This window comes from Callospermophilus lateralis, chromosome 2 (genome assembly GCF_048772815.1).
Source record: "Callospermophilus lateralis isolate mCalLat2 chromosome 2, mCalLat2.hap1, whole genome shotgun sequence".
NCBI classification, from domain to species: domain Eukaryota; kingdom Metazoa; phylum Chordata; class Mammalia; order Rodentia; family Sciuridae; genus Callospermophilus; species Callospermophilus lateralis.
In genome coordinates, this window is record NC_135306.1 from 201,710,104 (window position 1) to 201,948,323 (window position 238,220).

At 47.8% G+C, this 238,220-nt stretch overlaps 14 protein-coding genes and 3 non-coding genes across 29 annotated transcripts; 6 read left to right on the forward strand and 11 right to left on the reverse strand.

Moving 5' to 3' along the window:
- The first annotated feature begins 18,888 nt into the window (after window positions 1-18,888).
- Window positions 18,889-24,767, forward strand: Scgb1a1 (secretoglobin family 1A member 1). The gene is made up of 4 exons (XM_076842936.2): window positions 18,889-19,019; window positions 19,981-20,116; window positions 22,114-22,301; window positions 24,699-24,767. Exons 2-4 carry the CDS (start codon window positions 20,008-20,010, stop codon window positions 24,765-24,767), a joined length of 366 nt encoding a protein of 121 aa, XP_076699051.2. The 5' UTR covers window positions 18,889-19,019; window positions 19,981-20,007.
- A 4,874-nt stretch (window positions 24,768-29,641) lies between these two features.
- Window positions 29,642-119,064, reverse strand: Ahnak (AHNAK nucleoprotein). Of its 5 annotated transcripts, XM_076847333.2 has the most exons (8): window positions 118,904-119,064; window positions 108,549-108,648; window positions 108,186-108,342; window positions 107,435-107,622; window positions 71,585-71,672; window positions 40,655-40,802; window positions 40,228-40,304; window positions 29,915-29,944 (listed from the first exon to the last, which is right to left on the reverse strand). In XM_076847333.2, exons 3-7 carry the CDS (start codon window positions 108,340-108,342, stop codon window positions 40,277-40,279), a joined length of 609 nt encoding a protein of 202 aa, XP_076703448.1. In that variant the 5' UTR covers window positions 108,549-108,648; window positions 118,904-119,064; the 3' UTR covers window positions 29,915-29,944; window positions 40,228-40,276. The 5 variants fall into 5 exon arrangements, with proteins under 5 accessions (XP_076703447.2, XP_076703450.1, XP_076703448.1 ...); XM_076847332.2 differs by lacking the exon at window positions 40,228-40,304 and having other exon boundaries at window positions 29,642-29,944; XM_076847335.2 differs by lacking the exons at window positions 40,228-40,304; window positions 40,655-40,802 and having other exon boundaries at window positions 29,872-29,944.
- An 11,438-nt stretch (window positions 119,065-130,502) lies between these two features.
- On the reverse strand, window positions 130,503-140,951 carry Eef1g (eukaryotic translation elongation factor 1 gamma). The gene is made up of 10 exons (XM_076847337.1): window positions 140,842-140,951; window positions 139,609-139,767; window positions 138,728-138,791; window positions 138,430-138,572; window positions 137,774-137,917; window positions 135,300-135,429; window positions 134,727-134,931; window positions 131,202-131,374; window positions 130,980-131,104; window positions 130,503-130,744 (listed from the first exon to the last, which is right to left on the reverse strand). Exons 1-10 carry the CDS (start codon window positions 140,851-140,853, stop codon window positions 130,586-130,588), a joined length of 1,314 nt encoding a protein of 437 aa, XP_076703452.1. The 5' UTR covers window positions 140,854-140,951; the 3' UTR covers window positions 130,503-130,585.
- Window positions 140,952-142,323: 1,372 nt separating this feature from the next.
- Tut1 (terminal uridylyl transferase 1, U6 snRNA-specific) lies at window positions 142,324-154,743 on the reverse strand. Its single transcript, XM_076847336.2, has 9 exons — window positions 154,607-154,743; window positions 152,364-152,554; window positions 147,679-147,994; window positions 147,306-147,406; window positions 145,562-146,031; window positions 144,463-144,572; window positions 144,196-144,306; window positions 143,942-144,034; window positions 142,324-143,519 (listed from the first exon to the last, which is right to left on the reverse strand). The coding sequence occupies exons 1-9, from the start codon at window positions 154,686-154,688 to the stop codon at window positions 142,366-142,368; spliced, it is 2,628 nt and encodes an 875-aa protein (XP_076703451.1). The 5' UTR covers window positions 154,689-154,743; the 3' UTR covers window positions 142,324-142,365.
- Window positions 154,744-156,722: 1,979 nt separating this feature from the next.
- On the reverse strand, window positions 156,723-165,899 carry Mta2 (metastasis associated 1 family member 2). The gene is made up of 18 exons (XM_076847344.1): window positions 165,210-165,899; window positions 164,460-164,527; window positions 164,061-164,154; window positions 162,458-162,575; window positions 162,259-162,322; window positions 161,955-162,072; window positions 161,542-161,644; window positions 161,257-161,356; window positions 160,904-161,092; window positions 160,725-160,799; window positions 160,549-160,607; window positions 159,939-160,036; window positions 159,673-159,812; window positions 158,948-159,176; window positions 158,663-158,752; window positions 158,064-158,182; window positions 157,808-157,956; window positions 156,723-157,537 (listed from the first exon to the last, which is right to left on the reverse strand). The coding sequence occupies exons 1-18, from the start codon at window positions 165,235-165,237 to the stop codon at window positions 157,372-157,374; spliced, it is 2,007 nt and encodes a 668-aa protein (XP_076703459.1). The 5' UTR covers window positions 165,238-165,899; the 3' UTR covers window positions 156,723-157,371.
- A 102-nt stretch (window positions 165,900-166,001) lies between these two features.
- On the reverse strand, window positions 166,002-175,871 carry Eml3 (EMAP like 3). 6 transcript variants are annotated; one of them, XM_076847339.2, is made up of 22 exons: window positions 175,530-175,869; window positions 174,519-174,690; window positions 174,182-174,439; window positions 173,973-174,086; window positions 172,650-172,717; window positions 172,362-172,485; window positions 171,967-172,137; window positions 171,745-171,814; window positions 171,552-171,662; window positions 171,213-171,308; window positions 170,562-170,717; window positions 170,261-170,402; window positions 169,720-169,871; window positions 169,512-169,637; window positions 169,294-169,425; window positions 168,798-168,865; window positions 168,229-168,317; window positions 168,060-168,157; window positions 167,614-167,701; window positions 166,956-167,054; window positions 166,551-166,681; window positions 166,002-166,464 (listed from the first exon to the last, which is right to left on the reverse strand). In XM_076847339.2, exons 1-22 carry the CDS (start codon window positions 175,549-175,551, stop codon window positions 166,261-166,263), a joined length of 2,691 nt encoding a protein of 896 aa, XP_076703454.1. In that variant the 5' UTR covers window positions 175,552-175,869; the 3' UTR covers window positions 166,002-166,260. The 6 variants fall into 6 exon arrangements, 5 of the variants coding, with proteins under 5 accessions (XP_076703454.1, XP_076703456.1, XP_076703453.1 ...); XM_076847341.2 differs by having other exon boundaries at window positions 172,362-172,482; window positions 174,182-174,442; XM_076847338.2 differs by having other exon boundaries at window positions 174,182-174,442.
- A 318-nt stretch (window positions 175,872-176,189) lies between these two features.
- Window positions 176,190-178,137, forward strand: Rom1 (retinal outer segment membrane protein 1). Its single transcript, XM_076844693.1, has 3 exons — window positions 176,190-176,953; window positions 177,365-177,611; window positions 177,716-178,137. Exons 1-3 carry the CDS (start codon window positions 176,364-176,366, stop codon window positions 177,911-177,913), a joined length of 1,035 nt encoding a protein of 344 aa, XP_076700808.1. The 5' UTR covers window positions 176,190-176,363; the 3' UTR covers window positions 177,914-178,137.
- A 234-nt stretch (window positions 178,138-178,371) lies between these two features.
- Window positions 178,372-183,702, reverse strand: B3gat3 (beta-1,3-glucuronyltransferase 3). Its single transcript, XM_076847345.2, has 5 exons — window positions 183,530-183,702; window positions 181,625-181,799; window positions 179,743-180,103; window positions 179,264-179,554; window positions 178,372-178,868 (listed from the first exon to the last, which is right to left on the reverse strand). The coding sequence occupies exons 1-5, from the start codon at window positions 183,609-183,611 to the stop codon at window positions 178,770-178,772; spliced, it is 1,008 nt and encodes a 335-aa protein (XP_076703460.1). The 5' UTR covers window positions 183,612-183,702; the 3' UTR covers window positions 178,372-178,769.
- A 3,496-nt stretch (window positions 183,703-187,198) lies between these two features.
- Window positions 187,199-207,086, reverse strand: Ganab (glucosidase II alpha subunit). Of its 2 annotated transcripts, XM_076847347.1 has the most exons (25): window positions 207,021-207,086; window positions 202,546-202,650; window positions 202,286-202,394; window positions 201,931-202,058; window positions 197,698-197,877; window positions 197,168-197,233; window positions 196,298-196,367; window positions 196,038-196,125; window positions 195,855-195,951; window positions 194,957-195,137; window positions 194,131-194,284; window positions 193,678-193,913; window positions 193,459-193,585; window positions 193,275-193,354; window positions 192,909-193,052; window positions 192,681-192,777; window positions 191,344-191,445; window positions 190,919-191,162; window positions 189,652-189,716; window positions 189,391-189,467; window positions 189,202-189,276; window positions 188,924-189,037; window positions 188,696-188,808; window positions 188,445-188,545; window positions 187,199-188,312 (listed from the first exon to the last, which is right to left on the reverse strand). In XM_076847347.1, the coding sequence occupies exons 1-25, from the start codon at window positions 207,056-207,058 to the stop codon at window positions 188,203-188,205; spliced, it is 2,901 nt and encodes a 966-aa protein (XP_076703462.1). In that variant the 5' UTR covers window positions 207,059-207,086; the 3' UTR covers window positions 187,199-188,202. The 2 variants fall into 2 exon arrangements, with proteins under 2 accessions (XP_076703462.1, XP_076703463.1); XM_076847348.1 differs by lacking the exon at window positions 197,168-197,233.
- On the forward strand, window positions 191,850-191,953 carry LOC143393173 (U6 spliceosomal RNA). The gene has a single exon (XR_013090493.1). It is a non-coding gene; the product is annotated as a U6 spliceosomal RNA (small nuclear RNA).
- On the reverse strand, window positions 192,075-192,147 carry Trnaa-ugc (transfer RNA alanine (anticodon UGC)). The gene has a single exon. It is a non-coding gene; the product is annotated as a tRNA-Ala (tRNA).
- A 245-nt stretch (window positions 207,087-207,331) lies between the features above and the next one.
- Ints5 (integrator complex subunit 5) lies at window positions 207,332-213,167 on the reverse strand. Its single transcript, XM_076847346.2, has 2 exons — window positions 213,051-213,167; window positions 207,332-210,461 (listed from the first exon to the last, which is right to left on the reverse strand). The coding sequence occupies exons 1-2, from the start codon at window positions 213,128-213,130 to the stop codon at window positions 207,482-207,484; spliced, it is 3,060 nt and encodes a 1,019-aa protein (XP_076703461.2). The 5' UTR covers window positions 213,131-213,167; the 3' UTR covers window positions 207,332-207,481.
- A 5,382-nt stretch (window positions 213,168-218,549) lies between these two features.
- C2H11orf98 (chromosome 2 C11orf98 homolog) lies at window positions 218,550-222,047 on the reverse strand. Its single transcript, XM_076847354.1, has 4 exons — window positions 221,974-222,047; window positions 221,698-221,822; window positions 219,275-219,372; window positions 218,550-219,192 (listed from the first exon to the last, which is right to left on the reverse strand). The coding sequence occupies exons 1-4, from the start codon at window positions 222,010-222,012 to the stop codon at window positions 219,083-219,085; spliced, it is 372 nt and encodes a 123-aa protein (XP_076703469.1). The 5' UTR covers window positions 222,013-222,047; the 3' UTR covers window positions 218,550-219,082.
- A 114-nt stretch (window positions 222,048-222,161) lies between these two features.
- Window positions 222,162-223,624, forward strand: Cskmt (citrate synthase lysine methyltransferase). Of its 3 annotated transcripts, XM_076847352.1 has the most exons (4): window positions 222,162-222,176; window positions 222,442-222,527; window positions 222,619-222,780; window positions 222,955-223,624. In XM_076847352.1, the coding sequence occupies exons 3-4, from the start codon at window positions 222,726-222,728 to the stop codon at window positions 223,605-223,607; spliced, it is 708 nt and encodes a 235-aa protein (XP_076703467.1). In that variant the 5' UTR covers window positions 222,162-222,176; window positions 222,442-222,527; window positions 222,619-222,725; the 3' UTR covers window positions 223,608-223,624. The 3 variants fall into 3 exon arrangements, with proteins under 3 accessions (XP_076703467.1, XP_076703466.1, XP_076703468.1); XM_076847351.1 differs by lacking the exon at window positions 222,162-222,176 and having other exon boundaries at window positions 222,183-222,527; XM_076847353.1 differs by lacking the exon at window positions 222,162-222,176 and having other exon boundaries at window positions 222,183-222,527; window positions 222,654-222,780.
- Window positions 222,221-222,368, forward strand: LOC143393243 (small nucleolar RNA SNORA57). The gene has a single exon (XR_013090543.1). It is a non-coding gene; the product is annotated as a small nucleolar RNA SNORA57 (small nucleolar RNA).
- A 3,697-nt stretch (window positions 223,625-227,321) lies between the features above and the next one.
- Window positions 227,322-229,446, forward strand: Uqcc3 (ubiquinol-cytochrome c reductase complex assembly factor 3). The gene is made up of 2 exons (XM_076847356.1): window positions 227,322-227,534; window positions 227,625-229,446. The coding sequence occupies exons 1-2, from the start codon at window positions 227,415-227,417 to the stop codon at window positions 227,775-227,777; spliced, it is 273 nt and encodes a 90-aa protein (XP_076703471.1). The 5' UTR covers window positions 227,322-227,414; the 3' UTR covers window positions 227,778-229,446.
- A 1,460-nt stretch (window positions 229,447-230,906) lies between these two features.
- On the reverse strand, window positions 230,907-233,661 carry Ubxn1 (UBX domain protein 1). Its single transcript, XM_076847355.1, has 10 exons — window positions 233,574-233,661; window positions 233,389-233,488; window positions 233,205-233,258; window positions 233,012-233,118; window positions 232,861-232,930; window positions 232,302-232,493; window positions 232,157-232,208; window positions 231,890-232,006; window positions 231,205-231,397; window positions 230,907-231,047 (listed from the first exon to the last, which is right to left on the reverse strand). Exons 2-10 carry the CDS (start codon window positions 233,445-233,447, stop codon window positions 230,998-231,000), a joined length of 894 nt encoding a protein of 297 aa, XP_076703470.1. The 5' UTR covers window positions 233,448-233,488; window positions 233,574-233,661; the 3' UTR covers window positions 230,907-230,997.
- Window positions 233,662-238,220: the final 4,559 nt, after the last annotated feature.

Below are 238,220 nucleotides of genomic sequence, written 5' to 3' on the forward strand. Positions count from 1 at the left end.
CAATAAACGCTTTGTCTAAATGCATTCTTTCTTGACTTGTCCTTCTAGCATCGAGATGATAAACTCAGGGCAAAGGAAGGTAGAGCAGGTGTACTTCATGTCTCCTCAGTGTCCCTGTCATCAGAAATGGAGGGTGTGTGGGGCTGGAGATGTGGCTCAAGCGGTAGCGCGCTTGCCTGGCATGCGTGCGGCCCGGGTTTGATCCTCAGCACCACGTACAAAGATGTTGTGTCTGCCGAAAACTAAGAAATATTTAGAAAAAAAAGAAAAGAAAGAAATGGAGGGTGTGGGGAAGGAAGGCCAGGGTGCTCCTTTCCCCAGCCCCACACCTTCCCCACTGGAGGCCTCCCATCAGCCTTCACCTTGGCACAAAACCCCCACTGAACTGGGATTCTGCAGCTGTTTAGAGGAACAGGGAGTATCCCCGAGAGGGTGTCCAGCTGCGAGAAGTGGGGGTGTCCCCTCTCCTCTCCACAGAATTGGAGGCACGACCCAGAAAGGAATGAGCCAAACCGAAAGATACAGGCAATACCAGGTCAAGAATGGGGTTGGGAGGAAATCTGGGCCTGGAACGTGGGTGCGGTTGGGTGGGAGTGGGTGTGGTCTGGGTGCCATTAGTGGCTCCATCCAGAGCATAAATACCATTCCGTGGGAAAGCAGCCTCTTTACCTTACCCTGCCCCACACCAGATCCCAGAAGGAGCCGAGCCATAGTTGTAGATAGCACATCTTAGAAATGTGCAGCGGAGGCTCCGGGATTATCCTGCCCTTTTAAAAGATAAGAAAATAAGGCCCTGAGAGACTGGGTCCCCCACCCAGGGCGTTCTTTCCACTCTTGTTAACCCGAGGTTATCGGCCACCCTGAATCGCGGCTCCGACCTACACGTGACCATCCTCATCACGCCAGCCATGACAGCCAGCATCCTCCTAGTTCTGGGGAAGCCCAAGAGTGCTCCAGCTGGGATGCAGGGAAGAGCAGCACATCCTCAGCTTCCCCCAGGCCACCATTAAAATGAAGTTGGCTTTCAGTGCCATGAGCCAGACATGAACTGGGCTGATAGAGGAAATCATTTCTGATCATGTCAGAGTTAACTATTTTTTGTTGTGCATTTCTCCACTGCACAATCCACTTTCTGGACTCTCTGCCCAACTCTGATAGAGGGTTGGGTTCTGAGCTACGACTGGGAGCCAAGGAGAAAAGAGACTGGATCTTCCCGTCTTAGTGCCCACTACCTAATGCCTAAGTGTAGGCAGCCCCAGGATTGTTATCTCAGGGTAGCAACTTTTTACTAAACCTTTTTAAGTTAAAAATAATCTTTGAGCCCGGCACAGTGGTGCATGCCTGGAATCCCAGCAACTCAGGAGGCTGAAGCAGGAGGATCCCAAGTTCAAGGCCAGACTCAGCAATTTAGCAAGGCCCTAAGCAACAAGTGACCCTCTCTCAAAATAAAAATGGCTGGAGATGTGGCTCAGTGGTAAAGCACCTCTGGGTTCAATCCCAGTGCCAAAAAAAAAAAAAAAAAAAAAAAAACCTTGAATCTAGGCCCAGAAGCACAAACCTGTGGTCCCAGCTACTTGGGAGGCTGAAAGGCAAGAAGATTGCTTGAGTACAGGAATGCAGGGAGAGCCCGGGGAAACCCCATCTCAACAAATAATAATACTAATAATAACCTCTACTGCAACAAAATCAGTATATGTGAATTGTAGAAGTTGGAAAAACATTTAAAATAAAATCTTAACATAACAAAAATCTTAACAAAAAAACATAACAAAAATCTTAAAACACCTGTGAGAAAATAGATCCACCAAAAATAAAAAGGGGGATGGGACATTTCCTATCACCTGGTGAATAACACTGTTAGTAAATCATCATGTATTTTTCCAGATCTTTTTGCATATATTTATACATAATTGCTTTCTAGTATGGGACCACCACACATACTATGGGGTAACTTTTATGCAATAAACATTCTTCACTTTTTCATGACAATAAACTGTCATCTTATGGAATATTTGTTCACTATTCAAATTTCCCTAGTTTTCTCAAAAGTATTCTTTACAATCCGTGTATCCAAATGCCCGGCTTTTTAAGTGGTACTGACAGGTAACTAGACCCCAGCACTTCCGAGGGGGCACCTTCTGGGTTGGTCAGGTTGGCCCCCTGGTGGTTGAGGAGACAGTGGCCTGGACACGGCCCAGGGGGTCCTGAGTGCCGGAAAGACCATTTCCAACACAAGTCCAGCAGTGCTAAGCTACCAGACAGGCCCAGGCAGAAGGCTTGGAGAGGGAAATGTGGGTCATGCCCAAAGCACAGGGCCCCACCCCGAAGTTTGGCAAAGGGTGAGCAGAAGTGAGAAGAGCAGGTGGGAGCGAGTCCACTCCCTGCAGCCACCAGGAAAGACCTCCCCACCCTCTTCCTCCCCAGGTCACTTCCCCTCATACAGTGAGTCTGTTTGCTCTCCTTCCCAGCTCCCTTCACCTTCAACCTTTCCCAGGGCCTGTTCCCCCAACACAATAGCAAGGGCTACCCCAGTGCATCTTGGGCAAAGGACAGTTTGCAGAACTGTTCACAAATAAGTCCACGTGGACGCCACTCACACCAAATCCAGGAATATTCACCATTGGTTAAGGGGTCGTGGTTCCCTGGGCTTGGAGAACAGCCTGACACTGTCTACCCTGTGCAGGTCCCTGGGGACCTCCCAACTTTCCATTCAGACACCAAGTATTCAATCTCAAAAGTAAGAAAAATCAAGGCCGGTTTTTCCTTCCTTCATCCATCCCCGCCCCTCCCGGGGCTCACTGTGGGCCCCACATGCCTCTCCACTGACCTCACCCCGTCCAGCCCTTCTGTCCTGGGCTCCCCAGTCTTCCCAACCATCTCTGTCTTATCTCTGGAATAGATCACGCAGTTATCACTCCCTGGAGGCCTCATGACTAAAACCTTTGCCACTTCCCCAAGCGCCTTCCCACCCTGTCCCTGACTTAGTTGGAAATTCCAACACATTTGTGGACTACTCTCGAGCAGAAAGGGTCTGGACACAGGGTGGGGCGCCCACAAATAGGAGACGTCTCCCTGCACACGCTGTCTCAGCATTCCTGGCCCAAGTCCGGACTCTGACGTGCTGCAGACAACAGGGGTAAATGTCTAACTTCTAAGTTATCTGGAGCGCTGTCACCAAGACTGCAGAGTGGAAGGCCAATGTCCTGGCCAGCTCTACGGTGGCTTCTCTGGCAAGGGAATCCATTGTATTTGGGAGGAAAGGTACCAACCCTGCTTCCTGTCTCTAACCCCCACAGCTATTGCTCTACCACCCCTCCCTGGCCCCAGCCAGTCCCTGACCAGGTCCTACAGGGGACTCAGACAAGAAGGCACTGTGTCGGGCCAGGGTGGATGAAATGCTCCAGGCTCCTCTAAAACTCAGCAGGCAGCTCCCAGGGCAGGGTGCAAACGGCCCCTGGAGGGCTGCGTGTGAGACTTGGCACATGCAGGACCAGACTCCAGGCCATTGGCTGCTACCCTGGCCTGGGGGCGGGGGGGGGGGGGTGCGGGGAGTGGGGGTGGGGGGACTCTGAGGCCATCTCAGCATCAAGGCTTCCCACGGGGTCACTTGGTTGGCAGCTGGAACTATGCTCAAGCATGAAGACAGAAGAATGAGGAAACCCCACCTCCCTCCTTGGACTCTGCACCCCACAGCCAGCCCATCACCCACCCTCCTAGGAGTCCCATCTGGCCCACCCTCAAGGATGAGATCACTCAAGAGCCTCTGGGGTTCCTGCTGCTGACTGGATCAAATCTAACTGCAGCTGGGGGTCAAGGCCTCGCCCCACCCTCCCCGGGCCTTTGTGCACCCAGTTCCTGCTCCAGAAATCCCTTCCACCTCAAAGGTACTTAAAGGAGGAATGACAGTAATTCTCCCAGAAAGGTTATTGTGAAAATCAATCAATTGATACATTGAAAACTCTTCAACATGTGCCTGGTGTAGTGCTACAGTGCTCAGTTAGTGTTCAGCTAGTATTCTGTTATTTTCTTCCCAAATCACACCAACCAGAGTGAGCCCCTCCTTTCCTGAGCCCCTGTGGCTCTTCAAGGTCACCAACCAGAAGCTTCTCTGGGCTGGGACCTTGGAGCTCAGTGGTAGAGCTCTTGCTCTACCACTCTTGTGTGTGTGAGGCCCTGAATTCAATGCCCAGCAACACAATAAATAAATAAATAGAAATAAAATAGGCCTCTTTCCCGTGGGACCCAAAAGTCACTTTGACCACTGTGGCAGGTGGCCAGTTGCTCAGCCAGAGGGGCCCCAGCATTCCCTTCACTATGCCCACACAGAGGAGAACCCCAGCTTCATATTTTATGGTTTATAAAGCATTTCCCCATCAACTTCCATAGCGTGGATAGACAGGGTAGAAATCATGGCCCGTTTCCAGATGGGGTCCCCAATGCTCAGAGCCCTGGTGACACAACCAGGAAGTGGCTGAATTAGGCCTCAAAGCCAGCTCCGCTTGATCTCCAGCGCAGCGAGTTTTCCTCAGCGCTGGGCTGGGTCACAACCAGTTAAGTGCATCTTTCTCCTTCTGAAAAGAAGCTCAGATGCCAAAGGAATTAGAGACAGCCTCACAATGAAAACCAGATGCCCTGCCCCTTGTCTCTGGACTGGCTCCCAGGAAAGGGAGGACAACTGGCTGATTTGTGGCCCCTGCAGTGCCCTGCCCATGAGTCAGCTCCTGGCAGAAAGAGCTCCTCTCTGAGGAAGGCCTGGTGGGCTCCCTGGGCCCAGGAGAGCCTCACAGCAGAGCTGGGGCCAGACCCCAGGGCTGCTTCACTCTGGCGGTTGGAACAAGGAGTGTCCAAGGCCAGCCATGTTGCCATTAACCCTCTCTAACCTTAAACACCCTGCAAACTTGATGCTGCTCCTGGTTTTTCAGATGAGAAAGCTGGGGCTTGGGACATGCGACTCTCTAAGCTAACAAGAGGAATGCCAGATGTGAGCCCCAGTCTGTGGGGCCCCACTTCAGGCCAACCTGCAGTTGTGATCCCACCAGGAAGAACTGGTCCTCTGGGGCTCGGATCAAATCAGGGTGCTACTGCCCAAGGACAGGGGCCACATTCTGCCTTGCCTACAGCCACTTCCCTGGGGCCTACAGCTGTGCATCCCCCACCATCCGGTTCACAAGGTCCAAGACTCCCTCCTGGCCTTTAGGGAGAAATGCCAGTGCTAGTGGTTTAAGGTTCTTTTGGTATTCTCCAGCGGGTCAGGGCCTGGGGAAGGAAGAGAGGACAGGGCTCCATGAGGGTCAGAGGCAGGACTGAGCAGGGGTGGGGGGTGAGGATCCGAGGACAGACCAGGAAAACAGGCGTGCACAGTGAGGGGGACCCAGGTAACCAACCCGGCTGCACAATGGAGGCTCATTTCTCTAGCCCACGCTGCCGCCCTGTGATACAGAAGGCCTGCAGAGCTGAGGGAGGGCCAGGCGCAAGCCAAACCAGGGGAGGCTGGGCCCAGGGCCGTGTGGGGTGTGCAGCACGGGATCCAAGTTCCTGAGCCCCAGCAGAAAGGCTGTTCACATTCACTGAACAAACATAACAACAAGCCATGACCACAAAGCAGAAATAACAATGAAACCAAACTCCACCCCAGTCCCAGCCAGCTCTCCAGTCCGTGCTGACCCAGGAGAGCACGGCGGAGCTTCTAAAAGACTCTGAGCTGAACTGTACTACTGGCCAGGCTTTGCCCACCTGCGCCCCACACAGACACTGTCCACCAATCACTGGCTGCATTCCTCCCTCGACACACACTGCCCTGGATCCCACTTTATCCCTTTTACGGTATCCCAAAACCTGCCAAGTTAAACCCAAACTCCCCCTTGGCACTTGGAGTCCTCTGTGGACTGACCCTGCCTGAGTTCCTGAACGATGGCACCTCTGCCCACTCAGCGACAGCCACTCGGCGGGGGCCCTAGAAGCTCCTCTCTGCCCACAGAGCTGCCTCCTCCCATCTTCACCAGAGGGCACCTGCTGATCTCACGGAGCTCACTCAGGAACTCTTCCAACCCCTGAGTCTCTCCTTCATGGAAACTGCCACCTTTACAAATAGCATCTGTCTCCTGCAGTAGACCATGCTCCAGGGCTGCACCAGGCCTGGCACACAGCAGGCCTTAAACATGTGTGCTAGAAATAACAACAGTCAGCAGGGGCTTCTCCCAGCCCTGAGCTTGCTCCCCCCACAAGGTCTGTCCCAGCCTCCGCTGGACACAGCTCAGAGACACCTCTTCCAGGAAGCCTCCTGAACCCACTCAGAAGTCATATTTCCCTCCTCTGAACAATCCTTAGGGAACTTCCCAAGAATTATGGTCCATATGTCCATCTGTCTCCCCGGACGACTGTAAGATCCTTGAAGCGACCCCAAGCCCCTGGGCCCAACCATCAAACTCCAGCCTAAGCCCCCTGGGAAGATGACTTCCTCCTGTCACTTGTTGACTCTGACAGCCCCAGATATAGAGAGCTGTTCCTGCAGCTTACCTCTGAGGCTAAGAGGAAAAAGTGCTCACGTTTCTCCTTGTTCTAAACATTCAGATGCTGCTATCCCTGGGTATCCTTTGAGAATTAGTTCCAGGACTCCAGGCCCCATTCCAAAACCCACAGATGCTCAAGTCCCTTATATTATATGGCAGAGTGTTTGGATAGACCCTACTCACATCCTTCCCTATCCTTTGTCATTTCTAGATCACTTAGAGTGCCTTATGCAATGAAGATGCTATGTCAATAGTGGTTACACTGAATCACGTATAGGGTAATGACAAGAGGGAAAGTCCACACATGTTCAGTACACATGCAATTTTTCTTTTTGAATATTTTCACTCCTCTGTTGGTTGACTCCACAGATGCAGAACCTGAAGATGTCAAGGGCCGACCACACTTGGCATTGTGTAGACTGTCAAGGGGACAGACTTCCAGAGGTACCCAGACCTAAGCCATGGTGCTTCCCACACAGAGGTCCAGCCCTACTGAGGAAAGAGAGAGAAGACCTAACTACCTCCATTGGGACTGTATTGTAGAGGTGCTGTTTGGCAGCTTGGACCACAGAGGAGGGTGATACACCAGGAGAACATTAAGGTGACATTTACAGCAATCACTTTTTATTTACCAAATTTCTACCAATCACTTCCCAGTGCACAGTCTTCCTTTTCCTTCAAATTCCTCATATCCTAGCTGGGCGCCGAGGCGCACTCCTGGAATCCCAGCAGCTCTAGAGGCTGAGGCAGGAGAATTTCGAGCCCAAAGCCAGCCTCAGCAATGGCGAGGAGCTTAGCAACTCAGTGAGACCCTGTCTCTAAATACAACACAATAGGGCTGGGGATGTGGCTCAGTGGTTGAGTGCCCCTGAGTTCAGTCCCTGGTAACAGCACCCTTCCAAAAAAAAAAAAAAAAAAAAAAAAAAACACCCTACCTTGTTCTTTGGAGCATATTTTTGTTGGCAAATAAGGATAAATGCAAAAAGGGCAGCTCCTCCATCACCACTCCAGAAAGGGGATCAAAAAGGCTATTGCTTGGGTGGCAGGGGTGAGGAGAAGGACCAGAATTCAAGCCAGCTGCATCCAGCAATGACGCTGAGGAAGAACACAGAGCCTCAGATGAGGAAGACTGCTGGGACCTCAGCTCCCGCCTCGCCGAGGTGGACATCCAGGACCAGGACAGCAGGAAGGTGCAAGGGCAGGACCACAGACTCAGCCAGGGTGTGTAGACCCCGGTTTGGGGTCACCTCCCCAAGTTTAAACCCCATCTCCTCTACTCACTGACTACAAGGAAGGTCTTGGGCAACGTTCTGAGCAGGGGTTTCTCCATCTTTAAAACAGACGGGAAGAGCACCTGCCTAAGAGGACTGCTAGGGAGGTTAACTGACCTCACAGTTTCACAGGGCCTAGTTAGTATCCCTGTTGCTCCTGTGGCTGGTGATATATTCTCCCTGGAGGGATAAGAGGAGACATCCCAGAAGGCAGCCTTTGGTCTTGAAGGTAAAAAGGATTTCTGCAGATGGCAGAACAGGATGGAAGATAAGCAGAGGCAGGAACATGCCTGAGGCTGAGCGCAGTCATTGTTACAGCAAACACTGAGTGCTTCCTATGTACCAAGCACCCCTGAGTACTCTGCACATCCCCCACCCCCACTAACTGACAGAACACCTGGAGATGAGGATGGAGAAAAAGGCTCAGAGCCCTGTTCATTCATGCAATAAATATTTAATGAGCACCTAATGTTCAGCTAGGCCCTGGAGCATGGAAGGTGAGCCATGGGGCTTCCATTCTAGAGCACCTCTAGACGGATGATGCATAAACAAGACCATTTCACACAGTGACAAAGGTAGTGAAGGAAAGAGCCAGAGGCTGAATGTTGGGGATGCATGACCCACAGTGATGAGTCTACAGAAGGGACAAATGAGTTGGCATTGAGGACAAGAAGGTACAATCAGGAAATAATCGAGAGGAGAGTGTCCAGGCGGAGGGAAAGTGAGCATGAAGGCCAGGAAGTGGCAAATGCTCCCGCACTGGCTGCAGGGTTCTGGGGAGTGCGGGGACACAAGATGAGGCTGGAGACACAGATTGGAAGGGTCTTGAGTTTTATTCTAAGGGTCCTGAGAAACCAAGAAAGCTTTCCACAGGAAAGCCACACGGCCTGATACAGATTTTTTGAAGCTCATCTGGCTGCCCCGGGGAGAAGAGACCAGGGCGACACTGACCTTGGACATGAACTCCATCCTGAGCCAGAGAGCCAAGGAGGCAGCCTCCACACTTCCTGTCCCCAGGGGGGCCAGGCCACAGATCTGGCCTTGGCATCTCCAGAGTCACTGTGGCATAGGCTACTTAGAATTGTCCCTTGCCTGACCAAGGCGTCTCTGTTTCCAGCCTCTGGGACTGAGGAATGCATGTTCTCTAGTTATCATATTTCCTGGCATTCTGAATCCACCTGGGAAAGACCCACCAGTGACTTCAGAGGAAAATAAATTGCAGCAGCGCTGGTTGTTTTTCAGCATTTTTACAAGCCCCAGGGCTCCATTAAGTTCAGAGCATAAGTGCATTGAACAATGTTTGCTCATAAGACGTTGGGTGCACTTGGATCTGAGCAATAAACAGGGACAGAGCTATGCTCTGAGGTTTAACCCAGCAGGAAGATTCCTGGGCTGAGCACCCAGGACCCACATTCAGCTCCTGTCCCTGCCCCTAACCTCTGTGCAACCTTTGATACATCTCAAGTCCTCTCTAGGCCCAAAAGCTCTTCAGCACACACAGGGTGGAGCAGATATTCCCTACGCCCTTCCGGCTGTTCCAGATCAAAGACTCCAGTGGAGGGTTCTGGGAGTTCAGATCTGGGGCAAGCCAAAGGCAGCTGCAGAGAACCGCCTGGGCCATCCTCTGGTGGTGGGAAACTTCTGAACATTAACCCATATTATTTTCCTTTCTTCTCTTAGCTCTTCCCCTGATTCAGGCAGCCAAGGGGGCCCCAGGGAAGGGCTATGATAGAGGAAGGCAGAGGAAGGAGAAGCCTCTTCCTGGCTTTTACAGTTCAAAAGCCCAGGTTCTGGGAGGAATGGAAAGACCTCCAGGCGCCGCTTGTAAGTAAGCTCCAGGCTTTCAAGGCACCCCGCTGTCCCCCCAGACAAGAAAAGGATCCCCAGGGTGGCAGGAAGTAGAAGCCCAAGTGCCACTGAGGGTTGGTGTGGTCCCTCCTGAGAGCGACGGCCTTCGGGCTCCTCCAGGTACAAGAAGTGAGAGGATCTAGAAGCAGTAAGGCCATTAAGAGATGGTCTGCTTTTTATCATCGCCAGGCTCCAGCCATTCCAAGCCAGGACCAAATCTCCCCACCTGAAAATTTCTCCATGTTCTAAGTACTCTCTTCAGTTCCCATTGAGTGTTAATGGTATGATACAGATGCAAGCTCCAGATAAGTACAGGTTTATTTTTAGATAAATATTATCATTTTCATGAAAATTATTTCTAAGAATTCTCAGTGATACAGGTAGTCCCCAAAATGTTCATTTTTTATGCTCATTAGTGTTATATTTTTTTCCATATTTTTATTGATGCATTACAATTTTTTATGATAGTGGGACTCATTTTTACATATTCATACGCACATACCATATAACAATATAATTTTGTCAATATCATATATCACTTGCACATGCTAGGCGAGCACTTTATCACTGAGCCACAACCCCTGCCTCTTTTTGATTTTAGTGAGATCCCTACACACACACTATTCTTTTCCTTTTTCCTTTCTAGCTTCCACATATGAGAGATAATGTGTTCTTGACTTTCTGAGTCTGGCTTATTTTCCTTAACATAATGCTCTCAAGTTCCATCCATTTTCCTACAAATACATAATTTTATTCTTCTTTATGACTGAATAAAACCCAAGTGTGTGTATGTGTGTGTGTGTGTATATATATATTTTTAATCCATTCATCCACTGATAGACACCTAGACGGGTTCCATAACCCCACCATGGTGAATTGTGCTGCTATAAACATTGATATGGATATAGCACTGTAGCATAATGACTTTAATTCTTTAGAATAAATACAGAAGAGTGGTATAACTGGGTCATCTGGTGGTTCCTTGCTTTTTGAAGAACTTCCACACTGATTTCCATAGTGGTTGTACTAATTTACAATCCTGCCAACTGTGTAAAAGTGTTCCTTTTCCCCATATCCTCTCCAAAGTTTACTACTGTTTATAGTCTTGACGGCTGCCAGTCTGACTGGTGTGAGATGACATTTCAGTGTACTTTTGATTTGTATTTCTCTAATTGCTTAAGATGTTAAACATCCCTTCGTATACTTGTTGGCCTTTGTATTTCTTCTTTTGAAAAGAGTCTGTTTAGTTCATTTGCCCATTTATTAACTAGGCTATTTTTAAACAGTCCTTTTATTATTTATTTATTTGACTGAAATTAATTGTATATATTTAAGGGGTTCAATTGATGTTATGTGTACATGGGAGAAAGATTATAACATATTCATCATCTCACCTTTTTTTGCGGGAGGGTGGAGGAACATTATTTTGTTTTGGTATTTTTTTGTCCAACACGTTTATTTCATGAGGAGTTCATGGAGGTTTGGAATTCTTAGAGCTAGCTTCAGACTCAGTTCTTATATCCAACTCCTATTAGGTGCTCCGTGTTCCTGCATTTAATCAGATTCAGAACAAATGACAAACGAATCATGACTACAAAGATCGAGAAACAACTTAAAACGTCGCTTCATGGCTGGGGATGTAGCTCAGTGGTGGAGCACTTGCCTAGAACATGCTAAGGCTCTGGGTTCAGTTCCCAGAACCATGAAGAAAACAAAAAAGTTGCTTCAATCCTGAACAATGAGACCACTTGGAAATTTTATTTGGTAAATAATGAAAGAAGGTAAGGTATGATATTTTCATTTGGCAAACAAATATTGTAGTTCATACAGGAAATATCTTACTGAATTATAATATCCTCAGAATTGAAATGTATTCTTTTTTCAACAGTTGCTTGTTTTATTTTTTTTTTTAGTGATTTTTATTTATTTATTTATTTTGCATTACGTGTTGCTTGTTTTAGAACTAAAGAATTAATTTTTAAAAAAACCTATACAGTTTAATTTTGCCTTTTTCATATATTTTGGCTTTATGAGAATTTGTTTATTGATGACTAATTATTTATATGAAATGTAATATATCAGACTATAATCAAAAAATCAAAGTGCTATTAGATAAATATACAGACTATTAAATAACAGTTGTATTTTTCATGTATATCTGTGTGTGCTCTTATGTTTATTTGTTTACGTTAATTGGCATGATTTTATACACACTTTCTCCCCAGAACCAAGAATGGCCTGGGAGAAGCCAGACTCCCTTGCACCCAGGAGTGAGCTGAGGATCAGAGGATACTAGTGAGTTAAAGCCTGAAAATGGTACCAATATACTCAGGAGTTGCCTGATAAGCAGATGACCAATGACAAAGAACAGGTTGGTGATAAATTACATTAAGCACCAGGTATCTTCACCAACACAGTTAGAAAGTCAGGTTCAGGCCCAGGGAGAGTGACCCCCAAAATGACCAAGATTAAGTTCCCAACTCCTGAACAGAACGCAGACTTGAGATTGAAATTACATTTTATTTTAGTTATATTTGTTATAAATATTTTATATCATATATTATATGTAATATGTACATATTATATATGTTCATTTGCCCATTTATTAACTATGTAATATGTACATATTATATATAAAATACATACATGTAAAAATAAAATATAATGACATTAGTTATAAAAATAAAAAAGATGACAGTTGATAGATGATAAATAAAGGATAGCTCTATTTCATTTTGTAAGCGCCTGCATTTGAGAACGCTGAATCACCATATAAGCTAGTCAACCAAAAGTAGCAAGGTGCTCAGATCAGACAGCATCAGGTTGTTGGCTGGGGAAGCGGGGTTAGGGGCTCACCAGGCTCCTCTGGTTGAAGGGTCTCAGACTATGACAGTCAGAAGGAGCCCAAGGTGGTCTTTTCCGCCCTCCCTGTGCATGTAGGGCAACTGGAACCCTGCAGAGCCACTCAGCCCCTCAGCATCTGAGCTGGGTCCTGACCCACTTCTGCAACCCTGAAGCTCATCTCCCCGACGAAGGCAGAGAGCAGAGCTGTGGCACCTATCCTGTGGGTGCCATCCTCAATAGGAGCAGGGGGGTCTCCGCAGTAAGTGGCCAAATCTATGAGTGGGAACAAGCTCAGGGCTGGGAAGGTGGAGAGGGCAGACAGGCAGGAGGGCAGGGCATGAATGACTCACCCCAGAACAAAGGACCTGCAGAAGTCAGCAATAAAATGAGAAGCATCCTGGAAAAGTTCAACAAGAGAATCGTGTCATTCTGCTGTCAACCCCCAAATCTGCTGTCCAAATCCCCAGAGTAAGCCTGTAAAACAGAGGGGAACCAGTTTCCTCCCTGCAGAACAAGGACTACCCTCAGGTTCATCATCCACGCCCCTCCAGTAGAGCTTATCCTGAAACAAAGAACCTGCCGGTTGGTTCTGTTCTGCTGGGCCACCCTGGTCTTGGGAAGGCACATCCCCCATCTCCACCCCCGCTCCACCCTCCCACCCCCCAACTTTCAGCTGAGTCCTGCCTACTGGAAACACAGTGCCTGCCTGCCTGCCTGTCTGCCCGCCTGCCTGGGAGCCAAGAAAGTACCCAAATCTGTAGCAAGTTGAAGCCTGCCCCTGCCCTCCCTGAAACCTTGGGGCCCCAGTCACAGCCAAAGCCAAGTGGCTTTGTATCTGGGTACATTTGGCAGCTGGAGGGTGGTGTGTGACCACAGTAGGCTGCTCTGAAGCCCGCAAGGACACTGTGCTGGAGACATTAACATCTCTGCACACGTTCAATAGGCTACCACCACCTAGTTTGTGGGCTGAGTGACAGACTCAGACATTGACCAAGATCCTTGTGGAAGATTAAAACAGTTGACACTTGGTCTCTGGCATCCTTCCTTTCCTAGGCCTGACCATTACCACCAACACATCTTCTGCCCTTGGAATGGAAGGGCTTGCAGGCTCAGGAGAGCCAACACCAGGGAAGGGTAGTAGCTTGCCTAAATCCAGGCATCTCCCGGATAGAAAGAATCCCCAGGGCAGCAGGAGGCCGATGCCATGCAGTTTGTAATGGCAGAAAAACTAGAAATGATGCAAGTGTTCACCAAGAAAGTATGAGTAAATTAAGTTATATTACATTCATGCAAAGTGATATTCGGCATCATAAAAACAAAAATGCAATGTATTCATAAGTGCCAAGATTTCAAAAGCAATCCAAGACCTAATGAGTGGGGAAAGTGAGCTCTAAAGTCAGCCATGATTCCATTATTGCTGTCATTCTATATTTGATGCCGTCTCACCCATCCTCTCTGCCTTCCCCAGTCCTGCTCTTGTCCCCAGGAAGCCAACCTCTAAGGACCACAAATCCCAGGTTCCCTTGCAGCTGAATGCCAATTGGATTGGGCCAATGGAAAAGCCTCTGGTCAGAGATCAGAGGATGGGACGAGAGGCAGATCCCTCCCTGTCCTGGGGCTTTTGCTCTACTTTGGCTGCAGCTAAAGGCACTGGAAGAGCAGACTTGAGGCATCTGAGTTTGAATGTTCCCACCCTAGATCATATCAGATGCATTAAGATATGCACATTCCTCACAATAAGTACAGTGTTGACTATAAGCTTTTTGAAAGGGCTTATATGAAGTTATTAATTTTGATACTAGCAAGAGATTATGCCTTTGGTTCATACAATTTAAACTGTATTGAGTTTACATACAATGGCACAAAAGTTAGCCTGAGTTGCAATTAACTAGTTGAAATAATGTTACTTTGATAAAGATTCATTAATTTTGAGACATTCTTTTTATATTTTGGAGCCAGGAGATACATGATAATTTTTTTAAGGCCTTCTAAAAGCTCACAAGCCCTTGGCAATGGAGCTGGTGGAAAAAATATCTGGAATGTTCAGATGTTGCTGGGCCCCTCCTAGGAGGGCCTGTTCCAATGCAGGGGCAGTCCCAGGGGTCACCAAGATTGCACAGAATGGACCAAACCCACACGGGATAATTTTCTCTGCTTAAGAGCTATTTCCTGAGCAACCAAGGAGCCAGCTGGCCAGGGAGAAGAAGGGAGACTAGCCTCCATAGCTCGTTCTACGAGCTGACCCCATGAGCTGACCCAAGCCTAAGTCAGTAGTCTCACTAGTCCTCCTGCAGTGGCACAGCCAGATAGCATGGCCTGCCCAGGGCCTTCAACCTGTTTTCTGGGCCATGCTGAGACTTGCAGCAAGTCTGCTGCCAGCATGAGCTGCTACTCCAGTTTCCTACTCATTGGGATATGCCAAGTAGCGAGCCCAGGGGTGAACACCTGGTCTCAGTCAACACCTTCGAGCAGTATGTGCTGGGGACGCTGCTGGCTCCTCCCCTCCCACCAGACCTCTAAGTAGGGACTGGGGGAAGCCTCCCGGAGGATTATTGAATGTGCCTCAAAATCCTGGCACCCACATGTATTACCAACACATACCCCTTGTATGGGAAAGGGGCCGGGTCAGGCCTCCAGGTCCCTCAGCACCCTCTACCCTTAGACTCTGGGTGAAGTTCTTTCCCCTGACCTTTCCTAAAAGCCAGAACCAGGCCCAAGGTGCTTACACCATCTTAGCAGGCTCCCCAGAGGTCGACGGGCCCAGCCTTTGAAGCTCCAGCAATCCAGGGATCAGGGCTCTCCCAAATCCAGGCACAGGCAACATAGGGCTTGAGGGTGTGAAAAGATTGGCAGGAACTGTGCCAAGTCACTGCTGTCCCCTTGGTGGTAATAACTGAGTGACTTGCCTTCCCCCAGAAGGCTATCCTTGCAAAGTGACCAGGTAATGAATGGTCCATGAGCAGCCAGAAATGGGGGCTCCCGCCCCTTCCATGTGCTAAGTGGACTTAGGGCTCTGGCCTGGGTCTCAGCACAGTTCAGGCTTTGAGGATGAGAGCTGATGTTTGAGTTTAAGAGGCTCAACACTCTGAGGCTCGAACTCTACCCTTGATCAGCACTTTCTGCCTCACTGTCCCTCGTGGTGGTTCAGAGAAGCAGGAGCTTTGCAGGCTCCAGGGCAGGGGGCAGAAAGGCCCACCATGGCCAGGTAGGGCTCTCCCAAGGGATGGAGAAGCCTGTCTAGGATACTTGGTGGTGGAGTCAAGGTCCCACCCAGACTCCCACCCCCACCAGCTGGGCCTGGGAAGCCATCAACAGAAGCCAGCTGTTCCTGCACTGAGCCAGGGCCTTGTTGGGAGGGGAGGTAGTATGGAGGAGGGAGGAAAAAGGGTTAAAGGATAAATACAGAGAAACAAGGAGTCAGAGTCAGAGAGGAGCAGAAATGTCAGAAACAAGCACAAGACAAGCTAATTCCTATCATATGACCGTGAAGAATTCCCTGGAAGAAGCAAACTAGAATCTTTGATGTTGGCATTTTTAAGGTTCCTGTCTCCATGACACTTATCAAGCCATTCTCTGCACAGCCAATGGTCATCCATGCATCCAGGAGGGCCTTGTGTTTAACCACTGCTCTGGGGGAGGATACGGGAGATGTCCTCACTCTAGGACTCCAAGACAAGGATACAAAGTGTTCCTGGGCATTCTGAGCCTCTTTCCGAGGCTTTCCTACAGCGCAACCTTGGAAGTTCCCTTTCCTGCAGTAACCTTACTTGTTAACGCCTGTCTTGGGGTCAAGCCAGAGGCAAAGGAGTCAGCTAAGCCCAGAGGTATATCTGATGGACACAGCAGGGCAGTTCAGGAAACACTCAACCTAATGGCCCAGGCCAAGGCTTACCCAAGATCCTCTGCTGCCCCAACTCACACATGTGTAGACTCGACCAAGGAATCTGGAAGACATTCCAGGTGGAGATGTGAAAAGGTGGCACTTGCCCTCCTGTACTGAGAAACTCTCTGTACTAGGACTCCATGATTTCTTGGTCAGAGCCAGAAGCATAGATGATCTTATTATGCTCCTTATACAACAAGGAAATCCAGACAGAGAGAGGTGAAGTTCTTGGTTCAAGGCAATTCACTTCCAATGCGATGGCTCTGAAACTCAGTCCATTTAGTCTCATTCTTCCCACCTGTTTTCTCTCTTTTTTTATATTATTATTTTTAATTGTGGAAGGATTCACTTAATATGAATTTTACCATTTCAAACACATTTAAGTGCCGTGGCCTTCTTATAAAACCACCACCACCTGCAGATGTGCAAAACTCTTCTTCAGCAAGCAAACCCCGAAACTGCCCCACTTCACACTAACTCCCCATGGTCCTCTCCCGAGACCCTAATAGCCACCATTCTACTCTCTATCAATTCGACTTCCTAAGGTAACTCATATAAGTGGGAATCACATGTGCCTGTCTTTCTCTGAATGGCTTATTTCACAAAATATAATGTCCTCGAGGTGTGTCCAAGTAATAGCAGGTGTTAGCCCTGTTCTCTCTTCTAAAAAAAATTATTTTGGATTGATGATAAATTTATACAAAAAAAAAAAAGTTACCGAAGGAATCATAGTGAAAAGTCTCCTCTCAGGCCCCTCCAAATGCTTCTCCTTTCTAGAGACAACCATTACCGTCCACTGAAGAGATATTTTGCAGGCATACAAGTAAGTACATTCATGGTGTCTTTTGACTCAGTTTTACCCTGTTCTGTGCTTTGGTTTGCAGTCTGTCTAGAAGATCATTTCCTGATAGTTCAGATCTTCCCTGACTCTTCAGCTACCCAGTGCCTTGCTGTAGGGCCACACGGTAACTGACTTGACAAGTCCTGGCTGTGGCTAGTTTGGAACCTGTGCTCTCAACCCTGTCGAGGTGCCTTGAAGTCGGACAGTGCAGGTCGCCACGGCCTCCAAATAAAACATAATGCAAAGGACTTATTCATTGATCCATGCCAGGGATTCCTATTCAGCCAGCAAAGGAGTCTTACACATAAAGAATCCCAAGGTTAAAATAACATACAGTGAGCACTGTAAACAGGGGTGGGGGACAGACCCAGCCAGAGTTATCACTGAGCCTGTCGAAGACTTCATTGTTCCTGCTCCCAGCCCTATTACTCCCAGGACTTCTGTTTCAGGAAACAGCACCCTTTGAACCCCAACGCCCAAGCCAGGGTCTGTCTCAGCAGATGGGAAATCAGAGCATGTCACTCCTTGATAAAAATCTTCAAGAGCTCCCAGTACTCGGGGCCTAAAGCTCTTAGCTTGAGGCTTGTTATGTTCCAGCCACTGCCTCTCAGGCACACTGGACTCCTTCCTGTCCTAGGGCCCTGGTGCTGCTTGTCTCCTCTGCCTGCAACCCTCTATGGGCCTCAGCATGAAGCCACCTATCTAGAAAGTCCACCCTGAGTCCCCCATCTAAGTAGGTCTCAGCACCCTGCTTGGTTCTGCCCAAGCAAGTATCGCAACCTGTAATTATTTCATCTCTTTGATTGTTTACTAGTCTGTCATCACCACTCAAGTGAAGCTTCACAGGGATTTGGGTCTGGTTCGTGGTCACTGTATCCCTGTCCTGGATAGTTACCATCAGGACAGCAGATGCTGAGATAGAGCTTGGAAGGCAAGATTGGAACCAGGAAGCTGCACCTGAGATGGAAGCAGGATCCGGCAGAGGCAAAAGCTGAACAGCCTCTCAGCCAACCAGGCAGAGGGCTCTGGAGGTTTGCCCACCAGACTTGTTCACCTGGTGCAAAAATGCCAGGCTTGCTGGGCACAGTGGCACATACCTGTCCCAGCTACTCAGGAAGCTAAGGAGGGAGGTACGCTTGCACCCAGAAGTTCTACAGCAACCTAGGCAACAAAGACTCCATCTCAGAAAAAGACAAGAAGGGAGGGAAGGAAAGGAAATGCCCAGGCTTTTAGAGCCCCTTCTTGTTCTGCCACCAAATGTGATCAGCCTCCAGGGACAGTGTAACCTTGAGAAAGTCAGTTCTCTGGGTTACTGGCAGCTGGAGTTTGTCTTCTGACCACACTCCTGGAGGCCAAGTGGCAGAGAGTTCATCTTGTAGGGGCTCCTACAGTGCCCCTCCGTGTCTACCTCAATTCCCAACTCCTAGCACAGTGCCTGGGGCATAGAAGATGCTCGGAATTTTTGAATAAATGAATGGGTGGATGTTTAATTGAGCCTTGAAATACAAATCGGATTTGGAGAAATGGACAAGGCAGGAAACTCATATTCCAGGCATGGGGCTTAGTTTGTGCAAAGGTGAAAAGGCAGGAAGAAAACATGGAACATGCCCAAGTCCACAAATAGGAAGAGAGAGTTAAAGTGCCCTGCAGGGGAGTAGAGAAAGGAAGTTCAGATGGTTGGAAAAGGCTGGTGGGCAAAGGCCTTGTAAATCGCACTTGAATTTTATCCTGCTGGCAAGAGGAAGCTTTGAGAGGGTTTCAAGAAGCAGAACGGCATGACCCGGGGGCTTTAGGAAGATCATCCCAATGGCCCTTCAGAGATGGTTGAGCAGAGCACTGAGAGGCAGGGAGGCCGGGAGGAGCGCATTCCGTCCAGGAGGCCCGTGGTCATAGAACATGGGCCCTGGAGAAGGAAGGGAACAAGCAGAGAAAGTGGCTGTGGGAGGCAAGAAAGAGGCTAAGGTCAAAGCCTGGGAACTCCCAACACTTAAGGCCAGTCAGCAAAGAGTAAACAGCTAAACAGAACAAGAAGGAATGGCCAGGGAAGGAAAACAGGAAAGAACTTGCCGTGGGAGCGCAGGGGAGAGAATGGGTGGAGGAGGAGAAGGTCAGCAGGGTGAAGACCAGTAAGAGGTCAAGCGAGATAAGACTGAAGGTGCCCCTGCATCTGGCCACCAGAAGGGCAGGTGGCCCTTCTGGGTGGGAACAGACCTAGCCTGATGCACAACATCATCCAGCTTAAAATCTGGGGTTCGATTTCTGATGCGTGTGCTGGAGAAGTCCATGTGCTTTGATCCAAGGTCTCCCCCAACCCCGACCACAGGGATGCTCCAAATCATAGGAACCTGTGGCTTATGGTCCAGCCTCCCTCCTTGGAGGGGAGCAGTGGAAGAGCAGGTGGAGAATCAGAGTCCTCCGTTCAAGCCCTGTCCCTGCCACCTGTGAGGGTCCTTGGGCCTCTGTCTTTCCTGGGATGGTGCGTCCAGGTGGGCTCTACAATTGCTTCCATTGATCTGGACTGCCCCAGTGCTCCGGTTCAAAGAGAGAGCACAGGTGGCCAGGCTTCATGCCCTCTGACCCAGGTTCCCCTTGTTACCTCCACACAGTACTCTGGGCCTCCCCCCTCCAGGTGGCCCATTATGTGAGTTCAGTTTCAATGACAACAGAAACTGGTTGAGAAAAGAGAATGTTTACTTATTCCACAGAGCTGATGCCCAAGTAAATAATGCAGTCTCTTAAGTGGAGCCTGCACCCTGACCTCCTCCCTCTGGGCACTGCCTGCAGCATATAAGAAGGCACCAATGCCTCTGAATGCCACTAGACGACAGGATCCAGAGACAACCAGAATCACCAGGGCCTCCCACCATGAAGCTCATAGTCACCTTCACCCTTGTCCTACTGGCTCTCTGCTGCAGCTCTGGTGAGTATCCAGGGTCCCAAGAGTGGGCTCCCAAACTCTGCACCACCTCATTCTGCTCAAAAGAAGGGGTGATGAGCTGCCCGCATCCTCTCTCTAGTGCTGGGAGGGCTTGGGAATGCTGATTCTCAGAGCACCAAGCTGTAAGAAAACCTGCGAAGGACCCCATCTTCCATACCCATGACCTCAAAATTCCAGGGAATGGAAAAGCCTGAGGGGAGGTATGAAGGAGATCCCATGCAGAGGAGAGCATCCACCCAAGGACAAATGGGATAGGGACAATGAGCCCCTCTAGCCCCGCCTGGGACAGTCCCCAAGATGACAAAAGACCTTGGTACAACCTCCGGATTTGGGGTCTTGACCCAAATCTGGCCGTGAGTCTGGAAGGCAAACTGCAGAGACTCATGTCTTCAAAAGAAACCCAACCCAAGGCGAAGTCTCTTATTCGGGGCAGAAAGGAAGATTCCAGAAAGGGATCTTTCCTGGGAAACTGCTGGCCAAGAGTGGAGTTTTCTAAACATTTTGTCCTCTGCAGAAAGGATTAGGCGTCTCTAAGTAGTCACTGCTGTAACTAAGAAGAAAGGAATGGAAATGAGAGGGGGAAGGAGGGAAGAAGAGGGCGAGGGAGGGAGGAGATCAGCACCCTGTCTTTGGGGAATAGGATTACCTGTTTTGTTTGCTCTCCATCAACTTCTTCCACTCCTACTTGAAAATGTTGTTGTTATTTTTTTTAATAAACAAACTCCAATTAATTCAGTTGCAAAATTTCATAATACCCATGGATATACGTTTTATGACTCTGGTGGCTTAGACAACCCAAACCAAGAGGCAGTGGAAACAGCTATCTTGCAGAGAGGTTTATTTGTTTTTCAGGGGAAATGACATCATTTTGGACTGAATGTTTATTAATTAGAAGATCTGATTACAGTGCATAGAGGTGGGTGGCTCAGCAAGATATAACTGAAATATGTTAAGGGGTGGATTGGAAGTACATTTGTATATCCATATATGTGCATACAACAATGATAAAAATAATAACAATACTCAGCACTTATTTAGCACTTATAATGTATCATTCTGGTTTTAACCCTCTTACATACTATCTCTTTTCATTCATCCAACAACCCAAGGAAGCAAAGATATTGTCCCCATTTTACAGAGAAGAAAACTGAGCTACTGAAAGATAAAGTATGTCACCTGATAACATTGTGAACTGAAAGGAGGGGACTTGAGTCCTGGAGAGGGTTCCACTTGGAGTGGGGCTGAATTTGCACACAAGGCAGAGAATTCAAGAACAGGGATTTGAGGCTCAGTGGGAAGCTGGAAGCAAGCAGAAGGTAGGAAATAGTGATTGTCCCCCATGCTCCTAAAGGAAGGGACCTGAGAAGGCAGCACAATCTGGCAGCAGTCCAGCAGAAGGGAACACAGTGAGCTAAAAGAGCTGAGAGCGCCACAGGCCTAATACCACGTGTGCCTTTGTCTTCCCCACCAGGTTTGGGAACCCATGTTGGGCTAGTAAAGGGTTTTGCCACTTGCCCTCAGGGACACGTGGCTCAGACCATCATTAACCACAAGTGGGAGGCAAGTTTCTGGTGGAAACCAAAGTTTTCAATTTTTCTCCTCCCAGCCCAGATACTGCATTTAAAAAAAAAAAAAAAAAAAAAAAAAAAAAAAAAAAAAAACCAGACCATCAGCTTCTCCTATCCAGACTCTACCTAGAACTCCAGCAAGAAAAAAATAAAAGGCCATCTCATCCCAGGAAGACCCAGGACGGCTTGAGCAAGCCATGAAAAGCTGGCCATGTCCTAGAACGTACTCACACAGTGCCAAATCGTCAACTGCTTGGAGCATCACCAGATCCTACATTCTAGTGCATCAACAAAAGGCTGCTATCTCTTGCTGAGGGGCCTGGGTGTCTGCATCTGGGACAGGCCCAGCAGAGGGCTGGCCAGCTTGGAAAAAGGCCTGCAACCATGTGCTTTCTCTTTCCTATATTCCAGCTTCTGCAGAGACCTGCCCTGAATTTTTTCATATCATGGAAACCCTCTTCATGGGCACACTCTCCAGTTACGAGAGTTCAGTGGAACCTTTCAACCCTGATCCGGACATGAAAGAGGCGGGAATCCAGATGAAGAAGCTGCTGGACACCCTCCCCGTGGGGATCAAAGTGAATGTCCTGAAGCTCTCAGTAAGTGGCATCCTTCACTCACAGCAGGTACAAGTGGCCTCCCCAAGCCCTTCAGCTACAGTGTCACCCAATTCTTCGGCAGTGTCACCCAATTCTCATGCAGTGGGGTGAACCACAGCACCAATGGACAGCCCAGGCAAGCCGGCACAGGCATCTCCCTAGGCATTTCCCTCTTTTTGAAATTTATTTATTGGTTTGTTTATTTATTTATTTTGAGATGGGGTCTCACTCTGTTGCCTCGGTTGGCACTGTCTCAACTCCTGGGTCCTCACAAGGAACTAGGACCCCGGGCATGTGCCACCACACCCAGCTCCCCCTCCTCCTCCTAGAGCTTTCTGAACCCTTAGTATATGTCAAAGTCTCTGTGGGCCATCATCCCCATTGAACGCTGAGGTTCACTCACTACTGTATTGGGATTTTGTTCCATTCTTTGTTTCAGGACAAAATATTAAAAAGTCCACGATGTGCTGGGGTTTAGAAATGCAAAGCCCACCATATTTGGAAACCAGAAACGTCCAACTACCAAAGCCCCTGTCGCTGCACCCTGCCTGGTCTTGCTCTCTACAATAAACTACAAGCATCTCACTGGCATGCCTCTGACCTTCTTTTTATTACCTGCTAGAGCTAGAAGGCTTGACCCTGCTAGGTAAGGTCAGCCAGAGCAAAGAGAGGACAGCTGAGCTTGGCTCTTGGACTCCAGGAGGAAACTTAGAAGTCCACCCTCCCAAGTTTCTTTCCCCTAGGCTTCTGTTATTTGTCACCAAAAGAACTCAAATGCCCTCCCATAGATCTACCATCTACTCAAAACCTCGAAGTCCACTTGTCCAACAGACCTGGTGACCCTCCTCTCCAATCTGCTCCTAATCTCGCTGAGGCTGGACTGCTCCAACCAGGAGCCTGAGGGTCATCCTTCCCTCTCCATCAACTAAGGCTGTCTCTGAAAGGCCTCTGGAATCCCCTGCTCCCTCCATGTCCACAAGCCACAACCCTTACCTGCCACAACTCCAGGGAACTCCCAACTCTACTTAGTGGACGCATTTTTCACACAGTGAGCCCCACGAGGCCTTTTATCAAACGCAAACACTTTCCACTGCCCACCCCAACCCCATCCTTCAAAAGCCTCAAGCGCTCTCATCACACAATTCCATGTCCAGATAGAGGCCAGGTCTCCCACCCTCCTTTAAAGAGGCTCCCTCGCTCCTCTCACCATCCCCCATCTCCTTTGCCCTCGGTTTGTAAAGGCAACCAAGCGCCTTCGCATCTCAAGACATTCGTACAGGCCAGACAGCATGAACTACTCAAAAAAATATCATTGACTTTAAAAAAAAAAAAAAATCTCTCTAGAGCAAAATGTGCAAAGGAATAGAACTGGCCCCCCAAAAGCATCCAATTTCAATCTGAAAATCCCCAAACACCCCTGCCCCGCGGCAGTCAGCCCCCAGCCGGGCCACCCCATCCGCAGTGGTTACTGGTAGAATAAAAGTGGGGGACGCGGAGGGGCGGCGGGGATGGAAAGGGCGTTGGCGGAAAGCGCGGAAGGAAGGACGCAGCCGAGGAGCGCGCCAGCGCTTCAGTCCCGGCAGCTCCAAGAAGCCACGTGGTCGGGCGGGGGCCGCGCCTGCCCCGCGCGCGGTGGCCTCCAGGGGGCAGTGTCGGCCACGCCGGACGGGCTCCCGGGCTCGCGGCTCTCGCGGAGGTCAGATGGTGAAACACTGCTTCCTCCTAAGGATCTTGGGTCATCTCTCTGAGTTTTTAAAATTGATTTTGAGGCTTTTTGAGATCGGAATTAGAGGAAAAGCAGGCAGTCACACAAATGTCGTGGCCCGGTTGAACCCTGGCGGTGAGTGACGTGTCAGCTTCTCCGAAATAGCTCCGCTCCCAGACAGTTCCCGAGGCCAGTCTGCCAGAATCCAGCACCCGAGAGAGGGTCCCGAAGGCAGAGAGGACCACGGGGAGCTGGCGGGCTGACCTCCGACCTCCACTTGCCTGGTTTTTAAAGTCCCAGGCGAGAAACCGCAGCCTAAGAACCTCGATCAATCGCCGAACCCCTGCTTTCTCAAGGTCTGGATTACTGCTCAGGTCACTCAGATTCCAGAGTGCGGGCCCCAGCTCCTGCCCTACAGGTCGTGGAATCCCTAATTCCGGCATCTCCGGAGCCAAAAAAACAAAAACTGGTACTAATGAGAATACTCTGCCTACTCCCCAAAACACACGGTTGGGCACACAACACACAAACTGTAAAGACACCACACCCGTACCTTCATTGTCTGCCACAAAGGAGGGGCCTCTGGTTGTAAAAATTCCAGGGCAGGTCAGGGGGATTGGCCATTCCAAAAGAGATTCTTTGCCATAGGTGGGGCCCTGATGGGGGGCCTCCCCCACTCCCCTGGCTCCCAGGTCCTCAGATTCCTCTGCATCCAGATCATCCGGTCTACATACCTTTGCATCTCTGGACCATCCACCTAGGTGAGTATTTTTCAAATGGATAAGGATCCAGGGCCATAAAAGGTTCAGAATTTTAATTACCTGCTGACTGCTGGGAAAATATTTACCTTGGGCAAATACAATGCAGATAACTAAGGATAAAAGGAAGTTCAATTATATTGCAATGGGTCTCTGCCCTAAGGGGCTGGAGGTGATTCACAAGAATGTGAGCTGTCTTGACCCACAGAAATGTACCTTACTGCTTTTAAAGAGCAGAATGCAAAGATGAACCGATTGCAGCCCTAGAAAGAGCACGTAGCTGTGTGCAGCATGGTGACAGAGATAGGAAGGAAATTCGGAATGTTCCGTTGGATTCTTTTTTTGTTTGCAAGTGCTTCCTCACACTAATTAACCAAATATGACAGCACTGAGCCATGAGTTGGTTCAGGCCCTGACCTTTTTTTTTTTTTTTTTTTTTTTTTTTTTAAATGAACCTCAATGGATTTTACATTTGAAAAATGAAGAAAAGAAAGAGGAGGAGGAAAAAAAGTCCAAGATTGTATTATGCAAATATACATTTATCAAATAAGTCATTTTTCACTATGAATATGCCAAATTCTAAAACACAGGAAAGCCAATGTATGAATAAGCTTTCTGCATTTGGGATGTATTAAGCACAGTGTGAAGAAAGAACTTCAAATGTATATCAACAAAGGGGTCGGGGAGATCAAGAAATATATTTTTAGCACTCTACCAGTTTTAACATTCTTACCTCGGAGGAGCTGAGAGAAGAGAAAAACCACATTTGTTGATGGGTTTCAAGAAAACTGTGTCTCTGGGTGAAAATATCTGTTTACTCCCATGACCTGCAACCGAAGGAATTTTACTCTTGAAGATAACTAAAGACAAATGGTAATTATCAAGCCTTGCTATCACGTTTCAAAACCCAAGGGTTAGTCCTTCTGCCTGTCAATTATAGCCTGGATTAATTGATTAGTAGAAAAACTGCAGTTGTACACGTGAGACAATTGAGGTTAGCCTGGCAGAAAAATCTATAAGTGACTCACAAGACAGGAAGAGGAAGCAAAACCAACCTTCATCAACTTTATCAAGATGATGTGGATAAAATTATGTCCAGTTTGCAACTGATGCAAGACCATGTTGTTTTCAAATAACAAGGGATTTGTGGATAGTAATTCCCCATGGGGTGATGGGCACTCCAAATAGCTTCAGATAGATGATAAAGGGAACCTTGATGGATGATGATAGAGCCACACAGGGCATTCGGAAACGTGTCATTAGGGATGTTCCTCCCAAGCCCTTGCAGAATATATCAACAGGCACACAGGGATAATGTGAGGATGAGTCACCAGTAGTTAGTCACCCTGCATGTTTCCATGAACGAACTAAAATTATAAAACTAGTACATGCAAAAAAAAAAAAAAAATCTGAAAATAGAGTCAGCCTGGCAAGCATGGTTGGCAGCTTCAGGACTGATAAACCAGGTTGAGAATTCAGATTTGTTCCCCCATCAAATGAATGGATTCCCAATGTACCACACAAATCTAGTTGATACATAAAATATCTGAAGGTTTGTACCCATGGCTCAGCACTGTTCTGTGCAACCACAACACATGCAACTGCCAAGCTTCTTCCTTTGGGATTCCCCCTTAGGCTTCTGTCGCAGAAGCAGGTTCCCTGTCAGCCCCAGGACAGTAGTGAGGATTTTACTAAGTTGCTAAGGCTAGACTTGAACTTGCAATTCTCATGCCTCAGTCTCCTGAGTTGCTTGGGATTAAGGCATGCACCGCCACACCCAGCTCAATACAGCTTCTTAAAATCTCTGATGCTGACTTCCTCTTCTGTCTGCTCTTCCACTTTCAAGGTCCCGGGGAATTACCCTGGGTCCACTCCAGCAAGCCCGAATGATCTCCCCATTTCTTTCTTTCTTTTCTTCTTCTTTTTTTTTTTTTTTTTTTTTTTTTTTTGTGTGTGTGTGTGTGTGTGTGTTGTGTTGAGGATTGAACCCAGGCCTTATGCATGTGAGGCAAGCACTCCACCAACTGAGCTATATCCCCAGCCCCTTGATTTTCCCATTTCAAGGTAGCTGATCAGCAACCTTAGTTCCATCAAGAGCCTTGATTTCTCTTTGCCGTGTAACCTAACATAGTCACAAATTCTGGGGATAAGGATGTGGACATCTTTGAGGGGCCACTAATCTGCCTTCTAAAGGGTCCTGAAGATTTTGGTCTTGCCCCTTTGCAGAATTCTCTTCCCTCAATTGCCAGAAATCAAACAGTACTTTCACGCTGTTGTTTAAAATCCTTCCCTGCTACCAGTTTCTTGTGGAAGAAGTCCATACTCCTCACCCAGCTCATGGGGCTCCCAGGGACAGCCCTGCTTCCTGCTCCGCCTCAAATCCTGCCTTTTCCCCACCAGCCCGTGGGTTCAGGGATGCAGTGGTGGACAGGTTCAGAAATAAGGTTGCCTCCAAGTCAGTCCACAGTGAAGCCCACACGTGAGCATTTGAAACAGAAAACAAATTAACACTGTTCACACCTCCATGCCTTTGCACAAACAGCTCCTTTGATTGAAGTGCCTGCCCTTCCCAAAGTCCCCTGAAGAACCACATCCATCCTTCATGACCCAAGACCTACGCAAAACATACCTCTACCAAAAAAAAAAAAAAAAAAAAAAAGAATCCATTTAACAAGATATCCTGCATTTTTAAAAAATCATTCGCTAAATCTGGACACCTAAAGATTCTCTCAAGATTCAGTGCTTGGGGGGCTGGGGATGTGGCTCAAGCGGTAGCGCGCTCGCCTGGCATGCGTGCGGCCCGGGTTCAATCCTCAGCACCACATACAAACAAAGATGTTGTGTCCGCCGAAAACTAAAAAATAAATATTAAAAAATTAAAAAAAAAAAAGATTCAGTGCTTGGGCTCCTCCTCACTTTCCACACACCACTCCTCGTGCCCTGAGGGTCTGGGGCTCCCTCTGCTCCCTCTGCCCACTCCCTGGGCCCCCTGGCTGCACTCCAGCCTGCACTCTGTCTGCATTGATCTCACTGTGGCATATGTGCTTATATTTATTCCCCTCTCTAGAACATGAGCCCCAGAAAGTTATGAACCACATTTTTGTTACCTTGCTACTCATTGCAGAAAAATCAGAGATTCCAGGTAACAAATAAATAAATAAATAAATAAATCACTTGGATGTGAATCTGCAGCACCGGGACCTGCTTTTGAGCCTCTAGTGAGAATTTGAAACCAATGTAGAAAATAGGATTGTAAATTCAGTTACAAAACTCGAGACTCTGTTTTATTCCAAATTAACAAATTAACACTATTCACACCTCCATGCCTTCTAGGCAAGTTCTCTCTGCTTCTAGGCAAGTTCACATCAATAACCAAGTAGTCCCACAGAGAAAACCTTGGCCCCCAAAGAAGACCCCTGACACACATCCACTATTCTCTCTTTTTTTTTATAGTAACTATTGAAGGTTTTATTGATTATCTCTGAAAGATTTATTATGTTGTTTTTTTATTTTTTATTTTTTATTGGTTGTTCAAAACATTAGAAAGCTCTTGACATATCATATTTCATACATTAGATTCAAGTGGGTTATGAACTCCCATTTTTACCCCAAATACAGATTGCAGAATCACATCGGTTACACATCCACATTTTTACATAATACTATATTAGTAACTGTTGTATTCTGTTACCTTTCCTATCCTCTACTACCCCCCTCCCCTCCCCTCCCATCTTCTCTCTCTACCCCATCTACTGTAATTCATTTCTCTCACATCCACTATTCTCATCTGATTCATTTGAGGAATTCATGCATACCATGGGCAGGAAGTTGTAATAAAAAATTCCAAAAAGTTTGAAATCCATTGGTCCCTTTGTCACTATCTTTCTTGGTTTTGAATGATGATGGAATCAGCTTATAAAACCAGATTCTTCTTAAACCATAAATCCATCTGAAATGCATTCATTTCACGCTTAATCAGTTTCAAGGCCTGAATATTTTGCAATTATATAAGTGTTGATAAATGTTAAATATTAACCAGAGAACCCAAAAGTCATCATTTAATGTCTACTGCCAAAGAACAAGAATTTCAGACCGTCCTCCCCGTGGGTGACAAGGCACATGGAAAAATCATGGGTCTGAAGAAATGCATTGATCCTCATGTTAAGAATTACATTTCTACCATTTTTAGACTAATCAAGGAGAAAGAAAGAGGGGTAAGGGGAAGAGAAAGAGGGAGAAAGAAAAGAAAGAGGGAATGTGCTGAGGTTCTCTCTGACTCCTCAGTCGTGAGAGGCAACAATCACGCGCTGACTCTGAAAACCAAATAGAATAAAAAAGTGACGGCAAAGCTGCTTGCCTGCATCCAACCCTCCCGGTGACTCAACCACCCAGGAAAGGAGCAGAGCAAAAACCACCAGGGATGACACAGAATCAATGCTTGATAAACGTTTATTGGGTGGATAAGTGGATAATCACCTGCACCCGCTAGCTGCCCAAGCCCACCCTAGTTGCAAACATAAGCCCACACCCACACCCTTGCAAGTGAAGCACCAATAACCAGGCGCAGTGGTGCCCGCCTGTGAGCCCAGCTACTTCTGAGGGAGGCTGAGGCAGGAGGATCACAAGTTCAAGACCAAACTGAGCAAGTTGGTGAGACCCTGTCTCAAAATAAAAAACAAAAAGGGCTGGAGGTGTGGATCAGTGGTAAAGCACTCAGGGTTCAATCCCTGGTACTAAAAAGAAAGAAAGGGAGGGAGAGAGGGAGAAGAAAGAAGGGTGGAGAAAGGCGGGGGAGGGGGAAGAGAGAGAGAGAAAGAAAAAAATGGATGGAAGGAAGGAAGAGAGAGAGAAAGAAAGAAAGAGAGAGAGAGAGAGAAAGAAAGAAAGAAAGAAAAAGAAAGAAAGAAAGAAAGAAAGAAAGAAAGAAAGAAAGAAAGAAAGAAAGAAAAGCAAGGCAGGCACCAATAGAGTCTCTGCTCAGCCTCCAACCGAGGAGGCTGGGGCTATAATCGTGCGTGCTCTGAAAAGCCACCTCATGGAAGGTAGCCCTTTAGCTGCAGGTGTTTGTTTCCTCTGGCACCGCAATATGCAATTTCCCATTTTTAGAACAATGCTCCAAAGAATAGCCACAAAAACAACCTTCAGAGGGGGCGGTTTTCTTCCTGGCCATGGCTACAGCCCTGTAAAACAACAACAAAGAGATTTTTATTCAAAACATTATTTGCATGTCTCCACACAACCAGGACGCTTTGCACAGGCCGGAGGAAGGGACCCTCGCCCTTTGGTAGAGCATGGAAACAAACTCTTGCATTTGGAGAAGGATCTGGAAGCTCCTGCTCTTGGTTCTGTTGGGGTCTGCATGTGCCTCCCTCTGCCTGGTTTTCCCCGCAGCTTGGCGAGGGCAGAAAGGAAGCTTGTGGAAAGCCAGCGCCTGTCCTTTGGGTGCCCCTGTTCAAGTCCGAGGCCAGAAGAGGACAGTGTGTTCTCAAGAACATCCAAATAGCAAATGAAGGTGAGGAACCAGGAAGAGATCCACCCTCCTGAGCCTCAGCCATGAAGAAATCTTCTTTAGGAGCCGGAGATGTAGAGCAACTTACCTGGCACTTGCAAGGCCTGGGTTCCACCCCCAGCATCGCAGGAAAAAAAAAATTAAATAGATAAGGAACAAGTAATCCCTTCTGTTATCAACTCCAAACTGACTTCCTCTCTTCCCTTTCCTCTTTATGCTTCCTAAACCCTACAAAACTTCAGGAGCCCCTCATCTCTCATCACACCCTCCCCTTCCCCCTGAGCCCACCTGCTCCAGCTGAGTCAGGCCCAGGTCACCACCCCTGGGACCCACACTGGCCGAGTCCCTCACCTCCCATGAGCGCCTTTGGGGAGGCGTCATCTGGAGCCAGTCTTCCTTTCCAACTTTGTCTTCCACTAATTCCTACATGCATCTTAGGCACCCATCAAAATAGCCTGCTAACTATTCCCAATCCATCTCTGCTCTCTAGGATTCTCTCTCCTCCGGCCCTCCACTTGGAAGGGCCCTTCCGATTCTCTACCCATTTTGTGTGACCATCTAATTCAAAATGACCCACCCAAGCACTGAGATTCTGCCCCATTCTGTCAGCAAATGCACCCTTTGTGGAGAAATTATTCACACAGTTTTTATTCCAATTAAATTTCAAATTAATTAATATAATAAAAAATGTGTGTTGATTGTCAAGAGGGTGCTGTGGTTTGGATGTGGTGAGTGGGATGCCAAGAGGTCTTCTCCAGAGCAGAGCTGCTGGTGCCATGTCCTTGAGCCTCCAGAGCTAACAGTGAGCTAATTAAGCCTCAAGCATTTTGTTATAGTAACTCAAACACACTAACACATAGAGGGGAGGTGTTAAACCTCTGTAACAGCCTTGGAAGGAGCGGGCCACCAATGAAGCAAAACCTGTGATATCTCTACCCTTCTCTCTACTGAGCACTGGCTATAAACCTGTTGCTGAACTGAGCACTTCCTAAGTGTGGCCTCTTTTAATCCCCACAATGAGACTGCAAGGTAAATGCCACTGTCTCCTTTATACAGACCAGACACAAAGGCTTTGCGAAGTTAAATAACTGCTCAGGAGCCTCACAGTTTAAAAGGAGAAGAACTGGAACTCGAACGTGGCTCACAATATTGATGGCTCTAGCCCACCCCCTTTCTTTCTCAAGAGAATTTTTAACAGAATGGTTGGGATGAACAGCGTGGGTAGGAAGCTGTGGATCTTTTTCCACTGGAACAAATTCATGGAAAGGGTGCATTAAGAGGTTGGGTTCCCCAGTCCATTTTTTTTTTAAAGAATTAGGGGGATTTCAGGCTCCCGGAATACCAGGACCCATGATGAAGTTCTCTTTAAAGAATGGACTCTCCAACACCTGATGTTTAAGGAAGATGTAGGCAAAGCAGAAAACCAAGAATCACCCTCAAGTTCCCAAGCCAAGTGGCAACAGTACAGAATGTGGCATTCGAGTCCTGGCTCCCATACTCACCAGCGATGAGATTCACACAAATTATTTAACATAGCAAAGCCTCAATTTCTTTATCTGTAAAATGAGAAACCATCTGTTTGACAGATGCTTTGTATGGGATTAAGGGAAATAAAGCAAGTCGATATCTATCGGGTGTTCAGTAAATAATCGTTGTTATTGCTTCCCTTATACGTAATCATCTGCATTTCTTTTCACTTTTTCTTAAATAGACGTATCATATACATTCAGTAAATCACATAAAAGGACCCATCTTAATGGACAGCTTGACCATCATGTACATACATGCATTCATATAACCAACACCAGCTCTGTAAAAAGGGGACAGTGGAACTTACAGCATCCCAAAATGTTTCCTCATGCACCTGCCCAGTCCATATCCCAACCAGACATAACCAGGGTCTAACTCATCACAGGTTAGATTAGCCTCTTCTTGAACTTTGCATTTGTGGAATCAGAGAATGCATAATCTTTCCATCATTGTGAGTATTCTGATATAAGAACATGCCACCATTTTTTTTTCTGGCCTTACATTGATGGGAATTTGAGGTGTTGCAAGTGTGTAGAAACACCTTGAATATTCTTATATTTATCTTTTGTGCATAACGCGGGCGAGTTCTGTGGATTAAACACAAGCGTCCCTACTATTGCGCTACACCCCCAGCCCTTTTTAATTTTTTTTTTTTAACTTTGTTTTGAGACAGGGTCTCACTAATTCTACCAACTCTGGTCTCAAACTTCCATCCCTCCTACCTCAGCCTCCCAAGTAGCTAGTTGGATATATCTTTTTCTTGGCATGGGGAATATTTACCCGGGAGTAGAATTACTGGGTTGTAGAGTAGATTATCTGTAGCTTAAACAGAACCTGCCAAAGTGTTTTCCTAAGTGATTGTACCACTTCCCTACACTCACAGTGAGACACGGCCTCAGCCACGTCTGGTCCTGCAGTCCTCTCACTTCGGCCTCTCTAGCAGGTGGGTAGTAGTGTCCCACTGTGATCTTGATTGGCACTTTCCTGATGAATGGTCGTGCTGAGCACCTTTGCTTAGGTATTTGGCTACCTGCATATCCTCTTTAGTGAATGTCTTTTCAGGTCTTTTGCCCATTTTTAATCAGTTTTCTTTTTCTGATTGATTTGTAGTTCTCCATCTATTCTGGAAACAAATACTTTGGCAAATATACACATTTCAGGTATATGGATCATCTCTGAGTTCGAGTTGCCTTTTCATTTTTTATTAGTAGTAATAGTACTTTTAAAAGCATTTTCCAGGGGCTGGGGATGTGGCTCAAGCGGTAGCGCACTCGCCTGGCATGTGTGCGGCCCGGGTTCGAGCCTCAGCACCACATACAAACAAAGATGTTGTGTCCGCCGAAAACTAAAAAATAAATATTAAAATATTAAAAAAAATAAATAAAAAATAAAAGCATTTTCCAGTGCTGGGGTTGAACCCAGAACCTCATGCATATGAGCTGTATCCTGTGTCCCCTTTTCATTTTTCAAATGGCTCCTTTTGGTAGAGAGAGACTTTTAATTCTTTTTTTAAATATTTATTTTTTAGTTGTAGTTGGACACAATGCATTTATTTTTATGTGGTGCTGGAGGGTCGAACCCAGGGCCAGGCAAGCGCTCTCCTGCTAAGTCACAACCCCAGCCCCAGACTTTCAATTTTAATAAAATACAATTCATTGACTTTTCTACTATGGTCAGTGCTTTTTGTGTTCTGTTTTACAATTTTTTTTTCCCATCCTTAAAGCTGTGAAGACATTCTCTGTTTCTGTCTTTGAGTCTTGCTTTATGTGACATCTTCCTCTAGAGCTGGACATAACGGGCTTGTTGCTATTTCATTAAGGAGCAAAGGAAAACAAGTCATGACGGAGCTCCCATGTTAGAGCTCAGTTGGTGACGATCCAGAGACTTTGGACCGTCCAGCGTTACCCTGAGGCAGTCATGTGACGCCAACCTGCACCACTGCCGACCTGGCTGCATTGCTAAAATTCCATAAGTTCTGTTATGGTTTGGATCTGGAATCTGCCCCCAGAGCACCAGTGTTCAAAACTCGGCCCTCAATGCAGCAATGTTCGGAGGTGAGGCTTTGGGGAAGTGACTGGATCATGGGGACGGCAACCTCATCAGTGGGTTAATCCATTGACAGATTGATCATTTGAATGGGCTACTGAGAGGAGGCAGGGCTTGGCTGGAGGCAGCCGCCCAGTAGAGGTGTATTCTTGGGGACTTCATCTGCCTCACTCCCTCTCTGCTTCCCAACCGCATGAGCCTTCCACGGTCAAGCCCTTCCGCCATGAGGTTTCTGTCTTGGAGCCAACCAACCTCGGACAGCCTCTGACACCAGGAGCCAAAATAATACATCTTTCCTCCTCCAAGTTGTTTATGACAGGTATTTTGGTCACAGGGGTAAAAAAGTTGACTAATACAGGTCCCTAACAGGGGATGGCATCTTCTAAAGCAAACCATGAAGGACAAGGGAGAGTGGCAGCAATTCCCCTGTGTTAGTCAGATCTTTGATATTATAATGAAATAACCAAGATAACTGAGTCATAAAAAGAAGAAGGTTTCCTTTGGCCCATGGTTTCAGAGGTTCCTGTCCAAGATCCAGCAGAGCCTCTGCTTCGGGTTTCTGATGGGGGTGCCAGATGCTGACGGCAGGGAGCGCCTGGTACAGCAAACCGCTCTCTTTAGAGCCAGAAAGTGAGAAAGAAGGAGGGGCCAAGGTCCTGGTGTCTTGTTTGAGGGCCTTGTGACTTTTCACAAGCTTCTACCACCTCCCTGAGGACCAAATCTTTAACCCATGAACCCTTTGGGGGGCAGTCAGCATCCAAGTACAGCACCCCTCAACCCTGGTTTGCACTGAGGCCAGCCCCTGAAACGCCACTCACCCAGCTCTAACCATTTGACCTCACATCCTCCCCATTTTGTGACTCCTCGGTTCTCTCCTACATAAAGCTTCTGCCATGCATTTTGGTTTTTCCCTAAATTTCTCCTTTTATTTATTCAACCATTTATTACTCGTAGGGCATTTATGCGTTTGCTTTCTGCCTCTCCTCCCCTCAAACCATCTCAGTACTATTGACATTTGGGACTGGACCATTCTTTGCTGGGGGGCGGGGGGTTGTCCTGGGTGCTATAGGACACACATCTCTCCCTGCTTCTCTCTCCTGCTTTGCACTCCTCCTCTCACCGTCAGTCAAGAGGCCTGAAGGAAAAGTGAGGGGTGGCTGGGCTGGGAGGCAGAATCATTGCTTTCTCAAGCCTAACGTGTGTCCTTAGATATGATCGGAGGCAACCCCCTCATTTTACACACCAGGGAGCGATCCAGAGAGGGGGAGGGAGCGGATGTGTCAGAGCCGAAAATGTGGGAGAACAAGTGCCAGGCCAAACAGGAAGTCGGCCTTCCAGGGCCTGCAGCACAATTTCCAGTCCCACCGGGAACCTGGGATTGCTTCCCACAGCTCCTTTCTCCCTCCAACTCCTTCTGCCCTTCCAGAAACAGCCCAAGACTAGACGGATCCAACAAGCCCCCAGAACACGCACAGCAGTCTCCATCCCCGGGAGCCCGTTCCTGAGCCTCCACTGGACAAAGATGACCCCCCGATTACATCGTGGATATTTCATGGTGACTCATGCCATCATCGCATCTTAGTGCAAGCCTACAATCATGAGGGAAAGGATGACCGTGCCACCTGGCTGCACCTGTCCCCAGTGGAGACAGCAGAGACCCAGAGAGACCAGTGCCTGTCCTGGTCCTGTCTCCATGCAGGCAGGCGATAAGCTCCCCAGGGTGTGAGAGCCTCAACCAAAACCTCCTCCTACAGTTTGTACCCCAGAGATTCACGTGCTGGAAGCCTTGTCCCCCAACGTAATGGTATTGAGAAGTGGCGGGACCTTTCAAAGGCGGGGCCTGGGGGGAGACGATTAGGTCATAGGGGCACCACCTTTATGAGCAATTTAATGTCTTTTCTCGAGAGACTAAGTCGGTTCTCTTGATCTGAGACTGGGTTAGGTCTCATGGGAGTAATTGAGATCTAAAGGGACTGGATTATTTACCTTGAGGAGTCCTATTATGAAGCAGGTCCGCCTCCCCTGTCCCTCCCTCCCTCCCTCCCTCGTGTACTCCCTCCCCACAAGTGCACTTCCCTTTTCTGCTTCTCCATCACTGAAGCCCTCAGCAGAAGCCAAGCGGATGCTGACACCTTTCTAACCTCCAGAATCATGAGCCAAAATACACCTTTAAAAAAAAATAATAACTTATCCAGCCTCAGGTTATGTTATGATAGCAATGAAAACTGAACTAAGACACCTCCCAAGTTACAGTGAGTTACCGTGATTGTTAACATTGGTGGAGCACTTACTATACACTAGGTGTTGTCCTAAACACTTCCTAAACATAGAACTCGGCTCAATGTCACCAAGTCCTCCAAAGCAGCCGCTGTCATTCTCCCATGTTAGAATGCTGATAGGAAGCCCAAGGAATGCTTGGCCAAGCAGCAGCCCTGTTAGCTCTGGAGCATCTTGAATGGGACACAAGTCACACACATCACCCTACTCCCACCCCAACATGGCTGTCAGAGGCGCCTGGAGACCCTGCTGTGGACCTACACAGAGAACTCACACGATGCCCAGGCAGTTCAAGATGGCTCCAGTGGTACCTGTTGGGCTTCCCTCACGGCCATGAAAAAAGTTTCTCTGTAATTAAACTCAAGGCCTTAAAAATAGATCTGTGTGAAGACGAATTTTAAACAACAACAACAACAAATAAGAATGGCACCAGGGCAGGGAGAGCGTGGCACCTGGGTGATGTAAGCATGGGACCCCCTCCTCCTGTCACCCCTCATGATGGCTGCCCCCCATAGCCATTTCAGGGTGGCCTCGCCCCTCCTGCCTCATCTTCCACCTGCCACTCGCACCACATCCTTCCCACGAGGCTCCACAGGCTGGGACCTGGTCACCCTCCCCTCTGGCCTCTCTTCTCCTCTCCCATGCGGTCCCTCACTTCACAACTCTTTTTCTGTTGATGAAGGGTCTAGAAGGGCTGGTCAATGTACTGGAATCTACAAAGAAAGGCCAAGTGTGAAGGCGGTGGGGGGCGGGGAGGAAGCCCCACCCCACTCCCTGGACACAGGCCTCCTGCCTCCCCCCTCCCCTGCTGGCCTTACCAGCCTGGCTGTGGACAGACCCTCCCAGACGCCGAGCCCACCAGGGAGAGGTTCTCAGGAGCCTCCTCTGTCCCCCTCGTCTGGGGGTCCAGGCCCCTCCACCCACCTGCCTGAGAACCTGGTAGCCCCTGGACTGTCCTTCCTTGGCAAACAGGGACAGTTCCACAAGAACTTGTACACATGAGACGGTGGTGAAGGGGACTTTTTCCACAAGCTGGGACCCAAACCAGCCCCAAACCCCACTGTCCCCAGCGATTCTCAGAGTCCAGAGTCAAACCCCACCTGCCCCACGCAGCGCTGGGCTATTGTGCTCCGTGGAGCGCCAGCCTCCCCCGCAGCTGGGCGGGTGCCCAGCCAAGGAAGCCTGGGCCTCGGTGTTCAGGGCATTGTTCTCCCTTAGAAGAGGATCTCGAAAGCAGAAGGAAATGAGAAACAACCGCACAATGAATCCCAGATTCTCTTTCTCTGCCTGCCGGACTAGGAGCAGGCCCCGCCCAGCACTTTTGGCCTTCCAGGATGTCCGTGCCACGGGGAGGGGCTGCTCCCAGGGGCCTCCCAGTTCTTGATTTCCACGGCACCCTTGTTTTTCTCCAGCTAGGTGCTGATTTCTTGAGGGCAAAGATGCACCCGAAGCTTCTTTTCCACCCAACACAAGTTCCAGGTCCTCCCGTGCTTGTTGACTGACTGACTGATTCCATGGTGGAGGGGATGTGACCATAGGAGAGCCAGACACTTTCCCAAGCACTTCCCAGGTACAGACTCAAGGAATCCCCATTTAGCTTTCTGTTTAGAGAAAGATGCAGACACCAGACAGCCCAGGCAAGGAGCAGGAAGGGTCTGATGGGAGCAAATTTGATGGGAACAGAGGGATCCTGCTCCTCACTGGTTCCCAACCTCCCCGACAACACCACAGACACACACAGAGCCCTGCTTAGCTCAAAGTCCTACCCCACCTGCCAGAAAAAGGGGGTGGCTTCAGAGAGAACTTTTCCTTTCTGAACTCGTACCCATGAGACAGCCTCGATGTGAATGCCGGGAGAGGAGACCCACGGAGCAGGCATTCATCAGGCCAGCCTAGAACTTTGTCTTAAAAATGCACTTTCTTTTTCTGTTGGTGCCATTATTCATTTAAACATAATGTTATGTTTTATGCCTCCTACGTAAGTAGACACGAGCCTCAAATGTTGTGGAATATTGAGCTCATATATCGAGTCAAACTTCTGTTTGCTTTTTGCTGCATCCATAGCTACCATCTGAATAAACAGAGGAGAAAGGTTTGGCTGTCAGTCCTACTAGCTGGGCCCCATGCCATCATTCCCCAAAACAAAGGGGGAAAAGATGCCAGAAGTAAGGAAAGGGGGAATGGTGACGAAAAGCACCATCCTAGGCCGGGCGTCCTGGGCAGTCAGGCTCCTCCAGGGATGGGCGGTGGAAGGGCCAAGAAGGTGTTTGGTTAATCTCCATGAGGAGCCAGCACACTTTATAACAGTGGGCAGGGAGCCTGGCACGCTGGCGCAGGCCTGTGATCCCAATGACGGGGGAGGCTGAGGCAGGAGGATCGCAAGTTAGAGACCCTACACATCAACTTAGCGAGACCCTGTCTCAAAAAATAAAAAGTGCTAGGGATGTGGTTTGATGGTAAAGTGCCCCTAGGTTCAATCTTCAGGAACCGCCCCCCCCCCCAAAAAAAAAAAAACAGTGAGCAGAGGATGGAGGTGAGCTGCCACTTTCCAACCCTCTGCAGATGAAGGCACAGACTCAGAGGAGGCCAAAGAACCCAACTTGTAAGTACTAATCCTGAGCCCCAAGCCCTGTTTGCCCAAGTCATGGTTCATTCTCTCCAGCCTGCAGCCTACCCAGCTCCCCAGGACCTGCTGGGGCCAGGCTGTTTAAGTGACCTACACCCTGAGATTGTGTCCATAATAGCCCCACCCATGGCTGGGCACATGGCAGCTCCATCCATCTGGAAAGAAGACCCAAGCCCAGGGCTTTGTCTTTGGACTTCCTAGTGTACAACTCTAAATGTGAGACCTCTTTGGGGGGTGGGTACTGGGGATTTAACCTGGGGGCATTTTACTACTGAGTCACATCCCCGGCCCTTTTTATTTTTATTTTTTAAATTTTGAGATAGGGTCTCACTAAATTGCTTAGGGCCTTACTAAGTTGCTGGGGCTGGCTTTGAACTCGCAATCCTCCCATCTCAGCTTCCTGAGTCACTGGAATTACAGGCCTGCAGCACTTTGCGCAACCTAAATGTGGTTTATATCAGGATGTTACAAAGAGGAGGAGAAAGTCAAGATCATGGATTCAGTCTCCAAATGAGCCAACCCATTTCACAAGCTGAGAGCAATCTCCGTCCTGGCTGGGCTCACCATCCTGCCCTCCTGCCCTCCTGTCTGAGAAGGCATCTGAATCTTCTCAGAAAAGTCTTTCCATTGGTTACAGTGATAGCCATCACCTTGGCAATTGATCTCTTTCAGGGGGTGCAGGATCAACTAGCCTGCCTTGCTTCAAATCTTCACCCTCTCCCCTGCTGGCCCCTTTCTCGGCCTATACTCATCTTCAAGTCAGCCCCAAACTGAAAAGCTTTCCTGAGTCTACCTCCTGAGTCCAGTGACTGTCCCCTCTCCACTCTCACCTTTAACAGGGAACAGTTTGGCTGAAGAGCCTGCAGTCTGCAGTGAAGGTCAGCCACCCCATGGGAACCACCCTCTCAAGAGCCACAGGTAGAGTCCACTGAGCATCAAGTCTGGAGGCTCCTTCTCAGCATTCATCCCACCTGCCCCCCTACCCCGCATCAATTAACCCAGCAGAAAGTCTCTCCTTGTGGGTGTGCCTACGGCCAGCACTGCTTCTCCACACCATTCCCCTTCTTGGATGGCTAAATCTTTTTTGGTCAAAGAAAGAGGTTCTTTGATATCAGCAATATGGGCACAGCCCCTGGTCCAAGAATTGTGGGATCTAGAGAAGATTAGCTGGGGTCTTCTACCGCCACCTGCGCCCACCAGTAAGAAGGACATGAACTGCTTGCTATTTGCTGCTGTGGACTCAGCCACAGGAGAACGTAATGCCCAAAGCTGAGGGAAGGTGGAGGGGACCCCACAGACATCGACATGGACATTGCTGCTGGCATCCAAACTTCGAGAAAAAGAGTCCCTCTTATCTAAATCCCCACTGGACAGGTTTGCTGTTACTTGCAGCCAAAAGCATCCCAGCTGTGTTAGCTTCTCATCACTGTGACCAAAAGACCTGACAAGTACCACTTAGAGGAAGGAAAGCTTACTTGGGGCTGGCCAGTTCCAATTTCTCTGGGCCCAAGATGAGGCAGAACATCATGGAGGAAGGGCGTGATGAAGAATGCTGCTCAGATCATCCAGGAAGAAGGGAGAGAGTAATGAGAAAGAGACAAAATATAACCCCAAGGGTACATCCCCAGTGACCTACTTCCTCCAGTCACACCCTACCTGCTCACAGTCACCATCTAGTACCGTAGTCCTCTCAACTGTTAAGCCATCGAGTGGATTAAACCAGTGATTAGGTTACAGCTCTCATAATCTGATCATTTCACCTCTGAACATTTCTGAATTAACGTGTGAGTTAATGCAAACAATAACACCAACCCACCTATCCCCTCCTCCCTTGGTTAGTGGCATCCTCCTTCTGTCCCTTACTCTCAGGTCTCCTTCACATCCCCTCTGCTCACACCTCACCTTCCTTCTCCTGGAGACCTTCCATAGCCTCCTGGTCTCTGGCCCCTTCCATCGGTTCTCTCTTGTGTCCCCTGTGGGGTCTGTCCCCACTCAGCTGCAGCAAAACGGAAACCAGAGAGGGAGGCAGGAGGCGACCTCAGAGAAGCAGCTGTGGAACAAAGCCAGGTAGGAACAGGGTCACCCGGACACGAGCCGAAGAGGCACCAGTGACAGAGAATCAGGTGCTCAGGCTGGTAACCACAGCAACCAGCGAGGGCACGGGCAGATGGTGGAGACACACCCCCTTCTGCACCCTCCTCTGGTGAGAGTGGTTTTATGAGCTCAGTTTACTGGTGCCAACCCATGCAGTTTCAAAGGTACCACCCAGCACCTGGCTTGCCAGGGGACACCCTAAAATAGATAATAGAAACACAAATAACAATGACTAACACTCACTGAGCTCTTATAATGTTCCAGGCACTGTGCCAAATTTTATATATGTTCCCCCAATAAAAGAACCATATGCAGTGAATATTGCAGATGAGGACACTGAGGATTAGGGGGACTAAGGAGCAGTTATCAGCAATGGCTCAGGATTGGACAGCTGGCTTGACTCAGCCCTGCTGCTGTGTGAACAGGCTCTGTGAACTCTCCTAGCCTCCCCTGTAAGTGGAATTAAATGACTCACGTTAAAGCATTTAGCTGATGCCTAGCACAAAGAAAGTGCTCGACATTGGGCATTGCCATTGCTGCTATTATGATTATGATTAGAACAAAGAATAGCTGTATAAAAATCTCCAGTGGCTCCCTACTCCCTGCACGCAGGCCTGGCCATCAATCCACCCGAGCAAGTTACCCCAGCCACACTGTGCTGCTCACCATCTCCTGATGGCCCAGGCCTGTGTGCGCCTCCCACGCTGGAACGCCCTCCTCTTGCTCCTCCACCGGGAAGGAGAGAGGAAGTCATCAGCAGAGAGGTCCAAGAGCCACCAGCCCTAGCTTATTGGACTTACCTGCTGAGATATATTCATCGTCTTTGCATTCTGGACACTTTAGCACAGCACCAGACACTCAGTAGATGCTGACTTTGCAGTCAAAGTCAAAAGATCATTATATTTTTTATCTGTTCATATGGGGACTCACTGTTACCCAAACTAGTTGCAAACTTTTTTTTTTTTTTTTTTTTTTTTATTTTATTTTTTGGCAGTGCTGGGGATGGAACTCAGGGCCTTGTATGTGCTAGGTAATCACTCTACCACTGAGCTACATCCCATCCCTAACATTACAGTTTTCAATTTATTGTTTATTAGTGCCTTTTGATTATACATACTAGCATGATTCATTATGCCATTTTCATACATACACATAGTTTTGTGTGTGTGTGTGTGTGTGTGTGTGTGTGTGCCAGGAATTAAACTCAAGGGTGCTTAACCACTGAGCTGTAACCCCAGCCCTTTTTATTTTTTATTTTGAGACAGGGTCTCACTAGATTGCTTATAGCCTTGCTAAGTTGCTGAGGCTGGCTTTGAACCTGTGATCCTCCAGCCTCAGCCTCTCAAGCTGCTGGGATTACAAGCATGCGCCATCACACCTGGCCACATAACATAATTTGATCAATATCCTTCCCCAATCCCTTCCCCTTCCCTCTCCTTCCTTCTCCTGATCTACTTACTCAAGTGATCTATAATCCATCTTAATATGAGCTAGCTATATTTCCAATGCTCAGTAGCCACACGTAGCCAGTGACTGCTGGCTACCACACTAGTTAGCATGGATCTTGATAAAGCCCTTTGCAGTCACTACTAGACTGTCTTTCACGCCATTCACAGAATAGCCCAATAAATGGTGCTACTCCAAGAACTCTGTTCTTTTGTTGTTGTTCTTAGTTACACATCAAAACCTATTTTGATATATTTATACAAACATGGAATATATCTTATACATTTGTGATAAACACAATGGCAGCTGGGTACAATAGTGCAGGCCTGCAATCCCAGCAACTCAGGAGGCTGAGGAAGGAGGATCGCAAATTCCAGGCCAGCCTGGGCAACTTCATGAGACTGTCTCAAAATACAGAAATAAAAAAGGGAGGGTGTAGCTCAGTGGTAGAGCATCCTTGGTTTAGTCCCTACTACTTGGGGGTGGGTGAGAACCATCATGGCAAAGGTTGGTAGAGACTCCAAGAAGAGCAAGCATCTTCAGCCTGCCCTTCCAGCAGGGGTTAGTGACTCCACCTCCACAGGCCAGGCCAAGGACAGGCGTCAGTCTCATCTCTTCTCCACCAAAACTTCAGAATAATCCTTATGGCAAGACTTCAGTTTAAAGAAAACCAAAAACATAAGGAACATAAGCCCAGGGGAAAATGTATGGTCAGAACAAGGCTGCCCTCAGTCCACTGCTCTTCCAGGGCCCTCCTCACCCCCGTCACTCACCCTGTGCCCATTCTGCCCTTCCCAGTCAACCACTGCAAAATTACTGCTAGTTAATTGCTTGGAATAGTTGCTTATTAACAGGATTCTCTCAAAGACCAAAAGCCACACTAGGTGTGGTGGCACACCCCTGCAATCCCAGCAACTCAGGAGGCTGAGGTAGACGCATCCCAAGTTCAAGGCCAGCCTCAGCAACTAAGCCAGACCCTCAGCAACTTAACAAGACCCTGTCTCAAAAAAAAAAAGAAAAGAAAAGAAAAGAAATTAAAAAGGACTGGGTTGTAGCACAGTGGTAGAGCCCATCTGGGTTCAATTCCTAGTACTTCCCCCCCTCCAAAAAAAAAAAAAAAAGAACAAAAGTCTTTAGTTTAAAGAAATTAATCTCATGGGATAGATGTCACTCTGGGGACCTATGACAGAAAATTAGCAAAATATTCTCAAGAAGCCTGCCTGATGGATCATAAAGCCCACTCCAAAGAGAGTATCAATAATTACTGCAATTATTATGTCATTATTATATAATAAAAGTATTTATCAAGTACTTCCTTCATGCCAAGTATTTCACCTTTGTGGTTTCATGTCACCCTCAGAATAATACTGGATATGCATGTCTTTATTATCCCCATTTCAGCAAGGGGCAGCCTGGGGCTAAGGCAGTTCACCTAGCGAGTGGATGAGCCAGAGCTGAAGGAGGCTGTCCCCCTCCGGACTGAAGTCCTACCCACTGCATTGTCTGCTGTTATGATTCCATGTGTCAGGGGCTTGGGGAGATCTGTTCTATTCCTGTGGTTTCTTACTAGCAGTTGTTTGGGGGTGGGAAGGGTTTGTAGGAGCGGTCACCCAATGATAGCCTCATTACAGCCTTCACGGTCAATGCCATGTTTTCATCTCAGCCTCTGTCAAAGACTTCTCCTGGGGATGGAGTGCAGCAGGGGTCTTTAACAACCCCTAAACTCAGGTCTGAGCTTTTCCCAACCTCGTGCAATGGAACACATGAGTGTGTGGAAGGTGTTTCAGCAATTTTTGCAAGAATAATATGAAAACTCTATGCGCATCTGCTGGCCAAAGTGAAAAGTCCATTTTCCAGGAGCACCTCCAAACTCCATCCCTGACTACGCACTTCATTTCTGGAGGAGTGGATAGCAGTACCCTGGCATGTCAGGAGGACTGCTTAGATAGTTTACCTGTCTCCACGTCATCCCATGATTCACACAGAGTTTCATCGATCCTTTCATCATTGTTTTTGCCCAGCTTGTCAACCACCTGCAAAATCACTGCTAGTTAATTGCTTGGAATAGCTGTTTATTAACACTCTGATGGCCCTTGTGGATCCAGGATAATTTCTTCCACTTTATCTCATTCCAGGGGAAGCCACCATATTCAGTACCATTTGGATGGGGGAAGTCAAGTGACTGGCAACAATGATAAGTAGCCACGATTTATGAGTGCCTGCTGAATGCCTGGCCCAGGATAACTCGGGGATGAGGAAACTGAGGCTAGAAATACCCCCAAGAGACCAAGCTGGTCAACGCACAGGATTTGAACCCAAGATGAACTTGGCACTGTGGCACAGTCTTCCCACGTAGTGTCTGTAAGAACTGAGAGGGAGCTTTCAAGGGATTTCAGTGCACCCAAAAGAGTGGGTGCAAAGGGGACTCTGGGGTTTGAATTCTAGGTCTGGATTTTGTGGACTGTGTGTCAAGGATACATCTCCTAGTGGGGCTGTGTCTACACACACTCTGCCATGTACCAAGTCAGAAATTCTGAGTTCATCCTGAGGCTGCCCAGAAGCTTGAAAAGAATTCCGTCTTCAACCCCAGCACCCTCAGAATGACCATGAACAGAGAGATGACCAAAACCCAAACAATTTAAAGAACACCACAGAATGTGAAAGAGAAGTTGAAGATGAAGGAACGGGATTGTTTCATAATGAAAGTTGGAACTTCTGGTCCTCATTCCAGCAATATCCTCCCAGCACACACCCTTGGGACTCCTCCTTTAGCCAAAATTGAAGTGGGATGGGCGGCGAGGAGATACCAGATGGGCAGTACCGGAACCACAGCCTTTCAGGGCTCACAGGGACGGACCTTCCAGGACAACAGGGAGAGCCACAGAGCAACTTCAGGAGGACACTTGGGGAGAAGAGAGTGGCAGGGAGGGGTGGAGAAGGAGCTGGGGGGGGGCTTGGTACGTGACCTCTGCCAGGGTCACCATGGGACAGTGAACTAAAATGCCTGTCCACGTTAGCTCTGGTCCTTTAAAGTCCCCAGGAAGTGGAGGACCCACACCCTCCCGACCCAGATCTCTGCCAAAGGCTCGGATTTGTATTTCTTAAGAAAACGCATCAACCAGATCCACTAGAAGGCCTTGGATGGCCTGAAACCTACGCCAGGCCCTTATCAAATTGGCCCCCTGAATACTGAGTCTCCTGATCCACTGAGGAAAACGACGGTTTCGTGAACCTGGAAGACTTGAGCCAGTTGGTTGGTCCAAATCCTGGCCCCCAGGCCTTGCCTTTCACTTTGGCCCCAAGCCCTGGGGGTGAGACTCATGCTTCTTCTGGAGCCCCATCTGCTCTTCCGCTCTGGAACCTCCTGAGCTCCTTCCCCATTCCACGCCTGGAGTAGATCCCAACCGCAGCTGCCAGGCTCCAGCACACCCCACCATCTGACTTTAATCCCAAACACACTGCCCTTGGGGCCTGGCTGGGTCCCTGGGCTGCCGGGGCTACCACAGCATTGCCCACTCCTCCCCTGGACATGCTCGGGCCCCACATTAGCCTCTGGCCTCCCCAGGGAGGGCCTGTTATTTGGGCCTTGTCATGGGTTGGATTGCATCCCTCAAATGCATATGTTGACGCCCCGAGGCCCGATCCTTCCGAAGGTAACTGCATCGGGGGACAGGTCCCTTAAAGAGATGATTAAGTTAAAATGAGGCGGTGGGAGAGGCCCCTAATCCAATCTGACGGGTTTTCCTTATGAGATGAGGACATTTGGACACACAAAGAGACACCAGAGTTGCAGAAGCGCAGAGCAAGGACCCAGCAAGGACGTGGTCACCTGCGAGCCCAGGGGAGGGGCCTGAGCAAAAACAGAGCTGCTGACACCTTGACCTTGAACTTGCAGCCTCCAGAGCTGTGAGAAAATACACTTTGGTTGTTGAAGCCTCTCAGTCTGTGTTATTTTTGCCACAGCAGCCCTAGCAGACTAGCACATCAACGGCTTTGTCACTTTCTGTCACTAATAACAATGAAGGCTACCTTTACTACCGGACAGGCACCGTACTGGGCTGTTTGGGTGTTCCTGTCATTCAATGCTCCCAACCACCTGGGGAACATTAATACCTCATTTTACATTTGGGAAAACTGAGGTTAAGAGAGGTTAGCAACACGCCTAAGGTCACTCAGTTGATAAATGACGGAGATGGGATTCCAAACCAGGCGAGCTGGCTCCAGAGCCCATGCTCCCGGCTACTGGAGACATTTGTGGCACCGTCCCTGGAAGGCCACAATCCACCCAGGCCCTCAGGCTAACCGGATGAGCTTGATGGATTCTCCTGGGCCAGTTGTGCAGCTCAGCCCCATCCTTCCAGGCTGCTCCTCCTGGCACCTCAGTGGTGGCACGTCACCCCAGGAGCCCACTAACCTCATGTCCTACAGCCAGGCTGAGCTGCTGGTGGCACAGTCATTCAGTAGCTCGGGAGCAGGGACAACAATTGCACTTCATAGCCTCCAGCTGAGTCTGGTGCAGGAGGTATAGGTAGCCACCATTCCTTTACTCTCCTCCTGAGGCACATCTCTGGTTCTCTGTCCTTTGTCAACAGGGACGAGCCCAGCAAGTAAGCACTCTCCAGTTGATCCACTTGACCCCCAGGAGCCCTTAGACCTATCCTTATAACCAGGTGCCCTGGAGGACTCCAGTTCATTCACTGATTCATTTTAGGAAAGGTTTCACTTATAAGCAACAGGACCGACAACTGCCCACCTGGCCACCGCCTCGCCCCCATGCTGGACGGTCAGGGCTACAGTGGGCCTCCAAGATGGCTCTCTCTGTACAGTAGAAAGCAGGGTGGTTCTGAGACAGGAAGGCCTGGTGGAAGCTGGAGTGGACACTCATTTCTTGCAACTAACCCACCCTCCTCAAGGCATCCTGCCAGAATATGCCAAGTCACCCCTTATAATGAACAAAGCCAAGCTTTGTACGCCCTGAATGACTTTGGAGAGTGGGAGGAGGGGGAGAGGTTGGCTGGTGCTCATGTTATAGCTCTCGTTTCATTCCACTGTGGGCTGGGGCCAGATGGTCCCCTCACTGCAGTACAAGCCCCCTGAGGCAGGTTCTGGTTCTGTTTCACCCACAGCCTCTCTCACAGGGACTCTCGGGATGTAGTAAGTGAATCATCTGCACAAGACTCACCTGAGGGCTTCTTAAATGTCGACTTCTAGCCCTTACCAAATCTATCCACTGAATCAGACTCTCTAGGGTGCATTTATCAGGTACCCCAGCTGGATTTGAAGCCCTTACCCTGCTGGTTCCCTTATCTACCTCTGGCCTGTCCCACTGAGGAAGCCAGCCATGCCCTGAAGCCACCACCTGTCCTGGTTTAGACTAAGGGGTTTCCTGGGACGCGGGACTTTCAATGCTAAAACTAGAACAGTCCAGGGCAAACTGGGTTGGCTGGTCAACCCCGGCGCATTTCAAAATCCTCAGCAAGGGCAAGGAGCAGGGGTTCCCAAGCTCCTAAGTAAGGAATCATCTCCAAAGCTCTCACGGTTAGAATTGTAAGGCACAAGTGTTCTCAGAGGGCGTGGTTGATGATCTGGGATTTCACAACATTTCAAATGAAAAAAATAAAATCAGACCACAGGAACTGACTCAGGGGCACCGAACATGGGTCCAGCTTCCCCAGCCTGTCCCCTGCCCCAAACCTACAGTCACCACCCTCCACAGAGAGCAGCAAACGCCTACCCTGAGCTGACTATTCCCTAGGGGAGGAAGGGAGGCCTTGAGAATCATGGGGTGTTGGAACCAAAAAGTCTCTTTGAGATCTCACACAGTCCTGGCCCCCCTCAGTGCTCTACCACTGAGCTACCTGCCCGGCCCTGTCATTTTTCACTTAAATAGCTTTGAATTACACAAAATAATTAAGAATTTGTTATTTTTGTTATATCTTTTTTTTTTGGGGGGGGGGGCTGGAAATTAAACCCAGAGACGCTTGACCACTGATCTACATTCCCAGCCCTTTTAATTTTTTTTTTTTATTTTGAGACAGGGCCTCCCTAAGTTGCTGAGGCTGGCCTCAAACTTGCCATCCTCATGCCTCAGCCTCAACTTGCCATCCTCATGCCTCAGCAATGCCCAAGGATTTTAGAACTAATTCCTCAAAAGTATTTTGAGTCCTCCATAATTTAGAATTCAAAAATATTACCTCCAAGTTATAGTCCATGACAAAATGGGAACAATCTTCCAGGAATTGATGTCTCTGTGGTTGGCCCAGAAAAAGCCTGGCTATGCGGAAACCTCGGGGGAATGAATGAGTCACTTTATGGAGTAGAATTTCCTGAACAGCCAAAGGTGAAACCCTTGCACAAAGGACACTTAAACTTTTAAATAGAAGCCTTTCTAAAATGGCTTCTCGGGCCCTGCATTCTAAAGAGCACCAGGACACCATTTCAGCAATCCCATGTAAAGGTGACACCTGTCGAGTCAGGATCTGACCCGGAGAATCATCCCTCTGCCAGTCCACCTGTGCCTCTTTTCCACCATCCCCACCCTGGGTCTCTGATCTGCCACCTCAGCCCTCCTCATTAATGAAGTTATTCAAAGCTCAATGCTATGCCCCAGGGACCAGCAGTTTCCTGTCCCCTTAAAGCCGTAGCGCTGGAAACTACTGAGACAGTCCCAGACCCAGGCTGCAAATGATCACTTTTGAGGCAGGACACTTTCCTGTATGTGTTTTATGAAGTCCTTCCACCTCTGCAGCAGCCCACACCGGTCATTGCAACCGTGTTTTTGTGCTAAAACTATTTTACAGGTTGGATGAGCTTCACAAGAGTGTGACCGACAGATAGTCGGAGGCTGACTTGGACCAGCCGTTCTAACTCTGGGCCCACATGCGTACTCTGCTACTTCTCGAATGGCCTACTCCAGTTTAAGTCGTATTTATCTGACATCCACCAAGAGAATGGGCAGAAGGAGTAAAAGCGGGTGACCTGGTTACAAAGAGTTTGACAACAGCACTAGGCCTGTGCGATTGTTTTGTCGCAGTGCTGGGGATGGACCCCAGCCCTGTGATTGCCAACAGCGCCTGGTGGGAGAAGTGGAAGATAAGGATAAAGACGTTGTTTATTTACTAGCAGGAGAGTTGGCTTCTGCTCTGTTTTCATCCTCAGGACTCCAGGAATGTGTTTCTAATAATGTATCCATTTTAACCATATTTCAGAACAACAAACAGAGCCTCTGTTCCAACCAGTTAATTATAACAGGATGTCAGCCGCTCAGCTCTGCAGAAAGCACACACCATCGGGCTGACTGCTATGGCGCTTGTCATCAAGACCACAGATCTCACGGAGCCACCCAGCACCCCCTGGGAAATCCTCTTTGCCCCTCTCCAAGCGGACCACTCCATGCCTTCTCTGTGCTCCAGCCTCCCTCCTCCTCCTTACTTTCTGCTCATAATCTCGCCCCTTATGTCACCAAGAGAATAGAGACAAGATCTAGAGCTACCTCTCTTTCCTTCTAACAAAGCTTTCACCTCCCTGCACAACAGGGCTGGTTGGGACTGAAGGAGCGAACTCCCTGTCTTAACGTTGAACATTCAGTGCTAAACCTGGGCTCTGCCTGCTCCATCCCCAGGGAGGTGCCCAGGATCTTCTCCCTTCTCCCCAGTTCCCAGGCTGCAGGTCCTGCACCTTCCTCTCTTCTGCATCCTCCCTCTCTCAACAAAATCAGCGCCCCCAGGCAGGTAGATAAGATCTAATGTCCTCCATCTTGGAGAATAAAAAATATTTCCCTCACTCCCACTTTTCTCTTCTCTTCCCAACCCATTCCTCAGCTTTTCACGGCAAAGTTCTGTCTGTCCAGAATTCTCTTCTTGTCTGCTGATTCTGAGTCAAATCTTCCACTCAAGCTTCCATCCCCTTGGAGCCAATAAAACATCTGATGTCAAGACCACCCACACTGCCAAATCCCAGAGGAATTTGGAGGACCCATCACATCCAATCTGTGGTGCGGGATCCAGACCCTTAAACTTTCACATCTCAATGGTTAAAGACCAATGAGAAAGAGGATAAAAATGAATGACTAGAAAAATAAGCAAGTGCAATTAGCTAGAAGAGTTCCCCACCCCCCGGGGTGTTTAACCACTGAGTCATGGCTCCAGACCTCTTGTGGGTTTTTTTTATTTTTTTATTTTTTTTGTTTTTTGGTTTTTTTTTAGGTGTAGATGGACACAACACAATGCCTTTATTTTTATGTGGTGCTGAGGATCGAACCTGGGTCCTGCCCATGCTAGGGGAGCACTCTACCACTGAGCCACAATCCCACCCCCCTCTTGTGGTTTTTATTTTGAGACAGGGTCTTGCTAAATTACTTAGGGCCTCTCTAAGTTGCTGAAGCTGGCTTCAAAATCATTCTCCTGCCTCAGCCTCCTGAGCCACTGGGATTACAGGCTTGTACCACCATGCCCGACTAAAAGAGAAGATTTTTTAATGTTCCTAGCACAAAGAAATGTAAATGTTTGAGCCAGTGAATATGCTAGTTACCCTTTTATCATTATGCACTGTACACATGTATCAAAATGTCACACTGTACCCTTTGAATAATTACTATGCACCAATAAAAATTTGTTTGTGGTACTGGGGATTGAACCCAGAAATGTTTTATCATGGACTTGCATCTTCAGACCTTTTTATTTTTTGAGACAGGGTCTCACTAAGTTGCCCAGGGTGGACTTGAACTTGCAATCCTCCTTCCTCAGCCTCCCAAGTCACTGAGAGATTATAGGCATATGCCATCATACCCAGTAGGCTAAAAAAAAAAAAAAAAAAAAGTTTAAATAATGGAAACTAAGTACCTGTTTGAATGATAGGACAATGTCAAATTGCTATAAAATTTGCAGAACACCTACTCTGTTTTAATGACGTATCCACTCATTAAAGTGGACAGACTCAACCCAAGACCCACTCTTTGAGGAATAGCCCTCTCAATTCCATGCTTTCCTGCATTTTCTTTTTACCACCTTTGCTGTTCCTTTTCTGTCCTCTCTGCCACATTCTTTTCCTTTTTCAGGCTCTAAACTGTCAGAGGGTCACGTGGGCCAGTTCTTGGCTCTCAGCTCTTATGCTACTTCATGTCCTCCCTGGTTGATGCCAACCAGTCTTGTGACTGTAAAAACCACCTGCTAAGGACCCTTGCAATAGATAGAATTGGGTCCCCCAAAGAGACACATTGAAGTGCTAATTCACAGTGCTCCTGCATGTGATCTCATTTGAAATAGGGTCTTTGCAGATGGGATCAAGATTGAGGTCATACAGGATTAGAGTGGATCCTAATCCAATGACTTATCTTCAGAGAAGACAAAGATAGTCATATGAAGACAAGGCAGAAATTGGAATCAATACAGCTACAAGCCAAGGAATGTCCGGGATTGCCAGCAACCTCAGACGCTAGAAAGAGACAAGGAAAAACTGATTCTTTCCAAGGCCCTACGAACACTTTGATTTTGGACTTGTACCCTCCAGAGCTACCGGAAGAGTAAATTTCCTTTGTTTTAAGCCTGTCAGCCAGTGATGATCTGTTATAGCAGTTCTAAGAAACTTATACAACCTCCAATTTCTATTTCTAGCCTTGGCTATTGCTGGGAGCCACAGCCAATTAATATGATGCATGGCATTTTTGATTGAAAGGTGATGCCAGCTAGCCATTGAGATGATATGATTATGTTAAAAATTACATTCATATGGATACCGGACTCCTGCTGCGGGACTCCTGGAGAGTTCCCATTGGTTGGGAAAGTACAATAGGAGGGAATTCTGGGGGAGGCGCTTGCGCTGGGGTAGCGGGAAGGAACCGGCGGAACGCTGCGTGGGTGGATCGGGAATCTTCCCGGGGACAAACGTGGTATTGGCGGTTTTTTCAAATAAAGTTTGTTCCTGTTTGAGTGGCTCGTGATCTTGTGCCCAGCCAGACTGCGGCAGGCTATCCCCCCCCCCCCCCCCCCCCCCCCCCCCCGCACACCAGTTTAGACACATCCTGCTTTGCTCTTGATGTCTCCATCAGCTGCCTGTTAAGGATCTCAAACTTAACATGTCCAAAATGAAATTTGATTTTTCTTACCAGAACCTCCTCTCCTCATTTCCCCCAACTCAGTAAACGGCAAGACCACTCAGCCAGATGTTCAGGCTATAAATTTGGAAATCATCTTTGATTTCTCTCTCATCCTGATCCCATATATCCACCCCATCATCTCCTGGGTCACGATACTTCCTCCTCCTCTGCCAATGGTCCTCCTGTTTCACCTCACTGGAATATTCCAGGAAGGAAAGAACTTGGTCTTGCTCATTGTCATCTGTAGGGTCTGGGACATGATGGGCGTTTCATAAACACTTGTTAGATGGCTGAAGCAAAACTTTACTGACTCAAGCCAAGCAGGTGGCACACACCTGCAATCCCAGAAACTCAAGAGGTTGAGGCAGGAGGATCCCAAGTTCAAGGCCCATCTCAGCAACTTTCTGAGGCCCTATCTTTCAAAAAAATAAATAAATAAAGGTTAAGGGTGTAGCCCAGTGGTAAAGTGCCCTTGGGTTCAATTCCCAGTACTGCAAAGAAGGAAGAAAAAAAAAAAAGACACTTGATTCAAACACTCCCCTAATCAAGAATTTATGATCACTTAAACACAGGTTACTAAGCAAATTAACAGTATAAGATAAGGAAGCATATTAACTATGTAGGATAATAAGCTGCTAACAAACATACCTGTTAATTATGAATCATTTATATGCTCATTTTGGTCCCCAAGAATTTTTTTTATAAAGACCTAGTCTAGCTGGGCATGGTGGCACACACCTATAATCCAAGCAGCTTGAGAGGCTGAGGCAGGAGAATCACAGGTTCAAAGCCAGTCTCAGCAACTTAGCAAGACCCTGTCTCAAAAATCTATATTTAAAAAAAGGGCTGGGGAGGTGGCTCAGTGGTTAAGCGCCCCTGAGTTCAATCCCCGGTACTAAATAAATAAATAACCTGGTCTACTTCAAGGTTGTGCAAAGCCTAGATCATCCCTTGCAGCCTAGTCCACATTTAAAGCATGTCTTTGAAAGTAACATGGATATTCTAGAATTCAAACTCTTGCATGGTCTCATCATGTGTGAGGCACTGGGTTCAATTCTCAACACTGCATATAAATTAATTAATTAAATAAATGTCCACCAACAAAAGAGTTGTTAGGATGATTATAACACATGTAAAGATTTTTTTTTAAAGTGTATCCTGTAAACATCTTAAATTCTTGGTGTTTCTATTCTCCACCACAGATTCCCAAAATGCATCTCAAAACAGCCAAGCCTTCTGCTCTCCCAGTCTTGTCCACTTCTTGTCCACTTCTCATGCGGAAGCCACAGTTCTCAGAGTCCTTTCTGACTTGCCAAAAAGGCTCCAGTGATGTGGGAGACCAACCTTACATGTGACTGGGTCACACTCCCCGGCTGAGTGCTGAGGCGCTCAGTCACAGAAATGTGGTCAGTGTCTCGTGCATGGGTGTGACTTGCTACAGCCCCGTGGGTGAAGCTACGCTCACCTGTTCCTTTGTAATATAACCCTTTGCCCTGTTCAGGATAGAATCTTCCATGGAAGTGCCTTGTGTGTGTCCCCTCTTCTTACTGTGCCCTTGGGTGTGGCCTACCCAGGTGTCAGTCAACCTGCTGACAGTGGACATCATGAAGCTAGACTCAGCCCCCTGAAACCTGACCCCTTGCCTCATTTGAATAGCTTCTCCTCAATAAAAGTTGTCAGCACGTGCTCTCGCTCTCTCTCTTTCTGCCGACCCTTAAGGTCAGAGGAGCCCTCACACAGCGACCCCAAAGAAAAAGGTATTTGTGTCTCTTGTGTGGTTATTTTGTGCAGCCCAGTTAGCCCAGTTTATCTGGAGTGACCCCTGAGCCTTTTAGTCGTGAGAACAGAAACCTGGCAAAGTGACCCAAGGAAATCAGGTTAGAAGCTTGTGATTGGTTTGGAAAAGACAGATGGACACTCTCTCAGACAGTTGCCAACATCCCCTGCTTAAACTTGAAAGCAACACCTTTTCTCGCTATATATTCAGTGGCTCAAGTTTGCCACTTGCCCAGTTGAGTTGTCAGATATGGTTCACTTCTTCGAAGATTAGTCCAGCTCACAGAGCATTTCCTGCAGCCTTATCTCAGATCACACCACAGTGTTGGTGTCAAAGACTCCCAGTTGTACGGGGATTTTACACACCTGAGCACACCACAGCAAGAGCTGGAGTTAAGGGGTACAAAGGCAAATGTGTGTATGTGCGTGCACGAGGATAAAGAATAGGTAATTCCATGAAGGGGAGAGTTGTGAAGACAGAGAAGGTGACAACATTTGAATTCACAAAGTGGACAAGATTGGGAGAGCAGAAAGCACGGTTCACCCCCGTCTGGGCACACCACTGTAATCCAAAGATAGCTTAGAAAAAACCTCGCAGGGTTGAAAGAATAACTCTCCCAACTAGAACTCTGGTTCCTAGCTACCAAAATCACAAAAGTTGAGAGTTTAACAACTCATTGTCAGGTGCGATAGTGCACACCTGCAATCCCAGTGACTGAGGCAGGAGGACCACAGTTCAAAGCCAACCAGGTCAATTTAGGCCCTAAACAACTTTAAACAAAATAAGAAATTAAAAGGGCTGGGTGTAGCTCGGTGGCAGAGCACCTTCTTTGTCTTGCAACCGCAGAATGATGATGGTGTGCTGATTAAAGAACCTAAGGGGTGGTCACCTAGAAAGGCAAGATCAATCTGTGAATGACTGTTTGCCTCAGATCATTATCACCAGCCTTCATCTCTCACCCCCTTTCCCCACCCAGGATGGAACCCAGGCCCTTGCACATGCGAGGCAAGCACTCTCCAGCTGAACCACATCCCTACCTCATTTTATTCTTTAATTTGAGACAGGATCTCGATAGGTTGCCCAGTCTGTCCTTGAACTTGCTAGCCTCCTGCCTTAGCCTTCTGAGCTACTGGGTTTATAGATGTGTGCCACCACACCCAGCCCATCCTTTCTTCCTGCAGAAAAGAAACAAAGCTTCTAAACAACAAAATTGTTCACAGTAACCCGGGCTTACCCAGCTGGTGAATTCCAACCATAAACAGATAATAAAGGATCCTGGGCCTCTGCCCTGCCTCCCGACCTAAGCCCCCCTCCCTGCTGGACAGACCAGTTGCCTCCTCCACCTGTGGTCAACCTCTGCAAACTGAAAGGACTTCAGGTTTTATTTACGCCTATATCCAAAAGGATCCAAGGAAGGACTCTTGTCCAGCAAAAGCTTTGCCCTTCTGCAGCTGCAGAGATAAAGACAGACGCTGGCACCGGGGCCATGCGGAAGCCACAGTTCTCAGAATCCTTTCTGACTTGCCAAAAAGGCTCCAGCTACCCTAAAGCAGAGTTTCTCAGCAGGCCCATTTTTTATATTTAGGACCAGATGATTCTTTCCTGTGGGAAGCTGTTCTGACCATTATATGGTGACCATCGAAACTATATTCAGGCATTACAGGGATATTGCCCTGGTTGAGAACCTCTGACCAGAAGATGAAGAATAGAGAGAACCCCAGTGTGAGCTGAATGTCGGGGGCGCACAAGGCGGGCACAGTGGGGTGGGGTCATGAAGACTTGGTGCCCAAGGCACCAGGGAGGCTGGTGGTCTCATGGTTCGGGAGATGGAGAGTCCTGTCATGACCCAGCCTGGGGGTCCTCCAAGCCTCTCCTTTGGGGAAGAGAAAACATTAGTAGCTCTAAACCAGGCGCACGCCTGTAATTCCAGGGGCTCAGGAAGCTGAGGCAGGAGGATGGCAAGTTCACCACCAGCCTGGACAATTTAGCAAGACCCTGTCTCAAAATGAAAAATAAAATTTAAAGAGTTGGGGATGTGGCTCAGTGGTTAATTGCTCTGCTCCGATTGTGGGAGAGTCTTGGAATCTGAAAATGTTTCCAAACTCTCAGAATCTTCCAGTTCAGTAGTTGGTACAAAAACAGAAACATAAACAAAAAAAATCCAGGGCTCAGGTTGTGGCTCAGTGGAAGTGTGCTCGCCTAGCATGAATGAGGCTCTGGGTTCAATACTCAGCACCACATAGAAATAAATGGATGAAATGGAGCCATTGTGTCCATCTACAACTAAAGAAAAATATTTAAAAAAAAAAATCTGGCTCAGAGGTAGAGCACTCACCTAGCATACGTGAGGCACTAGGTTTGATCCTCAGTACCATATAAAAATGAAAAAATAAACATATTGTGTCCACCTGTAACTAAAAAAAAATAAATATTAAAAAAAATCCAGGGGTGGGGAGCCCAAATGGATAAAAAGGTCTGGGGATGTAAGTGGCAGAGTGCTTACCTAGCCTACACAAGGCCCTGGGTTCAATTTCTAGTACTGAAACACAAACTTTAGCTCTATCTCTATACCCTCAGGAAAAATACCCTCAAGAAAAATATCAAGGTTTTTATGCATTTTAAAAAGCAGAAATCAGTGTTTTAATTGAAATCAACAGTTTTAGGTAAATTGGTTGCAGAAACAACAACAAAGTTAAACATTAAGTAATTTAGAATTCTATTTTTCAATTTGTGTAATAGTTTTTGAATTAATGTTAATATTACAGAGTTGATACAAGAGAGTTAATTTACTTAACTTGGACAAATGCAGTTTAAAAATTTATATGGTTTTGCTTCAAATCCAATAAATTCTTTGAAGCAAAAGGATGAACTAGTTTTATAAATATGAATGCAAAAATTATGGGAAAATAGTTTTGGGAACAAAATTCAGTTACTGGAAAATTTTTAAGTATGTTTGAATCACTTGGGTCTGTGAATCTGTTTTTCAATTGTAAATTCTATTAACTCTAAATATAGATAAAATATTTATGATGAAAGTTTAGCATCTGAATTGAGACCCATCTAAGTATAAAATGCTCAGTGTATTTCAAAGATGCTATGAAGAATGTAAAATATCTCAATTTTTTTATTTATTCTATGTTGAAATAAATCATAGTTTGGAAAAAGAAAAAAGAAAAATATCAAGGACCTCATGAGGTTAAAAAGCATCTTACATTTAATGTTTGTTTGTTTGTTTTTTTAGTTGTCAATGGGCCTTTATTTAGCTTATTTATATGTAGAGCTAAGAATCGAACCCAGTGCCTCATACATGCTAGGCAAGCGTCTTCCACTGAGCTACAACCCCAGCCCACATTTAAATTTTTAAGAAAGAGAGAAAACCTCTCATTTTCATTTCTTTTTTTTTTAAGGTGGGAGGAGTACTAGAGATTGAACTGTACTTGACCACTCAGCTTAACCACTGAGCCACATGCCCAGCCCTTTTTATTTGTTTTATTTTGAGGCAGGGTCTCACTAGGTTGATGAGAGTCTTGCAAAATTGGCCAGGCTGGCCTTGAATTTGCAATCCTCCTGCATCAGCCTCCCGAATCTCTGGGATTTCAGGAGAGTGCCACCACATCTGGTCAGTTGGGGCCATTTTGACAATAATAATATGGATGCCAATGGCTCTTTATCTGACAGCTTTGGTAGGGTTCCAGCCTCCTGCAAACCCCACGCCCCTGGAAGCCTCAAACACACACACGTACATATACATATACACACTTATATACAATACACATATACACATACATGCACGCATGTGCAAATATGCATACATTGATGCACACATATAGATTAAGACATACACTACATAACACACTTAGTCCTAGAAGTCTTAAACAGCTGTCCACGTCCTTCTAAGCAGAACCAGTCTGGTCCCATGCAGGATCTACTGTGGTTTTCTCCTCGGCATCGCCCCCATCACCGGCAAGGGTCACTGGCAACACCCCCACTGCTTGCTGAGCTTCTGAAGACCCCACCTGCCTCCAGGGGCCCAACCAACCTAACCTTCAGCTGCTGGATTCCAGCCTGGTAGGGGCTGGCCACTGCCTGCAAGGTGCCGCTGCCCTGCTGGGCACTGCTGGGTGCTCCAGGCACTGCCATTACAATTCTTGTGTACGAGGGGCCAAAGCCACACTGTGTTCTCACATCCCCAGTACGAAAAAGACATCCTGTCTTCTGTGCTCAGGAGGCAAAACACTGCTTTCTCTGTTCTGGCCAACAGGTACAGAAGCATCATTTCTTGGTCCATTTGCCTCCTGCAACTTCAGTAAAAATCCCTTCCAGATTACAAGGCACAGCCGCCTGTGTCCACGGGACTCGAGGGTAAAATCTCAGGGACATAACGGAGGGTCCTTCATCAGGCAGCATCAAGAACACACCTGTCAAGGACTGAGACCAACGGGGGTGGCCTGGATTTTTCTTAAGGAATTTGTCTGCCAGAAACCCTTCCTCTCGCCCAAGCAACTTGACTTTCAGCAGCTGCTCCACTCCCTGCAAGACCCACCTGCACCCAGCGGAGGCTGCGGCATGGACTCACACTGGCCCAGTGACCACCCCCCACACGTGCCTAGCCCCCACTCACACTCCAGAAGCTGTCTGAGCTCAGGGGCTAGAGGCCTGCGCCCCCTTTCCTCCTCTCCATTACAGTCCTATGAAATAGAAGAAGCCAGAGTGGATCCACCGCCACCAGAACTTCTCTGAGTTATAATGAATAGCATTTACTGGAAGCCTGGACTGGGTGGAGCACTGTTATGCACGCCCCAGCTTCCCGTTCAGTGGCAGGCAGGAGAAAGGGACACCGAGAAGAAAAAAGGAGCTGAGGAAAGGGGAGCAGGAATAAAGAGAGATGAGACAAGTAGGCGTGGTGGGGCACATCTGTAATCCCTGCAGCTCAGGAGGCTGGGGCAAGAGGATCACAAGTTCGAGGCCAGCCTCAACCACTTAGTCAGGACCCAAGCAACTTAGTGACACCCTGTCTCAAAATAAAAAGTAGAAAGGGCTGGGCATGTAGTTCAGTAGCAAAGCACCCCTGGGATTAATCCCCAGTACCAAATAAAATAAATTAAAAAAGAGAGAGAGATGAGGGCCCTGGGTCAGGGGTTGGCTCCTCCTCACACTGGCCTGGGACCCCCTACTCACAGTGTCCTTCTACCCTGAGCTCTTGGGCCTCAGCCGACACCCCTCCACTAAGCAATACCTGCCAGAACCCAACCCCCACCCAGGGCCCTCCGTCTCCTCTACCCTAACCTCCTTCCTGCCTCCAGCCCACACGTCACTCATCCCAGCCTCAGGGCCTGCGCCAGGACAGCATTCTCCTCATCCCCTCCTAACCCCTACCATAATTTCTCAGAGGACGGTCCAGACCCAGCGTGAGGATGACCAGAAGCCCTTGTTTAAAATTCTATGACAGTGAAATAAGCCAGACACCAAATGAGCAAATGCCCCGTGATTTCACCTCCTGAGGTCGCTAGAGGAGTCAAAAGCGCAGACACAGAACCAAGAAGGGCGGTGCCAGGGCCCGGGAGGGGAGGCAGGGTTTCAGCCAGGAATGATGAAGAAGTTCTGGGGATGGATGCAGTGCGCCACGCACGACACAAACCTGCAGAATGCCACGGAGCTGCGTGCCGCCTGCACACCTCAAGAGGTCTAACGTGGCTGATTCTGTTGGGCATGTTTTACCATAATCTTCTTTTTTTTTTTTTTTTTTTTTTTTAACTATGACCAAATCAGAATCTTGGAGCTGGAATCCAGAAATGCACTCTTTTTTTTCTTTGCAGTGCTGAGCATTAAATCCAGGCACGCTCTACCACCAAGCTACATTCCCAGCCCTTTCTTAAATTTATTTATTTATTTATTTATTTTTTTTTTTAGCTTTTATTTTGAGACAGATTCTTAAACCGCCAGTCTGGCCTCCAACTTGCGATCCTCCTGCCTCAGCCTCTTGAGTGGCTAGGGTCACAGGCGTGCGTCACTGTAGGCCAGAAACCTACTTTTTTAACCAGCTCCCCAGTGGTTTTTATGTACCCTATTTATAAGAACTGAGATTTCCCCCCCTCCCCCCTTTTTTTTCCCCAGAGACACAGACACAGGTTTGTTTAGGAGAGCAGAGGCACCCCCAAGGGAGAATGTGAGCTATCTAGAGAGAGAGACAAACTTTGGCCGTAGAGTAAGGAATACACACTCTCCCAAGGGAGAGGCAGCAACTTGTTGGTGTCGGGGTTCACATTTGCACAGGACAGTTGCTGGGGCTGGACTAGAGGTGGAGTCAGCGTGGAGCTGCACAATTCCACACCAGTTTTCCCTGCTGGCTCATTGCCTCCTGTCTTTTTTTTTTTTTTTTTTTTTAAAGAGAGAGTGAGAGGAGAGAGAGAGAGAGAGAGAGAATTTTTGATATTTATTTTTTAGTTATCGGCGGACACAACATCTTTGTCTGTATGTGGTGCTGAGAATCGAACCCGGGCCGCACGCATGCCAGGCGAGCGCGCTACCACTTGAGCCACATCCCCAGCACTTTTTTTTTTTTGCAGGTAAAGGCATGGTGAACGGCATGGGCTAAGGACAGGGGCTGAGTGGCTCACTGAGGCTTGATTTGCATTTCAAAACTTCATGGGCATTTCCTGCAAAGAATTCAGACATGCTACCACTTAATGGGTTTGCAACTTCAGCCAAGTTACAGAACCTATAGAGCCTTCTGGTGTTATCTTAATACCTTCCTCACATGGCTCCTGGGACGGTTAGGTGAGATATGGAACAGGCAGAGTCAAGGCCACATGCAGAGGCACATGACTGGATCCCAGTGACTCGGGAGGCTGAGGCAGGAGGATTGCAAGTTTGGGGCCAGCCTCAGCAACCTAGCAAGGTCCTCAGTAACTCAGCAAGACTCCATCTCAAATAAAAAATAAAAAGGACTGAGTATGCAGCCAGGTGGTAAGGCACCTCTGGGTTCAATCCCTGGGATCCAAAAAGTGCCAGGTGTGAGCAGCTGACCCGGCGAGTTCGACATTCAGTCAACCCTTGGGTGTCTACCCAGCACCCTGGGTACCAGGCCTGGGCTGAGTCCTGGGGATTCAAGAGAGAGCTGACGGACAGCATTCCAACATTCCGGGACTTGCCGACAATAGGGGTCTCCCTTCTGCCGCTCTTGGGCCTCTGAAAAGCTTCCTGCCAGAAGAAACATGGGTCCCAGGTAAGGAGTGGGCTGATCTGAGGGCCTAGGGTTACAACCTAGTGAAGGAGAGAGGCCCCAGGGAGCAAAAGAGTTATAGAGACCTATGTCACCAAGCCCAGAGTCAAGGGCTTCCTGAGGTGAGGACAGCTGTGCTGAAACCTGGAGCATAGTTGGTGAGAGGGTGGTGGGACATTCCTGGCCAAGGAATAGCCTGTGCAAAGGCCCAGAGGCCTCTGACACATTGAGGAAGAGAAAGAAGTCCAGGTGGTGAGGGCTGGGGGATGTGTACCAGGAAACCTTGCTAGTCATTTTCTTCAGAGCTCTCTGAATCCCAGAGGCAACCAGCTTGGAATCTCTCAGTGGACTCTGCTCCTAGGAATTCCTGTCCAGAGACGGTGTTATCTTAAGAGCAAGCGCTGGGCCTCCTTATCTCCTCATTTTCTAATCCCTGTGGTTTTGGGGAGATGGTTTTCTACTACCACCCACAGCTTCATCCTGCACAGCCTGGAAGCAGGGGGTGGGGCTTAACCCCTGAGGTATCTTTGCCCTGAGACCAGACCACGTCGTCCCTTCCCAGCCCTTCCCCCCAGTTCTCCCCCAGGACACTTGGGATCAGCTCTCACTCACCCTCAGATCTCAGGGGAACATCATGGGAAAGGATTCTTTCTCTTTTACTTTTCCCAAATTGACCACTCCTAGCAATGCTTAGAAGAGTGGACTCTGTGTGCCATTACAAAATCACAGTAAAGTAATCCCTCCTGGGCCTTTGGCCCACAGCGTCTCACTCTCATTGGCCCAGTTAAAATTATAAAGCTCGCCCACTTCAGCACTTACTGTACGAAGATAGCTGGACAAATTTTTAAGAGCTTTATTTTTTTTTTTTAAAGTGGTCCATTACTTGCATAACTTGGGGTCTGTAAAGCGGTAAACGGGCTAAGAAATTACCTAAATATTTTTGTCAGGACAACATTTTTGTCTTGGGTACAAGGAGGGTTGGAAGGTTGCCAGGCTGCTCATGACCCTTTTATTAAGATGTTTCCCTGAGAGCCTGTCACCAAGCAAAGGGGAACCTCTTAGACAAGTACCAGGCCTCCGTCCCTCCCAACAAATGCCTTCTTCACCTCCCTTGCACTAATCTGTGAAATGGATGAGGCATGAAATCAAAATTCTTCTTCCAGAACCAGCTCTCCAAGTGGGTGATCCGGCCTTGTGTGTAATCTTGTCCCTTGGCCTATTTTGCTGTGAATGGTTCTTGAAAGTGTTCCAAAGTAGCTTTAGGGAATATTCATATCTTGACTGGTTTTCGCTTCAATGAAACGTTATGAGCCAGTCACAGGCCTGTAATCCCAGCAATTTGGGAGGCTGAGGTAGGAGGATCACAAATTGGAGGCCAGCCTAGGCAACTTACTGAGACCCTTTCTCAAAATAAAATATAAAAAGGGTTGGAGAGACAGCTTAGTTGTAGAGCGCCTCCAGGTTCAATCTCCAGTTCAAGAAAAGAGAAAAGAAAAAAGTATGGCAAGCTTGGCTGGTTCCAGTAGGTGGAGTCCAGGGGAGAGGCAGTAAGATTTGGGGAAGAGCATCACAGCCCCTCCCCCAACTTCCAGCAGACAGGGCTTTCAAAGCCCCATCGGCACCCTGCTTCCTGCCAAGCAGGTCAGCCCTCTGAACCCTGCTGGTGCCTGCTGGACCCAGCAACCAGCTGTCCTGGACCAGTGACAGTTACAGTACCCTCTACTCCAATCTTTCCTCCAAACTCACTCAGCAGCTGATATTTTCAGGATGCGAAGAAAATCAAGATCAAGGGTTAAATTACCTCACTGACCCCGACGGAGCTCATTCCAGGTATATTAACTCGGAAACGAATCCAGCAAATTTGGTTTTAGCATCGAAGGGCCTGACCCTTTCTACGTGGGCCCTGAACTCTGACCTCTAGCCCCAAACAGGGCCTTCCTTCCTGAGCTTTCTGCTACGCAAGGAATTCTGCCTCAGTTTAAGAAGGAAGAAAAAAAGACTCCCCACTGGATTTGCTGCTTTCTGATCTGACCAAGTCGGAATGCAATGCCGCCCCTGGCTGGGCGGGAAGCAGCCTCCACAGGAAAACAGACTCCACCGAAGAAGGCCCAGCGCCTTCCCCCAAAGGCCCTCTGGCTCCTTCCATGCATTACTGTAAGAAAACCGAGCAGCTGGGCAGTTGCTGGGCTGATTCTCATCATGAGCTAACTTGCATGGGAAGGAGGGTGTCATGGCTCCCTCTTCCTTCATCCCTGCACCAACCCACGCTAGACTCAGAGCCCCTTCCTGCCTCCACGCCTCCTCCCCCAGACCTAACTTTGGCACCCAGAAACCTCCCCAGACCTCTCTCCTAGCAAGTCACCTTCAACACTTCAAAACCACTTCCAGATCCAGTCAATCCCTCCGCCTAGAGGCTAAGACTTTTTCCCATTCTATCCTCATCCTCCTGCCCCACCATCGTCCCCTGCTCCCAACACATGCCCTTTGCTGGCTGAGGTCACTTTCTTCTTCCCTGGGGAACTAACTGGCTCACCTGGGCCCTGTTCTTCCCTGGGCCGCCACTCAGATTGTCTCCATGACGTGGGGCCTGTCCTTCTCCAAAGCCCAGCTCAGGTCTTTCCTCCTTCATGAAACCTTCATCAAGGCCTCAGGACCCAGGAAGAGAAAGGACTGTGCAGCCAGCCAGTCTGGACTCAAATCCTGCCTCTGCCCAGCTCTCTGGGACTCTGGGTAAGTCACTTAATCCTTCTGTGACTCAGATTCTCCCACTGCAAGATGGGGATATAACTGCACCTACTCCACGGGGTTATGGTGAGGAATAAATATATTAAGTCACAGAAAACATTTGTGTCATGGCTGATACATACAAAGCCTTTGTTAAGGGCTCTTATTCTAATCAGCTACGCTGTCCCTCCCCAACACTCAGTTTTCTGAGTTTTGGTCTTTGTCGTTTCCTTTGCTTTGTTTTATGGTACTGGGGATTGAACCCAGGGTGCTGTGCCAATGGGCTAGGTCCCCAGCCCTTTACCACTTTTTATTTGGGGGTTGGCCACTAGGTTGGCAGGCTGGCCTTGAACTTGGAACGCTCCTGCCTTGGCCTCCCGAGTAGCTGGGATTTCAGGAGTGTGCCACGGCATCTGGCTCCTTTCCCCAATTTTCTGCTCATAGTGTAACAGAGACCACATCACAGGAGTATATCTTGAACCGTTCACTGCAGTGTCATATGTGACAAAGAGGAACCAGAAAATTTTATCTGTAACTGACACATCAATATGCAATAGCTCATTCATGAACTTGAAATATTCCTCATTCCTGATGTGCAGGATAAGCAGGAAAACTCACCCTGTTTCTTCCTGATACCATTTAACCCTTAAGAGACCTAGGAGGGGCTGGGGATGTGGCTCATGCGTGCAGCCCAGGTTCGATCCTCAGCACCACATACAAACAAAGATGTTGTGTCCGCAGAAAACTAAAAAATAAATATTAAAAAAATTTCTCTCTTTTAAAAAGAGAGAGAGAGAGAGAGAGAGAGAGAGAGAGAGAGACCTAGGAGGGAAAAATGGGGACAAACTGTCAGGAACATGAAGACAAGACTCATCCTCCTGGTGCATTTGGGCACCAAAATGAAAGATGTGGCTTTCATACCAAGAAGCACTTCCCAAAGAGAGCCCTAGTCAAAGGTGGGGACCTCAGCCAGCCTCTGTCTCTTCTGAAAGCAAATTGCACTTATGCCACAGGAGACCCCAAAAGCCCAGGGTCACAGGGCCATTAGATGATCACTAGGGTGGGGCGGGCTTTGGGCCTTCTGGTTTACCCAAACGCTGCAGCCGACTTGTGAATCAATACACAGCTCAGAATGACACAGGAGTTAGGGGTCATCAACCTTTCAGGCTTGTTTCTTCGGCTTTAAATGGGAGGGGAGTGGTGGAACTGGAAGATCCTTTTTGAACCAGCCAATCTGAAATTTGCCCTGTGCCAAAATGATCTGCACAGGTGTTCTCTGCACAGTCAGAGCCAGGAAAGGCATGCACAGAGCAGGGTTGGGAAGAAGGGATTTAAAAATCAGAGCTATGGGCTGGGGTGTGGCTCAGTTGGAGAGCACTTGCCTGGCATGCACAAGGCCCTGGGTTCCATCCCGAGAGCCACAAAAAAATCAGAGCTATAATATAATCCATCTGTGCCCTGATGCATTTACTACTCTAGCCCACCTAAGAATGATTGGTGCCAAAGCTGGGCAGGTGTCTCACTCACCTGGTTCAGGTCCCGGCTCTGACATTTACACTCAATTTATCCAACTGTGTGAAGCCTCTGCTTGTTCAGCAATCGCATAAGGCTGATAATAATATTTGCTTCGTGCACATATTGATTAAAGTATAAAGCCCTTTCCACAGGACCTCAAGCAGAGGACATCATTACTCCATTCAGTAGACGTTGATAGTTATTCACTAAATGACAGATGCTGTTCCAAAGGCCTGGGGGCACAATCTTAAACAAGGAAGTCTTCTCCTTTTGGATTTCAAAGAGAGATAATAGCAAATTACCAAAATAAATGACGCAATGGTGCACGCCTGTAATCCCAGCTACTTTGGAGGCTGAGGTAGGAGGATTGCAAGTTCAAGACCAGCCTGGGCAACTTCACAAGACCCTGTCTCCAAATAAAATTTTAAAAAAGGACTGAAGATGTAGCTTAGTGGTAGAGTGCTTGCCTGGCACAGGTACTGGATTCAATACCCAGTATGGCAAAAATGCAAAGAACCCAAAATAAAAAGCCAGATTTCCTTAAACAAGAAGAAGAAAAGTCAGGCAGGGCAAATGGGATAAAGATGGGATGTGATTTTATGTAGACTCCTCAGGAAAGGCCAGCAGAGAAGGTGAACCTCGAACAGAGACCTTCGTCAATGCCGTTGCTATTAATATTCCTCATTGGCAGTGCGCTGAGTTTGGCACTAACAGAGTATTTTTTCCCAGTGTCCAAATGGACATGGCTGCCTGACTTATCTCACCAAGCGGAATGTCGGAGATAGAAGAAAACTTAGAGATTCTCTAGTCCATTTTATAGATGGAAAACTGAGACCCAAAGAGTGAAAACAGGATATGAAGCAAAAGCCCTGACATCACGGGATTTGTATTCCAGCGAGGGAGAAGAGGGTGAATACGTTAGGGAACTGATATGTGCCAGAGAGCAATAAGCAGACGGAGAGAGTAAGAAAGCGATAAGAAGCGCAGTGGAGCCGGGTACGGTGGCACCTACCTGTAATCCCAGCGGCTCTGGAGGCCGAGGCAGGAGGATCGTGAATTCGAGACCCTAACTCAAAATAAAAAAACTAAAAGGGCTGGGGACGCAGTTCAGTAGTAAATACCTCTGGGTTCAATCCCCAGTACCCTAAATAAATAAATAAAAGCATAGGTGGTACCTGGCATCAGGGGAGGGAGGGCGAGTTACTCCACATGAGGTGATGTTGTAGGTAAAGGGTTTGTCACAGGGAAGGACATTCCAGATACAGTTCATAGCACTCAAGAGCCCTGAGGTGGGAGCTCGCCAACTGGATCAAGGAACAGCAAGAAGGCCCCTGTGGACAAGCTCCATGAGGGTAGGAAAGATGGTGTGAGAAAAACAGGGAGAGCCGGGTCATTTGGGAGCCTTGGACCACAGCAAGCTCTTGAGCTGGGCCTCACAGTGAGATGGGCCCCATGGAAGGAGGTCAGGAGTGAGGAATGGCATGATTTGACTGATGCCTTAAAAGGATCAACCTTGTTGCCATGGTAAGAAGAGACCAGAGGGGTCCAAGATAGAAACAGAGACCAGCCGGGTGTGGTGGCACACGCCTGTCATCCCAGGACTCAGAAGGCTGAGGCAGGAGAATTACAAAGTTCAAGGCCAGCCTCAGTGATTTTGTGAAGCCCTAAGAAACTCAGCAAGAATCAGTCTCAACAGCAAAAAGCAAAAAGGGCTGGAGATGTGGCTCAGTGGCTGAGCACCACTTGGTTCAATCTCCTGTACCAAAAAAAATAAAAGTGAAAAGGAAAAGGACTGGGAATGGAGCTCCGTGGTAAAGCACCCCCAAGTTCAACCCCCAGGACCAAACGAAAGCCAGCAGGGAGACCAGTTAGGAAACTGTGACCATAATTCAAGTGAGAGTTGCAGTGACTCAGAGGGGGACAGCAGTGGTAGAGAGGGGGAAGGGACCAGATTCTAAATACGGACGATAGAGCGGATGGAGTTGGTAATGGTGTATCTAGTGTAAAAGAATAAGAGGAGGCCAGAGTGACATCACAACTTTATCCTGAGCAACTTGACTTTTATTGAGATAAAAGATAAAAAGATAAAATATCAGTACTATTCACAACAACCAAAAGGTAAAAACAACCTGAAAGCCCATCAACCGATGAATGGATGAACAGAATGTGGCAAAAACATGCACCGAATAGTAATCTTAAAAAGAAATGAAATTCTGACACATGCTACACCATAGATGAACCTTGAAGATGTTATTCAAGTAAAGTGAGCCAGACACAAAAGGACCAATCTCATTTGATTTCCACTTACATGAGATGACCTAGAGGAGTCGGATTCATAAAACCAGAAAGTGGAAAGGTTGTAGCAGGGAATGGAGGAGAGGGAAGAAGAGTTTCAATTTAGGAAGATGGAATACCTTCTGGAGCCAGGCATGGCGGTGCAAGCCTGTATCCCCAGTGAGGTAGGAGGAACACAAGTTCAAAGTCAGCCTCAGCAATTTAGCCAGACCCTGTTGACAGTCATACAACACTGTGAATGTACTTCATGAGCTATAAGCCAAAAAGTTACTAAAATAACTTTGTTATTTCAGTTTTTTTGTTTGTTTGTTTTGGGTATTGGGGATTGAGTCCCAGGGGTGCTGTACCACTGAGCTACACCCCCAGTCCCTTTTATTTCTGATTTTGAAACAGTGTCTCATTAAGGTGCTGAGACTGGCCTCGAACTTACCATCCTCCTGCCTCTGCCTCCCAAATCACTGAGGTTATAGGAATGCCCCACTACACCCAGCTATTTCAAAAATTTTACCAAGGTCATAATATGGATGTGGCAGAATGAATTTAAATATAAAATATATGAACAAATGGCAAATTATATGTCATGCATATTATTACCATTTTTTAAAGTAGAGATTTTAAATATTTGTTTACTGGCAAAGCCCTATAAGGATTCAGAGATTTATAAATACAAATACAAATGAGAAACTACGCTGGAGTTTTCCTGTCGTTAACAGCAGGTACGGGAATATCCCACCAACAGGGCTTTGGAATAGGGAGAAGCAGCTCAGTGGGAGGGGAGGGCCAGATTGAAAATAGAAGCTGTTTCAGAAAAAATAACAAGATGAAAGAGAATAGGACTAGAATAGAACGATTAGAGAAGCCAGATGAGCAAGGGAGTTGAAACAGGATGGGGGCACTGAGGTCCACAGATGGTGAGGGAAATCTGATGACATTCCAATGCAAAGCTGATAAAAGGGTGTGATTACAACAGCTAGCATTTATTAAGCACTTACTGTGTCAGGCACAGCCCTAAGCTGTGCACCAATCCTCACAGCATCATATAAGGGAAGTGCTGTGGCCTCCCTGACCTCACAGACCGAGAAGCCAGAACCAGCCTGAGGGTAGAGTAGCAGAAACAAGACCCAAGCCCAGCAGCCGGTCCATCCCAGAGCCGGCTCCTCCCACCAGGCTCCATCCCCGGAAGGGTTTGCAGCTTTAACTTTCTGACATCCCACACCTAAAACCTTCTGGAACGTTTAGGACACTGTGTCACCAGACAGATCTCTGCTGGCCTGAGCTAAACAGCCTTATCTCCAAGTCCAGCAGTGACTCTGATTTTCGGCTTACTTACTCTGCTGTTACCCCGAGAAAAACCCACTCGGTCTCTCTGCATTCATATGAGTTTTTAGATGTTCAGGGAAATAGCAGAATCCCCTGGGGAAGGTGACTTCAAGAGAGCTGAAGGCTAATGGCAGGGTAGGAAAGGCTGGTGTCTGGCACTCCGACGACGGAGCCATGTTTACACAAAGCTCCAGCTTCAAAGTCCACCAAACTGAGGGACACGAAAGTTGGTTTCTAAGGAAATGTCCCTGGTGAGGGAAAAGAGGCATCCCTGGCAAGAGGAACTGTAATCTTCCTCCTTAGTTTCAGCCAAGGCTCGTGAGGATGAAAACACACACACGTTTCTCTAAGCTCCAGGACTTAATCAGAATCCCTACTACTGGCTGCTTTAATTCTGACTCTTGCAGCATCGGGCTCTTCTTAGGTGCTCGATAAATGCGCAAGAAATGGATAGCATCCAGTGCAAGTCCTTAGAGGAACAGGATCCCATCTAAGTCACCAACTTAATGTGGAAGTGAGTCATAGAAGCAGCGAGTGCCGCACTGGGAAGGCCAGCCCTGTGAGAAGCCAGAACCTGCTCCCAGAGGGCACGAGGCACTGACCAGCCACGTGATGCTGGGGAGCCAGCCAGTAGCTCTCACCATTATCTGCCTATTTTATTTGCCAGGCATCCTGTGCCGAGGACCCTCCCAGGCCCCCAGTTGATGTGGAGGCTACTAGAAGCCTGGCACTCTGGGAGCTGAGACAGGGAGGCCCAGGCACTCAGGTAGACACAGAAGGGGCATTGAGTCCAAACTGGGAGGCTCAGATGGGCCTGGGGTGATGATTCAAAGGACCAGTAAGAGAGGGAGCAGCAGGCTATGCAAGACAGAGAAGACGCGACCACGTGTCTTCATGAAGGCACAGAAGCATGGACCAGCGTGGTAGATCTGGGGGACCTGCAAGCATTTTGGTATGGCTGGAATGAAGGGTGCCCTGTGGCAAGCAGTGGAAGGGGATCACAGTGGCCTTGTGTGCTAAGCTAAGGACATGAACTGTACCCTGCAAGCCACAGGGGGCTACTGAAGAATTTTAAGGAAGGGAGTAACATGATCTGTTATTATTATTATTTTTTTAAGAGAGAGTGAGAGAAAAAGAGAGAGAGTGAGAGAGAATTTTTTAATATTTATTTTTTTGTTTTCGGTGGGCACAACATCTTTGTTTGTATGTGGTGCTGAGGATCGAATGCCAGGTGAACACACTACCGCTTGAGCCACATCCCCAGCCCTATTATTATTATTATTATTATTATTTTTAATTTTAGACGGACACTATTTAAGCTCAGCAGTGGAAGAAAAGATAGCAGAAAGAATAGGTGACCCTCTCTAGTAAGTGAACCTTGTCTCTGGGTAGAGGAAATAATCAGAGCAAAACAGGGTGGGGCTTGAGGAGGGGAGACGGGTTACTGAGTATTTGCTACAGGAACAGTCATCCAGGGCAGAGGTGGGGTGCTGGGGAGAGAAGAGGTGAGGAAGGGAATGCACAGGCCCCTGGAGGTGTCAGCTCCGGAGGCCTAGGCACTACAGGGTGCTGGGATGGAGGAGGGAGGGGCCTCGGGGTGTATAGGGAGGAACCTGGACTCCATTTCCCCAGGGACAGTGCAGTCACCCTACTCCAGCTGACATTGTCATGTGGGATGCAGGCTCAGAGAATATTATGAAATTTTAAGAAGTCATAAATTCCCATATTATCTGTGAAATCTCCTAATTCTTATATGTTTGCAATTTCAATATGTTTGCAAGTAACCCCCAAAAGAAGTTTAATTTTTACTCAAGGCAAAAAAATATAACTATGGCCTCAACTGGGCAGGAGTCCTCCATCTCCCTACAATACAGGATTTCAATATCCCACAGTCCCTTCTTCCCCTCAGGGACACTGTCCCCTCTGTCCCCTTACATGGGCATCTCCCACCTGGGAAAGCCTTTCCTTTATATGATCAGAAAGGCTTTGACTTCAACTCTGGTGGACTCTTCAGCTAGCAGTAGATTCCAACCCTCCAATTCTAAGCATTTGGACTCAGCCGCACCATGGCCTTGAGTTTTACAGATAATGTCCTGAATGCATCTGAATTTTCCATGGCAGCCCTACAAATCGAGAAACTCTGAGAGTCCTGGAGTAAGTGATTCTTGGGTAGAAAGTGCATTTCCTACAGGCTTTTCCAAAAGCTGGAAGGAGAGAAGGAGGTCTTGGATTTCCAGTGCCACAAGGTGCTGTCATCTGCAGGTGCTCTCCTGAGCCCTCTTTCTGGGTATTGTTCTTGTAATTAAGGTTATCAGTCTTTCAGTACCCGCTCCCCACTTCTCTCACCTGCATTTGAAACTGCCCCTGCTTGGCTGGTGGCTTCCTTGGATTTATTCTGGTCTTTGCATCCCGGGGTTGATGACTGTGGTGTGCTCTAACAATAAGGATAAAGATGATTACAGAGTCACTCGGGGAATCAGCCAACCGATTAACATTTCTCAAATGCCTACTGTGAGCATATAAAACACCAGACACCCCACCCCTCCAACGCCACCCCAACATGTCCTGGCCCAGCCTAAGTTCCTCCCTTGCCTGGAAGCTCCGGCTCTAAAAGAGATAACAAAGGATGTTAAGAAGGGACCCAGCACAAGCTCAAAGACATCCTTCTGTGAAAGTTCAGTGAATCTCACACAAAGGAGACAATGTTATCTGAGGCTCATGGATTCAGAGGACCCAGTCTCTGTCCTCGAGGACTTTGCAATGGTAGAAAGAGAGAGCAAGAGCGTGCAATTGAACACAGAAGAACAATGTGCTGTCAAATGAGTAATGTGTCAGGAAACAGGATTGGGGGACTCATCGATTACTGTCTATTGAGTATCCATTCTCTGTCCAGAACCAAGCTGGCTTCCACGGGACGGGGCAAACAACCAGTAAACTCCACAGAAGTTCCTAAAGCCTTATGTGGCACGGTTCCAATCCAAGGGTCACCACCCTCTTGGAGGGACAAGTACCATCAGGAAGGAGAGACAACCCGGCCACAGGATTCCCTAGCCAATTGCATCTGGCAGCAACATGGAAACCTGGTTTTCATGGAGAATACAGTTGCTGTCAATAGCTTTAATAGGTGGGGCTTTTCAGGTCTTTACTCAAGTTGGCTATCATTCCCAGAAATTCTCTTCCCCAGGAGGTTGATGAATAAGTCAGGATCTTCAACTTCAAATCGGTGAATTTTTGGACTCACACTTCCTTCCTACAGACACACTGTTCTCCCTATCTCCATATTTTTTGTGGAGCCAGGGAGAATGTTGAGGCCAGTATTTTCTCCCCGTAAATAATAAGTAAATTCCTCATTAGACTTTCCTAAGAGGCTAAAAAAAAAAAACAGATTTTTGTGTCCCAGAGTCTAGCACAGTGTTCCCAGCATTCTGGAAACGTTTGTTACTTGGATAGATAAGTGATGAATGAATAACAGATTGATAATTGCATCCCTTTAATAATAAATGGCATGAAAACTTCCAAGGCTCTTGAAAACTGTCCATAAATTAATCCCATCCCACTGATTCTTTCTTGTCACAAATTTCCAAAAATTCTAAGAAATAAATCCAATATGAATTATTTTACAAAAACAATCTTGCCTTTTCCAGAAAGGCTTGGTTAAATAAGCATTTGAGGACTCTTCTTTTTTTATTTTTTTTTTAATTTATCCAGCTTTCAGTATAAAAATGCATCTCAGAATAAGTCCAAAACACCACAGAAGAAAGGAATGTTTTTTTCCTTCAAAAACAATAATCAGATAATAATGACAAACACATCAGCCCTTACCACATGCCAAACAGAGCCAGTTATGACTTGTATGTTAAAGCCTTACAACAACCAGGAGATATGTGCTGTCATAACCCCACCTGCCTTCATCTTACCCCAGTCTTTTTCAATTTTTATTTTGAGACAGGGTCTTGCTAAGTTGCTTAGGATCTGACTAAGTTGCTGAAGCTGGCCTCGAACTTTTGATCCTCCTGACTCAGCCTCCGGAGTCTCTGGGATTACAGGAGTGTGCTTCTATGCCTGGCCAGAGCTGCAGTTTGAACCCAGTCCAACTGGTCTCAGAATCCATACTATATGCCATGCTATAAACCATCCATGTTTTGCTGCGTATGTTAGAAAAATAAAAAATGGAGATGGGGAGGTGGGGAAGTCAAAGCCCAACCAAACTGTCAGCATATTCAAGATTCGATGTAATCTTGAAGAAGGGATGGTTCTTAGCTAAATATACAGACTGCTTCACAGTGTTCTGTCTGTGCAATTCATGACCAAAAACAGACTATTTTAGAAATAACTGTAATATCATAAAAAGATTCTATAATAGCTATACAAATAAAGAACCGAGAAACATTCAGTTTCCGTTTACTTTAGAAAATAAAAATCAAATCATCAAGCAAATGGTTTTCTAATACAATACAAATTTAATCTGGAGCCATCAAAATAAGTCACACTACCTTAAAAAATCATAGCTTCCCTCTAAAGTACAGTGACAGCATTAAATACTGTCTTTGGTAACTGTTGGAAGGGAGCCACTACAAAGTCCAGCCATCCTGGGTGGAGATCTGATTCCATCCAACACAGATTGCTATTAAGGCACTCAATGATTCTAAGTGATGTTGAGGCAATCAAGCAGAAAGAAAGGAAATATTATTCACAACCAAATACCATTCTTAGAGAAAATTTTCAAGGAGGAAAATCCTTTCACAGCCACCATTTTCATGTTATCTTGAATACAGAGCTTAAGAAAAATGAAATAATGAATAAATGATTTTAAGATGGGAACAGGGGTTCTGGGGACATAGCTCAGTTGGTAGAGTGCTTTCCTTGCATGCACAAGGCCCTGGGTTCAATCCCCAGCACCACCAAAGAAAAAAAAAGATGGGGAAGGGGGTGGGAAATAGCCATGAAATTGAACAGTGTAGAACTTTAAATGTTCTTATGGATTTTCCTTTTTAAATGTACTTGTCTGTGGAGAACATTGAACTAGGTGATGTGTGAGCTTGGAAAAGATTAAAGCAAGGATCCAGCCTGTGGTATTGTTTCTAGGTATCCAGAAAATGATTTAAAGACAGGCCTGATATCATCAAAACCAAGCAAAGGACAAAACCAACCACTTCCACCGGGGTGATCTGACCTGATCAGGGCTGATGTGCCACAGCCTCACTCTAGGATATGGTCACATCATGGAAAGAAAGGAGGACGCAGAAATGCAGGCCCTGCACTAAAGAACTCTGGAGAGCCACTCCAGAAGAAAGGAGGAGCAGGGGCAAGGGACAAGGATCCCCTGCTCCTCATCAAGGCTGCTACACCTAAAGGTCGTGGTGAAATGTGTGGAGAAAACAGATACAACATCCATTCCCACCAGAAAGAGCACAGACCTGATTAGAGTCACCATGTAAAGCAGTTACAGAAGACAGCATTAAATACTACCATTACTACCCCTGGGATTGTGGTACTAATGCAAATCACTCACAACTCCTCAGCCAAGACAATGTTTGTTCAAATACTGAGATCCTAGAGACTGGTTAAAAAAAATAATAAATTAATAAAGATAAAAGAGACCAGTGAACCAATACAGATATAAAAAAAAAAACAGGGACTTTCACATCCAGAAGTGCAATACAAAAACCTTTATAGAGGCCAATTTGGTAGTAGCTGTTAAAAGCCAGGCACTGTGGGGCTGGGGTTGTGGCTCAAAAGTAGAGTGCTCCTCTAACACATGCAGGGCACTGGGTTCGATGCTCAGTACCACATAAAAATAAAATAAAAGTATCGTGGCCAACTACAACTAAAAAATATATATATATATATATATATATATATATATATATATATATAAAAGTCAGGCACTGTGGTATACGGCTGTGATCCCAGCAACCAGGGAGGCTGAGACAGTAGGAGGCCAGCCTTCACCTCTTAACTGGACCCTATCTCAAAATAAAAAGTAAAAAGGGCTGGGGATGTAGCTCAGTGGTGGAGCGCCCCTGGGTTCAATCCCTGGTATCAAAATAAAAAAGAAAGTAACTATGAAAAAGTCAAGTACTTGGGCTCCTGTGTTCAATGCATTTCCATCTCTAGGTGTCCAAGTAAAATATTTGCATATATGTGTCTCAAAGGAGTGTGTGCAAGGATGTCTGTTGACACTGGAAATTACTGAAGGTCCATCATTAGAGAAATTGTCAAATAATACAATACTTCGTTCAGGCTGTGCAATATTTTTAACAGTGAAAACAAAGTGGATCTGTATTTTTCTACCCAGAACATTTCCTAAACATATTGACAAGGGGGGAGGGACAAATTGTTTTTAAAAATTCAGTCTGATCTTAGTTGTTTCTTTTTTAGTTTATTTATTTATTTGTTTATTATTGATTGATTGGTACTGAGGATTGAACTCAGGGGTACTCAACTACTGAGCCACATCCCCAGCTCTTTTTTATAATTTATTTAGAGACAGGGTATCAGCAGGGTCTCACTGAGTTGCTTAAGAGCCTCACTAAGTAGCTGAGGCTGGCCTGAACAAGAAATCCTCCTGCCTCAGCCTCCCAACCTACTGGGATTACAGGTATGTGCCACCTTGCCCTGCCAGTTGTTTCTTTTTTTAAACCCACCAATCTATAGACCTCTGTTAACATAGAGATTTGCCCAAATCCATAGAATCAAGTCTGCAGAGCACATGCATAATTGATGCCATGGGTCGTCACTAAAGAGGAACATGTTAATTAGATTTGGAACAAGGGGAACTTCCTTTGCATTGTTTGAATTTTTTTACAAAAAAATAATTGCTCTGTGGTATAATTATAAAACAAATCTTTGGGAATGTTAGTTCTGAAACCGTCTACCTGCCCAACATAGTGTTTATCAGGGTTGAAAGTGTTTTATCAGCTTTGATTACTTCAACAGAGGTGGTGGTTCTTTCAAAAATATTCATTGAGCACCTACTATGGGCCAGGCACTGATCTAGACTCTGGGAGAGTAAAAATCCCTGCCTTCATAGAATTCCTATTTCAATGGAGTTGATGACATTATCCGCTCAGAGAAGGGGTCAGGTATCTCTGGGAGAGAGGCATGGGGAGATTAAATATTTCCAAAGACAGGGGCTTGACATCAGGGGCTCTGGTCATATCTTCCAGGCCAAGAAAAGAAGAAGAAATGGGAGAGGCTCAGGCTCTAGTGAAGACCATAGCATCTGGCCGCCCCTCACCACCAGTCTCCACCTCTGCTCCAACCAGCTGTGCAAGCTGAGGCCTCTGCTGCTGGGCCGCTCCTTTGCCACTTCCTGGCCTCTAGAGAGATTGAGAACCAGGCAAAGAAGGGGAAGGCCGTGTGATCAAGCTCTGGGCTCACGTAGGAGGTCCAAATGAGAGTTCCCCATTCTGCAGGGGACTCTTAGAATGTGATGGCCAAGAGTGAAGAGGTGAGAGGACAGAGAGTGCCCAGTGAGAGGAGAGTGAGTGAAGGAGGGCTAAGGAGGGATGGACCGAGGGGACGGAGCCTGTTAGGAGCTAACTGTGCTCCACCCTGGTCCAAGGGGAGAGAACACCACCCACCGCGAGCCACCGGACCAAGGCCCAGCCAGCCCTTCAGTGCTGGGAAGCCACGTGGCAAAGCCTGCTGGTCCTTAGACCCTCACTCTCCCTAGGGAGTCCCCCGTCTAGGCCACCCAACTTCCAGCTTTGCTTCCCATCTAAACAGAACAGAATTGTAAATGCAAAGGAAGGACCTAAAATTGCAGACAACCCTGACAAGCCAGCAGAGGGGATATTTCAGCCACGAGGCCTTTCCCAAGGCTTTGAAATCATATCTTACAGGTACCTGGTGCCCCACCTGAGCCCGGCCCAGCCAACTTCCCTGAGATACCAGTTCTCACAGGTGCTAGAAGTCTGGGGTAATCTGATTGGCCTAGAGATTCCTGTTTACTAGAGAACAAGGGCATTGCTAAGGATCAGAGTCAGGTTTGAACCTGTTCCTCTCCTACCTACGTGCAGGCCCTCAGAGAGCCCCACGGTGAGACACACGGGGCGTGGCCAGCAGCTCTGAATTGCTCCAGTGATTTGTAAAATCCAAGTAGGTTTCCAACACACCCCCACCCCCACCCCTCGCGCCTGGGTAACCAGACTAAAAATCAAGCTAAGGAATTACCTCAACTTCATTTCTTTCCTCTTTGAGATAAGAAAACCAACTGAGAGATTCCTGACTCACCCCTCCACAGAGTAAATAATCCTTTTATCTTGCTTTTGGCTGGAAAGAGCTTGTTCTCTGTGGACAAGAAACCAGCAGAAGCTACCTGTGTCTGCTGAGATTTGAACCCCTCAGCTCTGAACTGGGAATGTTCACACAACTAAAGACAGGCCATCAAGTTAGCTCAGACATACCCTTCCACACCTTCCTCCACAGGAGATTTCTGATCTCAGTGACTTAAAATCTACTTTCTAGAAGTGCTTTGCCCCAACCTGAGAAAGATAAACACATTGGCCAACCCCCAGCTTGAACACGAGCCCTGTGTGCTGAGGACATCACAAATGCTCACATGCCAGTATACATCCTGACTAGGCTGTTCTGGGTCAAAAAAATTCACAAGGAAGGAAATGAAAAGGGATAGAGAACAAATGAAGCGAATTAATTTTCTGCCCGGTGCGGTGGTGCACACCTATAATCCCAGTGGCTCGGGAGGCTGAGGCAGGAGGATCAGGAGTTCAAAGCCAGCCTCAGCAACAGCGAGGCATTGAGCAACTCAGCGAGACCCTGTCGCTAAATACAAAATAGGGCTGGGGGGCTGGTGTTGTGGCTCAGTGGTAGCATGCTCCCCTAGCAAGCACCAGGCCCTGGGTTCGATCCTCAGCACCAAATAAAAACAAATAAAGGTATGTGTCCAACTACAACTAAAAAAAATATATTTAAAAAAAATGCCTTGTGTAAATGATTTAGGTCTAGATTCCCAGTCTGAAGATCCTTAGGTAAGTGGCATGTTTATTAAAAAAAAAAAAAATAGGGTTGGGGATGTGGCTTGGTGGTCGAGTGCCCCTGAGTTCAATCCCCAGTACCAAAAAAAAAAAAAAGATAATTGATTTTCCTTTGTTAATAAAACAAAGCATGATGGGGACAAACAGAAAAATCTCAACAGAAAGATACATATTTATGTATTAATTTTTGTTTGTTTGGTTTTGGGTTTTTTTGATTGTTTGTTTTTGCTTTTGTTTTGTTTTGTTTTGAAACACAATCTTGCTGCATTGCCCAGGCTGGTCCCAAACTCCTGGGCTCCAAGGATGATCCTCCTGCCTCAGCCTCCTAAGTAACTGGGACTATGGGCACTTGCCACTGAGCGTGACTTATTTATTTTTAACTACTGAAAACAAAAATAATCCGTGGGGAACAGAATGAACAAGAGTCACATTTCCCAGACTTAAGCAAGATGCTGGCCTCTAGATTTGGACCAGATTTGGGGAGCTGGAACTATAGGCGTGTGCCACCATGAAATAAAAACTAAAGGCTATTCAATGGAACAGTCCCCACTACAAAACAAACAAACAAACAAAACCACCTCCAGCAACAACTTATCAGAGAATCAGTTCTGAAGTTCAGTTTTTTGTTTTTTTGTTTTTTTTAGCTTTTGTATATTTGTGTCTGTCTGATTTTACCCCAAGTTTAGGCACATGCCTCAGAGTTCTAGAACTATGCGGTAAAGGATGGAAGGTAAACTGGTACATGTGTTGCTGAGGGAAAGTGTATGGAAGTGAGAAGAGAGTGACTGGACGGCTTATGGAGGTTTGTCATGTGCCCTGTGGTATGTGTCATGGGCCATGTGCCCCAGGCACAATGGTAGACACCAGACTGCACCCCTCCCTCACAGAGCTGATGATTTAATATAAGTAATGATGAGAACAGGAAATGACAGAGCATCATAAGGAGATGAGCTAGCGGGGAAGGCAGGAGGTCCTAGGGAAGGCTTCCGCAGGAAAAAAACCTGAAGAAGAAACTCAGAAGATGAGGAGGAGACACCTGTTTGAAATCCAGGGGGTTGCAGAAAGCAGGCTCTTGTTCAAGTGCTGCAAGGCAGCCGGGCGCAGAGGTACACGCTGTTACCCAGAGCTGAGACAGGAGGATCACAAGTTCAAGGGCTGCCTGGGCAACTTAGTGGACACCGTCTCAAAATAAATAATAAAAAGGACTGGGGATCAGTTCAGTGGTAAATCACTCTTGGGTTCAGTACCCAGTTTCCCCCCCAAATGTGTATATAGAGAGAGGGGGTAGGGGGCTGAAAAGAGCTGAGTGTACCTGGCCAGGCCAGCTAGAAGCTACAGAGGTCAGCAATGGCCAAAGTAAAATACAGGGGTGATCTTGGGGTCAAGGATTCTTTGGACCTTGACTGTGTATGAAAAGGCTGAGGCACGCAGCACTCAGGACCAGTGGTCTCCACAGCATTTTCTTCCCTGTGTGAACCTATATGGGGCTCAGGCTGGTTTTGTTGGTCTGTTTGTTTTTGGTACTGCGGTTTGAACTCAGGGCCCCTCTACCACGGAGCCATGTTCCTCCCTCCAGCCTTCTTTATTTTTTATTTTTTGAATCAGGGTCTTGTTTATTCCCAAGGGTCTCCCTAAATTGCTGAAGCTGTCCTCCAACTTGGATTCCCCCTGCCTCCGTCTCCAGAGGCACTGGGATTACAGGTGTGCACCGCCATCCCAGCTTCAGGCTGTCTTGACTAACGCACTCCCATCTGATTTTGAAGTCTCCTTATTTAGTGAGAGTCAAGCAAGAGCCCACAGATGCAAAACAACCCACAGGCCAGCCCATGTCAAGAGTGCAGGGGACACGCCCCATCTCTCGTGTTTTTTCCTGTACTTATTTCTGCCATCAGCAAAGTCTATCAAAAGTTCTCTGTGATTATGTAACAAGAACATGGCAAGCACACTTCAGTGACACAGGATCCGACCATTTCCCCTTTGGAAATTGTATAACAAGGAAAGTAAGAAAGTAAGTGAATATAGAAAATGCAATGCCAGCTCTGTATCTGGGTTGCTGCAAGATCTGGAATCACCATCCAGTGGCAAGAATCTGACTGATCAGGTATTTATTTTCTTTTGATAAATAATAATGTATAATTTACCATTTTTAGGGATACTAACTACTTCAAAGAGAAGTCACCAAAAACAGTATTTAGAGGGCATGGTTTCCCTCCATAGGTGGCCTGCAGCTCAGTTAAAAAAAAAAAAAAAAAAAAAAAACTTGGCTCAAAGCATTACTTTGTCTCTTTGATACAATTCGAGAGAGAGTAATTTGGGGGAAAAGACGATGTTCAAGTAGAGAGAAAAGCAAAAATCTACCTGCTCCCTCCCAGGCCTCCCAGCAAATCTGCCTCAAACTTCAAGTACCTGGCGCTCCTCCCTCCCACAGCTAAATTCCTAGAATTTATTTTCTAGGAATTTAGACAATCCAAACTGGCTGCCTCTCCTCTCTCACCTGACCTGCCTATCTGCTTTAAGGGTCCACTTGAAACTCAAGTTGCTTGCCAAACTTGCAAACTTACAAATAGAAAATGCCCTGTCATTCATGCCCCTCCCCCCCTTCTGACATTCCATCCCTCCCCACTGCCTGCCACTATGGACAGAAGACAGAGCCCTGGCTGCCTGGCAGCTATGTGCCCTTGAAGAGACCACATACCCAAGTAAAACACACAAACCCAGGCCACATTGTGCTGCATTAAAAGGCCCAAGGTAGGGGGCTGGGGTTGTGGCTCAGTGGTAGAGCGCTCACCTGGCATGTGTGAGGCCCTGGTCTCCATCCTCAGCACCACATAAAAAAATAAAATAAAATGAAGGTATTGTGTCCAACTACAACTAAAAAATAAATATTAAAAATAAAGAGGGCCCAAGTAAGGGACTGGGGTCGTAGCTCAGGGATAGATCACTTGCCTTGCATGCGAGAAGCACTGGGTTTGAAACTCAGCACCACATGAAAATACATAAATAAAGATATTGTGTCCATCTACAACTTAAAAAAAAAAAAAGGCCCAAGCTGTCAAAAGCATCCCCTTCAGAGGAGGGGAGGGAGAGGGGAAAGGGGTGGTATGGTTTTGGCCAAGTTATATTGTTATATTGTGTGCATGTAGGAATGGGTAACAACAAATCCCACCATCATGTATAATTACAATGCACCAATTAAAAAAAAAAAAAAACTAACTAAAATCTGGCAGGTTGGAGCAGGGTAGCTTCCCCTTCAGGGGGCAGGAAGGTGTAAGTAAGTAAGGTGCCCCCTATTGGGGGCCAAGTGCCCCTGCCACAGCCCAGTGTGTTTGCAGCTCAGCATCAGGAGCCATGTGAGACTCCAGGACAAAAGAAGGTGAAACTGTACAGGGGCTGTTTGTGCAGCTTCTCCTGGTAATGAACCCAAAATAGCCACCAGGAGGGGCTTATTCCTCAGAAACCAAATTGTAAACATTCAAAAGTGTTCCTATGTATCACATTGTCATATACACAGCTGTCCTTTGAGGGAAGTTTGGATAAAGGGAAATACTGATCCATTTGGGGCTTGGGAAGGCACAGGGTAAAGGGTGAGCCCCTGCACCCATTCCTTGAGAAGTTAACGCCTGGCCAGGAGGAGAGTCCAGAAGTCCCACAGAATCCCCCTTCTCGCCTCTCCAGTCCACTCTGGGCCAGGTGCCTGCGCCCAGTCCTGCCCAGCCCACCGCCAGGCACAGGGCTGGCAGCCGCCCAGAGGTGGATAAAAATCTGCCCAGAGACGGATGACGGAAGAGGATGAGCCCGGGGACTGGCAGGCGGATCCCACAGGGGGCGGCGGCAGATGCTCCTGGGGACCCGCTCTCTTTCCCCTGGACCCCGACGGCCCGGCTTGCAGGATGCGGGGGTGCGGGCTTCAGGGCGTCGTCTGTTTTCTGGCGGGAACCTGCCTGGATGTCGCAAGCACGCTCTTTTACTTAGATTGTTTATTTGGGGCTCACCCCTCGCTCGTTTCTGTCCGTTTGAGGTGGTGGGCTCGGAACCGGGGCCTCCCACAGGCTGGGCGAGCGCTCTGCCCGGGCCACCCCGGCCCCTCTCTCTCTTCTCCTCCTTTCCCCCTTCCCTCTCCAGGCCCTTTTACATTCCCGTCGTTCACCCCAACTCCCCCCGACCTAGGGCTTTGCTCCCCCTCTCCCGACCCCGCCCCTCCAGTCTCCGCGGTGAGGAGCAGCGGCTGGGAGCTCGCGGAGCTCGGGTTCCCCCCCCCCCCCCCCCGGGGCGCGGCGGCTGGAGCTGCTCTGTCCCACCCAGGAAGCGCGGAGGTCCTTTTGCTCACACCGCAGGTTGTTGGCAAGTTCTCAAAACGAGTTAAAAATCGACCTGCGCCCTGGTGCCAAACAGGGCCGGCAGGTGCAGAGATGCGAGGGGAAACTGTCACAAGTGGGGACAACTCTGTTCCGCCCCAAATTGCTCTCTGGAGCCCCCCACACACACACATTTCCAGGTCCTCTCCCAGAGCAGGGGCTGTCTCTTAAGGCTCCAGGTGGCCAGAAGGGTGCCGGCAGGTCAGGCTTGCGTAGTCACTCACTGGGGGTTCTGGGCCGCTGGGCGGGGCTATTACAATGCACAAACTTTGATTGCTGTTTCTTTCTTCTTTGCTTTATTATCATGAAAAAAAAAAATGAAGGTTCAAGAGGGAAAAGACCCAGTGTAGCACTGAGCAGGACTGTGGGAGGGTGAGACCTGGAGCCCACCATCCCCCGAAAGTGGGCACACGGGTGTTTTGTACCCGCTGCCTTTCAAGGCTGGACCTGAAACCAGCCGCACAGCCAGTTCTCAAGTTTCTGTGCCCCTCCCCTTCCACCACCACCCTTCCTCTCCTGCTCCTCCAGCCCCACCCTGCTGAGCCTCACAGGCTGCTCCCCTCATCTTCCTGAATGCCCCTCTCCAGCTTCTCTCCAACCCTAAAGCAGTCACACGCTGTTACTAACCGTCTCCCTGACATTAGAGCCAGCAGAATGCTGTTAAGAGCACGTGTTTGTTTCTCAGTCTCAGCAGACCCCAGTGTGAATCCTCTCTGTCATTTAGTAGCTATGTGACCCCCATACACACTGCTTAACCTCTGTGAGCCTCAATTTCTATTAAATGAGAAAAGTAATTACCATCTCATAGGGTTGTTGTGAAAATCAAAAGAGATAAGGTGTGTAACATATACAATGCATAACACAAAGTCAGCATACACTGTGTGGAACAGCTCACACAGTATTCACTATGTGCTGAGCACATGATATATGTTAGTTTACCTCATCCTGACAATAATGCTGTGAGGTACCATAACATCCCTATTTTATAGATAAGGAAATGAAGGCTCGGAGATAACTTGCCCAAGATCACACAGCTAGGAAGCAACAGAACTGATAGTTATCATTATTCCCCTCCCTAGACTATAGGCTCACTGAAGAAAGGAACTCTGCACATAACAGTTGTCCACGACTGTTGCATTACTACTGTTGGGGGTGTTAAGAGGTCCCAAACTACAAATTTCAAGAGACATCTCCCATTTTCTAAGTTCCCAACTTCCTTAGAGAAATCTCTTGAGGATGGAGAAAAAAAATTTTTTTTTTTTTCATCAGAAAACTTGGATTGACGGGAGTAGGGTGACCTCTTCTCAGTTCTCTGAGTTGTGAGCCATCAGTTCACCTCTGAGCCTCACCTTTCTGGTACCCAAAATGGACTCAACCGTGCAGCCCGCTTTCTGGGTGGGGCTGAGAACTCCGTGTGCCACCTCGGGTATAAAGCCTTCTGTGAACTGGAACAACCTGCCTTTCCCAGGAGAAGGCCTTTCATCTGTACCTCTTCCCCAACCTTGGCCACACTTCTGGGAAGTTTTTCCGTTAAGGCCAGGCCTCCAGCTTGTGGTGGAAAATAACAGGGGCATTTAAAGGGAAATGAAACCTCTCTCCTCGGCAGAACATTCCCCACACATTTGCTGTGGCCCTGGGCAGTGGATCTGCAGGGAGCCTTCAGCCTGAGGAAGCCCTTGAGGCTGCCTGACGCCACAGGGCAATTCAGAGGCTGGTAAACAACACATGGCATTCCCGGGCCTGGCAAACATTCATGCACGGAATTCTTTGTCCTCATGAGGAAAGACAGAGAGCCGCTCTGTGCTAAAAAGCGCCAAGCCAGAACCCCATTTTCAAAATCCCCGACTGGAGAGCATGCCAAGGCTGAGCATGCCACCAACCCTTTAAAGCGTGCTTGCAAAATAAACTTGCCCAAACTTGGACTTCTAGCTTCAAAACCTTGAGTTTACTTATTAATTCCAACAGGAAAACATAGCAAGATTAAAATGAGGAAATTTGGCAACCTCCTACTTAATTGAAATCAGTAAACCCATCATGTGCCTTCTGAGGGGATGTGCCCAACCTCACTTCTGTGGTTTTCCTGCTTCAAGACACATAACTGAATCAAACCATCAACAGTTGAACTCACACTGAGGGACGACTGGCCCTATGCTCTTCCAAGATATCAGTGTCCTGGAACGGCAACAAAAAGCTGAGAAACGATTCTAGATTGAAGAAATAGAGACCCGGACAGCAGGCATGGTGGAGCATGCCCGGAATCCCAGCATCTCCAGGAGGCTGAGGCAGAAGGATCAAAGAATGGAGGCCAGCCTCAGCAACTTAGTGAGACCCTGTCTCAAAATAAAAAATAAAAAGGGCTGGGGATGTAGCTCAGTGGTAGAGAACCCCCAGGGATTCCATCCCCAGTACTGGAGAGAGAGAGAGAGAGAGAGACTTCTGCTTAGTTGCCTCTCCCAGATTGTTTCCTAATGCCACAGCTAATATGCAGTAGCAGAGAGCTCAGGTGGACCTCTCAATGTGTGCTAACACCATGCAAGTCGTGGTGTGTGCTGCCCTCCTTACGGTGGGAAGCTGGAGACAGCAGTGTTTTGTCACTGCTGCCTGTGCTCAAAACACTGCTGCCAATTTGCACACGGGTAAATTGGTTGCACTATGTTATACTCCCTCCTTGCTTTTGAGCCCAAACAGCCCATCCACCCAACTAGCAGGCCTTGCTTCTGAAGGTATCCTAGACTATTAGAACCAATAAAGACCTTGGAAAATGGTTCGCCTGTGTTGAAAACAAGGAAACAGAGGCTCCTACGTGGATCTTAGCGGGCCTAAATTCAGAGGTAATCTCAGGGACTCCCAGGCCAGTGCTCCTTACAGGTCCTGTCCTAGGAACCCTGGGTTCTGTCCCAGGCCCTTTGCAAAAACAAGAGAGGAAAAATGTGCGTTTGCCCAAGGAAAGTTGTTTACAAATGTACAAGTGACTCTGAGGACAATAGAAGTAAGTGCGGCACTCCCCAAGGTGACTCCCGAGAACAGAACAACCACAGAGATGGGTAAATGTGTTTTTTGTTTTGTTTGAAAATTGTTACACTGCTTTGCGATCATACCTTAAATACACCCCATGTATTTAAGAAATCTCAATATTTTAAGAAACCTCAATATATAAAAATTCAAACTTACCAAACAGAAAAAGAAAAGGATTAGGATATTGTCCCGGCTGCTCTCTGTCCCTGTACCTTCAGGGCCCTTCTCCCTGCCTCTCTGCCCAGCTTGGAGCCCCAGGGGGCTGATCATCTGGTTCCCTGACCCTCCAGTGGAGGCACCAGCAGGAGGAGGGTGGTCAGGGTATTTCTGCTTGCCTCACAGTCGGGCGGTGCTGGGCCTGCTGTGGCTCTTGGCTAAGCCCTGAATGGCAGCACCTCCTCTATCTCCCACTCATGCTGAATGGACCTCAGGAGCTCCATCCCTTGCCCAGGCCCCTTCAGGCCCAGGGTTAGTCCCAGTTTCCTACTGTCCCTAGGGGTCTCACCACCTCTTTTTGGCTCTTTTGCTCCCACCCACCACTTCATAAACAGTCCCCTTGCCAGCAGCTTGGGAGGCTGAGGCAGGAGGATCACGAGTTCAAAGCCAGCCTCAGCAACTTAGAAAGTTCCTTTCTCTAAAATATTTAAAAGGATGTGGCTCAATGGTTAAGCGTCCCTGGGTTCAATGCCCAGCACCAAAAAGTAAAAAAATAAACAGTCCCTGGAGTGAATTTTCTTTGGTTGAACTATCTTCAAGTGGAACTGAGCTTGCCAAGGGAGCCTGACAGACATGGAAAGGATTTTGAGTTCATGAAAACTGTTCACTTCCGTGGGTAAGAACCCAATGTATTTCAAAGTGATTCAGTTTTCTCACGCACCCCCTAACCACACCACCGTCCACCCACAGTCACGCCGCCTAAAGTCCTTGAGGCCACAGTCCTCGCTACTGCGGCTGCTGGAGCTCTGAGGGAGGACATGGAAGAGCCCAGTCCAGCCTGTCCCCACCTGCTGATGCTGCTCTCACCCTCAGATGCAGGAGCTGGGGGTCTCAGGGCAGGAGATGGCAAGTGTGAGGCCCTGCCGGACTTTGAGAATAACTTAGACCATTCCCACCAGGGGCTGGGGGAGGGCCGGGAAGACAATGATGAAGACACGCAGGGACCAGGCGCAGAGGGGTTAACGAGAGCAGGCAGGTGGGGCCGGACAAAAGGACCCAGCTGGAATGTGCCCTCTGGTGCCACTCCTGCCCTGTGCCTTCTTCCACGCTGACCCTACTGTGGCTATGATCCTGCAGGAGGGAGGCTCCCTGCTCTGTGCTCACTGCCTCCCACCTGGGCCTGGTGTGAAAGAGAGGCTGCGAAGTTTCTGGATGGCCTGTTGCTGCTTCTCCCTTATCCCATCCACCCCGCCCCATGCCCCAGCCACTGGGATCTGCCTGGATAATGAAGGGACCTTTTCCACATCCATCACCTCATCTAGTCCAAGGTACTCAAAACCCATTCTCTTTTAGCTCAGTAGCAGAGCACCTGCCTAGGATGTGCAAGGCCTTCGGTTTGATTCCCAGCAATACACACACACACACACACACACACACACACAGACACACAAATTCATTAAATGGATGGACACTGGGGACCACCACTGACCTATACCATCCTTCCTCAAGCTAAAAAAAAAAAAAATGTTTCTATATTACTACGGCCTGCGTAGTCGGGCCCAGGAGATCTCCAGCATCCTCGAGGGCACCTCTTCAGCTGTGTACACAAGTGCAGCTCCCTGTCACCTACTTGCCCCACCTCCAAGGGCCACCCATCTCAGGTATCATGCACACTCTGTCCCCTTCTCCCCATACCCCCTGTCAGAGTTCAGGGAGGCAGGACTCAGACTTTCATTCATTTGGGAATGAATGAAAGGAGCACCGTTGGAGGGTACTCAGACCCAATGAGGCCAGAAGGCAGCATGTCCCTGGGGTTGCTGGAGAAGAGGACACCATAGCCACGCTCTCTGTAAGTACACATCTGGCCGTGACGTGAATGCTACCCACTTCCACGTGGTGCCCTTCTTATGAAGCACTAAACACCCAGGATAAAGTTGAGTGTCCTAATCTGAAATGATCCAAAATCCACAACTGTTGAACCACTGACAGGATACCACAAGAGAAATATCCCACACCAGGATACTTCATTTCACGCACAAAATTATTTAAAACATTATATAAAATTATCTTCCGGCTACTTGCAGAAGGTGTACTTGAAACAAATGAAATCGGTGTTTAGGGTTGGGTCCTTACACCCCAACCCTCTAGCCTTTCTTGATTCCTCAGCACTGGTGCAGTCAGACTAATAATGAGAATCAAAAAGCTAAGAACGGGGCTGGGGCTGGGGCTGAGCCGTAGAGCGCTCGCCTAGCACGGGCAAGGCCCTGGGTTCTATCCTCAGCACCACATAAAAATAAATAAATAAAATTAAGGTATTGTGTCTATCTACAGCTAAAAAATACATTAAAAAAAAAAAAAAAAGCTAGGAACTCCTCCTGCAACCTATGGGGACACCATACATTAAAGTCACTGATAAAACTAGCAATGGGGCTGTGGTGTGGCTCAGCGGCAGAGCGCTAGCCTAGCATGTGTGACGCCCTGAGTTCGATCCTCAGCACCACATAGAAATAAATAAATAAAGGTATGTGTCCAATAATATTTATTTACTAAAAAATAAATATTAAAAAAAAAAATGCTAGCAATGGCACGAGGTGAATCCAGTCTGCACAGTCGGGCTGGGTGCGCAGCCTCCCCCCAGCTTCATCCCCCCAGCACAGAACGCAAAGGCACTAGATGTCAGGGTTAATAACAGCTTTATTTGCCTCATACAGCATCACTTTCTTACATTCTCAATTAATTTGCCATTAAAGTGCCAGAGATTTTCTGAATCATGAAAACATTTGTTAAAAAAAAAAGAAATCAGAACTATTATCAGGAACATGGCAGTCATGAATGAAACATTTCTCTTACAAAACACAGAATAGAAGTCCCTCCTGTTGAGCCAGTGGGTTGGATAATTTGCAAACCGTTTCTAATTCCCTCTCACCTCACCTTTGAGCACTGAACTGGCTGGGACCACCACCCCTGGGGGGAAAAGCTGTGCTAAAGACCCCCAAACCACGCCCAGACTCTGGCTGTCACCTCTTCTGGGCCATCACATCCAGATGCTCTGTTTGAATAGATCTGATCTTAGGATCAATGCTGATCTCCCAACCCCACCCCTGCTGCCTTTACCCCACCCTCCCCTACTAACAAAAGCCCAAAGTCATTACAATGAAAAATAAAATGGGTTTCCATTACCCCCAACACTAACAATGTTCAGTAAAAATGAGGATAATAAACACAAAAGCTGGCTTTAGTAAACAGGAGCTCTCAGCGTTCAATGCAAAAAAAAAAAAAAAAAACTGAACTCTTAAAGGCAAAATAACTGTTGACTTTGCACACGGCTGGATGAACTTGGAACTCTTCTTCTGTAGAGTTCTTGGAGCCTGTCGGTGGTTGGTTTTTCAGCACCTGCCACCACTGGGAGAGGCAAGATCTTTGCATTATTGCTGAGGCTGTTGGGGTGTTTCTCTTTGCAGTTTATAAACAAAGACACCCAAGGCGGATGTATTTATATAGATATGTACACACATACAGAGGCCCTCTACTCTTTCTTTGTGGAAACCGCCAGCTCAACCTCGGGAAGCTGGATGCCGACCTTAGTACCACTGTCGTTGCTAGAAGAAGAGGACAGTCGGGACTTCTTAGAGGCCAGGGACACTCCACTCCCCTGTAACTTGCCTGCCTCATCATCGCTCCCGGTCACCTCGTAATGACCTTTGCTCTTTGACCCTATTCCACCAAAGGTACCGAACTTCAGCTTCCCATGTTTCCCTTTAACTTTCCCACCTTCCAGGGACATTTCTCCACCTTCAAACTCCAAAGTCCCCGTGGGGGTGGAAGGGGCAGAGAACTCCCTTTCATCACTGAAAGAGTTCGAGCGGTGCCGCGGCTTCTTGCTCTTAAATAGGGAGAATTTGCCTTTGGGTGAGGATGCCTCGGCCTCTGCTTCTCCTTCCAGGGAGCCCAGGCTGGCCTTGGAGCTTTTCAGGTCACCTTTGGACCCAGAGATGGATGCTTCTGGCGAACCCGTGACGCCACCTTTCCCTTTAGGTTTGGAAAAATTAAACTTGGGCATTTTGATTTTGGACTTTTTAAGTTTTACTTCGGATTCTTCCCACTCGCCTTCTCCAGCACAGGCCTGCACATTGGCCTCCACTTTCGGGAAGTTGATATCCACCCCCACTTCTCTGCCAACCAGCTCACGGCCAGAGAAGGTAAATTTGGGGATCTTCATCTTGGGGAATGTTACTTTTCCAGATCCACTTTCCAAGTGACCTTGAGGCCCAGACACACTCAGCCCAGGACCCTGGAGTCCAATCTGACCTCCTTTCACTCCTCCTTCTACCTTTGGTCCTGAGAAATGAAGGCCCCCAGCAAGTTTAGATGCATCCAGGTTGAGAGCAGAGGAGGCCTGGGGTCCCTTCCACTCCACCCCAGATCCTTTAACACTCATATGCCCTTCGCCCAGGCTGACATCTGGGGCACTGATACCACCTGAAACATCCACACCGCCTTTGATTTTGGGGCCCTTCAAGCTGACACCAAAATCTGACTCGGGAGAAGCCACGTTGAAGGAAGGCCCTTTTACATTGATGTCAGGAATAGCTCCATGGAAACCCATTCCTGAACCTTTCAGATCACCTTTGATTTCAGGACCCGAAATCTGCCCAGTTGGGAGTTTGACATTCACACCTGGCAGGTCCATAGCACATCCAGGGGACTTGATTCCAGGCATGTGGAGATGGCCTTCCAGGCCCTGAACACTGGCACCCGGCAGACTTCCTGCGACTGTGGGGCCTTTCATCTCACCAATGGCCCCGAGGCTCCCTTTCACTTTTGGTCCTTCCAAGTTCAAGTCCACATCTGGTGCTGAGATCTGAGGCCCTTTCAGGTTCACATCCATGCCTGGCCCCTTGAGCTCTCCACCAACTTGTGGCCCCTTGATGTTAATGTCCAAGTCAGACCCTGGAGTGGAGATGTCAAACTGGGGCAGCTTCATTTGGGGAAGTTTAATACCACCTTTGGGTGCCTCCGAGCTTAGATCAGGAGCACCTACGGATATTTTAGGGTCCTTGATGTCACCAGAGACAGCCAGATCTCCCTGGAGGCATGGTCCCTTCAGTGTCACGTCTGGTGCCCCGACATTAAGCGTTGTGGCATTGATCCCCGGCACTTTCATACCATCTCCTCCCACCTGCACCTTTCCCCCGACACCTCTGAGGTCCAGCCCTGGGGCCTGCACCTTTATGCTTGGAGCCGATGCATCCAGGTCTCCCTTCAAACTTGGTCCTTTCAAGTTCAGGCCAAGATCAGGCCCAGAGACTTTTGGCATAGAGAGGCTGACTGCAGGCAAGTCTACTCCTGGCCCCTTCAGAGAGACATCAGGCCCTTCAAGCTTAACATCTGGTGTGCTCAAGCCTCCTTCAAGAGAAGGCAGCTGGGCATTGAGCTCGGCTGCCCCACCCTCCATTTTCACACCAGGGACGCTGATCTTGGGCATCGAAAAGTGGGGGAACTTGATTTTTGCTTCCGGACCGTGCAGATCTACATCTGGTCCTTCTAGTCCCACACTGGGGACATCACCCTTCATCTTTGGTCCTTTCAAGTTAACATTCACATCAGGCATGGAGACTTGAGGGGCAGAAATGCCAAAAGATGGTGCTTTGATTTTAGCATCTGGGCCTTCGATGTTGATATCAGGTGTGCCCAAGTTGGCCTGAACCTTGGGGCCTTTCAAGTCGCCCTCTATTTTTGGCCCTGACACATCCACACCTGGCATCTTGAACTTGGGACCTTCCACATTAATTCCTGGTGAAGAAATATTTAGATCAGGTGCCTGGATTCCACCCTCCAGCTTGGGGCTAGGGAGCGGGGCCTCAGTTTTAAACTTAGGTGATTTGATGTCAAACTCCACATCTGGGAAGTACATTTTTCCAAACATAGTCTTCTTGGTTTTGGGAGATTTTACATCGACTTTGAGTGCAGCATCTGGCCCCGTGACGTTGACATCTACATCAGGAGCTTTGAGACTGGCATCGATCTCAGCCCCAGGAACATTCAAATCAAATCCCTGCTTTTTGGCCTTAACTTTAGGACCACTCATGTGAATTTTAGGCATTTTAAATTTACTTTTCTTGCCCTTGCCACCTACACTAATTTCAGGAGCTTCAACATTCAGTTCTGCCTCAGGAAGAGTCACATCGAGTGAAGGTGACTTGATGTCAGCTTTCGGACTTTTTGCCCCAAATCCAAACTTAGGTTTCTTAAACTTAGGAATCTTAACATCTGGCCCCTCAATGTTAATATCTGGGCTTTCCATGTGTACATCTAAGCTCGGAGCTTCCAAATCAACTTTGGGCCCCTTGAAGTCCATATCACCACCTTCTAGCTTGGGACCAGAAATTCCAATTTTTGGTGTCTTAAGATGCAAATCAACGTCAGGAACAGTCACTTTCGGTGCAGATATATCCAGTGATGGCATCTTCAAATTAGGGCCACTGAGTTTGGCATCAGGGCCTCCAAAATCCAGACCTGGACCTTTCAGGTCTACTTCTGGGCCTTCAATCTTAGGGCCAGACACATCAAAATCTCCTTTTACTTTGGGTCCTTTCAAATCCAGGTCAACATCAGGCATGGAGATCTTAGGAGCCTTGATATTTATCTCAGGCATCTTGAACTTAGGACCTTTCAGCTTAGCATCTGGACCTTCAATATTTACATCCGGGACAGCAATGTCTACCTTGGGCCCTGAGACATCAATGTCAGCCTTGGGCAGGTTCACGTCCACTTCAGGACCCTCTCCTTTGAAGCCAGGCATGCTGAATTTGGGCATTTTCACCTTGGGCATCTTCAGGTGCCAGTCTGGGCCATGAACATCCACATCTGGGGCACTGATGTCCACTTTGGGGCCTCTGATGTCAACTTCAGGACCCTTGAGGTCACCTTCTACTTTGGGTAGAGACACATCCACATCACCCTTCACTTTGGGGCCTTTCAGGTTAAGGTCAATGTCAGGCATGGAGATCTTGGGGGCCTTGATGTTCATCTCCGGCATCTTGAACTTGGGACCTTTCAGCTTTGCATCTGGACCTTCAATGTTCACATCTGGAACCTCGATGTCCACCTTGGGCCCTGAGACATCAATGTCAGCCTTGGGCAGGTTCACGTCCACTTCAGGACCCTCTCCTTTGAAGCCAGGCATGCTGAACTTGGGCATTTTCACCTTGGGCATCTTCAGGTGCCAGTCCGGGCCTTGTACATCCACATCTGGGGCACTGATGTCTACCTTGGGGCCTTTGATGTCAACTTCAGGACCTTTGAGGTCACCTTCCACTTTGGGCAGAGAAACATCCACATCACCTTTCACCTTTGGACCCTTCAGATTCAGGTCAACTTCAGGCATGGATATTTTGGGGGCCTTGAGATGCAGGTCAGGCATTTTAAACTTTGGACCCTTCAGTTTCCCTTCTGGACCATGAATGTCAATGTCAGGAGTGTCTAAGTCCAGCTTAGGGCCTTTGATATCAACTTTTGGGCCCTTCAAATCTCCTTCAGGTGCAGGAATAGAAACATCCAAATCTCCTTTTATCTTAGGTCCTTTCAAGTTCAAATCTATGTCACTCATGGAGATTTGGGGAGTTTTGAAATGGACATCAGGCATCTTAAATTTAGGACCTTTGATTTTCCCTTCAGGGCCTTCAATATCCACCTCTGGCCCTTTCAGATCACCTTCCACCTTAGGTAGGGAAAGGTCCACATCTCCCTTTACCTTTGGCCCTTTGAGATTTAAGTCAAAGTCAGGCATGGAAATCTTGGGAGCTTTGATATTCATCTCTGGCATTTTAAATTTGGGCCCTTTTAATTTTCCTTCTGGACCTTCAATATTGACATCAGGAACATCAATGTCCACACTGGGGCCCTTGATATCAATTTCAGGGCCCTTGAGGTCACCTTCTACTTTGGGTAGAGAAACATCCACATCGCCCTTCACTTTGGGGCCTTTCAGGTTAAAGTCAATGTCAGGCATGGAGATCTTGGGGGCCTTGATGTTCATCTCTGGCATCTTGAACTTGGAACCTTTCAGCTTTGCATCTGGACCTTCAATATTTACATCCGGGACAGCAATGTCTACCTTGGGCCCTGAGACATCAATGTCAGCCTTGGGCAGGTTCACGTCCACTTCAGGACCCTCTCCTTTGAAGCCAGGCATGCTGAATTTGGGCATTTTCACCTTGGGCATCTTCAGGTGCCAGTCTGGGCCATGAACATCCACATCTGGGGCACTGATGTCCACTTTGGGGCCTTTGATGTCAACTTCAGGACCCTTGAGGTCACCTTCTACTTTTGGCAGAGAAACATCCACATCACCCTTCACTTTGGGGCCTTTCAGGTTAAAGTCAATGTCAGGCATGGAGATCTTGGGGGCCTTGATGTTCATCTCTGGCATCTTGAACTTGGGACCTTTGAGCTTTGCATCTGGACCTTCAATGTTCACATCTGGAACCTCGATGTCCACCTTGGGCCCTGAGACATCAATGTCAGCCTTGGGCAGGTTCACGTCCACTTCAGGACCCTCTCCTTTGAAGCCAGGCATGCTGAACTTGGGCATTTTCACCTTGGGCATCTTCAGGTGCCAGTCTGGGCCATGAGCATCCACATCTGGGGCATTGATGTCTACCTTGGGGCCTTTGATGTCAACTTCAGGACCTTTGAGGTCACCTTCCACTTTGGGCAGAGAAACATCCACATCACCTTTCACCTTTGGACCCTTCAGATTCAGATCGACTTCAGGCATGGAGATCTTAGGGGCCTTGAGATGCAGGTCAGGCATTTTAAACTTTGGACCCTTCAGTTTCCCTTCTGGACCTTGAATGTCAATGTCAGGAGTGTCTAAGTCCAGCTTGGGCCCTGAGACATCAATGTCGGCCTTGGGCAGGTTCACGTCCACTTCAGGGCCTTCTCCTTTGAAGCCAGGCATGCTGAACTTGGGCATTTTCACCTTGGGCATCTTCAGGTGCCAGTCTGGGCCCTGAACATCCACATCCGGAGCATCAATGTCCACTTTGGGCCCTTTGATGTCGACTTCAGGACCCTTGAGATCACCTTCTACTCTAGGCAGAGACACATCCACATCTCCTTTCACCTTAGGACCCTTCATGTGCAAATCAAAGTCAGGCATGGAGATCTTGGGAGCTTTGATGTTCATCTCAGGCATCTTGAACTTGGGACCTTTCAACTTTCCTTCAGGTCCTTCAATACTAACATCAGGACCTTCAATGTCCACCTTAGGCCCTGAGACATCAATGTCAGCTTTCGGCAAGTTCACATCAACCTCTGGTCCTTCTCCCTTGAAGCCTGGCATGCTGAACTTGGGCATTTTTATCTTGGGCATCTTCAAGTGCCAGTCTGGGCCATGAACATCCATATCTGGAACATCAACGTCCACTTTGGGGCCTTTAATGTCCACTTCAGGAACTTTAATCTCACCTTCCACTTTTGGCAGAGATACGTCCACATCGCCCTTCACTTTGGGGCCTTTCAGGTTAAGGTCAATGTCAGGCATGGAGATCTTGGGGGCCTTGATGTTCATCTCTGGCATCTTGAACTTGGGACCTTTCAGCTTTCCTTCTGGTCCTTCAATGTTCACATCAGGACCTTCAATGTCCACCTTGGGCCCTGAGACATCAATGTCAGCCTTGGGTAGGTTCACGTCCACTTCAGGACCCTCTCCTTTGAAGCCAGGCATGCTGAACTTGGGCATTTTCACCTTGGGCATCTTCAGGTGCCAGTCTGGGCCTTGCACATCCACATCAGGGGCACTGATGTCCATTTTTGGACCTTTGATATCAACTTCTGGGCCTTTTAGATCTCCTTCAATCTTGGGGAGAGAAGCATCCACGTCACCCTTCATCTTGGGGCCCTTCATGTTCAAGTCAATGTCAGGCATAGATATTTTGGGAGCCTTTAAATGCATTTCTGGCATCTTAAATTTGGGTCCCTTCAATTTACCCTCTGGGCCTTCTATATTAATATCAGGAGTGTCAATGTCCACTTTGGGGCCCTTAATGTTCACCTCAGGACCCTTTACATCACCTTCCACTTTGGGCAGAGAAACATCCACATCGCCCTTCATTTTGGGGCCCTTCAGGTTTAGATCAAAGTCAGGCATGGAGATCTTAGGGGTCTTGATGTTCATCTCAGGCATCTTGAATTTGGGACCCTTCAGTTTTGCATCTGGACCTTCAATGTTGACATCAGGGGCATCAATGTCTACATTGGGGCCAGAAATGTCAATGTCAGCCTTGGGCAGGTTCACGTCCACTTCAGGACCCTCTCCTTTGAAGCCGGGCATGCTGAACTTGGGCATTTTCACCTTGGGCATCTTCAGGTGCCAGTCTGGACCATGAACATCCACTTCTGGGGCACTGATGTCCACTTTAGGGCCTTTGATATCAACCTCTGGCCCTTTCAGATCCCCTTCAAGTTTGGGTGGAGAAATATCCATATCACCTTTCACCTTGGGACCCTTCAGATTTAAGTCAATGTCAGGCATGGAGATCTTAGGAGCTTTTATGTTCATGTCAGGCATCTTGAATTTGGGACCTTTTATGCTTCCTTCTGGACCTTCCACATTGAGTTCTGGGCCCTCAACATTCAGAGTGGGACCTTCTATGTTGATGTCTCCTTTTGGTAGATCCATAGCCATTTCTGGACCTTCTGCTTTTAAGCCAGGAACACCAAATTTGGGCATTTTCATCTTGGGCATTTTCACATTCAAATCTGGACCATGAACATCTACTTCAGGTGCATTAAGGTGGACATCTGGTGCCTGAATATCCATTTTGGGACCTTTAAATTCTCCTTCTAAAGTTGGACCGGCAACATCTAAATCTCCTTTGACTTTAGGACCTTTCAAATTTAACTCCACATCAGGCATAGACACTTTGGGAGATGAAATACTCAGGAAAGGCATTTTAAACTTAGATCCTTTCACTTTTCCTTGAACTTCAACTTCAGGAGCATTAAGATCAACTTTTGGGCCAGTTACATCAATCTCTGGCTTTTTAGCTTTAATATCCACCTCAGGTGTCTGAACTTTGGAGCCCGAAAAATTAAATTTGGGAAGTTTAAAACGAGATTTCTTTGACTTGCCTTCAATATTGAGCTTCGGACCAGAAATGTCTACTTCTGGGCCTTTCACATCCAGTTTGGGAGCTTTAATGTCACCCTCCAGTTTTGGCCCAGAGATATCAACATCTCCCTTCAGCTTTGATCCCTTCAAATTCAAGTCAATTTCTGGCATGGAGATCTTGGGCATGTTTACATGCATTTCAGGCATCTTCAGTTTGGGACCTTTTAATTTGCCTTCTGGGCCATGAATGTCAATATCTGGAACATCTACATCTAATTTCGGGCCTGTTATGTCAAGTGTAGGTCCTTTCAAATCACCTTCTACATTTGGAAGTGAAACATCCATCTCCCCTTTCACTTTAGGGCCTTTAAGATTAAGGTCCAAATCTGGCATTGAGATCTTGGGGGCCTTGATGTTCATCTCAGGCATCTTGAACTTGGGACCTTTCAACTTTCCTTCAGGTCCTTCAATACTAACATCAGGACCTTCAATGTCCACCTTAGGCCCTGAGACATCAATGTCAGCTTTCGGTAAGTTCACATCAACCTCTGGTCCTTCTCCCTTGAAGCCTGGCATGCTGAACTTGGGCATTTTTATCTTGGGCATCTTCAAGTGCCAGTCTGGGCCATGAACATCCACATCTGGAACATCAACGTCCACTTTGGGGCCTTTAATGTCCACTTCAGGAGCTTTAATCTCACCTTCCACTTTTGGCAGAGACACGTCCACATCGCCCTTCACTTTGGGGCCTTTCAGGTTAAGGTCAATGTCAGGCATGGAGATCTTGGGGGCCTTGATGTTCATCTCTGGCATCTTGAACTTGGGACCTTTCAGCTTTGCATCTGGACCTTCAATGTTCACATCTGGAACTTCGATGTCTACCTTGGGCCCTGAGACATCAATGTCGGCCTTGGGCAGGTTCACGTCCACTTCAGGGCCTTCTCCTTTGAAGCCAGGCATGCTGAACTTGGGCATTTTGACCTTGGGCATCTTCAAGTGCCAGTCCGGGCCTTGTACATCCACATCTGGGGCATCGATGTCCACTTTAGGGCCTTTGATGTCAACATTAGGACCCTTTAAGTCACCTTCCACTTTTGGCAGAGAAACATCCACATCACCTTTTACCTTGGGACCCTTTAGATGCAAATCAAAGTCAGGCATGGAGATCTTGGGGGCTTTGATGTTCATCTCTGGCATCTTGAATTTGGGACCTTTCAGCTTTCCTTCTGGTCCTTCAATGTTCACATCAGGACCTTCAATGTCCACCTTGGGCCCTGAGACATCAATGTCGGCCTTGGGCAGGTTCACGTCCACTTCAGGGCCTTCTCCTTTGAAGCCAGGCATGCTGAACTTGGGCATTTTCACCTTGGGCATCTTCAGGTGCCAGTCTGGGCCCTGAACATCCACATCCGGAGCATCAATGTCCACTTTGGGCCCTTTGATGTCGACTTCAGGACCCTTGAGATCACCTTCTACTCTAGGCAGAGACACATCCACATCTCCTTTCACCTTAGGACCCTTCATGTGCAAATCAAAGTCAGGCATGGAGATCTTGGGAGCTTTGATGTTCATCTCAGGCATCTTGAACTTGGGACCTTTCAACTTTCCTTCAGGTCCTTCAATACTAACATCAGGACCTTCAATGTCCACCTTAGGCCCTGAGACATCAATGTCAGCTTTCGGCAAGTTCACATCAACCTCTGGTCCTTCTCCCTTGAAGCCTGGCATGCTGAACTTGGGCATTTTTATCTTGGGCATCTTCAAGTGCCAGTCTGGGCCATGAACATCCATATCTGGAACATCAACGTCCACTTTGGGGCCTTTAATGTCCACTTCAGGAACTTTAATCTCACCTTCCACTTTTGGCAGAGATACATCTACATCGCCCTTCACTTTGGGGCCTTTCAGGTTAAGGTCAATGTCAGGCATGGAGATCTTGGGGGCCTTGATGTTCATCTCTGGCATCTTGAACTTGGGACCTTTCAGCTTTCCTTCTGGTCCTTCAATGTTCACATCAGGACCTTCAATGTCCACCTTGGGCCCTGAGACATCAATGTCAGCCTTGGGTAGGTTCACGTCCACTTCAGGACCCTCTCCTTTGAAGCCAGGCATGCTGAACTTGGGCATTTTCACCTTGGGCATCTTCAGGTGCCAGTCTGGGCCTTGCACATCCACATCAGGGGCACTGATGTCCATTTTTGGACCTTTGATATCAACTTCTGGGCCTTTTAGATCTCCTTCAATCTTGGGGAGAGAAGCATCCACATCACCCTTTATCTTAGGACCCTTCAGATGCAAATCAATGTCAGGCATAGAGATCTTGGGGGCCTTGATGTTCATCTCTGGCATCTTGAACTTGGGACCTTTCAGCTTTCCTTCTGGTCCTTCAATACTAACATCAGGACCTTCAATGTCCACCTTAGGTCCTGAGACATCAATGTCAGCCTTGGGCAGGTTCACGTCCACTTCAGGACCCTCTCCCTTGAAGCCAGGCATGCTGAACTTGGGCATTTTCATCTTGGGCATCTTCAAATGCCAATCTGGGCCATGAACATCAGGAGCATTAACATCTATTTTGGGGCCCTTGATATTTACATCTGGTACTTTTATTTTACCTTCTACCTCAGGCACAGACACATCCACATCTCCCTTGATTTTGGGTCCTTTCAAATTTAGATCAACATCAGGCATAGAAATATTGGGGGCTTTGAAGTGCATATCAGGCATCTTGAACTTAGGGCCTTTCAATTTTCCCTCTGGTCCTTCAATATCAACTTCTGGCCCACTGATATCCATATGTGGCCCTTTGAGGTCTCCTTCCAATTTTGGAACATCCACATCCACCTCTCCCTTTACCTTGGGACTCTTTAAGTGTAGATCAATATCTGGCATGGAAATTTTAGGAGCTTTAAAGTGCATGTCTGGCATCTTAAATTTAGGACTTTTCCATTTACCATCTGGGCCTTCCACAGAGACTTCTGGGAGATCAGCATCTAATTTGGGGCCCTTGACATCCAGTTCAGGACCCTTTAACTCCCCTTCAAGCTTTGGAACAGAAACATCAATGTCTCCTTTGACTTTAGGTCCCTTTAAGTTAAAGTCCACATCAGGCATGGAGATCTTGGGGGCATGAAAGTGCATCTCAGGCATCTTAAACTTGGGACCCTTCAGCTTCCCTTCTGGACCCTCAAGGCTCACATCTGGAAGATCAATGTCCACCTTGGGCCCTGACACATCAAGGTCAGCCTTAGGCAGGTTCACGTCCACTTCAGGACCCTCTGCTTTGAAGCCGGGCATGCTGAACTTGGGCATTTTCATCTTGGGCATCTTCAGGTGCCAGTCTGGGCCATGAACATCCACATCTGGGACATCAATGTCCACTTTGGGCCCTTTAATGTCCACATCTGGCACTTTTATCTCACCTTCCATCTTAGGCACTGTCACATCCACATCTCCTTTGACTTTGGGTCCTTTCAAGTGTAAGTCCACATCAGGCATGGAGATCTTGGGAGCCTTGAAGTGCATGTCGGGCATCTTAAACTTGGGGCCTTTCAACTTTGCATCAGGACACTCCAAATCAACATCAGGCACTTCCACATCCACACTGGGACCTTTCAAATCTCCTTCCAATTTTGGCACAGACACATCCATATCACCCTTGACTTTGGGTCCTTTCAAGTGTAAGTCCACATCAGGCATGGAGATCTTGGGGGCCTTGAAGTGCATCTCAGGCATCTTAAACTTGGGACCCTTCAGCTTCCCTTCTGGACCCTCAATGTTCACATCTGGAACATCAATGTCCACCTTGGGCCCTGACACATCAATGTCGGCCTTGGGCAGGTTCACGTCCACCTCTGGGCTCTCTGCTTTGAAGCCGGGCATGCTGAACTTGGGCATTTTCATCTTGGGCATCTTCAGGTGCCAGTCTGGGCCATGAACATCCACGTCTGGGACATCAATGTCCACTTTGGGCCCTTTGATGTCCACTTCTGGCATTTTCATCTCACCTTCTATCTTGGGCACTGTCACATCCACATCCCCTTTGACTTTGGGTCCTTTCAAGTGTAAGTCCACATCAGGCATGGAGATCTTGGGAGCCTTGAAGTGCATGTCGGGCATCTTAAACTTGGGGCCTTTCAACTTTGCATCAGGACACTCCAAATCAACATCAGGCACTTCCACATCCACACTGGGACCTTTCAAATCTCCTTCCAATTTTGGCACAGACACATCCATATCACCCTTGACTTTGGGTCCTTTCAAGTGTAAGTCCACATCAGGCATGGAGATCTTGGGGGCCTTGAAGTGCATGTCGGGCATCTTAAACTTGGGGCCTTTCAACTTTGCATCAGGACACTCCAAATCAACATCAGGCACTTCCACATCCACACTGGGACCTTTCAAATCTCCTTCCAATTTTGGCACAGATACATCCATATCACCCTTGACTTTGGGTCCTTTCAAGTGTAAGTCCACATCAGGCATGGAGATCTTGGGGGCCTTGAAGTGCATGTCGGGCATCTTAAACTTGGGGCCTTTCAACTTTGCATCAGGACACTCCAAATCAACATCAGGTACCTCCACATCTACACTAGGACCCTTGATATCAACTTGTGGACCTCTGAGATCACCTTCCAGTTCTGGCATAGAAGCATCTATCTCGCCTTTCAGTTTGGGTCCCTTCAAATTCAAGTCCACATCTGGCATAGATATCTTGGGAGCTTTGATATTCAACTTGGGCATCTTAAATTTGGAGCCTTTCAATTTTCCTTCTGGTCCTTCAATATCCAAATCAGGGGCATCAATATCCAAGCTGGGTCCAGACACATCAATGTCAGCCTTGGGCAGTTTCACATCCACCTCTGGGCTCTCTGCTTTGAAGCCGGGCATGCTGAACTTGGGCATTTTCATCTTGGGCATCTTCAGGTGCCAGTCTGGGCCATGAACATCCACATCTGGGGCATCAATGTCCACTTTGGGCCCTTTGATGTCCACATCTGGCACTTTCATCTCACCTTCTATCTTGGGCACTGTCACATCCACATCCCCTTTTACTTTGGGGCCTTTCAAGTGTAAGTCCACATCAGGCATGGAGATCTTGGGAGCCTTGAAGTGCATGTCGGGCATCTTAAACTTGGGGCCTTTCAATTTTCCTTCTGGGCATTCAATATCAATATCACCAACATCCACATCCATCTTAGGGGCTTTCACATCAACTTCTGGACCTTTCAGGTCTCCCTCCACTTTGGGAAGGGAAACATCCACATCAGTTTTCAGTTTAGGAGCTTTCAGATTAAGTCCAACATCTGGCATAGAAATTTTGTGTGTCTGAATATTCATACTTGGCATCTTGAACTTGGGGCCCTTTAGTTTCCCCTCTGGAGCTTCAATATTCACGACTGGAGCCTCAATGTTCACTTGGGGTCCTGAAACATCAATGTCAGCCTTGGGCAGGTTCACGTCCACTTCAGGACCCTCTCCTTTGAAGCCAGGCATGCTGAACTTGGGCATTTTCACCTTGGGCATCTTCAGGTGCCAGTCTGGTCCATGAACTTCCACATCTGGTGCATTGATGTCCACTTTGGGGCCTTTCACATCAACAGAAGGAGCTTTGATCTCACCTTCTATTTTGGGGGCTGTAACATCATAATCTCCTTTTACCTTAGGACCTTTTAAATGCAAACCAACATCTGGCATGGATATCTTCTGAGGCTTTATGTTCATTTCTGGCAGCTTAAACTTGGGACCTTTGAGTTTTGCATCTGGACCTTCAATATTCACATCTGGAACTTCAACATCCACCTTGGGTCCTGAGACATCGATGTTGGCCTTAGGCAGATTCACATCTACATCTGGGCCCTCTGCTTTGAAGCCAGGCATGCTGAACTTGGGCATTTTCATTTTGGGCATCTTCAGGTGCCAGTCTGGGCCATGGACATCCACATCTGGAGCATCAATGCCAACTTTGGGCCCTTTAATGTCAACATCTGGCACTTTTATTTCACCTTCTACGTCAGGTAAAGACACATCCACATCTCCCTTTACTTTTGGCCCCTTAACATTCAAGTCCACATCAGGCATGGAGATCTTGGGGGCCTTGAAGTGCATCTCAGGCATCTTAAACTTGGGACCCTTCAGTTTCCCTTCTGGACCTTCAAGGCTCACATCTGGGGTTTCAATATCAACTTTGGGTCCAGCAATGTCAATGTCAGCCTTGGGCAGTTTCACATCCACCTCTGGGCTCTCTGCTTTGAAGCCGGGCATGCTGAACTTGGGCATTTTCATCTTGGGCATCTTCAGGTGCCAGTCTGGGCCATGAACATCCACATCTGGGGCATCAATGTCCACTTTGGGCCCTTTGATGTCCACATCTGGCACTTTCATCTCACCTTCTATCTTGGGCACTGTCACATCCACATCCACATCCCCTTTTACTTTGGGGCCTTTCAAGTGTAAGTCCACATCAGGCATGGAGATCTTGGGGGCCTTGAAGTGCATGTCGGGCATCTTAAACTTGGGACCCTTTAGCTTCCCTTCCGGACCCTCAAGGCTCACATCTGGAGCTTCAATGTCCACTTTTGGTCCTGAAACATCAATGTCAGCCTTGGGCAGGTTCAAATCCACATCTGGACCCTCACCTTTGAGGCTGGGCATGCTGAACTTGGGCATTTTCACCTTGGGCATCTTCAGGCTCCAGTCTGGACCTTGAACTTCCACATCTGGTGCTTTGATGTCTACCGGGGGACCTTTGATGTCACCCTCTATTTGGGGGGCAGACAGATCTAGATTTCCTTTCATTTTTGGCCCTTTGAGATCCAGATCAACATCTGGCAAAGACATCTTTGGAGCCTTGAAGTGCATCTCAGGCATCTTAAACTTTGGACCTTTCAACTTCCCTTCTGGTCCTTCAAGGCTGAGGTCTGGAGCACTAATATCTACCTTTGGTGCAGAAATGTCCACATCTGCCTTGGGAAGGTTCACATCCAATTCTGGGCCTTCTCCTTTGAGACTGGGCATGCTAAATTTGGGCATTTTAATCTTTGGCATTTTCAGGTTCCAATCAGGACCATGAACATCAACATCTGGGGCACTGACATCTACTTTTGGACCTTTCAGATCCCCTTCTATCTTTGGCACTGTAACATCGTATTCTCCCTTTACCTTGGGACCTCTCATATGCAAATCCACATCAGGCATGGAGATCTTGGGGGCCTTGATGTTCATCTCTGGCATCTTAATCTTGGGACCCTTCAGATTTCCTTCAGGTCCTTCAATATTCACATCTGGTACGTCAACATCCACCTTGGGTCCCGAGACTTCAATGTTGGCCTTAGGGAGGTTCACATCCACATCCGGACCCTCTCCCTTGAAGCCAGGCATGCTGAACTTGGGCATTTTCATTTTGGGCATCTTCAGGTGCCAGTCTGGGCCACGAGCTTCCACATCTGGGACATCAATGTCCACTTTGGCACTTTTGAGTTCAACGTCGGGAACTTTAATGTCACTTTCAACCTTTGGCACTGTGACATTATATTCTCCTTTCACATTAGGGCCTTTCAGTTCTAAGTCCACATCTGGCATGGAGATCTTGGGAGCTTTGATGTTCATTTCAGGCATTTTAAACTTAGGCCCTTTCAATTTGCCTTCTGGTCCCTCAATGCTCACGTCTGGAGCACTAATCTCTACCTTGGGCCCAGAAATGTCCACATCAGCCTTCGGCAAATTCACATCCACTTCTGCACCCTCTGCTTTGAGCCCTGGCACACTAAATTTGGGCATTTTCATCTTGGGCATCTTCAGGTGCCAGTCTGGGCCATGAGCTTCTACATCTGGGACATCAATGTTCACTTTCGGGCCTTTCAGTTCTCCTTCCAGCTTTGGAACTGTGACATCATACTCTCCCTTCACCTTTGTACCTTTAACATGCAAATCTACATCAGGCATGGAGATCTTTGGTGTCTTGACACTCACTTCAGGCACCTTAATATCAGGGCCTTTAAGTTTGCCCCCCAGGCCCTCCATCTTGACATCTGGAGCTTCCACGTTGACCTCTGGCCCTGAAATACTGACATTTCCTTTGGGTAGAGTCATTTCTACATCTGGGCCTTCCCCTTTGACCCCTGGAGTGCTGAACTTGGGCATTTTCAGGTTCCCGTGAACTTCCACTTCTGGGGCACTGACGTCCACTTTGGGGCCTTTGACATCAATTTCAGGGACCCTGACTGTCCCTTCTACTTTTGGGAGTGTGATATCCACACCCCCTTTCCCTTTAGGTGCAGCCACATTTAAGTCCACATCTGCCATAGAGATCCTACAGGTTCCTGTTTTCCCAGAAGGACTGCCCAGCTTGGGGCCTGTCAAGGTCCCCTCTAAGTCTGGTGTCTCTATGTCCACTTTGGAGCCTTTAACTGCCACTTGAGGGCCTTTAACATCACCTTTCACCTCAGGAGCAGAAACCTTAATATTTCCTTTTAGTTTAGGGGACCCAAGACTCAGATCCACATCCTGCATAGAGATTTTAGGTTTCTGAATAATCATTTCAGGAGTCTTGACTTTAGCACCCTTCATCTTCCCTTCCAGCCCACCAGTAGAGATCTCAGGTAGGCTCACATCCCCAGAGGCCCCAGGAAGAGTCACTTCACCTGTAGGCAGTGTCACACCAATGCCAGCTCCCTCTCCCTTTGAACCTGATGCAGAGAATTTAGGGACTTTCATCTGGGGCACATTCAGTTTGCCCCCAGGCCCATGAATATCAACGTCAGGGGCTCGAATTTCCACACTGGGGCCCGTGATGCTGCCCTCAATTTTGGGAGCAGAGGCATCTATTCCTATGCTTCCCAGTGGCTTGGAACCTTTCAGGCCTAAGTCACCTTCAAGTGATGGCCCAGCAATCTGAGGGCCTTTCAGCTTCCCAACAAGCCCCGCAATGTTGGCAGAGGGGGCACTGACTTCCAGGTGAGGGGCTTGGATATTCCCACCAATGGTCAAGCCGGGCTTGCCGCCCTTATGCCCTACAGAGAATTCAGGCGCAGAAACATTCAATCCTATCTCTGGTGCCTGGCCCTCGGGCCCAGCAGACACACCAAATTTTGGCATCTTCATGGTAGGAATCTTAATTTTGCCAGTATCACAGCTCTGGGGGGATGGGCCCTGCACCTCTGCTACCCCACCCTCAGGAGCAGATGAAATATCCACTCCTGGAACTTGGATTCCTCCTTTGCCACCCAAGCCTAACCCCTTTCCACTGACACCGACACCGGTGCTTCCCACCTTTATACCAGGCACAGTGACCTGGAGTTTCGAGTGGCCAGCACCCTGAAGCTCTGGTCCTGAGGCAGAAATGGCCCCTGCCTGGATGTCGACGGCAGCACCTGTGGTTGGAGAGACCCCCGAGCCTGAGGGCAATCGGATCACTGTCTTTCCAGGCTGGGTCTCCACATCCACATTGGAGATTTCAGTCACTTCATGCCTTGGAATCTTGATCATGAATTCAGGGCTGCTGATGTCGATGTCCTTGGATCCTTCCCGGCCGGTCACATCCACAGTGTAGGCTGTGACCCTTCTGGTCACTGTGATGGTGCGGCTCTGGGTCTCTCCAAGGTCCCCTTCCACGCCATCCTCCGACTTCAGCCGAGGCTTGATCTTTGTGGTGTAGATGCGCTGGTACTCCTCATCATCCCCGCTCTGCAGAAAGACAGGCCCCGCAGAGGTTGCAGCAGAGCCTGCCTAAGTTGGCAGATGCCCGGCCACAGCCTAGCTGACAACCTGGTTGCCAGTTTCCCAAAGGAGCTGGGACTATAACCAAGGTCCAGGGAGCCTCCTGGAGAGGAGCACAAGGGACTGAAGAAGGGAGCTGACAGCCACATCACAGGAGGAAAACAGAAATGATCTGGGTAAATTCTGGTATCAAAAACCATGGAGAGGCTGGGATAGACTCCTGGACCCCGCCGTCTTGGAGGAGGACCTATAATCCAAGAGAGCTTCAACCTGGAATGTCCCAGGGACAGGATGGGGGACCCACCAGCTCTCAACTCTCAACTCACTGGTTGTTTGTTTAATCAAAAAGAGGCTCCCAGGCCCTGCGTTGGAATGCACTTGTTGAGCCCAAGAGCCTGGATGTGCTTTGGCTACCACTTTCACTTTGAGGAGCTGTCATCTGCTTAATAAACAAGCCATCAGAAGAAGCAGAGAAGCATTCCTACAGGCACAGAGAAAAATGGTATCTGTGAAACAAAGGGGGAAGTAATTCAAAGAGCTTGCAAAGTGGCCAACCTTCCTCCTGGTGTCTAGGCCCAGACCTCATGAGCTGGTTCCCATGCCATGGCACAGGGGCACTCTCAAGAGACTGATGGAAGACTGACGGGCAGCATCAGCCACATGCCACACAGGAGTAGGAAGGAACAGGCTAACCAAGGGCCCAAGAGAGCCCAGAAAGGTGAAAAGAGGAGGAGTTAGAAGAAAGTCCAAGAAGCAGACAGAAGGTTCATAAAATGGGGCCAACAGGCCAGTGTGGTCTAGGGGAGCTCAGGGCACAAATGGGCCACATGGTACTCACCAGAACCACCTCTGAGCTGCGGGAGCTGAAGACTTCATGGGTCCAGGTCTGACCAGGCTCAGGGGAACGATCCCCCTTGCGGTGCAGCTTCAGGCCGACAGTGTGATGCCCCATGGTGTTCAGCAACTGGGTCACCTCGCCTGACTGCAGGTTGTCAAAGTAGATGGTGGCACCCACAATCTGGTCCCCTGAGCAGGAAAGAGCAGCAAACAGGTAAGACCCAGGATCTCAGGGAAACAGCCATGCACTGGGCATGTAAACTGAATTGCTTTAACCCTCATGAGCACCAGGAGGGTTTGGTAAGACTCAATGTACAGATGAGGAAACCGAGGCTCAGGCTATTGCTGGGTGCGGATGCACACACCTGTAATCCCAACAACTTGGGAAGCTGAGGCAGGAGCATTGCAAGTTCAAGACCCCAGCAATTTAGCAAGACCTTGTCTCCAAATAAAATAAAAACAGTTAAGAATGTGGTTCAGTGATAAGAGTGTCCGGAACCTCAAAAAAAAAAAAAAAAAAAAAAAGGAAAGGAAAAGAAAGACTATTTCCAAAGCTGCGTCTCCATGACCCCCACAACAGCCTCCCAGGAGTCCACAGGCAAGAAAGGGCCAGACTCTGGTACCCACCATCCTGAGGTGCTGGGACTGGATCCTCTGTAGCCACTTGCCCATTTGTGCCTGCTCCCTGCCCTCTCTCCTGTCCTTCCACACCCTCACCCACCCCCAATTCCTGGCACCCAATGCACACTCACCCTCCTTGACCACCCCAGTGCGGGCCGCAGGGGAGTTCTGCATCACCTCCTGCACAAAGACACCGTCATCCCTCTGGGCAATGGTCAGCCCATGGGAGCCGCTGCCCTGCCAGTTGGGCAGCAGCAGCTCCCGGGTAGTCTCTTCCTCCTTCTCCATCTGGGAAGAGATGAGAAATGGAGCTCAGGTCAGTGGGGACATGAGGACATGAGGGCATGAGAAAGCCATGGATTCAGGATTCCAGGGAGTGAAAAGGAGGTGACCAGCCCCTTGTCCCTTCCACTCAGGGCCCAACCTCCCAATGCCACAAGAGGTTCCCAACATCCCCCATTCTGTCACCTCCACCCACAAACCCTCCTACTGACCTTTGCAGGATTCAGTTCAGGAGCGAATGCCTTGCCAGGAGCCCGCCCCTCCTTCCTTTCTTCCTCTCAGTCTCTCTGTGGGGAATCTCGGTCACACAGCCTAGGGACAAATTCATAAAGATGCTCACACTCAGCTCACTTGAAACCCTGACCAACGGCTGTCCCCCAGGCCAAGCCCCCACTACAGTCAGCAGTTCCATGACTCTCAAGCCTGGTATCACGGAAAGTAGGTTGAGAGGAGGCCAGACCCTGTTTCAAATCCTGGCTCTGCCTCGTCCTAGCTGTGGGACCTTGGCCAAGGCACTTGACTTCTCTGAACCTCCCTTTCCTCATCTGCAAAAATGGAAATGAAAAAGGATTTCCGAGAGGTGTGAAGGAAAGAGAAGCGAGCACTGGCAGCACAGGTGTTCCACAACACCACATGCTCATCAGTCTCCACAGCAGCTTCTGGAGGGAGACATTACTGTCTCCACTTTACAGATGGAGACAGAAGTTTTGAGAGACCAGTTTATCCAGGCTTTACTCCAAGAGAACAATGATACCAGTCTACAACCTGCATCTGGAATGCTCCCCTAAACCACATCTTGTCTGACATGAGACTCCTCAGAAGGGGCCTCTAAGGTGAGGATGGCAATGCTCCCTGTCCCAGTGACAATATGCTAGTTTATCATCTCTAACCTGGACCTCAGGACCAAGAGGAATCCCCGCCGGACGGGAACTCTAGGAGTCTTGCCGCTACCTGAACAAAAGGAGCCCTAGTCCCAACAGGCAGGGGCCCAAACCAAGAGGCTGGGGTAGAGCCAAGCCTGCCTCAGACCCACGGTGAGTGGAGACCCATCTGGCTGCCCACACTGAACCATGAGCCAGGTCCTTAAGTAAAGTCACGCCGCGCGACAGGATGAGCTGTCAGCTGCAGTGGCACCCTGATAAGACTTTAGGCAGAACGCTGGGTACAGCCAGGAACTACAGCCACCCTCACAAAATGGTGGCATCAGCCATCAAAAGCATACCCCTGAAATTGTGTAGGGGAGCCTCACCCAGAGCTCCACCCTGAAGCTGTTTGCATCAAGAATTAGTCAACCAATCAATAAATACATAACTACTGATCACCTCCTGAATGTCCACCATTGTACTAGAGGCTGCAAAAGACTCTAGTCAGGAATAAACACAGCCCAGCCCAGCACTTAATTGCATACTGCATGAGATTGTTACCTAACGCCACTCATGCATCCTCTAAACATTTATTGAATGCACTCCATGTGCCAGATATGGAAATTTAAAACACTTAGATCCTGTCCCAGATATAAATTATAACTGAGGTGCTCTGGGTGTAACCAATTTAGCTTCAGAATGTTCCAGAGGCTTGAGAACCTTCTCAGAAATGACTATAAATGGGTCTTCAAGGTGCTACAGGACTGTGACTCTTGGAAATTCACAGGTACTTAGCAGTTCCAGTCTAGGTAGATCTCAACGTGGCTGAAAAGGTAAACACAACCCCTCGCCCCCTCCAGCCTAGGCCTCCACACCTGTTCTCCCAGTTGACAAACTCATAAATGCAGTGCTTGTCATGGACACAGGTGCTGACTAGGGGCGAGCAAAGCCTCGGAGGGCCTGCTGGCACAGGTGTGGGCGGGGAAAACAGCTCATCCCTTCCCAACAGGCAGAGAGGCCACTGCAGGAAGTGGCCATGACCCTTTCCAATGTGAAACAGCAAAACTGGAACTTAAAGGGCACCTTCTGGGTTAAGTCCAGTGCTAAGAAGCCAGCCCTGCAGATAAAGAGCCAGGCAGAGGCAGCGACGGTGAAAAGTTTCCAGCCCAGACCCCTCTGTTCTGAAGCCCCCTCGGGTCTCCCCAGCACCCATCTTCCTCCTTGAGTAGGGCCCCTTTCTCAGCCCAGCGTCCTGGTGCTGAGCCAGCAGCAGGCGGCGGGGAGAAAGCAGCCAGCTCACCCTCGCCCACATGTCAGCCCCACCCTCCCTCCTTCCCCAGTGAGTCACCGGCAGCGGCTGGCAGCAACAGCTCCAGACAGGCAAAGGGTCACGCCTAAAACCCGATCTGCACACGCCTCCTCCTCTAGACCCCCAGGTGCCACAGGGGCTGGGGCTCCTGTTAGCTCCTCAGGACGGGGACCCTAGACAGGAGTCCTGGAAGCACAAAGCTGGAGCTCAAGAGCTTCAACCAGGCTGCCTCCAGGAGAGGGAGAAGCTACTCTGAGAAGGGTAAGCAGCCTGGGAAGACTAAAGCTGTTGCACCTGAGGCTGCAGGTGGGTCCTGGCCAGGCACTTGAGAGCTTCCTCGCCAGGTAATGCTGCCCACCACCCCACTGCTGCTCCGGTCATGCCTTCCTGACCCAGCCAGCAAGGGCTCCCCCCTCAGCTGATCTGGGCCCTTCAGCTGAGGATCCGCATGGGATGCAAACAGAAGCTGTAAGCCATGATGGCAAGGACCTGCATGTGGGTCCCAGCCCTTGGTCTCTCCCCTGTCCCTGGAGCCTATATACCAGGCGCAGATGGTCCTTCCGTCTCCTCCTCCCACGCAACTGAGGTTTAGTCAGGCTTCCCGGGTGCAGAGGGCTCTGTCCTGCTTTCTCCCCCAGGCAGTTCTCTGGAGCTCTGGGGAATTCCGCACTCCTCCGTCAAGCATCACAAGCCTCTGGGCTATTAGAGGCCTCAGAGTCAGGCTATCCAACATGGTGGCGTATTACATTAAAACTGTAGTTCATTCATGGCACTAGCCACATTTCAGGAGTTTCACTGACCACGTTTCAGGCTACTGGCTCCCATCCTGGCATGGATCTAGATTTCCCCCACTGTGGGGTTCTATGGGACAGCACTGACAGCCCACCAGATGGGGGAACAAGGTCTAGAGAGGCGAGAATGGAGCAGTGCTGGGGTCCTGGAACCCTGGCCTGCTAGCTCATAGCCCACCTGACCCTGGCTCACGGTGTTCTCTGTGATAGGAAGAGCAGGGTGGAGTGAAAACCCCTTAGGTCAGAAAAGAACTAAGATCCTGAGGGCGCTCTGACTGCAAAGCTGAGAAGACACACATTCAAGACTACAGGGACGGACGGAGCGGGTTTCAGGCCAGAAGCCCTGATGGAAGAACGGGCCAGTCTATGATTCAAAACCTCAAAGAATATATATACAGAGAAGCAGGGCTCTGCCATGCCCACCACCATGGACTGGGGGAACACTGAGCCAACCCAGGAGATGCCCAGGAAGCCGAATCCTTGCCCAAAGGGCCTCTGCTAGGGCTGGCTTCTGGAGGAGCATTGTTTCTCCAGTGCTCAGAGGAGTGGGGACCGGGCCTCTTCCCCGACAGAGATCTCATGAAGCCAGCCAGGGAGGGGGCCTAGGCTAATTGCTGCAGCAGCTGAAGACAGCCTTGCATCAGCTTCAGCGTCAAGATGACAGGAACTGATACACTCCCTGAGAAGCCCATGGGCCTCAATGCCTGAATGCTCTAACCTGAAGAAAAGATGCACACCCGAGGGGCACATGACTCGCATCCACCTACACAGGCTGGACACAGAAGGCAACACTTCAAGGAAGAGAGAGGCACCCCCTCCCACATGGCAGGGAAGACACCAGCCGCAGCAAAACTTCCACCTAGCACAGCAGCTCACACCCAAGCCAACCGACCCATCGTAGACACAGGGCCAGAGAGAAGCAGTCCCTGTCCTGATCGTGCAATGACTCAAGTCCAGAATTAGAGACCTCCACCACAGGGAAAGCCCCAAACACTCATAACCAGGAGGTGGGGTGGATATTCAAAGAAGAGAGACACACCCAGGGCGGGGGAGGGGGGGTGCCCTCATAAACACTCCCCAGAGCAAGGAGGAAGAGAAAGCTCCACATGGGAAGACTGAAAGAACCCTCCTAACCTCATCCGACTGCCGCCACACATTGAGAGAGAATTCTGCAGAGAATTCTGCACTGTTGCCTGCAAGGTACTGTGCTGGCGATATCCCATGCCTGGGGTCTCAGTCTGTCCCCAAACAACCCTATGCGGTGAGAATTAAGATCCTTATTTTAGAGATGTGAAAACAGGCATCAGAGGTCAGATGACTGAGCTGCCCTGCAGGCCCAGGGTTCTCTGACTCCAACGCCAACAGTTTTCACTCAAGAAGAGATGAAGGCACAAGTAAATACACAGGATGAGAAACCACAGAGAAAGATGCATGCGGGAGATATCAGAAGTGAGACCGGAGCTGGAGGGTAAAGAACGAACGCTAGAGGGACAGACCCACAGGAAGACAGAGGAGCCTCCAGAGCCCCTCCCCACACACCAGCCTCATGCTGGCCCTGCTGGGGTCCCAGCGCCTTGCATTCGAGGGGCCTTTGGATTCTGGGACTCATAGAAGTTGCATCTCCAGGAGTCAGTAACCCTGAGCTTCCCAGGACCCAGCTCACCTCTAGGTTTATCCTGGGCCCCAACAGGTGGGGGAAAGAGAACCATTTCCTTCTGGGGCTGAACTGGCACCAGGCTCACTCTAAAGGCAAGCACTCACAGGGTAATGCAAGCATTGCCACTCCTTGGGAGAAGGAAATGTCCCTGGCAGGCAGACCCTCATCCCAGAGGTGGCATTTCCCAGGATCTAAGCCTCAAAATGTACCCTCAAGGATGCATACCCTTTTCTACTTGAAGTAGAAGTGAGCAGTGATCTAAGTGGCACTGGGAACCTTCACAAATCTACCCAGCTGATTCTGGGCAGTATGCCCCAAGGGGGCACTTTCAATTTATAAGGGAGGGTGGAATTATCAGGGAGAATCAGACCAACATATTGCAAGATACAGGTGACATGGACCCTGGAAAGATGTTCAGAGAAAGACATACAAGGACTCACACACACAGCAGGTACTCAAAGACCCTCATCAGCCCTGCTCCCCACCCTTCACTGCCCAGAGCAGGACCACAGGCCCAGCTCACAGCAGACACCTGTCATGAGACCCTTTACCTGCTCACCTGGTGCTGTGTCCCTGAGTCTGCACTTCCCTGTGTGCGCACCTGCCAATCTTGCCACCCTGCTACTTAACCTTGTGGGTGGGAGGCTGAGCTGGCCCGGCCCACAGCTCCTACCTGGAGAAAGTTTTCCAGTCTCATCGCTCTACCCATCCCCTCCCCACACCCCTTCCCTGACCCTCACCAGTGTGGCTTTTCCGATTGTTGACAGCCAGGGCAGCTCTCTACCTGGAGCGCAGCCAACTGGCGGCTTCCTGAAATCTCTCTTTACCTCTCTCTACCCTGGCCACACACATCTGTCTCCCACGCCCCCAGCAAGTTCCAAGCTGTAAAGTCCAAGTTCCCACTTCCAGCAGAGAGGGAGATTCCCCCTTCCTCCCTTGGCCCAGAGGGACATCCCTACCCTCCTTGTGACGGAGACTTGGGGACAAGCATTATATGGTACAATGGGAACTCCCACACCTGACCACAGAGACATGGAAGAATGGCCCTTTACCCAGGACCACTGGGATTAGGACACCAACTGATGAGGTGGGGTGCCCTTCAGGGCAGGGAGAGGAAGTAAAGAAGAAAGCTCTTGCCTTGATCCTGAGGGGTCAGCACAGCTTGGAGGCTGCCCTCCATCCCCTCCTGGCCAGCTCTGGAGACAGTGCTCTGCGCTCGCCCCCCAGTGGTCAGACCACACTAGTGCAGGGGCGCAGGGCCGGGCAGGGCCAAAGAGCCGCCCCCCAGCCCAGTCAGGACACATAGCTGTAGCCAGGATCTGCTCCAGGCACTTCCCCTTCCCCTAGAACCTCCGCTCAGGCCCCAGGGGACTTGGCAGGATGCCCCTCCCTGACAGGACGTGTGCAGTGCCTCGCTCAGCCTCTCTCAGCCTCTCACTCGCAGGGCTTCCCTAGCCCTCTCCTAAATATCTGCACACAGATTCCAGGGCCTGGACCTCTGGGACAAGGGAGGCTAACTCCAGTCTTTACCTACATCCTCTGCAGCCAGCAGGAAACCTCCACCACCCAGGCAGACTGCCATGACCCAGGCCCTCCAAACCCCACCAGGCGAGCAGAGGCCCACCAGGCCCACCACAATGTGAGGATCCCTATGTATAACCAATGGGACACCCACTCACAGGCAATGATGCAAATCTCATTCAAATTCAAAGGCTGCTGCTTGGCAGAGTGGCACATGCCTGTAATCCAGTAACTTCAGGGGCTGAGGCAGGAGGATCGCAAGTTTAAGGTCAGCCTTGGCAATTTAGCCATATCCTGTCTCAAAATACATTAAAATGGCTTGGGGCTGTAGCTCAAAGACACCCTGGGTTCCATCCCCACTATGGAAGCAAGGGAGAAAGAAAAAAGAAATTCAGAGGTTGTGACACAGTTAGTCACAGGGACCCAAGGGCACAGTAGAGCTGCAATCCCTGCACTGCTAAGAGTGGTGGACCCAAGACCACCAGCTACAACGGCCCAGCCCCAAGCCTTGTTGGGTAGGAACTGAGGATGAATTCATCAAAATGTGCATACACAGGGGCTGGAGTTGTGGCTCAGCAGTACAGTGCTCACCTAGCACATGCGAGGCCCTGAGTTCCATCCTCAGCACCACATAAAATAAATAAATAAAATAAAGGTATTGTGTCCAACCACACACAATTAATATATATATATATATATATATATATATATATATATATATATATATATTTAGAGAGAGAGAATCTTTTTTTTTTTTTTTTTTTTTTTTTTTTTTGTAGATGGACACAACACAATGGCCTTTATTTTTATGTGGTGCTGAGAATCGAACCTGGGTCCCAGCCAAGTGAGCGCTCTACCGCTGAGCCACAATCCCTGCCCCAAAAATAAATATTTTTTTAAATGCATATACAGGGCCTATAATCCCAGTGACTCGGGAGACTGAGGCAGGAAGAACAGAAATTTGAGGCTGGAATGGGCAATTTAGCAAGACCCTGACACAAAACAAAAAATGGACTGAGGAAGTAGTTCAAAGGGTAAAGTGCCCTTGGGTTCAATTCAGTACTGCAAAAAAGAAAAAGAAAAAATGCATACACAGATTCCTGTGGTGCCTTGTGGCTCCACTATGTGCCCCCGGACCCCCTCAGACACATTCTGGCATGAAGGAAATCTCTCTGCTTGAACTCAGAAAGCCTCAGGAGCCTGGCTAGACTGTCCACTGGTAGAGCCCAGTGAAATGTAAGTCCCTGGCAGCGTGGCTAAAGCCCTCAGCAGGCAGAGAGAGCAAACGGCCCTAGACTCCCATTGCCACCACCCAAGCTAAAGGCACTCTTTCTCTTGCTTTTTCTTTTCTTTTCTTTTCTTTTTTTCCCCCCTGTATTGAGGACTGAACCCAGGGGCACTCTAACACCGAGCTGCATTCCACCCCTTTTTATTGTTTATTTTAAGACAGGGTCTTGCAAAGTTTTCAAGGATGGCCTCAAACTTGCAATCCTCCTGCCTCAGCCTCTGGAGTAACAAGGATTCCAGACCTAATCGAACATTCTAAACCCTCTCCAGCGGCCATCTCCCTTTCTCAAACCTAAGTGTGCAACAGCACATGGTCAGCCCAACTCCAGGGAGAGAAACCTGGGGGCGTCCAGGCAAAGTTCCCATCAGGAGTGGAACTAGCTCTCCTGGTCTGCCTCTCTGTCCCTAGGCAGTTCTCAAGTTCTAAAGGAGGTGGTAGCCACACCCTAGTAGCCCACACACCCCTCCACCCCCACAGCTTTGCCCCAACCCCTCAAACCAGCTCCTCAGGCTCAGGGTGGTGTGCACTGCCAGGGTTCACCAGCCAGTTCCACTTTGAGCAAAAGAATCCAGTGTGGTGGTGCCCAGGGGCCTCTACCAGGGGCCTCCCTGGGACTGAGGTGACATGGGACCCCCAGCTCATTCCCTGCCCTTGATTGATGGTGGCTTTCCTCTTTCACCAGTCTCCTATGACTTACTCTCTCTCATCCCCCACCCTGACCCTAGCCCTGGCCCTGTAGCCTCACCCTCTGGCTGGCAGCTCTGTGTCCCCAGTTCTGTGGGGTCATCTCTTCAAGGAGCTGCCCAGGCCCAGACCCCTGACTGCCATATCAGCATTACTAAACTCTGCATGTCTTGCATTGCCCCTGTGTCCTGTTCTCTCACACTGTCCCTGTGCATACTCTCTTAGGGACAAGGACTTTAGAGGACTCACATCCTCCAGCACTCATCTCCCATCCGCCCCACAGGGCCTGCAGGCTTTGCTAACTCAGCTTTGGTAGTCCCAGTTCCTTTCCCACCCTCTCTTACTGCACAGCTCACAGCTCAGAACAAGGTGCTTCCTAAACCTGGGGCTCCCTTGTACTCCCCAGTCTGCACACTCTGCCCACTAGATGAGGCCCCAGTCCAAAGACCCCCCAGGCAGAGAAGGAAGCCTGGGAAAGAGAAGAGTGCCACACCCTGCTCAGGGACTTCTCTCCTGGGGCATGGACCAAAGAGAGATCTAGTCCCCTCAATTACACCCAGTACAGTCATGGAAACCTTCAAATGCTTCCCAAATCAATCTCTCCCTTCTTCCCCATTCTCCCTCAAATTCACCTATCAGGACAGCACCCATGAGATCACTGGATCCCACAAAATCAACCAACACTTATCATGTGCTAGGTGCTGCTAGGAAGGAGAGAAGGTGAAGCTAGACCCTGCAGTGAGAGGTTAAATTCGAATGGGGAGAACTATTTCAAAACCATTTATTGGGAGCCCAGCGATATGCTGGGGACAGAGGTAGATATCTGGGCCCCTATTCCTGGGGAAATCCCATGTCATTCTTTAAGGACCTCAAAGCCTTCACACTGCCTTTCCCCAAATCCCTCCACAGAGCAGGGCATTCAGCAGCGAGTGCAAGCACCCCGGAGCACCTCGCCACTACTCTCACCTCCGCCCAGGGCCACACCCTGAGAAGCGCGCAATAGAACACACGAAACTCGCACAATCCCTCCGTGGTCACACAGTGCAGAAGTACCAGAGCCATCCCCACCTGGTTGTCGAGGCTCAGAACTGAGAGATTCCCCCAGGTCTTTCATCGGCCCCCTCAGCTCCCCTCCCACGCAAGGGGCACAACCTTCACCCAACTCACAAGTCCCTCCCGGCCAGAGTCGCCAAGGATCTGTGCCCCCACACCCCAGACCTGGCACTGTAGGGGGCGCCCAGCCCTGCCAGGGGCGGGCCAGGCCCTCACACACTGCACACCCCCTCCCTGCATGGGAAAGCCTTACATAACACAGTTCTCTGCACACACCCTAAAGCATGCTGCCTTTCCAGCCCCACAGCGGGACCTCGCCCCCGGGCCCTCTCTCCTGGCGCGCGCTGCCTGAGTGGAGGGGTCCAGCAAGGGCAGCTAAGTCCTCCTCCTACGCCAAGCCCTGCTTCTGCCCCCACCTCCCACACACAGCCCCTTTCCCCCTCCCCTTTGCCCCTCACCACTCCTCCCCAAGTTCTGGTTTGAATTAGTCACCGGCTCCAACCACCACATTCCTCAGGCTGCTGGCGCGGAGCCAAGCGCTGGGGCGGGGGCCATCCCGCCCGGACGGGTTTGGGAGTTGGGTGGGGGAGAAAGCGCCGCCTCTGGAGGGGAAGGGGCGGTTCTGGGGGCTGTGTGGCTGCACGCCCCCCCTCCCGCCCACCCCAACGCAGGAATCTCCCTAATTATGCTCCCCACCCCCCACCCCCACTCCCACCCATCCCGTCGGGAGGAGCGCTGCAAACTTCCAGGCTCGGCGGCCCTGGAAGAAGAAGGGAGTTTTCTGGAGCGGGGAACACGGAGGGGCAAGAGCAGGGCGGGGCTGCTGGGGGTGGCGCGGAGGGCCGCCAGGAGCGAGAAAAGGAGAGGCTCGTGGTACAGAACTGGGTGGGGCCGGGAGGACTCGGGACGCGAGTCAGGGGCGGAGGTGCGGGCAGCAAGGAAGGACAGCGGAGGGGGCGCACGGAGCAGAGGCTCAGGGACGCCGGGAGGGGCCGGGGGACTGCGGCTGCGATCTCGGAAACTCCGATAAACAGGGAATACAAACGGAGAGGCGCGCTGAGCCACCGCCCCAAGGAGAGGGGGTGGGACCAGGCCAGAAACACGGCGCCCTGCCGTGCGGCAGGGACAACAATCCACCCCTGAGAGAAATAGGAGTGGAGCGAAGCAGACTTCGGAGCGATTTTCCAACTTGGCCCAACTTGTGCCCCAAAAGAGCTCCGCTCCCACAGCATGACGCGTCGCCCCCCCGGCGGCTGCGGGAGGACAAGCTTGCTCCAACCTGTAAATTCTCACAGTGACACCACTCTCAATGCGCCTGGATGGAGCCCCGCAACCCGCCTCCCCCACAGGTTACGGGTGCAGTGGCCCCCGATCGCGCCACGGTGCGCCAAGCGCCCCTACCTGCGCGCTCAGCCCCGGGGCACAGCCATAGCCAGCGCGGGGCCCGAGGTCGCGGTGCTGTGGCTGCTGACTGCTGCGAGCCCCGGTCGGGGCGGGTCCGGCAGGGCGGGCGGTGCAGTCCCCGCGGCAGAGCTGCTCCGAGTGGCCGGGCCCCTGCGCGCGGAGGCGGCTCTTGTAACTCCGGCTCGGGCGGGCGGGTCGTCCGGAGCTGTGGGGAGAGGGCGGGGCCGGGCGGGGCCCGAGCAGGGCTGAGACCAGCAAGCGAGGCGGACACTCGAGGGACCGGGAGTAGGTTGGTGTGGTGGAGGGGCACGGAGGGGACGCAGGAACAAGGAGATGTCGCCTACTCCCCTCCCCCGTCTCTTGCGCCCTCCCCTGTAGCCAGGATCTACTCCCCTCCTCTAGTAAGTGGAGTGTGTGGCTTCATCGACCAAAACCTCCTGGAAGCACGCTGGGCTCATAGCTGGAATTGAGAGTCAACCCATTTTGCAGGAAGGGCCAAGGGACTCAGAGTTATTGGGGACTTGGATGATTCATTCGCGACCTCCAGCCTGAAACACGGACCTTTGAGTTTTATCTCAGATTTGGCAAGATTTCATCCCTCGTCCAGACACTTCGCTTGGTTCCCAAACTCCCCTGCAGCCGCACCCATTTCTTGCCTTCAGACTTTCATGATGCCCGCTCATCCTCTCCCCCTATGGAACCAACTTAGAGACGCTGGTCCCACCCTCCAAGAATCAGGGTCGCCGATGCCCCAGGCTCTACAGTGCTGCTTCAGATGGGGCAGCAACACCCGGAGTCGGGCTTGCAGCCCTTAGAGAAGTGACGGGGCTTCCCACCTTCCTCTGCAAACTGCCCCCCACCCCCGCCCCACGAAGCTGGTGTTGGGCTTCAGCTCTTCCTCTGCCTTCCCTGTCCTCCTGGATTTTCCCAACCCCTCTCTCATCTCTGCACTTGCAGGACGCGAGTATCCCAATTTACAGCCATTTCCCACAGCCACTTCTAACTTCTTGGAGATTTTTTATTAAACGCTTAATGATGGGGTATAGGGGCCTCTGACTACACACCCCATCCTCCACATTCCCTTTCTCTTCTCCCTTATGAGTCCACTTATCTCCCCCCAACCAAGTGGCCATTTACTACCCACTCCAATTTCCCTTTCTTCCCAAATGCTGGGGAAAGGAGACCTCAGGCTCAGAAACTGAGAATACCTGGCCAGGGCATGAGCACCCTACTGGCTGCAGGATCTTGAGTGGGCTGGGGCTGAGACCAGCCTGGCCCTGTCCTCTGAAATGGCAAACATGTTTACAGGCTAAAAATACCAGCAGCAAAGTCTGCTGCCAGCCCTGGGGGCTGTAGGCAGGTCCAGTTACCCTCACAGGGTAGCGGTGGGGGAGGGAAGAGACAGCAAAAGGAGCCACAGAAATGCAGACAAGCAAATAATGGACACACAGACGTGGAAACACGTATGTAGACTTCAGACAGGTATAGACATGCAAAGATGCAGAGACTTGGGCACCAGCCCCCCCCACTCACACACACACACATATACACACACATACACACCCACACACAAAGAGGTATTTACTTAATGACTCAGCCTCACTATGCACATCACAAGCACACTGTCATAGATAGACACAGACTGTCCTGAAAAATCACCTTCTCTCCCATTTTGTCCTGCACTCCTTTCCTAGCACCAATCTCACTTAAAGGAAAAAAAAAAAAAAAAGTCTCAACTTTTAAGCTTACAAACTTTTTTAAAAATAAAAACTAACAGCTGTTTACTGACATCTTTTTGCATTTTATTTCATTGTATATAATATTTATTCAGTTTCATAAACATAAACCAAGAATGAGATAAAGTGGCCTGCCAGGAGCAGTGGCACACATCTGAAATCCCAGCAGTTTGGGAGACTGAGGCAGGAGGATCACAAGTTCAAGGCCAGTCTCAGCAACTTGGTGAGACCCTGTCTCAAAATCAAAAATAAAGAGTTGGGCTGAGGATGTAGCTTGGTGATAAAATGTCCCTGGGTTCAAATCCCAGTACTCCCCCAAAAGATAAACTGGCCTATAATCCTACAAATCAGTTAATCCTTGTTGACATTTTTATTTTATTTTTAGTTGTAGATAGACAATACTTTTATTTATTTATATGTGGGGCTGAGGATGGAACCCAGTGCCTCACACGTGCTAGGCAAGCGCTCTGCCAGTGAGCCATAACCCCAGCCCCTTGTTGACATTTTAAAAAATAAAATCAATACTTTTCTAATGGTGAAGTTTGCTTTGTTTTTTTGTTTTTTTGTGGGGGAGGGTGTTTGCTTACTTATTTAATTTGGTGTTGGAAATGAACTCAGAGCTTTCCATATACTCTACCCCTGCGCTACACCCAGTCCCTAAAATTTAAATAATATAGAAATGTATAATAAAAAGTAAATGCCTTCCTTCCTTCTCTACAAAAGTCCCTCTCCCACAAAGTAAGCACTGTTAATAATTTACTAAAGGTTTTTTAACTTTGAAATGAATCATCATTTGGTTCCTTGAAAGAGCAAGGTCTCCTAGTACATATTAAAATGGGAATCAATTTACACTCCAAGTTTTCAGAAAGATGGCTATGGTGTGACAAGTGTCACAAAGAGGGCTATAGGGGGAGAAAGGAGGTTGGATAGGAAAGAAAGAACAGGACATGGGACATGGGAAGTGGGAGGGCCTGGACGTCATTCACCCCAGTTCAGCTTCATCAGGCCCCCCAGGAACAAAAGAACAGAGGCAAGCTTCCTGGGCTCAGAGCCAACTTATCTGCTCCTTTGTTTGTTCTGGCCACCTTCTTGGTCAACAGGGAAGAAGGTAGGATGGTGAGGTGGGCTTTTGGAGCAGGCATAGAACAGGGGTCACTGGCCAGGTACTTCATTCAGGAATAAGGGTAACAAGATGACCTGGTGAGGGTGGTTCTAGGAACTGGCTCCTGCCCCAGTCCTAGGAAAGTAGAGAGTGGGTAACCTCCACACTGTCTCTAAAAACCATGATCTGGAACCAGAACTGGGATTTCCTACATCAGCCTACTCAGACCAGGGGAGGGGAATGTTTTCAAAGGATTTTGATAATGTAAGTGGAGACAAACTTTTAGAAATTTCTGCCAAACCTTTTTCTTCTGCCTAATGCAGCACCCCTCCACTCCAAATCCGAAAAAGCTACTGTAATGGTGATTTTTTTTTCTTTCTGCATCATAGCATATATTTTCATATATTAGCTCATTCAATCCTCACACACCCTGGGAAGGAAGCACCCAGTGAGGGAGGCAATGGTCTCAGAGAGGGTTAGTGATTTCTGTGAAGTCACACAACTGACTGAAGCAGGAGTCAAAGCTCCCACTAGCATTTAAGCTTCATAAGGAGAGAGGTTTTTTCCGGCTGTGTATGCCCCATGCCTAGAGCAGTGGTGAGTACATAGCAATCACTCAGGAACAGGTTTTATTATTTATTTCTCGGTGGTCGCACACGCCTGTAATCCCAGCGGCTCGGGAGGTGGAGGCAGGAGGATCACAAGTTCAAAACCAGCCTCAGCAATTTAGCAAAGCACTAAGCAACTCAGTGAGACCCTATCTCTAAAAAAAAATAAAAAATATATATATATATATATATATACATATACACACACACACACACACACACACACACACAAAATAGGGCTGGAGATGTGGCTTGGTGGTTGAGTGTCCCTGAGTTCAACCGCTGGTACCTCCCAAAAAATATTATTTATTTATTTGTTTGTTTATTTATTTATGTGGTGCTGAGGAGTGAAACCAGGACCTCATACATGCTGAGCTTGTGCTCTACCACTGAGCTACCCAGCCTTTGACAACAGATGAATGAATGAACGAATGAATGAACTCCAGACATAACTGATCACAAAGCCCCTGCTCTTTCTCCCAGAGCAGCATCCTGCATCCCACACCATTAGTTTCCTGGGACTCTCAGTTCCCGGAAAGCAATTTTCTTATGTGTCGGTCTCTCTTGCAGCTGCACAAACATTATTGTATGTTCCATACAGGGTCAGGGACCTGTGGTGATGGCGTAAGATGTAAAAGAGAACTTGGCAAGATGGAATCCCTGCCCTGGAGGCACTCAGTCCCCAAGGAAATGGCTCTGATCACTCTTACCTTGTCCTCTGAATTTCTTGAGGGACTTATACTTTGAGAAAAACTGAAAACTCTTTTTTCTTTAAAACCAGGTCTTTTACACTGCTGCCTCCCCCCACACCACACACATGTACATGTACACACACTCACACACTTTGTTAAGAGTCCTCTTTGACCAACACTGGGAAAAAAAAAAAAGTCTTCTCCAAGGTTTCACACTCCTGTCAAATGAAAGGTTATAGTCTTTTATACACACCCAGATGGGGAGGTCAGCCCTGAGCCAGCACTCTCCACCAGCCATCAGAGGTGTCTAACACCCCTGTCGTCCAGACTCACTGGCAAAGCTAGGTGAGCTCTAGGACTCGTCATCACTGGGATAGCCCAGCTTCCCCAGAAGTGACGCTTCCTCCCTCCCTGGGGGTTCCCTGAAATATACGTGTTGTGAGTTTGTGTATGATGAACCTTGGGCTCCTCCGTTGCCAGGCAACGCGCCTCTGTTTTGTTCCTATTATGCCTGTTTCCATAGTAACCACAAAGGGGATTTTGTGGACCAGCCTCTTGTCAGGGGATTCCCCTTCCCCTCCCTTCTTGCCACAATCCCCTTTTCTGAAATCAGCAATTTACAGGGAAGAAAAAGGCTGACAGCTCAAAGGGTAATCTCAGCTTTTAAAAGTGTGATCCAGAAAGGAAGTGAAGTGTGCCTTCTGTTCTCAGTCTCTGTAAAACAGACTCCCCGCGCCCCCCCCATGAAAGTTCCCTTACACAGCGTCCTTAGCAGCAGAGAAATGACTATCAACCCTTCTTAGGCCATTGGGGATCTCCCAGACCCCAGCTCCACCCCACACCAACCCTGGTATTAGCTTCTCTGCCAAACAGGCCCTTTTCCCGTTCACTCCACACTTCCTAATCTGTCATGTTCCCCAGCCAAACAGCAACCTTATTGGATGACTCAAGAATTCAAACATTTCCTTAGCAATTCTCAAATTCCGAACTCTTCACCCTAACCCTCAAATATGAAGCCAAATAAAATCATCCTTCCCAAACTCAATGCAAAGTCCAGCCTGAATTAAACTTCAAACTTCAAATAAGGAGTTCCTGAATTACTCGGATTGGACAGCCAACGCTTGAAACTCTTCTATGACACTCAGTGCAAATGAAATCTTCAGGTCCAAATAGACCCCAAATTAGAGCCAGTTAGAGAACAAGAGACACAGGGCTCTGTCTTCAGAGTACAAAGCCTGGGAGGAAGGGAAGCCAAGAAAGATTGTCCACGCAGAAGAAAGGAGAAAAACTGGGCAGAGACAGGAAGCCAGGTAGCCACACGGGCCATGGAAAAAATAATAGTCATGCCCTTAAGATGATGGAATGCTGGGCTGGGGATGTGGCTCAAGCGCTAGCGTGCTCGCCTGGCATGCCTGCGGCCTGGGTTCAATCCTCAACATCATATACAAACAAAGATGTTGTGTCCGCCGAAAACTAAAAAATAAAATATTAAAATTAAAAAAAAAAAAAAAAAAAAGATGATGGAATGCTGGGTGCCCTGGTGCAGGCTATAATCCCAGAGACGCAGGAGGCTGAGGCAGGAAGATTGAAAGTTCAAGAACAGCCTGGGCAATTTAGTGAGACCCTGTCTCGAAATTAAAAAAGTAAATAAATAAAAGGGCTGGGGATGTAGCTCAGGGGTAGAGAGCCTCTGAGTTCAATTCCCAATACAAAAAAAAAAAAAGAAGAAGAAGAAAGAAAAGAAAAAGAAAAAGAAAAGAAAGATAGATTAGGGAAAGGAAGTGGCAAAATATGATTGTATGAATCTCTGAAGGAGGGAGGGAGGCAGAGAAGACAGAAGAGCTCAGAATGAGCAGGGGACTGGGCGGGCAGAGTTGTAAACAGGAGCTGAGGGAGGGAGCAGAAATGAACAGAGCAGCCGCTTGGGGGTGGGGAGGGCCAAGAGGGGAACACTAACCTCTGCACCCCTACCTAGGAATCTGCTTTCCTGCCATCCTTCCCAACTTCCTCTGCCTTTTCCCAAGTTTCCAGGGGAAAGGGATACTAGCCTGGACTTCCCTCCCTTCTCTACTCACATTTCCCCAAGTCCAGCTTAAGGAGATCACGCTGAGCAGGGAAGGAAGGGCCTAGGCTGCCCAGAACCTGAGTCACCACATAGTTGAGGTTCCTGTCACTCAAAGTCCCGCCTCTGCTACGCCCTGCCCTGTGCCCTCTGCCCACTCCAGGACTTGGATTGCCACAGCTCACCCTGCATGGGTACCTGCTCCATGTCTATGCTTCTTACCACGGAGCTCTGGGCTCTCAGAAGCCTTCAACTGCTTGCTACTCTCCCTGATACTAGTGTGCTGAATCCACCATAGTTATTCCTCAGCTTTTGAGCGAAGCACCCTCCTCCTGGTCTTAGGAGCAAACCTGACTCAATAAGGGCTGCAAGGACTGTGGGGAGACTTGGATGTGCCCCTTGATAAGTCACTTCCCTTTCCTGGACCCATTTATTCACAGGTAAAATAAAGGATTACTCCAGATTGTCTCTCTTGCAGTGCCGGCATACGGTACATTCTGTAAGTCTGAGTCAAAGAAATGGATAGTTACTATTGCAGAGTGGGATAAAAGGGGTGTGTTCACTAACCCCTGTCCTAACAGTAGGAGTGAATGGGTGGGGTGGGGCAGGACAGGTCTGAGGCATTGCCACCACAGGGCAGCCAACACCCTAGGCAACTCGATGACTCAGGTCCCACATGGCAGAGAACTGGCCAGAAAGTGCCCCGTGGCTTCCCTGTGAGTCAAGGGAAATGCGGATCTCCCTGAAGAATGCCTGGCTAGGGTCCCGCTATAACCAACCCTCCTTTACACCTAGAAAGTTTCCAGCCCAAGTCCAGCCCCCACTTCCTGTGATGGAGCCCTAAGCTCATCTTTCTGCCTCCCTGGCTTGCACAGTTGCTTCCACTCCTCCCACCTGGCCTCTGTCATCCCTCTTCCCCCAAGGCTATCACCCTCCTTACCCTCCAAACAGCTCCCCTGCCCTGTCATGTTCTCCTCGGCTCTGCCCATCCTCACTGTTCACCCCCATCCTGGCAGCACCAGCCAGATTATTGCAAAAGGGCTGAGCCAGCGAGAGGCCTTCACATGACAGCTGCCTCTGCTGCTGCAGCGGAGGGGAGGGGGCAGCTGGAAGTAGAGGCACATTCCATGGGAGATACTATCAGAAATAGCCCCAAAGCCTAACTGACCATCTGGGCCCTGATTTGCACACTGCCCAAGACCATTGTGTAAAAAAGGTAGAGTTAACAGGCTCCACTTGGAATTCGGAGCAATCAGGAAAACAAAGGGAGTAGGAGGGCTGGGGATACAGCTCAGTTGCCTCTCATGCACAAGGCCCTGGGTTCAATCCCCAGCACCACTCGCACACAAAAGGGAGTAGGACAGGGCAAGGGGCCCAGAATGTTCAAATATCTAATGTCATGAGGGATATTGCCACCGAACCAGTAGCACCTGTCCAAGATATTCTCCCTCTTAGCGAATAAAGCCCATTAGCCACCCCTGTCTCCCCTTCTCCACCCAACCCTTGGGTGCTGAGGCACTGGGACATCCCAGTAATTCCTCTGGAGTAAAACCATGGCCTAATCTGGGAGCCATGCCAGCCCAATAGAGCAAACAGACAAGAGCAGGTGGCACAGTTTTTCTAACCTTTCAGGAGCGCCAATATTTTAGCTTTGCAGCTTTAGGGGAAGAAGAAAACAGGGTGGGTACCCCAGAACTATATTCAAACATGCAGAGGCCAAAACAAGTTGGGGAAGTCACAGAATGCTACTGGTACACCAGGGAGTGGGGGAGACCAGGAAGCTACAATCACCCAGAAAGACCAGCTGATGTGTGTGGAGGGAAAGTTCTGTGTTCTGAGGACAAAGTGGTAGTTGCCATGAAAATTGCAGTATTAATTTCAGAAATGACTGGGTGGAGTGCCCGAAGCACTTTATTCCTCTCCCTTCAAATTCTCGACCCTCCCCCCATCTTTCAAAAGAGGAAGTGGCACATTTGGGGCATGTGGGCAGCTGGTGGGATGGTCTGACCCAGGGAGAGTAGCAGCTGTCCAGCTCTGGCTCAAAGCAGGAAAAAAAAAAAGACAATCTAGGTCTTTCTTGGAAGAACTTTAAAGGTTTTAACTTTCTAAAAAAGTGACTAAAGCATAATTTCCAACAAAGCTGAACTAGCTGCTTATAACCAGTATCTACTAGTTTATCTAACTGAATCAAGTCTAAGCTTCCCATTCACACTCCAGTGTTTATAAAGATTCCACCTGAGGCAACTGTAACCCTGAGCCCATGGGCCTTCTCCAGTTTCTTTCAACATTTTTTTTCAACCTGACATTTTGCCCAGTAAGTGGATGAAATGGCCTCCTTCTTCCCTCATTCTACTGGTATTCCAAGATCACACCCTGTTTTCAGCTCCTAACCCACTCCCAACACCTGCTTCCTTTTGGGTCCCCCAGCCTTTGCCAGTTTGCACACAGGCCTTCAGCTCTAGGTAATGAACCTCCCTGGTAAGCAAGAAAAAGTGCCTGGAAATGGTAACAGCTGATTGGCTGTCCCTGGCAGGGAAAGGCCAGTCTCCAGTGAGATGCTCTGGGACTAAGGAAGGCCAAATTGGCTGTGCTGTGACTCAGGCCTCCCTGGGGTAGGGTGGGGACAGAACCAACTCCAGATGTGCTTCTCCTTTCCTACTCCCACCCCATTCATCAAAACTCCTGATGCTAAACTCTTTCCTGAACTGTCCTGGCTCCAGCCTAAGCAATTGCCCACCAGGCATAACTTCTTTTCCACAGCTGAACCACCCTCCTAGGGTCTGGCTTGCCTCCTAAATCTAAATCTCCTCCCAAAACAGCCCTCCTGCCCAAATCTTCAGCTACTAGAAAGACTAAGGAGATAACATGGGAGAGTGAAGATTGCACAAGCAAAGAAGGGGGTGTGATACGAAACGGAATTTAGGGAGTCTGACAGGTTTGGTGAGGTCCCAGCAATAAGCAAAGGGTACACCCCAAGCCAGCATTTAGCACTCAAATACTAGCTTTAAGACCAGAAAGCTCAGAATTAAGACAGGTATTGAAGTTTGGCTCCAACTCAGGACGAGCTGCCAAGTGGTTGAGGTTGTAGTTCAGTGGTAGATTCCTTGCCTAGGATGTGTGAGGTACTAGGTCCAATCCTCAGTACTACATAAAAATAAAGGTATTGCACCCACCTACAACTTAAAAGCTGCTGGGGAACAACACCTGAGCAAAAACTAACTCATCCTCACCCGTGTGGATTCCGAAGCAGAGATCTCTGCTCACTGGTACATAGAACCCCCCAAACTCCTGGTCAAGATCCTAGCCCTAGGGGCTGGGGATATGGCTTAAGCGGTAGCGCGCTTGCCTGGCATGTGTGGGGCCCGGGTTTGATCCTCAGCACCACGTACAAAGATGTTGTGTCTGTCAAAAAATCGAAAAATAAATATTGAAATTCTCTCTCTCTCCTCTCTCAAAAAAAAAAAAAAAAAAAAAGATCATAGGCCTATCTCCTACCCAGCTCCTAGGCCTGGTCTCTGCCTGGTAAGGTCTCCTTCTTCCCATCCCAACCCAAGAGCCCACTTCTGTACCTGGACTAAGGGCATGAGATCTGAAAAAAATAAGTAAAACTGTAACCCAGAGATGGAAGGCAGTCATGAATATTCTGCATGTACCTCAAATATGAACTAAACTAGTTTCCAATTTTTAACCTAAATAGTTTACTGTCAAGAGAGACAATCACTGCTTTTTGGAAAACAGTTAAGTAGGAGGGCAAGAATCCCTAAAAAGGATATAAAATAAGCTCAAAGGAAAAAAACAGTAACTATTGGTTGCCCCAGAATGTTAATGACAATTATGACCATTTGATATTCTAGGAAGCAGCAGGACACGTTCAGTACTGTTCAGAGTGACACACGCTAGGTTCATAGCCTGCCTTTGCCCACCTCAGATGGGTGTGATGATCACAGGCAATTTACTGAAATCTTGAATCCCTACTTTTTTGTTAAATAGCAGACACACCACCAAAGCTCACCAGAAGCCAGGTAGGAGCCAACAGAAATGTTCCAAATAGCAGATGCCTGGTCTTCCTGCTGGATACTGCCACCTACCTACCTGCCTCAAGCAGCTGTAGGAAATATAGTTGGTCCTCTCAGGGGTTCTACAACACATATAATCAATTCAATATGAAAAAATATTCAGGGCTGGGGATGGTGGTGGAGCACATGTCCAGCATATGCCTAGCACACTTATAGTCCAGGTTCCATCCAAGATCTGCCAAGAAAAGTTTAAAAATAGGGGGGAAAAACTGCATCTGTACCAAGCCCAGACTTTTCTCATCATTATTTCCTGAATATAGTATTACCATTTATATAATATTGGGTATTATAAATAATCTAGAGATGATTTAAAGTATATAGAAGTTGTACATAGATTATATGCAAATACTACACCATTTTATTTTATTTTTTTAAGGAGAGAGAGAGAGAGAGAGAGAAATTATTTTTTAGTTCTCGGCAGACACAACATCTTTGTATGTGGTGCTGAGGATCGAACCCGGGCCGCACGCATGCCAGGCGAGCGCGCTACCGCTTGAGCCACATCCCCAGCCCACCACACCATTTTATATAAGGGACAGGAGCATGTGAAGATTTTGGTATCAGGGGGTTCCTAGAACCAATCGTCGCAGACACTGAGGACATCAATTGTAACGTACAATTCCTCTGTACACTGTGAGCTACATGTTAGCTCTTCCCATCATTACCAGGTATTCTCTCCCTTTACTGAAGGTCTAGTTTATGGTTTCTAAGAATTAGGTAGCTGTGGCCAGGCACAGTGGGTACACTTATAATCCCAGCAGCTCAGGAGGCTGATGCAGAAGAATTGCCAATTTTGAGGCCAGATTCAGCAATTCAGTGAAGCCCTAAACAACAGAGCAAGACCCTATTCTCAAAAAACTTAAAGGGATGGAGATGTAGCTCAGTGGTAAAGCATCCCGGGAAGGCTGAACCCCCAATATCAAAAAATAAAATATATGGGCTGGGGTTGTAGCTCAGTGGCAGAGGGCTTGCCTTAGCATGTGTGAGGCACTGGGTTCAATCCCTAGCATGACATAAAAAAAATGATAATAATAAAAGCATATGTCCATCCCCAACTAACAAATAAGAAAATAAATAAATGGTACTGATAAAGCCCTTCATGAACACCCAACCTTAACTAATTCCCGTCGTTCCCAGATAGAAGAGTCACCATAGGAAACAGGGCAAAAATAAAAGCAAAACTGAGGCCAAGCCTCTATTCTGCTCTTCAGAAGACTTTTCTCCTGCCAATGGAGATGCTGTAGACATAGGGAACACCCTGCTTTGGCTTATCTAGTCCCCTTTGAAGGAGCCACCACTCACAAAGGAGGCACGACAGGACAGGATTCAATGTTCAGTTTCCTTTAATGACCCCCATCTCCCTGAAGGGCAGGTGCAGGCAGCTAGGTGATGGCAAGAGATGTTCACTTGAAGATCTTGCCCTGATTGAAGGCTTTGCCCACATGCTGGAAGGCCCCTTCCCAGGAAAAGTACTCTCGAACCAGGGTCTGGGTCTCCTCGCTGCCAGGATCTAGTTTCCGCCATGTGTATGACTCGTAGTCCACCTGCCAATCTGGACTCAGCTGAGGATAAAAACCCAGGAAAAAGTAATGTGGTTAGGTTACCAGACACTGTCCCACACCTGTGCTACTTCCAGCTCAGAATTATGGCATCAGATCCCATGAATCTTGTGAACATGAACAGCTCTTCCCATGTACACTCCAGAATTCCTGAATGCCCAACAGCCCAGCCTAAATCACTGTGCTTCCTGTATCCTTATCCTGCCCTCAAGAGACTCCTCTCCTCCACCTTCCTCACCGGAAAGGCAAGCTCCTGGCCTCGGAAGACCCAGACTCCAGAAATGGAGCTGCTATTGTTGGTTCCAAAGAGGATGACACTGGCAAAGGCGTTCTTCCTCAGCTTGTCCAATCGTTGAAACATTCCTGAAGGAGTGAGGGAGAACATTCAGCCTTTGAAATCAGCCCATCCACACTATTGGTCTTGTTCCTAGACCCCTTCCTAGACCCACTCTCTGCTCACCAGTGATGAGGTTGCAACTCATGAAGGTCTGGGTGAGCTCTTCAGGAAAGCGGTACTCAGCGTACCACAAGGACCAACCATCCTTATCAAAGTGCTCCCAAAAATATGGCAGGGCCACAGACAGTGTGTCCTCATTGGAGTATTTGCGTTTAAATTCATCCAACACAAAGGTACTGAAAGGAGCAAGAAAACACAAAGTCAATGAGGAGAAAGTCCTACTGGACACAGCAAGGGGCTGCCAGACTAAGAGAAGCAAAAGGGTGTTTTCACTTAAAATTTGCTGGTTTAGGGGGGACTGGGGATAGAGCTCAGTTGGTACAGTGCTTGCCTTGCGTGCATGCAAAAGGCCCTGGGCTCAGCCCCACTCAGGGTTGGAAAATAAATTTTTTTTTTTTTAAATTGCTGGTTTAAAGGAAATGGTCATTGGACTTGTGTGAGGGGAGAGATGAAGGGGTCTGAACAAGGGGCCTGGTGGGTCCCTGCTCCACAAAGGCTACGGCTAACTGCTGCCCCCAGGTGGAGACTCACCATGAGGACTTTTTTTCCTTCTGTCTAGCACCTCCAGGGCTGTTTTCTACCAGCCACATCAGTTACTACTGACTCACCAAAGTTTCCTCCCCACACCACAGGCCTCTTCATTTTACATAGTAACAGGAATGCAAGCAAAGGACCTCCACCTCAATCTCACACTCACATCCTTCTGTCCTTCCGTACCCAGGAACAAGTGTGGATATTGAAAAACCCATTGAAACAATCTGGCATATTAAGCCAAAAATATAAAAATCTAAATAGGAAGAAACACACCCCTTGGTTGAGGTTCTATTCTTTTTGTCAATTATACATATGGACTAAAGAAAATCACCTATAATGCCAGTAAACAGGATAAGTAATTGCTTGCATTTCATTCTTAAAAAAATGCAGTCATGGGGCTGGGGATGTGGCTCAAGTGGTAGCGCGCTCGCCTGGCATGCGTGCGGCCCAGGTTCGATGCTCAGCACCACAAAGATGTTGTGTCCACCGAAAACTAAAAAATAAATATTAAAAAGTCTCTCTCTCTTAAAACAGGAGGACCCCAAGTACAAGGCCAGCCTCAATAACTTTGCGAGACTCTCAGCAGAGCCTGTCTCAAAACATACAAAAAGGGTAGAGATGTAGCTCAATGGTAAACACCTCAGGGTCTAATCCCCACTGCCCCAAAAAGTCCTTGCAGATGGATACAGTGGACACGCCTGCAATCCCAGCTACTGGGAGGCTGAGGAAGGACAATCACAAATCCAAGGCCCCCTAAGGCTGGCCTCGAATTCTGAGACACTGTCTCAAAAAGTAAAAAGGATTGGGGATGTACTTCAGTGGTAGAATGTCCCAGGGGGTTCAAAACAAAGAACCCCACCTTTATAAACATTTTAGGGCTCAGCTGGTAGAGTGCTTGCCTCGCATGTAAAAGGCACTGGGTTCTATTCCCACTACCACACACACACACACAAAAAACCATTTTAGTGGCTCAAAAATCTACTGCATACATGTGCCACAAATCCACTGTTTAGTTGATTCAGTTATTGGCACAAACATCCACTACAATAAGATTTCATTATTTCAATTCTTGTAACATGCCCATGAACTAAGACTGTTACCTTCACTTCCTCCCTTTACAGATGAAGTTAAGTGGTGTGATCTGTCTGAGGGTTTTGATAACAAAGCAAAGAATCTGCCCTTTAATCCCAGGTCCCAGAATCCTTTCTAAATACTAGAAATCTCATCTGAGAAACATTTTTTTAAAAGTTCAACAACCAAGGGGGAGATATAATTAAGCGATGGAGTATTTGTGTAGCATGCACAAGGCTCTGGGTTCAACCCCCAGCACCACAAACAAAAACAAAAACCCAACCAAACAAAAAAACCCAACACCTCAACCATCCATCACTTAAAAAGGAACTGGAGATTTTTCCATACCCTCCTGAACTGCTCAAACTTTATTATTCATGACTATATATTGATGGTTGTTTGCCCTCTCCTCCCCCCACCACCTTTAAAAGGGATAGAAGCAATGAGGTACTCCTGTAATTCCAAGGAGACTGAGGCAGTAGGATCACAAGTTTGAGGACAGCATGGGTAACTTAGAGAGACCCTGTCTTGAAATAAAATAAAAGGGGTGAAGATGTAGCTCAGTGGTTGAGTGTGAGGACCTGGGTTCAATCCCCAGCATGGAGTGTGTGTTACAGAAAGGCTGCATCTGGAGCCTTCTTGGTCTTGCACTCTACCGCTGAGCCACAACCCCAGCCTGAAAATGTATTTCTCATATTGTTTTTCATTTTATTTTTGGTACCATGGATTGAACAGAGGGGCAATTACCCAATGAACACATCCCAACCCCTTTTTATATTTTATTAGAGACAGGGCCTCACTGAGTTGCTTAGTTAGGGTTTTGCTACGTTGCTGAAGCTAGGTTTGAACTCGCGATCCTCCTGCCTCAGCCTTCCAAGTCACTGGGATTACTGGCATGCGGCACCACACTGGGCTTTTCATGTAGTTTTAACTCCCAATAAAATGACTTAGGGCACTGACTGAAGGCCAGATGACAGAGAATTGAAAAAACACTGGCGTACTATGTTTTTCACACCAAAAATTTCCCTTTTCTCCTCTATTCTTTAAGAACCTCTGCAATTATTGAAGAGAGGGCACAGGTGACCAGTACCATCTATTTCCTTCTCCTCAGTGATTCATTGACCCAAGTTTGTTAACAATGCACTAAACAGACACCATGTAACCACAATCTTCATCCTTTCTCTTAAAGGGAGCAATTTTTGTGGTTTGATTCCTTACAATAACAAATAACCAAAGAATCCTGCTCTGTTGTTAACTGCCTCAGCAAAGCCAACCCTGTACAGCAGACCCAAGGTTCTCTCCATCTTTCACTTCTAAGAGATCTTGGAAACTCTTAATCAAATGAGCACACTCAAAACCAGTTACTGGGTTGGGGTTGTGGCTTAGAGGTAGAGCACTCATCTAGCATGTGCAGGGAACTGGGTTCGATCCTCAAGCACCACATAAAAATAAATAAAATATAGGTATTGTGTTCAATTACCTCCATCCCAAAGTCTGTCCTGGCCTATTTATTTGTTAGAAAATGAGTTCCAAAGGCTGATGTAGGTCAGTAGTAAAGTAGTAAAGTTCTTGCCTAGCATGTGTGAGTCCCTGTTTGATTCCTAACACTACAGAGTGGATGGGGGGAAAGGGGAGTTCCAATGTCCCCAAAACATTGGATGTATTTGGAACTGGCTTTCTACTTCCAAATTTGCCCAACTCTTAGTAAGAGCTGATGAAATTGCTTTATTTTAAAATTAAGGACTGGGGATATAGCTCATTGGGATGTAGCATGCGCGAGGTCCTGGGTTCCATAACCAGCACCACAATGATAATAAATACTCAATTAAATAAACCTCTCCATTTCCTACAGATATCTAAAATTCTGGCCCTAGTTATACGAGGGAGACACACAGAATTGAGAACAAGCTCCATTAATCTTACCTCTTAGGCAGGTGAGCAAAGGGGTCCTTGGCCTTGGGCTCAGCAGCCAGTGCCTGCTCACATTCATCCATCTCCTCCTCTGGAGCTGAGGCAGCTGCCTTTTTTTCTTCTTTCCGCTCTGCCTGGGGCTTCTGCTTCTCTTCCCTCGAACCCTTTTCTTTCCGTGGGGTGTCCTTTTTAGGCTGGCTCTCTGCAAACTTCTTAGCTGGTGGAAAGGAAGGTAAGAAAGTGAATATCCTGCCATGTTCTTCTAAAACCAGGCAGCAACAAGCAGGGAAACGAGAAAAATGGATGAGACAATTTAGCAATCCAGACACCACATTGCTCCCCCAACACATGTCCTTCAACAAGATCAGCATACAACCCTGGGCAACAAATACAGTATATACCACAACTCATACATTTTAATGCAAATGAGTACACATGTACAAAACATACTTTATAAAGTATAAATGACTTTGTAATATCCTACTATTTTGTGGATCCAAAGATTGGACAAGAAAACAAGGTATTAACAAGGAGTAAACCAGACTGTGACCATGACCACATGTTCCTCTATCCCCTTAGACTTACCATCAAACTGAGCCATCTTCTCACACAGTTTCACCTCACCCAAGATTGCCCGGAACTGGGGCTGGTTAATGCAGGTAAGGAACCAGCGATTGGTATTGGGAAAGGCCTGGCGAAAAGAAGGTTCCAAGACCTGCCAGGATATAAGGATAGAAATGAAGTTAGCAGAAGGAAAAGTTCCTGGGGATGGGGATGTGGCTCAAGTGGTAGCGCGCTCGCCTAGCATGCGTGAGGCCCGGGTTCGATCCTCAGCACCACATACAAAGATGTATTGTCCACCGATAACTAAAAAATAAATATTAAAATCCTCTCCCTCTCTCTTTAAAAAAAAAAAAAGGAAAGTTCCTGAACAAAACTCAAAGCAGAGTCTAGGAAACACATCTTTCTCCACCAAAGCTCCAGTCCTTTCCTTCCTCCCAAAGGCCAATAAACAGCATCTTATAGCATCATCTTTTCTTGAGACACTACTATATCTTTCCCTCTCATTTTTTTTTTTGGGGGGGGCAGTACTGGGGATTGAACCCAGGGTCTCACACATGCTAGGCAAATGCTCTACAACAAATTACATCGCCAAGCCTTTCATTCTGAAACAAGTTGCCCAAGCTGGCCTCAAACTTGTAATTCTTTTGCCAAGCAGCTGGGATTACAGGTGTGCACCACTAATCTATCTTTGCAATCCAGTTCAATTTAATGAATACCTGGTCCCATTATCCATTAACTATCAACTACGTGGTGAAAATATTTTTAGTGTCTTGCTCTTTTACAAAGCATTTCACATATATGTTGTTCTCCATCTTTTAAATTTCACGTCAATAATTTTTTTTTTTTAACTTGGGACTAACAAAGGCGACAACCAAGAGTTTTTAAGAGTATCCGCTGAGTCTAGTAGCACACACCTATAATACCAGAAGCTCAGGAGACTAAGGCAGGAAGATCACAAGTTCAAAGCCAGCCTCATCAATTTGGCAAGGCCCTGAGCAACTTAGTGAGACCCGTCTAAATAAAATATAAAAGAGTTGGGGGGCTGTGGCTGTAGCTCAGTGGCAGAGCAGTTGCCTAGCATGTATGAGGTACTGGGTTCAATCCTCAGCACCACATAAAAATTTAAAAATTAAAAAATTAAAAATTTTTTAAAAAGTTAGGGATGTGGCTCAGCGGTTAAGCAACCCTAGGTTCAATCCCCAGTTCCGACACCACAGAAACCAATTATCTACACTGACTATCTGTGTATGCATATTAACACATGTGCACACGCATACACACACACGCACGTGCACTATCACCAAATTTTACACGTTTAGGGGTATAGCTCCAGTGGTACATGCAGCACATATCTAGCATGTGCAAAGGCCTGGGTTCAAACCCTAGCACTGCGGGTGGGTGGAAGAAACATCAAAATAAAGAGCATTCAACAACAACAAAGAATGAGTGCCACGCACTACTGCATGCTCCTGTAATCCCAACATCTTGGGAGGCCTAAAGCAGATCACAAGGTCAAGGTCAGTCTCAGCAACTTAGTGAGATCCTGTCTCAAAAATAAAAAGCGTTGGGGGTATAGTGATAAAGCACCCCAGGAATCAATTCCCAGTACCAAAAATTATGAATAATTTAGAACGGACAGTTCTTTAAATTAAAGTTTGCTTCATGAAGAACTCATTGTTGTCATTTTTTAGTTTGTCAAGATCAGAGAGGGAAAAAATTTTATGACAGAACATAGCAGTCGGTAGTGCTGGTTCTATAGTACTTAGGTTCAAACTCTATTCCAGTGCTTACTAGCTCCATGCTGGGGCAAGTTACATTCCTCCTCACATACACTACTTGTATCTAAGCACCAGTAGGATCCTTGTGAGGCTCCTGGAACAGGACCTGGCATGTAGTGGGTACTTTTATCTTTGCTATTATCACATTATTGTTCTGGTACTAAATGGATCCACAGCTGTTTTTTGAAAATCAGCAATGTCATTCTTTTTTGATCCAATAGCCTGGGCAGTAATTACAGACTTTACACCGAAGCCAATACAACTCAGATCTGCCTCCAAAACCACCCCCCAAAAAGGTCTTAATGCGCTGGACGCAGTGGCGCACACCTGTAATCCCAACAGCTCTGCAGACTGACAAGAGGATTGCGGGTTCAAAGCTAGCCTCAGAAACAGTGAGGTGGTAAGATGGGGACGTGACTCTGTGGTTGAGTATCCTAGAGTTCAATCCCCAAAAAAGGTCTCAATGCTCTGTCACCACTCTATCCCGTCTTCATAACTAAGTTCAACCAGCCTTCCCTGTAAATAAGGGAACCAGTAATCATCTCATTCACCAAACAAACTAATAGCAACTCGATCCTGGGATTCCCACAGACTGAGATGTTATCTCATCCCTTTCAATGAAGTCCTCAACAGAACACAGGATAACCTGGAAGTTTTGTCATTTTGTTTTGAATACCCATCTACTCCCTGCTAAACAGGTTCTTTTATGAACATCACCTGTTTATAGAGCCACAACAGGGTGCAGACGACTGTGATGTCAGCCAGTGTCACTCGTTCGCCCACAAGAAAAGTCCTCGTCTTCAAGTGAGCATCCAACAGCCCCAGAATTCGCCTCACCTCCTCCTTTGCATTCTCAGTGGCCTATTGATTTAAACACTCAAATTTAATCAGCAGTTACCAATCCCTTTTCTTCACTCCCCTCACCAACAGAACTAAAGTAGGTACTCCACTGTATCCTGGCTCATCCCCATCTTAGTCTAGGATCATTCTGAATGCATCATAAATGAAGCTCTTGATGTTAAACTTCTCCATAGTTACTCTGGCTTCATTTCCCACTGTACTGATGGTAATCATTTATAGGAAGGAAACTTAAAGGTCATCTGGTCAAACTACTCCCCCTATCCCCCGAAAATCTGGCATAACCTCCCTATAGCAGAAATCCCACCTCTGATCACTTAAGAGTGGAACCACCTCCACTGGATCTAACAAGAACCCAGAAACCATCTATTGTTCACCGCTCCAAACTTAAAATTCAAAGGTTATGTTTTTGCATTCCCACATCTTTTTCTCATTTTGTTTTATTTCCTCCTCTCCAACATTCAGGAGCAGATACCACCTCTGTACATGGCTTCTCCCCAAGTTCTAAAGCTCACCTGTTTGTTGTGGTGCATGATGCCCAAGGTAGGGAACACCCAGGTACTGGCTGGGGGCACTATGTCACTATCAGCAAAGCTCACCCACTGCACCACCTGGGCTGCTGCCTCTGGAGTACTTCCCCGCAGCTCCTCATTGCTCACTGCAGAGGTAGAACACAAAGGTCAAAACTTTGGGGTTATGCCAACACCAATCCAGGTCCCTGACAATTCCTCCTTGTCCACTGCAAGTTGCCCTCATCCTCTCCTATGTCCCCACCTTCAGACCCTCCCATTCCTGTAGAGCCTTGAAAATTACCATAGTAGGCGATGGCATTGCTCTCAAACACACAGAATCCATCATCACCCTCAAATGCTGGAACCTGAGGACAAAGTAATGAAAAGATAAATTACACCAGATTTCTCACTAACCAATTCCAAGAACCTAATTGTTTTGACAAAAATATTTACATAAGACTAACAACCCTTGCTTTCCAAATCATACCATCTGAAACTCAAGAACCAAAACTCATAATCCTTGCAATCTGAATTCACAATATTTGAACTAACAATTCAAACATTATGGATGCTGGGATATCTGTATAAAAATCCCTCAATCAAATATTCAGAAGGCCAGAAATTAAGTCTTACATCTATGTCTAAATCTTTGAAAAGTATTGGAGTGCAGTCCACATAGCACTTATCTCCTCTACTCTGAGTATGGTTATTACCTCGAGAAGCCTCTTGGATGGAGTAAGAATCCCACTTACAGTAAGTACTTGATATATTTGCACTGGTAACACTTGGATAAATACATTCTTTCTCACAAAGACAAATAAACCAGTGAATTGCTTAAAATCACTGAGTATCTCCATTATTTTCTTTTTAAAAAGTATTTATTTATGTATTTTTTTAGTTTTAGATGAACACATTATTTTGCCTTTATGTGGTGGAGGATCGAACCCAGTGCCTCATGCATGCTAGGCAAGCATTCTACTACTGAGCCACAACCCCAGCCCTATTTTCTACAACTACACACGAATCTACATCTCATGGTAAAATTTTTCTTAATTACTGAAATGTGAAAGAAAACAACATGGGAAGTCCCCTTTTAAAGATGGTTGTCATCTCCAAAGTGATGGAATCCCAGGGCTTCTTCAGTTCTCAGGCTCAGAAGCTCCTCTCCAGTCCCCCACTCACCTTGCCAGCAGGAAATTTGCGGAGAAATTCAGGGGTACGGTTGGTTTGGCCAAAATGGAAATGGGGTGGTGCGGAGAGCACGCGGACCTGAGCCCCACTGTACTGAGCAGCGATGAGGGCCTTGAAGGCCCTCCAGTTTTCAGGGTATGTGTACAGGGTCTATGTAAGAGAGAGGAGAATAAAAACATGAATAGAAGGGTCCCAGTCCTAAATGCCACCTCCTCCCCAGGACTTTCCTGAGTAATTCCAATTTGTTCAATTCACTTTAACTCCGTAGGGAGAACCAAGTTCTTTGGTATTTGTCACATGTAATCAGAGTCCTCTGAAATACCAAGAACAGAACTACATACCAACTGCTAAATAAAGCTTACTGACAGATCTGACCTTCCCTAAGGACATTTAGAAACATTCTCTTCCCCTCAAGTACACCTCCAAGAAATCCAGAAACTCAGGTTCCATCAGACTCCTCTGCCTACCAACAAAGACCCCTCCCGTTCCTGAGTCCTTGTTTCATTCATTCTAGGTGAACTAAACGCCTGACTACTGCTGAGCTGTGCACTGCTTCAGAAGCATCGCCCTATCTCTAGGCACGCACACAGACTGGGAGATTTCCAAGTGCCCTTCGAAATAGCCACGTTAATATCGAATGGCATGCTCTCTCTTCCTTACTACTCTTGCTAAAAAACCGTTCTTTCCTTGTCGCGCACATCATCCCTCCGGTCTTGTCCTGCAGCGAGTTCCCAAGTGTGTTCTCTATTAAACCGAACGGCGATGTCCAATTAGCCCGACTTCACTGTCCCAAGACTCTTCTCGTTCCCAAACCTCTCTGACATGAACCTTAGTACTGCCAGTCGTCCCTACCCACAAAGACCCTCCTCTCTTCACCCTGTCCCCGTTGCTGCCCCGCAAAACGATCACAAAAGTTCCATCAACCTGCTCAAATCCCACGTCTCAAAGCCACAAAGAAGCCGATCCATCTTTTTCAGGCTTCAGAGCGCGCGAACCCAACATCTCTTTTCTCTTCCACCCCAGAACCTTCCACCTTTGGCTTTGGAGAGCCCCAGCCTCAGTTCCCCTCCAGGCCCTAGGAACCCTGTCTCCAACAGTATGGTCTGTAGACCCCGAATCAGCGATCCACTTGGCTCCAGAACTCCTCTGACTGCGACTGGCCCCATTCCGGCAGAGGATGGCGGCGGATAGGGTGAACCGGATCACCCGAGCCGGCAAACTTACCCCAGCCGCCATGGTGATTCCGCAGAGAAAGGGGGTGGGGCTCTCGATGCTGCCGCAAAGTAAGCCGCCAGGGAGAGAAGGGAGGGGGGAAGGGGAGAGCCGTGGAGAAATAACAGCCGGAAAGTGAGGACGACACAGAAGGCATACGCACGACAGTTCCGTATCCAGCGGCGCTGAATTAGAAAAAGAAAGGGGTGGGGCCTGCTGGCCTGCGCGGAAAAGACTCGCGCCTGCGCAGTGGAGTTCTTAGATGGCCCGCCCCGCAGGCGTAGCCGACCAATCGGAATCCGACAGGAGGTGCAAGGCACCGAGGGAAGGGAAAGTGTGAGAACCAGCTGGAAGAACTGCCCCTTCATAGCTACGTGGCGAGGCTGCAAGCCTCGCGCGGCGCAGGCTCCTGGCGTGTTGCCTGCGGGTTCTTTCGCCCGCCCACGACGGAAGATTCGCTGGTAGGTTCCGCTGAGCCCCTCACACCATGATTGTGTGAAACCCATAAGAGTTAGAAACTGCTGCGCGGAGGTGGCAGTTTGAGAAATTCCCTTTGTTTCGCTTGTTTTCTCTAGAAAGGGATTCATATCTAATTAGGGCCCAAGTCAGAAACCCCTGAAAGGTAGGTTTGCTCCCATTAAACCTCCTTGCAGCTCCGGGATGCCGTTAGGGCACCGGATCTCTGCCATGTCCCTTCCACATCCTTCAGGAGGTTGGCTTGGCCCTTAAGAGCTGAGGATTGTGGAACTGCAACGTAAGGCAGTTCCGTTCTGTGTGTTTATGCGGGGGGTACTGGAGATGGAACCCAGGGACATTCTACCACTTAACTGCATCCTCAACTTGAGACAGGGTCTCACTAAATCAACCAGGCTGTCCTCAAACTTGCGATCCTCCAGTCTCAGCCTCTGGAGTAGCTAGGATTACAGGCATGCACCAACACTGAGGCTGACAGTTTTGATGGGTTGCCTTTGGGGGGGACGGGTGTACTGGCGTCTAAGTCGTTGTGCTACATTTCCCAGTCTTTTTGAGACAGGGTCTCACTAAATTGCAGAGGCTGGCCCCAAACTTGTGATCCTCCTGTCCCAGCCTCCTGAGTCGCTGAGACTACAGGCATGTGCCAACCAGACAGGATTGATAGGATTTTTTTGTACCCATTTTCAGGTTTGACAAATCTTTTAGCCAGTTTAAGAGTAGGATGACCTTTCCTGTTAAAGGAGAGACCAGATGAACCCAATTTCCAGCCATGTCATTATTCATAAACGTGGGGTGGGGCAGCAGGGTAACTATGGAGGCAAATTGGTTCTAGCAAGTACTGATCAACCCACCATAATATCATTCAGGAAATGGGGTGAGGGGGGACCCAGAACCACCATGCTTATTTTAGGGTAGTTGAACCAGACAGGTGGGAAGGCTGCATGAAGCCCTGGGAACAGGCAGGAAGAAAGGGTAGAAGGATTCATACCAGGTGAAAATTAGAGAAAACTAGAGAGTATCTGTATTAAACTAGCAGCTTTATTGCCCTTAGGGTCCATGTCCTCAGAGGAGTTTTCTAAGTGCTTGAGGGAGAAAAACCTGTAAGAAATGATGGAGATCAGGGAACAGGTCTTGGGAGTCCCGGAGTGGGGTCACGGTGAGAGTCTGGTCTGCCTCCGAGGCCGATGCCACAAAGGCCAGAAGGGGTTCAGTTTCTGGTCTCTGTTCACAACTGTTCAGCCCCCCCAGTTCTTGGGTCACCTGAGCCTCTACTGCCAGCCACTCTGCTCCCACGCCAGCATTGCCTCCATCTCCTTCCTTGGTTTGCTGCTGCAAGCGTCTCCGAGCACGCCGTCGCCCCTGCCATACTCGATGCCACAAGGCACAGCGCCAGCTCACTGAAGACGGGGAAGATGCCCCCTTCCCTGTCTCGCCCTTCATCTCTTCTTGGGCCACCTTAGGTCCCATGGGTCCCTGCTCAGCCAGCAGCACTACATGGCCTGGCTGTCCCTCTTCTCCAGTAGCTAGATACTTTCTGGTCATCAGGGGTGGTTCCCCTGATTGCCCAGGACTCTGCATGGCCCAGTCTTGTGGTGTCTCTCCAACCTCTATAACCATTTCTTCCACCCCATCTTCACTGTGGTCCCCTACACATCCCTGCTGCTCCTCTTTTCCCTCCTCACAGCTCTTTTTCTGTCCATCAAGTTTCAATCTTTTGTTCGTCCCTCCCTGGAGAGACTCTTCAATCCCACATCCTTCTGACCGTGGTCTCTTGGTTCCCTGTTCTATATGGCATCCCAAGGCTTCTCTTAACACCTGGACCACAGCAGCAGTGAGCTGGGGAAAGGGAAAAGGGGGTAAGGGGATGGGCATGGCAGACAGCAAGGAGCTTGGAGAGCTGGGCTGCAGAAGGGGGAGCAGCCCCCAGTCCCGACCCCTAGAGGAACGGTGCTGGTACTGGAGGCTTCGGCAGTAATTAGCTGCTGCTCGGCAGCAATTCTGTAGTCGCCCAACCACCCGGCTGGTCACGTTGGCTGCAACATTGTGACTCAGGTCAAAGGGATCCTGGAGATTCATGGGGCCAAGGCGCAGACCTTCCCAAAGATTAGAGGGCAGGCCCCCTGCCACTGGCAATGCCTGACCCTCCCTCAGGGATAGCAGTGAGCCAGCAAGATCCCAGCCAGAAACGCAGGAGAAGAACTGAGCCAGCAGGGAACCTGGAGGAGGAGGTAGATTGCGGAAAGGGGGTCAGTTGGAAGCTGGAACTGAGACTGAGACAGGTCCTGCACCATAGCTACTTCCTTAGCAGGACTTTCTTTTTCCCTCCCAAGGGGCTCAGAAGAGTCCTGGGAAACCAGGCTTCTCTGTTCTGATCCCTATAAACAAGAGGTCAAGCCTCCCTTCCTACACCCCAGCCATGTCCTTTCCCAGATGCTTCTCCCTGCCTTTACTAGCAGAGTAGCTTTAGGCAAGCCACTGAACTGCTCCAAGGCATGGTTTCTTCACCTGTAAAATGGCCATAACAATACCAGCAGCCATGGAGCTGCTTTGAGAACTATGCCTGGCACAGTGAGTATGATACATTACCACTATAGAGACTGAGATTATTACCAGTCCTCCCCAGGCTCCCCAGACTCACTGAGGGGCTCCACATTGGTACTGGGCTCCAGTCTTGAGGCATCCCTGGGGAAACTACAGTCCCAGCCATCAACTTCCACTTGCTCTCCCTCACCTATGAAAGCAAAAAAGGAGGGGGTCAGTTGGGAACAGGAAGATTGGAGGAATGAGGGGTTGTAATTGGATTGACAGCAGAAATCTCATGTCATGGTGGCTTTATAAGGAAGCAGAGGCACAAAACTGATGAAGTAGAAGGTGGAGGCTGGGCTGAAATACCTGCTTTTTGGGTGAGTTGGGACACAGTGGGCAACACAGGAGGGTCCCTGGTCTGAAGGAAATAGATCACAAGCAAGGTCAAGGCGTAGTTATTCAGAAGCGGGCCACTCCCTGTGTAAATAATCAATCATTCCAGTTAGGGAAGAGGTGTTTCCAAACCCCTCATTGGCGATTTTTTCAACCCTGGTTCCTATGTGCACCCTTCTCTCCCTGAACCCTTCGTTCTGATATCCAACTCAGACCAACTCTATTCTGATTCATCCTTACCTGAAAGCCCTCGACCCTGAGCCCAGCAGCGGAGAGTATACACAAGGGGCCGGACTCGCCCATCCAGCTCAGAGCAGAGACTCAAGAAACGGGAATTATGTAGGGCTAGCCTGGAACAAAGGAGACAAGGATGTTAGGGCTTGGGAACCTATCATCCTACTAGCTCTCATTCCAGACTTAGGGCCAGCTGCAATAAAATAAACAATGTTTCCCAAAGCATTACCAAAATACTGGTCTTGCTCTGGGCAAAGTGGTGTACTCCTGTAATCCCAGTAACTTGGGAGGCTGAGACAAGAAGATCACAAGTTCAAGGTAAGCCTCAGAAACTCAGCCAGACAAACAGAAGGATTACAAGTTCAAAGCCAGCCTCAGCAAAAGCGAGGCTCTAAGCAACTCAGTGAAACCCTGTCTCTAAATAAAATACAAAATAGGGCTGGGGATGTGGCTCAGTGGTTGGGTGCCTCTGAGTTCAACCCCTAGTACCCCCCCACACACACCCCCACCAAAAAAAAGTCAGGGCTGAAGATGTAGCACAGTGTTTGAGGAAGCCCTGTATTCAATCCCTAGTACCACACACAAAAAAAATATGTCAAATGAACTTGGGTAGGGCTGGGGATTTAGCTCAGTTGTAGAGTGCTTGCCTCAAATGCACAAGGCTGTGGGTTCAATCCTCAGCACCATTTAAAAAAAAAAAGAATTTGGGTAGCACAATAGTCTATATGCTCATCTTCGCCATTCATAGAGCTGCTATTTATTACAAGACCTCTCAGAGCCTTTAATAAACAAAGCTATACAGTAAGGAAAGAAGAAAGAAAGGGGAAGGGGAAGAAGGGAAGAGAGGGAGAATCCTGTCTGCATTTAACTTTACCTTTCCCAAATTCATGTAGTCACAGAACTCTCTTCTACTTCTTCTAAAAATAGTATTTCAAAGAACACACTTTACTAACATTGAAATGGAAACCAGATAAGAGAGGTAAATGGCAGAGATAGAACCAAACAAGGACCACTTGACTTAGCAGATACAGAAGATTCCCAAGTCAGGACTCCTCCCCAGCACCCCAGAACTCAGCTAGCCTTTCCCCACCACACACAGAGGTACCGGTTACTGAGGGAGACGTCACCATGAAGACCAGAAGGTCGATGGCAGAACTTGACAACAGGGCGCCGGGCAGAAGGCACAGTTTGGACTCGGTACACCCCAGGGACACAGCCCCGGAGAATGGATCCCACCAGCTCCAGCATTGCTGCTCCCTCTGGCTTCTCCCCCTTTGGGGCCTCTGCTAGTTCCAGGGCCTTTCCCAGGTCCTGCTCCCCCCTGTCTTCCTGCAGTGGTGAAGCTGGAGGCAGGGACTGGGGAGAGGCAACAGTCTCAGAGGCCAAAGCCGAGTCCGGAGTCTGGGGTGCCAGGGAGGAGGAAGGAGTTCCACAGTCCAGGGCTTCAGAATCTTGGGGAGAAGCTGGAGACTGTGAGCCTAGAGGGGAGGCTAGGGCACAGGCCAGGGCTTGAGGATCCAGTGGAGAAGCAAGGGCTGAGTCCAATGATGGAGACTCAGGAGCCTTTAAGACTGACTGTGGATAGAAATGAGCTGTGTGAATGCCTCTCCTACTATCCCCTAACCAGGGGACATCTCTGACCCCAAGACAGTATCTATACTTAACGGTTATTATATGCCAGTCTCTATTCTATGGGCTTTACATATATTAACTCATTTTCTCCTTCTTGCTAGCAATCCTTTCTTAAAATAAACTTTTAATCCTATAAAATGGTCTATATTTTACAAAACTATCATTGTCATGAAAGACAAAGGCAGAGGAACTATTCCAAAATAAAGACTAAAAATACAACAGGACAATGTCAGGACAGCTGTACCAGTATAACATTTCCTGGACTTGATCACTGTACTGGGGTTACACACTAGAGTGCCTTTGTTCTTAAGTAATTCACATTAAAATATTAAAGGTAAAAGGACATGATGACTGCAACCTTCTCTTAAGTGATTCTGAAGATATAAATTGTGTGTGTGTAAAGAAATAAGAGACTGGCGTTTTTCAAGAAAACAACCCCTAGCCAGGCTAGATGAGGCATGCCTGTAATGCCAGCCAACTCGGGAGGCTGAGGCAAGTTTGAGATCAGCCTCTGCAACTTAGCAAGACCCTGTCTCAAAATAAAAATTTTAAAAAGGTCTGGCAATATAGCTCAGTAGTACATAATCCCTAGGAAAGAAAGAGAACACAACTCTTTTGGGGGTTGGGGATGTAGCTTAGTGGTATATCACTTAGTTAGCATGCCTGAAGCCCTGGGTTCCATCCCAGCACTGCAAAGAAAACAACGACACTTTTTGTGGGGGCAACAGGTATACAGGAACTCTACTTTCTGCTTCACTTTTCTAAGAACCTAAAACTGGCCTAAAAAAATAAAGTCAAGGGCTGGGGATGTGGCTCAAGCGGTAGCGCGCTCGCCTGGCATGCGTGCGGCCCGTGTTCGATCCTCAGCACCACATACAAACAAAGATGTTGTGTCCACCAAAAACTTAAAAAATAAATAAATATATTTAAAAAAAATAAATAAATAAAGTCAATTATTAAAAAATAACCATAGCCCTTTCCTATTCCAAAAATAAAATGTGTACATTAGATGTCAGAAAATATACATAAGCAAAAACATAATCTTAAAATTACTCTATAACCTTTTATCCATCCATATTCACATTTCTCCAATAACAATAACCCTTTCACATAGGTCCCATTATTTCCATCTTTATAAATGTAGAACTAAGGCAGAGAGGTTAATAACTTGCCCACAGTCATATGACCATTCCCTGCCTGCCTCCCTGATCACTCACCTGGGGCTCTTCCAAGTCACCCAGATCCAAGAAGAGGTCAAGATCACAGCCATGGACATCAAAGCTGTTTATGGACGAGCCAAAAGGATGGACCACACAGCCTAAGTGCCAAGCAGAGAACAAATGTTTGATTCTCAGCACCACATTAAAAAGTAAATAAATAAAGATATTGTGTGTCCACCTAAAACAAAAAAATACATATATTTTAAAAAAGGTGCAGAAACATTAGGGAAGAGCAGGAGACTTCAGAACATAGTGGAGTACAAAAATGAAAGACCAATCAAATAAACACCTCCAGGTGAGGAGACCTGCGTATGCAGACACGGCAGAGCAAAGGACAGGAAGGGATCACATGTTGGGGCAGGGGACTTACCAGGGAAGAACTCTGTGAAGACCTCCTGCATCAGGGCCACCACAAGGCTCCGAAGCTGCTGCTCAGCCTCAGACAATTCCCTCAACTGGACAAGTTTTACCATCTGTGCTTCCACATCTGGAGCCTCAGCTAGTGCTTTCGCCAGCTGGTGACTATCAGGCGCTGCTCCTTTAGGAGATTTGGAGGCTGGACTCTGGAACTCCTTCTGCTCCCGTGGCCGGACCCGCAAGCGATGTCCTCCCAGGCTGTGTTGGGATTGTGATAAGACAGCCTCCCGAGCACCCATGTCTCCCATCTCCACAATGGCAAATACTCCCTGGCAAACCACAGGAATGATGGTTTTGCAACCAAGAATCTAAACACATGCTCCCACAAAGGATAAGATTCTTTGAAATGCAGATTAACCCATGCATTGGGAATATGTACTTGTTGTTTTCATTAACAGGGAACCTATTTAGAAAAGCAATTGTCGGGCTGGGGTTGTGGCTCAGTGGTTAGAGCGCTCACCTCGCACGTGCAAGGCCCTGGGTTTGATCCTCAGCACCCACATAAAAATAAATAAATAAAGTTTAAAAAAGAAAGAAAAGCAATTGTCTGAGTTTCAGAATTCTCTCTCATACATCATATTCTCACCCCAGTATGCCTCTGGAAAAATCTCATTTTATCTATTTATTGTTCCTTATTTTTCTCAATAATATGATTTCACAAGCTATAATATGAGCCATTCCTTAACTCTTCCTGGTTTGACTTAACATTTATGAAAACTCCATATAGGCTGGGTGCAGTGGCATACCCCTGGAAACCCCAGCAACTTAGGAAACTGAAAGTTCAAAGCCATCCTCAGCAACTTGGCAAGACCCTGCCTCAAAATCAAACATATACTGGATGCAGTAGTGCCCACCTAAAATCTCAGTGGCTCAGGAGACTAAGGCAGGAGGATCACAAGTTCAAAGCCAGCATCAGCTGACTTAGTGAGGCCCTAAGCAACTGTGTGAGACCCTGTCTCAAAACATAAAAAGGGCTGTGGATGTGGCTCAGTGGTTAAGCACCTCTGGGTTCAATCCCTAGTACCCAAATAAATAAGACTGGGGATATAGCTTGGAGGAAGTGAACCCGGGTTCAATTCCAGTACAAAAACAAAGAACCACATGGCACTGGGGGTTAACTCAATGGTAGACCACTTTCCTCGAATGAGCAAGGCCGTGGATTCAATCCCCAAGGCCACTCTCTCACACACACACACACACACACACACACACACAAAATCTTTAAGAATCTGTGTGGGGCTGGGGACATAGCTCAGCATTCAGTAGTAGAGCACAGCATAACATTTGTAAAGCCCTAGGTCAATCCCCAGCACACACACAAAAAAATCTATGTAACGCACACTTTCAGGCATGAATGTAAATACATAAATCTGATCTTCAAGGGATTTAGCATCTAGAAAAAACAGCAATATAATGGCCAGGTTTCTATGATTTGAGTGAATTCAATCATAATCATTGGACCACGTTTTTGTTTATTTAGTTGTCAGTGGACTTATTTTATTTATATTCGGTGCTAAGGATTTAACCTAGTGCCTCATAAATGCTAGGCAAGTGTTCTGCCGCTAAGCCACAACCCTAGTCCTAGACCATATTTTTTAAAGGTAAAATGTTAGCAGAAGCAGTAAAACCATGAGTGTTTGGGGGCAAAATGCATTATTCTTTTATGTCCTCTCCAGTAGTAAAGCTGGAGCCAATATCCTCATTATAAAAAAGGATGAGTGCAGTGGCACACACCTGTAATCCCAGGAACTTGGGAGGCTGAGGCTGGAAGACTGCAAGCTGAAGGCTAGCCTGGGCAACTTAATATGATCCTGTCTCAAAAAACATTTTTTTAAATTTTAAAAGCTGGGACTATAGCTCAGGGTTCAATCCAGAGTACAAAAAAAAAAAGCATCCTGTAACAAACACAATGTGATAGTGGCATAAAAGATGAAGGGAATGGAATTGAGTCACACAAATAAACATGCACATCTCCAGTCAATGGATTTTCAACAAAGGTGCCAAGACCCAGGAGGAAAAAAACAGTCTTATTGATAAATGGTGCTGGTCAAATGGATAGTCATATGCAAAAGAATGATGTTGGACCTTTACCTCATACCATATACAAAAAAATCAACTGGGGGTGCTGGGGTTGTGGCTCAGGGGTACAGCACTTACCTAGCATGTGTGAGGCACTGGGTTTCTCAACACCGCAAATAAATAAATAAAATAAAGGACTATTGACACAACACCTTTATTTTATTTATTTTTATGTGGTGCTGAGGATCAAACCCAGGGCCTCGCATGTGCTAGGCAAGTGCTCTACTGCTGAATCGTAACCCCAGCCCTGACAATTAAAACCTATTCAAAAAAAAAAAATCAACTGGGGGAATGGCCTCACCAGCACATAGGCCTGAGTCACAGATGGGGAGTGACCAAAAAGGGTATGGGATTTTTTTTTTTTGAGGTAGTAAAATCATCTCGGAATTAGATAATATTGATGATTGGAGAGTGTTAATAAATATAGTAACCACTGAATTATATACTTTTCTTTGTAGTATTGTATTGGTGATTGAACCCAGGCATGCTGTGCCACTGAACTATGTCCCCAATGCTTTTTTATTTGTCTTGAGACAGTCCTGCTAAATTGCTGAAGCTGACTTCAAACTTGTGGTTCCTGAGTCGCTGGGACTGAATTATATACTTTTAAAGGGTGACTTTTTATGCTATGTAAATCATATCTAAATTTAAAATCATATCTCAATTATCCCTTCCTCCCTCACTTCTACCTTTATGCCAAACAGAGTAAAGAAACTAAGTGAAGCCAAAGGCAACTACTTGAACATGCACAGGCTAGTCTCTCAGGAATCATAAAACACCAGACCATAGTTCAACATCAAGTTTGCAACCAAAGCCCCAACTAGAAATTAAGTTTCCCTTTGCCTGGCCTGGTCTTGATGCACACATTTCTTTCAAAAACTTCAGGGAGAGAATTAGCAGATTCAGAAGGCTGTATGTGTCCTGGACCTTTTTCCCTTCTCAGTGCCCCCATCCCTAATTAGAGCTACCATTTGTTTAGAGCTTATTATAAATCAAGAAGTTCACATACTCTACTTCTAAGGCTCATATGTATTATTTCCATTTAACAAACACCTCTAAAATTTAGAGAGGGCAAAAACTTGTGGCTGCCTCCCAAGTAGTTTCTTAAACTCCAGAATTTCCAACTTAATTAATTATAATATATTGTTAATATATATTTAAATTAATATTATGTGTTATATATCAATATATAATTCATATAACTATATTAGCTTCAACATATTGATTAAATAACTAATTAATGGGAAAGATCATTCTTTGCAGAAGAAATAATTATCAACAAAAATGGGGACACTGAGGTTTCTGAAGAAGTAACTTGGGGGGGCTGGGGATGTGGCTCAAGCGGTAGCGCACCCCCCTGGCATGGGTGCGGCGGCCCTGGTTCAATCCTCAGCACCACATACAAAGATGTTGTGTCTGCCGAAAACTAAAAATGTAAATAAAATATTAAAAAAATAATAATAGCTTGGGGAAGACACTGACAACTGTCCACCCAATATGCATTTTCTTTCTTCCTTATTAACAGAACTCTGACTTTGTTCAGAAACAAAGTGCCTATCTGAAAAAACTTAATTTCATAGGCTTCCCTACAGCTAGGGGTAACGTGACAGAAGTCTGATTGAGGAAATATAAGAAGTCTAGCAAGAAAGTCTCAGAAGGAAGGGGAAAAGGGTGTCAGAATCAGCAGGCATTAGCCCTTTATACTCTGCCCTTCAACCTAGTGAGAGCCACATGTCACATCAATACTGACAGAGTAAGAAAACAATAAAACCATGGACTGCCCAGGCTAGACTTCTTGTTACTCAAGAAAAATGAAGCTTTTATCCAAGCCACTTGAAGTTTGGTTGCTTAATGGAAGCACTAATAAAATCTAAAAGAAGACCTGGTCTGCTAAAGAAATATGGATAACTTTTTGTGTGTGTGGTATTGGGGATGGAACCCAGGGCCTCAGGCATGCTAGGCAAGCACTCTGCTACTGAGCTATTCCCTCAGCTCCTAAGCCCCTAAGTGATCACCTAAGCCCCACCTATATAATCAGAATGCAGCTTCAGAACCACAGTATTACCAAACAATACAGCATCACAATAGTGGATTTGTTTCAAGAGACTAAAGAAACAGTAATAAAAGGTTTGCATGGAAGCAAGGCAAAAAATACTACCACAAACAAGCTTGTTTGTCTAGCACTGTCCAGGTCAGGTTTTTCTGACCAAATCACCACAGATCTTAATGTAGTTACTGCCAATGGTATAGTAGTCTATAAGCATCAATTTTTCACTATAATTATTCATTACATTGTTTACTTTTTCCTCTAGATTGTAAGCTCTGTACAAGCAGGAACCATATCTATCCCATTCACTACTCAGAATGCAGTCCTAAACACAGGAACAGATAAAATACAGGGGATGGGAAAGGGGTGAGAATCTCACAAAGCTATCTCAAGTTATGTGGAATCCAAGAAGGACAAGCCACATTAGGAACCAGCCAAAGCAAACTGCTAGTTTGTCTCTTTTGGTATATAGCACACCTGACTCACTCTACCCCCAAAGCTATTCACTCTACCTTGTCTTTGTCCATGACAACACTGGCCACAGGTCCAAATGCCTGGAAGTACTCAGAGAGCTGGGCAGAATTCACATCCCTGGGAAAGCCACTAACAAACACACTTCGAAGTCCCTGGGCCTTTCTGGCAGCTCGAAGTTCTACCAGATGCCGGTGCTTCCGGCCTCCCAAGTGGGCATCTAGGCTGGGTCCTGCAGAAACAAGTGTGAGACAAAAACATCCATATTATTCTTCAGTGTATCTGTCTTCTGGCTCTGCTCTGTGCATACTTAAATCCTACTGATACTTTGAAGTCACAGAAAGTGTGACCTTTAAATAAACAAAGTCCTGGCTCCCTTCATATTTGACATTCTTATCTATTTGTCTATATGGTACATTGTCTTAAGTGGTTTCCAGAAGAACTGCAACACTACTAGTTCTTAACTAAATCCATTATGTACATCATCCTGTATTTCAAACACCTATAAAATCATTCAATTTAGGGGCTGGGGTTGTAGCTCAGAGGTAAAGTGCTTGCCTAGCACATGTGAACCCAGCACATGTGGTGCTGGATTCAATCCTCAGCACCACATAAAAATAAATAAATAAAATAAAGGTATTTGCTCAACTACAACTAAAAAAACTAAATTTTTTTTTTTTAATTATTCAGGTTCAGGCTTTTTTTCATTTATGTTTTTTGGTGCTAAGGATTACACCCAGGGTGCTCTACCACTGAACTACATCACCAGGCTTTTTTAATTTTTTGTTTTGAGACAGGGTCTCACCAAGTTGCTGACCTTGAATTTGCAATCATCCTGCCTCAGCCTCCCAAGTCGCTGGGATTACAGTTGTGTGCCACCATACTGATTCAATTTAAAATTTTATGGGTGTCCTATATATAGACTGATGGAACATAAAGGGTTAAACCATCAATAAATAAATTTCATATGTATATATATACATATATATACGTGTGTGTATGTATGTGTATATACATATATAAAATGCTAGGTAGAATAACACCTGAAAATTATAAAGAAATTTAACAGGCAACTTATCCAAGTCATATAGAGAAGAACTGAATAAATATAAGTTTCTGGATGATCATCATGAATCAAATGTGGATATGTGAATAGTGACTACAAGTTCAGAATATGAAACTGCACTGCCCAAGTTCAAATCCCAGCCCTGTGAAGCTGTGCGAGTCTTGGCCAAGTTGCTTAACCCTCTTTGTGCATCAGTTTCCTCAGAATAAAATGAAGATAAAAAAGCACCTACCACAAAGCTATTATTCATATATAGCACCTGGCAGAGAGTCTGATACATGGCCAAAAGTGGAAAAATTAGCTGCCAGTATTATTTTTATTACCAGTCAGCTGCTTGATGTCACCAAAGTATCTGTGGGGTCAAGAAAGACTCCTAGGGTAGAGGGGAGGATGGGGGGTAAGAAAGATGGTGGAATGAGATGGTCATCATTTCCCTAGGTACATGTATGATTGAAGGAATGGTGTGACCCGACTTTGGGTACAACCAGAGAAGTGAAAATTCTGCTTCATTTGTGTAGAATGAATCAAAAAGCATTTTGCTGTCATGTATAACTGATTCAAATAAATAAATAAATAAGAAAGACTGACTCCTGGGTTTCTGGTTTGTCCTACTAAAGACATATGGTGGAGTACCATTCGCAGAGAAAAAAAGAACAGAAGACTCTGTTCAGGAAGATCCCAATTCTAGATTTCATTGAGCCTTTTGCACTGTTGTACAAAGACCTCTGCCTTTTCCTCCTGATACCTTCTGAACCATTTATGCCATACAGTTTCACCTGTCCTCGTCTCTGGTCCTCTGTAAGTATTCCCCAACTTGATTACTGCCTTCTCTGTAATGTCACAGCTCTCCAAACACATCCACAGAGCACTGAAATATCTCAATCTAGATGATGAGCTCCTGTATCTCTGAACGCCGCCCCCGCCCCCGGAGGAAAAAAAAAAAGCCAGCAAAGGACCAGGCAAAGAGCAGATGTCTGGTAGATGATGGTTAAAGAGCAAATAATAAAACTTTCATCGTGGAGATTTCCTATATTGGGAAGGAAAGGCGTAAAGTGGTGGGACTTTTCCCACTCTCCAATCTTCTCGTTCGTATCAGATTGAAAGAAGAAGTGAGTGACCCTACCAACCGACTTAACGGGAACTATGATCAATTACCCTAACTTTCGCTAGAACCCAAAGGTGAAACCCACAACCACCCCCTCACTAGCCACCGCTTACGGTTGGCTGTAGTAACGTGGCAGAGGCGGCAGCGGAAACCCCCACGCGACAGCGATTCGACATCCGAATCCACCGCCGCCATGACGACTCTCCCGTACGGACAAAATGCAACCACTTCTGCCACCGCCGGAATTCTTCCAAACCGCGTCGCGCTCAGAAGCAACTTCCGCCAGTCTTACAGGAAGTGGCGTAAAGCTGCCATCCGCGCAAGCACACTCCTCCGGGAACCTAACACCTTCGATTCAGGGTTCCGTTTCTAGCGCCCATCTACGAAGCCGATTGGGGTGCTCTGACCAGGTCCGGCGTTGATTGGCCCAAAGAATCGTGAATATTCATAAGGCATTCACAAAGACTGGCGTTGGGTTGGCGTCGCCGGGCCCGCGGTTTGACAGCTGGTCAGTTTTCCTGCCAAGTTGCGGTGCGCTCCTTCTCTTCTCGGGACTGTAGAGACCCTAGCGCGGCTGCACCCTTAACCCCAAATTTAGCCAGTAAGTGAAGACGGAAGATGGGCAGCTTTCAATCATTTATCCTACGGAGCCCAGGGAGTCCAACATCCTCAGGGGCTGCTCCTCCCTCTATTGTCCGGTTCTGCCAAACAATTGTTTAAGGCCCGCTTCGTAGCCCTCACTGGGGAGCTCTGCTCCCACCCGGTACCTTTTGGATTTCATGAGGCCACAACCACATCATTACAATCCTGAGCCAGGCTCTTTATTTCCAAGGTAGCGGACTGCGTGGTGTACGAAATCTTCAGGGTCTCGGGTCCACTTCAAAGTAATGCATCGGAAACGATTATGGTGGTAGATGAAATAACGATATTAGAGGGGCAAAGTGCTACTATGTCCAGACTGGTAATAGTGATCACTTCCTCCAGATAACCACCCAGATGTAGGATAAAAGGCAAAGTAAGGGAGCTGGGAAGGCCCCTAGGGACATGGACCCTAATAAGATAGAAGGATTATCAAGTAAGCTAAGCACCTCATGCTGTAGTTATCAGCTGATGGCTTTGAATAGTGCAAAGAGCAGTGGACCTGAGACAGATAAACAAGGTCTGTAACTGAGCAAGTCACTTGGAGGGGGTGGGGAGCGGTGCCAGAGACTGAGCTCAGGGGCTCTCAACCACTGAGCCACATGCCCATTCCTATTCTATTTTTTGCGGTGCTGGGGGTTGGTGCTTGAACCCAGGGCCTTGTGCATGCCAGGCAAGCACTCTACCAGCTGAGCTGTATCCCCAGCTCCCTGGCAGCTCACTTTTTGCTGAAGCTGGCTTTAAATTCCCAATCCTCCTGTCTCAGTCTTCCAAGCCACTGGGATTACAGGTGTGCACCCCCACACTCAGCCTGAGCAAATTGTCCCTAAAGATGTGCCTAAACAGGAGCTGGAGTTGTGGCTCAGCAGTAGAGTGCTGGCCTTACATGTGCAAGGCCCTGGGTTCAAGCCTTAGCACCACATAAAAATAAATAAATAAAATAAAGGTATTGTGTCCACCTACAACTACAAAAAACAAATTTTAGGAAAAAAAAAAAAAGAAGTGCCTAAACAGAGTAGATTGAACTCTTTTCCCCACGAGGCATTCTTCCTATTGGGTTCCATTCAGTCAGTTTATCTCCCAGACCTAAAAAAGCAGGAAAAAGCACATGCCCCTTTCAAGGCAGGTGTTGAGGCTGGCCCTGAGGTCCTAAAGCAGCAATCTATACACATACTCCACAGAGCTGGGTGGTATGATTCTGCTCTACCCAACACAACATACCAAGGTGAGCTACAGCTTACCTTAGCTACTAGCAATATCCAGAATTCCCTAAGGGAGAGAGGCAGTAATAGCTGAAAAAGAGGAAGAAGCACCCACTTCCTATGGAGGCCTACAGCCATCAGGGAGCCAATTTATCTCATCTTTCCTGGATGAATCTTGGCCAAGATTATGCTTGGGCTCCAGCACCACTGGGAGCTGATGGGACAGTTTGGGTTCCCCAAGAAGGCCCGCTGAAGTAGGCAGTTCAGGCTGCATCTCATAAAGCTGTACCCAGGATAAGTACCATCTGTACCTTTTTTATTGTCCTTTGTCCTTTAAAAGACATCCCCCAATACACACATCCATGGGAGAGAACAGCTGAGCCAGGAGGAGCTGAAGAAAACAGCTTTTTATTTGTTACTATAAGAACCAATTACAGAATCTGAGGTTAAAAAAACGGACAAAAGATCTTTATTTCCAAGATTGGCGTACAAAAGGCGGACAGGGAGGGGGAAGGAAAAAAGAGCGAGCATGGACTAGGGTTGTTGCCAGTTTAGGGGCCTCAGACTCCAATTAGGAAAGTCCGGACACCGGACAGGAAGAGAAGCCCCCATTAGGAAAAAAAAAAAAAAAAAAAGACATGGCAGTGCACGCCCCCCTCCCCCAACCAGGTACCATTACCTGATATCTGTTTCCTCTTCCCCTCCCCCATCCCCTTTCACAAAGGGAGGCAAAATTTTTAAAAAATTAAAAAACCCTCCCCCCAAGACAACAGTGGGTCCTACTCCCCAAATTAGGCTAGGTGCCCACATGGGCCAAGTTCCTGCAGGTTGCCCTGCATCACAAGCATGGAGAAGCATGGGAAAAGGACAAGCCACAGGTGGCAGCACCAGAGGGCGCCCAACCCCTCCAGAGACACACATGCACTTGCTCCCATACTCTCTCACTCCTCACTCCCTTTGATACTAAAGGGAAGGGAGGTTTGGGTGTCCTAGGCACCCACCCTCTATCTCAGCCCACCTCCCTTCCCCAAAGATGCTCAATCCTCCAGGACAATGGGCTCATTGGTGCTGGCAGGATGTGTGGGTGCAGGCAGAGGGACTGGAGGCCTCACTGCAATCAGCGTCTGCTTCACCTTTAGAGGCAAGTTGGGCCTGCGGGCAGCTCTCCGCATTTCCAGGTGAGTTAGAGCCTTGCGCAGAGCCCTAGCGGGAAAAAGCAAGACAGGAACAGAAAAGACTTAGAGAATGCTAACTGGATCCCCAAGTGAAACCCCAGAATTTCACTCTGTAATTCTGCCGTCCAGCCCATTCTTTTCTGGCATCGCCCCCACACTTTTTTGTTGTTGTTGTTTGTCTTTTTCTCTTTTTTTCCATCTAGTCTTCTGGAGCTAGTCTTGCTCAAAAACTCCTATTTCCCATACCCAACAAACTGGGTACTCAACCCCTCAGCCCCTCTCATTATGGAATCCCTACCTGGTATCTTTTGTGGCCACAAACACCACAGGATTGGGAGCATCAGCTGGGTTTAGTTTCTGACGTTTAGCCGCTGGCTGTGAGCTTGAACGAATCCCTGAGGCCAGAGGCCTTCCATTGGCAGAGAAGGGGACCCCTGCCCCTGCCATCTGGAAAAGGATGGAATAGAACAATGAGGAAGGAATTCCCCTCCAATTCCTATCAGAAACAAAAGTCCACTCAATTCAGCTTGGTCTACGCCAGTCTTTCAACTCACAGTCTCATAGGCCCGTTTCACCATAATTCCTCCCAAGCCCCGGTTTTGGGTCAGCTGGTTTCTGTTGATTGGTGTCTTGGTGCCCCGAGGTGTTTTTGGTTTCAGAGGTGCCTGGGCCACTGTCAGGAAAAATAAATAAATAAAACAGAAATTTCAAACCTTCTCCCTATGTAATTTCCCTTTCTCACCTCCATCTCTTTGGGCCAGCAGTTTTCCTAAGCATTGTCAAAAGTAATGATGGGGGAATGCTCTGAGAAGCTATTTAAAAATACTTCCCCCCCAAAATTATATGAGTATGATATTATCAAATCAGTTATTGATATGAAAAAGCATTATAGGTCTAAGGTTGTAGCTCAGTGGTGGAACACATACCTAACATGAATGCATGAGGCCCTGGGTTCCATCTCTAGCACCACAAAAATAAAGAAATAAAATACACACCCACAAAAGTATATAGTTGGTTAAGACTAAATCTCTTGGAATCAGTGGGAAAGAAAAATGTAGGAAGAAAGTTCACAGTAGGACTTGGAGCCTGACACCACTCTTAACTGTCCATATCCTCTACACACCCTGGATCCAGTCTGGTTCCCCATCCATACCCAGATCTTTGACGATCGTTGCCAGGGGCAGCCGCACCAAAGGGTGAATTTTCAGTGGAGTCTTGGCAGCCTTAGGAAGTCGAATGGAGCCTAGACAAAAGAAGAAAAATTCTGAAGGGGTTTTGTTATTCAGACTTCTTCTGGGGCATGAACCAGGTCTAATCTCCTAAATAATAATAATAATAATAAAACTTCCATGGTTTACTATCTCTACAGTCATTAAACACTGGTATCTAGCCAGAGCACCCCTGAACCCACCACTAGCCCGGCCACTCATGCCCTTACACTCTGCCTTGATGGCATTGGCATTGATAGGGGCATAGGGTCGTCGGGCAGCCCTCCTTGGCTGTAACAGGTCCCTGCACATTCGTCTGGCAAGACGGGTCAGCTTCGTGGTCTGGAGCAGGAAAGTCTGCCTGTTCTTGGCCAGCAGCTTGGCCCGGTTGGCGCTGGTAGTATAGGGGGAGAGACTTTGGGCTTCAGGTCTGGATAAATGTCCCCTCGAGTGTGGCTCCTGGAGGAAGGGCATAGGAAAAAGGGAGACTGTAGATTGGCACTAAGGCTCCCTTTTTTCTTCTAATACCTGCAGAGGGCAATTTATTTCTGCCTGATCTTTTTTGTTCGATTGATTGGTTTTTGTATTTTTTTCCTTTGGAGTACTAGTGATTGAATCCAGGGCCTCTCATGTGCTAGGCAAACTCTCTACTGCTGAGCTACATCCCCAACCCTTCTTATTTTGAGATAAGGACTTGCTAAATTGTCCAAGCTGGCCTCAAACTTGTGATTCTCCTGCCTCTGCCTCTTGAGTAGTTGGATTTATGGGCATGAGCCACAAACAGTCATCTGATCTCTTTACTGACACCCCAATATAATGGGCTGCCCAATACTATCAAGCATCCCTGCCCATCAAACCATCCCCATGGAAGCAGGTGGGTATTCTGGCCTTTGCCTCAAGCTTATATCACTATGTTCACTGCTCTCTTCTGCCTGTCCCTCCCATTGATCCTTACTGTGGTGCCCCGAGCAGCTCCCTCAAGCTGGGTTGGGGTCTTCAGTCCCCCATATTTCTTCCAGTAGATCCAACAGGAAGCACAAAGGCGGCACTGCATGTTGGGTGGGCCCCAGGCATACCATTGGGCAGACTGTGTGGCTATAGGAGCATGGAGAGGAAAGGGGAAATTGCTGGTGGGAAACATGCTACCTGAGCCCCTTAGACTCTTGGGCTAGAGCAGCCTCCCACCCACCCCTAGCATTCCTGTCCCTCCCTGAAACTCACTGTGGCAGCTCTCACAAGTCAGGCCCTTCTGGAATCCAGCCCCATTCAAACCAGGCTTTGAACCCACAGAAATGATCTGGTTAGGGTTTGGTTTAGTGCTAATGAAAAAAGTGGGAGAAATAGGGGAAAGAAGTCAAGGAAAAGAATTCATTTCCACCCTGTCTCTCTCTCTCTCTCTTTTTTTTTTTTGGTACTACATATTAAATCCATGGGATCTTTACCACTAAGCTATAGTTTTTATGTTAAAAGAAGGTCCAATTAAGTTGCTTAGGGGCTCACTAAGTTGCTGAGGTTGACCTCAGATTTGCGATCACCCTGCCTCACCCTCCCAAGTAGCTAGGATTGCTTTTAAGAAAAAAAAAAAAAAAAAAAAAATATATATATATATATATATATATATATATATATATATAAAATCTTTTAAAAATTTTGGTCCTTGGGATCAAACCCAGGGCCTCATGCATGCTATGCACGTGTTTATCACTGAGTATTCCCAGCTCCTATTTTTATAATTTGATTCTGCCTTCTGCTCACCCACAACCACTGAGAAAGGCACAGGTTGAAGGAAGAGAAGGAAATCATGCCATCCTCCCCTACCCACCTTACTTACTAGGTAGGGATGTAGACCTGTTTCAGTTTGCTATCTGCTTCAGCAGCTTTCAATCTTTTCTGCAAGAAGGGAAAGAAGAGAAGATTCAGAGGCTCTCAGCAGGGAAGATGTCATCAACTTCAAAGGCAGAGGTGAGCAAAAAGCATGTGGTACAGCCTCCCCAGCCCAGACCATACCTGCTGAATATACCGGTCTGTGGTTTTCCACATGTAATAAAACTGCACTATGCTGGCAAGTGATTTCCAGGGTAACTAAGAAGGGCAGGGGGAGGAAAGATGAGCTTGTATCTGGCCCCAGGTCTGGGTTCCCTGACCCACCACCTCTCCCACCTCTCCTTTTAGCCCCATCCACTTACAAAATCCTGGCGAATATCATTGAAATCCTTCCCATACTTCTCTAGGGCCTCCTCGAAGAGCATAGCCTCAGAGGCAGACCATTCCTCCATCTCATCCCGACACAGCACTGGGCCCCCCTGGGGCACCAGGGTCGACATGGCTTTAGCTAAGTCATAGCCATTCCTTTGCAATGTGTCCATGGCATGAAACTTCAGAGAAAGCAGAGACAAGGCTAAGAACTTACGTCTCAGCACCACTAGCCTGTTGCTCTTTAAATATTCCTACTTCCTGAGACATCCTCCTCTCCTATTCCCAAGGTTTGCAGATCCCCACAAAGCCACACCAGCCCAACTACCCACCAACTTCTGCTCACCAGAGTGATGTCTCGGGAAGCGGCAGCTGCACTCATGTGCAGGCTTGGCTGCCGAATGGAGCTGCTGCAATCTAGGGCTCTCGCAAAGGTCCCCACAGCTCTAAGGGAGATATTGAGAAGTCAAAGAGAAAAGAAGGTGCAAACAGACTGAGGAATTAAGCCATAGGAGAAAAAGAAAAATACCCATACCAAAAAACAAATAAAGCCCATCTCTAAGAATGGGTAGGACTCAGAACTATGGCCACATCTCCCCCAGCCCATCTTCCCCATCCACCCACCCCTCACCGGGCCACCACGAGAAATTGATCAATCTGCCGGTCTGTGAGAGGATTGTCTGGGTCCCAGACCTTCATCTCCATCTTCTGTTGGTTCCGATTATCCAATTCTCCTGGAGAACAAACAATGGCATCATCAGGGAGAAGGAAGGAGAGTAACTGGTGTCTTGATTACTCATAATTTCACCTCCTTCCTCCTTTCCGTCTACTTGGAGTCTATCAACCACCTCAACTCTTAGAATTCTCCCAGCTGAGCCCATCTGCCCCTTTCAGGTTTCTAAGGACCCATTCCATCAGAGTCACAGCACAGAGCCTTACAGTCTGTGCACTGCATACCCCAGGACATATCACTGTGACTGTGATGTTAGAGAGCCCATGGGAGTTAGATAACCCAGTAGTCATATAGTCTCCCCTGGTGCTTACCCTCTGCCAGACGATCTGGGATCTCAGCTTGGTATTTACAACCAACTCTGATCTCTCCTTGATCAGCTAGAAGTGTCTTCTGCACAGGGTCAAACACCAGTGAATAAAAAAAGCAGTCCTGGAGATGGGGAGAGAAAAGGTAAGCAGGGCAGTAGTCCAAGTAGGCAGGGGAGCAGTGGGGTTTACCCAGAGTTCCAAAGACAGGCAGTCTGTCAACCTTTACCTCTTCACTGTCCTACTTTTCACCTATCTTTTAGGGGCAACACCCACTCCCCTCCCTCATCTTCTAATACCTCCTTCTCACCTCCTTTTCCAGGTACTGGCTCAAAATATCTGTCTCATTCAAGAGGGTCACACTGCATTTCCCCCTATAGAAAACAGGTTATAGAAAACCTTGAATCAGCCCTTCATTCCCTCTCCACAGCAAATCCAATATACCACCCCCTCCACTGTATCTTCTAAATAAGTACATACAGGCCACATTGGTCCTGATCATGCTATACCTTATGTGGGTGGCTGGTAATGATTCAAATTGCCGAGAAAGAAAAAGTTCCCTGTGTTTCAACTGATGTCTCTGCTGCTCCGATACCCCTGGCTGTTTTGATTCCTCCTCAAACTCCCCTAGGACAATAAGGCAGAAAAAAGAAACTAAGTCAGAAAGAAGGCACCCTGGAAACTCTAATCCAGAGAAAACATTTCCTAGCTCAGTTGTTCTCACTCTTCCTGGATATCTTACCCTTTCCTACCAGCTTTCTCTCTTAGCCTTATGCCTCATTATGAAAAATTGTGAGTCAAAGAATGCCATAAAAATGCATCCCATACCCAGCTACCAACGTTTAGACACTGCTCAAAGCACAAATACTGCTACACCAGGCCCAGCAAGAATATCACACTTGGCTCTTTCTTTCTAAAGTAGCTTGAGGTCCAGGAACCCAGTAAGATGAAAGAGTATCACACAAGGTTGTGTTTACTAGTTCCTCTTTTCAGATTTCAGGAGATTCTGCATTCTAAAACATCACATGCAACCCTAACTATCCCTCCCTTTCTACTTGGCTAATAATAGTTTGTGGGGCTTTCAAGGACAGCACCTCTCAAGCCAGTGCCAACACTTCCTCCCCAAGGAGCTGCAGCTTGCCCTGAAACCTTGGTGGAAAGGGTTAACCTGGCTAAGAGCCAATCAAAGTGGGAGGGGGTAGAAGAGCCTCAGGCCCAGGCTTATTGGTGCATTGTTCCCAACCTCAGGGAGAAGGGGGGCGGGGTGCAGATGACTCCGCCCCTAGCCTGTGTGCACCGGAAACCCTGTACTAAGGCAAGGGGGACCACACCCCCCACACCCCTTCTGATTGGACAAGGCCAAGGTCAGCCCCTGCCAGATGGGGCTGGAAACCCCAAAGGGCCAGGGAACTTGGTAAGCCCAGCTCTCCATTAACCTCTTCACAACCAAAGCAGCATGGAAAAAGCAAAATAATTTAGGAAGAATAGGAACAAAAAGAAAGAAAACCAAAGCAGGAAAGGGAAAAGAAGCTAAGGAAAACTAAAAGAAAAACATTTTAAAAGAAGATGAGAATTTAAAGAGAAAAAGACAAGACAAAAGGAAAAAAGAAGGATGTAAAATAAAGTGGAGGGGGAAAGGGAAGTGGTGAAAAAGAAGAAAAAGTGCAAGAAAACTTTCCAACCAGATGCCACCTTCTTATTTTCTCCCTTCAGTGTAGACTCATCACCTTGTGATTACAAAATAAGCCTGCTTCCCTGTTATGAAGGCTCCTCACAATCTCTTCCTCTTCAGCTTGACCTTCACACTCACTACCCACTGCCTTAACTGTATCAAAAACTGTCCTCTCTAAAGCTCTTCCTCCCCAATCTAAACATTTGTCCCCCCACCCTCTCTCACACACACAAACTATAGTCTGGCTTTTCTTATCATGGTCTCACCACCCTGCTTCCAACCCCAACATGTAAAAACAGGCCTCCCTCCACGACAGGGCACTTCCCAACCCCCAAACTCACACCCCTGCCTTGGGCACCCTACCAGGGGAAACACCTGCAGGGACATGCCCAGGCCTCAGATCAAGGGGAGGGGAGGGAAAGGGGAATGAAGGCACTCACTGGCATTACTATCAGCCAGGCTGTTGAGGCTACTAGAAATGTCCCTTCGCCGAAAAAGACAAACAACCTTTGCTTCCACATTTCCATTTGCAGTCTAAAGGAGGGGGAAAAATGTGGTAATGAATATTGGTCATTTGAAAGTGGAAGACCTAAAGAAAAGTCTAACAGCAGTCAATAAATTACTAAGGGACCTACTTCCAAATCCTTTTCCTTAGCCCCCAAGAGAGAACAGTAAAGTTCTCATTAAGTTCCCAATAGTCTTTCCTGATTACATCAAATGAATGAATGAATGAATGAATGCATATGAATGGGTACTTAAGATAGGATCCTCTCTCACCTGAAGTTAGAGATCCCAGAAGAGACCACTTGGGGTGGGGGACTGGGTTCTGCTTGACTTACCTTGTTGAGCTCCTCAATCCGTCTAACCAGGTAAGGATTGCTGGAGGAGTTCTCAAAATAGACGTAATCTGTAGGAGGGGGTGGGGAAGAACCGGGAAGATCAGAAGAGGTAGAAGAGCCTGAGTACCTGGAGGAAAGTCAGCTTGAGTGGACCAAAAAGAGACAAGGGTCCAAGTAGAAGGGACGCTGAGATGTAGAAGTGGACACCAAGAAAACAAAGATGCCCCCCACCCCTGCCGCACTTAATTCTAAAATCAGATCTTCACTCAGATGGAAGACTTAACAAAGTTATGAGAAGCAAGAGTTCCCCTGCAGTCCCCACAACTGAGTGATGGAGTTGCACCCACGTCGGCAAACCGAACAACTGTTCACTCTAGCGCAGAGACCCCCGCCCCCCACTTTGCTAACCGAGGCGCACAAAACACCGAGAGGAGCAAACCTCCAGGCAGCTCCCCCGCAGGTGGCCAAGCGGTCGCCCTGGCCCTCGCGTCCCGTCGCTGCACTGTCAGCCCCTTCAACAAGTTTCCCAAGCCCACTCCCTGCCCGGGGTTCCCGAAGCAGCCCTCAGAGTGCCGTCGAGGATGCCCGCAGCTCTCCAGGAGTCCAGATGCCCGACCGCGTCGCCGTCGCGGTTCCGGTTCCGGTCAGTGCTCCACTCCATGCCGCCCCAGACGTGGCTTCTTGCGCCACCGGGTCCCGGCTCACAACCTCTCCCGCCCCGGGTCCCGCACCTCTGCGCCGGGTACTCACCCCCCACCCGGTACATGTTGGCCGCCATGGCCGTTCCCGCCGCCGCCTCCGGCCGCACAAAGGGGTCCGGGAGGCTCGCGGGGGCAGGGTTCGGATCGAGGCGAAGCCCGCAGCGCGGGGATGGCGCTTCGCGGGAATCTCGGTGGGGTCTGCGTAGCCAGCAGCTCCGCTGCCTCAGCCGTCGCGGTTCATTCTGGCCCGCGCTGTCGCTGCTGCTGCTATCGCCTCACGCCTGGGACGCCGAGGCCGGCGCCGGTCCTCTCGGCTTCTTCCGGAATGAGCTCGTTCCTGCCGGACCCGAGCCAGGCTCCGGTTTCCCCCGCCCTCGCCGAGTCCCACCAGACGTTGGGCTCTGCCGGCCGCGGGTAAGGTTTGCCCTGCCCGCCTCGCCTCCTTCCGGAACACCTTCGGCGGATCCGGAGAACAAGGCCCGGCGCTCGGCTCAGGTCGGAGAGCAGGACCCCACAGATCGGCCACTTCCGGAAATGGTTCGGCTCTTTTCGGCCAGCCGGGGCCCGGCGCTCGATTATTTCCGCTTCAGCTCGGCTCCTCCTCCGAGAGCGGGAGAGGAGCGGAGCTTAACTCTCTCCTCTCTGGAACCCTACAGCTTCGACTGCGGCCCCCAAACACGCGCGCCCTCGCACTTCGCGTGGTTATTTGCAAGCGGCTTTGCCTGCTATTTGCATGAATAGTCTGCTCTCCCTTACCCTTTCCGCACTCCTCTTTATTCCTTCATCCCCACCCCACAGGGTCCCGGAGGCGCCCAGCGGCGCCCCACGAAAGCACCGGGAAGCGACTTTGTTTTGTTTATTGCCCCTCAGCAGGCAGCGGGAGTCAGGGCCTGGGCTGGGGCTGCCCGGCTCAGCCAGCGGGTCTATACAGTGTGTGCATGGGTGCCTTTTGCCCCCTCCAGGGAAACGCGCGATCGGGAATGTCTCGAAGTCGAGGAAAAGGTCGGCCCAGGAAAGGGTCGACCGGCGGTCCTGGGGTATTATTCCGGCAGGGCGGGGCCATGCCGCAGGGCCATTCGGTCCTGTAAGGCAACGGATGATCAGACATCGAGGGAGGAGGCGGGAGAGAGGGAGGGGGTTCGAGAGGGCGTGGCGGGCGACTGCCCGGCACCCCCAGCGCCCAGCACTCTCCACTGGAAAATGCTGGCGTCCTTGCCGCCTAGCGAGACGAGGTACGAGTCGTCATGCGTGAACCGGACACTGGTCACGTGGCTCCCGTGGCCCCCATACATGCGGCTCGGCGCCTAGGCCAGAAGAAAGGTTGGGTTGCAGTGGTGGTGGAGCCCGGGGAGCCAGACCACCCGTCCTTGGCGGCCCTCAGCAGCCTCACCTTGGCGCGTGCACATGGGTACTGGAAGAGGTGCACTTTACAGAAGTCGTCGGCCACCGCCACCACACGCTCGTTGTGGGAGCGGCACAGGGAGTTTATGTCGGTCCCATCAGAGCCGTCCGGCCACACGCCTAGCACAACGACGGGCCTCAGCCTGGCATCTTCCCTACCACCACCCACGACTCCAAACTGCTCCATTTTCGGAGCTCAAGCTGCCACTGCCACCCACCGGCTGCGTTCCAGGCAATCCTTCCTGGTTCCCAGGGCTGGAGGGACCTCCCGGGTTGATCTGCGAGGTTTCTTGCCACCCACCCAACACACATCCAGCATTCTGAGCCTAGAGCCGGCTCCAGCTTGTCTGCGCACCGCTCCTGCAGGGTTCTGGGTCCCCGCGCCCCTGCTTACCATAGACATGAAAGCCCAGTACACAGGTGTAGGTAGCCCATTCCCGGTCTCGGCTCTCATAGCGATTCCTCAGCAGCTTACAGCCTCCAGCCACGTCCCCTGGAGAGAGGGGAAGAGGGAGTCAAACTAACTGTTCTCATCCTGCCCTCAGTCAGGAAGTGCCAGGAAAGGCCTGGCTAGAAAGACTGGCTTATGGCCAGGTGACATGTGAATTGGTCACAGCGTAGGTCCTCTTCCCCCACACCTGCAGAACCCAGGGTGAAACCCACCCTTGTGCTCCCTGAGTTCTTGCTGAAGTTCTAACAGCTTCTCATGAGTTCTTCTCCCTAGATAAGTCAGCCCCTCCACACCTACCCTGAGAAACTTTTCCAAAACAATCTTTTCTTAGTGCATTTTTCAACTCCCTCAAGTCCTTGTGGGAAGAAGACACACGGTGTGAAACTGCATGTGGTTTTTTGTTTTTTTCAAATCACAGAATTCCTCCTATGTGGGTAATTCCAACTCCACTTTAACCCCATCTCCACTTCTGCATATGACAGCCCCTCTGCTTGGAGTGCCCCAAGTATTCTCCTTCATCCCATCACAACCAGGAACCCCCCACACAAAAAAAACCTACTCCGATTATCCTCTTCCTATGTCCTCCCCCACTGCCACTCACAGTAAAGAATTTCATAGTCCCCAGAATTGGACATGATGAAGTTCCCATCCTTGGACCAGTCCAGGTGAGTAATGAAGCTGGAGTGACCCTAAGAACAGGATCAAGTTTGGTTGGTTGGTTTTGTTTTTGATACTGGGGATTGAACCCAGGGGCACTCAACCACTGAGCCACATCCCCAGTCATTTTTATATATTCAAAGACAGGATCTCCCTAAGTTGCTTAGGGCCTTGCTCAGTTGCTGAGGCTAGCTTTAAACTTGCGATCCTCCTGCCTCAGCGTCCTGAGTAGCTAGGATTACAGGTGTGCACCATAGGTGGATCAGGAGTTTAAACAAAACAAAACAAATGTAACCATCATTTCCCATCCCCAGACACCCCTTTAATGTATCAGACCCCTGTGAGTATACCCATTGTTAGCATGCTCCAACCTCCACCCAGCTGCCTTACCACACAGCGGCCAAAGCGGCTGGACTTGGCACCATCACTGGAAACACTATAGATGTAGATCATGTTGTCATGGGAACCAATGGCTAGGTACAACCCATCTGCAAAGAGAGGCACTCAGAGAAAGAAGGGCCAGGGAAGGACCTGAGTCCAGGGTGGGGGTGTCTCCCACCTGGGCTGTACCGGACAACTGAGAGCTGTTCATTGCCATCAGTGACATCAGACACGATCTCTCTGGTCTCTGTGTCCAACACCAACCACCTGGAAGGAAGGGAGTGGGAGGAAGATAGGGAAGTGAAAAGGCAGGATGTGAGGATCCTCAGAGAGGTCCTGAGTAAGGTAGGGGGTGGCCAATCAACAACCTCAAAAAGGCTATGATATAGGAAAGAGGTCACCACTATAGTCTTAGCCTAGGAAAAGGGAAGGGCCTACCACAAGGACTTTGTGGAATTGGTAAGCCTGTCACTTCCCTGTCTCCCCTGGGCCTCTCCTATTGCACTGCTTCTCCATCCTGGGCTGCCACTTCCTCCACTCCCTGGGCCTGGATGAGGGAGTGGCTGGGGAAGGGGTAAAGACAAGTATCCCAGAACAGGGGAAGAGAAGCAGTTTTCAGGGAGAAGCACCAAGGAATGGAAAGGCACATTTGGGCTCCTGAGCTACCTCAGCCACTCTTGTCCCCTTTACCAGAAATCCTTCCCAAACCTCCCTGCTTTCCCTCCCAGGAGTCCTGGGCCCTCTCACCTCCCCGTGTTCAGTCCTACTGCCACGACTGCCCCACTCGGGTGGAAGTCAGCACAGAGACCTGTCTCCTGGGAGGGGAGAAGGTGAATTCAAGGTGCCTTTCTAGTGAGGGAACTTTCTTGCCATCTTGGTAACTTCAAAGCCTCCTTCTCCAAGGAGAAGATGGAGAAGAGAGGGATAGAAGACCTATGATGGAGGCAAGGTCACTGGAGCCAAAAAAAGGGTGGCACTCAAAACCCCTAGCCACCAGAAGGAAGGCCGCCAGCTGTGCTATAAATTGACCACACAGTTGCTGGCTCAAGAAGAGGCCTGAGGGGGCAATGCTCAGGGGCACTAGGGGCATCAGCTTTTACCAGTCAGTACAGAATATCTGAGTAGCCATACCAGTACAAACTGGCTGCCTCTGGAGCACAGAAGGAGAAGCAATGTTGGGGAAGAAACGGCCACAGGAGTCATGGTGTGTGTGACACAGGAGATCAGAGCTATCTGGCTGTACCTTGAGGTCCATGCTCCAGGCAAGTGCATGGGCCTCCCCATCCCATAGGCAGAGCTGCCGGTCATGGCCGCAGGTGAGGAAGCGGTTCTGGGAAGGATGTGTACAGAGACCCCAGAGCTCATCCGTGTGGCCCTGCAACAACACAGTATGACCTATCACCATGGACCCTCCCCCAATACCGCTTCCCTCCCTCTTCCTCCTGCTCTCAGCCCCCCAACCTGGATCACAGGGGAGAAACCCTGAGCCAGATCTCCCCTCAGCAATGCATTCTTCGTGGTTCCCACTAGCAGCTCAGAACCAAGCCCTTCAGCAATGGCCCGCACAGCCCCAAAGTGTTCTGGAATCTGCAGAGTGGTAACAGAATGTCAAAAGCCTACTAACCATTCCTCTTCCTCCTTCCACCCTTGATCCCAGTCCAAGCCTCACCTCAGCTTCCTGGAGGGCCACCAACCCAGGCCCCCACTGTACCAACCGTCGGTCCCGCCCACCACCACTCAATACTGTCCCATCCCGACGGAGACACAGGGCGAAGATGGAACCTTCGTGAGCATGGGCCTGGGCCACAATTCCGTAGGTCTCTGTTGGAAAAGCCCCAGAGGTCATGATCTTGGGGTACAGATGAGTAATAAAAAAGGGTAACCTAGGCTGCCACAATAGACTAAGACTCCCAGCTACCGAGTGTCTTCTGAATACTATCTCTGATCCTCAGGACTGCCAATGTGCCTATTATTCTTCCCATTTTACAGACAGGACAACCAAACTTAGAGAAGTGAGGTGACTTTCTAAGGTCAGAAAACTAGTGGCCAAACTAAGATCCAGCAGACCCAAAGCCCCAGCCCTCTCTTCTTTGCCATGCTGGCCCCAGAGAACTTCCAGCTCTCAAGGTAAAAAGATGGGGCACCCTCTCCTCTGATCCTACAGACCCTCTGGGGTAAAAATGTTCCAGATGCCACCCCCAATCACATACCTTTGGCCCCACCCCTGCCTGGGGTCCTGGCATCAGAGAGGCTCCGGCCCCAGGTGAGAATGTTCCCCTCTGAGTCCCCAGTGAGAATGTCTCCATCAGGAAGGAACACAAAGCAAGGGATAAACTTGGGTTTCTTGTATTTCTGGGGTAAGGACAGAGAGGAGGGGTCAAAGGGACAGGCAAAGACAAGAAGCCACAGGACAGTTGGGGGTTGGGGAGCCTTAAGGTCTACAATACCCAGACCAATCCTTCCAGCTCCACTCTTCCCCACCTTACCACCTCTCACTCATCCACATCTCACCCCAAAGACACCCTGTTTCCGGGCGAGGGTCCCATTCCCAGGAACCCCTGCTCCACCACTCCAGTTCCAGAAGTGGACATGAGATTTCCCACTGGTAACAATGCAGCTGCTGTCACGAGGGCTGAAGCCAACGGCCAGGACTGAGTCATTTGTACTCTGAAGGGAAGACACTAGATTCAGCCACCCTAACCCCTGTGCACCTTCCATCTCCTTGAGTCTTCAATCTGAATCCTGACAGAATACAACTGGCCTGCAGAAGCCCAGAAGCCTGAGCACAGCCCTTCCTTCATGACCTGGGCTGAGTATATAGCCCAGAACTACAGCACTTGCCTAGCATGCTAAAGGCCTCCCAAGAAGGCCATTCCCAGTGCCACAAAGGGAAGAAAAAAAAAAAAGTCCCTGGTTCCTTAAGAGTTTGAATCCCTATGACTCCTGATTAATCACACTATGCCTCCTGAGGACAGAACTCCCATAGTCCCCATTTCACAGATGGACAAACCAAGGCTCAGAGAGGCTAGGAGGTTTGCCCCCAAGTGACCCAGCAAGAAAGGAAGTAAATGCACAAATAAGTCTGGAGCTCTCTGTACTCTACCAGTACCAGCCTGCCCCACCCTCAACCTTAAGACCCTCGAAGCCACCTGGACTCCTCACCTTGATCTCAGCCAGCTTCATTCCCCGGCTACAGTCCCACACTGACAGCATGTGCTCATTGGAATCATCCACCACACAAAGAAAAGCACCCTGATCCTGAGGATGAGGGGACACATAAGAGGAACTATGAGAGCACTGGAGATCTGGGGGTTCATGGTCATTAGGCAGGGGGTGCTATTACAGATGAGGAGGACAGGAGTTGACATATGTTCCTTCCTCAGGAGAACTGGCTGAGAGGGCTCAGGAAGACCAGAACTTCTGAGGGTTCCTGGTGAAGTAGAAGAGTGGAGTCCCTGGGCAAGAAATAAGGGTCTGGAGGCTTCTTTGGAGTCAGCTCACCGCTGCTGAAAAGGCCAGAGCCCCAACTCCACGCTCGAAGGCCCCCAGTCCAATCTCCTGCAGCTTCAGCAGGGTCTCTGAGTCCCAGATGTGAACCACAGGCTGCAAGGGCTAGTGGAGGGGAAGGAGTTAGGGCTGTGCAGAAAAACTGGGCTGGGATTTCATCCTTACTGCACAGTGTTCCACTACTTACCTTCCCATCCTTGTCCACTCCAGCTGTCTGTCCCGAGGCTACACGAACACCATCAGGGTGAACAGCAAGGCTAAGTGGGAGAGGAAACACTCTAGGGAAGGGAGTCTCTCTCAAGAGCAATCAAGACAACTCCTTGCTTGCAACTGTCTCTCCTGCTCCTCCACACCCAGCCAGAGCCCTTTTCCTACCAAGCCCACCATCCCCACGCCTCAGGCCCCTCACCAGCGAACGCAGTCTGTGTGTCCCCGGTAATGTCTCTGGCCACCACCTCCAGGACCCCCTGGGCCTCCCCCAGGCCGATACAGCACCACCACACAGGCAATGAAGTAGACCACCTCCCCAGAGCGCAGCACAAACAGATTAGAGCGGGAGTCACGACCCCTGTACCCATAACTGGAGTGGGGATCAAGGTCAAGGAAAGGGTCAAATCAAGAGCAGGAGGAGGAAAAGGGAGGAAGCTAGAGCTTCTGGCTAGCAACACAACTGGCAGAAGGCTGGCAGGGAAATTTCCAGGGAGCTCCCTGCCCCCCAAAGATCCAGGAAGAAACTGTAAGGAATGGCACAGGGTTCCAAGATGGGAAAGGGAGGTTCCCATGGGACTGGAGGGGATAGGATACACCCAGTCCAGGCTGAGGGTCTCCGGGGGTGGGCCACTGGGCAGCTCTTCAAGGCTGCGGATGCCAGACGGGATGTACATGGTAATGGGGCGACCACGAAGGAACATTTTCACCGAGATGCCTTCTATAGAGAAAAGGGGGGTGTTAACCATCATCAGCCCCCTCCCAGAAAGCCAGAGCAGAACTCCACCCACCACATCTCACAGATCCCCCCAAACAGCTCCTGGGGCTACAGCCCAAACCCTAACATGGTAACCTAACTTCTTCCCTCCATCCCTCTGTACATACCCAAATTGTAATTGCTCCTCCTTGATCCGGGACCCCCAGGGCTGGATAGAGGGTCTTTGCTCCCGCGGCTGTTTGGAAGAGTGAAAAAAAATAGGGCTAGGGTCAGGAGATAAGAGACCAGTTCCTCTAGAGATCAGTCACCCCTGTTTGGGATTTTCATGGTCTCAGGCCTAGAGTAGATGGAGACTTTTTACTTCTTCCACATGAGATGAGAAGACAAGGCCACAAAGCTTGTAGGAGGATGTATGGGCCAGTGACCTTTCCTTCAGTCCTCCAAGCCTCTGGCTATCAACCTTTTTTTTCTTTTTTTTTTTTTTTGGTACTGTGGATTGAATCCAGGAGTGTGTAACCACTGAACCACATCCCCAGCCCTTTTCATATTTTATTTTGAGACAGGGTTTTGCTAAGTTGCTTAGGGCCTCCACTAAGTTGCTGAGACTAGCTTTGAACTCATGATCCTACTACCTCAGCCTCTGAGCCTCTGGGATTACAGGTGTGTGCCATGGTGCCCAGCATTTTTTTTTTTTTTAATTTTATTTCATGTAGTGCTAGGGATGGAGCTTAGAGCCTCACCACATGTTAGGCAAGTGCTCTATCCCCAGACCATAATTATTGACCTTTTTATTTTCCCATCTGTAAAACAGAGCTAAAGTGAATGCAGAATATATACCAGCCCTGCCTTTCAGTTCTTATCTTTGAAGAGGAAAGTGATGGGTGAATTCCAGAGATCCTGTATTTGGATGATATCTCTTCAGAGAATAAAGTGGAGACCAAGGAGAGACACGGGTAACACGAACATCCAGGTACACACTGAAATAGCTATGTGCAGTCACTAAGCTACCCCCTTTTCTCTAGAAGAAAGTTGATCTGTACTTGATACATTCTGAGGAAAGGGCAAGCCAAAGCTCAAAGGACAGTCATCCATGAAAATCATGACAGCTTTTAGAAAAAACTCCAGGAATCTTGAAAGGTATATTGTGATATGGTAAAATGGGAAGGGGAATGGAATCAAGAAGAGTTGGGTTCAAATCTGGACTCTAGCTATGTGATCTCAGGTAAATGACTTACCCTCTCTGAGCCTGCTCCCTTGCCTGTGCAATGAATAGCATGAGACCACCTACCTCCCAATATATTGTAGGGACTGAATGAGATGGAGGGTTTAACACAGGACCTGATGATACACAGCAGGTGCCCACAGGAGTGCCTTTCTTCCTGTTGGGCAATGAGATCCCCAATCCCACATAGGGAAGTTAGGTGAGGGATGTGGAAATCAAGAAAGAACCAGAGCCTGGGGTGCGTGTGTTGACGGGGAGCCTTGCCCACCTCTCTGTGCTCCCTGACCGCAATAACAGGTTGGCGGAGGATGCTGCCTTCCTGGAGAGTTTCTGTCGGGGCCGCTCTGAGGGGGATGAAGAGGAGGAAGAATTTCTCCGTGGCCTGATGGGAGCAAAGTGAGCAGGTGAAGGTTATGACCTTCAGTCACGCCCCCAAATTCTCACACCCCTTCCCAACTTTTGCCACAAGACACCTACGTTTCAGCACGCTGTGGGGGCTGCACAGGCCTGAGAATCCCAGGGGGGCCAGGGGAGCCAGCCCCACTGCTGCTACTGCCGCCTCCTTCAGACTGGGTCCCACTAGGCTCCTCGCTGCCCCCCTGAGAGGCTGGGGGCCCATTGCTTAGACAAGGGGGCTCAGGGGATGGCTCCATCTCCACCTCTGTCTCCGTCTGGGTGCCTCGGCTCACCAAGGACAGGCTGCATGTGGGTGGTAGTCCTGGGGGCACTGCAGGGCTGCTGGGAAGACAGTGAATCAACCTGATGCCCAGGAGGCCCAGGAAAGAGGAGGAAGGGAATGTGCCTACATGCATACCTGTCCCTCATAGGAGCTAGTGTGCCATAGCCCTGCAGAGAGGTGGGGGTGCCCTGCAGTCGCAGGAGACGAAGGGCTTCTGCAAGTGCTGCCTTTACCAGCTCCATCTCCTCCTCCTGAACCCGAAGCCTCTGGTTCAGGGACTGCAAGGTGTCCTGAGCAGGGCCCTCACCTGGGAAAGGGGCAAGAAGCACTCAGAATGTGCTGCCACCTGGAGAAGAGTTTGAGGGGATTCTATCCCCCAACATCCTTACATTTGCCCAGTAGTACTGCCCCCTTCAGGCAGCCCCAGGCTTGGAGGCTCGTCCAGAGAGAAGGAGAAGGTCCAGAGGGGAGGAGAAGACTGTATAGGACCAAGGGCCTCCTTCTGGCAGGACAGGCAGGGAGTCTGGCAAAGCGCCCTTCCTGCTGCCTTCTCAGCCTCCGCAAAGAGGGAGTACCATGGAGTACCAGGGGTGAAATATGGAGTACTGCCGAAGACCGTGGGAACCACGGATCCGCGGTACCGACAGACCGCAGTCCTTGCACCCCCACAGAAAGCTCAGGTCTCCATTAAAAGCAATATCACCCGAGCTGGAGACATCGGTAGAGAAGAGGGGGCAGGACAGTAGTCATACTTAGGACCCACAGTACAAGAAAAGAGATCGAGGGTGACGGGACAAGGGACTAGTGGTGATTATAGTCATAGTGAGCATCCCAGTGTAACAGTGGGGGTCCGGAGTAAAAAGACCCGGGATACTATGGGAAGAAGAGGCCCGGAGTAACAGGGAACAGCGAAACTTCGGGGACCCAGAGTAACATGGGAGGTAGAATGACGTTAGGGAAATCCGAAATGACAGCAGGAGAACCCAAAGAACTAGGTGGGCAACCTGGGGAACTGTGGAGGATGTTCAGAACCCCTGAAGCGGAGGAGCACGCGGGCATGCCACCAGACAGCCGTCCTGCACTGGCAGCGCCCGACGGGCCGGCGCTCCGGGAAGGGGCACGCCGCCCGCCCCGCCCCGTACTCACCGGGCCCCGAGGCCCTGTCCATCCGGCCCCCGGTTTACTGCGAGCGGCAGCGGCGGAGGCGTCTAAGCCGCGGGGGCCATGGCCGGGGAGAGGGGAAGGGGAAGCACCCCGGGGCACGCGCGACGGCGTGCCGTGCCACCCCCCCGGGGGCGCTGTCGGGCGCAGGGAAAGGGCCTGGAGGGGGCGCTGTGGGGCCGGGGCCACAGTCGCTGGGGCCCGCCGGGGCCTCCGACTCTCCCGGGGCCGCTCTCGGCTCCCGGGGGTGGGGTGGCGGGGCCGTCCCGGGCCCCAGCTCCGCTGCACAAACAGGCGCCGGACGCGGAGCCGCCAGGAAGCGCGGGAGGGGGGGCGGGCCCGAGGGGGGGCCGGGCTGCCTGGTAACCCCTCCCTGTCCGGGCCTTGTCGCTCGGTACGGGGGCGGGGCCAGTCGGCTGACCCCTCACTCCCTGCCCATCTGCGGTCTCCAGGCCCTTCCGGGATCCCCGCCCCTGGGCTTTCAGGGATCCCGGAGGGAGCTGGCCTGAGCTCTCCGCCCCCAGCCCCTAACCCCGTTGGACCGAGCGGACCAAACCCCCCCATTTCCGTGAAGGGGCAGGGGCGGGGTCATGAAGTGGGCCCTTTGCCCGGGGGCGGAGCTTTTCCTGAGGGGGCAAGGCCAAGTCATCCCGAATTGGGGCTGGTGGAAGGTTATTAAAGCTGGGGTGAGAGGATGCACAGGGTATTGGGGTCAGAGTGGCATTAGCCCAGCTCAAGTCGGGCTGAGCTGACTCAGCATCCTATCCCCCGCCAACCTCATCTCTGACGGCTCTGTACTCCCTTGGGTAGCGATGGGAGATGGCGCCCGTGTTGCCCCTGGTGCTGCCCCTCCAGTCCCGCATCCGACTGGCTCAAGGGCTCTGGCTCCTCTCCTGGTTGTTGGCACTGGCCGGTGGCCTCACCCTCCTCTGTAGCAGCCACCTCCTTGTCCAGCTGCAGTACCTTGGAACCTTCCTGGCTCCCTCCTGCCCATTCTCTGCCTTGCCCCAGGTTGCCCTGGTAGCGGGTGCAGTGGCTCTGGGCACAGGACTGGGGGGTGCAGGAGCCAGCAGGGCAAGTCTGGATGCAGCTCGATACCCTCCCTGGCGAGGGGTCCTGGGCCCGTTGCTGACAGCTGGCACTGTTGGAGGCGGGGGACTCCTGGTCTTTGCCCTGGGGCTAGCTCTGGGTTTGCCTATGAGTCTCGATGAGGGGCTGGAGGAGGGTCTGGGGACTGCCTTGACTCGCTACAAGGACACAGAGGTACCTGGGCACTGTCATGCCAAACTGCTGATGGATGAACTGCAGCTGAGGCACCACTGCTGCGGGCGCCATGGCTACAAGGATTGGTTTGGAGTCCAGTGGGTTAGCAACCGTTACCTGGACCCCAGTGACCAGGACGTGGTTGAGTGAGTGATATGCTTCTCTCTCTCTTTCTTCCTTCTCCTCCCTAGGTAGATACCCTTCTGCTACCTTGAAACCGCACCTCTCACTACCCAGGCACATAGTAGAGCACAGTGGTTGAGAGAAAGAATTATAGCTCTACCATTTATCAGTTGTGCACCCAGAATATGTTGCCAAAGTACTCTGGACCCATTTACTCATCTGTAAAACTCATCTGAGATAACAGTACCCGTCTTATAGACAGGTACCTATCTTAGAGTTGTTGTGAAGATAAATGAATTATGCATGCCTGGCGCATAGTAAAGCAGACAGTAAATGTTTTACTATCTTTTTTCTCTTCTCAACCCCTGCGGCCCTTAGTTTTCCTACAGGCCTGTCTGTAGACATCCTAACATTCCTGTCCCCTCCTCCTGCAGCCGAATCCAGAGTAATGTGGAAGGCCTGTACCTGACAGATGGGGTTCCCTTTTCCTGCTGCAACCCCCACTCCCCCAGGCCTTGCCTGCAAAGCCAACTCTCAGACCCCTATGCCCACCCTCTCTTCGATCCCCGACAGCCCAACCTAAACCTCTGGGCCCAAGGGTGTCACCAGGTGTTGCTGGGCCACCTGCAGAGCTTGGCAAGCACACTGGGAAGCATGCTGGCTGTCACCTTCTTGCTGCAGGTGAGTAAGCACAGTGTCCAGGGCCTCCTTCCAGCTGGGACTCCATTGTGTCTCCAACTGTCCTAGGAAGCATTGGCCCACTCTTTTCCCTGGCTTCCCCACAGGCTCTGGTGCTCCTCGGCCTGCGGTACCTGCAGACAGCGCTGGAGGGGCTTGGAGGGGTCATCGATGCAGAAGAAGAGACCCAGGGCTATCTGTTTCCTGGTGGGCTGAAAACAGCATGGCTACAGGGAGGGGTTGCCCACAGAGCAGCACCTGAGAAAACCCCACCAGAAGAGGCACCTCCCAAGGAGTTGGGATAGGGGTTGGGGAAGGGGAAGAGGGACAGATAGATGGACAAGTGTGGAAAACTCACAACTCCTTACCAGGGCTTCAGGTAGGGTCCTGGAATAAGAGGTGTTAAGTATAGTAAGCAAGCTAGAGTGGGGTGAGGGAGAAAACCAGGTGTCCTAGGGCCTAGTCCTTGAAGCAAGAATCACCAGCCATCAGAAAAGAACAGGATGACAGGAAAGTGACACAGGAAGACTGGAGACTGCTTTGGATATATAGATTTAATAAAGCTTTTGGATGGAAGCCACTGATCTTTCTTATTAGGGGGCTAAGAGCCCTGAAAAAATTGATTTCTGTCTGAAGGAGAAGTCAATACTCCAAATTTCTGACCCTGACCATGGCTTGGCCTGTAGGAACAGGTACCCACTTTTCTAAGGATGAGAAAGAACAAGGATGAGATGTGCCGAGTAAAGAAAAACAAGAGGCCTCACCAGGTTGAGATTCTTTATTCTGGAGGTAGGAGGGGGGTCCGCATGCTCAAGTGGGGAAGGTCCAGCCCAGCTCCTTCAGCCCCCGAGTGCATACCCAGCCCCAATAAGTTACCCGGTTCCTTAGCCACCCTCCCTCCCAAGTCCATCTGTCCTTTTGCTCCACCCCAGACAGGGCTGACCTGGCTCAACACAAGGGCCGCTTGTCCCCAGCCTTGTGGGCAGTGCCACATGGCAGGCTAAAGGAGGGGAGGAGCAGCTGGGCCATGCCCTAGGGCTGGAGGGGCTGCCTCTGGCTCTCAGGGGTCAGGATTTGGAAAACCACATCCTGGGCAGGCCATGTGCCCAGTACCACAAGGTCTGTGCCTAAAATAAGGTGGAAGTCAGGGTGGGGCTGCCATCACACCTCAATGGCAGGGTCTGAACCCCGGCCCTGCCGCTGTAGCTGCTCCTCCTGCTTCATCTTGGGTTTCTCTGTCCGTGTATGCCACACCAGTACCTGTATGGGAGGGTTTCAGTTAGAGCTGGATCTAGCTGTGGCTTGGCCTCTGGGGCCATTGGGGTAGAATGGATTCTCTGACTCCTCTACCTTCACAGTGTTGTCTGCAAAATGTGAAGGGCTGGGAATGGGGCTGACTTTCATGCCTCTAAAATGGGGCTTTGTCCCTTAACCCTTTCTGTGCCACATGGGTTACCAGGATTGTGGGAGATGCATAGCTGAAGACCACTGTCCCTCCCTGGCTCCCAGCTGCCCCTTCATTAGAGTAAGCAAGATCGATTAGAGAGCTGTTAAGTTCTCTCCTTGTTCAAACACCCATTCCCATGATTTCACCCCACTTTTCCCATCCTATCCATCCCATAGCCAAGTTTCTGTGCCTACCTCCACCCCCTTACCCGAGTGCAATTGGCAGCCCGTGGCTCTAAGTCCTTGGGATCCACTAGATGGCTCAGAAGACTGCTCTCCAGGTGTCCTCGGGGAGCAGTAGCATCAAACTGGGCACTGGGCTTAGCCAACAGCAAGGGCAGAGCAACAGCAAATCCCGCCATATCCACGGGGAAGGGCCTGTTGGGCTCCCATGCTGTGTGGAAGCCCACAACCCGGCCGTCCTGTACCCGAGGGCCCTCGAATCGCAGACCGCCCACCAGCCCCACGGGCCACACTGAGACACCACGAGTCCAGCGCATCTAACAGAGGTCAGGAGAGAAGAAACAGAGAACAGGTAGCCAAGGGGAAACAGAAAGAACCACTTGGCTCACTCCGCCCCACTGCTTCCTGCTCCTCACCCAGCAGCCTACAGCAACACTGGTAATCAAGGTAATCGATGAAGCTGGTGCCACCTGGTCTCCTTCCCCATCCCCATCCCAGTGCTCACCTCCTCAAAGAGCTCCCGGCTATAGGTGTTGTCATCATCAGCAAAGTACACGACTCCCTGGGTCCCTGGTGGCGGTGGGTCCTTCTCCCCCCCCACGGCGCCCCCTCTGCCCCGAAGCCACTCCAGGGCCTTGTTCCGCTGTTCTACACCACGGGGGCGAACCCAGCCTGGCTCGCCTTCCCGAAGCCGCTGGGCCTTGGGGGTAAGGACGGCCAGGTGTGTGAAGAGGAGGCCAGAGGCAGACAGCAGCCCTGAAACCAGTGCGGTAGGGCCATCGGAGTCCTCCACCAACAACCAGTGCAGCCGGGGAACCAGGCTCAGGGTCTGGGACAGCCTCACCAGTTCTGCCTTCTGCACCAGCCTGCAGGGGAAAAATGCAGGAAGGAAAGGGGCAGGTACTGTTGGCCCACTTCAGCCAGGACAGCAACAGATAGCTTCTCTTGCTGGCCTCTCCCCTGGCTTTTCCCAACTCCCTCTTTCTTGACTGTCAGCTCCATGCTGACATTCACCTGCCCTGTCCTTCCAGTCCATATTGGTCACCCACTCACCTCCAGAACTCTAGCTGGGGGACTATAAAAATTAAGGGTTTAGTCTTTGGCATCAGACTGGGTTGGAATACCAGCTTAGCAACTTAAGTGAGACACCACGGAAATGGCTCTATCTGAGCCTCAAATTTATTCAGTTGTAAAATGGGAATACTGTTGTTCTAAAATGTAAAGAAGATAATGACCTTTTTGGCTTTTGTTTTTTTGAGACAGGGTCTGACAGTTGATTAGGACCTCACTAAATTGCTGAGGTTGGGCTTTAACTTGTGATCATCCTGCCTCAGCCTCTGGAGTTGCATGGCATTTTAAGCTTGTGCTACCATAACCAGCTAAGATCATGACATTTTTTTTTCTTGTGGTGGTGTTGGGGATTGAACCCATCACCTTATGCATGCAAGGCAAACACTCTATCAGCTGAGATCTTTTCCAGCCCAAGATAATAACTTTTTAAAACACCAGTAGACCAGGGTCTTTTCCTTCTGTGCTGGGTTTCCAGGGAGTGGAATTTTAGAGGAGCCCTTTGGCTCATTACTCTTCAGGGAAGGAAGAAAGATTGATTCGATTTTAGAGAAGGCATTGGGAATGTGAGGTTCAGCCTCTTTTGAGCTTCTATATCATTCAGATCTGTCTGCGTTCCCCAAGGTTGGTGGTGTGTGTAAAGATGGCCTCTAGAGCCACCCGTGCCTAGAGGGGTCAACCATTTGATTCCAGGGAGGCATGTTTAACAGGCCCTCTTGGCTACAAATACAAAACCACATTCCAAAATTGGTTTTATCAGTAGAAAAACTACATTTTTGATTTAAAACAAAGCAATGTAAAGCATTCAGCACAGTGCCTGGTAAAGAGCAACACACTGTAAACAACAGCTTGTGGAACCATCTCTAGACTCTAGTGTTACTGTCCAACCTCTTCCTACATTTTTATGTGATGCAGAAAATCAAACCCACGGCCTTAGATCATACTAGCTAAGAGCTCTGTCACTGAGCTACATTCCCAGCACTCTTCTTTAGTCAGGGTTTTATAAATTTCTCCACCATCGGATCACCAAGAAGAGTTAATTCATTGGCAAGTTCAAAATTTATTTGAAACTTTGTATTTGTATCTTATAAATTAGAAGGAATTTTATAATCTGTGTCCTAGTGTGTTTTTATCTATTTTAATAGAAAAACAACCATTTTCCCACAGATCTTTTGAGTAAAGATATGGTTCCTTTATCCACGCATTTGGCATGCTCTACTTTAAAGTAACATTCCTCTAGCCCAGTACCTCCCCAAATTCATCATCAACCCCAAATTCTTGGTTGAAGGAACCCTCTTGGGGTAAACCAAAGCCCATACCTGGCGTAGGTGGGGGTAATGACATAGATAGTAGGCAGGGCCTCAGGTTCAGGGGGCTGGGCAGGGGCTGGGGGTGGGCGACGGAGATCAGCTTGCAGCTCGGAAATCCTCAGATCCTTCTGCCGAAGCTGCTCAGCTGCTGCCCGCAGGGGAGGGAGACAGTCACATGGCTGGCCTGGTCCCAGGAAAGGGAGTGGGGGGCAGAGAAACACAAGTTTGTTCAGCAACCCAAAGGGCCAAAAACTTTCCTCTTTAACCTCTAGCCAATGCAGGACCTCCCCTTACAACTTCTTTTTTGTTCCTTTGTGGTGCTAGGGGTCAAACCACAGCCTTAGCACAAGTTAGGCAAGCATTCTACCAAGGAGCTACATCCCCAGTCTATGACTTTTAGCCTTATTCTATTCCTCTGGTGGTGGGGAACTCACTGCCTCAATTAGCAGCCTCTCTCCACCTTCTTCTTCTTCTTTGTTTTTGGTACCAGGGATTGAACCCAGGGTGCTTAATCACTGAGCCATATCCCTAGCCATTTTTATTTTTTTTATTTTGAGACAGGGTCTGGTTAACTTGCTCAGGGTCTTCACTAAGTTGCTGAGGCTGGTTTGAACTTGGGATCCTCCTGCCTTAGTCTCCCCAGCCACTGGAATTACAGGTGTGTGCCAACATGTCTGGTCCCTCCACATTTAAAAGTCCATCTGTTACATTTTTTTGTGTGTGGCACTGGTGAACCCAGGGCCTTGTACATTCTAGACAAGTGCTTTACCAGAGCTATTTCTCAGTCCTGTTACAATTTTTATTTTGATATTACTGTTCTTAATTTTTACCTTCTGGAATTATAAGAAACAGGTCGAGGTCCTTAACTAGGACAGTCTCTCTCTCTCTCTCTCTCTCTCTCTTTTTTTCTTTTCTTCTCTTGGTGCAGGGGATTAATCCTTAGGTCTCAAGCATGGTAAGTAAGCACTCTACCACTGAGCTGCATCCCCAGGCTTTTATTTGCTGTATCCCCTTAGGTGCTGGGATACAGCAAATAAAATTAAGTTGCTCAGGCCGGAACTTGTGATCCTCCTGCTTCAGCCTCCTGAGCAGCTAGAATGAGAGGCATATCCCACTACTCCCAACCAGACTGTCTCACTAACCTGAGGATCACGAAGTGGCACTCTCCCTAAATCCCTGTATAAGAGGAAGATTTCAATCTGCTCCCTTAATGACGACCAAAGACTTGTCATTAAATTCACTGATTCCATCATTGGATAAATATTTATTGAATAGTCCTCCTAGGAGGCACTGCCTTAGGTGCTGGGGATACAGCAGGGAATAAAACAGACACAGTCCCTGCCCTCACGGAGCTTTCACTTTACTTGAGAAAGCAGACACTAAGCAAAGAAACAAATTAATAAATCACTACAGAATGTGATAAAGGCCATGGAGGAAATAGAGAATAGAAGGGAGTCAGCAGTAATAAAGGTGGTCAGGTAAGGCCTCTCCGACGAGGTGACATCCAAGCTAAAGAATGAGAAAGAAGCGGCCTAAGGGCAAGGAGAAAAGCGCCGCAGGCAGAGGGAGTAGGTTAAGAGCTTAAGAAAGCGCCGAGCACCGGGTTCTCAAGAAACTGACAGTGAGCCAGTCTAGCTGAAGCAGAGGGAAGCAGAGGGGAAATGGGGTTTGGCCGGAGGGTGGCCGCAGAATCATGCGGGGCCTTGCAGGCTCTGGGAAGGAGTCTGGATTTCATCCGAGGTGCGGCGGGAAGCCGCGGAGCGTTCTAGAGGGTAGTGCACCGCGGCCGCAGAGGGCTGTCCAGAGGGCCGAGCGGGATGAATGATGTCTGCGCGGGGTTCCTCCCCAGGGCGGGATGCGCGGCGGCCGGCGCCCTCGGGCCGGCCCGCCGCACCCCTGCCCCGCCCCGCTCACCGAGCTGCACCAGCGCGTAGAGGAGGCCGGCGATCGACACCAGGAAGTAAGCGAGAAACACGTTCTTCAGCTTCAGCTTCATGGCCGCGCCGCCGCGGGCGCCCGAGCTGGCGGGGTCCGGCGGGGAGGAGGGGCCCCCGCCCCAGCCCGCCGGCCCGCAGGCCCCGCCCCCGAAGCTGCCCCGCCCTGCGTCCCACCCTCCTCGCGCTCCTAGACCAGCTCCCGGGAGCTGGGTCTGGCTGCGCCGCCCGGAGCCTACTTCCGGTCATCGGTGGCTCCTCGTCGACTTAATTTCCGGGCCCACAGGTAGGTTCCGGGAATCACGGGACGGTGACGTCACATCCGCCAAGTGGAACACGTGTGGCCGGCCGTCAGAAAGCCTGGTGGGAGCGCGTGGGACCGACTTCCAGTCTCAGCACTTGAACATGGAATTGCATAAGGAATCCAGCCCCTGCTTTTCTGTGCAGATTCATTCACGGCTCAGTGATAACATCCTTATTAGTTACACAATACTTGTTATACTAATGAATGAAATCTAGGGCCTCCCCGGTTCCCTGGGTGTCTTATATAATCCTCACTGTAATCCTTAGATGGTATTGTCTAATTTTATAGATAAGAAACCAAAGTTGATAAAATTGGTGTTAATGCCATGGAGCAGTTTTCTTAAATACTCATCTCCAGAATATTGTTTCCTTTGACCCACTGGGTTTTGGGTTTTGTATTTTTTTTTTTTTTTTTTCCCCAAACAACTACTGTTTTTCAGCAGACTATTATGAGTCTCCATTTCAAGGAATTCAAGAATTGTTTCCTGAGCTAGGGAATTCCAGGAACACATCCTTTACCACCTCACAAGCATAAACCACCCTTAGCAGTCATTTTTCTTCAGAGACAAAGCAGGTTCTTGTGAAACAATCATGATCCTAAGATGTGGTCAGTGTGGAAGATGCAGCCGCCTGGGCGGCACAAACCTGTAATCCCAACGGTTAGAGAGGCGGAGGCAGGAGAATTGCGAAATCAAAACCAGCCCCAGCAAAAAAAGGAGGCAGTAAGCACCTCAGTGAGTCCCTGTCTCTAAATGAAATACAAAATAGAGATAGAGCTGGGGATGAATCTCAGTGGTTGAGTGTCCCTGAGTTCAGTCCCACCCCTACCCCCCCCCAAAAAAAGAAAGAAGCTATTCTTGTCACTAAAACAATGGGAGACTTTAGTTTCTTAAGTGATACATAACATAAAAATTGTATAAATTTAAGGGATACCTGATGTTTCAATATATGTATACATTGTGTAATGATTGAAATCAGGATAAACCTTTCTTCTCAGTGATCATTTATTCTTGGTGAAAATACTCAAAAATATTTTGATTTCTTTTTCTTCTAAAAAAAATTTGTTCGGTTCATTATCTATAGTCACCCTAGTATGAAATAAAATATCAGAACTTTTCCTGCTAACCACAATAGAGTTAAGGCAACTTCCCAGCTGGGTATGGTAGCAGCCCAGGTCTGTAATCCTAGCTCCTCAGGAGGCTGAAGCAGGATGGTAGCAAGTTGGTGGACAGCCTGGGGAATTTACCAAAACCCTGTCTCAAAATAAAAATATGAGAAGAGCTTGGGATGTAGCTCAGTGGTAGAGCACCTCTGGGTTTAATCCCCAGTACAGCAAAAAATAACACATTTTTTAAAAAAATCAAATTTCTCTCTCTCTCTCCCCCAAACCCCAATGTTATCTCCCCCCATTTTAGGGCACATGGAAATTGAACCCAGAGCCTCAGACATACTAACGAAGTGTTTTAGTACTGAGCCAATCCCCAAGCCCTTGTCTTTGAAACAGGGTCTGGCTATGTTGCACAGGGTGAATTCCTGGGCTCAAGCAAACCTACCACTTAAACCTCCATAGTAGTTGAGACTACGGGCTCTTGATCTTAACAATAGTCTACTTTGCAGTGCTAGGGATTGAACTCAGTTTTACACATGCTAGGCAGGTAAGTGCCATACACTGGGCTACATGTCTACTGCCCCTCCAACAATGGGAGACTTAGTAGTACTGGGGATTGAACCCAGAGGTGCTCTACCACTAAGCTGCATCCCTAGCCCTTCACTTTTTTTTTTTTTTTTTTTTTAAATGGAGCCCAACTTTTCACTCCTCTGGTTGTACATGATGTAGTTACACCATTCATGCAAGCATACCCAAAGAGTAATAATGTCCAACTCATTCCACCATCTCCCCCCACACCCCATCTACTCCCTCCCCTCTGTCCAATCCAAAGTTCCTCCATTCTTCCCTTGCCCTCTCCATTCCCTTACATTCCACTCCCCATTATGGATCAGCATCCACTTATCAAAGAAAATATTTGGCCTTTGGTTTTGGGGGATTGGCTTACTTCACTTAGCATATTCTTCAACTCCATCCATTTACCTGTAAATGCCATAATTTCATTCTTCTTAAAGGCTGAGTAATATTCCATTGTGTATATATACATCACAGTTTCTTTATCCATTCATCTATTGAAGGGCATGTAGGTTGATTCCAGAGTTTAGCTGAATGGAGCCGCCATAAACATTGAAATGGGTGTGCCACTGTAATATGCTGGTTTTAAGTCCTTTGGGTATAGACAGGAGTGAGACAGCTGGGTCAATGGGTCAAATGATTCCAAAGTTTTCTAAGGAATCTCCATGTGTACCATTTTACAATCCCACCATCGATGAATCAGTGTATCTTTTCCCCCACATCATCACCAGCACTTATTGTTGCTTGAATCCTTGATGATTGCAATTCTGACTGGAGTGAGATGAAATCTGTCTTGATTTGCATTTCTCTTAATTGTTAGATGTTGAACATTTTTTTGTATATTTGTTGATTATATATCTTCTGTGAAGTATCTGCTCATCTCCTTAGACCATTTATTGATTATTAGTTCTTTTGATGTTAAGTTTTTGGAGTTCTTTATATACCCTGGAGATCAGTGCTCTATCTGATGTGCATGTGGTAAAGATTTTCTCCCATTCTGTTGGTTCTCTCTTCACATTGTTTCCTTTGCTGCAACACATTTTAGCTGGAATCCATCCTATTTATTAATTCTTGATTTTATTTCTTGCACTTTAGGAGTCTTTTGTTAAGGAAGTCAGGTCCTAAGCTGATATGATGAAGACTTGGGCCTGTTTTTTCTTCTATTAAGTGCAATCTCTGGTCTAATCCCTAGGCCCTTGATCTACTTTGAGTTTCGTGCAGTAGCCCTTTACTTTTTTTGAGGTAAGTTCTCCCTAAATTGCTTAGGCCTTAAATTTGAGACCCTCCTGCCTCAGCCTTCCAAGTAGCTGGGATTACAGATGTTGCCCACCACTCCAGGTTGGAAAATCATATGAAAGTGCTCTTAACTAAAGAGAAAGAGCCTCTGGTGTGAGAACTTCTGACCTTATAGCTATTTCCATCCATGAGACATTAGCTCTGATCACAGCATTAACCAGGCCTACTAAAACCCAATGGCCTTGCTCAGCTTTGCTGTGAAAGTCATGCTATCTAGCAAGATGAAGGCAGCTTGTGCTTGCTCATTTTCCTGAAAACCAGGTGGCTTATGCTAAAATCAGACGAAAATGTCAGGCCCTTGGGCTCCTTAGGGTATGTGGCTCAGGCCACAACTAGAATTCAGACATCTAGAAGTTATTTATGGTTTATTTCTTTATTGTTTCTCCTTTTATCAAAACCTGTCACAGCTGGGGACCAAGTAAAAAAAAATTCCCACAAATATTTCCCCTGGTTCCCTGTTAGTTCTGCCCCAACCCCCCTACCCAGGGCCTCTGGCCAACCTTGGGCACACATGATCATCTCCCCCCACCCTCAGCCTTCTCCCAGCAATAAATATAGGTGACGTGATTAAATGAAATCACAACTGATTTCTCCATTTTGAATGCCCCAAAGGGACCAGAAGGGGGCAAAAGAAGTTTAATGCCCATCCTGTCTTAATTAAGGAGGCATGGAAACATTTTCCCCTCAAGGGACAGGGGAGGTTGAACTGCCCCTGCCAGAAATGCAGCAGCCCTAGAACGAATTGGGGAAAGGAAAAGGTTGGGATGAAACGGAAAAGGATGTTTTCCAGCAACTTCACTCCTTTGATCCATTCATTCATCCCTTAACAGATAAGGGGTGGTCCCAGTGTAGAAGTGGGGCAGAGAAAGGGAAGAGCTGGCAGGGTAGAACCAGGAGGAAGAAATAAAAGGAGAGAGGGCATTTTGGTGGGGGAGAAAGGGAAAAAGAAGAGGAACCCTAAACCTAAAGTTCACTGTCCTCATCTTCTTCCAAGAAATGGCATTAACACATTAAGAGGCATGAATGGAGAAGTCTAGGGGAAATTTAGGGCCCTTTAGGAAGGGAAAGGGAAAGGGAGGCAAGGACCCTGTGGTCCCAGGTCTTTTCAAGTGAGTGTGCTCCAGGAAGAGCCACAGGATGCTGGGGGGATGAAAGGAAAGACTTGGAATCAACAGAGCAGGAGAGATGAGGAGGTCACAAGAGGAATTCAGAGCCCAAGCACAGTCCTCTCATCCTGTCCAGATGTTAGCAGAATCTGGGTCTTGGGATAAGAATTTTGAAGTCTGGGGAGGGTCAAACTCCAAAGCAGAAGAAAGGGCAGCTCTCACCACCACCACACCCTTCCCCCCTCAACCCAGAACATATCCCGTTGGTTATCGCAGATGAATACTCCAGTCAGATGACACATTGACACCAGGCTTGCGCAGTATCAACACAGAGGTCTCAGGGTCATACTGGAAGGATAGATGGCTTTCAGGAGATCCTGGAGAAGGAAGAAGAAAAAGCTCCATGGTCAGCAGTGAGCTGCTTCCCTACAGACAGACACCATCCCCAACCTCATCCATCTCGCCTCTACTTCCCCTTTCCCTAACTTGGGGCCAGGTCAGTCACTTACCTTTTGTCTGAAGCACCACTGCTGCCGGCTTTCCAGCCCCCATTATCACCACCCGCTCAACCCAGACTGGTGTCTCAAAGTGGCTTTTGGGATCTGCTGAGCTGGAGGTGACAAAAACAAATGCCCACCAGGGGAAAAATGTCAGAGCAGAAAAAAGGAAACCCAACCAAAGTCAGGAGATGAGAAAAGAGCACAGTGAGCGATGGGCATCCCCAAGATGCTCCCCATAACCCTAAAAGGTACCCAGCTACCTGGAGACAAGTGTGTTGTCAGAGAACGAGAAATGACGCAGCAGGAACTCATGGCGATTCTGATAGTTAAATGTGTGCCCATCATCAAGAAAGAGCTGTCCTTGGGCCGTACCCTGAGCAGTAAGTAGGCAAGGTGAGTACCTGAGTTAAGAGGGAGCAAGGGAAACATCCCCAGGGGACTAGGAAGGCAAGCTGATGGCTGAGGTCACTCTTCGTGTGCGTACGCACCTGGAGGCTGAGTGCGACAAAGAGAGTGATGGGGTCATCTTTCATACAGTCTGAAGAACGCCGCACACGCATCCATCGAGGCACAATTGTCCCTCCACGTTGGAACACAGGGATCTAGGGCAAAAGCAGTGCTGGTCTTAACTCTCCCGCATAGACCCCACAGCATCTTTTACTCTTGTTCATCTGTGCTCACAAGTACTGAACCACAAAGCACATGTTGCCATCCCTTCTGGAAACTTATAAGCAGATAGAGCTAGCAACTAAGCAGGCATACTCACACTGCTTAGAGTTACAGGCAGGTAGACGGTCTGGGGACCATGATGCTTCTGGTAGCTATGAGTGTCATACCACACCTGTGGGTAATAGAAGAGATAAGATATTGGGTCACACAATGCACAGGGACATCCACCCTGTTTGCTTTCTTTGGCCTTCACCATCTTTCCCCACCATGTACTTCCATAACTCACCTCCCCTTGGCCAGGTAGATAGACCTGCACACCATGGGCCCCAGCATCTGACACGGGGTGAACAAGTAAGGCATCCCCTAAAACACACCAGAATCAATATGGCACTGAGGGGATCAGTTCCCAGGCCACAGAACACCAAAGCACCACCCTGCTAACTAATAGCCACACTCACTCCTCCCTCCCTGGGCCTCTGCAGACCTAGGTCCACAAGTGCTTCTCAGCCACAGCCCAATCCAACACTCTTGTCTTCCCATTTCTCACCAAGCAGGAACTGATCATCTATGCTGAAGGTGGTCACATCTTGAGGATACTGCACCCACAGGGGCCTAGGAAGTAAGCGAGAAAAGAAAGGAAGACACCTGCCGTTAAACAGAAGTCAACAATGTTGCCCGAATAACTGGCAATAAGAATAGCATAGGGTAAGATCCAAGAGCTTGCAGCCAGACAGTGCATTTGGGGTTCAGGTCTCGACTATGCAATGCCACCTTGTCTGTTCATTTCAATTCCTATCCCACCTTCCCGCCTCCACTCTTCTGCCAACCATTCTGCATAGCAATTTTCCAGAGGTCTCCTGGCACATCAATGGGTTCTTCAGAATCGGATCATATTTCCCTCTATAACCTCAACTCTTACCTCTCCCTCTGGTTCCCTACCCAAGCTCACTGGCTTTTTTTTATTCCTCAAACACAACAAACTCATTTCCACTTAAGATATATATTTTTAAAGGCTCGATTTTTTTAAACTTAACTTTACTTATTTATTTTTTTATGCGGTGCTGAGGTTCAAACCCAGTGCCTCACACATGTGAGGCAAGTGCTTTACCACTGAGCAACAACCCCAGCCCTAGATATTTTTTTTATACTGAGGATTAAATCCAGGAGTGCATTACACTGAACCACATTCCCAGCCATTTTTTGAGACAGGCTGTCACTAAGCTGCTTAAAGCCTCACTAATTGCTGAGGTTGGCCTTGAACTTGCAATTCTCCTGCCTCATCTCTCAAGCCACTGGGATTACAAGCACAGGCCACCACACCACAAATGGCTATACTTTTTTATTTTTTTTTAAACAAATGACTATACTTTAGAATTCTTTTTTTTTTTGGTACCAGGGATCAAACTCAGGGGCACTCAACCACTTAGCCACATCCCCAGCCCTATTTTGCATTTTATTTAGAGACAAGGTCTCACTGAATTGCTTAGTGCCACGCTTTTGCTAAGGCTGGCTTTGAATCGAGATCCTCCTGCCTCAGCCTACTGAGCCACTGGGATTACAGGCCTGTACCACTGTGCCCAGCAAGACCTTTAGCCAATATTGGGAATTTATTGATATTATTCATTCCCAATAATCTCCCCTTTACTCTTGATCTTGAATTTCCCACTCACTCTGGCTCCCCTCAAAGTGTACAGAGGGGAAGACACAGAAGAACCTTTACAAGGTTGTGTTAAGTGAAGAAAAAGGCCCTGAGATGCAACCTGGACCCCTGTCTCCACCCACCTCAGTCCACTCTACCCAGCTGAGTGTCTCACCTCATGACAGGAAACCCTTCACGATGGGCCTGATAGAAGAGGGTGTACCAGAAGGGCAGCAAAGAATATCGCTGGCCTAAGGCATCTCGGATTATCTCTTGGTACTGAGATGGCAACAGCCATGGCTCTCGCCGCCCAGTGTCCAAGTGGGCATGAGCCCGGAAGAATGGCTGATAGGCACCCATCTGGTACCAGCGTACAAGCAGCTCTGGTTCTGGATTCTTGAAGAATCCCCCTACATCAGCTGAGAGAGGGGAGAGAAGGAGCAGAATAGAAAAAGAAGGTAAAAGAGAGATGTTGTCTGAGGAGCTTCCCAAACGTTCTCCACCCTCCAAACTCTCAGTTCTCTGCTCATGCCTAGGTCTTGTGCCCTCTATTTTGCCCCTGTGCCACCAACCAAGGCCCCAAATTCCTCCCCCTCTTACCACCACAGAAGGAAAGTCCCACCAGCCCTAGGCTGAGACACATAGGGATAGTGATCTTCAAGTGACCCCACTCTGCAGTGTTGTCCCCTGTCCACACAGCTCCTGAGGAAGACAAGAGGGAAGGAGCTTGTAACATAGAGAAGGTGCTCAGTATTCTATACAGGTGACATCTCTGACCCGCCACATCTGCTCTAGGGCCCCAGGATCCTCTGAAGATGCAGAGTTCACAGGAATACTTAAACAGGGTGGGGGTGTATCTCAGTGGCAGAGCATTTGCCTAGTATGTGTGAGGCACTGGGTTGAATCCTCAGCACCATATAAAAATCAATCAATCAATCAATCAATAAAGGTATTGTGTCTTTTTTTTTTTTTTTTTTAATTTTTTCTAGGGGGTTGGGGATGTAACTTAGTTGGTAGAATGCTTGCCTTACATGCACAAGGCCCTGGGTTCAATCCCCAGAACCACCAAAATGAATAAATAAATAAATAGATAAATAAAAATTCTAGTGCTCACTTTGGCAACACACATACTAAAAGTGCAACGATAGAGATAATTAGCATGGCCCTGCGCAAGGATGACACACAAATTTGTGAAGCATTCCATATTTTTAAAAAAATATTTATTTTTTAGCTCTAGTTGGACACAATATCTTTATTTTATTTATGTATTTTTTTTTTAAATATTTATTTTTTAGTTGTAATCGAACATAATATCTTTATTTTATTTATTTATGTGGTGCTGGGAATCAAACCCAGGGCCTCTCACGTGCAAGGCGAGCACTCTACCGCTGAGCCACAACCCCAGCCCCTTATTTATGTATTTTTATATGGTGCTGAGGATCGAACCCAGGGCCTCACACATGCTAAGCGAGTGCTCTACCGCTGAGCCACAATCCCAGCCCAAGCATTCCATATTTTTTATGACGCTAAATAAACATGTCTTAAATTTTTTTTTTTGTTTGTTTTGTTTTTTTAAATGAACACTTGAACAGAAACTGAATTTCCCATTTACTCTGGCTCCCCTCAAAGTGCACAGCTGGGAAGACACAGTGTGCAGCTCGCCAAGAACCAGGCCCAGACCAGGGGTCCTTCACATCATTCTGCCATGGCTTTTTTCTCCAAGTTTGTTTGTTACATTATTCATTTATTTATTTGGTACCAAGAGGTGAACCCTGGGTACTTAACCCCTGAGCCACATCTCCAGCCCAGTTGCTTAGGGCCTAGCTAAGTTGCTAAGGCTGGCTCTGAACTTGTGATTCTCCTGCCTCAGATTCCTGAGCCACTGAGATTATTATAGGTATGTGCCACCACACCTGGGTCTTTCCTCCAAATCTTACCAAAGCGCTGGGAGCCAGCGAAGAAAGCCCTGCTCAGGACGAAGGGACGTTCTATGCCACCGGAGCGCTGTATTAACCCATCAGCAGTTGCCATGTGCTGGGTGGGGAGAATAGAGAAGAGGGGAAGCGAAAAGTAAAAGCTATCTCTCATCTATTGGCAGCTGGCTGGTCCTCAGTCTCTGGGCCTTGTCTTCCCTCTTTCCGCCAACTCCCCTTTCCGCCCCTTACCACATAGAAGCCATAGATGTTATGGATGTCCCGGTGCTCCCAGCCCCCATAATGCTGGGCATCCTTGAGCATGGTAACCTCAGGACCATTGAACACAGATGGTTCATTCATGTCATTCCAGACATAGAGGTTGGGAGCTGAGCCCTGGGAATATAGGCAAAAAAGGGTGGACAAAGGAGAGAAAGAAGACAGAGTATCAGAGCAGAAAGCTCCTGGAATCTAGAAAGATCTATTTTTTAGGGTTCTCCTGGGATCATCAAGGCCCCCCAATGCATTACAGGCAACCAGCGAAAGCAGAATTGGCAAGCAAAAACACCTCAGGGAGACAGGGTGGGGAAAATAAATAAGAATTGTGGCCTTTCCTACCTCATAATTGTCAAAGCTGAACATGTTAGCCCACCAGGCTCTCATCACAGGATTAGTAAAGTCAGGGTAACCAGCTGAGCCTAGAAGGTAAAGGTGGCTCTCAATCCCTCAAGGGGAAAAAAAAGCCGCCTTCCTACAACCCTGGCCTCCCAAATGCCTCTTCTTCAGCTCTTGGCCTGCCTACCTGGCCAGCACCAGCCCTCATAGTCAGAGCCATCCCGAGTTTTAACGTACAGCCCCTGGTTCCGCAGCTCTTCGTGAACTCGGTATCCAGAGTCTACCTTGATGTGGGGGTCCACAATGGCTACCAGCTGGGACAAGGAAGATGGTGGTCAGAGTTCTCCAGAGCTAGCAAGTCTCAGCCTTACCCTGAGAAGACCAATCATGGCTGCAGTTCCCTTACCTTCCGCCTCTTGGAGGCCAAGTGCTCAAGCATGGTGAGGGGCTGAGGGAAGCGGCTGGGGTCCCAGGTGAAATATCGCTTGCCATCAGCATGTTCAATATCCAGCCAGATGACATCACAGGGCAGGTTGTGATCATCAAAACCCTGATCCACTTCTAGCACATCAGCCTCATCCCGGTAGTTCCAGCGGCTCTGATGGTAGCCGAGGGAGAAGAGCGGGGGCAATGCCTGGGTTCCTGCGGGTTCATTGAGAGACGGGGGTCATAATGGGGATCAGGCCCCAACCTGGGGGTTAAAGAGGACACTCAGAAATTGAGGAAGATATAAGCTTGTGGAAGGTTGTAGGGTGCAGGTTCAGAAATAGCCTGGGACTCAGGACTTTTGAAAAGTTACAGAATCAACCCTGTCAAGAAAATAAGGGCAGAAAAATGACAGTGGTAACATTACACACACCTGTGAGACTAGCATACTGCCGAAAAATGTCAAAGACCGAGGGTCCAAGTAGCAGGAAGACATCAATGATGCCACTTTCTGACATCCAGCGAACATCTGTCTGTGGGGTCTCCCCAGAGCCCTGAAGATAGTCTAGCATCTTCCCAAACAGGGTCTACAGCAACACCAGACAAAAGCAACATAAGTCATAAGAGCTGGCCCCTAATATCTCACCTTGGTATGAGATTAAATGTCACTTCCTCAAGGAGGCTTTCCTGGAGCAGATATCTAAAGCAAGCCTGCCCCCCCACAAGCACATTAAATATTAGCACTTAACCACCCCTGAACTCATCTTGCCTTGTTAGTAGTTGAAATGTCTTTCTCTCTGAGAGTAAGGACTTTTTTTTTTTAAGAGAGAGAGAGAATTTTTAATATTTATCATTTTTTTAAACTTTCGGTGGACACAATATCTTTGTTTGTATGTGGTGTTGAGGATCGAACCCGGGCTGCACACATGCCAGGCGAGCGCGCTACTGCTTGAGCCACATCCCCAGCCCAAGTAAAAACATTTTCAAGCTTGGTAAGAACATGTCCCCAGCACCTAGAAGAGTGTCTAACACATAATGAACTAATAACAAGTGGAAACCCTTAGTCCAGAGACAGCCATGACTTTGCCATAAATGTGTCATCTGGAAATGACCAGGGAACTCAAGAAGCTTCCCAGAAGGCCCAGGCACCTTCTTTCAGCCAGTCCCCACAAGCCTCTCCATACTCATGCTCCCCAAATCCTGTTTTAAGGTTTATCAGACTCCCTCCCTCCTCCTCTCTTCCCTGCCTGCATTCTTACCTTCCCTGCAGTGTTAGAGGATATATCAACCCAGGTCTCAGCAGCATTGAGCCAGAAGATGCCCAAATCTCGATGAGGGTTGTGTGCAAGGAGCACAGGTACAGACCCATACAGGGCCATTGGGTTATCCAGTTCATACTGGAACACATCCAAGTTGTACAGGCGATACGGTTCCCCACCCCTGGTGGTAGACACACAGACCAGGCTAACAACTGGCTGCAGGCCACAGCACACACAACCCCCACCCCACAGACACAGGTGAGAGATGAAAACAGGCTCCTCTGGCCTTTCCCAAAAGAATAATTTTCTAAATATCAAAGGTGGCCCAGACACAGGATAAAATCCATGTTTGTCTGGAATATCCACCTGCATGCACATTTCCCAAAGCCCTGGCTTCCTTCCTTCTGGTCCTTCCTCCTCCCACATTTTTTTTTTCCTTTGCACTACTGGGGATTGAACCCAAGGACACTTTATCCCTGGGCTACATCCCTAATCCCCACCCCCATTTTATTTTTTCATTTTTATTGGGGGCAGGGTAACTGGGGATTTAACCCAGAAGCAATTTATAACTGAGCTACATCCCTCAGCCCTTCCTTTATTTTTTATTTTGAGATTAGGTCTTAACCATATTGCTTATGGCTTCACTAAATTGCTGAGGCTGGCCTTGAACTTGCAATCCTCCTGCCTCAGACTCCTAAACTGCTAGAATTACAGGTGTATACCACTGTGCCTAATATCCCAATTTTTATCTTTTATTTTGAGACAGGGTCTCACTAAGTTGCCCATGCTGGCCTCAAATTTGCCATCCTTCTGCCTAAGCCTCCGAACTAGCTGGGGTTACAGGTGTGCACCAACATGCCTGGCTCCTCCCACACGCAGACATCAGCATGGGACTCACTCAGTGACCTTCAGCCTCAAGTTGTCTGCATGCTCAGGGATTCCATACACATGCTCCATGCCTGGCAGAGAGAAGTCCAAGCCCACAGAAGTGGGGCCTGGAAGAAAAGAAAGGCTAAGCTCTATAGCTTTTGCTTGGCAAGGACTCCCTGCACCCCTGCCCAGGTCTCTCCCAGCCCCTCACCATATGGCTTGCTGTCAGAATGAGTTTTGAATGTCTCCTCCCAGGCTCCTGGCTCATCTTTCTCTGCCTTCCCTTGAGTATCCTCTGGCTGTAAGAAGGAAAATGGACCACTACCCATTCATACACCAGCTCTTTCTTACCCAACTTGTTTTCTAGATCCCATCCATGATGGTGAGACTAAACTCAAGTTTCTTGTGGGCCTTCCCCCTCCAGCCTCCCAGCCAGCCCTATCATCCAACCACGCACCCACTCCGACTTGCCTCGTCACCATCCCCAGGCGTTTCCTTGGGCTGGGCCCCATCGCCCTCAGCAGGGTCTTTTGATCCTTGCCTGGAAGGTAGGAGAGCTGTCTGCTCCAATCCAGAGGGGGCAGGGACGAGGGGCTAGTGGAAGGAGGGGTAGGGGAATAGAGAGCCAAGGGTCCAAAGGAATGAATTGGAGGAAGGGACTGAATGTAAAGCTTGGAGAGGGACCCCAGTGAGCAAGTAAGTTTTCGAAGGATGGAGAAAGAACGGAGAAAGGGAAATGAATAAATGCTACCAAGAGGTGTCTTCCACACATGGGCCCAAATAACCAGCCTCTGCCAGCATCCCAGAAGAGACAGGCAGGGTGACTTAGGAGCCTGTATTCTGAATGTTAGTCCCAGCTCTGCTGCTTCTACTGAGAGACTGGCACAGATGCCCTCAATGCAGTTTAGGCTCCTGGCCTGACACAGGGTTTTGCAAAGAAAAGTGGGTCAGACCATAGCAAGCCTCTCCAAATACTTACAGGGACTTCCAGAGGTTTTTACCAAATAATGTTCTCAAGGCCATCTAGAAAGCAGCTCTGCACAAAATCTCAGCTACATCTCAAATAAAAGTCAAGAATCCTAGGCAGCATCCCTCCACCCCTTGACAAAGCAATAAGCTCCCTACATTCCTTAAGAACTTCCAGTACTTCTTTCTCCGGGGCAGGGGGTGGTGGGGCAGCCAGGGAATAGGGAACAGAGGCCCAAATACCACATCATGGGGAAATGGGGTTGGGTGAAGGGCAGGGCATGGAAAGGTTTGGGGGCATCTTCCCCAAAGGGTCAGAGTGAAGGGTGGGAAAGGGCAGAGGAACAGATACAGTACCAGTGGCCATGGATTTACCTAGAGAAAAGGTTCTTGATCTTATCCCATATGCTACCGAGCGTGAGACTAACTTTATCCGAGAAACTGGGGCAGGAGGAGATGAGTAGGGAAAGGGAAAAGGAGGCACAAAACCAACACAAAAACAGAAACATAAAAGTGAGTTTCAGTCGACAAACTTTCAGAGATGGGGGGAAAAAAGAAATCAAAATAAATAAATAAATAAATAAAAAGGAAGAAAATAAACTTGGGAAATGTGATGATGTGAGAAGGGGAAGAGGGAGAGGCAGACCCAGGCAGGCCTCCCAGAGGAGGTGCCCAAGGTTCAGCTCAGGGACAAAAGTGACTGGCTCCTGGTCTATACAGGAAATGGAGAAAACTACAACCCAGGTCTGATTCCTACACTTCTTGATAAGTTCTCCCAGCCCCCAGCCCCTATCTGGCTATCCTGCCATCCAGTCTCCTCCCAGGAACCCAGTGCCAGATCCCACAAAAATCCCTAGGCTCTTTCACAGTAGGAGATTCCCTGCAGTCCCAACCCTTGCACTCACGGGACCCTGCGGGCCCTCTGGTGCTCAAACTCCATGAGTCCTCGGGCATTGACACTGAGCAGAAGGCTACGGTCCTCTAGCAGGTCAAGGCGGAATGGCCGTGCTGTTAAGATGATTTTGTAGGGTCCCTCAGCCACTGTCAGCTCCACACTATTGTCATCACGGCCAGATACAGAAAGCCTGGGAAAGAGATCAAAGGGGATATAAGCAAATACAAAGGGGCAAGAGAAGTCCTAACACTTCAAGAAAGGACCTGCTAAAAGCTACAGGCAGTGGGATAATAATGCCGGGACAGACAAACAGATTTAAAGAGCCAAATAAAGAGCCAGGAAATAGACTCAAGTATTCTTAAAACTCTGAAATGTAACAAGGAGGCAATGGCAGATCAGTAAAGAGAAGAAAAAAATTAATTTTCCATATAGAAAACAAAAACAAAAAACCACTTGTAGCACTGTGCCCAGCTTAACACATTCTTACCTTGTTCCAGATACAAATATAAACTTCAGAAAGATTATGGATTGAAAACAATTTTTTTTTTCCTGGTATTGGAGATTGAACCCAAGCCCTAGCATATGCTAGGCAAGGGCTCTACCACTGAGTATCCTAAGTTCCATCACTTAAAATTTAATAAGCTTTAAAAAATATAAACAAAAATTTTTTTGACCTTGAGGTAGACAGGGATTTCTTTTTCTTTTATTTATTTATTTGAGAGAGAGAGAGAAAATTTTTTTTTTTAAATATTCATTTTTTAGTTTTCGGTGGACACAACATCTTTGTTTGTATGTGGTGCTGAGGATCGAACCCGGGCCGGATGCATGCCAGGCGTGCGCGCTACCGCTTGAGCCACATCCCCACCCCATCTTTCTTTTATTTATTTCTTTGAGACAGAGTCTTATTATGATGCCCAGGCTGAGCTTGAACTCCTGGGTTCAAGTAATCCTCCTGCCTCTGTCTGCTGAGTAGCTGGGATTACAGGTGCATTATCCCATGCCGGGTTGAGATATTAAAACACAAGGCATAATGTGCTAAGACCAGAAGGTAAAAAGACTGAAACATCTTAAGAACATTAACATTAGGAATTTCTACTTATTAATCCACCTAAAGCCAGGTATGGTGGCACACACTTGTAATCCCAGTGGCTGAGGCAGGAGGATCTCAAAGTCAACGCCAGCCTCAACAACTTAGTAAGGCCCTAAGTAACTAAGTGAGACCTTTCTCAAAATAAAAAAATAAAAAGGGCTGGATATGCAACTCAGTGGTTAAGTGCTCCTGGGTTCAATCCCTGGCAATAAATAAATAAATACATATGTATATAAATAGGGATGTGGCACAGTGGTTCAGAACCCCTGGGTTCAATCCCTAGAACCCTGATATCAAAACAAACAAACAAACAAACCAAAACAACCCACTTAAACAAGTGGAGTTGGTGGTACACACCTGTATTCCCAGCTACTTGGGAGTCTGAGGCAAAAGGATCTCAAATTCAAGGCCAGATTGAATAACTTAGCAAGACCCTCAAAATAAAGCCAAAAAGGGATAGGCATGTAGCTCAGTAGCAAAACATTTGATCAGCAGGTTTAAGGTTCTGGACTCATTCCCCAGTACGGCAAACAAAACAAACAACACCTTTTAGAGTTATAAAGAACGAGGAAAGTTTGAGAAGTTATCTCAGTCCAGAGCAGCCTAAGGAGATATGACAACTAAATGTCACATAGAATCAATGGAAAAGGACACTAGTTAGAAACTAAGAAAATCTACATACAATATAGATTTTGTATAAATTGTATATACAGGGACAGACCAATAATGCATCATTGGGCTGGGGTTGTGGCTCAAAGGTAGAGCACTCGCCTACCATGCGTGAGACACTGGGTTCGATCCTTAGCACCAAATAAAAATAAAATAAAGACATTGTGTTCACCTATAACTACAAAATAAATACTTAAAAAAATGCATCACTACCAATTCATTAGGTATGATAAATGAACCACAATAATATTAACAATTATTAGGGCAAATAATTGGACAAATATTAAGAACAATATTAACAATAATTAATAATTAAGGTAAACTAAGTACCGGGAATATGGAAATACAATAGCCTGAAATTTGTGATCCTCCTACCTTGGCCTCCTGAGTAGCTGTTATTACTAACATGCACTATCATGCCCAGCTCAAGTTTTTTTTTTTTTTTTTTTTTTGTATTTGTGGTTCTGGAGATTGAACTTAGGTCTCTGCACATGCTAGGCAATGCTCAAACATTGAGCTACATTTCTAACCCTCAAGTTTAATGAACAAAAGTTGTAAACTATCACCTCACAGAATACTAAGCCAGAATGACAAATATATGAAGAAATACACGATTTCATTAATAAACTGGGAAAGACAACCAAGTCAAGCCCACTACATAATTCAATTTTATACACCTATTTTACGGATGAAAATTAAGTCCATTCCTACCAAGTGTTGGAGAAGACATAGATTAGTGAGGCCACTTACAAATTGTTGGTGGAAATGTAAATTATTAAACAAACTGCTTTGGTTTTATCTTTGGAAGTTGATCATTTCCAAACTATACAATTCTGCAGTTCCTCTCCTGATCTATAAATCAAAGAGAAACTCCTGCCAGGGACAACAGGAGATATGTACAATAATGTTCACACCCACACTTTGGACAGTTAAACAATGGAAACAGCCCAAATACCTATCCACATAGAAATGAATAAATAAATATATTCATACAACATAATACAGCTGTAAAAATGAACTAGACCTATATGCCACAAAATTAAAGTTATGTCAAAAAAGGGAATCTCAGAGAAGCATCATCATGAAACCTCTAAGATGTTTTTCTGTAACACTCAAAATCACATAATTTACTGCTCAGGCATATGTAAGTATGTATATATGTATGTATACATGTAATGTAAGAACAAAAACAAGGGAATAATAAACTTCAGAATAACCATCAACTTTCAGGAAGAGAGTTAACAATATAGGATGGTTAAGAATCTGATTAGGTTGGGTGGAGACTTTATACAGGTTACGAGGTGAAGATTTATTATAGTATTTTCTTTTTACTTTTTAATTTTTTTGTAGTTGTAGATGAACAGAATGTCTTTTATTTTTTTGATGTGGTGCTAAGAATCAAGTGCCTCACACATGCTAGGCAAGCGCTTTGCCACTGAGCTACAGCCTTAGCCCATATTATAATATTTTATAAATGAAGTACTCAAAAAAAATACATGGAACAATGATAACAGTGCATTTTGACTCAAGAAATTGAGTAATACTATTCTGAATAGCTGAGGAAAAGAAGGAAAAGGAAGAAAGAAAGGGGGAGAAAAGGGGAGAGGAAGGAGGGACAGACCAATGAACTAACCAGAGAAATAGCACATTACTAGATTAAGATTTGTGCTTTGTTTATTTCTTCTTGTGACACCACACCTAGCCCAGGCCAGCCACAGAAGAGGGAGCAATACCTTTTGCTGAATGAATGAAGATAAAGAATAAAAGAGGGGGCTGGGGATGTGGCTCAAGCGGTAGTGCGCTTGCCTGGCATGTGTGCGGCCCGGGTTCGATCCTCAGCACCACATACAAAGATGTTGTGTCTGCCAAAAACTAAAAAAAAATATTAAAAAATTCTCTCTCTCTCTCTCTCGCTCTTTCTTAAAAAAAGAAAGAAAGAAAGAAAGAAAGAATAAAAGAGAGCAGGGGGAGGTGGCACATGCCTGTAATCCCAGCTACTCAGAAGGCTGAGCTAGAAGGACCACAAGTTTGAAGCCAGCCTCCAAAATAAGTGAGATCCTGACTCAAAAAAATAAAATAATAAGGGCTGGGGTTGTAGCTCAGAGGTAGAGCCCTTGTCTAGCAAGTGCAAGGTCCTGGGTTCGATCCTCAACACCACATAAAAATGAATAAATAAAATAAAGGTATTGTGTCCAACTACAATTAAAAAATAAATATTTTTTAAAAGTAAAAAATAAAATTATATAAAATTGAATGGGCTAGGAATGTAGCTCAGTGGTAGAGTGCCCTGGATTCAATTCCCAGTACTGAAAGACAAAAAAAAAAAAAAACAAATAAGTAAGACAAAGCATAAGAACAAATATGTTAGGTTAGGAATGTACTCAGTGATAGAGTACTTCCGTAGCATATACAAAGTCCTAGGTTTCATCCCCAGTACTACCAATAAACAACAAAAGAGGCTGATGTTTCTCAGGAAAAACTTACCGGGCCGTGGGAGGATCAGCCACCAAAACATCTGGAACACGGTAACGGAGCCGACGGGGCTCCAGCTCATCAATCCTGATCCGAGTCATGTTCTTTTGAAGCCCTTGGAGCTCCAGCACCAGCAATACCTAAGGGGAAAGAGGTTTGGATCTGGAGAAGGGGGAGGGGCTATATCATACAAAGTCCTATAGACCCAGGCCCTCCTAGAAGCCCTTTGCCTGAGGGGCCTGAGATCAGATTTCTTCACCAAGTAAAAGTCCCAAGATTTGGCCAACACAGGAATTTGGCTCCAAGTTTCTCCCTCCCCAATTACCCCATAGCCATTTCCCCACAAATCTTCCTTGTGTTGCCTGACCTTAGTGACCTCGTGGATCAGATGGACTGTAAGGTCATCAGGACCAAGCTGCAGAGTTTCTAGCAAGGCACGGTAAGGAGAGAGGCCTGGCCGTATACTTCGTTGCCGCCTGCCAAATGCAATGGTTGAGAAGTAAGGTGGGAAGGCACCCCAATGTTCTAGGCACCTTTATCACCTACAGTGTCCTTAGGCTACCCATCTGCCATAGACACTTCTCACATCACACTACTTTCTAATCCACCCTCCCAGAAATGACATACTTGCAGAAGGAACTCTCTTCACAGGTCTTAAAGTTGCTTCTATCCACAGCAAAGGTAATCCCCAGGCAGACTCCTAAACATGCAAGTGCCAAACTTGCCCAAGACCTAGGGAGAAAAAGGATAAAGAGGGCACAATCAACCTGAGAGTCACGAAAGGCCCCACCTTCCTGTCACAGCTTTAGAAAGACAGCTTTGGAAGTGGGGAGAAGAATAGAATCATATTAAATAGGAAAGAAGACAGAGTGAATACAGGGTAAAGGGTCAGGCCTGGGGAGATGACACACCAAAACCTTGTCTTCAAAAGCTAGAGGATAAGCTAGAGATGCAGTTCAGTGGTATAGTGCTTCCCTACCATGCAAAAATCCCCTGTACCACAAATAAAATAAATAAAGGCAGAGAAAGTGAGCAGAGAGCATCTTTGGCCTTGAGAAGCCCTGTTATCGCCTCTGGTTACATCAGCCTCTCCTGGAAAGAAACAGTAATAGCCAGTCCCAGAGGAAATAGTGGTAAGGAGTGTGAATTAGAGAAGCAAAGCAAGCTACATCTTTCTATTTTTTAGTACTGAGGATTGAATCCAGGGGTGCTCAACCACTGAGCCACATCCCTGGCCCATTTATTTATTTATTTTTAAATATTTTGTTTAGAGACAAGAGTCTCACTGAGTTGCTTAATGTCTTACTAAATTGCTAAGGCTTGCTCTGAATTCGTGGTCCTCCTGCCTCAGCCTGGGATTATAGGTATGCACCACCGTGCCTGGCCAAGCTATGCCTTTCATGGGCAAGGCATCAGGTGAACCTATAAAATAAAAAAATGAAAAATGAGGCCTATGGATGTGGCTCAGTGGTAACGCACTTGCCTAGCAAGTTCAATCCCTAGTGGCCCCCTTACACACACACACACACACACACACACACACACACACACACACGGGGAAGATAAAGTAAAACATAGAAAAAAAAAAACAGAAGAAAAAAGGTTTAAAGGTATCTTCTTAGCTAGACTACTGGTCACAATTCCTAGGGTCCTAACTTCTCTAGCACCCTAGGCATTCTGTTCCTCTAATCTCTATTTTTACATCTTTAAAATATGTAATCCAAGCCACTCAGGAGCCTAAGGCAGGAGGATTCCAAGTTCAAGACCACCCTCAGCAACTTAGGGAGGATCTTGGGGACTTAGTGAGACTCTGTCTACAAATAAAAAATAAAAAGGTCTGTGGAAGTACCTCAGTGGTAAAGCATCTCTGGGTTCAACCCCCAGTACCCCAAAAAACAAATCACCACTATCACTACCTAAGGCTTAAAAGAAGGTAAAACAGTATCAAGTCCTAATGTACTCTCAGGGACTGGTTATTTTGTATCCAAGCTTTCAATTGGCCTATAGTTTTTAAAGTATCAAAGTCCTGGTCTCATCCTCAGAGATGATTATATATTTTGCTTGGAGTGGGGCCTGAGCCATCAATTTGTCTATTTTCCAAATTTCATACAGGACCTAAGTTTTATGACCCTTGCCTCCCTCTCAACTTCATCTTTCTTTTCAGTTTCCCCTTTTATCACTTTGCTCTGAGCTACACTAGAGTTCTGACAGTTCTGAGAACATAGCAAGCTCCTTTTCTGCACAAGGCACAGGGATTAGAAGAAAAATATAATGGGAAGGAAAAAATTATGAAGTATTTGCTCTCGTTACTAAATCTGAATACAGTTCAATGTTTTTGTTTGTTTGTTTGTTTGTTACTGAGGATGAACCCAGGAATGCTCACTGAGCTACATCCTCAGCTCTTATTTATTTTAGGCAGGGTCTCACTCAGTTGGTTAAGGCCTCACTAAGTCACTGAATCTGGCCTCAAACTTGCAATCCTCCTACCTCAGCCTCCCCAGGCACCAGCAGCACAAGCATAAGCTACTACATCTGGGCATCAGGTTTGGTTTTGTTTTGTTTTTGATACTGGGTATTCAACCCGGGGGAACTTGACCACTGAGCCACATCCCCAGGCCTATTTTGTATTTTATTTAGAGATAGGGTCTCACTGAGTTGATTAATGTCTCGCTTTTGCTGAATCTGGTTTTGAACTCATGATCTTCCTATCTCAGCCTCCCCAACCCCTAGGATTACTAGCGTGTGCCACCACGCCCATCTGGGCATCAGTTTTTTAAAAGGTCCCTGACTGAAGCGATGGCATGCTCCTACAGTCTCCAGCTACTAGACTGAACCCAGTTCCGCCTGTCTGCCTGACTCTGGGGCCTATGTACTTCAACATAGTGCATACTACATTAATTAATCACAGGTAGGATGAATTGTCTCAAGGAAGGCCTGTCTCAATGAGGACTATCACCTCAAGGTTCTCAATATGCTTAAATGAAAGACACAGGACTAGCAGATTTGTTTAAATTAAGTTATTTGAAGGATATATTCATCTATTCAGAGAAAACACTAAAATTTGAGAATTTCTCAAATTTTAGAGTTAAGAAACATATGCAGTGATTTTTTTTTTAAACTTTTTTTAGTTGTAGATGGACACAATGCTTTTATTTTATTTATTCTTATGTGGTGCTGAGGATTGAACCCAGTGCCTCACAATGTGCTAGGAAAGTGTTCTACCACTGAGCCACAACCCCAGCCCATACCTGCAGTGCTTACTAAATGAAGATTACCAAACTTTGGACCTGTGCTTTTTTATTTTTTTATTTTTTGTGGTCCTGGGGATCAAACTCAAGGCAAGCACTCTAACACATCCCCAAACTTTAATATGTGTGTTTTAAACATGTCCTCCCCACCACAGTACTGAGAATTGAACCCACTAAACGACCTACTCAGTCCTTTTTATTTTGAGACAGGGACTCACTAAGTTGCCTAAGCTGGCCTCAAACTTGTAATCCTTCTGCCTCAGCCTCCTGAGTATTAAAGATGCTCTCCGGATGACTCTGATGTGAGCAGTCCGAAGCACACTCTCTGGGAAGTATTCCAAAGAGGGCAGGGTGAGACAGAAGGACACAGGTTCCTTCTAAGCAATATAACTCTGCAATTTATAACAACATAACTAAAGGCAGGGCCTACAACACACATTGTGGGTAGCATTAATCTCAGTATCTGCTTGGAAGCTAAAGGCAAAGAAAATTACCAGAGGACTAGAGATGTAAATCAGTGATACAGCAGTTGCCTAGCATGTGAGAGGCCCTGAGTTCAGACCCCAGCACCACAAAGTTAAAAAAGAAGAAAATTACCAGAATGGAGATCACAGGACACAGTAAGCTCTCTAGTGTCAGAATTTGCAAGGCAAGCACTCTACACCAGGCCTGTCAAAAAAACTGAGGAAAATGCTAGGCACTGGGTGAATAGGCCAAGTAGAAATAATTACAAGCAAAACAAGCAGAAGAAATGTTACCAGAAAACTCAACAGCAAGACATGCAGCCCAAGTCCTAAGGGGTGACTACCTAAAGGCACATTAGTAGCCCAAAGCAGCAGTCATCAGTTCAGCGAATTACATATTCTGTTGGAGCCCAAACTAGAGCCCTATTTCCAGTCTATATGATCGATCTGGAGAGATGCCACAGGGAGAAGGTTTCTAAAGGACCTCTCAACTATGACCTGTTGAAAGGTTCTAAGGATTCAGGGATGTCTTGGACATCTCAAACAAGAGGTGTTCACAAGACAAAGTTAAGAATGAGCTGCAGGGCAATTTACACCTGCTGTTTCAAATCTCAGGCTTCTGAAGTTTATGATCCACCTTTTCTTCACTACTGCAGGCGGGCAGTACATACAGCCTCTTCAACCTCACTACATCCGTTAGGTTCTGGTAAACATTTTGTGGAGCTGATGTGTTTAGAACTTTTCTTCTTCTTCTTCTTGATATAAACTCGAAAAAGCAGACCAAACTATTCGATTACATGTTGTGTTTGAGCAACATCGTCCAAACAGATTATGAACTTACTGGATCCTGCCCCAGCCGTGCCCAGCAATCGTGGGAATGAATTAGCCAGGGCTGGTGCCCACGTGAAGACAGACAACGGCAGGGCTGGGAGTAAGAGGGACAAAAAGGATAATACAGGATGTACTGCGGGCCACGGTGCTTCCTGCCCAGCCAAGAGGTAGGACAACAGGCTGCTTTCCCTGAAGCCCGACTGTGTCTCCTCCCCCCATTCTACCTCCCCCGACGGCCCTGCGCACTGCAGGAAAGAGGCAGCGGCGCTGACCGTGGCGAGTCGCCAGGGCAGAACTTCGACTGCGAGCGGCCAAGGCCAATCAGAGCACATAGCTGCGACCTTTTTGAGCCGCCGGGCGAGAGCTAAGAGCCCCAAAAGCAAGGGCTGCCAACGACGCGAGGATCTACCGCGGAGAAGAAGGAGCCTGAGGCCGCCTCCAGAAGGATAAAGGGCTGTAACAAGGCCAGGAATGATAGAGACACAAACAGAAAAGAACAATAACGGGCTTGGGGTATCTAGGAGCGTCCGGACGTGCCCCCAGGTTCCCGGCTCCTCACCGCCTCCTACGCGCCGCCACTGCCGCTACCGCCGCCATCTTGTGCCGGGTTTGCTCTTTGACCCCGAATTTCCCCTCCCCCTGCGCACGTTGAGACACGTATCATAGTACCCACCCCTTCCGGCTTTCTGATTGGCCCGGCAGGAACGTAGCCAAATCCTGTTTCATTGGCAGAGCTACACGCTAAATGACCTCGGGGGTGGGGCTAGAGGCGGGGCTTGAGGACAGGGACAGGGACACCCTTAGTTAGTTACAGTCCGACTTTGCCCGCTCTCATGATCAGACAGAAGCACTGGACTGTTCGTCTCAACTCTTCAATTTTTATTTAGAAAAAAATGATACGATAGGAAAAAAGTGACAGCGCTCATTAGGCCAAGGACTTAGAAACCTCCACCTTTCTGTAGCACCTTAGGCTTTTCTCCCATTGCTTAATTTCACGCGGCTTCTGATGCAGGAAAAGGGTTATGTCCCCTGCCGAAGTAAAGTAGATGGTGAAGGTGCCTGGAAACGGCCAGAGAAAAGGCCCAGGCGATCGATGTTGCGATGCAGGACACTGTGCAGCACAGACAGATGCGGTCCTCCTTCACCCCCACCCTCTCTGGAGAAGTCCCGGATGAAGCGGCCTCGTTCAGACTGGAAGATGAACTTCTGGGGCAAAGGCCCATGCTCCCGGAGAAAGCCCCAGACACTAAGCAGCAGCAAACGTACTTCAAAAGGTGCCAGTTGTCTAAATACTTCGTGCATATTACCCAGGGCTGGTGGCAAAAGGCATCCTTCAGCCATCACAGCCACCAAGGTGCAGGATGCCTCCAGATGCCAGGGGGAGTGGGCTGTATCAGGGTGCCTAGAGGCTTCCCAGTGGCCCAAGAGGGCAGCCAGCAGTCCCCGTAGCAGCACGGAACAGTAGCACAGGGCTGGAGGTGCAGCTGCTACCAGCTTTAACAGCTCAAAGAGCAGGGGCTGTTCCCGAAAGCGCCGGCCAATGCGGAGATCCCGCTCCACAGTGGCCCGGGCATGATCCTCAGGAGGCCAGGCCAGCTCAGCACCAGCTGCATCAGGACAAACACTTTCCACCAAGGTCACTGCAACTGCTTTGGCTGCCTCTGGGCTCAGGGTGGGAGCCCCCCAACAACCCCCATATTCAGTGCCCCCAAGGGCACTGCAGCAGTGTACCAGGAGACTGAGGAGGCTCTGGGTGTTATAGATCACCTCCTGCTGGTTTCGCGATTGGACAAACTTGGGTGGCTTTAAGCCACGGCCAATGACTCCAGCATGGAAAACTGACCAGATCCCTCCAGGACCTGGCACAGCTGCAGTGTGCCGACGGTTAGTGTCCAACAGGGAGGCAGAAGCCAAAGGAGCTGGTGTAACTGAGAGAGTCTCATCGTCTCCATCTATTTCTCCTCCAAACAGTTCTGTATTGCCCCGATGTAAGGCTCCCTCAACTAGCAGCTGCAAGACAGCCTTGAGTCCAGCTGGGGAGGTCTGAGACAGGCGGGTGAGAAGCTGAGAGGCTGATGCCACACCTGGAGGGCCATGCAGCCTCAAAGAGGCAAAGAAGCGGTGCACCCCAGCCCTCACCAGTCCTAGGAGTTGGGAGGGGGACAGGGCTTCCAGAGGAAAGGGACAAATAGCCAGAAGGGAGGCAGCAGCTTCAGCTACTTCCTCCTCAGGATGTAGCAGGAGAGGAGCCAGGTCAGACAGATGGGCTGAAGCAGACTCCCCAAACCGAGCCCCTAGGGCTGCAGGGCCCTCGCCACCCTGCTGTTCCCACCCCACTAGCAGTGCCAAGTTGCGCAGAAACCGGGCCGTGAAGGGAGGTTGTAAAATCCCTGCATGTACCCGAGCCAGGCAGCTTCGGAAAGCCAGGGGCAGAAGGCCAGAGAGACTGACCACCAGCCCTGCATATAACTGGGTGGCCAAACTCAACTCTTCAGGGCTTCGGGCTCGGCTCAGTAAATGACCCAAGGCTTCAGGTCCACAGCTAGGCCGGGTATAGACGGACAGCAGACCTAGGAGCTGGTGCTGCCAGAGGAAGCGCTTCCGTTCCAGCCGTAACGTCTCTCCACACAGCTCTCCAACATGGTTTCTCAGAGCATCTAGAAAGGGCACTGGACGGGGGGGTGGGGGTGGGCCCAGCACCCCTTCCCCAGGAGACCCTCCTCGATGATGAACCAGTTTTTGTAGGTGCAGTAGCAGGAGTTGGATCAGCCGGTCACAGGCCTCACGTACAGTGTCTGGCACAGCCAGGCCCTGGGTGGTAATGACTGAAGCAGGCATAGCTGTGTCTACCAGGAACTGCAGCAGACGGTAGGCACCTGCCCCAGAGGCCTGGCTCACCAGATGCACAGCCAGGTTCAGCATGTTGTCCAGCTCCTCTCGGGGGAATCCCTGCAGGTGTTGCTGCAGCTGGCTCAGCACAGTTGGGGGCTTGAGGCAATCCACAAGCTCTCCTGAGACTGTACCCAGCAGAGCTGGTGACATGACTGCCAGCTGCAGAAGGAAGGGAACTGTGGCCTGAAGAGAGGGGTCCCCACTCCGGCCCCCAGTACCCCCTGCCAGGCTATCATGAAACATTCGCAGAAGCTCCCGTCGGATGCTGTCTCCATGGCGGGAGGCCAGGTGCCCTAGGATGCCTACAACAGAGGCAATCTTGGGTACCCGTTTCTCCCCAGGAATGGCAGGAGATCCAGGGAAGGTGTCCGTAGAGGGGGTTTGAGAAGAGTTTCCACCACTACCACCAGTTCCACCTCCAGCCCCACCATGGACACAGAAGTCCTTAAGGCCACAGGAGAGGACTCGGGAGATGATGGTGCCAGGAAAAGAGGAGCCAATATGTGCTACAACCCAGTCAAAGTGTGGGGAATGCTGGACAGAAGTATCCAGCAAAGCATCCACGCATGCATCTGGGCAGCTACCAATGAGAGCAGAGAGGCACTGCACATAGATGTCCATTAATGTACGGGTGGCCCTACACCCCATCCACAGCTGCAGTAGTTCATTGAGAGAGCCAGTGGCATGGGGCACACGCTGATGTTGGCCTGAATATGTGCTGCTCAGTTGTCCCATGAGGTCAATGGACCATGCACTAATCACAGGTGCCCAGGCCTTTGGGTTGGCCCGAATAAACTCAGACAGCACCTGCTGTACTTCCTGCACCACATCCTCTAGACCTGGTCCCCCAGCAGGGACATGGGAGGATGAAGATGGACGAAGGTGAGATGGACCAGACACAGGGCTTTCATCTAGAGCAGCCAGATGGGCCCTGACACTCTCATCAAAAACACCTCTTAAATGGTCAAGCACAGCAGCACGAGCAGGTGGCAAAGACCGGAGCAAGAGAAGACCACAGCGAGCATGTTCCCGGGCTGAGAGTTGGTGGCCCAGAATGGGATCTACGCCAGTCAGAAAAGCCTTGATTTCCTGGGACAGCTCCTGAGCACTATAAGGAAGCAAAAGGAATGTTATTATATTATATTAGACAAGTTTTATTTCCACTGTGAACTTCAGTTTCTTTCTATGTAAAATAAAAATAACTATACCTAAGTTTTTAGAATTTTTTTTGTCAATGAACCTTTATTTTATTTATTTATACGTGGTGCTAAGAATTGAACCCAGTGCCTCACAAATCCTAGGCAAGCACTCTAACCACTGAGTTACAACCGCACCCCACTAAGTTTTTAAAGCATTTATGTACCATACCTGGCTCATACTAATAACTCAATAAATACTTTTTCCCCTCATGACAATAATAACTCCCCCCTCCCTCCCCAGTACTGGGGAATTAGCCCAGGGTTGCTCAACCACTGAGCTATACTCCTCAGCCCCTTTATTTTTAAATAAATTGTATCTATTTATTTAGATTCTAGGGATTGAACCATTCTACCATTACCACTGAGCTAAATCCCCAGCCCAGCACCTCCCCTTTTTTTTTTTTTAAAGAGAGAGAGAGTCTTTTTTAATATCTATTTTTTTAGATTTCAGCGGACACAACATCTTTGTTTGTATGTGTTGCTGGGGATCGAACCCGGGCCGCACACATGCCAGGCGAGCGCGCTACCGCTTGAGCCACATCCCCAGCCCCCTCCTCAGCCCTTTTTATTTTGAGATAGGGTTTCAATAAGTTGCTGAGGCTTGGGGCTGGGGATGTGGCTCAAGCGGTAGCGTGCTCGCCTGGCATGCGTGCGGCCCGGGTTCGATCCTCAGCACCACATACAAACAAAGATGTTGTGTCCACTGAAAACTAAAAAAATAAAAATATTAAAATTCTCTCTCTCTCTTTAAAAAAAAAAAAAAAAAAAAGTTGCTGAGGCTGGCTGTTCCCAGCCTCAATAATTCTTAAAATGGCCATATGCTTTTTTTTTTTTTTTTTTTTCTCATGCAGGGAATGAACCCAGGGCCTTGCAGATGCTAAGGCCACTGAACTACTTTATAGCCAGGCAAGGGGCTCTTTTAAGTACTTGGCATGTGTTATTTCAGCCCTGACAACAGTTCAATAAGGTAGGACTATTATGGTCTCATTTTGCAGGTAAGAAAATCAAGGTCAAGCAATCAACCAAAAGGACAGATATCATTTCTGTGCTCTTCAGCACTGAATCCCCTTCCATTAAGGTGCCTGATGTATAGGAAGTACTCAATAAATATTTGTTGAATTAATTAAGCATATTTTGTGCTTCTATAATATCTGCTTTAAAGTACCTTTCCAAGATAGCTGTGGTGGTGCAGACCGGTAAACAAAGCAACTTGGGAGGCTAAAGCAGGAGGATCGCCAGTTTAAGATCAGGCAGGAGGATCACCAGTTTAAGACCAGGCTCAGCAACTTAGTGAGACCCTCAGGAATTTAGTGAGAACTTATCGCAAAAAAATTTTTAAAAGCTGGGCATGGTGGCACACCCCTGTAATCCCACCAGCCAAAGAGGCTGAGGCAGGAGGATCCCAAGTTCAAAGGCAGCCTCAAAAACTTAAAAGAGTGCTAAGCAATGTGGAGAGGCCCTAATCAATTTAGTGAGACCCTGTCTCTAAATTAAAAAAAAAAAAAAAAAAAAAACAGTCTGGGGATGTGGCTCAGTAGGTAAGCGCCCCTGGGTTCAATCCTTGGTTAAATAAATAAATAAATAAATAAATAGGATTGGGGTATAGCTCGGGGTAGAGCACTCCTGGATTCAATCCCCATTTAAAAAAAAAAAAAAAAATCTTTCTGACTTTAAAGCACCTCTCCCAACTCAAGCACTGATATTTGACTTTTAATGAAAAAAAAAAAAAATGTAAGCCCCTTATTAAGGGCTCACCCTCCCAAATACCTGTTTCTTCCCACATGCGCAAGAATCCTAACCAAATCAACCACCAAATCAACAATCACCAACTACCCAGCACCCTCAATGTGCCTGGGAATCAAGGTGGCCCAGAGCCCAGGGTGGCCTTTCTAGCCTTCCCCTTCTGAAACATATGGGTTCCATCTTGGAAATTCTGAAGGCAGTGTTATGGAAGAAGGCAAAATCCCCTTCCTCTTATCGTTTTTTCTGACAAAGGATTGGGGTGGGGGGGGCGAGAGCAGGGCTTGGGGGTAGGTATAGGCCCTCACTGGGCCATTCCTCTCGGTTTCCAACAAAAACAAAAACCACCCAAGATGAAGGGAATGTAAGGGAACGGTTGGCGGAAGCATTCAGATGGTTTCTGGGCCTGGGTTCTCAGGGACTCTCCAGAAGTCAGAGCCCAGAGTCTCTACGGGTGTATAAGGGGAAGGGCGACTGGGTTCAAGAGTTCTGACATCCCCGACTCTTGAGAGAGCAAGGCCAGGGCCTGGGGTAGCTCGGTATAGGGGTCTAGGGAAAGGCAGGACCCAGGTCTTGGGAGGGCGGGCACTGGAGCCCACACTTTTGGTGACAAGGTTCCTGAGTTCTGGGAGGACGCGACCAGGAATCTCTGAGAACCCTGACGCGAGTTCTCGAGGTAGGATCCGGGTTTCTGCCGAGAACGCTAGGGATCCGCGCGGAGCCGCGCGATGGGAGAAGATACCAAGGGCTCTGACTACCTGAGAGGCGCGGGACCGTGGGTGGCGGGGGCAGGCCCGGGAGGCCCTGGAGCCCCGGGAGGGTCGCACAACGCGGACATCCCGCAGCCCTACCCCAAGCCCGACGCGGGAGCGGCAGAGTAGGCGGCGCATGCGCGCTGACGGGAAACGCGAAAGAAACCCGCGACGAGACTTCTCAGGAAAACTAATCCGGCTATGTCTGGGACCCTAGTACATTGGTTCCGCGTCGTATCTTGATAGCGGGCAAATCATGTTTTTGCAAGGGCTATGGACACAATTAAGCTGGCCGTGGCCATTCACGGTGGTATTTATTTTTCCTGAATCCGAAAATACAAATGTACAACTCGCGAGCTTTTAAAAAAATGAAGCACCAGGGATTGGGGTTGTGGGTCGGCGCTTGCCTGCCGTGTGTGAGGCCCTGGGTTCGAATGTCAGCATCGCAAACTAATAAATAAAAAATAAAGGTTCATCGATAACAATAACAACAACAAAAAGAATGATAATAAGAAGCAGCAGCACCAGGCCTCGGGATGCAACTCGGCAATAGAGCGCTCGTCTACCATGCACGAAGCCCTGGATCTCAGCACAAACAAAACAAAACTAAAAAGCAATTAGAGAAGGGGAAAGCGGAAAAGAGAAGAAAGAAGAAAAAATTCATAAGAAAAACAGAGATACCAAAACAAACTGGGCTAAACTGAAGGGGTCCTTCCAGTCATAGACGAGAACAACCTTCTATCAGTCTTCCTTGCTTAAGCTTTGCTACCCGCCCCCCAATTTCACAACAACATGGGGACCTTCCCCACATCTGACAGAGACAGAATTTGTTAATTGTTATGTATTTATGCAGCCAGTACACTTCATCAAGAGCTCCCAATTTAGCTGGTCTACCTAGATCAATTTCCAACTATTCAACTCATTAGCTGTGTGTTGGGGGGTAACGTGTGTGGGGAGGTGCTGGGGATTGAAACCAGGGCCTTAGTGCATGCAAAGGCAAGCACTCCACCAACCGAGCTATATCCCCAGCCTGTTAGCTGTGTACTCTACATGACCTCTTCATGCCTGTTTTCCTCTTCTGGAAATGAAGAACCAATAATACAACTATCTCACAGAGTTGTTAGGAAAATTGAAATGAGGTAAAACATTCACTGTATAGCACTTTAATGCCTGCAATGGTGAACACTATATAAAGTATTAGCTATTTTTACTGTATTTGTTGAACAAACAAAAAAGCTCTTTGACAATAAAATCTAACTTTTTTTCTTTTTCTTGGCCATGCTGGGGCTAAAACCACGGCCTGGAACATACAAGGTAAGTGCTCTATTATTGAAATGCATCCCCAGCTCCTGTTTTGTCAAAAGCAATACTCTTGGGGCTGGGAATATAGCTCAGTGATAGAACACTTGCCTATCATGCACCAGACCTTGGATTTAATTCCCAAACACTGCAAAAAAAAAAAAAAAAAAAAAAAGTATTTCCCTGGAATTAGTATATTCTTAATATTGTGAAAGCTGGGTTAGATGACACATGCATGTAATTCCAGCCATTCAAGAGGCTGAGGTTAAGAGGATCTATATGTTTGAGGCCAGCTTCTTGGACTTTAGGAGATCCTGTCCAGAAAAAAAAAAAAAAAAAAAAAAAATCCTGCTGTGGTAGTGTATACATGTAATCCAAGGGACTGAGAAGATTTAGGCAGGAGTATCAGCAAAAGTTTTTGCTGTTGTTTTGGTTTTTATTTTACAGTAGAATGCATTTTGGCATATGGTATACAAATGGAGCACACTTCTCATTCCTCTGGCTATACATGGTGCAGAGTCACTCCAGTAGTGTGGTCATACATGTATATAGAGTAATGTCCTATTCTACTGTCCTTCCCATCCCCACAACTTCACCTCCTCTCACTCCCCTTTACACAAACCAAAATTTCTTTATTCTTCCCTACCCCCAATATGGATCAGCATCTCTGATGGATCATCAGAGAGAATATTTGGGATTTGTTTTTTTTGGGATTGGCTTATTTCACTTAGCATGATATTCTCTAGTTCCATCCATTTACCTACAAATGCCATAATTTCATTCTTCTTTAAGGCTGAGTAATATTCCATTGTGTATATATACCACATTTTTTTTTTTTTTTAGGATCAGCAAGTTTGAAGCCATCTTCAGCAATTCAGAGAGGCCCTCAGCAACTTAGTAAGACCCTGTCTCAAAAATAATTTTTTTATTAAAAAAACCAAAGGAGCCGGGAGCAGTGGTGCATGACTTTAATCTCAGTGGCTCAGGAGGCTGAAGCAGGAGATCAAGAGTTCAAAACCAGCTTTCTCAAAAGCGAGGCATTAACCAACTCAGTAAAACCCTGTCTCTAAATAAAATACAAAATAGGGCTGGCAATGTGGCTCAGTGGTTGAGTGACCCTAAATTCAATCCCCAGTACCAAAAAAAAGGGAGGCCAGCTGTGGTGGTACATGGCCTGTAATCCCAGTGATTTGGGAGGCTGAGGCAGGAGGATCACAAATCACAAATTCAAGTCTAGCCTCAGCAAACTAGCAAGACTCTGTCTCAAAATAAAAATAATAATAATAAAAAGGATTGAGGATGTGGCTCAGTGGTAGTAGTGTTCAATTTCTGTACTTGCAAAGGGTGGGGGTGAATGTTTGCAAAAGCATATGGATGAGGGGGCAGGGGTTGTGGCTCAGCAGTATAGTGCTCACCTAACATGTGCAAGGTCCCGGGTTTCATCCTCAGCACCAAATAAAAAAATAAAGGTATTGTGTCCAACTACAACTGAAATATATATATATATATATATATATATATATATATATATATATAAAGAAGGTATGGATGAAGATTAGAGCTGGGAGATGAGTGATATTTTCTCTGGTTTGGTTTGTTTGAAATTTTTATACTAAAAATTCAAATTTTAAACAATTTTAGGGCTGGGATTGTGGCTCAGCGGTTGAGCGCTTGCCTAGCGCATGCGGGACCCAGGTTCGATTCTCAGCACCACATAAAAAAAAAAAAAAAAAAAAAAAAGGCATTGTGTTGTGTCCATCTACACCTAAAAAATAATTTTTTTTTTAAAGGGGCTGGAATTGTGGCTCAATGGTAGAACGCTTGCTTCACAAGTGTGAGACACTGGGTTTGATTCTCAGTACCACATATAAATAAATGAATAAGTCCATCAACATCTAAAACATTGTTTTTTTAAAAATAATACATTCCTTTTTATTTAGACTAAAATTAAAATTCCAGGTTGTCTACATTCTCCCTTATTTTTTAATATATTGAACCCAGATATGCTTTACCATTATGCTATAGCCTCAGCAGTTTTTATTTTGAGATAAATTTTTATTTTGAAATTCTGTAAAGGACTTATAAGATCCTTGCCTCTCTCTACAACTTCATCTTTTTTCCATCTCCCCTTTTATCACTTCAAGAGTTGACAGTTCTAAGAACACAGTAAGCTACTTTTTGGCACTAAGCACAGGAGTTAGAAGAAGAATATAAAGAGTGGGAGGGAAAAAACGTGTGAAGTATGGATGTACCCTCCCTTCTCTTGTTACTACATCCGAATACAGTTCAGTTTTTTCTTAGGGGGCAGGTACTGAGGATTGAACCCAGAGGCACTTCACCACTAAACTACATCCCCAGCTACATCTTCAGTCTTTTTTATTTATTTGAGACAGAATCTTGCAAGTCACTAGGATCACAGACATGCGCCACCACGCCTTTCTGTATTCAAAACTGAAGGGCAGAAGATGTAGCTCAGTGGTAGAGCACTTGCCTAGCATTTGTGAGGCCCTGAACATCATTCCCAGCACCACAAAACAAAACAAAAACAACTTGACAAAGGAAGATGCTAGGTGAGCCTGACAACAGAAAGCAAGGAAGAGCTCAAATACAGTAATTGTGTAAAAGGTCACAGGGACCACATTGAACAAGCTAGTGCTAATTTTGGCACAATGACCATGAAAAAAATGATAATTATCAATGTTAAACACACTGAAAAAAATCCATAGTAATTCTAAAAAGCAAGGTAGAGGCTCTTCTCCGCAGACTGTCATAGGAATAACATGAATAAATGACAGAATTAGAAAATCACTATTCTGCAACACAGTAATAACTAATCCAGGTAATCACCATGAATATTAACAGCGCTGAGTGATGCCATTGGTAAATATTCATACTCATTAATTCCTATGGATTAATAAGTAATCCATACATTAATTACAAAGAGTATGTTTATTTTCCCTTGCCACTTAGAGTTACCATTAATGAAACAAACTAACATATAACAGGGAAGTATATAAATCATTTATGTAATTTTTGTCTAAATTACTTATTTATCCTAAATTCAATGAAATATTCATAAACACTCAGACAAAAACAGATTGTGGAATATTCTCAAATAAAATTAGGTTGTACCCTTCAAAATTATCATCTAAGACAAGCTAAGGGAGTACTTTTTCTGGATTAAAGTAAAGACATGACAAATGCACTATGTCATCCTTGATTGGCTCCTGGATTTTCGGGGGAGAAAAATGACACGAATGTTATTGAGAACAGAATACTTGAATATGAAAAACTAGCTATTTTTTTATTTGTAGTTGGACACAATACCTTTATTTTTCCATTTGCTGAGGATCAGCTAGGGCCTCATACGTACTAGGTGAGCATTCTACTGCTGAGTCACAACCACAGTCCCCAAACTAGCTATTTTATGAATATTAAAAATCATAGGAGCTAGGGTAATAGCTCAGCGGTAGAGTGCTTGCTTCGCACATGTGAGGCACTGGGTTCAATCCTCCACATCATATAAAAATAGATATATATATTTTTTAAAATCATAGGTGTGGTAATAGTATTTGGCTATATAAAATAATGTTCTTAGGGATAAAATCTTTACTAGATTTTCAAATGACTTTCATTTAGCTAGGACAACACACACATATATTTGTACAGAAAGAGATAAGTGTAGGAAAATGTTAACTAGTCAATCTAAGTAAAGGGTATACAAAGGTTCATTATACTTCTGAACTTTACTATAAAGCTGAGGGAGGGGGACTGGGGCTGTGGCTTGATGGCAGAGTGCTTGCCTAAGAGGTGTGAGGCAATGGGTTTATTTATTTTAGCACTGCATAAAATAAACAAATAAAATAGACATACTGTCCATCTACAACTACAAAAAAAAAAAAAAAAAAAAAAAGCTGAGGAAAGGGTAACAATGGACTTAAACCCTCCCCATGCAGACTAAACAGGGAAGGGAAGAATCAAGCCTTTCTTCAGTTGAATGCACTTCTGCACGGGCAGCTTTTCTCTTTAAATACCTCAACCACAGCTTCCTACAGTTTTAAAAGTTAATGCAGGCCTGTGATCCCAGCTACTCAGGGCTAGGAATGTAACTCAGTAGAAAGCACTTGCCTGGCATGTGAAGCTCTGGGTTTTTTCCTTAGCGCTAGCTTAAGGAAATAAAGAAGAAGGAAAAAAAAAAAAAATATATATATATATATATATATGTTTGGCATTTATTTTATTAAAAACATAATCTAGCAAAGGAAACAGTACAAACATGAAGTGACTTGCCCATCCTGATCACACAGGCACCAAGGCAAGACTGGGATCAGGATCTTTAACCCCTTGTCATTCCTACAATATCTCTATTATTGTCAGAAATGCAAATTTAGAGACAGACTACTTCTCATTATTTTTGCTCAAGCAAGCTCTGTGGGTTCTGTTTGTAGACTGCCTCCATCCATACCCACAGAACTCTTTTCATGACCCACCTTCCATCCTTAGACTTTATCACACGTCAGTCAAAGCTCTAGAGATTAATCATAAATGGGAGTTGGGCCCTCCTCGAATCTTTCTTTTATACCCTCTTCCCTCCCAACATATCCCTCCAGTAGAAGTCAGTAGCCATTATGTAAGAGGAACTGGGATGAGTGAAAGCAAGTAATGCTTTCGCCAAAAAACTCTGAAAAACCACAATCCTGTTGGCTCCAGTTGAAAATCTGGTGGAAGAGATAAGAACCTTAGCTCTCATCCTCAAGATTCTCCATGTCTATATCCTGAGGGGGTTTAATCTTCTTTTGTCGTTTGGGCTGTGGATCACTAGTCCTGGCTGGTTTTGAAGGGACTTCCACTGAGCAAAAGGAAAGAGAAAGAGTTAAGGAGCTAAATAAACCCATGTTCCCCCTCTCCCTCCTTTTGTGCCCTAGTGTCACCTTCCATTGCTGCCTTCTCTTTCTGGGCAAGCCGGATCTGCTGCAGGAGTTTTCTGCGTTTCTTCCCTGACAGAGTAATATTGGCACGTGCACTGGATCTGAAGGGTAGGTAGGAGCAAAGATACCCAGGTTATACTGAACAACCTAGGTCACAAAAATATTTCTGGCTATGGAAAGTGTCTTTCTATTCAAATCACACAACTGTATAAGTCTAAGGTTGTAAGTCTTTCCAACTTTAGATTTTAACATATTTTATTTGTTCTAAATCTCAACACATATCTCAGAACCAAATATTAAAGATAGTACTTAAACATTAAAGTTCAGTATGTAGTTGTCGCGTTGCTTGCTCTTGACTAAAACACTCAGGGTTACTCCAGGGGAACTGGGCTGCGCAAAATAACCACACAAGAGGCAGAAATACCTTTTTCTTTGGGGGTGCTGTGATAGCCCCTTTGACCTTAAGGGTCCGCAGAAAGAGAGAGAAAACAGGTGAGCACACGCTGACCCCTTTTATTGAGTAGAAGCCATTCAAATGAGGCAAGAGGTCAAGTTTCAAGGGGCTGAGTCTAGCTTTATGATGTCTGCTGTCAGCAGATAGACTGACATCTAGGAAGGCCACACCCAAGGGCAGAGTAAGAAAAGGGGACACACAAAGTGCGTCTCCTTGGAACATTCTATCCCAAACAGGGTAAGGGGTAAAAATCACAAAGGAACAGGTGAGCTTAGCTTGACTCCTGGAGTTTGAGGAAGGCACGCCTACGCATGAAGACACATTTGGTTGTATTATTTCTACCCTCAAGATCCGGGTTACCATTTTCAGCAACTTAAGAGTAGCCAGATCATGGTGGGGAGGGGGGGTGCAGATGACCAACAGTGCCTCAACCAATCAGGAGGGGAAAATTGCTGGTTACATGACATGGCAGCCTCTCACATGTAGTAGGTACTCTTAAATATATTTTTTAAATATTTTTTTACTTGTAGATGGATACACAGTATCTTTATTTTTATGTGGTGCTGAGGATTGAACCCATGCCTCACGTATGCCAGGCAACTGCTTTGCTACTGAGCTACAGCCCCAGCCCCAGTACTCTAAATATTTTTAAGAAGTCAATGAAAGGAGGTAGAAACTAATTAACAGGGCCAGGTGAGGGTGGTAGCCCACACCTGTAGCTCAGGAGGCTAAGGAAGGAGGATGGCAGGTTCAAACCAGTCTCAGCAACTTAGCAAGGCTGTCTGAAAATTAAAAAATAAAAAAGGGCTGGGGATGTAGCTCAATGTTTGATTTTGCTCTGAGGCTCACTCCCAGCTAAGAAAAAAAAAAAAAGATAAATAAAGTAATTAGTGGGCTGGCCAAGATGGCACAGGCTTGTGATCCCAGTGAATCTGGAAGCCAAAGCAGTAAGATTACAACTCTGCAACCTAACCAGACTCGATTTCTCAAAACTAAATATTATAAAGGGGATGGGACATAGCTCAGAGGTCAAGCCCCCTGGGTTTAATCCCCAGTACTGAAAACAAACCAACGAAGTGATTAATGGAACAGGTAGTCTTTCCCAAGGCTAAGCAGCGTTGAAACTGTTATGAAAAATCCTACGTGTATCTTTGGGAAAATTCAAGTTATGCACACTTATCTACACACTTTTGTTTTCTTTATGTAATATATGCATATATACATATACTTTTATTTTCCTTATGTAATATTTTTTTTTCTTTCTCTCTCTCTCTTTTTTTTTTTTTTTTTAGTAACCAGGGATTGAACCCAGGGGTGCTTAACCACTGAGTACATGCCAAGCCCCCCCCATCTTTTTTTTTTGTGTGTGGTGCTGGGGATTGAACTCAGGGCCTTATGCATGCAAGGCAACACTCTACCAACTGAGCTATATCTCCAGCCCCTCCGAGCCCTTTATATTTTTTATTTAAAGACAGGGTCTCGCTAAATTGCTGAGGCTGGCCTGGAACTTGGGATCCTCCTGCCTCAGCCTCCAGAGTCACTGGAATCAAGATGCGTGTGTGCCAGGAGTGGTGGCACATGCGGTTCTGGAGGCTGTGGAAGGAAGATTTCGAGTTCGAAACCAGCCTCGGCAATTTAGCGAGATACTAAATAAAACACAAAATAGGCTGGGGACAAGGCTCAGTGATGGAGTGTTCCAGAGTTCCATCCCTGATACCCACCGTCTTTCAAAAAGGGGGGGGGGGGTGCGCGCAGATTTACTACCAATACCTAAATTAATATAGATTGTTACTAGCGGTTGGAAGAATCAACAGCCTTCCTGAGATTCTCATTAGGGTCGAAGATCCAAAGAAAGGCAGAACAGCCGACAAACGTTCCCTACATAAAAGCGAAAGTACAAGGAAAGCTGAGTGATGGCGGCTCCGGAGCTACGGCCGGAGGGCGGACCGACGGCAGAAGGTCTAGTACTCACGCCCGCTTCTTGAGGTGATGCCGTGTGATCAGCCCTTCGTCTATCACAGCCCCGACCACCTGATGCCTCAGTCGCTTCTCCCGGTTCAACACCCGCCGGCGCTTGAACAGCTTCTTCTTCAGCTCCTGCAAGGGATAAAGATGCGAATCAGGCTGAGGCCACGCACGAACACAGATACCCCGCGGCGATCCCAGTCCCCCATCAATCCCATCTCGGGCGACAAAAGAAGGCTCCCAGAAGCTTGGAAAAACAAAGCAGCAATCCCACAAAAATCACCGTTCGAGGCCGGTTAATCTTCCCCCCTGGACCCCCCATGAGTGCGTCCCCTCGCGATTCCGGGGCACGCACTTCCGCTTCACGCCACTGCCCCAGGGCTCCACCCCCGCCCTCCGCGAGCCAATCGGAGCTCGCGGGGCGGTTCTGGGCGTATATAAGGGAGATCGACGCGGTTTTGCTTCCTTTCGGAGAGCAACTACCCAGTAAGTGTGGGCTTAGCTGAGATGGTTGTGGGTGGGCTTGCGGGCCTCCTTTTCTTGGCGGAAACCAGGCGTGCGGTCCTGCTTCCCGTTATGTACGGAGGCAGAAGGAAAGGGTTCTGTCCCCTCGGCGTCATGTCTTCGGTGCCGGCGGTTTCCTGTCTGCCGGTTCTATCCTCAAGCGCCGAGACAAGGTTCTCCTTGGAGCAGCACAGGACTGAGGTCCAGCGCTCTGACAGGGTGCTCACGCCATCTTCTTTGGTTTCAGATCTGCGAATACCACCGCAGGAGCGTGAGCTGTCGTCCACCCTCTATTCCATTCACCATTGCAACCAATAAAAGCTGTTCTTACTGGTAAATCTGTGTGCGTTTTTTGTTGTTTTGCTTTTTGTTATTTTTTCCCTTCGAGGCTGCGGATTCTGGAAAGGCTGTACGCATTTTTCAGTGACACGGAATTTGCGGATCTTCCCTTGAGCTCAGGCCTTGTAGCAGTTCAGAATGCACTTAGCCGCAAGGTTCTTAGGCTGACCTTGACTTTGCCGGGACCTCCGGATGGCTGCGCTGCGCCGAAAACTCCTACTCTTGGGGCCCAGCCGCGCCTTGGCGGGTAAGAAAGATAAGTTCCTAGTGACCTGGGGGGTCTAGTACCTGGAATTGTGGCTTTTAAAACCCCCGATAGCTCAAGTCCCTTCTCTCAAACATATATAGGCACTGTTTTTTGCAGCGGTGAGATAGAACTCCAGCACTGGTGACACATACCTTCCTCCACCCTTGTTCATAGGTTCCCTGGCCAGTAGTTGCCTGGCAGACCGCTGCCTCTGGGATCAGCTCCATGCTCAGCCTCTGGGCAATGGCCCTACCTTTGACTGGTTCTTTGGATACGAGGAAGTTCAGGAACTCCTACTATCAATACTGCAAAAGGCACCAGCTGCCTCTCCACCGCGGGTGCTGGATGTGGGCTGTGGGACCTCAAGCCTATGCACAGGCCTCTACACCCAGTCCCCATACCCTGTTAGTATTCTAGGGGTGGACTTCTCCCCTGTGGCTGTGGCCCATATGAACAACCTTCTGCAGGGTGGCCAAGGTCAAACACCCCTATGCCCTGGGCACCCTGACTCCCGCCTCCACTTTATGCAGGCTGATGCCCAGAATCTGGGGCCTGTGGCTGCCTCAGGCTCCTTCCAGCTATTGTTGGACAAGGGCACCTGGGATGCTGTTGCACATGGTGGTCTGCCTGGAGCTCACCAGCTGCTATCAGAATGTTTGAGGGTCCTAAGCCCCAAAGGGACCCTAATTCAATTCTCAGATGAGGACCCTGATGTGCGACTGCCCTGCCTAGAGCAAAGATCTCATGGTAGGACTGTGACTGTGCAGGAGTTAGGCCCTTTCAGGGGCATTACCTACTTTGCTTACTTTGTTAAAGGCTCTCATTAAAGATTGTCTTAACCATAGTGTTTTCTGTTGGAAAGAGCTTCATCTTGGGAATATGCGTGGCTGAGCTGGGCATGATGGCACATACCTGTAATCCCAGTGGTTTTAGAGGCTGAAGCAAGAGGATCTTGACTTCAAAGCCAGACTCAGCAAAGGCAAGGCACTAAGCCATTAAGTAGGACCCTTCCTCTAAATACAAACTAGGGCTGGGGATGTGGTGCCCATGAATTCAATCCCCAGTACTGCCCCCTCCCCCCCAAAAAAAAAAAAAAAACTAGGTGAAAAGTTGAAGCAGGAGATGGGAATATTCTACAAAGAAGTTTCTAGAGACAGGAGACTATTATTGGGTCCCAAAAACAGGGAGTGGGGGCTTCCTGGTATAACCTGTCCTCAGGAATACAGGGGGCATCTTGCTCTTCCTGTTCCCAGCTGAGTCTAGGTATGTTCTAGGGGATATCTGAAGTCCTCTGGGTTCCAAACCCAACCTGAGGGAAGAGGGGAGTAAAGAGCCCATTAACAGTAAAAAACATTCCTGATATTTAAGAATCATAAAGCTGGGCATGGTGGCTCATGCCTGTAATCCCAGTCAGGAACTGAAGCAAGAGGGTTTTGAATTCAGAGCATCAGCAAAAAGCAAGGCACCAAGCAACTTCAAAGAGACCCTGTCTCTAAATAAAAGGCAAAATAGGCCTGGGGGTGTGGCTCAGTGATCAAGTGCCCTTGAATTCAATCCTCAATAGTGGGGTGGGAGGAGCCTAACTTCATAACCTTGATTTATAAAGAGAAAGTGTCTCATTGGATTGTTCTGAAAATCATGAGGTAAAAGTGTATAGCACAAGCAGCCATGGCTTGTGTCTGTAGGATCACGAGTTCAAGGCCAACTTCCACAATGAGACCCTGTCTAAATAAAAAATAAAAGGACTTGGGGATGTAGCTCAGTGGTAAAATGCCTCAGCTCAGTGTATCCAATACCCAGTACCTCCTCTTCCCCAAAATTAAAATACAGATTAAAAAATATCACCCATTCTGACATGAAACTGCCCTCCTATTGTTCATCAGTCTTGTCTACTGCCTAGACTTTTCTCCCATATTTTTCTCTACCACATTCATTTAATACCTTGTAAAGAAGGGGATGCTGAGGATCAAACATGCTAAGTAAGCATGCACTTTACCGCTGGCTACACCTGAAACCCCTTTCTATGTTTATTGAGTACCAATATGTGCTTGGACCTGCTATCTGCAGGAGACAGTGAATCCATTTTGGCCCACTCCAGAACATCCAGATCACAACATCCCAACTGAAACAGCCACCTCCCTTACCTGGTTCTACACTTTGGTCCTGGAAGAAGGCTTCAGATTCTTCCTTGCCATCAGTGAGCAGCTGAAGTTCCTTTGACTATTGGAGACCCCCACCATCTTCATTTGCCTCCGTGGCTTCTACCACAATACAGGACAGGTGGAACTTTCAAGAGACAATCTACATAAAGACAATGGGAATGTTGTGCACAAGTTGATTATGAGCCAGCGGCAGGACACAAGTTGAGGACATACTAACCTGATGATCCTGGTTTCCTTCAACCCTGTTGAGCTCTTCTCTGTCCTTCTGGGAGGGAGTATTGATTTCTGGACACCAGGAGGATCCTGGACTATCTCTAGACCAAGGCCCTTCTTCCTTGTTGCTCCTTGGCACAAGGGCCATGGGGGTGATTCTAAGCGTGCAAAATTGTTGAATGCCGGGGCTGGGGATGTGGCTCAAGTGGTAGCCCGCTCGCCTGGCATGCGTGCAGCCCGGGTTCGATCCTCAGCACCACATACAAACAAAGATGTTGTGTCCGCCTAAAAAATAAATATTAAAATTCTCTCTCAAAAAAAAAAATTGTTGAATGCCAAATAATGTACCGTCACCCAGTGCACAGCACAGATTGCTCCTTTAGTCTTCTTTGGACATGGCCCCTTAATCACTGTTCAGAGGAAGATGACACTCCAGGAGATTATGGGCCTTTCTGGGGAGGGGGGATGCTTGAGAGGTGGAATAGGAGCTTTATTTCTATTTCCTGAGACACTGGAAATAGCAGACAGGGTTGGAATAACAAGGGCACCTGACTTAAAACCTTGTAAGAGTTAATAATCTTGGAATTTCCTGGCTTACTGATTTTCCTAGGCTGACTTGTTTATATGGATCGGAGCTAATGAATATTTATATGATGTTTATTATTTGACAGAAACTCTCTCTCTTTTTTTTTTTTTTTGGAGGGGCGGGTACTAGAGACTGAACTTTTGGGCACTCAAACACTAAGCCACATCCCCAGCCTTATTCTGTATTTTATTTTGAGACAGGGTCTCATTGAGTTGTATAGTGCCTCACAGTTGCTGGGGCTGGCTTTGATTTCGTGATCATCCTGCCTCAGCCTCCTGACTGGCTGGGATTACAGTCATGTGCCACCGTACCCGCTGTCTCTCTCCTTTTTGTACTGGGGATTGAACCCAGGTTACTATGCCACTGAGCTACATCAGTAGCCCCTTGATTATCATTTTTTATTTTGAGACACAGTCCCACTAAGTTGCTTAGAGCCTTGCTAAATTGCTGAGGCTGTCCTTGAACTTGTGATGTCCTGCCTCAGCCTCTCCAGTTGCTGGGATAACAGATGTGTGTGACCACCCCACTCTTTAACCTGCCTTACATGTAAACTCGGTTATCTTAAAACTGAGATTGTTACTATTAGGAGTCACATTTTCCAATGCAGAAACCTGGGGCTAGGAACTTAAATGATTTTCTTAGTAGATACCCAGTTCGGGTATTTTCATCTCCGAACTAGAATTTGGTATATTACCCAAGTTCCACAGGCTTCGTGGTTTAAAAGTAAACAAACGTCAACACCAAGTGTATGTATACCTTGAGGAAAAGTATTAACAACCTATTTGTAAGATAAACAAGAAATAGAAAATTATACCCATTCCCCACCTAGTACTGAGTTGTTTCAGAGTTAAAAGGATTGGGAGGGGCCAATTGATTGATGGGTGTAAATATCCGGAGGAATACTTTGTGCTGTTTTGAAAATGGCACAATACTACAGGAAATGAAAGCAGTTCTATTTCTGATTGGAAAAACTTCAGAGGGCAGAAAATGGGAAACTGTAAAATCCACAATAACCATAAAGACATGCATTCTCCTCCTAGCTCCTAGGCATCCTACTCTGGACAATGGGCCTGGTGCTTAGTCCTTGGTGCCAAAAATTTTTATTTTTATTTATTTGATACTGGGGATTGAAATCAGGAGCACTCGACCTCTGAGCCACATCTCCAGCCCCATTTTGTATTTTATTTAGAGACAGGGTCTCACTGAGTTGCTTAGCACCTCGCTTTTGCTGAAGCTGGCTCCGAACTCATGATCTTCCTGTCTCAGCCTCCGGAGCCACTGGGATTACAGGCGTGTGCCACCGCATGCGGCTTGTGCCAACAATTTTTATATTATTATCGAACCTAGATGCGCTTTACCATCAAGCCATATACCCAGGGTCTCTAAGTTGCTAAGGCTGGTTTCAAACTTGTGATCCTCCTGCTTCAGGCTCCTGAATCCATGGGATTACAGGGCCACGTACCAACACTTGGAAGATTTGCTCAACGTACCCAAGTAGTTAGACCCAAGCGCTCAGGATTCTAAACCTTTCTAAGGCCAGGCTCTCTATACTCCGGCTGCTTCTCTATGGTTTCTACGGATCGCTCTAGCCTGCGCAAGGGCCGGGGAGACGTCGTAGCTACCCTCTAGGCTGCCGTGGACTACGGAGGTTGTCTCGTTGGTTGCGCTCAGCCATGCAGAGTGTGCAGAAAGTGCTGATGGTAGTAGCGGTGCTGGGCGCTGGGGCTGGCGTGGGGTCCGCGCTCTTTGCTCTGGTAACCCCAGGAGAGCTGCGGAAGCAGGAGATGCTGAAGGTAGGTACAACTGAGAATTCTGAGGAGGAGCGGACGTACGGAGAACCCTGGACTGGTGTCCTGGTTTGTGAACTCCCTTCCTGTTCCCAGGAGATGCCCGAGCAGGACCCTCGACGCAGGGATGAAGGGAAGAGGAACCAGCAGCTAGTGATGGCCACGCTGCAGGAGGCCGCGGCCACGCAGGAGAACGTAGCGTGGAGGAAGAACTGGTTGGTTGGCGGCGGCGGCGGGAGATCAGCGTGATGCCAGACCTGTCCGAGTGGGCGCTACGACCTTGGTTTGAGCGCAGATCACAAGCAGCCTTTCAGCTCCGTGAAACCGGCGGGGAATCCGGACCTCGGATGCCGCACTCCACTTCCCGGAGAGCGGCCGCCGGGTGAGCATCATACCCCCTCCAACTCTGCGCTGATTGCTTTAACGTCCACATCATCCGCCAAAGTCGTGTCCGGGGTCGGTTGTGGCGAACAGAAAGAACCAATAAATTCTGTGCCTCCCAAGTGAGCCGTGCAGTCGCACGCCTACTGGTGCTGAGAGATGTGCGGGTCATCGCTCAAGCCGGCTTGGGGAGCTCTGCTGAGCAGGGCTCCGGCCTGCACCGCCCCATTGTCTAAAGTTCTATGGGCTTAGTAACCACATTTTCAAAACAGGTCTTGTTATGTAAGCGTTACTTCTGGGGAAAACCAAGCGACATTCCCGAAATCGAAACTATTCTGGAAAAGCTTGTTAGCAATGGATACTCATAGATGACATCTGTTCTTTGAGGGAGGTTGAAGAGGGGCATCTAGCACATATATGCCTTCTGTGGCCATTACTTAATCTCTGGTTAAAGAGGTTTGGAGAGGCTGATTTACTAGGGGTGGTGAAAGAAGCATACTTTTAGTCAAGATCTGGTTCAACTCCCGAATGTTACAAAACCTGAGTCTGCCCTATTTTGTAAAAGGTCATAACTATCTCCAGGGTTATCGATTGATTATCCCTAACTCTGTGGCTCATACCTGTAATCCAACAGACCTGGGAGGCTGAGGCAAGAGGATCACAAGTTCAAGGCCAGCCTCTGCAACTCAGTGAAACCCTGGCTGAGAATGTGGCTTAGTAAAAAGCACCTCTGGGGTCAATCCTCTGTACCAAACAATATAAATAAATAAAGGGGCTGGGAATGTTCCTTCATATTACTCCTAGGTTCAATTCTGGATACCTCAAATAAAAATAGGCTAGCCTGCATGATGGTGCACATTTGTAATCCCATCGCCTGAGGCTGAGGTAGGAGGATCTCAAGTTCCAGGCCAGCCTGGATAATTTAGTCAAGACTCCTGTCTCAAAATAAAAATGAAAAGGACTGCAATATTGCTTAGTGGTAGAGCATTTGCCTATCATGTGCAAGGCCCCAAGTTCAATCCCAATACTAGACAGGGTGTGGGGGAATAGATTTAGAAATGTAAAGGGCCTGACATAGCAATGTAATGGGTCCTCTCCCCTCTAAAGGTTCACACTGTAGTTCTGAATCCAGTTATAGGACCTATGGGAAATGCCACTGAGAATGAGATAAATCACTGGGGTTGCAGCCCCATTGTAGTCAGGTCACTCCCCTGTTCATTTTTGGTGCTGGAGATGTTTGAACCTAGGTCCTCAGGCATGCTAAGCACATGCTCTACTAACAAACTACACCCTCCAGCTTCTTTTTTTTTTTTCCTTATCAGTGGACTTTATTTATGTGGTGCTGAGGATTGAACCCAGTGCCTCATGCATGCTAGGCAAGCGCTCTACCCCTGAGCCACAACCCCGGCCCTTCCTTTGTTTTATACCCTGTGGTTCCCAAGCAAGATTGCAATTGACAGAAAACACTGCTTTTATTGAATTGAGTCAAAACAATAAATAAAAGTTGTATAACACTGTGATGAACAGTTTATAATCAGAGATGAATGCTGGTGCTTTTTTCAGCTGCTGGATTGTAGAGTCATGTTCAATACATTTGTTGTGATCTTTATGGTGTAACTGGCCTCTTCCGTATGCCCAGGAAGTGAGGAAAAAGTCAGTAGCTCTTTGACAGGAGACTAAACTGATGTAGCAGCAGTCAGAGAGACCATCATGGCTTGGTGAGTCAGGACCTGAGCTCTAGTCAGTCTTCCCATGGGCATGCAGGTTCTAAGAAATTGCTACCAGTGTCACTTGGGAAAGCAAATTGTGCTTTGGTATCCTGGTCTCTAAGTGGGGATAATTATACCAACATCTAGATAACAAATATTTATCTATAAAGCTTAAAACTATGTGTAATCCCAGATACTCAGGGAGCTGAGGCAGGATTGTGAGATCAAGGGCAGCCCAGGCAACCTAGATGCTGTCTGAAAATAAAATTTAAAAAGGGCTGGGGGTCACTGGCACTGTAGCACATGCTTGCAATCCTAGCAACTCAGGAGGCTGAGGCAAGAGGATTTCAAGTTTGAGGTCAGTCTCAGCTACTGTCTCAAAAAGAGCTGGGATGTAGCTCAGTGATAAAGCACAGAGTTCAATACCCAGAACAAGGTAAAAAGAGAGCTGGGAGTATAGCTTGGTGTTAGAGCACTCGCCTAGCATGTACAAGGCCTGGGTTCAATCCCTGGTACCAAAACAAAATTAATCTCCCCTTCAGAAAGTGTATTTGTGAAGTACATAATACCTTCGATTTTTGGTATTGAGGACTGAACCTAGGAGCACATTACCGCTGAGCTATGTCACCATTCTTTATTTTGACATAGGGTTTCACTAATTTCCTTAGGTCCTCCCTAAGTTGCTGAGGCTAGCTTTGAACTCATGATACTCGTGCCTCAACCTCCTGACTCATTGGGATTATAGGCATGTGCCACCATCCCAGTTTAACACCTTTTAGTGTCTAGGAAAGCAGCAAAATGTGGCTGACTTATTCCTTTCAACAGATGCACTTGCAAAGGTCACTAACGTTCCTTTCAATGATTATGGATAACCACTTCAAAAAACTATAGTTTTAGTTGCTATTATTTACTGAGCACTTACTACGTGTGAGGCACTGTGCTCAAGCACATGTCAGTTATTGTGTAACCCTTAGGACAACCCCAAGGAATACTATTATTCCTATTCTACTGAAGAAACTATGTTTAAAGAAGTCAAGGCACACAACTAGTCAGGATTTAAAGTTTATGCACCACTTTACCTGTAGGAGCAAAAGTCGCTTTTGTGATGCATTCTCTCCTTCCCTGGCTCGGCACCTCTCCCCTCCACCTCTGAGGCAGCTAAGACCCAAAGATTTAGAAACAAGTCTCTGTTGGAGAGGAAAGGGATATTCTCCAAGTGCCTTCCCTTTAGCTTCTTTCTCTTCCTTGGTTTTGTCCCTCCCAGCCACTCAGGAAGGAGCCAGGCATATACAGAACTCAGGGTCTATTTATTTGAAAGGAGATGTCAGTGCTTTATCAAAGATGAAGAGGTCAGAGAATGATGATGAAATAAAGGCCCCTCAGCTGGGACATTTCTTGGCCACAATGAGGACAGCAGAAGGCACAAGTCCTAAAGATGGGGGGGAAAAAAAGGCTTGAGCCACAAGAATACTTGTTTTTTGCTCCCCAAACTCCTGGATTCATGCCATCCCCACAAATGCCTTCTTTATATCCCCTCTTTTCCCTCCATTCCTCCAAATCCTGGCTTCTGGTCTCACATGCCATACCCAGCTCCTGCAGAGGCCGTTCCATGTCAGCTTCTGAGAAGGCCCGTCTGGGAAAGCCACTAAGCAACTGCACTGGGTCCTGGCCCCCTCCAGGTTCCTCCCCACGGTGGAGCTCCACATAGAGCCTCACTGCTGCCAGCTGTTCCCGCGCCCGAAATGTCTGGGTCAGTGAAGTTCCATCTGGCAACCTGACCTAAGGGCAAGAGAGATTTCCAGTACTGTTAAGCACCAAAACCAATAAGGAAAAGAGTTAAAGTTGGCCCCTCCTTCTTCTTAGACTAAATCAGTATACCTACTATTTAAAGCACTTAATGAACAACCACTTATGCTCTGCCTTACTAAGTTTGAACAAGTGGCCCCAACTTCCTTGCAATTCAACACAGACAAGATTATAAAAAAAATTCAGGATAAATTCCACATTGTGAAAGCAGCTGTGTAATGAACCAAATGAAAACAATGTAAGTAAAAGGATAAATGCTGAGTAAGAGGGAGGTATGGATTTAAATATGACTGGAGCAGGTGAAATTTGATATCCTTCCTAAGAGTGGAACAGGTAGGATTTCAAGTCATGTACAAAGAAGGAAGAGATTTGGCAAAGGGAATGTAACTGAAATAAGCTCTGAGCTGGGCTCCTTATAGATCAACAAAGGGGTTACAGGAGCAAGACAGGAATCAGAATCAGTACCTGTATGCGACACTGGTCATATTCCCGCTTGGTAGGAGGTTCCTGGCTGGGAGAGGAAGGAACAGGACCTGGCTCTGTCACTGGTGGGGATGGCTGAGAACCCACACTACCACCATACTGGAGAACAAAGTAAAACAGGAGTCAGGCACTTACCCACCCTCCAGAAATGGGTGGTATGGATGGTATTTACTCATGCTTCCCCTTTGAAGCTGGAAAAGGGTTTTAGTGTGCCTTTTGCATTATAATCACTGTCTTTTCAACACCCACCTTCTTGGCTCTCTCTGCTTTGTCCCTTTGGATCTTTTCTCGAACCCTCTGTCTGGAATGCAGACAGGAAGAAAATAGGTCAGACCTTAACAAACCAAATGTTGATTTTTTTTCTCCTGTAAACCAACATGCCCATCACCCAGACCTGGCTGCTAACTCTTCAGCCTTTTCCCTCCTCCGCTCCTCAGCAGCTCTGCGCATCTCATCTTCCTGTAGTCTCTGGCGTGCAGCTGAAAGCTCTTGACCTTGTCTCCGGCGCTGTTTTTCTCGCTCCAATGCTTCCCGCTCCTCCCTTTCTTCACGTTCCCGCTGCTTCTGGGCCACCAGCTCCAACATCCTATGTTGCAGAAAGGACACAGTTCAAGAGAAATGGACATGGCAATAGGAAGGGACAAAACAAAATTGGCTGATGTGTCTCAAAATAAATGAATGAAAGAACAGGGGCAGCAGTATAGCTCAGTAGAATAAATGCTTAGCATATTGAAGTTCTGGATTTAAAAAAACAAAAACAAAAAAACAGAGAACAGAAAAAAGTCAAGGTGCTTCAACCAGACTTGTGTATGTATTGGGGAAGGGTGGAACATAACCCTCAAAAAAGTTACCTGGGGGCTGGGGATATAGCTCAGCTGGTAGAGCAATTGCTTAGCGTCCACAAGGCCCTGGGTTCCTTCCCCAGCACCATCAAGAAAAAAAAGCTATTTTACCTCTTGGTCTGTTCTTGTCTTTCCTCTTCAGTCAAAACGGGTTTGCTTTCTCCGGCAGCCGTTCCAGGTCCTACAAACAAGCAGTATTATTACCCCGTCAGCTCCTCGTCGGGCCCGCCTGAATAATCACACCACGTCTCCCAGTGAGAACCTTCAGAGCCAACTTGTTCTGAGGGGGTGGGTTCCCGTCCCAGGACATGTCCAAGAGGAGTCTCTAGAGGCTCATCCACGTCGGGGTCATCTTCGTGCTCCATCAGCCTGGCAGGGAAATCGGCAGTGAGGTCGGCATGAGACTGCTCCTCCCAGCAGCCCCCAATCCTCCGCCACCGAGTCTGAAGGCTCACCAGTCCATCGCAGCCTCGATGCCCTGGTTCCCTGTGAGGGCCAGAGCCTTCTCCCTGCGGGCAGAAACACCGTGAATAGCGCCTACGGACCATCGTGACCGTCAGGACGGGGCTAGGCTGGGGTAAAGGTCCAGACAGGTCCGCGATCCCCGAGCCTGGCAGGCCGGGGTTGGGTGTCCCTTACGCGCGTCCCCTGGGGAAGCCCATCTCGATGAGACTCTCCAGAGCCGTCAGCTCCGCCATGGCGCCGCCGCCGCCGCCGCCGCCGCCGCTTCCGCGGGGACCTGATGTGGCAAGAAGGAGGGTGGGAAAGGTCAACGCAAGAGAACCCTGCGCCCGATACCACCGATCGGGCGCTCGTTCACTCACCCGGCTCGGGACCCACCAGGGAGACCGACAAGAAGAAAGGCGAAGGGAAGCGGAAGTGCCCGAATCTGTTTGGGTCACGTGGGGCTGGCGTGGACGGATGCCGCGGAGTGCCAGAAAACTCGCTGGCCCGCCTCCAGAATTTTGCGTGGGCGGAAGGAGACCTACCAAACTCTAGTGCTCCCCCACAGTACCGAAGAAGCGCCCTGAGGCTTGGAAACCCAAGAGCCGAATGAGGCCAGTTCCCGTAGTTTCACACTGCTTCGCCTTCTTTAAAAATTAAAATTGTGGCCCTTAAGTGCAATCGTTTGGAAAGTTGTTTGTCACTGTTTCTCAGGAGCCATAGAAATGGGCATGCTCTTTGATCCACTCATCTTCGGGGAATTGAGCCATCCTGTGCCCGATTGCCAAAGGAATCTTTGCAATACACAGTATCTGAACCTGGGTCATCACCATGTCTCCCCGGTCATCTAGTACAAACCCAAAGGCTGACTTTCTCTTGCCCCCATGTTTTAGTTTTAAGAGCCCCATCTATAAAATGGACATAATGATGACAGCTATGTAGGTGCCTCGCAAGACGGTATGGCATAAATTATGGTAGTTACTGCATAGTTTCATTTCCTTCAAATTGAGGATAACCTGTGCATGTTGTGAAACAGGCCCTACACCTCATTTTGGCCTTTGCACCTATCAGCTCCTCTGCCTGAGATGTTTGGCCTCTTCTCTCCGCTTAGTTAACTTCTGGTTGTTTTTCAAGACTCCGGCCTGCAAGTTCAAGGCGAGCCTCAGCAATTTTTTTTATTTTTCTTTTTTTAAAGAGAGAGAGAGAGAGAGAGAAAGAATTTTTTCTAATATTTATTTTTCAGTTTTCGGCAGACACAACATCTTTGTTTGTATGTGGTGCTGAGGATCGAACCCGGGCCTCACGCATGCCAGGCGAGAGCGCTACCGCTTGAGCCACATCCCCAGCCGAAACTGAGTGAGACCCTGTCTCAAAAAAAAAAAAAAAAAAAAAAAATTTAAAAAGACTGGGGGATTGGGGCTGGAGATGTGGCTCAAGCAGTAGCGCGCTCGCCTGGCATGTGTGGGGCCAGGGTTGGATCCTCAGCACCACATACAGACAAAGATGTTGTGTCTGCCGAAAACTAAAAAATAAATATTAGAAAAAATTCTCTCTCTTTAAAAAAAAAAAAGACTAGGGGATTGAGCTCTGTGGTAAAGCTCCTCTGGACTAAATCTCTAGTTCCCAAAAATAAAATTTACAAAAGATGTTTATTTAGGAGGTAGAATAATAATAATAATTATAATAATAATAAGATACTCATATTGACTGACAGGGTTGTAGCTCAGTGGTAGAGCACTTGCCTAGCGTGTGTGAGGCACTAGGTTTAATTCTCAGAACCACATATAAGTAAAAAATAAAAGTCCATCAGAAAAAAAAGTTACTCATATGGAAAATATATGTATGTAACAGGGTTCACTTGATGCTTTGACTATATCTTATGGCTTTGAAACTCAGATTTTTTTTTTCTTTTTCCCAATCTCCTTTTCCCTAACCTTCTCCTTCCTGACCTCCTCTTTGATCTTCTTTTCCCTGATCTTCCCTGATATTCTTTTCCTTAAACTTTTCCTCCCTGATCTTCTTTTCCCTAACCTTCCCCTTCCTGACCTCTTCCCTGATCTTTTCCCTGATCTTCTCCTCCCTGTTCTCTCCTCCCTGATCTCATTTTCTCTGAATCACCTCTATAAAAGCCCTCTCTCAGGCTGGGGCTGGGGCTGAGTGGTAAAGCGCTCACCTAGCACATGCGAGGCCTTGTGTTCTACTACAACTCAAAAATAAATATTAAAAAAAAAAAAAAAGAAAAGAAATAAAAGCCTCCTGTTCCTGCAAATGAGCAGAATCACAGCTTTGGGACAGGAGTCTCTGTGTTTCTCCTTTGCTAGCAAAGCAATAAAGCTTTTTCTTTTTTCTCAAGACCTTGTCTTCATTATTGTATTTTTTTTTTCAGAGTAGAAATTAGAAGTTTATTAAAGGACAGCAGAAAAGACTTCTCCCGGAGGAAGAAGGGGACCCAAGAGGTGGAATAGCCGTTCGGTGCCCACCTTACCCTCCAGAAAGAAAGAGAGAGAAAGATGCACCTCAAACAGACATGGGGTGCGTGGAGAGGGCTTACCTCGGTGTAGGTGTAGAATCTTGGTCTGGGACCTCCACTATGTTACCGCTGTTGACTGGTGACGAGTCCTGAGTCCTTGCTTCCACAATGTTGAAGAATGACTCCAGAGAAGCACGCCAAGGCAAGGTCAGAGTAGAAATTAGAAGTTTATTAAAGGACAGCAGAAAAGACTTCTCCCGGAGGAAGAAGGGGACCCAAGAGGTGGAATCCCTATTATATTGGTTTTAAGGACAAGGACCGAGCTATCAGTTACATGTACTTGAGGCTTAGTTGATTAACTCATAGTTAATCATCATAGCAGTCCTTATTCTGTATTATTATTAGTCATAGGAAACAGGCACAGAAAGATGAGATAATTCATCTAAGATCATAAAGGCAGTAGAAAGTAGCAGAGCTAGAATTCTACCATGCATTGTGTTTCACTAAACCTGTATGATTTGTTGCCCCCTCTATGGTAAAATGAAGAGCTTTTGAGTTGGGCAATTTAAGCAGGAATCCCATCTGAACTCCTTAGTTGTAATTTCAAACCCTTTAGGACTTCAAATCTCTCATCTTTGAAAAGGTGATACTATCTCTTGGAATGTTCGGGTAAGGATTAAGTGAGAATGCATGAAAAGCATGTCTTTACTAATAATAGAGTGGGTCTCCTCATTCATAAATGAATGATTGCTGAGGAAATAGTCATTAAATAAAAAGTCACAAGGTAATCACTACAATGTAATACCACATGTGTTCTAGATAACAATCTAAATTTATTCTAATGGGGGCTGGGGATGTGGCTCAAGTGGTAGCGCGCTCGCCTGGCATGCGGGCGGCCCAGGTTCGATCCTCAGCATCACATACAAACAAAGCTGTTGTGTCTTCCAAAGACTAAAAATAAATATTAAAAAGTTCTCTCTCTCTCTCTCTCTCTCTCTCTCTCAAAAAAAAAAAAAATTAAATTTATTCTAATGGTCCAATCATTTAAAAAATGATCAAATTTTAGAGTATTGCCTATTTGAATTACTTCCAGAGGTGAAAGCCTTCTCCTGGGTACTTAAGTAAACAGGTGAGGATACACAAACAAGGATGTCCTTAAAACCACACTGAAGAAAATTTAAATGTTCCAACAAAGAGTGATGGCTAAAGTTCTTTAAAGTACATTCTTTTGTAGGAAATCATGAGGACTTTAACATATAAAGAGGTTATGATTTGCCAATGTTCAGCATTATCTATGACTGAATAATGAGTGAAAAACAAAATATTTGTTCTTTGTAAAGAACTGCTCTGCTTCTGGGAGGGGTGGTACCTGCCTGTAATCCTATTAGCTCAGGAGGCTGAGGCAGGAGGATTGTTAGTTCAAAGCCAGTATCAACAATTTATCCAGGCCCTAAGCCACTCAGCAAGACCCTGTCTCTAAATAAAATATTAAAAAGGGCTGGGGATGTAGTCAGTGTTTAAGTACCTTGGGATCAATTCCCAGTACCCCAAATAAAACAAAACAAAACAAAAACTGCTCTACTAAGGGCAATTATGTCTTTTGCTGCACATCAAACCAAAAGCCTTGTGTGTGCTAGACAAGCACTCTATGATTGAGCTACATTCCCAGCCTAATGGCTTTTTATGTATGTATTTATTTATTTTTTACATGGGGATCTAACCCAGGGCCTCTTTCATACTAGGCAAGTGCTCTAGTACTGAAGTATACCCCCAGCAAAGGCAATTAAGGAAGAAGAGAAGTTTCACTTTGTATGTGTCAGTATTACTTGAAACTTGTATGTGTTTGTTTTACAATTAAATTTTTAAAAAGTTAGGGCCAGGGTATAACAGTGGTAGACTGCTTGCCTAGCATGCACAAGGCCCTGGGTTCCATCCCCAGCTCTTTGGGGATTGCGGGGGAGGAGTTGTAAGACCAGTAAAGGTGAGGTTTATACTATGTAGCAATACAAAACAGTCTTTTCTATATCCACCTTTCTTTTTTCTTTCTTTCCTTTCTTTCTTTCCAGTTCTGGGGATTAAACTCAAAGATGCTCTTCAACTGACCTACATTCCCAACACTTTTTAATTTATTTAATTTCATTTATTAACTTATTTATGTGGTGCTGGGGATTGAACCCAGGGTTTTGTACATGCAAGGCAAGCACTCTACCAACTGAGCTTTCCCCACCCTTTTTAAAATATTTTTTTTTAGTTGCAGATGGACACAGTACCTTTATTTTATTTATTTATGTGGTACTGAGGCTTGAACCCAGTGCTACTCACATGCTAGGCAAGTGTTCTGCCACTGAGCTACTCAATCCTATCCCCCCTCCCCCGCCCTTTTTTTTGAGACAAGCCTTCCCTAAATTGCAGAGGCTGGCCTCAAACGTGTGATCTTTTCACCTCAGCTTATGGTAGCTGGAATTACAGGTGCTACATTCACTTAATTTAAAAATAAATTCAAGATGTGATTGCCTGAGGCATGCCTGTAATCCCAGTGGCTAGGGAGGCTGAGGCA

Coding starts and splice junctions, on each gene's coding strand:
- Scgb1a1 (XM_076842936.2), top strand. CDS start 20,008: ATGCCACTAGACGACAGGATCCAGAGACAACCAGAATCACCAGGGCCT. Junction 20,117..22,113: donor GGCTCTCTGCTGCAGCTCTG/GTGAGTATCCAG, acceptor CCTATATTCCAG/CTTCTGCAGAGACCTGCCCT. Junction 22,302..24,698: donor TGAATGTCCTGAAGCTCTCA/GTAAGTGGCATC, acceptor CCTGGCTCCCAG/GTCCTCAGATTCCTCTGCAT.
- Ahnak (XM_076847330.2), bottom strand. CDS start 108,342: ATGGAGAAGGAGGAAGAGACTACCCGGGAGCTGCTGCTGCCCAACTGG. Junction 107,623..108,185: donor CACTGGGGTGGTCAAGGAGG/GTGAGTGTGCAT, acceptor TTTCCTGCTCAG/GGGACCAGATTGTGGGTGCC. Junction 106,564..107,434: donor GCAGCTCAGAGGTGGTTCTG/GTGAGTACCATG, acceptor GTCTTTCTGCAG/AGCGGGGATGATGAGGAGTA.
- Eef1g (XM_076847337.1), bottom strand. Junction 138,573..138,727: donor CAATGCCATCGCCTACTATG/GTAATTTTCAAG, acceptor CTACCTCTGCAG/TGAGCAATGAGGAGCTGCGG. Junction 134,932..135,299: donor GAAGATGGCTCAGTTTGATG/GTAAGTCTAAGG, acceptor CCTTTCCACCAG/CTAAGAAGTTTGCAGAGAGC.
- Tut1 (XM_076847336.2), bottom strand. CDS start 154,688: ATGGCGGCGGTGGATTCGGATGTCGAATCGCTGTCGCGTGGGGGTTTC. Junction 147,995..152,363: donor TTGTCATGGACAAAGACAAG/GTAGAGTGAATA, acceptor GTGGTTTGCCAG/GGAGTATTTGCCATTGTGGA. Junction 143,520..143,941: donor TACCAATGTGGAGCCCCTCA/GTGAGTCTGGGG, acceptor CTCCTCCTCCAG/GTTCCCTGCTGGCTCAGTTC.
- Mta2 (XM_076847344.1), bottom strand. CDS start 165,237: ATGGCGGCCAACATGTACCGGGTGGGGG. Junction 159,813..159,938: donor GACTTGTGAGAGCTGCCACA/GTGAGTTTCAGG, acceptor ATGCTCCTATAG/CCACACAGTCTGCCCAATGG. Junction 158,753..158,947: donor CAATGCCATCAAGGCAGAGT/GTAAGGGCATGA, acceptor TCTTTTGTCTAG/GCTCCATTCGACTTCCTAAG.
- Eml3 (XM_076847338.2), bottom strand. CDS start 175,551: ATGGACAGGGCCTCGGGGCCCG. Junction 174,443..174,518: donor CTAGCTCCTATGAGGGACAG/GTATGCATGTAG, acceptor CTGTCTTCCCAG/CAGCCCTGCAGTGCCCCCAG. Junction 167,702..168,059: donor GCCGCTTTGGCCGCTGTGTG/GTAAGGCAGCTG, acceptor TCCTGTTCTTAG/GGTCACTCCAGCTTCATTAC.
- Rom1 (XM_076844693.1), top strand. CDS start 176,364: ATGGCGCCCGTGTTGCCCCTGGTGCTGCCCCTCCAGTCCCGCATCCGA. Junction 176,954..177,364: donor AGTGACCAGGACGTGGTTGA/GTGAGTGATATG, acceptor CTCCTCCTGCAG/CCGAATCCAGAGTAATGTGG. Junction 177,612..177,715: donor CTGTCACCTTCTTGCTGCAG/GTGAGTAAGCAC, acceptor GCTTCCCCACAG/GCTCTGGTGCTCCTCGGCCT.
- B3gat3 (XM_076847345.2), bottom strand. CDS start 183,611: ATGAAGCTGAAGCTGAAGAACGTGTTTCTCGCTTACTTCCTGGTGTCG. Junction 181,800..183,529: donor CTACGCGCTGGTGCAGCTCG/GTGAGCGGGGCG, acceptor TCCTGGGACCAG/GCCAGCCATGTGACTGTCTC. Junction 179,555..179,742: donor GCCGGGAGCTCTTTGAGGAG/GTGAGCACTGGG, acceptor GACCTCTGTTAG/ATGCGCTGGACTCGTGGTGT.
- Ganab (XM_076847347.1), bottom strand. CDS start 207,058: ATGGCGGCGGTAGCGGCAGTGGCGGCGCGTAGGAGGCG. Junction 193,586..193,677: donor TGGCCTCCAAGAGGCGGAAG/GTAAGGGAACTG, acceptor TCCTTGTCCCAG/CTGGTAGCCATTGTGGACCC. Junction 188,809..188,923: donor TTGTCGCACTCAGCCTCCAG/GTGCGTACGCAC, acceptor CTTACTGCTCAG/GGTACGGCCCAAGGACAGCT.
- Ints5 (XM_076847346.2), bottom strand. CDS start 213,130: ATGTCCGCGTTGTGCGACCCTCCCGGGGCTCCAGGGCCTCCCGGGCCT. Junction 210,462..213,050: donor CACGGTCCCGCGCCTCTCAG/GTAGTCAGAGCC, acceptor GCTTCCTTATAG/TGCTCAGGAGCTGTCCCAGG.
- C2H11orf98 (XM_076847354.1), bottom strand. CDS start 222,012: ATGGGGGGTCCAGGGGGGAAGATTAACCGGCCTCGAACG. Junction 219,373..221,697: donor CATCACCTCAAGAAGCGGGC/GTGAGTACTAGA, acceptor CCTACCCTTCAG/ATCCAGTGCACGTGCCAATA. Junction 219,193..219,274: donor AGAGAAGGCAGCAATGGAAG/GTGACACTAGGG, acceptor CCTTTTGCTCAG/TGGAAGTCCCTTCAAAACCA.
- Cskmt (XM_076847352.1), top strand. CDS start 222,726: ATGGCTGCGCTGCGCCGAAAACTCCTACTCTTGGGGCCCAGCCGCGCC. Junction 222,781..222,954: donor GCCCAGCCGCGCCTTGGCGG/GTAAGAAAGATA, acceptor CCTTGTTCATAG/GTTCCCTGGCCAGTAGTTGC.
- Uqcc3 (XM_076847356.1), top strand. CDS start 227,415: ATGCAGAGTGTGCAGAAAGTGCTGATGGTAGTAGCGGTGCTGGGCGCT. Junction 227,535..227,624: donor GGAAGCAGGAGATGCTGAAG/GTAGGTACAACT, acceptor TCCTGTTCCCAG/GAGATGCCCGAGCAGGACCC.
- Ubxn1 (XM_076847355.1), bottom strand. CDS start 233,447: ATGGCGGAGCTGACGGCTCTGGAGAGTCTCATCGAGATGGGCTTCCCC. Junction 232,007..232,156: donor AAGCAGAGAGAGCCAAGAAG/GTGGGTGTTGAA, acceptor TTTGTTCTCCAG/TATGGTGGTAGTGTGGGTTC. Junction 231,398..231,889: donor ATGACCAGTGTCGCATACAG/GTACTGATTCTG, acceptor TCTTGCCCTTAG/GTCAGGTTGCCAGATGGAAC.